Source organism: Lissotriton vulgaris, chromosome 7 (genome assembly GCF_964263255.1).
Source record: "Lissotriton vulgaris chromosome 7, aLisVul1.2, whole genome shotgun sequence".
Taxonomy (NCBI): Eukaryota; Metazoa; Chordata; class Amphibia; order Caudata; family Salamandridae; genus Lissotriton; species Lissotriton vulgaris.
The window spans coordinates 1,260,210,032-1,260,498,389 of NC_141695.1; the positions used below are offsets into that span (position 1 = coordinate 1,260,210,032).

General features: G+C 45.0%; 1 protein-coding gene across 1 annotated transcript; it reads right to left on the reverse strand.

The window, feature by feature from the left end:
* Positions 1–26,788: 26,788 nt before the first annotated feature.
* Positions 26,789–195,647, reverse strand: SLC34A1 (solute carrier family 34 member 1). The gene is made up of 14 exons (XM_086931802.1): positions 195,581–195,647; positions 191,955–192,073; positions 183,027–183,160; positions 179,047–179,235; positions 178,030–178,158; positions 160,823–160,966; positions 148,534–148,645; positions 109,096–109,291; positions 76,311–76,406; positions 76,025–76,109; positions 73,311–73,478; positions 69,507–69,623; positions 60,285–60,409; positions 26,789–31,996 (listed from the first exon to the last, which is right to left on the reverse strand). The coding sequence occupies exons 3-14, from the start codon at positions 183,148–183,150 to the stop codon at positions 31,406–31,408; spliced, it is 2,076 nt and encodes a 691-aa protein (XP_086787928.1). The 5' UTR covers positions 183,151–183,160; positions 191,955–192,073; positions 195,581–195,647; the 3' UTR covers positions 26,789–31,405.
* Between the last annotated feature and the right edge of the window lie 92,711 nt (positions 195,648–288,358).

Genomic DNA, 288,358 nt, shown 5'->3' on the forward strand with positions numbered 1-288,358 from the left:
ATCCCCTTGGGTAGGTCATTGAGAAAAACTGATAGTTCCTCGATGGTGGCAGATTCTCGTGCTATGTTTACTGGTCTCACGTAAACGTTTATCAGGATGAGTCTACAGGAATCTGTCCAATCGAGCTGCACAGCTAAGATATCTTCTGAGGTGAGCGGAAGTCGGGAGGCCTGACATCCCAAATGGGTTGCCACCCATATTGCAAGACCACCAGAAGGGCGTCCCTTGCCCCCCCATTTAGCCAAGGTGTAACTATCATTTTATACATTGCCGCTCTGCCCAGGAGTGTCAAAGGGAGCTGGCGCCAGCGGTCCATATCAGATGTGGAGTTCACGAGTATTCTCTCTACATTTTTTTGACGCGACAGTTGCCTGTCCAGCGTGATGTATACCCCCAGATATTGGAAGCCCTCTGCGGACACCACCAACCTGTCCAGAAGATCCTCCCCACGTGTATCCCCTCTGGGGGTCGAAAAGGACGGACTCGTGCCAGTTTACAGCATATCCGGAGTAACTGCCATAGCAGTCCAGCTCCCGGAATAATTCAGGCACTGTGGTCTTTGGGTCAGTGATGAAGAGAAGGACATTGTCCGCGTATAGGGACAGTTTCTCCTGCGTCTCGTCTGCGTCCGCGACCCGGAATCCTGAGATCTTATGGTTTTGCCTAATCCTGGCCGCCAGTACTTCAATTGTTAACGTGAAAAGAAGCGGCGATAGAGGGCAGCCCTGTCTGGTGCCTCTTTGGATCAAAATTTCGTGGGAGAGCCTCCCGTTTACCCTTACTTTGGCTCGCGGGTTGGCATAGAGAAGGCGCACCCACTTTTGGAATTTTGGGCCAAAACAAAATTTTTGCAGGGCGGCCTCTAGGAACGGCCAATGCACCGAGTCAAAGGTCTTTTCGGCATCCAAAGAAAGAAACTAATGTGGCGGTTCCCTATCTCTCACTTCCTGCAGCCAGTTATGCGTGCGCCTGAGGTTGAATTTCGTGGCCCTGTCTGGTAGGAAGCCAGTTTGGTCTAAATGTATCAGGGCGGGTAGTACTGTTCTCAACCGTCGCGTCACCTCCGTATTCAACAGGGAGATGGGTCGATTTGAGGCACAATCCCCCCGTGGCTTGCCCTCTTTGTGTATAGGGATTATGGTCGCCATGGTGAGGTCAGCGGGCAGACCTCCCTCCTTGCACGCTTCAAGAAAGAGATTTTTCAGGTGAGGAGCTAGTATGTCAGCCGTGCCCTTAAAGAATTCCGGAGGAAAACCGTTTGGCCCCGGCACTTTGCCCGGCTTTAGTCCAGCAATGGCAGCTTTTACCTCCTCCAAGGAGATGTCGGCCTCTAACGCAGGTAGGGCCTCAGTGTCCACCACAGGCAGATCGACCCGTGACATATAGTGGAGCGAATATTCGCACGTGCCCAATTGTCTGGCTTCGTAGAAGCGTTCATAATAAGCTGCGAACGCATCCGCAATGTGGGGGTCTGAGGACACAGTCCTCCCCTTCTCGTCAATGACTTCATCTACCCACCGCGCCGCTCTCTCCTTACGACTGAGCCAGGCTAGAAGTTTACCCGACTTATCCCCCACGTCGTATAGTCAGTGGAGAGTGGCCAGGTTTTGCATTCTTGCCTCCTCCGACACCAGTTCCGGATAGCGTCTCTGGTTGTCCAGCAGTTTACGTAAGGTTGTGGTGCTTTTAGTAAGCAAGTGTTCTCTCTCCAGCTCCACTATATCTCGTTCAACATTTCCCACCTCCTCCTGTAGCCTACTCTTCTCCTCCCCTAATCTGCCATTTATTGTGTCTCTCATCACTGGCTTCAGTGCTTCCCACAAGGTCACTGCCGAGTCCACCGACCCATCATTTTCAGCCAGGTATACCCATGCATCTGCTCTAATGCCCTTAAGTATTGTCTTGTTTGTTAGGTCCCAAGCGGCAAGACGCCACGAGGCCTCCCTTCCGTATCCAGAACGGCCCATCGACACTAGTAGCGGCGAGTGGTCAGAGAGACCTCTCGCCAAGTATTCCGCCGTGCCCTCCATGGTTAGTTCCTGCCTAGGCATGAATACATAATCCAGTCTGGAAAACACCTTGTGCGCAGCCGAGTAGAATGAGTATGCTGTAGTGTCTGGGTGTAGCAGTCTCCAGACATCGGTTAGGCCTATTTCGGACATCATTTGAGCAAGGGGATTCTGATTCCCTCGGGTGCTAGGCGCTCCTGATCTATCTAGTCCCCTGTCCATCACATCATTAAAATCACCACCCACTATCTGTATGGTATCTGAGGTGTCTAAGAGTATGGTCGCTAGCATCTTCAGCGTATTCACCTGCAATTTGGGAGGTGCATATACTGAAACAAGAGTGTAGGTGCGTCTACGCCAAGTCCCCTGCACCCCTACACATGTCCCCAGTGGGTCCCCCCATGTACGTGTGATACGGAATGGGAAAGTATTCTTAACAATAATCGCTACCCCCTAGAGTCAGTCGTGTATCCAGCATGCCCCAGTACTTTATATCTACCCCTTGCTATGAATGCACAGACGTGCCCCTAAGATGTGTCTCCTGGAGGAAAATGATGTCTGGGCCCACTCTCTTGAGATAGTTACTCACCAGTCCCCGCTTTATCTTGTTACCCAGACCATTCACATTCCATGTCAGGACGTGCAGTTTCTCAGTGCCCATAGATCATGCCAACAGTTTACTTGCCATCCAGGCAGTGAGGTCAGACGAGGCGGGCGGTCGCCCGTAGCAGAAAGCCACAGATTGCATGACTGTGTTCACCCAACTGTGTACCCCTCCCCCTTCCCCAAACAACCAAACTGTATGAACAGCCCCTTCCCCCACCTCCCCCACCCCACCTGTACCTCCCGGCCATCCCGCCCGTACAACCATCGACGGCTCGGACCACCAGGTAGCAAGGTCTGTCGCCCACCCCTCAAACAACCCCAGCTAAGAAATGTCTAGCTGTCCAAACTCAAGTTCTAAAGTGGTGTATGCCCACCCCAAAGAACATAAAAGTGCTACTTGCGTGTCCCAAAGCAAAGAACTGCTATTTTGGATCTCAGTCCCGTATTTTCTCAGGAATGGGAGTCCTGTGTTTCTGTTTCAGTAGCCCCCGCGTTGCCAGTCTCCCCCTGCTCCAGATCTCGGATGGCAACGGCCAACGGGTGCATGGATTGTTCCGTCTGTTCCTCTACGTCTGAGATATCCGTATCATCCTCATGTTCTGTCACATTCCCTGACGTCGGAGGCAGGCACCTGAATCTGGACCCCCGAGCAGGGTCTTCGTTGTTGGCGACGTCGTCACCCCCTCGGTCTTCTCCGCTCGCTACTTGCTGGGGCGGGTATGGCGTCCGTTGCGTCTGTCTGCCCGTCCAATGACGTCGTGTTCTCTGCGACCCGGCCGGGCTTTTCCTGAAGTTGGCTGCCGCTAGCTCACTACGGATTCTGCGACCCTCCTCCTCCGCCTCTCGTAGCAACGGTCTCTCCTCCAGCCAGTGCCAGGCCTCCTCTGGGCGATTGAAGAAGTGTGACTTGCCCTTAAATAGGACCTTCAGTTTCGCCGGGAAGAGGAGCATATAGAATATGTTCAATTCTCGCAGTTTAGCCTTCACAGTGTCATATGAGCGTCATTGCTTTTGCACATCCTGGCTATAGTCAGGGAAGATCATAATGACAGTGTTCTCAAACTTGATCTCTCCCATTTTTCGGGCTTCTCTAAGGATGAGATCCCTGTCTGCATAGTTGAGGAATCTTGCGACGATCGGGCGTGGTCTCGCTCCCTCCGGTGGTTTTGCTAGGAGGGCCCTATGCGCCCTTTCAATCACGAAACAGTTAGAGAAGTGAGCCTGTGGGAACATAGATGTAAGCCATGAGTGCAGGAAAGTCGCAGTGTCCGTCTTCTCAATTCCCTCTCTCAGGCCTACAAAGCGCAGGTTGTTTCTGCGTGCCCTGTTCTCCGCATCGTCCACTCGCCACAGCAGCTGTCTATGAGAAGCCTGTAGTTCCGCCATATCTTTTTTTAGGGTGGTAAGGGAGTCCTCCGCTTCCGAGATCCTGGTCTCCGCCGTGCCCACTCTGTCCGATAAGTTCCTGAAGTCTTTGCGTAGTAGGAGGACCTCTGAACCCACCTCCCCTATCTTGGTCTCCAGTGCTACTCTTGAGTTCTGGATGTCTGTTCTCGAGGCCTGTATAGCTTCAAGGAGCATTGCAGTGTCTGTGCGGGCTTCCCGGCCCCCACGGCCGTTTCTCTCTGCGCCCGCGTGATGGCATAATTCTCAATGGTTTCCGGTCTGGCCGGCCTCGGTGCCGGGTCTCTTTTGCCCTTGGTGTCCACCAAAGGGCCCCTCGCTGCCGGTATCATGAAAGGAGGAGGGAGGAGGGCGCAGTGGTCTTGGTGCTCCGCAATATGGTGTATCTGCAGGGTTCCTCTGGTATGAAAACACGTGTCCCCACCGCACTGCCAGACCTCTCCGACACGCTCTCAGGACCCGTGGACCGTCCTCAGTGGGGCGACCAGGACCAGCCCGGCGAGTCAGGCACAGTCCGCGATTCACCCGGGTCCGCCCACAAGATCCCCCTCTGCTGCTCCACGGGGGCAACCGTCGTGTTCAGAGGCCTTCAAGGGTCTCCAATGTACTCCGGAGGGGAGGGGGGGTGGGCGAGCAGAACGCCCAAGCTCACAGTAGTTGGCCCCAGGTCTGCTTGACTCTCGGTTTTAATCCTGGGTCCCGCAGGCTCTCACCGTTGCCGCCGGCGGAGGGGGGGGGGCGAGGGGGGGCTGGACACCCACCACACTCAGTCCCCTCAGGTCGCCGTCGTGCCTCCGTTTCCCCCGCGGCCTCCCCAAAGCTGCGACAGGCCCAGGGGCCACCCCATGCAGGCCGCACAGTCCGGACAGCCCAGCCGATGATCCGGGAGCAGCAAATCCAGGTCCCGGCTTCACAGGCCCCAGCCAGTCCCCGGGACTTCTAGAGCGCCCGGGGGGGGGGGGGAGTCGCCGTCCTCGGGAATATTCCGGCCCAATATCTCGCCTTCGCTCGGATGTATGACGGAGCCGGCGCTCTTCACTGATGCTGTATGCCTTCCGCTGCCTCCTCAATCGCCTACAGCAAAGTTTCTTCGATATCGGGTAGTTTAATCGTCGGATCATATGTAGTCTTGCCGGGAGCTGCCCCGAGGCACGTCTTACCCGGCCATGCAGTTGGCCACGCCCCCACTTTGTTTCTGTTTTAAGTACGATTCCAACGTGTCTGCTTTGTCCGTGGATTGATTTGCCACTTTGTCTGTGAAATCTTGAGTAACTGGATGAGTTCCTTCTAGGCAATTTGGTTTGCGAAATTCATTGAGTATTTATAGAATTCTTTATTTGCACATTTAGCGTTTGGAATTCTGTCTGAATAGTACCTTTTCTTAGCTTTTTTGATAGCAGACTTGTATAATCTGTTAATTTTCTGTAGGTGAAGTTTGTCTTGTTTGACATTTGTTTTGAGCCAGTTACGTTGCAGCTTTCTAATTTGTTGTTTTATGTCTTTTATTTCTATGTTAAATCAATCAGCATTTTATATAGTCCCCCAAAGTACCTGAGTCTTTAAGTAATTCATCCATTACCAATACCCTGGAAAAGCCAGAGGTTCCCCGCAGTTTTTTATTAAAAAAATCTCCTATTTGAAGGTATTTAAAGAATTGTCTATTATCTAGCCCAAACGTATCTCTTATAGCGTCAAACAATAATAGATCATGCCTGATTGTAAGATCTCCAATTATTCATATTCCTTTATCATGCCATTGTCTCATATGCCCATCATTAAAAATATGAGGAAAAAGATTATTCCTGTATAGAGGGGTATATAAATCAAAACGTCCAAGCCCGAGCTTCTTGCAAACCGAAGTCCAAACCTTAAAAGCACAAATTAGAGTTTTGAACTTCACCCGTTTGTAATAATTGAAGTCAGTATGCCTCAACAGGCACCCCTTGGCTTCCGTTCCTAAAATCAATTAAAAGATAGAAGCAGAAGAGCGATCCCTCACCAAATTGTCTATTTTGTTGAGCAAAATCTCCATATTCTGTAACAATGCTGCCCAGTGATATAATTGGAGATTGGGTACGGCCCACCCTCCTCTATCCCTAGGCAAGGTTAATAGTTTAAATGCTCTACGGGGGCGGCAGTTTGCCCAAATAAATTGAGAGAAAAGTTGATTCATAGCAGTAAACCAAGCATTACTAATAGACATAGGTATGGCCCTTAAATAATATAAAATCTTCTGCAAGAAAATCATTTTGATAATATTACATCTCCACACCATTGTATGCTTTAAAATCTCTTAACGTGCAAATCCAGTTTTAAATGTAACATTTAAGGGTTTTAGGTTTTTGTCCATAATTTTTTAGACATCCCCCCTAATTTCTACCCACAGATAAACTGCTTTCTGAACCAAGCGTATATATTTATCTGTAGGCCATTATCGGTCAGGATCTGGGTTTTATTCTGGTTCAGTTGATAGCCGGAAAGTTTCCTAAAAAGATCTGCTCCTTTCTCGATCTCCCTTAAGGTAGTCACGGGATTTGAAGCGGTTAGTTTAAAGCAGTGTGCAAAGAAATGAAAGTAAGGGCAGATATATATAATGATATTGCAGTGGTTAAAGGGTGTATAAAATGGTAAAGAAAACAAAAAACTGAGTAGTATGCAAATTACGCAGCTAGAGTATGTAATGCATATAATACAAGCTGATTGGTAGTTGGCTTGCAAAGAGGGAAATCTGTACCATGTTGAACAGGAGTGCTCCCTTTGGATCTGGGTAAAAACTTTATGTTCATAACAGATAACACAAAAATAGAGTGTTGTTTTTAAACTGGATAATGGTTTGGAAAACAACTAAATTCCTTAGTTGCGTATAACTGAGTTGTTTTAAGTGAAGTTCAACGCCAGCATGCTGGTGCTCAGTCATTCGGCCATCCCATTACTACAGAAAAAGCAGACAAGTATTGACAAAGCCAACAGTTTTGGATTTAGTACTGAAAGTTCTCCATCTCTACAGATAAGTGTGAATGTGCATATGCAAGTCTGATGCTCACTGTTTGCTGAGCAGCAGATCAACCACTTTGGAGGTCTTGAATGAAGCGAACAATGTATCTCCTCCAGGAAGGAAGGAAGAATGTTGCATGAACTGGTGAGGTAATGTTTTCATGGATCAGGGTAAGTAGAACGGCTGCCTACTTGCCTTGATGTAAGTGCTTGGGAAACAGAGTGGATGGGCACTATGGACTTAGTCTTGATCAGCCGACTACAGGCAGAATTCCACTCACTCTCCTTCTAGAGAAGGCCGTTCTTGGAAGGTATAAGCACGCATAAAGTATAGAGAAGAATTGCCTGTCCAGATCCACCTCTAGTTTTTTGTAAAGGTCTTGCAGCAACTCACCACGCAATGCTACCAGCCCAAAGGTGGGTTACTGAGCACAAGGAGAACATATATTGTTCATAGGGTACCTGACCAAAGACGTTGGCCCTCAGTCAGTGTCCCACAACTTAAGGTTACAAACCAGAAAGCACATGCACAGCCCAATACTGAGACAGACCCAATAGAGACATAAGTGAGGAAATAGTTCTGCAAGTGCTTGCAATATTTTTCCTGTCTCAATGTGTGTTGATCTACCACCCAGAGGAGTGAGACACTACTGCGACCTATAATGCCACTGAAGGAAGGTTGAGGTATCCCTGCCGAAAATGCCCTGGAAAGAGAGGTTACCTCACTAGATGTGTGTGTCAAGGGAATCTAGAAGAGAAAGTGTATGTTATGCACTGAATGCATTCTGTGACTGACTTCCAAAGGTTTGTGGTTGCATTTCTTATCATTTTCCCTGCTGCTGCAGGCTTATAGGCAAACTTACTGGACTATGGCACAGAGCTAGCTTGTGTGTTTATTTCAAAGATACATGTTGAAGGGCTCTCTGAACCCACAACTAGAATAGATGTGTAGATATAGTCCTAAGTTATATTAATCACGGGCTCTGAAGTGCACCCACTGCTGTGCAGGTTAACAACAATTGCACCACACATACAAGAGTGCCACTTTAGGGGATTTGGATTATTATGCAGCAGAGGGGAAACTATAGCTATAGTGTAGATACAATTGTTTGCATGCACTCTCAAACAGATGAACACAAGTAGACGTGGATAAAAGATAGCACTCAAAAAGTATGCACTTTTTTTTAATTGTATTTTTATTGGTATTTACACCTTACATATTACGAAAGACGCTGTAACAGATAACATATAGCAGGTTTCGCAGACATTCATATAGGGCAACGGTGGGGGTTTTAACAGTCTTTGCTTGTACGCCCCAAAGTCTAGCTCACATATAACATTAAACACATAGGTTATTACGATTGGGCGCATATCTAGTTGGTACATAAAACATAAAAGTGATTGGTGGTTATTTGGTGACAGAGCACCGGACCACATGAAGTAACGTTAAGCTGGTTTGGCTCATTAGACCTGCATTCGTTGTCTATGGGGGTTTGCAGGTGTTTAGGAATATGTCTAGCTTCGACCACATCCCTCTGTTGGGGTTCCTCCATGGCGTGTGTCTGAGTACAGTGTTATCGGCTCCTCTGAGGAAAGTCACCCAGTTCAGCCACCCTTTGAATGTGTCTTTGGAGGTGTCCTTCCATTTGGTTAGTACTGATTTGACTGCTGTCGTAAGGAGGAAGCCCAGGAGGTTTCTGTCCCCTTGTGTGTCAATGTCTGATGTAATGTGTGCTGTGATAGCTGTGGCAAATGTTTGTTTTAAATTGCAGCCTAGGGTTTTGTTTATGAGGTTGAGCACCTTCTTCCAGAAGTTGTTGACCTTAGTGCAGTGATAGATGAGGTGTGCTAGGTCCCCCCTTTCCGTGCCGCAGTTCCAGCAGCTATCGCTATCTCTTAGGCCTATTGGAGCAAGGCGAGCTGGCGTCCAGTATGCTTTGTGAAGTAGCCAGAATTTCGTCTGTGCCAGCACTGGGGATATTATATTTTTTGATAGGGTCACCCAGAGGGTTTGTAGTTCCTGTTCCGTGAGTTTGGAGTCTAGCTGGGTTTCCCAGTAGCTGGTGTTTTTGGCATTGAGTTTGGTGGAGGCAGGTCGGAGAAGTTGGTATAGGATTGAGACTTGGTGCCCTGTCTTGTTTATGGTTTCCATAAACTGAAAGATTGAGTGTTTGTGCTTGGCTAATTTTGACTTTGTTAAGGCTGTTTTGATTGCCAGGAAATGTATAGTTCTATGTCTGGTAGGTCGTGTCGTGTTTTCAAGCTGTTAAAGGTGTAGTGCTCCCCTTCAGCTACCAGTTGAGCCGGGTACGAGATTCCAAGACTCTATGTCGAGGGGCTTCCCCCTGTATTTAATCTTGGGGTTTGCCCAGAGCGTTTCCCATTGCGAGTTCTTGATGCTGTGTTCGAGCTTCTGGTTTACTTTGAGCAGCGCATACCTTGTGATTCTAAAGATCGGGTTGTTCTTATGTGCTTGTTTGTTGGAGGTGAGGAGAGTTAGAGGGTCTGTGTTATATAGAATGGCTTTCTCCATGGAGAACCATGTCTGCGTGTATTTCTGTTTCGGGAGCACCCAGTGCATCCCCTGTCTGGCTATGAAGGCTGTCTGGAATGTTCTCAGGTCCGCCACGTTGAGCCCACCCAGCTTCTTCTCTAGTCTTAGTTTTTGGAGGCCTATTCTGGGTTTCTTATCCCGCCATATAAATTTGTTAAGCATTTGGTCTATCTTCCTGTGGAAATCGTCTGTGAGAGCCAGGGTAAGCATACTTGCTAGATAGTTAACTATGGGAGTGATCATCATCTTTACAGTATCTATTCCGCCCTACCAGGTTATGAATCTAAGTGTCCAGGTTTCCAGCAGCCCCTTGATCTTTTCCAGTGTTGTTTTCTCATTCGTTGTTTTCTCATTCTGTGTTAAGGTGCTTCTTAGGCTTATCCCAAATTGAATACCCAGGTATTTGACAAACCCAGGTTGCCAGGCCACCCCTGAGGTACCCATTACCTCTCTGGTAGTGTGTATGTTGAGGGGCATGCGTTCTGATTTGTCTCTATTGAGTTTGTATCCTGAGTGTTTAGCGTATGTTTCAATGGTTTGCATGAGTGCTGGTATGGATTGGCTTGGGTTCTCCGTTATTATGAGTAAGTCATCCGCATAGGCAGCAAGTTTGGCTGTGGTGTTGTTGATGGTTACGCCTGCTATATCGCTGTTAGCTAGTGTGTCTCTAATCAGGGGTTTGAGTGCTAATAGGAACAGTATCGGGGATAACGGGCAGCCTTGTCTATTCCCTCTCTCAAGGTTAAATTGGGCAGATGAACTTCCGTTAATAGCTATCTGTGCTTTAGGGTTTTTGTACAGTGCCATGACTTTCTTCGTGTAGCTGTCTCCTAGGTTGTATGCCTGCATGCTCTTCTCTAGGAAATTCCAGGATACTCTGTCAAAGGCCTTTTCTGCGTCTAGCGTGATAGCTACAGCAGCGTTGTATGATTTTGATGAGTACTCTATGACTTGGCAGAGGAGTTTTGTATTATCGTGAGACATGCGTATTTTCATGTAGCCTACCTGTGTGTTCCCAATCAGTTGTGGTAGTACTTTGTTTAGTCTTGTGGCTAGCACTTTGGTGTATAACTTGCAATCTAAGTTTATGAATGAGATGGGGTGGTAGTTTTTGGGCCATTGCGAGTCTATGCCTTCTTTGGTTCTACCAATTATGTTGGCGTGTAACATGGTTTCTGTTACTACCCCCTCCTTTCCGCAGTGGTTGAAGATTTTAGTCAGGACTGGGAGAAGCTGGTCTTGGAAGGTTTTGTAGAAGGGTGCTGTGTATCCATCTGGACCTGGGGCTTTGTTATCTTTTAGTGACTTTATAGCTATAGTGATCTCAGTCATTTTTATGTCTTGGCCTAGTGTCTTAGGTAAGCATGGGCGAATTTTGCGAATCTCGCGTTCGCGAATTTTGCGGATTTGCAAACTCGCAATCCGCAAAATCCGCGAATTCTCGCGAATTTGCGTTTTTGTTTTTTTTGTGTTCGCGCGGGTTTCTGCCAGGTCGCGAGGGTTTTTGTACAATTTCGCAAACGCGAACTTACCTGTCGGGTCGCAAGTTTTGCGAACTTGTTGTTTCTACGTGTCCAGCCTGTTTGGGACACTCTTCTTCATCACTGCCACCCTCTGTCACCACTGCCACTCTCTGGTTTTCCCATGCCACCCTCTGGCTCACCCATGCCACCCTCTGTTTCATCACAGCACCCTCTGGTTGTCCAGTGTACATTATTGTGGCAAAGCAAAGCACACCTTCCCTGCCTCAAGTGACCTGAATTAATTTGGGGATGATTAATGTGTCACAAAATATTTTTTTAGCTGGCACCTGCTTCCTTAGTGCTTCCTGATTAGTGATCTTTTGCACTTGCTAAGTGCTTTCATTGTTGCAAAATTAGTTACAACACCTGCCCTGCCCCAACTGACAATAATGAATTAGGGGCTGATTAATGTGTCACTGGATTTGAACTTCCAGCCTGGCTCCTGCTTGTCTCCCTTAGCTGTAATTCAGGACCTTTGTGGCATATGTGTAACTATTCTGAGGGTCAGAGCAGGGTCACATAATAGTTGCAAGTAGGCAACTGAACTCTGGAGGGGCCCCTCAGGAAGCACTACAGGAAATGGCTACTAATGATGAGCTTGAACTTTTGAACCTGGTAAGTAGTTTCAGTTTTGCTAAGATCGTATTTCTGCAATTTAGCGCTTATTCGCGGGGCGCAAAGTTGAACTGGGAAGCCGCGAACTCACGCGAACAGTGCGAGCAAGCCATAAAATCCGCTGCTCGCGGATTTGCTAATTTACCGAAAATCCGCAAAATCCGCGAGCGGAACGGATTTTCCGCCCATACTTAGTCTTAGCTTCATCTGCCGTTATCTTGGGTAAGTTTAGTCTGTCTAGGTAGGCTGAGCTGCCCTCCTGGTCTAGATTGTCGTCTCTTTTGTAGAGATCTTTGTAGATTTCCATGAACGTGTGTAGGATTTCCTTGTGGCGGGTGTGTGTCTTGTTGTTTGCATCTGTGATTTTGGAGATGCAGTGTTGTCTTTGCTTGCGTTTGAGATATGATACTAGTATTTTCCCTGCTTTATTAGCTTCGCAGAGGTTGATTTGTTTGTATTTTCTTATCCACAGACCTACTCTTTTGCTAAGAATTCTGTTGAACTCGTATTTTTTCCCCGTGAGTTCTACCAGAACAGTTGTATGTCAATACAACGCGGGCTTTTACTCCGCGTGCCATTACAACGCGGGCTGTACAACGCAAGTCATTACCACGACTTGCGCTGTAGGCTGCTGGATTTAGGAATAGTAAGATTTACTATTCCAACACCAGCCTACATACAGTAGGGAAGGTGTTGAAATAGTAAATCTACTATTCCTTAGCCTAGAGCGCCCTCCAGCGCAAGTCGTGGTAACGACTTGCGTTGTAAAGCCCGCGTTGTAATGGTAGTGCGGTGTAAAAACCTCTTGGTAATGGATGTTCTCCACCAGAACAGCTGTGTTTGAGGTGTCTCCGATATGCTTATTTTCCAGTTGTTTAATGTCCGTTTCTAGCTGATCTAGCTGACCTCTTGTTTCCCTGTCTCTTCGGGCCTTGATTTCTAATAGCGTGCCTCTGATGGTGCCCTTAAGGGCGTCCCATAGGCTTTTAGGATCTATGTCCGGTGTGTCGTTTTCTGTTAAGTAGTCCTTGATGGCTTTCTCAATTTTGTTTTTGTCCTCCTGTTTTGCCATTGTTATGTTGTTGAACCGCCATGTGCGGGTGGTGTGCTCATTATGCCGACCTGTTAGCTGTAGACTGATGCAAGAGTGGTCTGAGATTGTCCTTGCCGCAATATCTGTGTGTTCGTTCAGGTGTGTGTGTGTGAGCCTGAGATGAAGATTTAGTCAATTCTGCTGTAGGAGTTGTGTGGGTTGGAATAGAAAGTTTAGTCTCTAGTGTCTGGGTGTTGTAGGCGCCATGGGTCTTTCAGGTCGAATCTATTACAAATGTTTTTAGAATGTTGTAGGAGGCTGGAGGCCGTGCTTGGGAGCTTGCTTGTCTGTCTAGGGTGTGGTCTAGGACTAGGTTGAAGTCACCTGCCACGATGTTCATGTCATTCGTCTGGTTTGCCTCTAGTTCCCTTGTCACCCCTTCCCTGTATGTTGTGTCATCTATGTTTGTTACTAGTATGGTTTCCTCCGCTCTTTTGAGTTGGGTGATCAGTAGCCTACCTTCGTTGTCATGCTGTTCTTTCTCAATGATTAACTTGGATTTAGTGTTTACCATGGTGATTACTCCTCGTTTTTTGCCTACCACCAGTGAGCAGTTTAGCTGGACTATTCATCTCGCTCTAAGCTTAAGCGCGTCTTCCAAGGAGAGTTTGGTTTCTTGCAGGAGGATAATATCGCCTTTAGTCTTTGCCAGGTAATCTAATACTTTCTTTCTTTTAATTGGGTGGTTCAGACCTTTGACGTTGAGAGAGATAATTTTTAGGTTAGCCAGCAGTGCGTTATTGTTATTCATTGTGCTGGCAAACAGATTGCGGTCTTACAAGCATGTATTTACTGCGATGTTTGGGTGTCTGCGGTCTGTCTGTGTGAGTCAATTTAGCTGGTAATGGTTGACGCTTTGACCCAGGCTTACTGTCTGAGGGTTTGATAAGGACAAAGACGAATACTCGGGCATGACATACTGGACAAACTTGACAAACAGGACAAACATGACTGACGGGACAAAACCTCTTCTCCCTCTCCCCCCTCCCACTAATGTGTTGAACTGCAGACGTGCGCCAGCAAGGTCCCCCCCACCCTGCTACAACCCCGGGATAGCTTATTACGTTAGTCTAGTTTGTAAATTCTGCGCTCGTTTCATTAGGTTGGTGGGCGTGTCTAATGCCCCCCCCACCCCCCGATCAGTAGCAGTTACTTGCATAGTGTTTAAAGGATATAGACAGTCTTTTGGTTGGTTTGGTCAGACTTTCCTTCTTTGTGCATTTGTTCCTTTACTTCTTATTGCCTTTCCTTGAGGTAGGTTCTGTTGTAAACTGTGGTAGAGCTTGCGAGCTCCTGAGGTAGATTTCCCTTACTTTAGTGTCTGTGGTGTCCTTTTACAGTGTCTTTTCGTGAGGTAGATTCTTTGTGGGATACTAGCAGTCTTTCTTGCCTAATCAGTTCCAGTTTGAGTTTGGAGGACTGGCGAGGCGCTTCTTTTTCTTGACGTGGTTGTCGTTTCCATTTCTTGTAATAGGTATCGTGACAGTTCAGCTGGGTCTTCGAATGTTAGCGTGATTCCTTTGTTGTTCATCCTGAACCTTGATAGGTCGGTGAAGGAAAACTTGATATTTTCTTTCCTTAGCTTATCTCTTTGGGCCAGAAAGCCTTTCCTGATATCTACTGTTGTCTTCGAGTAGTCCTGTGTGAGGATAATCTTGTGTCCATTCCATTGTAGGTTTTGGGTCTTCCTCGCTACCCCAAAGATGGCATCGGTTTGGTGTGAGCGTAGTGGTTTGCAAATTATCGGCCTCGATCTGTTGGTTTGTTTGGAGGCCGGAACTCTTTAGGCTTTGTCCAGCTCAAAGGGGTTTTCGAATTTTAGATTTGTTAGTTTGGGTATAAGATTCTGTAACATTGCCACACACGAGCCAGCTTTATCCTCCTCTCCTTCCGGTACTCCCAGAATTCTTATGTTTCCCTTTCTTTGTCGGTCTTCAAACTCTGCTGCTTGTTTACGGAGATCTGTTGTTGCCTTAGCAATGGTGCCAATTGCCTTGCCTTTGAGCTGCGACCTGTCTTCTAGTCGCTGACTCTTTGCTCACTGTTGATAATCTATTATTTGTCGCATGCATGTCCGCCCTGACTGCTGCTAGTTAGAGTTGTATGGCGTCCGTAGATTTTTTCGTCGATTTGGCCAAGTCGTGGACTTCAGCTAGTTTTTTAAGTATGCTATCCAGCGAGCTGCTAATGTCTGACTTCTGTTTGAAGGGGGATTCTAGGTGCCCTTCGAGTTTGTTTTTCTTCGGTTGTTGTGTCAGCTTCCCGTCGTTACCTGCCATTTTTGCTAGTCCTCTTTTAGCTTGCAGGAGTTCGAATCTTTTGTTGCTGCACAATGGTGTGGGCTGGGGTGCACGCACTTGTTGGCCGTTTTCGTTCCACCCATGTGACCGTAGAGTGGCTCCTGGGTTTAGACTCTTCTGCTTGCTGTCCTTGGTACCCTCTGGTCTGTATACTCTTTTGTGCACTGTGTTACTTAGGGGCTTTCCCTCCCCCGTGGCTGTGTTCCTTAGTTTTGGTGTGGGCAGTATATTCCGTTGTTTAACAGCACTCTCCTTATACTACCGTCGGTCGCCGCTTACTTTCCGTTAGCTCTTTCGTGTTGCAGTTTTTTCCGGTGTCCGTCTAGCTCTTAGTACCCGGATGGTCACCGTCTTGTGGTGTTTTTGCTTTGTATCTGCTCTTGGGAGGGCCCTTCCCTCCTGCTGGTTGTGGAGATTTTTGCCTTAGTGAGCGGGTGCGGATCACTTATTGCCCCCCCACCCCCATCAGCCTTCTTTTATTAGGGCTTGATTCTTATATCTGCCGGCCGCACTGTGTCGGGAATGAGGCTGCCTCTTCGGGGTCTTGCTTGGCTAGGCGGTTGTGGTGTCGGTTCCGGGGATTGGTGGTTTGTACTGTTTTTGTGTTTGCGGTTTTGTTTTAGACCGATTGTGTTGTCTCTGATATATAAGACTGCCCCACCACTTTCCTCCCCTCGTGGTACTGTTCGCTAGCTCAGGGAACCACTGAGCGCCGTATTTCTCCTTTATGCCAGCTTAGCCGCTGTGTGTCTCTTCGCACTCGAAATGGCTCTTTGGGGTGTTTGTTGCGCACTGCGGGCGGAGCCTTGGGTGGCTGCCCGTCGCCTAGTTCGCTCAGTCTGTTTAGTTTTTCGCGCTCACGATGGCCCCTGGGAGGGTAGACAGCTCTCCTCCTCGTCTGCGTCCCCCGTTATCGCTTACATTGCGCTCTGTAGGTGGCGCCAAGGGTGGTTATTCCTTCCTCCGTTATCGCTTACATTGCGCTCTGCAGGTGGCGCCTGGGTTGTTCTTTCTTCCGTGCCAGTATACTGTCTGCCTGTTTGGTTGCTGCGTCCTCGATCGTCTGGCTTATATTTTGTCCTCTTCGTGCCAATTTTAAATTGTGTCTTCCCACCTCACCTTCCAAAATGGCACCACAGGTCTGCTACTGCAGCCTGGGTAAGGTGGTGCATGCACCCCTTACTGAAATATAGGTTACCTATATCTACCTTATATCACTGACACATATAAACCTATAAGCCATTCTTATGGCAGGCCTTGACAATCCTGAAGGCAGAGTGCTTGGTTTTGTGTGAGATGATGCCCATGCATGAGCAGGACCCCTCTGCAGCTTTCAGAATCACTTCTCTGTAGCTGTTCTGGGATGCAGCCAGACCATATACTCTTAAGTGCATTATAACCTCACGGTTAATTCTAACTTTGGAATGGCTGCATAGAAACATGTCTTGTTTGGTGTCAAACACTTTGGAATCCTACCCCCCACAAGGGGGTAGATTTCCGAGGCTCCCGCCGGATCCCGAAGGATTTGCGACACAGGACCCAGACCATCAGACATCTCCGAGGCTGACACGAGATCACAGCAAAGCTGAGGCCCGCAGCCATCACAAGAGATGTGGAAACTGAATCCCTGGACACCCTGCACATTTGCTAGTGCATCGACTTCCTGATCTTTCCCGAAGTTGTGCATTGGGCTACTTGTAGTCCAAGCCCCGAGCACCATTTGCACTGAAGATTGTGAGCCTACACTCCACAAGTGTTCCGTGGGCCTGCTTCTAGTATTTCCGCTCAAGGCTCCTTCGCGATCCCTGGTCCGTCGACTGGTGGGTCCCCACGAAGGTAACTCTTCTGTTTCTTGGGCTTTCCTGGTTGCTCCAGACGTGCCATGATTCCCCTCCAAACGGTGAATCCCTCAGACCTTGCTGGTCTGCACCAAAGCCAATCTTTGCTTTCTGCGTGGGTTGCTGTTGCCAAGGCTTGTTGGGTCCAATAAGGATACCGACACCGCAGCACTCAACATCCTTTGTGGGACAGCTCAAATCCAGCTCCTGGTTGTCGTTGATGACTCCTGGTCCTCGTGGCTGAAGAGTCAAGCTTCACCTTCTTCACCTGAAATCACCCGACATTGATTGGCATCTTCTCACCTTCCTGGTCACTGGCTAGTGACCCAGACTCTGTCCCCTCTGCTTTCAGGTTCTTAGATCTTCGATCCACCCGGATACTTTCCACTTGGTCGCCTGCAGCACTTCTTCGCAGCTCGCCATAGGAAACGATGACGAAACCCGACACGAAAAGACAACTATACACCCGGCTTCCCTGGCTACTCCGGTGCTCCCGTGGGTCTTGACTTTCAAACTGTCTAGTACTGAAGGGGTTTGTTCCTAGTCCACTCCTAAGTGTCCCTAATCTGTAATTTTCCAACCGCGACTTTCCCCATAGAAGTTAATGGTGATTCGCGACTGTGTTTAGACACTGCACACGTCCCCCGCGGGTCCCCTGTGTCACTACCTTGGGTAGTTCCTGGTGGCCCCAGCGTTTCTAAAGGCTCTAGGCCTTGTATCTATGTCAATTGTGGTTCTTATACCACTTTCTTAGTATATAGTTTGTGACGCCCCTAGGGCTAATCATATATTGTGCTAATTTACTGTGTGCTAAATAAGTTTATGTTATGTACTTTTGCCTCTAGACTCATAAAGAGACTAGAGGGATGTGTTTAGAATAAATAAATATATTTTATATATATACCTGGTGTGATTTTCCTTTCATTTGGTCATTACATGATATTATAGACTGGTAAAAGAAGCTGCTTTACATTCCTTCAAGACTTAGCCTGAAGGTTGCTCTACACAGATACCACTAGGATAGCTTTCTATAAGGGTGTCTTTAACCTACCATCAATAAGGCGTTGTTTGGACTGGTGCAAGGTGCCCACTAGAATAGTGGACAGCATATGCCAGGCCAACTTCTCACAGCGAGTGAGTGTTCCTTTTTGGAAAGGACACAGTTTTCGGGTCTCTGATTCTAATCAGCCAAATCAAATGTAGCTCATAGTAGGTGCAGTTTCATTAAACTGTACTAGAGCATGACCAGTCAATCTATCACATGCCAAGCTCTCCTATGTCTCTCCAGCTCGCATCACAGAAAGGATGAGCTTAAACTAGCATTGACAAAGCCAACCAGTTTCAACCTTTGGGATTGGCTTTACCAATGTCTTCTGGTCACAATGTACAGCACTGGCAAAATGCTGTGCAGCATATCCAAAAGAAGATCACTTTGTATGTGCCTGATGTGTGTGTGCTGCACAGGCGCCTTATTTTTATTTACCTAAAAATGAAAAAGTAGCAAAAAGGGTTTTTAGGCATAGGGTCCTCTGCCGCCCTACCCCCCCCCCCCCCCCCCTCTAAAAAAAACACAAACCACAGTGGGCTGTGGAGAAGCAACAGAGAAGAGGGGCCATCACTGAGACAGGCGGAGAAGCACACAAGTTAAAAAGCAACAATGAATGCGAGAAAGAGGGTTTGAAAATAGGGGAGAAGTACACAGTAGACTCTGCAACATGAGGGAGAAGCATCACAAGATGCCTGGGGGAGTGGGTAGGAAACATGAGAAAGTAAGCTGGAAAGGGCATGCTTTCTCATGGCGAGCGTAAGAAAAAAGTAGTTCCTTAAAACTGAGAAGTGGAAGGCTAGAATCCAGCCAATCAGGGAAATGGTAACAAGGATATGCTTCAGGGGTGGGATAAACACAATGGACAAGCTGGAACAACGAAAACAACTGAATAAGAAAACAAATGAGTGACACTAAAGCCAACCAATGGTAAGTAGTGGGCGGGTTGTAAGACCCTATAAGTTATTGGTAAGCATACACTAGGCATTTTGCAACCAGGCAGTGCAAAGCACGGGGGGAAGAATATAAGGCAGAGGGAACAGCTTGTAGGAGCAGAAACATTTTCTCATCAGAAGACTGTATGTAGGCAGAAAACAAGAAACAAATCCGTTAACAAAGAATACAATTTTGTGAAAGAAATGAAAAAAATATTTAACGCTAAGCAATAGTAAAAAAACATAAGTTACCTATGTGGCTAGGCCAGAACTCTCAACGAATCCTCGTTCAGGCATGCACAGTTCACCTAGTCCAGTTTTCCTGGTTGCATTCTGGTATTTGAGTTATAGTCATGTTTTTAGAGTCGAATAAACAGAACTACACTGTCCACAAAGATATGGGAAACATGAAATATCTGCTAGGCTATCGGATAAGAGAGTTCGCCAAGCCTGGCTGCTAAAGCAGGGCCAATTTAATAAGCTGCATATGCCCCTAAATATCAGGGAAGGAGATCTCTCCCAAACCAGCCTACCTGTGGGTAGTAACTCACAAATGTAGCCATGGTTTAGGATGCTCGCTGGCCTGTCTGCGAGGAAGCTCCAGGTATCAGCGTTTGCAAGGCTCTGTTTCTAAACACGCCCCTCGGTCGGCTTCTTTGGCTGGAGCCTGGACAAAGAGGTGTGTGAGTAATTCTCATATTGATGGCGCATACATTCGCAGAGATTTTGCAAAGTGTCATGTTGGATTTGGTATTGCAAAATAGGCAGGTGACTTTATTTCTTCGAGTTTCCGAAAGACTAATCAGGTTGTGTTTCATAAGGTCTACTTCAGGCATAGCCAACTCAGCCTTTCATCCTTTTGGGGTCAGCTAAAGGAAGCCCATTTATGAATGTGCAAGATTGGAAAATAAAAGAATGTGGCATTATGACAGCTCAGTCGGTTAAGAGTCGATCAAGGACTGTGGGGGGGTCTGTGTAGAGAGAGCTGTGAGTTTCAGGTTCCAATCGCAGCCTTATGTTTTTATATTATTTGTATACCCTCTACCCCAGGATGTTGATCGTTATGAAAAGTCTCTTAAAGGGTGTTGCTCATATTGTTGCTTGTAAATATAAGGTTTGTGGGATTGGGGACCCCTCTTTAGAACAGGCCTTTGAACACAAACGTTGTAGAGCTGACCCTACAACAGAAAGTGTCTGTCTGTGGATGATCACACACTTCACTGTAAGCGTGCCAACTAAAAGTAAGCTAGTCTATCTTGAAAATGTGAAAGTTCCTTAGAGTTTTTGCAGCATAGCTTGATCTGTTTCCTTAGTACTCCTTCCTCTGATTCCCTTTTCTAGACGAAATTTAAATGTGAAGTGTAAATGTGGCATTTGTCTGCATTTCTTTGGCTAAAGGGTGGAGACCAGGTGCTGGGGTGGGAAGGAATGCAAATTGAGCTCCCCTTGCAAATGCAATGAGGCCTTCAGTAGAGAGGGGCTGTTAATAACTTGTTCCTATTAAGCACTGCCAGTTTGGCAAATGGGGAGTGTGTAGAGTGGCACTACCGTTTCTATTGCTCAGGTGAAGAAGTTTCTAGGCAGGGCCTTTCCTTTTGGGTCTCTGATTACTGCTACACGAAAGCTGAATGACAGCCAGATGCAAGATCTCACACTTCATTGTGCCTAAGTTGTGGGTGCTCCAGATGAGACATAGCCCTTGTTCTACCTGCCCTGAAAAACATTAATTTACACAAATCCACTAAACAGACTTTGTTTTCCTTCACCCCACTTTGGTCATTGAAGGGAAAGGGCAGGTACATCATTTAAAGCAAAACATTCCTATTTTGTGCTTTCCTTCCATCAGATTTTATGGGAATATGAAACCATATGTATTTAATACTATTTATGCACAGGTGATGCTAGTGTGTGTGGACAGTGGTGCAGGATGAAGACCCCATATGATTGGTCTTAAAAGGGGTTGAAACGTCAACACCTCATGGGTCTACCCATATCTTTAATTGAAGGACTTCCAAACTCAAATACCCATATAACTGGGTTTGTTATTGAATCACTCTTGCACTCTATGGGTATTGGTCCATTGTACATATTGTAAATACGTGTTTCTGTACCCTTTTCTTATTTTGTATGGCTCACTGCACTTCACTTACATTGCACCGTCCCTTGGAGCACCTCTGGTTTATTACAGTATGATTAATTACATGTGATCATTCAAATTCAAAATCACCTCTCTTAATTAATGTTGATTTGTTATATCTTTTGCAAAGATTGACCTAATTCTTCTCCTTTTTAGTTTAGTTGGACCCGTTACTTGCTAAATTGATACTAACAATACCTGGCGGAACTATTTTAATTCGTACTTCATTACCTTGTTCTGGGGATTACAGGGTGCCCCAGTGTTTGGTGCAGCAATGCAATAAAATACATGAACGGCAAGGGACTACAGTCGGCTAACTGATCTTTAGGATTAGATATGTTACAAAGCTGATCGTTTGTCATTGAGGAGAGGATATTGGCAAAGCTTCTATGTGGTCACTGAGGCATGGCTAGCATGGAGTATCAATCAAGTGTGTGTGTGCATGGGTATGTGTGTGTGTATGTGCACACGCGCGTTCATGGGCATATATGCATACTCGGTACTGAAATAGCACTGGCTGGGTGTCGGTTCTGATTGCACAACACAATCTCTCTCCATTTATCTCAGGTATTCAGACTCGAGTGCATCGTAAGACAGTACTCAGTTGTTCTGGTAGGGATGTTTGTTACTTCAGTGAATACCAGGGGGTGCTGTATGTCAGGTTGTGTGTCTATGAAGCTGTGTGTGTGTGTATGAGTGTCTCAGTCTGGAAAGGGAGAGTATGTAAGGCTCCCAGAGAATGTATGAGTGAAAGGTTGTGTAGATAACAAAGATCTGAGTCTAATACAGATAAGGACTGAGGTGTAGTGGCAGAGTTACAACTGGCTGAAGCAGGGGGTGCTGCAACTGAGATGCATTTATAGAAGCTTTTGTTTATGATTTGCAATGCAATAATATGGAGCACTGACAGTCAGAATTGGCAAAGCTGTGTGTTCTGAAAGTTAGGAATGTTATCTATTGTATATGTGGGGGGTGTCACAGCACTGATACCTTCGGGGAACATCCTTTACGACGCAACTATTACCCCGCACTACCATTACAACGCAGGGATTACAACGAAAGTCGTTACAACGACTTTCGCTGGAGGGCGCTGTTGAATAGGGAATAGTTTAATTTTCTATCCAACACCTTCCCTACTATCCACGGGGACTGGAGTTGGAATAGAAAATTAAACTATTCAACTATCCAGCGCCCTCAACGCAAGTCGTTGTAACGACTTGCGTTTTAATCCCCGCGTTGTAATGGCATGCGGGGTAAAAGCATGCGTTGTACTGACATACAACCATACCTTCGGGACAGAGCCTTGCATCAACTTAAGTCCCATTACTTGTTGCACAATATCTTGTATTGGGTGTAAATTTCAGATGTTGCTGCATTGGGTGCATGTCTCATAGTTTAAAGGAAGGTTTAATTCAATGGTGAGTTTCCCTTCTGGAACACAACTTCAATCCCTGATGTAAATTCCAGAAATTAATCCCCAGATTGACTCATTTGGTGAGAGTTATACATCTTAAAGAACAATCTTGCTCATTGAGTGCATCCATTAAGTCACAAAAGAATGATTTCATACAATCTCAGTAACAACATATTATGGAGTACAAGTTGCACTACTTTAACACGCATATGCCTCTTTATTTTGCTTTCCGTCACCCCGCATGTTGTTACAACGCGGTCGTTACGATGAACGCGTTGTAACAATGCATACCATTACCACACAAGTCGTAAGAGGGGGGCGCTGGATGTTGGAATAGTATAATTTACTAGTCCAAGTCCAGTCTGTGCGTACAGTTGGAAAGGTGTTGGATTTTAATTCCAACATCCAGCGCTCCCCTCTGCAAGTCATTTTAACGCCTTGCAGGGTAATGGTATGTGTTGTTACAAAAGTCGTTGTAACAACCATGTTGTAACAACACGTGAGGCGACCTATTCGTAATAAGGGCTGTTTACCCTTTAACACCATCTTCTCAAAAATATCTTGGGGTGGTGACCTGCAACCTCTACAGACAGGAGAGATGCTCGGTTACTATTACATGGAAGAACTGGAGAAAATAATTGGTGCCCACTCTGAACCTATGGCATCGTGGCTTTAGGTGTAGATTTGGGCTTTCAAATGTACTCTTTTGACAGCATTGCCCACCATCCAAACTATCTCACTGGGGACCCGTGCTGACTACTTTCCCTACATTTAAACTGGAGGAGGTGGACTGCCCAAAAGCAGATTAACCCCAGGTGAGAAAGAGCCCATTGTCTACTTTGTAAATAATTCTGTGGCTGCTATCAGATACGAATGAATTCCCAGTTGAGCTCCTAGCTCCCATAGAGCAATAGAAAGGTTCATGGAAATAAGGGACGTCTGTGCATGCTACGTTTCTTTAAGTTTGCCTAGGTACACCTCTGGAATAAATAAAAACACTTTCATGGTTGTTTGGCCTGTGGCATAGCAGTGAGTATTTTTAAGAGTGGGACCTATCTTTAACCATTCTTTTTCAAAAAACAAAAGCACAGTTCTGAGAGCTAAGCCTAGCAAACAGCATAGTGCTAAAGTGGCACAGTACCTTTACTCACGTGCATAGATACTAACATGTGCCTTTTGAATTTGGCACTGCAGTGTGCCACTTTCTAAACACTGTACTATGACATAAGCTTGGCATATATGGGCATATTTACAAGCCACTAATGCCACCAGAGCGTCACTTTTTTTGACGCTCCAGTGACGTTGCGCTAGTCCATAATTACAATACAATTCAGCTCTAAGCCACTTAACATGGCTTAACGCCACCTTGTAAATATGCCCCTTACCACCACCATCTGCTGCGCAAAGGAGTAGGCAATGGGTGTTGCTGTGGGTGTTTCACCGCAACTCCCATTGCTTTTTGATGCTGCCCCAAGTAATACATGGTCTTAGAATGGCTATACGAGGTGAAATTGTTAATTTCTACTCGTTTTTTACTCTTTCTATGTGTAGTGTATTCTGCATCACACATAGAAAGAGTAAATCGCCATTATTGATTGTTTATGTGCAGGTAGGTAGGTGTGCCTTACTGCACATAAACTAATCGCCCCTGTAGCGCAGGCACCCTTGGAACATGGCGCAAGGGTACATACGCTGGCGCTGGGCAGCTTTTTTAGCGCTAGGAGAAACGCAGGGGTGTGCCAAAATATTATTGCTTGAACTACACCCGTGAGTTCACACTATAGATAATGGTTAAAGAAGCTCACACTCCTCTTATAGGAGGAAGCTCACACGGATAAAACACTGCTCGAGGAAGCTCACACTAACAGGGCATTGCTGGGAGGATGATCACACATGGGGCTCTGCTGGAGAGAACTCACTCTCTTCTTGACAGGACACACACAGTAAGGGACAAAGACAATAGCTCACACCTTTTGGTTACCAATACAGAACTAATGACCTTGGGCCAGATGTAGGTAAGTATATTTTACCGATTCATAAATACCGAATTTTACCGATTCGGTATTTATGAATCGGTAAAATAGAAGGGGGGAGATTTAGGTAGAATCGGTAATTGAATTACCAATTCGGTATTTACCGAATCGGTAAATACCAATTCGGTAATGCCCATTGATTCCTAAGGGCATTGAAGCCCATAGGAATCAATGGGCATTACCAAATCGGTATTTACCGATTCGGTAAATACCGAATGTTGCAAGGGTGCAGGGGCTGTCACTTTGACACCCTCTAGCACCCTGAATTCAGGCACGTGTGACATGTGGCACACAGACATGCCCTAAGGGCATGTCTGTCTGTCACATGGCATAGGTGTGCATGCACACATGTGGAATCTGTATTTTACCATCCAATTGGATTGGGTGGTAAAATACCGATTCGGTAAGGCCTGTGGGACTCAGAAGAAGCAAGTTACTGAATCGGTAAAAATACCGATTCAGTATTTTACCGATTCAGTAAATTTACTGATTCAGTAAATTTACCGAATCGGTAAAATAGGACCCCTACATGCCAAATACTTAATACCGGTCGGTAACGGCCGAAATCGGCCGTTACCGACCGGTATTTTGGCTCCTACATCTGGCCCCTTGTCACTGTTTTTGCCAATGCTGTGCAGCAGCAGCCAAAAAAACATAAGAAAAAAAGCGCTCCTTCTTGTCTGAGGCAGAATGGTGGGCAAAAAACCATGTAATAGATTGCGCCCAGAGTTATCACCAGAGGCTGGTATTAACTCAAACAATCCACCCACCACTATTGTGATTTCCTGCACGCATGCGTCATCTTGCTATGCGTCATGAGACGGCCGCCATTTTGTCTGTTTTTTAATGTCAAATTCTATCATGGCAGACGCCAAACTTGGGAGCAGTAAAAAAAAAAGAGTAATTTAAATGGCTCAAGAGCACATTTTGTAAAAGAAGCAGCCCAGTAAAAAACGGCTATTGCCGGGGCCCTCCAAAATATTGACATGGTAACGGTGGTGGAGCAATGTGAAGAATAAATCAATGCGAGAAGGTGAGCAACGAGGTGTAGAGGAGCAACAGAGGAGCTTTAGGTGGGCAGAATTAAAAAGAATGATAAGCACAAAACTTTAGACAGGGAGAGATGGGATTAGAGGCAGATGAGCTAAGGGGGTGGAGGGAGCAACAAGCAACCCACAGGTGGTGGGTATTTGAAGGAGAGAGGTGCATACAAGGGAAGGAGCAAGAAAACATGCATTCCCATTAGGAGCAAGAACACTTGCATTCCCATTGAGTGCTGAAAAAAAAGGAGTTGTTTAAATGAGAACCCTTGAAGGATAAAAAGTCATATAATCAAAAGGCTGGTAAAGAAACCATGCTCCAGGGAAGGGACAAACACAAGAAGAAGGAAACCCAATAAAATAACAAACATTGGTAATGCATTGGTTTCGCCTATGTAATGATTAAAGAGCTGTTATCTAATAATCGTCCTGGAGAAGGAAAGAGCTCCCTGAGAGATAACACAGGAGTGGAGAGGATGTGGCGCAGCGGCCTGAGCTGCCAACTCGAGAGCTGGGAATCATGGTTCTAGTCTTGGTGGCGCCGCGCAACATCCTGTGATTTTATGCAAATCACTTAATCTCCCCAGGCCATAAATTGTTTTATAAATATGCTGCAAGAGTAAAAGTCAAAACGTTATTAAAATATAGTTCAGCCGAAGAGGATTTTAACAGTATTTCGGCGGCAAAACTGATAATAGAAGCAGACAAGGAACAAGCATTGGTAAATGCAGGAAAATATGTTACAGCCAATAGAAATGGAGGAAAGGTAAGTGGCACACACAGGAACCAATGAGAAGCCAGGAAAGAGTTTATATGAAAACCAATAGAATTTTTCAAGCACAGCGAAGCCCTGTGGAGGCGAAACCTAAAAAGGAAGAAAACGAAAGCCAACCATCAGTAAGCAATGAGTTAGCCCAAAGCCCACTGTAAGTATTGGTATTATCAACAATAGGTCTTCAACAGTAAACGTAAAAAAAAAAATTCATAAAGCACGATCATATCTCCCCTTAAGGTTTTAAGGCGCTGGGAGCCTTCTGGGAGGTTAAGTGAGCTATTGCCCAGAGTCACATGGTGCTGAGACGAGCTGCAGCTGGGGATAAAACCAGGAGCCCTGCACTCCAGAGTCAGCTGCTCTGGCCATTGCGCAACTCCTCTCACAGTTAACACTAAACAGTTAAGATCTGTTTAGGCAAGCTCTCAACAGGTTTACATTTAAAGGGCTGTAAATAACAGTTCCACAGTAATGAGTAATCAATTCTTTATTTTTCTTTGTGATAGACATCATACAGAGTACTGGAGCACCATCAGGTTCACCATCACAGTGCAAAGAAGGGTGTAGCAAAGAGCCTGGCATGTCACTGGTGCTGCATTTGCCCTAACTGCCTTTTTAATGGCACAGGTCTTACATGTAACTGCATCTAGGTGGCTGACTCCATTAATTCAGACACAGTGGCATAGCTAGATGTCTCCCTGTTTCACTATGCTTGGTGCCATCTGATTCTGCTCTGAAGGAAACAAATCCCATACGCTCTAGCACATAGATTCTTCACTCCTCAGAGCCTTGCGTAGAGTTATAATTTATTTATTTATCCGTACAACAGCCATGCTAGTACTTAGCAACCCTGATGTCTGAGTCTCACACGAGCCAGCATGCCTCCTACATGCTCCTCTGAATCTTTTGGTCCACGGCTCCTGATCCAGAGGTGTATCTTGGTTTTTGGTCACCATCTATTCCTAACAATACATCAGCCGAGCACTGGGAGCACAGCAAACCCTGAACAATAACTAAAGGGGAAGAGAAGAGCATTAGTTCCCCAGTACCAGCACTTTTCAGGGCACACCCTTTTGCTGCGAATTGTTTATACAGATTGTGAAGGTAATCTGTCCTGTTTACTAATGATGAGGCAGCTAACGTGGCCATACCAATAGATGCCACCAGATACTGGTGCAGCCATATTTTCTTTTCCCCTGGAGTGCATTTTCCACACTTAGAAAGAAGTGCTTGTGTGATGTGGCGTCCAGTATGAAAAGTTTGACCTGGGCCCTACAAAATCTTCTGACCTGTGCGCTGACCTGCCTGCTGGGCTTTCTTCCCCATTTAGCAAAAGTAGTTAAGCAGACAGAGTGTGCATACTTGCAGGTGTAACTATCGGGGTACCTGAGCTAATAAAACATCTCCATATTGCCCCAGTCTAGCCAATAGAATGGTGAGGGGAGTAAACTAGAAAATACCTTAATACGGTCCCAGCCTTACCAATGAGGGTCAGACCTGGGGTTATAAAGCACCTGAATATTGCCCTAGGATAACCTATGACAGATTGAGAAGGAGATGAGAAAATCCCTGAACATTGCACCATGCTCAAAAGGAGAGAAAGAAGAGGATGACGCAGTATTTGAACACTGCCAGGCAGCTCCCTAGAGGGGAGCAGTTAGAGCTCTTCAACGGAGCATTCCTAATGTACTCCGGCACCGGCACGGCCTCATGTAAGTCGATAGCCGCTCCGAGCATCAGCACGCAGTGACAATACACCCTGCAGCGTACTCTCTGTCCGGTTCGATTGTGGTCGCCACTTACCATATTTACGGGTCTACCCCCAAGAGACGTTCCTCATGTCTATGTAAAGTATACAGGACACACTTTTAATGTCTTCATTCTTTGCATAAAATTCACAGTGTATGGTGCACACATTCTCTACTTTCCCACATCCCTGTGAAGAGTAGAATTAGGTCATCCTTGTCCTGATGAAATGCCATGATCCACTAAGGACAGTAACAGGCATGAAACATGCTGACCTCTTTATCTGCATTTTTTGTAGCAAAATAGACCATTATATCTATTCTACGCTCAAATCACATTTTTATTCTTGGCAAAGGGACCCTAGTATTAAAACTTAATTTCATGTTTGTATCCATTTAGTCATTTTTAATACACTTGTCCTTCACCCATTGTACCCACACTTCACTACTCACCCATGCAACATACATTGGCTAAAAAGAGAAGATCTCCGGCAAAGAGCCCCCTCGAGGGGCCTGTTGGGCATTGCAGCTCCAGCCCAACGAGGAGCTGCCCGATGATGAAGCATGACACCTCTCGGGTGTTTGAGGATTCGTGCGCCTAAAAGGAGCCCTTCCCTCCGCCTAGGACCTGCTATACCTACCTTCCCACTTAGGAACAGTACACTCTTTGTTTTCACATCTGCATGGGTCAATGTCCTGGACCTTATAAAAGCCCCAGTCCCTCCTCTCTTGGTTTCGGCATTCCTAATGTACTACAGTCTGCCCCCTGAGGGGAGGAGCCAGAGCTTGACCACTCCTACAAACTAAGGATAGAAACCAGCTGTAATACCTGGCTTGCTCTTTTAATAATGCTCAGAGAGCCCTTGCTACCTCTGGCCTCTGGATAACAGTAGCGTCTGGTGTTGTGGAAGAGTGGCGATGCAGGGGGGAAGGATCGGGGGAACAATATGTTTTTAAAACATACCTCAGCTTCTCACAGGCACAGGCTTCCAGACTCCACTGCGGCCAATCCTGACAATGCTCTAATGTTATGAGAACAGCGTCAGGGTTGGCCTGAGCACTCTGAATCTGTGCTCCCAGTGAGACTGGGAGCCTGTGCCTCCTCTCTCCAACCCTGCAAAACAGCTCAGGTTGAGACAGCTCCAGTGCATATGACAGTTTGCCATCATGCGCACTGACAACAGTGCCCAACAGTCCTCTTGCAGCCCGTCATTCCCCGTGGCCCCGCCCCCACAGACTTTAACAGGAAAGGGAAAATAAAACAATAATAAAATGTATTTATTATCATTTTCATTTTCCTTTCCTACCATTTTGAGGCAGCTGGCGGGGGTGGGAGGTGGAACTCCCCGCTGCTAACGGACAAAGGAAGCAGAGCTAGGTACAGAAACATATCAATGATCTTAGACATGTTAGCTCTCTGTAGCCTCCACTCTTTGCCCTTCCCCTATCCCCTCAAGTATGAGGCCATTCAGAGGTTGTTATGGGACAAGAGGATCAACCTTCTGATTTCATGTAAGTTCAAAATGCTGTATGATGTCACCACCACTACTCCAAGAATTTGGCTGAATTGATGTCCATGTCAGGCTGTCCGCAGGGTAAGAGCAAAGGGAGACTGGGCAAGCCCCCGGCTGCCCCTATGAATAGAACGGATGAAGGACAAGGATGCCTCTTAGAGTAGCATAATTTCAGCATTAAGGGCCATAACAATTCTTCTACAATGCTCCACACTGTCCACTCTTAGTGGACTCTCAATCTACCTTCATGTCCTCAATGGAGTCGCATAACCTGATGCATTGCCACCTTTGTAGTATTCGGCAAGCGGCTTCAAAAATTCACTTTAACTTGGTCGCTGTGCAGAAACCCCGGGGAAAAGAATAGGCCTTCGTAGAGGAGGTGCCTCCCTGATTCCACAAGGGATACATTTGGGCTAGTCCTCCCGCTCTGGTTTCGTCAAGAGATGCGTCTTTTTAATCTAGTTCTACATAGAGGACACTCTTTTGACCCTCGGTGGTGGGCTGACTTCCACACTCTCTGAGCACCTGTTTCGCTCCTTAGGTTTCCAAAGAAAACAACCTTGTTATACCTCACAGGACTCTGGTCTGGTTTCTCTTTAATCTCCCTTGATGAATTATCTCTCACTCACTGTTGACTTTAGTTCACACAGACAGCAGGGTCGTAAATCAAGCCCCTGCGGCGCAGGGGGTCCTCATCCCTTCAGAGGCCCCCAACCCTTCAGGGTGCCCCAATCGGGCCATGATCAATGAATATCTGTGAGATAGGGGAGACTCAGAGGCCGCTCATCACATTCTGCCATGGCCCATAATTCTGGTTTAGATCACTGGCCAACAGAGCACGCTTGCAGGCTTGTGCCTGGGATCAGCAGCGATATCGTTTTTGCTGTGTTCCAGTCTTCACCCATAGCATGCTTAGTCTCTGGGGGATGCCTTTCGAGCCACGTGTCAAACATGGCTTCCTGTCTTCTGTGGGACTAGTGAAAGAGTTGGATCGCCGGGTGCCTGAAATTGTCCAGCCTGAAAAGCTTGGGAAACAGACTCTGCAGGCAGGGTTGATACATAAAACGGCTGTCTCACAGCACCTTGGATAACCTGAATTTTCCAGAACAGACTTATATACGATGCACAGACCCAGCACAGGGAGACACCAACACTCTATCTCTCAGACACACCTGCACACAGGCCATCCAATGGAGGCCACACACAGTACAGAGAGAAGTCAACATGACCAAACAAATGGACAGAGTAGCACTGACATGAACACACATACACACACACAGTCCTTGTGGTGCCCATGGGGTGAAATAAAGCACTATAGCAGAGTAACCCTGGAACATGCATCAGAACGTGCATGATATAAGAAAAACATGAATTTCACACATAGATAGCGGCAGAATGCCTGCCATGGGGAAGCACCACAAATGAGCTTATCATATGCTATACAAGGAACAACTACAGTGGCCTACACAGGAAATATGTGACCACCTGACTCCCTCTCATCGCAGGCAATGTTTCCAGTCCTGGGTTTTCATGTGACGACCTAATGCCTTCTGGGTCCTATTTTGGTTTAATTGAACTAACCAGATGGTCTCACTTGATAGCAATAATTTGTTTTGTTGAAAGCCCAGGGCTGGGAAAAAATGTCCATGATGACATGGGGTGAGGAGCCACTCATCATTTAGCACAAAAAAACCTACAGTATATAGTTTTAAAACAGTTGATCTTTGCATAAGTGCGTGTCCTCTCTGGTCCACAATCTTTGCCAACGGAGTCCAGGATGGCTGGCATGTGCTTGTCTTAAGGACCAGAGGGACAAGAATTACATAATCGTTCCTTACAGCTGGGTGGCGTTATCCATGCCTATGTTGCCCAAACGAGGGGAGGGTATTGGAAGGGGCAGACGCAGCTCCTCTGTATAGGTGATGGCAGGGTTGTCAAAGGCCATCTTGGATTTGGTCTGGGGGGATTTCTCTGGGTGGAAGATAGAGTCATCATCGTCATCATCATCCTGACGCTTCTCAGAGCAGACGCAGTGGTCAGTGCAGCACAAGGTGGCGCTAGTGATCAAGCGGTCCATGGGCTGGAGCGAGTGCATCCACAGAGGCAGAAATTCCCAGGTCTGAAGGCGCCGGGGCAAGCGGCCTGGGCTGTGGTTTTGCAGGAAATTTACCAGCCCGATGAAGAAGAGGAGGCCCATGAATGGTGCCCCAACACCCACCATCACCTGCCAGCCTGCCATCGAGATGCCAAAGACAAGCGAGGGCAGCAGCAGGAAGCAGATAATAAGGTAGAGGACGGCGAACCAGCGATACTTGGCGGTTCGCTGGCCCAAGGTCTTGGCCATTCGGATGGGCAGGCGTGTGAAGGGCAGAGGGTACAGTAGCAGGATCCCAGAGATATTGAAGAAGAAGTGGCACAAAGCGATCTGTAGGGAGAAATGTGAGTGCATGAGTCAACGAGCAAACTGAGTAACAGACCACCCCGCGCCCCAACATGCCAGCCATGAGAGGAGCATGTAGATAAGCTCCGGAGCACACTATGATTAGGAAAGTCTTTCAGGTAACAATAAAAACACCACGGTATTAATAGAAAACTACTCTAAAGAATGCCACTGCTTGCAGATCTTTTTGACTGATATCTCTCTGTGTCCCCTTCTCCCTCTTTGCTTTCCTTCTTTCCCTTGCTTCCTCCTCCAGCTCACACTCCGTGCCCCTCCATGCTCGGCACTTTTGACTGTATTTCCCCCAGCTCTGCCTTTATTCCCACACACCAAACTTGTCATATTTTCACCCCCTCTGTCCTCCTGCTGTTTCCCCCCCCCCCTTCTCACCATCTGGGCTTCATTCTCCACACCCAATGCTCCTTCTTCTTATTTCAGCCCACCCTTCAGTCTCCCCCTCAGGGCAACCGGGGAATCAGAAGCAGCACTGACAAAAATGCTCAAACCAGCCCTGCTTCCACTTCCTGCTCTGCCTCTCTCTTTCCACCCTCCCTCCCTCTTCTCGTTCTTCGCAGTCGCAGATCTCTCTCCATCCCTTTCCCCCCCTGAAGATGTAGTGGTGGTCAATTTTGAGGCGATACAAGTGCAGATCGATTTCAACTCAGCATTGGTGATGCGGTATGTGTTCTTGCTATGAAAAGCACTGAAAATAAAGAAATACTTTTTTAAATGCACTTTCTCTGCCTCACCCTACATCTTGCTCCCCTCCACCGCCAGTCCTCATAATTATCAGAAAGATGATGCACGCACCTCATATTGACCAATATCCCAGCTGATTTGTAGTCTTTAAATCCTCTCTAAGCCACTTTCCCAACGGGTTGATCTGTCGTGACTAATTTATGAGGTTCAAGCTGGCTTTTTGTAAACAGTGCATCAGCGAGCAATATTCAACCACTCTGAACATTATAAGAAGCATAAGCTGGTCCAATCCTCTTTGTACAACTGTGGTCCTTTCCACCCTAGAGCGACCTTTAACCCTGCGTGGCGGGATAGCCTTAAGCTTCTTTCATGGTAAAGGGATATTGATCTAGGAAGGTCTGTGTGTCTTCAGAATTCTACTTCAGTGTTTGTGGCATGTGGTCAGAACTTCCTCATTTGTAAGCAAGGGTGTAACGCAATCCCCTGTGGAGCAAGGGGGTCCACAACCCTCCAAAGGGCCCCCAACCCTTCAAGGGGCCCCCCTATCAAACAAATGGCAATGAATATCTCTAAGATGTCTCAGACCCGGGGACCCCTCATCACATTCTACAGGGAAACCATGATTTTGTGTTACGTCGATGTAGGTAGATGGATGGTATGTCATGAGATAGTCAAATGTCTTCCCGCAGCTGAGTCTGAGTCAATATGGCCTGACCTTTCCGGGGATAATATTACAACTGCATGTTGATGCCACTTAAATGTTTTGGAACAGTCATTACATAGAACAACAATCACATAAGGGGTTAAATCCTGATAGTGAGGGAATATATCTCAATGGACAAAGGTAAGTGTAGGCTTGTGAAAAGGGGTCCTGAACTTTCTCCATGATGCATCCCAACAAAACCTTATGACCTCTTTCTAACACACAGCAGTGAGACTCGCTGATGCTGGAGCACTCATGCCTTATATGAGGCTTGCCGGAGGCACAGCTACCCTGACACAAGGTTGTCACCGATGCACATTCCTGAGATACCTTGATGGTTGCAGCGCTGTTGCATTGAAAGTCGCGGTTTACGGGGTTTAAGTTCACGGTGCCTAGAATTTATTCTCACTGATTTCCAAATGCTTTGACTTCGTTTTATATTAGTTTGTTTTAATTTGGTGTTAACCTTTATCACATTCTTACTGGTAACTGCTCGTGCTGATTTCTACAATGTATTCCTAAACTTTGACAAAAGCCGAGCGATGTGTACATTATAGTTGGAGTCCTACATTAGCATCTTCATAATGATTTTCCCAGTTCCCAGGGCTGAGGACCCACCATTGCAAGATCAGTTCCACACTCCGGATGCAAGCAGCACACGTGCTGGAAAGGCGATAGATCGAACCAATCGCAAGTCTATCCGTGCTAGGATTGGCTACGTCAACCTACCTACTGTCCTAGAAATGAGATCAGTACAGCCACAGAACCTCTGTGCTTAGGGGATATACTCCCGAGCCATCACAGAATTTTTCTGGGGTAAGCTGACTCACAATTACATTAATTTCCCAACTTGCTCAAGACCTGTGCTACTGTGTATGGCCCCATTGCCACCTATTCCTGCCCCAGCACCTACTAAACTTCAATCCTGGAATGTGCCCTAGTAACTCCCCGCTCTGTTAACAAGAACACTGATGAAGGCTTTGATTATATTGAAGCAAGTAAAAGAAACTTGGTGATCATTGCAGAATTGCAATTCTCGGACCGGCGAGGCAAAATGACGAAAAGGGTTGTCAGTTATTTGTATAGACTTGTTTCTATTTAAGAAACTGTTTCGTGAATGCACTTGACAACTTCCACCCCCTAAAAAAATTAATTGGCAACAAATGGTATACTCCTAGTATAATGAGAGTTACAGATAACATTATGTTTTGTAAAGAATCTGGAGACAACCTTACACTCTGATACCAAGAATGATATATGTGATTCTTGAGACGATATAACAATTTAATTCATAATTCAAAAATCTATTCTTCAGTGATTGAATCACTAGTTTTTCCTTGCCAAAAAATGCCAGGGTTTACCACTGTGTCACTCCTTTCTCAACTTGTTCTTTATGGATTTTAGGGTAAAACTACTCAGATATCAACTGAAAACTGAGACATACTCCATCCACTGTGCCTTGAGTCTAGTTTAATATCTACTACAGCACCGTTCTTCACTATCTGATCTTTTGCCACAGTGTCCAGAAGGTAGTTTGATGCTGCTGTGAAAGATATAATGTATACACGATACACCTGCAACTTCTGCCTCACTTATAGGATCACACTTTGTACTCTGCACCTTTGATAGCATCTCTTACAAGAGAGGTGTGATACCAGAACATTGTGGATGCAATATTGTCCCACAAAAATATCATATCTGGACTATTGAAAACTATAATATTGTCATTGTATAGGTATTGTGAACCTAACTCGTCCTATATGTACCTCAACACTTTGTACTTTCAAGGTATGTAGAAAGGAGTCAAGAATATTACATCCATACTTACCTATGTGTACTTACCTTGATTTTATTTGATAGTCGATATTCTGGACAGGATATTCTTGTAGGATGATAACAACATCCACAAAATTCTTACAACCCTTAGAGAATGTATCCACTTCACTCTGCAGTCAACAGTGTTGCATCTTCGTTTAAGAAAGTTCTTGGAGGAACCCCAGGCTGATCCAACAAACATGTCAACCAAACGGCTTGTCTAAAAGTTTACCATATCCAGCTAGAGTCCTGCAGAACACGCATTGAGCCTGTCAAGATCATTAGTCCACCATATGCCGGCTTTTGTTCACTGGGATCAGGTATTGTTTCTGTTCTTGATGATTTGAGAAGGGAGGATGATGTCAGAAGCGTCAGAAAGTTGATCCTAATGTTGTTGGTCTAACCCCGTGGACAGACAGTCACATGGCTCTCAAGAAAGAGGATGCCTTCCTTTCTCTGTTTCTGGAACCAATTAGTTCCTTCTGCCCTCTTTAGGTCTCAAGCTTTTCGTAATGTGCATCTTCTCCTCTGGATGCGCTTGATTTGCTTGTCTGGTATTTGTTTCTGTAACAACACTGACAACATCCAACTCCTGCTCAAGCGCCATCCTGCCTGAGCAGTATCAAGAGAGCATTTTCTCACCTCTCTCCTGACCCTTCTTGACTGTATAGCTAGAAATTAGATAAAACTGAATGCATCAAAAACTGATGAGGGATTTTTGGTGGGGACTTGCAGCTTGGCCTAAGGATATCTGGCCTCATGCTTTAAGCCCAGATGTGTCCCAAGGTTCTCTGCCGAGGCATCTAGGGTTTTTGGCTGATGTTGAGCAGTCTCTTGATATCTAGATATTTGCTGTCATAAATCAGGTTTATGCATGACACCTTACCTGGTAGTTTTTAAAAACCTTTTCAAACAAGACACAATTGAGTCTTGTATTAGGGGAGAATAGAATATTGATTATGCTAACAGCATTTATTCAGACCATCTAGAGTACCATTCTCTTGAAAGAGGGTGGAATGCTGCAGCGTTGCAGATCGAATGGGCTGCCAACAGTATGTGCCAACAGTATGTGCCTAATTTGTAAAAGAATAAGTGCTGTGGCATGAAGTTTTGCTCATAAACTCAACCCAGTGAAGCTCAACTCAGAGAAGACCGAGGTCCTCATACTGGGACCCTGTACCTCTGCCTGGGACAACAGCTGGTGGCCCTCCGCCCTCGGGAAGAAAACAAGTAACTTACCTGTAACTTTAGTTCTCCAGTATTGGAAGCTTTCATAGATTCACATGCCTGAATCATTCCCCGTCGTCGAGACGGGAGTCTCCGGTATATAAAAAAGCAATGCTTATTAGTATAGCAAACTGAAAAGAGGCCTAGGCCCATTTCCCTTTTGCAACCCATAGCCTTTGTTATGTAAAAAAGGCCCAAACTTTTCCCTTAACCAATCAGAGCTCCTCACCCTCTAGAACCCTCCTGAGAGAACATTCTGCCCCTCAGATTTTCGCACACTTGTGCATCAAGAACATTTGTGGTGCTAAATGCAAGGTGAGCCTCTCAGGGGAGGAGGGTGGGTTCATGTGAATCTATGAAAGCTTCCAATACTGGAGAACTAAAGTTACAGGTAAGTAACTTGTTTTCTTACTCCAGTATTGGAACTTTCATAGATTCACATGCCTGAATCAGAATAGCGAGCAGTGAGATTACAAACCACATTTCTGCGATACATTTCATAATCATGTAATACAACTTGAAAATCAAGCATAACATATAAAATGTGACTTTGTAAAACAAAATAAATTACGGATGGAGGGATGGAAAGAAGGCTCACCGTTACTGGATGATATTCGGCAGTACCGCCTCTCCCACCGCCGCATCCGACTCTGCGGTTGCCTCCAAGCAGTAGTGCCTGGTGAAGGTGTGCGTAGATGCCCAGGTCGCTGCTCTGCAGATATCCTGGATTGGCACTCCTCCAAATAGTGCAGTGGATGTGGCCGCTGCCCTCGTGAAATGAGCACGAACTCGTGCATTTAGAGGTTTTCCAGCAGCTTGATGACAGTAGACAATTGCACTGGAAATCCATCTGGCAATTCCCCTTTTTGAAAAAAGGGAAACCTTTCCTGGGTGCGCTGAAAGCGACGAAGAGCTGAGAAGATTTGCGAAAGCTCTTAGTTTCTTTCAAGTAGAACTTCATCTTTGAACGTCTAGTGAGTGCAACACTCTTTCCGCCGCTGTTGACGGATGAGGAAAGAAACGTTTTAACGGCTCATTCAGATGAAAATCAGTTGGCACCTTAGGAATTAATTTTGGATTAGTCCTAAGAATCATTCTATCTTCCTGAAACTGTGAGAAAGGCTCCTGAAAAGTGAGCGCTTGCAGTTCACCTACTCTTCTCGCTGAAGTTAGTACAATGAGAAGAGCCACTTTCCAGGACAAGAACTTATGGTCCGCTCTGTGTATCGGCTCAAACAGTGGTTTCATCAATTGTGACATTACTATATTGAGATTCCATAGTGGTGGTGGAGGCTTTACTGGAGGAAAGACCCTGAATGATCCCTTCATAAACTGTTTGATGATCCTTGATGACCATAAGGACTGGCCCGATGAAGACCTCCTGTAGCGGGATAAAGCAGCCAAATGCACCTTGATGGAAGCGTGCACCAATCCTGACTTTGCCAACAACAGAATGTAAGGTATAATCTGATGAGGTGCAGCAGTAAGAGGGTGAGTGTTATGCCTCTTACACCACAGACAAAACCTCTTCCATTTCATCCTATAGGTTTTGTTGGTACTGTCTGCTCTAGCTTTGGACAGGATACTCCTACATTTGTGTGAGATGTTTAGATGACTAAACTCACAGTGCTCAGGAGAAAGGCTGCTAATCGCAAGGATTTCGGGTCCGAATGGAGCACCTGACCTCTGGACATTGTCAGAAGCGATGGAATTGATCTCAGCCGAACTGGACGGTTCACTGACAGCAGCAGGAGTTCCGTGAACCAGTGTTGTCTGGGCCACCATGGGGCTATTAGGATCAACCTGCACTGCTCTTTCTTGATCTTCACCAGTACGCAGGGGAGAAGAGGAATTGGACGAAAACCATAGCCAAACACGCCGGACCATGCCATGGAAAACGCATTCCCCCAAGATCCCTTCTGGGGAAGCCAGCTTGCGAAGCACCGTCATTTCCTGTTCTCTCTTGTGGCGAAGATGTCCACTATTGGTGTTTCCCACCTTTGAAAGATGCTGTCCAGGGTCCCCTGGTCCAGCTCCCATTTGTGGCAGGACGATTGAGCCTGATGAGCGTATCCGCCTTGACGTTTTGATCTCTCAAGAGGTGTTCAGCTGACAATGATATTCCTTGTCGAAGAGCCCATTCCCATATCTCCTGGGCCTCCTGAGATAGGGAGAGAGATCTTGTTCCCCCCTGCTTGTTTAAATAGTGCATCGCCGTAGTGTTGTCTGTTCTTACCAACACTGGCGAACTTCGTATTCGTGGTAGGAAGGCTTGCAATGCTAAGCGGATCGCCCTGAGTTCCAGCAGATTTATGTGTAATCGCTGCTCGTGTATCTTCCAACGACCGCTGACCTGAAGGTCCTGAAGGAAAGCTCCCCATCCTTCTAGGGACGCATCTGTCGTCACAACTAATGGAGCCGCTCTTGAAAGAAAAGTCAGACCCTGAGATACATTTTCTTTCTGCGTCCACCATACCGCTGCCTGCACTATCACTGGTGTCACTCGTATTGTGTCGTCGAAGGATCCCTCCACCTGATGCCAATGAAGATCGATCTGTTCCTGCCATGGGCGCATCCTTAATCTGCAGTGAGGTACAAGGGGAATGCAAGATGACATCATGCCCAGCAAGGATTTGTACCTGCGGACTGAAAGAGACTTTCTTTTTACAAAGTCTTGGAAGAGGGACACAATCCTCAGTTGCCTTTCTTCGGAGGAAAACGCCTTGTTGCAGTCCGTGTCTAGTATTGCCCCCAGAAATGTGATCACCCTTGCTGGTTGGAGGTTTGACTTTCCTTCGTGAAGAGTCAAACCCAGTTTGGCGAACAGATCTATGCAGGCCTGTGTTGACACTGTGGCTTGTGCTTTCGATGGCGCTTTGACTAACCAGTCGTCGAGGTAAGGAAATATTAGATGTTTTTGCTTCCTTAACACAGCCGCCAATGGGGCCAGGCATTTTGTGAACACTCTCGGCGCTGACTTTAAGCAAATGGCAGTACCCTGAATTGGTAATATCTTCCGGCTACTAAGAACCGAAGGTACTGTCTGTGTGCAGGAAGGATCGGCATGTGGAAATACGCGTCTTGTAGGTCTAATGTAGTCATATGATCTCCTGGGTTCAATAACGGAAGGATGTCCTGTAGAGACACCATCCTGAAAGATTGCTTTTTGAGATAGGTGTTTAAGGATCTGAGATCCAGAATGGGACGCCATTGGAGCTTGTTTTTCTTGACAAGAAAAAAACGGGAGTAAAACGCCTTGTTTTCTTGGGCATTCGGTACCGGTTCTATTGCTCTCTTTCCGAGCATTGTCCGAATCTCCTGTTGGAGTTGATGCAGATGGTTGGCTCTCTGATGCCTCGTGGCGTACAAGGGAGCGCTTGAAGAAATTCTAGGGTGTGACCGAATTGAACAATTTTGAGGACCCATTGGTCCGTTGTTATTTTCCGCCAATGTTGAAGATGGTGAGAAATCTTTCCACCCTGGGGAGCACGTGATCTCTGGAATGTTGACATAGCCGGAAGATGGAGGTTGTCATTGCGGTCGGGTGTTGTCCTTCCCCTGACGGCCACCCCTTCCTCTTGGAGCTGATTTAGTATATCCTCCTGATTAACGCTGATTGTACTGTTGATGGTAGGGCTGCGATGAGGCAGAATAAGAGGAATATCTCCCTTGTTGATATCCTCCTCTATACGAGGACTGCCCTCTACCTCTGGAGCCACGAAAAGGTGTTTTTCTGTACTGCAGTGTTCCCAAAGCCTTTGCAGTATCGGTATCCTTCTTGATACTCTGCAGAGTATCATCAATATGCCTCCCAAATAGATCTTCTCCATTGAATGGGAGATCTAGAATCTTGTTTTGAACTTCCGGCCTAAAAGCCGTTGCTCATAGCCATCCTTGCCTGCGCAGGACTGCTCCTTCTCCCAAAGATCTAAATGCCATTGTCGCTATATCCATAGCGCAGTCTATGACTTCAGCCGAACTCTTTTCCCCTTCTAGGAGAATCTTCCTGGCCTCTTGCTTCTCCGGCACCTGGTTAATGTATTGAGACAGGTCACACCACATTTGCCTGTCGTACCTTCCCAAGATAGCGAGGGCATTAGTGGCTTTAACCAGCAGCGCGGACATTAAGGAAAAACGTTTTCCTGTATTATCCAGTCTTCTGCCCTCTCTGTCTGGAGGTGTCGTGACTGGAGCAGATGGGTTTCTGGACTTCTGCTGTGCCGCCTGAGTAATTACAGAATCCGGCTTGGGATGACCCAAAAGACAAGCTGGTGCATCTATAGGCACCTTATACTTTTTCAATAATCAAAAAAAGAGTATCTATGAGACAGGCTAAGCCGTTCTAGGGAGCACAAACACAACCACACTGGGATGTAGAAGAAAGCCCTCACTCACCACCTAGTGATGACTTGCTTCATCATCGGGCCCCACCAAAGAGACCTAGTGTCTCTTTGGTGTGCTGCAACGCCAGGATTACTGCGGAGCGGGATAGTGAGTTTAGGGCGTGTTGAGTGCAATTAGGACTAGTGAGTGTTGGGGTTGTTAAAAATGGTCAGTAGTGTATCAGAGATAATGACTTTATTAAATGATCACTAAAGACTTTGAAGTTAAAATATGTGAGGAAACAGTCCACTTTAATTGAGTGGTGGGTTCCTAAAAGTTAGTCGACATGTTTCTTGCCATCGAAACGGTGTTAATTTACCCGGCAATTCATCAGGACTGTGTGTGGTAAAACCCTGGCGGTATGGGCACGCTAAGGCCCACCCTTACCTAGGGGCGTGAGAAGGAAAAAAATGAAAGGTGAAAAAGTGCAAAAAAATTAGGAATGAATAAAATATTCCTAATTACTCCTGGTTTAGGAGGCTTCTACTTATCGTTTCTGCACCTGAAAATAAAAGGACAGAGACACACAAGTAGGAGAGAACAAACATTCAGTATTTTATCCTGGTTGTTATTGGTTGTATACTGTAAATTCGTGCTCCACACGTGATAGTCATACTAGCTGTGGATGAATAGAAGCTATATGTAACCGGTTCATCTGGGCTCACGGTAAGACTCGGAGAGCGTATAGATTCATGACATTACCTAGGGAAAAAGGGGGTTGGGGAGTACCTGACTTTCGTTTATATTATATGGTTACTGTATTACAGTATATACAAGGATTAATTGGGGGGAATGTAGATGATATAAGATTGCAAGATCTGTCTACAAAAATTTATACTGTTGTACTAGGGTCAAATGCAAGTAATTGTTTTTTAAAATGTATAGACTATAGTTACTTTAAGAGAACTAGGTTCAAAACTGTGAGGGCTGCAGTTACGATATGGAATGCCTTTTTGAAGAAAGTTAAACTGGGTAGATTTAATAGATATGTCTGGTTGCATAATAACAGTTCGCTCCCGGGAGAAATTTTTGCTGATCAAACTATGTTAGAATGGGAAGCGTGTGGTATAACGCAAATAGGGGATTTATTCGATCAAGAAGGTTTTAAGCAATTTACGGATCTGAGAGAAGCATATGGCATCAGCAATAGGGGCTTCTTCAAGTATTTACAGATTAGAAGCTTTTTAAAGAACAAATCTGGAGGGCCTGCAGGTTTCAATAAGATAGAATTGATGGAGAAAATCAGGGGGTCAGGGGAGTGTACAATAAGGTCTTTTTATGCTGCTTTGGTGAAAGAGAAACAGGACGATCTAGAGAAATATAGTAAAAAGTGGGCAGACAAACTGGGTGTTGATAGTAATTTATTCATGGAATCCTTAAACTTAGGATGCACAATATTAAGTGCTGCACCCCTACAGTCCCAGCACTACAAAACACTCTACTTTCTTTATCATACGCCCGAGAAAATAGCAAAATGGGGAGGGAACATAGGCATAAATTGCCCTCGTTGTAATGAGTTGGAAGCTGATAGTATTCATATCTTTGCAACATGTCCACAGCTACACTCATTGATAAGTGAAATAGAGGGATTCCTAGAAAGATCTCTGGGGATTAATATTTGTCTCACAACATCCTGTATAATGTTAGGAGTAGCTGAGCAAGGTCATGATCAATTTTCGGAATTTTTGTTTGTAATAATGGCAGTGTATAGACTGACAATAGCCAGGGCTTGGTTAGATAAAAATCCCCCCAAATTTCAAGACTGGTTGGCTTCCACGCTGTATGCTCATAAGATAGAAGAAAATGTTTACGCACGGAAAGGTAGGGGAGGTAGACGCATGGGGAAGAGAATATGGGACCCACTAACCATATGGAAAGAGAATCAAAGAAAAATTGATTAATTAATAGGGATTCTTCACTCATCTTATTCTTTCTCGTTATTCTTTTTCTCTTTTTTTTTCTTCATTTGGTTTTACTATTCCTTCCGTTTCAATGAATGGTCTTGTTGAATTAAATATCAAGTAGGTATGAGTCATTGTCTAAAACGTGTAAATATGGTTTATTGTGTAAAGGTAATTTGTAATGTCAAATGTGCCTATGTAACTAAAGAAAAATAAAAACTTTAAAAAAAAAAAAAAAAAAAAAAAAAGGAAATTTGGAGGTGGAAAAAATCCTGGATTCCAGCCCATCATGGGGTATGGTGGTTGGTGGAAAGGGAATTGGTGACCCATTGTTTGCATTTGGGGTGGCGCTTGCCATCTTGGTGGTTGGTTGTGAAAGTTCTGTTGGCCGCGATTGTATCGGTTACCCCTGTTCCCTCGTCTTCTTCCCTGTTTGAATGACCCTGTGCTGGATCCACTGCTGTTGGATGTGTTGTCATCAGATTGATCATCATTTGTTGAGTTATGGGAAGGTGGAGTATATGTTGCAGCTGAGTATGGATATACCTTCTCATACTCGAATTTTTTCAGATCTTTCTGAAATTTATTAACTTTGGCTTGTGTCAGATTGTCTTTATATTCATTTAACTCTTTATTTATCTCGTCAAGTTTTTTCTTGTAGCCAGTTATTGTAGTTTTAAATTTCGACTCCGTTTCTTGAATTTCTATCTGTAGAGCTTCTGAGAGTCGTAAGGTTGTCTTTATAATTAGGGCGAGCCAGTCGCGGGTGCAATGCCACGCGATCATGGCCCACTCCTTCCTAAATGTAGCATCATTTAGAAAGATTCGCGGGGCATTCGTGACGAGTAGTCCCCGTGGTGCTATGTTTTTGAGGAGATAATTTTTCAATATTGTGCCATGGAGGATAGTTCGTATCCTATCTCGTTTGATTTCAGTACGTTTATCACACTCAGAAGTGTGTGCTATTACCTGTGAAATAGCTGGATCAGCGAACAAATCAGAGTCAGACAGGATGTTAGCTATTTCTGACTCAGAGAAAGTTAGTCCTAAGTTTGCCATGGTAGACCCAGGATGTTAAAAGGAGACAATTGGATTGATAAAATTCTTAAAAGAGCCAGAGTGCGCTCAATAAGAAAAGCTCTCACAGCTCTACGCTGCTATGTATGCGTAACAAGAAGAGAGGTAGGGAGAGTAGGTAGACACTCTTGTTCCCCGGTCAATATTCAATAATCAAAAAAAGAGTGTCTATGAGACAGGCTAAGCCGTTCTAGGGAGCACAAACACAACCACACTGGGATGTAGAAGAAAGCCCTCACTCACCACCTAGTGATGACTTGCTTCATCATCGGGCCCCACCAAAGAGACCTAGTGTCTCTTTGGTGTGCTGCAACGCCAGGATTACTGCGGAGCGGGATAGTGAGTTTAGGGCGTGTTGAGTGCAATTAGGACTAGTGAGTGTTGGGGTTGTTAAAAGTGGTCAGTAGTGTATCAGAGATAATGACTTTATTAAATGATCACTAAAGACTTTGAAGTTAAAATATGTGAGGAAACAGTCCACTTTAATTGAGTGGTGGGTTCCTAAAAGTTAGTCGACATGTTTCTTGCCATCGAAACGGTGTTAATTTACCCGGCAATTCATCAGGACTGTGTGTGGTAAAACCCTGGCGGTATGGGCACGCTAAGGCCCACCCTTACCTAGGGGCGTGAGAGTGAAAAAAATGAAAGGTGAAAAAGTGCAAAAAAATTAGGAATGAATAAAATATTCCTAATTACTCCTGGTTTAGGAGGCTTCTACTTATCGTTTCTGCACCTGAAAATAAAAGGACAGAGACACACAAGTAGGACAGAACAAACATTCAGTATTTTATCCTGGTTGTTATTGGTTGTATACTGTAAATTCGTGCTCCACACGTGATAGTCATACTAGCTGTGGATGAATAGCGCTATGGTTAACACCACCTTTTAGCCCTGGGTTCGGATGAACTCGGAGAAGTGAGGTGTGCTATTCGCGGTAAGGACTAGCTGTGACTATGGGTTAAAAAGGTGAAAATCTTCATAGAAGATCGTCAGCTAAGCGATCAATGTAAATGTCATCATGGGATCGCAGTCAAATTAAAAATGTCTCACTTAGTAGGTGTTGGGAATAAACACCATGGGTCTCTGGAGGGGGGTGGAAGCGTATTCGGCACACCCTGTAACATGGCAAAACAAAGGGAAAAAGAAGAAATATGCGCAAAATCAATATGATGCCCTTCAGTAATATGGAGCGCAATCTGTACTTAGCTGGAAATTAGTAGATGGTCTCCACTTACGCCCTCGACGCTTAGCACCCTCAGTATGCCTACGTCGCCCTCGAACCGGACCCCGACGATGTTAAAGCGGGTTCGGTTAGTTGTTTAAAAGCAAAATACCAAGGCCGTGATTGCTTCCGGGTGGGCGTGGCTACGTGACAAGGCACTTCTTCACGTAGGCGTGGTTACGTGTCGTCAGGTGCAGGTAACCAATAGAACTACCCTGGAGGTGATGACGTGTGAATCACATGGGATTTGTTGCTAAGTGACTAGGACTAAACAGTCTCCGCGCAGAATGCGGAAGTGTTTTGAAGACTAGCGAGTAAAAAGTGAATTCACGCATGTTAGTGTCTTCATTTCTAAACAGCTTTAGCTAGATGGTAAATTGAGGTTTGGGAATCAAGGTATCCCTTTTGCTATGTGGGAAACTGCTAAGAATACAGGACCCAAGCCACCGCCAGTGTTGTATCAGGGGCTGATATTGTGAAGCACCTAAAGGTAGAATGTTCGTACTGATTATCAGTATGTCAGAAATTATAAGACTTGATTTTGGTTCACTTTATCACAGTATTCCATGGAATATCATCATTAAGGCCTCCGAGGTGGGTACCCAGCCTGTATACCCACCTTTGTTCTCTTTCAAAAAGCAGGTTTGTGATATTTGTTGTGCCGGTCATATGTTCGATGACAGTCCATCGCATGTCATTAGGAGTGTGGTTCTGTTCCAAGAAATGGCGGCTCATTTTCGTGGTCAGTTTCTTACATCTGATGTTGGAGCGGTGTTCACCTATCCTCTGCTTTACTTTGCGGGTCGTCATACCTACATATCGTAGGTCACACGAACATGTGATTAAGTAAATGATGTTTTGGGTGTTGCAATTCGTGTGACCTTTCTGTGTCCATGTCTTTCCCGGCTCAAGCTCGAGAGTTTTTGTGTGTGTCGTGAGATGACACACACTACAGTTTGCACAGGGGAAGTGTCCAGTGATTCTCGGTAAACCCCAAGTGTCTGTAATTGATCTCTCTGTGGGAGGTGTTTCCATTCTGGGACGGGTATGTACGAGGGAGTCCCTCAGGCTGCGTCCTTTCTTAAAAGAAAATAGTGGTTTATCCCAATCTGCATTTATACTGGACACAATGCGCCAATTTTTATTGATTGATTTCTTCGTGTAGTTGGACATTGTGCTGTATGTTGTTACACAGGTTAGTGGTATGGTTTCATTGTCTGTGACCCTGTCTTCAAGGAGAGATTCACGAGGTTGGTTACGGGCCCTCTTGTAACCTTTATTCAAGATCTGGGGTGGATAACCTCGTGCCTTGAGTTTATCAGTTAGTTCTGCAGACTGGGTCTTAAAGTCTTGGAGATCAGAACAGTTGCGTCTTATTCGCAAATATTGGCCGTATGGAAGGTTTTCTTTTAATGGCCTTGGATGAAAACTTGTGAATTCAAGTAGGTTATTGCGAGCAGTCGGTTTTTGGTATGTCTTGGTACTCAATCTGGTTCCTGAGACTTGGATCCTGACATCCAGAAAGGTGACTTCTGTTTTGCTCAGTTCCGAGGTGAATTTAAGGTTGGTGTCTAGTGTGTTAATCCAACCTAGGAAGGCCTGTAGTTCTCCTTCATTGCCTGTCCAAATTACCAGGACATCATCAATGTAACGTCTCCAGATTTTAATGGAAGACGTATATGGTACATTGGGTTGTATGATATACTTTGCCTCAAAATCGGCGACGTACAGACCTGCTACGCTGGGGGCAAATGTACTGCCCATAGATGTCCCAGTTGTTTGTAGGTAGAGGTTGTTTTTGTAGGCAAAGAAGTTCTCTTTTAGTGCTATAGTAGCACAGTCTAGTATAAAGGTCTTTGATGCCTGGTACTCCCAATTCACGGCGTCTAAAGCCGTCCCCAGGACCCTGATGGTGTCGTCCTGGGGGATGCTGGTGTACAGACTCTCAATGTCTAATGTCACCAGGGTTACAGTGTTCTCTGGGAATTCGAGGTTTTGTAGCAGCTGAAGTAAGCTTTTTGTGTCCTTAAGGTAGGACGGGGTGTTTTGCACTATCGGTTTGAGATAGTGATCACAGAACCGTGAAAGGGGCTCTAGCAGTGACCCGATTCCTGACACGATTGGTCTTCCTGGTGGTGGTAGATAATTTTTGTGTGTCTTTGGTAGAGTATAGAAGTAGGGTATTACATTCTCACTCGTGCTCAGGAAATCGGCCTCATTTTTCGAAATTTCTCCATTTTCTTCAGCTCTCTTGACCAAATTGGTGATCCGAGTTCTTAAGTTCTGAGTGGGGTCCTGTGTCAAGGGGGTATAGTTCTTCCTATCTGCCAGGAGAACTTCACAAGCCTTTTCATAATCCGTAGTATTTTGAATTACCAATCCACCGCCCTTGTCTGCTGGTTTTATCGTGATCTTAGGGTCATTTTGCAAGGATCTTAATGCTTGGTATTCTTCTGTGCTGAAATTGCTGTAAGTTTTTGTATCCTGGTAGGTTACTAGATCCAGAAAAACCGCTTGTTCAAACGCAGTTATGGCTGCTGGTACTGTTTGGATCGGAGGGTTAAAGGTGGAGTTCAGTCTCAATCCAGTGTCTCCTTTTCATAGTGCTTCATTCGGGTCTTCCTTACCCTCGAAGAAGGCTTTGAGTTTTAGTTTCCTGAAGAACGCTGAAAGCTCACAATGTAGTTTAAATTTGTCAGGACGTGCGGTTGGTACGAAACCCAGACCTCTTTCTAAGACTGCGGTTTCGATTGGGGACAAGTTTTTGTCCGACAAATTATTTACAAGACTCAAATTCCGCTCGACCATGGTTGTTGTTCCCTGTTGCGGGTGTGATTGCTCACTGCATCGTTGTCCTCCCATGACACATGGTTCGTTGCTTGACCTGTGCCTCTTCTCTTTCCCCTTCCTCTCCTACCCTGGTCTAAAAAAGGCCGGCGATAATTTGGTTGGAAATTTGGAGGTGGAAAAAATCCTGGATTCCAGCCCATCATGGGGTATGGTGGTTGGTGGAAAGGGAATTGGTGACCCATTGTTTGCATTTGGGGTGGCGCTTGCCATCTTGGTGGTTGGTTGTGAAAGTTCTGTTGGCCGCGATTGTATCGGTTACCCCTGTTCCCTCGTCTTCTTCCCTGTTTGAATGACCCTGTGCTGGATCCACTGCTGTTGGATGTGTTGTCATCAGATTGATCATCATTTGTTGAGTTATGGGAAGGTGGAGTATATGTTGCAGCTGAGTATGGATATACCTTCTCATACTCGAATTTTTTCAGATCTTTCTGAAATTTATTAACTTTGGCTTGTGTCAGATTGTCTTTATATTCATTTAACTCTTTATTTATCTCGTCAAGTTTTTTCTTGTAGCCAGTTATTGTAGTTTTAAATTTCGACTCCGTTTCTTGAATTTCTATCTGTAGAGCTTCTGAGAGTCGTAAGGCTGTCTTTATAATTAGGGCGAGCCAGTCGCGGGTGCAATGCCACGCGATCATGGCCCACTCCTTCCTAAATGTAGCATCATTTAGAAAGATTCGCAGGGCATTCGTGACGAGTAGTCCCCGTGGTGCTATGTTTTTGAGGAGATAATTTTTCAATATTGTGCCATGGAGGATAGTTCGTATCCTATCTCGTTTGATTTCAGTACGTTTATCCCACTCAGAAGTGTGTGCTATTACCTGTGAAATAGCTGGATCAGCGAACAAATCAGAGTCAGACAGGATGTTAGCTATTTCTGACTCAGAGAAAGTTAGTCCTAAGTTTGCCATGGTAGACCCAGGATGTTAAAAGGAGACAATTGGATTGATAAAATTCTTAAAAGAGCCAGAGTGCGCTCAATAAGAAAAGCTCTCACAGCTCTACGCTGCTATGTATGCGTAACAAGAAGAGAGGTAGGGAGAGTAGGTAGACACTCTTGTTCCCCGGTCAATATTCAATGATCAAAAAAAGAGTGTCTATGAGACAGGCTAAGCCGTTCTAGGGAGCACAAACACAACCACACTGGGATGTAGAAGAAAGCCCTCACTCACCACCTAGTGATGACTTGCTTCATCATCGGGCCCCACCAAAGAGACCTAGTGTCTCTTTGGTGTGCTGCAACGCCAGGATTACTGCGGAGCGGGATAGTGAGTTTAGGGTGTGTTGAGTGCAATTAGGACTAGTGAGTGTTGGGGTTGTTAAAAATGGTCAGAAGTGTATCAGAGATAATGACTTTATTAAATGATCACTAAAGACTTTGAAGTTAAAATATGTGAGGAAACAGTCCACTTTAATTGAGTGGTAGGTTCCTAAACGTTAGTCGACATGTTTCTTGCCATCGAAACGGTGTTAATTTACCCGGCAATTCATCAGGACTGTGTGTGGTAAAACCCTGGTGGTATGGGCACGCTAAGGCCCACCCTTACCTAGGGGCGTGAGAGTGAAAAAAATTAAAGGTGAAAAAGTGCAAAAAAATTAGGAATGAATAAAATATTCCTAATTACTCCTGGTTTAGGAGGCTTCTACTTATCGTTTCTGCACCTGAAAATAAAAGGACAGAGAAACACAAGTAGGACAGAACAAACATTCAGTATTTTATCCTGGTTGTTATTGGTTATATACTGTAAATTCGTGCTCCACACGTGATAGTCATACTAGCTGTGGATGAATAGCGCTATGGTTAACACCACCTTTTAGCCCTGGGTTCGGATGAACTAGGAGAAGTGCGGTGTGCTATTCGTGGTAAGGACTAGCTGTGACTATGGGTTAAAAAGGTGAAAATCTTCATAGAAGATCGTCAGCTAAGCGATCAATGTAAATGTCATCATGGGATCGCAGTCAAATTAAAAATGTCTCACTTAGTAGGTGTTGGGAATAAACACCATGGGTCTCAGGAGGGGGGTGGAAGCGTATTCGGCACACCCTGTAACATGGCAAAACAAAGGGAAAAAGAAGAAATAGGCGCAAAATCAATATGATGCCCTTCAGTAATATGGAGCGCAATCTGTACTTAGCTGGAAATTAGTAGATGGTCTCCATTTACGCCCTCTACGCTTAGCACCCTCAGTATGCCTACGTCGCCCTCGAACCGGACCCCGACGATGTTAAAGCGGGTTCGGTTAGTTGTTTAAAAGCAAAATACCAAGGCGGTGATTGCTTCCGGGTGGGCGTGGCTACGTGACAAGGCACTTCTTCACGTAGGCGTGGTTACGTGTCGTCAGGTGCAGGTAACCAATAGAACTACCCTGGAGGTGATGACGTGTGAATCACATGGGATTTGTTGCTAAGTGACTAGGACTAAACAGTCTCCACGCAGAATGCGGAAGTGTTTTGAAGATTAGCGAGTAAAAAGTGAATTCACGCAGAAACGATAAGTAGAAGCCTCCTAAACCAGGAGTAATTAGGAATATTTTATTCATTCCTAATTTTTTTGCACTTTTTCACCTTTCATTTTTTTCACTCTCACGCCCCTAGGTAAGGGTGGGTCTTAGCGTGCCCATACCGCCAGGGTTTTACCACACACAGTCCTGATGAATTGCCGGGTAAATTAACACCGTTTCGATGGCAAGAAACATGTCGACTAACTTTTAGGAACCCACCACTCAATTAAAGTGGACTGTTTCCTCACATATTTTAACTTCAAAGTCTTTAGTGATCATTTAATAAAGTCATTATCTCTGATACACTACTGACCATTTTTAACAACCCCAACACTCACTAGTCCTAATTGCACTCAGCACGCCCTAAACTCACTATCCCGCTCCGCAGTAATCCTGGCGTTGCAGCACACCAAAGGTGGGGCCCGATGATGAAGCAAGTCATCACTAGGTGGTGAGTGAGGGCTTTCTTCTACATCCCAGTGTGGTTGTGTTTGTGCTCCCTAGAACGGCTTAGCCTGTCTCATAGACACTCTTTTTTTGATTATTGAATATTGACCGGGGAACAAGAGTGTCTACCTACTCTCCCTACCTCTCTTCTTGTTACGCATACATAGCAGCGTAGAGCTGTGAGAGCTTTTCTTATTTAGCGCACTCTGGCTCTTTTAAGAATTTTATCAATCCAATTGTCTCCTTTTAACATCCTGGGTCTACCATGGCAAACTTAGGACTAACTTTCTCTGAGTCAGAAATAGCTAACATCCTGTCTGACTCTGATTTGTTCGCTGATCCAGCTATTTCACAGGTAATAGCACACACTTCTGAGTGGGATAAACTTACTGAAATCAAACGAGATAGGATACAAACTATCCTCCATGGCACAATATTGAAAAATTATCTCCTCAAAAACATAGCACCACGGGGACTACTCGTCACGAATGCCCCGCAAATCTTTCTAAATGATGCTACATTTAGGAAGGAGTGGGCCATGATCGCGTGGCATTGCACCCGCGACTGGCTCGCCCTAATTATAAAGACAGCCTTACGACTCTCAGAAGCTCTACAGATAGAAATTCAAGAAACGGAGTCGAAATTTAAAACTACAATAACTGGCTACAAGAAAAAACTTGACGAGATAAATAAAGAGTTAAATGAATATAAAGACAATCTGACACAAGCCAAAGTTAATAAATTTCAGAAAGATCTGAAAAAATTCGAGTATGAGAAGGTATATCCATACTCAGCTGCAACATATACTCCACCTTCCCATAACTCAACAAATGATGATCAATCTGATGACAACACATCCAACAGCAGTGGATCCAGCACAGGGTCATTCAAACAGGGAAGAAGACGAGGGAACAGGGGTAACCGATACAATCGCGGCCAACAGAACTTTCACAACCAACCACCAAGATGGCAAGCGCCACCCCAAATGCAAACAATGGGTCACCAATTCCCTTTCCACCAACCACCATACCCCATGATGGGCTGGAATCCAGGATTTTTTCCACCTCCAAATTTCCAACCAAATTATCGCCGGCCTTTTTTAGACCAGGGCAGGAGAGGAAGGGGAAAGAGAAGAGGCACAGGTCAAGCAACGAACCATGTGTATGTGTAAATGTATTGGCATTTATATAGCGCACTACTTACCCGTAGGGTCCCAAGGCGCTTCGACCGCTGCGAAACCCTTCCTGGCTTCCCTGAGAGATGGTCCCTTAATGGGTATCTCCAGGGTGAGACCAGGCATCCCCGGCGGTCTGGTGGGGCCGTTAGTGAAGATGAGGCAAGCTAATGCCCAGAGTTGCCGAGTGTGATCGCTGATCAGAGTGGGCACCGAGGCGAGAGAATTATCGAGTCCGCTGACCCTGGTCCAGAAACCTGCCGCGCCGGGAATCGAACCCTGGTCCCGGGCCGTCCTCTGCTCTCGGGTCTGCCGCCTCTAACCAGTGAGCCACACTACTTCACTTCACTTCATGTGTCATGGGAGGACAACGATGCAGTGAGCGATCACACCCGCAACAGGGAACAACAACCAGGGTCGAGCGGAATTTGAGTCTTGTAAATAATTTGTCGGACAAAAACTTGTCCCCAATCGAAACCGCAGTCTTAGAAAGAGGTCTGGGTTTCGTACCAACCGCACGCCCTGACAAATTTAAACTACATTGTGAGCTTTCAGCGTTCTTCAGGAAACTAAAACTCAAAGCCTTCTTCGAGGGTAAGGAAGACCCGAATGAAGCACTACGAAAAGGAGACACTGGATTGAGACTGAACTCCACCTTTAACCCTCCGATCCAAACAGTACCAGCAGCCATAACTGCGTTTGAACAAGCGGTTTTTCTGGATCTAGAAACCTACCAGGATACAAAAACTTACAGCAATTTCAGCACAGAAGAATACCAAGCATTAAGATCCTTGCAAAATGACCCTAAGATCACGATAAAACCAGCAGACAAGGGCGGTGGATTGGTAATTCAAAATACTACGGATTATGAAAAGGCTTGCGAAGTTCTCCTGGCAGATAGGAAGAACTATACCCCCCTGACACAGGACCCCACTCAGAACTTAAGAACTCGGATCACCAATTTGGTCAAGAGAGCTGAAGAAAATGGAGAAATTTCGAAAAATGAGGCCGATTTCCTGAGCACGAGTGAGAATGTAATACCCTACTTCTATACTCTACCAAAGACACACAAAAACCGTCTACCACCACCAGGAAGACCAATCGTGTCAGGAATCGGGTCACTGCTGGAGCCCCTTTCACGGTTCTGTGATCACTATCTCAAACCGATAGTGCAAAACACCCCGTCCTACCTTAAGGACACAAAAAGCTTACTTCAGCTGCTACAAAACCTCGAATTCCCAGAGAACACTGTAACCCTGGTGACATTTTACATTGAGAGTCTGTACACCAGCATCCCCCAGGACGACACCATCAGGGTCCTGGGGACGGCTTTAGACTCCGTGAATTGGTACCAGGCATCAAAGACCTTTATACTAGACTGTGCTACTATAGCACTAAAAGAGAACTTCTTTGCCTACAAAAACAACCTCTACCTACAAACAACTGGGACATCTATGGGCAGTACATTTGCCCCAAGCGTAGCAGGTCTGTACGTCGCCGATTTTGAGGCAAAGCATATCATACAACCCAATGGACCATATACGTCTTCCATTAAAATCTGGAGACGTTACATTGATGATGTCCTGGTAATTTGGACAGGCAATGAAGAAGAACTACAGTCCTTCCTAGGTTGGATTAACACACTAGACACCAACCTTAAATTCACCTCGGAACTGAGCAAAACAGAAGTCACCTTTCTGGATGTCAGGATCCAAGTCTCAGGAACCAGATTGAGTACCAAGACATACCAAAAACCGACTGCTCGCAATAACCTACTTGAATTCACAAGTTTTCATCCAAGGCCATTAAAAGAAAACCTTCCATACGGCCAATATTTGCGAATAAGACGCAACTGTTCTGATCTCCAAGACTTTAAGACCCAGTCTGCAGAACTAACTGATAAACTCAAGGCACGAGGTTATCCACCCCAGATCTTGAATAAAGGTTACAAGAGGGCCCGTAACCAACCTCGTGAATCTCTCCTTGAAGACAGGGTCACAGACAATGAAACCATACCACTAACCTGTGTAACAACATGCAGCACAATGTCCAACTACACGAAGAAATCAATCAATAAAAATTGGCGCATTGTGTCCAGTATAAAAGCAGATTGGGATAAACCACTATTTTCTTTTAAGAAAGGACGCAGCCTGAGGGACTCCCTCGTACATACCCGTCCCAGAATGGAAACACCTCCCACAGAGAGATCAATTACAGACACTTGGGGTTTACCGAGAATCACTGGACACTTCCCCTGTGCAAACTGTAGTGTGTGTCATCTCACGACACACACAAAAACTCTCGAGCTTGAGCCAGGAAAGACATGGACACAGAAAGGTCACACGAATTGCAACACCCAAAACGTCATTTACTTAATCACATGTTCGTGTGACCTACGATATGTAGGTATGACGACCCGCAAAGTAAAGCAGAGGATAGGTGAACACCGCTCCAACATCAGATGTAAGAAACTGACCACGAAAATGAGCCGCCATTTCTTGAAACAGAACCACACTCCTAATGACATGCGATGGACTGTCATCGAACATATGACCGGCACAACAAATATCACAAACCTGCTTTTTGAAAGAGAACAAAGGTGGGTATACAGGCTGGGTACCCACCTCAGAGGCCTTAATGATGATATTCCATGGAATACTGTGATAAAGTGAACCAAAATCAAGTCTTATAATTTCTGACATACTGATAATCAGTACGAACATTCTACCTTTAGGCGCTTCACAATATCAGCCCCTGATACAACACTGGCGGTGGCTTGGTCCTGTATTGTTAGCAGTTTCCCACATAGCAAAAGGGATACCTTGATTCCCAAACCTCAATTTACCATCTAGCTAAAGCTGTTTAGAAATGAAGACACTAACATGCGTGAATTCACTTTTTACTCGCTAGTCTTCAAAACACTTCCGCATTCTGCGCGGAGACTGTTTAGTCCTAGTCACTTAGCAACAAATCCCATGTGATTCACACGTCATCACCTCCAGGGTAGTTCTATTGGTTACCTGCACCTGACGACACGTAACCACGCCTACGTGAAGAAGTGCCTTGTCACGTAGCCACGCCCACCCGGAAGCAATCACCGCCTTGGTATTTTGCTTTTAAACAACTAACCGAACCCGCTTTAACATCGCCGGGGTCCGGTTCGAGGGCGACGGAAGCATACTGAGGGTGTTAAGCGTCGAGGGCGTAAGTGGAGACCATCTACTAATTTCCAGCTAAGTACAGATTGCGCTCCATATTACTGAAGGGCATCATATTGATTTTGCGCATATTTCTTCTTTTTCCCTTTGTTTTGCCATGTTACAGGGTGTGCCGAATACGCTTCCACCCCCCTCCTGAGACCCATGGTGTTTATTCCCAACACCTACTAAGTGAGACATTTTTAATTTGACTGCGATCCCATGATGACATTTACATTGATCGCTTAGCTGACGATCTTCTATGAAGATTTTCACCTTTTTAACTCATAGTCACAGCTAGTCCTTACCACGAATAGCACACCGCACTTCTCCTAGTTCATCCGAACCCAGGGGTAAAAGGTGGTGTTAACCATAGCGCTATTCATCCACAAATAGTATGACTATCACGTGTGGAGCACAAATTTACAGTATACAACCAATAACAACCAGGATGAAATACTGAATGTTTGTTCTGTCCTACTTGTGTGTCTCTGTCCTTTTATTTTCAGGTGCAGAAACGATAAGTAGAAGCCTCCTAAACCAGGAGTATTTAGGAATATTTTATTCATTCCTAATTTTTTTGCACTTTTTCACCTTTCATTTTTTTCACTCTCACGCCCCTAGGTAATGGTGGGCCTTAGCGTGCCCATACCGCCAGGGTTTTACCACACACAGTCCTGATGAATTGCCGGGTAAATTAACACCGTTTCGATGGCAAGAAACATGTCGACTAACTTTTAGGAACCCACCACTCAATTAAAGTGGACTGTTTCCTCACATATTTTAACTTCAAAGTCTTTAGTGATCATTTAATAAAGTCATTATCTCTGATACACTACTGACCATTTTTAACAACCCCAACACTCACTAGTCCTAATTGCACTCAACACGCCCTAAACTCACTATCCCGCTCCGCAGTAATCCTGGCGTTGCAGCACACCAAAGAGACACTAGGTCTCTTTGGTGGGGCCCGATGATGAAGCAAGTCATCACTAGGTGGTGAGTGAGGGCTTTCTTCTACATCCCAGTGTGGTTGTGTTTGTGCTCCCTAGAACGGCTTAGCCTGTCTCATAGACACTCTTTTTTTGATTATTGAATATTGACCGGGGAACAAGAGTGTCTACCTACTCTCCCTACCTCTCTTCTTGTTACGCACCTTATACTTTTTGTCTAGTCTGGCCAGAACCGGTGTCACCGTAGCTGGCGTCTCCATGACCTTCAATCCTTCCTCCCAAATATGACTCACGATAGGCAAGGATCGCACAGATTTGGGATACGAATCCTTGAAGTCGTATAAAAAGCATTCCGCTTTATCCTCAGTCATGGTGAGTGCAAACCTCTTAGTGGCTCTTTCCATTAAATTATTTGGCGTAGGAGTTGAAGGTGAGGGGATGAGATAGTCATTCCACTCTGCACTTAGTTCCGCAATCTCTCCATCCTCGTGGTCATCATCCGTGGTATCGTGTTGTGAAGTTGGTGGTGGAGACCTAGCAGTTGGCTCTGGCAAAATTTCTCTCCTACGCACTGGCGTCCCTGGTACAGACCGTGGACGCGGAGTAGCCTCTGGCACCTCCTGAGTGGCTGGAGCCGTTGGATATCTTCTTCTATAATCCTCCAACATACCCTGGCGGTCTTTCAACAAAGAGAATGGTACACTTGTGATATCCTCACGCTGCTGTTGGTGATATTGGTGCTGTTCTTGGGGATGCTCTTGAAAACCTCCATATTCTTTCTCAGAATCGACCTCCTGGTACTTGACCTGTAATTGGGAAGGGCTACTCGCAAAACTATAAGGATCCTCATCATCCCCTTCCTCCGAATCTTCCACTTCCAGCAGGTGAGATGGAACCAATGGAGACACTTTGCTTGGCGATGTAACCTCTGGTGTTTTAGGCTTTTTCCAGGGTACCAATCTTTTCTCTGGTGTCTTTTCCGTCGTCGACGAGCCCGTCGCCGAGATACCCGTCGCCGACCAAGTTATCGTCATCAACGCCACCGTCGACTTTGTAGTTACCGTCAACGCTGTCCTCGTCGACGCTCCGGCCGTCGTTATCGTCCTCGTTGACGCTGCCGTCGTTGACGCTGCTGTCGTCGACGCTGCCGTCGACGATGAAGATACAGAAACGCTCGTCGCCGCCTTCGTGGCCAGTGAAATCATCGACGCTGCCTTCTCACCAGCTTTTACCACTTCTTTTCTCGTCGCCGAAAAAACCATCGACAGCGCTGAAACACTTCCTTTCTCCTCAGAAGGCGCAGAGGAAGTTCTCTTGATGGTAATCTTGACTCCATGAGGCGATTTTGGAGGTTCTGAGGCGGACTTCTCCTGCTTTACCTCAGAAGCAGAAACCCTTCTTCCCCTTAGCTTTACCTGAAGGGGATTTTGAGGGACTGCGCCCGGAAGACCATGGAGCGGTCTTTTTTGGGGCCTTCTCAGGTCTTTCTCCTGAGGAATGTGTCTGAGGAGGTCTACTTCTCTTTGAGATCTCTTAGACAATACAGACTCCCCTTCACTCTCACTTGAGAGGATTTCTTTCCTTGCTTTCATCTTCTGGAGCCAAATCAGCAGCCTTCCTTCACGATCCCTCAAGGTTTTATTTGAAAAGGTTCGACATACCTTACAATCTGCTGCCTTATGGTCTGGATAGAGGCAGTATATGCAATCTTTGTGATGGTCATCTGTATAAAGCCTCTTCTTGGAGCAGGTGGAACAAGCTCTAAATAATCCATTTTTCTCCTTCTCAGACATGGTAGATGAATAAGGAATTCCAATAAGAAGAAATTAGAAGATGAGAGACCTCAAATCTCAGTCAAAAGACTGTAAAAGTAAAGAGTTTGAGCAGAGCTCAAAGTAGACTCCCTAGCACAACGTGCGGTAGAAAATCTGAGGGGCAGAAGGTTCTCTCAGGAGTGTTCTAGAGGGTGAGGAGCTCTGATTGGTTCAGGAAAAAGTTTGGGCCTTTTTTACATAACAAAGGCTATGGGTTGCAAAAGGGAAATGGGCCTAGGCCTCTTTTCACTTTGCTATACTACTAAGCAATGCTTTTTTATATATCGGAGACTCCCGTTTCAACGACGGGGAATGATTCAGGCATGTGAATCTATGAAAGTTCCAATACTGGAGTAACCCACCCACCCATACAGACCACGCATGAAACCTCAGCATCATCCTCAACTCCTCCCTCTCCATGACCCGCCAGATCAACGCCGTCGCTTTCACCAGTTTTAACTACCTGCGCATCCTTCGCAAGACCTTCAAATGGATCCCCCCAATGGCAGAAAGACCGTCACCCAAGCACTCATAACCAGCAGACTGAATTACGGAAATGCCCTAAACGCCAGAATCAACAGAACTCTTCTGCACAGACGTCAGACCATTCAACACTCCGCAGCTAGACGCGTCCTTTGAGCATCGCGTCACAAACACATGACCCAATACCTACGAGATCTCTACTGGCTCACCGTCGAGAAGAGGGTCACCTTCAAACTCCCCGTCCACGCCTACAAATCCCTCAACAACATCGGACCCAAATACCTCAACAAGAGATTATCCTTCCATGTACCCAAGAGGAACCCCCGCTCTGACGACTTTGCCCTGGCAGAGGTCCCCCGCATCCGCAGAAACAGAACAGGCAGGAGATCCTTTTCCTACATCGCAGCAAAACACCTGGAACGATCTCCCTGTGAACATCAGACGCGCCCCGACCCTACACACATTCAGGAAGGACATCAAGACCTGGCTCTTCAACTGATCTGGAACTGTCCCCCACCCCTCCCCCTCCCCCCCTCCCCCAGCGCCTTGAAACCCTCACAGATGAGTAGTGCGCTCTATAAACCTCTCATTGATTGATTGATAAACCAGCTTCCAGCTCTGTTGAACGTCCGGGTGCCGAGTACCAAAGATGTGCAGTCTTGATCCACATTGTGCCTCTTTAATCCACCACCAGACACTCCTTGCCCCTTTGTCTCACTTTTGCAGGGCCCTGCTTTCTTCCTGTGCCAAGGTTTTTCCGTCTTTCTACTTCATTCCCCTTGTGTGTTTCTCCCTCTGTTGCTCTGGGTGAAAGTCTGATGAGGAAAAATAGGTCCCGGCCTCAAAAATGAGTGCTGCTGGGCCCCATCTGCAACCACCAGTTCAAATTAAGCACTAATTCTCAGCTCATTACAAGCATGGCTGCTGGTCAGCTACAGGTTCCAATTCAAGGTACTTTGCATCTTCCATCGTGCATCTTTGTTTCTGCCCCAGAAATTGATTCACTCTGTTTTACATAGTGTGGTTGCTTTTTTGGGCGTCATAATCATATGCTTAACACCTTGGCTGCTAATGGTTTTCCCCTCCTGTGCTGATGCTACTTGAACCCCATTGTTCATGACGAGCTCAGCTCGTCATAAGCACAGCTCCACTGTGCCTCACGATGAGCTGAGCTCGTCATGAACATGGAAGGGGTTAAGGAAAGAGTGCCTAAGGCGCATACCGACTTACCTTCTTACAGCAGCACTGTGGAATTCACGTCTACTGCAGATCACTTGGCTTAGAAGAACCCTTAAAATAAATGTGTATATGCCCTTTCTTAGCCCTGGTATTGTTTCATATGTCTCCTTTTTAGCGCCAAGTGCCCCCGTGCCCAAATTGCACTGTACAAGTCCTTTGACAATACCATACATTTATGTGCACATCAGAGGTGTATCACAGACCTTTGCAGCACAGGATGGACCCAACCCAAAGGCACTAGCTTGACAGCAATCACACTGTGCCTCAATACTACTGGTCTTTTCAATGTACCTGTGAGACAGCAGACTGCCACAGCCCCAAAGGTCTGCCATACGAGCCTGCCTCACATGATGCTGACGGGTTCCCAGGCCTACGGCATGCTACTGTCCTCAGGATGTTCTGAGTTCATATCTCAAACCCAAGTTCTGCCATCTGCTCGTAGGCACAGGCCTGCTGCAAAACGTCCCAGTATCCAGAAGGACCAACCAGGACCTTCTTTGGGCTATTACTGAGCGAGCCCATGGTTCATTCCTCCAGGTCCCACCCGTGTGTCCCACAGATCCCTGACACCAGATCAGAGTGAATTACCTGGAAAGCGCTTGCCAACTTGTCTCCAGGGCTTGCCAGGGCAGCTAAGATCGCTGTGGTGGTGGTCCCAATGTTGGAACCCAAAGTTAACGGGTAAGCTCTCTCAATGCTGATTACACCAATGCCTGGAAAAAGGAAACACAGGAAATTCTTAATGAGAAGAGAGTGTGAGAGAGTGATAAAGGCTAAGGGGGGCTGGGGGAAGAGAGGGAAGAAGGGAAGGAATCAACTACAGCAGGAGATCAAGTCTGATGTAAGAGTACATAGGATGCAGAAAGGGGGAGAGTGAATTTAAGATGGAAATGGAAGAGCAAATGTGTGAGAGAGAGGAAAACAGTAAGACTGGATCATACTGTGAGAGCCACAACTGGACTAAGGTGTAGAAGGGAGCAGGAGGTGTGGCGAAAGAGGTGTTGAAGTTCAAACATGGGATCAAAAACTAGAGTGCCATCTAGAGCTTGCATTTCCAAAGATTGAATTACATGTTTTGTAGGTAATTTCTCTGCAGAGAAGAAATGTGTGTTATAGAAGAACAAACGGTTGGAAATTTCCTCAGGCCAAAGAAGGTAGATGCTGAAGATTTGTGCAGACACACCAGAGGCATGGAATGAGGTGCATGTTCATGGGACGCCAACTGCGATACAAAGACTATGCTTTGCCTTCTTGTGCTGAATGTCTCACCTTCAGTGCCAAGTGTGCCAGTATACTCTATGTTTAGCCTACTAGACAGTGCATGCACTGCATTCTTTTGCAAGATTATTGTTAACTTACAGTAGCCTTAAAGCTTGCCCATTGCTTACCTTTGGTTGGCTTCATTGTCACACTTATTTTCTTGCTTCTTATTCGTTAGCATGTGTGGGATTCCTCTATGTGTTCTTGTTCCTCACCTAGAGCATGGACGTATTACTTGTGTCCTTCCTCTGCTCCCTTTTAAGGCGGCACTTTTTTTTCTTTTTGTTTAAGCACTCTAAGAGACTTCAAATGTTTTTCAGTGTTCCCCCTCGTATACTTCTCCTCCTCCACCACACTTGCCTGTGTTGCTCGTCCTCTGCCCGTTTGCAGCTCCCCTGCCCTCATGTGCTTATTCCCACTGCATAGTTTTTTCACCCATGAGCCACTCCGACCTGCTCCACATTGCGCTCTCTCGTCTGATTCCTCTTTCTCCATTTGCTTCCCCAACTGGGCCCTCTATTTTCTTTCCCAATCCATACCTTACGTGTGCCTCCTCCCAACCTGCACCCCATGCGTCTTCGCTGTCCCGCCCTCTTGTTACTTCCCCAGCGGTCTGTACTTCGGTCCACTTGTCCTCTCCCCCGTGTTGCTTTCCCCCACCCACACAATTTTTTAGGTCTTGCCTACGGAGCACGCATGCGCTGCATAGGAGGGGACCTCTTGGAATCGATAAGCTTTTTTGCCCAAAAACGGGCATGCTTTGCATTGCTTTCAATTGCAACGTGTGCACGTTTGGCGTTTCCATTGCGGGAGTGAGCTTTGGCGACATCCGTTTGTAATTATCTTGCAAACAGATGGTGCCCCTGCTTGCTCCCGCAAGCGAAACGCTGTGTGTATCTGGCAGGCCGTAAAACGCCAAATGTGCTTTAACTTTCGCTGAAAGTGTTTGTGCGAATACATCGCCATCATGGTCACAAAAATAAACTGTGGATTTTTATGTGAGGAGGCCTGCTTCACATCACAAACAATTTTCTAGTCGAGTCCCTGTGATTCAGTTCTATCTTTCACAGGCGACAAAACAGCATGAGCAAAAAAGCAATAAACTTTGGGCAATTTAAAAGCTAATAACATCCATACTGCAAAGTCTGCATGAATCCGAGATCAGGCAGAGGTCAGCTTCCAGCAGGCTTCAATTTCTGGCTATTAGTTTAGCAATTCAGATGTCTGGGTCAAAAAGCAGGTTGGCATGCTGCGGTATTAATCTCCTAGGCCTACATTTCGAATCCTGCATGTATAAATATGGCTTAGAGAGTGAAAGAGGGCGTTAGATAAACACCATCAGCGGCAATCACTTTGCATATTTGTATGATGTTATTGTATACGTGAGCAGGTATAATCCCAGCCCCCCACCACGTGATCTTCATGTTTGTGTAATTTTGTCTTACATACACGTCTGCCATTGTCACCGGCGCATTGGTATATTCAAATGAACCACACTAGTGACCTGTGTGTAAAGGTGTACTACAGTTTCACTTTAAAGCGCGGTGTTATTTCCGCTGCTTAACATGACGAGACAGTGTTATTAATTATGCTATACAAATGTGAGTTCAGCAGCACGCACTGTGACAGTCTTGCTCATCTTCTGAGCTGCCGCCTGCGTGCCCCATTACAGCGGGGAACTACTCACTGATAGTTTTAGGCTACGTTAGTAGTCGCATCCACTAACTCTTTTGGGATCGGGTGTATGTGAGAGCCACTGGGGTGCCTGTCAATGTAAATTCTTAGCATGCCTAACGTCACAAAGTAGAGCTTGTAGGAACAGGCTGCAGCTGGTTTGATGGTGACTGCCGTCCACAGGACCCAGCAGGTAGTGGGCAGCGCACTGGACTGAGGCGGACCGTTCGGTCAACTAATTTGTTTGATGAGCTTATTTTCTTTTGGAATAATGCTGCAGGTAGCATATGATGTAACTCTTCTTGGAGTTTCTCATTGCTGAGATGGGGGTAATTGCTTTTACTTATAAGTTTCCCTTGTCTTTATTGCTTGATGTTGCTCGCCAAATAGTGTCACTCATAGTCGTTCAAATGTCACTCATGTTTACACTGTAATTATGAAAATGTCACACATAGCAATCTAAAACCTTGGCAGCTAGCTATGCAGGCACCCCTCCAAGCTTGCCTCCTGAAAAAGCAGACACAAGCTATCCTCCAAGCGTGTCCAGTGCAAAGCAAAATGGACCTATTCTCAAAAGAAGCATTGGCATAGCCAATAGGTCTCGCCTTTGGGACCTTATAAGTGTTTAGTTATCAAGGACAATATCCTTTTTGCAACAACATCAAGTGTTGCATGGCTAAACACTTATAAGGTCCCAAAGGCGATACCTAATGGCTATGCCAATGCTTGTTTTTTAGTGACTGATCTAACTTGGATGAGCAAATAAAAAGAAAAAAGTGCTCGGTCATTTTCAAGGCATATGCATGCATGGTGCGTGTGCATACAAATGTTTTTTCTTGACTTTTAAAAAAACATTTTGCACAGCGTCCCCATGCTGTTCAGCATGGCTAGAAGACTGGCAAGGGTTAAATATCGTGCTCACTGACAGCTGGCTGTTTTGGGGGTTATTTTCTCTAATATAAACAAGCTAGGGCCCCTGACTGTGGTCAGTGCAGGTGTTAGAACCCTAAGAGCACTTTTAAAGACTGGTAAAAGGGTTTTGTCAATATTAGAGCATGTTTCTAAAGCCTAGCTGGATATTACTCTTTTAAAATCTCCAATAAGGAGGAGGAGCCAAGACGGCGTCCAAAATGGCAGCTTAGGAGCCCGGCTCCGCCGCTTGCCCTCTCCCTCCCTAGCATCCTGTAATTGATCCTGTGGCTGCACCATACCCCCGCGCAGCTGAGGTGGCGCGGTGCCCGACCGTGCAACTCCGAGTTCGCGATCACCTCGGATGGCCGAGAAACGTCGACGCGAAGATTGTGGCCTGTGCCAGCTGTAATCCGGGTCCTCGAGCTGTGACGTGGCCGGGGAGGAATTGAACAACAGCGGCCGCGGCCGAGCAGAGAGGACCGGTGGACCCCTACGGAAGTCACAGCTTGTGCGATTTTGCTGGCGGACACGAGCGGAGTACGATGCGAGTGCCCAGAGCCTCACGGCACGCATTTGGCTGATTTTCTCAGCACTGGAGGTCCCGGGAACAGACGACAGTCCTGCCGCCCATAGTGGTCTTCTTTGGTGGGCTGCCCAGGGCGACCTGGCCCTTAGGGTGATCGTCCGCCGGCCGTGGCCGGTGTCGGAATATGGATCTTTCCTCCGGGCATGGCGGATAAGAGGTTGGTGACGCTGTACTAATGCGGGTTCTAAATAGTTCCGCTCCAACCCCAACATAGACTACCAGGGGACAATGCGACCCCAGATGCCTGATACGATGTTCACTATCTTCCCTGGGGGGTCCCCAGGGGCGAGGAGCATTGCAACTGCCGACAGCGGAGAAAGGGAGTACACACTGGGAGATGTCCTTTTGCCTGTCAAGGATTTTCATTCCTCCCTGAGCCGTAGATTGTTGGCCCTCCATGACTCACTGGCGTCTATTGTTCCTGAAATGGGACCTGGGGGCGCAGATGGGAGTATGATAGGTCGGGCGCCTGTCAACGCTCAGTTAATGATCACCGTCGACTCCCTGGGGCGTAAAGTGCTGGATTTTGAGAACAGTGAGCTCGCCGGCCGGATTTGCACGACTGATATTCTTTTTGATTTTCCGACATGTGTGCTCGCCACCAAACAGCAACGCCGGGTCCTCTCACTATTGGAAAGTGGCTACTGGTGAAGCTGTTTTGTCACTGTTCTTCTGTCTCCGCTGAGCACCTGGGTGGCTCCTAAGAAGCAAGTTTGGTCACCAGGCTTGTCTGCCTGTGGAACTGTTGGGTTGGAGAGTTTGCTTACTCTTGCTCGGACTGGCCAGGGATGAGCATTGCATGATTGTTTTACTGAGTTGGTGATTCCGGTGGTGATGCGGGACTTGGCTCGTTATTGTGATTGTGGGGGGTGTGGGATGGACACATGATGGTGGCTGCTCCCTTTTTGGGGAGCTTACATTCTCTTCTGAGATGCGGTGGGATGGGGCAGGGGGCTGGGGGCGGGAGCAAGGGTCCTCCTCCTTTTTGTCGTAAATTGGGTTTCAGTTGTTGGGACGACAGGCATGCCTATAGGGGGGGGTGGGCCGTAGCCTTCTGCTGGTATGCAGGGTGGGGGGTTGGGGGATGGGGTTTGTTTTCGTTTCTCTTTTGTTTCTATGGCCTCTTTTTTCTCTTTCTATTTGTATTCTCTTTCTTGTTTCTTACATACCTTCGCTTAGATGGGGGGTCAAGTCTTGTTCTTTTTGGGACAGAATCTTGCAATGTGCGCTTGCGTTTTTCTTACAATGTTTGTTGACCCTACGGGTAGGACATCGAGTTAGCGCGTAGTTATTGTAAGCTGGCAGATTCTGATTTGTACGTTTTTAAGGTAATTTTCTAATCAGGCTTGTACGGAAGGCTAATATCCTGTTCCACGACTTGCTCCGAATAAGACTTTGCTTGATTGTATGTCATCGGATCCTTCTTCCCATATTATAAAATGGAATCCTCTCAAATCCTGATGTTTCGTGGACACGCTTACATGTAAATCCTGCTTTTTAGATTTGCTATGACTCCGGCCCTAGAGATGCTGAGCTGTGTTATTTTTGCCTTGCAAGGTTTTGATTTTATCTAGCGGCCGGCCCGAGAGGTTGTAGGCCCATGCCTGTATTGGTCTGAAATGTCATCTATGAGGTTTTCCGAATAAAATAAATATTAATTTTTTTTTTTTTAAATCTCCAATCACATTCCGCGTCTCGTCACAATCTCCCATCCAGCACTAGCTGTCTTACTCAACCACACTGACCACCCCTATCCCATAGCATCCTGTCTACCCTGATAATGTGACCACCCTGAGCCCTTCAGTATGTAGCCTCGAGGGTCCAATGGGCTATCCCTCTGAAGGCTCGTCTGACTTACCTTGAATCCTAAAGAGGATGGATGCCGAATTGTTTGTGTTTTAACCTCCTTCCCACACCAGTGAGCAATCGACCAATCGACCCATTGTGGAGACCATCTGATTCCAGGTCATCACGGACTTTGTTTGCAGCCCTAGGTTTTCAGATGGATACTCAGTGCATTCTGGATGTGGTAGTCTTGGATTGTTTCCATTGAGCCAGTTAGACTGACACACCTGAGAGCTGTGATTTGTAGGTTGGAAGCCCAGGACTGAAAACAGTATCTGTGATGAGACATGGACTGAGTCGGACTCTCCGCAACTCCACTGTACAGCTCATAGGAACTGGGAGGTCTCCGAAACTCCGGCAGGAATCACATTCAGACAACCTATGATTGGGACTCCCAGACAACATGTAACATGTGCCATAAGAGAGCTTCTTGGTGTGCTTTTGCCTACCATATTGAGGGGCCCCAAGCCACCACTGCTGGGGGACTTCTGAGTGCTCATCTGCTTTAGTTCAGCTGGAGCAGTCAGGCAGAGCCCTTAGCTGCGTTAGGCTGGCATACAGGCTCACTCTATGCAGTGTGCAATAAAAAGCTGGGTTGGGCAGAGCTTTAATTACATAGCAATGCCAGCAGGCTCAACTAAAGCATACTTAGGTTTGGCAGCGCCTTATATAGGCTAGACTGTCACGTGAGTAGGTTACACTGAATTCTATTTAGTTCACAAAAAAGTAACTATACATAGGTTAGACTAAGCGAAGGTTTGTTACATCTGTATGGCACCAGAATATTGTGGCCTCAATATCGTCTGTCAAAAACAGTGTCCTAAATATCATTTACAAAAATATTCCTTAATTTGAGTTAATAAAAGGAAATTTATACACAAAGAAGTGATGATATTTTTGGAAACAACATTTAGGCCACTGTGCATATGTCAGGTGATATTTTGCTATAGATTTTGTGTCATACAACCAGACTACAGATAGGTACGCTAAGCATAGATGAACAAGGCGGATTTGAAGATGGGTTGCTTTGAGATTCATCAGTTTAAACTGCAGGCAAGTTAAGTTAATGTATTAACACAATAATTAAGCAACCGGAGCTTTAGGCTGAACTGCAGCTGGTTTAGTATGATCTGATTGTGGGTGAGGCTGAGCTGCACATGCGTTAGGTTTAGCTGCAGGTGTAGAAAGTAATGTGACACAGGAGTACGGAGGTGCAGACGGTTAGCAAGGCTGATCTTCAGGCAAGCTTCGTTACAATGTAGATGAGCTATGTTAAGTTGTAAATGGGTTAAGTTTGAGCTGCCCTTGGGTCGGTTTGTGATTCACATATGTGGGTGAGGCTGAGCTGCACATGCGTTAGGTTTAGCTGCAGGTGTAGAAAGTAATGTGACACAGGAGTACGGAGGTGCAGACGGTTAGCAAGGCTGATCTTCAGGCAAGCTTCGTTACAATGTAGATGAGCTATGTTAAGTTGTAAATGGGTTAAGTTTGAGCTGCCCTTGGGTCGGTTTGTGATTCACATATGCAAGATAGAGGTGTGCGAAATTTACATAATTTGCTTTCATGTTATGTGAAAGTCTGTGAACATTATGCAAAATTGAATATAATTATGCAAAATACAAATCCGTCATTTAGCGCTATATTTTAGAGCAAAATGTCTTCTCACGTCCTTTTTGATGCATGGACACATTTCATGTTAAAAATAGTACAAAGAACATAATTGCTATGCAGAACAACTGCTGGTATTCTGGTTATTTGTGTTGGTCCCATGCTCCGGCACAGTTAATTTGCCACAAACTGTGGCATAATTGCGAGAAATTGTGTAATTTCAGGAATTTCACGTAAAACGAAATTCCCGAAATTGCACAAATTAATCCAGCATAATTTACATTTTGTAGGGGCCTAATGTAAGGTTGAGTTGCTGAGTTTCCCTGGGGTGAATTGCAGTTGTGATCGGATTGGGCTGCAATGGTAATATAATCATTATTTTGAAATGAATAAAGACTGTGGGTAGAGTCTATTAGTCTTAAAGTACAGAAAATTAAAAAAAGATTAATCACTGCAACCCCCTTCTCTTTAAAACATTAAAACAGTACAAACCTGGTGCAAGGACATGAACCTTAACAGCTTTAAACACCAAGGTTGACTGAATGTCAAGTCACTTAGATTCACTCTGAGCACCAAACTCATTCTCAAATAACAAACTGCGAGAAATACAGATGTCCTGGCACCGGCTCGCTCTTCTAAAGAAAGTGAAGCCGTTTCTCCCAGAAAGCGACTTCAGGACTTCGTTCAAGCCCTTATGCTTGTATCTGGATGGGGGTATTGACCTGCTCCATGACCTTCCATGGCTTCCCAAACTGCACTCTGACCCCCTTTAAGGGCATGCTACACAGCTCAGCACATCTCATCCAGGCTCTGAAGAAACATCACCCATATCCTGATGGAACTCCCTTGGCTCCACAACCGGCAAGTAGCATCTTCGAAAGTTGCTGTGTTATTTACAAAGCCGTCACAACCAGCACCCCTGCTTATCTTGCAGACAAGCTCACCATTTATGGTGGTTCTTGGCACACCCGCAGCCAGGGCACAATCAGACCACAAACTAAATAGTGTAAAAAAAGAAAAAAATGAGGCAGCAGGTCTTTTCCATCTATGCACTGAGGATCTGGAACAATATTCCAGTATCCATTAGGACCTCCACAATGCTGCTGAAGTCAACCAGTTTTGTTGCAGGGTCCTTCATTCGCCAGACAGATAAATTCAGAAGGAAGAATACTCCGCCAGGGAGCCCCCTTCAGGAATTCATTCCTGAGTCCCCTGGAACGTCACAGTTAGTGCCAATCCCTTATCCATGGCTTCACTTTAGCTTTCCCTTAAATGCCATGGTTAAGGTTTTACGTCACAGTGTATGTTTTTAAGCGTTAAAGAAGTTACTTGAAGCTGCAGTTGAGGCTTTGTTTACCTTTTGCCTTTGGATTTGGGACATGTCATTTGAGAAAAGAGTGGGCTTGTTAGTTTATCATAATCACTAACTGATATTGTTAAGAGTTTTCTCCAATGATTATGTTCAGATTTATTAAACCATTTGGTATCCAAATGTAAGCTTCCTCCATGTGTTCAGTTGTTCTGCATCTTTATGTGTACCACCCACACACATCAAGAATAGACACTTGGCCCTGGGCCCTGGGCCTGGTCCCACAAGAAAACCAAGTGATATAATTAAGAACCAAAGCTCCTTTGTTTGTGTAGTATTAGTTAATCCAGATTTGGCAACAGGCCTGACCTAGAGCTTAATGAACATAGAACATCTCTCCTACATTCAAGACTTACAATAACCTTATAGTTATACTTTCGCAACACATCCTGCCAGTGCAAAACTCCAACACAATAGAAGAGCCTAATAAATAGCATAGTGAAGTGTCCTGCGTGTGGCAACAATCCATAATAAAAAACAATACCCACAATGATCTTCAAAAAGGAGGCAAAGGCTTGTCTTCTTTGCTCCCTGCAGTGGTTTGACTGCCTCTTACCGATCAGTGGTGTGATAGCTGAGGTGAAGACTGAGCTGCTCTGCACCACGAAGGTCATCCCAGCACCAACGAACATGGCAAAGTATCCGGTCACCCAACTGAAGGGGTACGGCAGATCTAAACCCAAAAAGTAAAGCAAGATCAGAGAAATGTTCAGCAGTAGAGTAGTACTGCAGAGCAACACATGCTTATGGGACCGTGCTGCCCCAATCCCCTCCTTCCCCAAAAGATAGCCCCACACAAGGCTAACACCACCAACTCATGGACCTTCCCCCCATTGTTTAATAATATACCTTCTCCATCATATATGCCTTGTTTGGATATTGATTTACATCTCCTATTGACTCTGATATGTGTTTTTCAGTTCATTGCAAAGGATCTCCTGGCTTTGTGCTGCTGCCATTTTCTGGTGGCACAGTAGTCACTAGTTCGTGCTTGACGCCATTTTACAGTGCTAAGGCAGGGTTCTCCTAAGTCGGTCTTGGAGGGCTGGGTCCATGCCAGATTTTTAAGATAACTACATTTATCTAAATGGGAATATACTAAAAATCTCACAAGACCAACATTGGAGAACCTTGTGCTAAGGGATCACAATCACTTCCTGGTTCTAGATCTCAGTAGTAATAGCGAACAGTTTAAGCAGTAGCTGGTGCAATCTGGTAGCTTGTAGTGATCCCCGACAGAATGATAATTAAAAAGTCTATGAGGATGGCTGGTAGAATATACATACTGATTTAGTAGAATATTTAATATTTATGTATTTAAATTCCATAATAAATATTTGATGATGTGGAAAAAAGGAGTATGCATGCTTAGTGACAATCCATTCTGTAATTAAGATCCAGCTCTCCTGAACATTGTAGAACATCCCAACCTAGAGTTGGGCAGCAGTCAAGAATTGTGTATTGCTGTGCTTCTACCGAATTGTAAACACCACTCGATGGCATAACCTTCTACGGGGTCTGATGCAAGATGATTTTAGGCCGTAAGAGCGAAGCAGTGACCATCACTTGTCAGCAGAAACCAAAGACGTGCCCCGCTTAGCTCGAGGATGAGGTATGCTCCTCTGATAAGTGCATTTGCGTGCAAAGTTTTTATTACACAACAAAAGTGTTACATATATCCCGTTTATTGGTCCACATGTAGCTTTCAGAGTTTTCTGCTTAGTTTCTGCCCAGATGTAGTTTTCACTGCAAACTGGCAATACTTCTTTGTGACTGCTAGTTGCAGTACATGATATTGTCTCATAGGTTAACTTTACAACCATTTTCCTGGTGACATTGGTAGCGCTGAATGGATGTTGGCTATGTTTCATTCTCCCAACATGTTTAAAGGGGTCACAAAACTCAGGATTTTATCTTGAAAACTCAGAGGTGGAAAACGTTGCAGCTGGCGCATAATTCTCAGGTATCCCGGGAAATGCCTGGTGCAAATATTCCCATCCCCACACTTGCTCTCTGAGCTCTACCACACTTTCCCAACAACCTATGCCTATCTTGGGCCGTATTACTTATAGTGTTCTGAAGGCCCAACATGTGTGTGCAGCCACTATGTGAGCCCTGGGGGCACTACAGTATTACAGAAGAGGCCATCAATGCTTGTGCAGCCCCTTCCATAGTACAGTTAGTGCTGGTGCACATGTTGTGCCAGCGCTGTCTTCAGAGGGCAATCCCTCATTTGCATGGGGGAGTGGCCTATTATGGATCTGGACACAGAGGCAAACATGGCCCTTAGGAAGCGCACTGAGATTGCGCAACAAAAAGGTGATGCACCATAAGTGTGCCCCCTGAGGGCAACCCTCTGCAGGGTGAAAGAGGGACCCATGGACTCCAAGCAGGTTCAGTCATTCACTGCAACCACCTGTAGGGGGTTCTCTGTCTCCTCTTTAAATTGCAGGAGGCTGCGAGCCACATTGTGAAACAAGGAGCGGCTGCTTCCATCAGCAGTTCTGTATTTCTCTGAATGTGCTGCCCCCAGGGCAGCTGCAAGGTTGTGGTAGTCCTCGGGGAAGAGCATTCAATGTAATAAGATGCACTGTTCCTTTTTACACACAATGTTACTGCTTAAAGGTGTACCGTGGCACAAATAGGGACAGTGCACGCCTTACATATTACGGGCCTAAGTCCAGGGCCGGACTGGCTGTAGCGGGCACAGGGCGTTTCCCCGGTAGGCCACTAGGGTGGTGGTTTTGGCCCCCTCGGAGGCCGTTTTTGTTACCGGGGTCGGCAATATCGGCCCCATGTAACAAAATCGGCCAAAACCGGCGCTCACAAACTGCTCAGCTGCACTCCCCCTCACCCTAGGGGGGTGGGGGGTCAGCTGAGCAGTTTGCCAGGGTTTGTTTCTGTTCCCAGTCCGGACCTGCCTTCATCTTCATCTAGTTGTACTGTTGACTGTTTCATTGAGGTCTCTCCCACACGATCCAGGTATAGTCTGTGTGCTCATAAATATGTGCCAATGTGTTTATGGTTACCTTGAACCCTTTCACTACCCCTGTGCTGTACAATAGGTCACAAAATGACCAGGAAGACAGAAACTCTGGCTGTGAACGGGTTAAACCTCCTTTATTCATTATTAGTGGCCATATGCTGGGTGACATGCTGTACCATGTGCTACATGTCAACCCAGGTTCCTACCCCTACTGAAAGTCTCAGCGTCAGGAGTCCCAAAGCGACCAGTCGTGTTTCCATCATCCTGATGTTTGCCTACCTCTGCCCTCACATTAGGGCACTTCAAGAAGAGAAGGGTAGACACAATGTCCCCTTCCTGCTCTCTATGTAAGGAGCTTTGTAATTGGGTATTGAAAATCATCCAGAGCAGTGGCATGAACACAGTCTTTTACATACCAACCAGGAGCTCCATTTCATGAGGATCCTGGCTGATGCCTTGTCATATCATTCTTCAATCTTTTGATTTAACACTGAGGGCCCTATATTGATCTTGGTTGGAAAGCCTCTGTCCGACATCTAAGGTGTTCAGTCTGACCGCCTTATTACAATGAAGGCGATCGGAGTGTAAACTGGCTGGTCATTCTGGCTCAAGAAGCCCGTCGGCCAGTCGGACCACAACGTAATTCCTTAAGGATAGCATTTTCGCCGTCTGGATTACGATGTCAGTTTCCGGCAGGCTTTTCATGTAGGGCTTTGCGACATGAAAAGCCCATCATAACGACACTTGGGGGGCCCCTAGCTGGGCCCCCACCTCCGCATGCCTCCAGTTGGAGGCCTGGGGGGCACCCATGGAGCCCCCGTTAATCCTTACATCATGTGGCAAGCACCACGAGGGGCCCACCACGCAATTCAGGGATTAAAAGAAACTCCCATTTCTCTATGGGAGCTTGTGCTGCGGCCAGTTTCTGACTGCAGCACAAGCTCCCATAGAAAAATGGGAGCTTGCGACTGCACCATGTGCGGTGCATCGTAATTGCGGTGTCTGGACCGCCATTAAGGAGGTCGGTCGGTCCCGAGACTGCTGCGATGTCGATCGGAGGCCACTCTGACCGACATTGTAATGAGCCCCTTAGTCTTTTCTGCTTTTTGTGTTCTCAGTTAACTATCATACTATGTACAGCAGTAAGAGTAAGGTGCTTTCCTTCCAGTTCGAATTTAAGGTGGATCTTGCTTATGCCCGTTTGCTTATTTACGTCTACCTTGCCAGTGGCAGCTTTTTTCTTTCCTAAGATGGCTTCCTTTATGGCGGGTGCCATCTTTTGCCAATAAGAGCAACTAAATCCCTTATACCAGCTACCTCTGCAGTGCTCTCACTGGTGTTACACTTCCCTCCGTGGTACCCACCACCACTGACCTGTGTTAATGACTTTCTTGATGGCTTTGGCCACCTGGCCCTTGAGGGTGGAGTTGAGTATCTTGACTAGCATCACTAGGCAGGTGCAGAGGACGACAAGGGAGCCAGCCAGCAGGATGAGGCCCACCGCCAGGTCCGGAAGGTGAGAGTTCACAAACAAGTGGTTACCTGCGGATAGAAACAAGCATTGGCAAGGCAATAGTCAAAGTCAAAAGAAACTTTATTTGGCTATTCCTAACCATAAAGTGCATTACTTAAATGTTAAAATATACAATTTTCACTATGTAAAATCTCACATTCTTAAAATACAAACATTGGTCAGATGAATAGTTCTGGCTTGCATTTTGAGTCTGTACTACAAGCCTGCGGCACTGAATACAAACAACATGAAAAGATTGCTTTCTTTAACCCCTCCGCCGCGGCCGGAATTCTGCGCCTGTGCAGCACATTCCGATCGCGGGCGTGGTCATGACGGCTCCCGGCCGTCATCAGCACATGCCCACCGTAATTGATGACGACCGGGAGCCGTCATCAGCACCGAAGGGGTTAAAGAATATATCTATGAGATAAATAATTTAATGTGTGATGATTCAGTGTACTTTTGATATACAAAACAATCCTGCAGGCATCGGAATGCATGCACTCAAGAGCAGACACAATTATATATGAAATAGAGGATATCGCGAAGCGAGAAGGTAACACCTCTCTAGGTGGAGTCAAACCTAACTCTGTAGTATTTAAAAGAATTAGTAATAATAGTTCACCAACAGATGCACTGTCGAAGCAGACTAAAAAAAGAATGATTAAGTGTCTGGAGCTTTTCACAGGTTCTCAGTGAAACAAATGGATGTCCAGTCCTTTTAAGTTAGCCGCTCCAGCCAGTCATGCAGCTTCACACTACCAAGGCAGCACCAACTCCTCTTTCATGACGATGAGGAGGAGTGAGTATGGCCTTCTAGGTGCTTGCAGGCAAACTACTAGTTTCAGAGGCATGTGCCGAACAGTGGCATAGCAAGGGGGCGGTCTGCTCCTTGTGGTATGTTTTTTGGCGGCAGCGCCCCCACCTCTGCTCCTACCTGTGGCCGATGCCACATGAATCGCCAGAAACATTCCTACCCCGTCTCTTATATTCTGCCGCCGCAGACGGAAAACGCAGGGCCTAGCTACACCACTGCAACTCAAGTTTAGCAGTCAAAGGGGAAGACATTAAAGCCTCATTCCCAATTCACACTGAATGAGGACAGACAGGGGAAGCGGCTTGTCAGGTGGATTTCCAGCGAGACCGTCGTACCCATTGCTGTTGATAGGTCTAGCAGCAGTACTGGCCTCCTTAACAAAGAATGCCAGACCACTGGGATCTGTAATATCATGGCAGAGATGAGAGCGCACAGAAGCTGCATGTGCATTACATGGAACCCTGTGAAGCTTACACCATCCACCAGCCAGATCAGAACTCGAGCCCAGGCTGACTTTTTATATTCAGGATAAGGTGGCGCATGCTAAGGATGGATAGTGGTGTTCACAGGGAGAGGTTGGTCACCAGGGCACGAGTCGGGGTACACGTAGGTACAAGAGGTCCACCGACTAGTTTCAGAGGGTGTACACCATCCCCCCTGCCAAGAAGTAGGTCCCCACAGTAATATGATGAACTTGTCCCAGTGTAATTTTCAGGAACACCAAGACACGTTCAGCAGCGCCTGTACGTTGTCTGTTTTCCATTCCCAGCAGCAACGTTTAGGCAGCGATGGGGCTTTGTTGTCACCTCCAGCTGGGCCAAAGATAAAGGCAGATGTTAAGGGGCCATCAGGCATCCTTTGGATCGAATATCCTGACTGCAGGCCTCCTGTAACTTCACACTTAAATGCAACAGAAACAAAAGCAAACAGCTTGTCTCTTCACAGGTACTTAGGAGACACATACTTTTGACCTTATTCAGTCCTTGTATATAAGTGCTTGCACTGTAAGAAAGTCAGATGTGTTGGTCTGTCCCAGTATTTACACAAATAAACATTTTAATTGCAGTATTTTGTTTCTTTTGTAACATGATGTGCTTTGCAGGAGACATATTCACCTTCTATATACTACTTTGATTCGAATATGGGACGTACACAGATCACAGATCTCTCTAACAAATGCATTAACCTCCAGAGTTATCTCACCATTATTATTCCCTGAGATTTACTGGGCATTTTTGCAGCAGATGCCTTAAACCCATAAAATATTTCAAAATCCAGACTTTGCAACCAATTAAGCAGAACAGATCTACTACCATGCTTCTCCTTGTTGCCAATTTCTTTGTGGCAGGGTTTAAAAAAACATAATGTAATAGTTGAGGCCCAGAGTTTGTGTCTGGATTGCGCCACTTTTTTGGCACAACCCCGATGCCAAATCTCATTTGTTAATTTTCTAATGTGCTCACTCATGATATACCTGATAAACATGTGGGGGGTCTTAATATCTAATGTCACTTCTTGTGATGTCACTTCCAGTGAGATCACTTCCTGTGATGCCACGTGTAATGTCATGCGTTGTAACGTCATGTACTGTGATGGCAAGCGTCATGATGCTACTTGCATACTGCCTAACTTGGTTAGTCCCCCCACATCTTTTTAGAGGAGTGTGCCCTAGGGGTCACGGAAGCCAAAGTATGTTTTCAAGGGCAGGTGTGCATGGATATAGGAAGGTGGAGGGTGGCAGAACTAAGTCGCACTTACATTTTTCAGCCTCGGCGGCCATGTTGCTTGTGAGTCCTGTGCCATTCGTCTCCTGGAGACTGTGCACGAAGCTGACATTGGAGACCTGAAGATTCAAGAAGCAAGAAAGACAGAGAGAGAGCGAAAGAAAAAATTACATATTAAGAGTGGGTGATGGCGAGCAACAAAGTGAGGCAAGATTGAGCAAAAACACAGGATTGGTGGGCCAGAAAGAAAGTGTTGTTAGCCATTGCTTGTCACAATATCTTGGTTGAAAGTTGTTCCTCAGAAGGAGCAGTGCCATTACCGGTGTATGGTGCTCCTTGCACAGGATCCGGATCAGGCTCTTATTCCGCATAGTCTCATCTCCGATGGCAATACCGGTGATCACCGACCTATCCAGCTGGAAACAAAACAGGCAATTTTCAGGAAACTGAGCATCAAAGACCCCTGTACAAGATCACAAAACCCTGTTAGAGTGGATCATCCTTTGTGCTTCTGATTCCAGCTGCACAAAGGAATCACTCACTTCCTGGATTTCCAGAATCTCATATTGCAAAGTGCCTTCCAATGCCTACTCCACTCCTCGTTTCTCAGATATCATGTTTTAGGTTGCCCATTGATTTCTAGGTTCCTCCTGGTATGCGAGACCCTCACGCAAGGGGAAGCCCTACAATTTCCAGTCCTTTCCTGGTGTCTGAGACCCTCACCCTCATGATATGGAGATTCCTCCAATGACCACCCTGCCTTTATTGTTTAAGGACCTCGGGTAGCCATGCCCTCTGATGCCCAAGATTCATCAATCACTATGGATTTCTTTTTGCTGTGGTTGGTCGGTATGTCTGGATGGTTAAATTGTACCCGACCGTTCAGCATGTCAATTTATGTGCCTCTCCATCATCTCTGTGAGTAGGAACCACTCCAAGAAGGGAGGGTCTTATTCCACAAATTCCTTCCTGTCCTGTCCTAGGTTTCCACTGAGGTAAAGCTTGTCTTTTCAACTATTCACAGCACTATGGCGCTGTCAGTCACTGGCCCTCAGATGAAACGAGAATGGGACGAGTTGTATTTAGTTTTTTGTATAATGCTGGCATGTGGTGGAGGCCACTTTATAACACCGCTGCAGTTTGTGAGGCGGGTCAAGACTAAATCCAAACCATTTCCTGAGGGAGGCAGGACACCTGTCTGGGGTCTCTAGGAGGGTAATTTAGGAGCAGTCTTTGACAAAGGTCATTCTGCATTCAAATTACACTCCGACCTTTTTGGTAGGGTACCAGAATATGGTGAACTAAACACAGTCTGTCACAAATATCGCCCTACCGGAGTTATTAATAGAAAATCTGCACCTAATGCGAAGATATTTTTGTAAACTATATTTAGGACACAATATTTATGTCAGAGAATATTTTTTGTCAACAATATTCTGGCATTCAACTGACCCTTTCATAGAAGGAGGTGGGAATATAAATCTGCGTGTTTCGTTGAAAGTTGGAAACGCCTCCTTGAAGAGGCAAGTTTTTATTTTTCTTGAACGCTGCTTTACTTGAAAGGTTCCTGCGCGCGGGCTGCAGTGAGCTCCTTAGTTGTGTTACCGTAAGCCAGCTGGATCTCTTTCAGTATAAACTGGCCTGTTGGATCATGTTCTACATTTAAGGATACCGTTCAGACTGTAGGATGAAGAGAGAGCTGGTAAGTTTTTGGGGTTAGAGAAAACTGAGAAAGTTTGGAAGACGGTGGACAATAGATAATTTCAATTTTAGTTCAGCCACCCGGGACCTGATGGCTGCTATTTAGTTGGGGATTTGACTATTGAAAGCTAGAGATCGAAATGAGAAGATTTGAGTATCGTCAGCATAGAGGTGGTAGCAGAAGCCAAAGGAAGAGATAGTATTGGTGAAAGCGAACGTATACAGTGCGACAAGGAGGGGCTAAAACTGATCCCTGAAGAGCACCCACTAAACCATGTTTGTATGAGAATGGAGCTCAGTACCATGACAGAAATAAATGATGACTGGATAGGTAGGAGGAGAGGCACTGAAGGGCATTGCCAGTCATACAGAGAGAAGGAAGGCTATTGCGTAGGATTGAGGGGTCAACAGTGTCTAAGGCAGCAAACAATTTGAGGAGGACACGTCTGGCTGATGGGTGTTGTCATTTGGAGAGGTGAAAGAGTAGACTCGGTTAATTGATGAGGATGGTATCCTGATTGAATTCGACCCTTTGGTTGCGTCCATTGAGGAGGAATCTGTGTTGGACAGATATGATCAGAGAATGAGGGCGGGAAGCATAGTTCTTCACTCCACAGAGCTTGGCCGAGGACTTTGCAAGAGGGTCCTTATATATTAGATTGCAGTAACCAGTTCTCAACATCAGACTGGCAAGCAAGAGCGGGAGCCATGGGAAAAGAAGCAGAAAGGCCAGGATTCTTCAGATCAAGCGTAGATAGCAAAACATGAAAGGCAGAGCCCAAAAGCTCATTGGCTCAGCAGGCTACAGTGACTACAGTCAACAAAGCTGTATTCCATTGTACTAGTTGAAGATCACAGAAAGTTGTTTACTTAAATCATTTGTATGAAAGAAATGTAAAACTGCAATAAGATGCCAAAATGTTCAGGGCGTGACAATTTTGGCAACTTCCAGTGCGCAGTGCACATAGTATTTCCTAGTTCAACCTCAATCTCGCTGTTGACAAATGAGCTATTGTGTATTTCTGTCACATCTGAAGCTCAAGTTGTCTCAGGAAAAACATTATGGAGGACAAGCAGGAGTCAAAATGGCGCTGAAAAGTTCCCCTTTTTAACCACGGACTGGTGGGTGCACAGTATTGTAAACAGAGTCACACTCTGAAGGTACTCCTTGCAGCAGTGAGCTGACATTTATGTACGAGGCGGAGGATTTCAAACTGTGTCTTATATTTAGCCGAGAGCCAGTGCGATGTTTTTTGCTGCTGACTCAGCAATCAGTTTCCTTGAGGCTCCAGCCTTTTGTGTTTTTTGAAAGTGTGCCCAGAAGGCTTTTTCTTCACCTTTAACTAAATGTTACTATTTCCCTAGCTGGGTTCTACACCAAAGTCATAGGATGATGATCCACTTGTACAGCACCGATACCCCTTTTTTAAACTTCGGCAGCTGAAAGGTGTTTATTTGAAGGACTTTGGACAATACCTCAGTCAGCATGATTTCCCTCCATTTTTAAGTCTTGCCTATAAACTGCTTTAGCTCTTGTCAATACAATACAAAGAGGTAGCTATAATTCAGCCACATGCTCGTGATTGTATGGCTTTCTTGCCTACCTCACTTCCATGCTTCTGATTTGACAGTTTTCCTCCCTATTCATATTCTAGTCCTGCCCAAGGAGCATTTCAGTCTACTTGTGCTTTTGTTGGGCGTGGCCTGGCAAGATGGCCGACAGGACATGGAGCTTGCCTCTCCAGCAAACCCGTGCATAATCCTTCTTCATACTGTGCTCTGAGCTCCAGTTGGGGGCAGGTGTAGTGTAGTCAGTGATCCGGAGTGGAGGGTCGACTAAATGGAGCTGTTTTGGAGGCATTAAAAAAATTAGAGAGAGGGGTCCTACTATGCCAAAGGGACAGGGCACCAACATAGACACTTCTGTCAAAAAGAACAATCCCTTTGGGCTCTTTTTGGAAACATACAGGAACCACTTTCAACCACTTCTGACCACTCACTTAAAGCTGTTTTGAAGGTTCCTGCAGAGCTGAGAAGTCGCAATCCTGAGCGGCACAGCAAGTCGTGCAACCGCAGCCTTGGTGGGCCTGCAGAGAGTAGTTGAGCCTGGTACTGAGTTGCTGTGTTCTCTGGTGCGCCTGGCTTCCATGCAGTGGTGATAGCTGCCAGGGGTCGAGGCGACTGCTGTTGGCGCCCTGATGAGCCCCTGGAGCCTGGGGGAGGGGGCTACCTATTCTGCACTTGCCACATGCCGGTGACGACCGGCTGCAGTGCTGAAGACATTGTATCAGACTGTGGAGCCTAGCAGGCGAGGCAAAACTGGAGAGGGATTGCCAAAGGCTGGTGAGAGGTGTGGAGCCCCTTACAGATGCTGCGGGAGCGCGACAGAGCGGCCCTATGTTTGCTTTCCTTGGGGCCTAGCGGGCAAGTGCTGACTGCCGGAGCGGTATCGGGGACGAGTGGTTCCTCTGCACGAGGAGGAGTTATTCGCCTTGTCTCTGTGCTGGCTGCGCTCCGTCTCGAAGCCGGGGACTATTTGTGGAATTTTAGTTTGCGAGCTAAACATCATCTGCGCCAGCTTGTCACCCACGTACAACGTGCACGACCGCCATTTTAGGTATCATGGTCTCCCTGTCCACGATCGGCCGCCAGCGCGCTCCTCTGACCCTGCAAGCATCCTCCGCGCACTCTGGCTCCCCCTCCCTCCCCCACATAAGCATAACCCTTCTCCTCCTGCATGACCCTGTCCTTGGGAGTCACACCGGCGCCTGACCAGCACCTCCTCCCCTTCTATGAATACCCCTCTGTTGATAAACCATCCCTCCACGCTTGATTGTCCCCGCGGCATGAATACCACTCCTTTGATGACCCCTTCCCCCGAGCCCGGCTGTCCACACAGGTCCGAGGCCATCGCCTAAGCCGGGAGATACCATTTACTGCCCCTTATTGTATGAAGTCACTCCTCTTCAAAAGACCCCCTATTGATCAGGGCCTCCCCACCCCCTGGGATATGATCAGGCGCACACATCCTAAGACTCGGCGGAACACTCAGCTGCGTGATGACCCCCTCCTCTTATCAGCAGGTTGAGGACCTCTATTGTGGAGGTATAGGGGGGTGGGATTGACACGAGGATTACGGGGATGTCTTTTTCCTTACTTCACAATGTCTTGATTATAATAAAGAAAGGTCACATGCCATAAACCAGTGTATAAGAGGCCAGGCCTCAGAGAGGCTGTTAGAGCACCTCGAGACGATACCTTGTTGTCTGATCTGATGTGTTCTGCTCCGTCGGAATAAAACTTCTGTTTCCTGCCTTCTGGTCTCCGGCGCCTGCCTCATTGCTTGGTAATTTGAATGGTACAAAGGCGGTTAGCGCCGGGCAAATCTTGAAAAAGGTCATCGCCGTACCCTTTTTCCACAATTGGCGTCCCAAAGCGTGGGACCCATCAGCGACACGTGGATCCAGTGGGAGAGGTCCCGACGACAGAGTGAACGACTGCAACGATCGGGAGAGCTCGTGTCCGATAGACCCTCGTCTGACAGCCGATCATCCGACCTTCACTAGTTCCGAACAGACCTCTCTCGAGTGATCTACGGTCCTGACTGGGAACCATCAGGAGTGCCACAAACATCACGAAGAATAGAGGACGATCGGGCGCTGGATTCGGAAGACAGGAAACCGTCCATGCGGTCCGGGTAAGGTCGTGTAAACACGACAAATTAAGAAATGATTGTTTGATTTGGATAATACTAGTATTACGCTTTTGTTGAGTCTTCTGGAGATTCACCGTCTGCAAACGGAGAAACAACAGGCTCTGTCTTTGCAAACAGTGAAGGATAGGTAACGCAGACTTTTGTCCCCATTGTAATCCGTCATCCCTATCTTCCTCCCCCACTGTTTTCCCGAACTACCGTTCGTGGATTGTTGTCTGGGGATTCTCTGTCTGCAAACAGGGAAGAACAAGGTCTCTCTTTGCAGGTAGAGAAAGAGTGGGTAACGCAAACCTTTAACACGTCGTACCCACTTATTCTCCCCACTGATTGTTTGATTGACCGAACACTGATTGTTCGGTATTGGTTCTTTTGAGGTATTCACCGCCGGCAAACAACGGAGAATAGAAATATTCTGTCTAGTCTTTGCCCGCCGTGATAAGATAGGTAGTGCAGACCTTTGTCCCCGTTGTAACCCGTCATGCCTATCTTCTCCCCACTGATTGGTAGCCTGTTCAGCCCGGACCGCTTTTTAGAGATGAACCATCCAGCTCCACTGGAGGGCACCCCTAATAAGGACATGTTCACTAAGCATGGACTAGTCGCTATAGCTTATACTAAGCTATGGCATAAATATACGAAGAAGAACCCTGAAAGTCAGTGGCCACTGATAGGTTCCTTTGATGATCATAAAATAAAAACATTAGAAATAGCGCTCCAGAAAAATAAGACTACGCCCACTATGCTCGATAGTATCGGCATGTGGCGCAAAGAAACGGAACAACGAAGAAAAAGAGAAGAAGCAAAAATAGGGAAAGAATTACGAAAGGCAGCCCACCTAGCCGCTAAGCAACTAGAAGAAGAAATAAAAGAAAGAAAAGAAGCTGCACAAAACCAAGAATCAGGGTCGACAGGTCAATGTCCCGTTAGGACCCCCTCTGCGCTTTACCCTGACTTGCCCTCCAAACAGCGGGCGAACAATGAGTTACTGCTAGGTCCCCCAATCATCTACATGCCCCCTCCATATGCCCCCTGCCAACAGCACCTGCAAGCCCTGAGTGCGAGCGAGAGCAACCTTAGCGCTAGTGCACCAGCCCTCGCGGCCTCCGCACCAGCCTCATTAGCAGCACCAATAAATGACCCCGAGGCTAGCAAGCACCCACCAGCCAGACCAAATAGGTTGAGCAAAGATGAGCGGGATGGGATTGACAAAATAGCAAAGACACTAGTAGAACGAAGGGAGAGCGAAGAATACACAATGAACATGTATAACTCGCATGCCGACAGCCACAGACGGCATTTCATTTTGCGATTCAGCTACCACACCCTGAACGCATATGAGGATAGGTATCAAAGCAAGGGCCCCGCTAACCTGACAACGCTATATAGGAAGGTTGATGTTGGAGATGGGACTGAATGTGAGGCGACGGAGCTCTTCAGGCAGATGCTTGAGGTCTTCCGCCACCTCACGGAACAAAAACTAGAAGACAAGGTTACAGTCCCTAAAGCAACCTCAGTAGAAGTAGCCAATACTATGATGCCCATCAGAGAAGCGGCCCCTTACTGGATTCCGCCACGTGGTCTGGGAACAAACGATGATATTAATCACGCAGATGCAAAAGGGAGGGTTGTGTACAATTGGGTTTACCAACCATGGGACCGACAAGATATCCTAACTTTTAGACAAACTCTGCCCGATTTAAGAAAGAACCCGACAGCATTCTATACCGAATTGGCCACAGCCTTGGGTTCGACGATAATGACTTTAGCGGACATTGATTTGTTTTTCGGGTTATGCCTGCCAGCTGATGTGTGGAAGCAAATCCGGAAGGCTGACCACACGGATCTGTTTGGGCATACCTGGAACCAACTCAGTGAACTAGATAGACAGCGGGAGCCTGGAAGGAAACCAGTAAAGGACATATTAGAGCTCCCAGACAAATTAGTTCAGAAATTAAAGACACTGATCCCAGAGAAAAAGGTAGATTGGTCGATAGTCACGGCCTGTCGTCAGAAACCCCAGGAAGATGTATCAGAATACTTCTCCCGATTCGAGACAGTGTTCTCCGACTACAGTGGCCAAGACATGACCACCGCAACCGGACAACACCTGTTTGTACAAAACTATGTGAAGGGCCTATCACAAGAGGTCTCCCAAAAACTGCAGACGAGTGAGAGTAGTTGGGGGGCCTCCAAACCTGCAGCTATCCTCCAGATGACTCAGTATTACGAGCACCAGAAAAATGAGAATGACAGGGCGTCTGAGAAAAAGAAGAAAGATTTGAAAGAAAGGGTGATGATAGCCCAGATACAAGGTATAGCGGTCGGACGGGAACCCCAAAGGGGAAACTACCAATCGACCATCCCCAGAAATCCACCTCCTAAAGATCACACCCCAACACCCCACACTGGACGTAGAGACATTAGCAATGACCAATGTGCCTTCTGCAAAGGATTCGGCCATTGGAAATCCCAGTGTCCGGTTCTGCTAGAGATGAACAGAAATAGGGACCCCAAGGATGTAGCGGGTGGACCGAGAAATAGGGGGCAAGGACGAGGGCACACAAACGACACCGACAATGACAGATCAGGGAGATCGAACACATTTGACCGCCCCCGACAGAACCAGTATCAACTATCCGACAGTGAGAATGCCCCTGATTTTGCATAGGACTGCCAGGGGCAAGGGAGGGGTCCAGTCGAGCTCTGTGTTGACCAGCAAGGTCCTTACGTCACTGCTAAGGTCCTGGGTACAGAGTCTCCATTTTTGGTAGACACTGGGGCGACACGTAGTGTGTTATCGAAACGACTGATTCCAAGGGCACCCTTGTCTGGCTCACACATTACATCGATAGGTTTCGATGGGACGCCCTCCACTAACCCCCTGTCCGTGCCTATCACCTTTGACCTAGAAAGTAACACCACTGACACAACGTTTCTGCTCTCCTCCAACTCCCCTGACGCCATTATGGGCATTGACTTACTGAAACATTTTCGAGCTACCATTAGGTGTTCCCCAGATGGAATCCGAGTCATCCTGTACGACAACCCAGACATACCCAAATCCTGCCCTGCACGACACATGTGCTCCATAACTGATGCTGACCTGTCCTTGCTCGATACCCTGCCTCCGTACCTATGGGCCACAAATGACTCTGATGTGTGACGAATGATGATTGACCCCATTCATATAACTGTAAGACAGGACGCTATGCTCCCGAAACTCCCGCAGTATCGGATATCGCCCGAGGGCGAGAAGGCACTGGTAGCAATCATTCAATCTCTGGTAGATGCAGGAGTGGTTGAAGAAGTGGTTAGCAATGTCTGCAACAGCCCAATCCTACCTATTGTTAAGAAGCAAGGTGAAGGAGATGAGAAGGCGTACCGCTTCATCATCGACCTGCGAGAGATTAACAAAGTGGTTGTACCCAATACCCCGTAGTCTCAGATATCACCACCATTCTGACCCTCATCCCGTCCACTGCCACCACCTTCACTGTTATTGACCTCAAGAATGCGTTTTTCTCTATCCCCATCCATCCAGACAGCCGTTATCTCTTCGGCTTCACCTTAAAATCCCGCTCGTACCGATTTTGTAGAGCTCCCCAGGGGTACACTGAAAGTCCCAGTATTTACAGCCAGGCCCTCAAAAGACAGCTGGACGCCGTCCAGCTACCGGATGGAGTGGTGTTGATCCAATATGTCGATGATAGTTCTGCCAGCCACAAGTGACATACCTAGGCCATCTCCTGTCCAAAGACGGGAGGAAACTCACACCCGACCGAATCCAAACCATCCTAGACACCCCCGTCCCGAAAACACAAAAGCAAGTCCGCTCTTTGGTTGGCCTTACCTCTTTTTGCAGACAGTGGTTACCTAATTTCAGCCTCATTGTAAAACCCCTACTTGCCTTGTTGACCAAAGATGCCCCCTTGCCGCTCCCTTGGACCCCTGAGTGTCAAGCATCCTTTAAGGAATTACGGGATGCCCTCTGTTCAGCACCCGTCCTAGGAACCCCGGATTACTCCAAACCCTTATCCCTCTTCACTCACGAAAGGGAGGGGTGTGCATTGTCTGTCCTGACTCAGTCCATTGGTCCTAAGCAGCGCCCTTGTGCCTACTTCTCCGCCACTCTTGATCCTGTAGCCAGAGCTTTACCTGCCTGCCTTCGAGCAGTAGCTGCCGCTGCTGTCTCTATCCGTCAGAGTGAAGGAATCGTACTTTCAAACTCCCTCACCGTGTTAGTACCCCATGCTGTCGACACCCTTCTGAACCAAACCAAGACTCAACATTTGACTAGCGCACGACTGACTGGGTACGAATTGACGCTACTCGCACCCCACATCACACTAAAGAGATGCACAACTTTGAATCCTGCCACATTGTTGCCCCTGCCTGAAAATGACCCCGACGTTCCTCCCATACACGACTGTGTGACCCTCACTGACGAACAGACGAGGAGTAGAGTTGACCTCCGAGACACTGCTTTCACAAACCCCGATGGAGAACTATGGGTAGACGGCTCATGCATCAAGCTCCCAGATGGCACCACTTCAGCTGCCTATGCAGTCACGACAGCCCGGACAGTAGTTGAGACAGCCCGCATCACACAACGATCTGCACAGGCAGCGGAACTGATAGCCCTCACACGAGCATGCATCATAGCCACGGGAACCACCGCGAACGTATATACAGACAGCCAGTATGCCTTCGGGGTGGTTCACCATTTTGGGCTCCTGTGGTGGGAAAGGGGATTCCTGACGTCCCACGGCACCCCCATCCTTCACGGAGATCTGGTCTCTGCTTTGATTGAAGCGGTTCTCCTCCCCAAACGACTAGCGGTGATCAAATGCCAGGCACACAAGAAGGTGACAGACTTAGTCGGACAAGGGAATGCACTAGCCGACATCACTGCACGAACCACAGCTGAGAATAGGACGGTGACACGCATGTATGTGACCAGGTCACAAGCAGAGAAATGGACTGACGCAAGGGAAATGATCAGAGACATCCAGTCGGCCAGCACCCCTCACGAACTGACTAAGTGGGCGGGGGTGGGTTTGAAGGATGATGAGGGGTGCTGGCGAACAAAAGATGCAAACAAGTGGTTGCTGCCTGACTCATACCTGATCCCCATACTGACAATGGCTCATTCCCCCGCACACATAGGATCTGCACCCATGATCGAACTCATTTCCAAAGTCTGGCACAACGACAAAATCCCTGACTCAGCCAGACGCCTAGTCCAGCAGTGCCTTATCTGTCTGCAACACAACCCCGGGAAAGGAACTGTGGTACCCCGGGGAGGGTTTGGGACCCCCAATCACCCCTTTGAGGTCCTTCAGATGGACTACATCCAACTAGAGAGATGCCAAAGCTTGAAGTATGTACTAGTCATCGTATGTGCCTTCAGCAAATGGGTAGAGGCCTATCCAACCCGTGACAACACTGCCATGACTACTGCCAAAGTACTACTGAAAGAATTCTTCCCTCGCTATGGCCTTTGTCGAATTTTATGGAGCGACAATGGCCCCCACTTCATAGCTGAGGTTATCCAACTAATCCTAAAGGGATTGGGGGTGAAACAGAGATTTCACGCAGTCTTCCACCCCCAATCCGCCGGCCTGGTGGAACGCCATAATGCCACACTGAAGTTGAAATTGTCAAAAATAGTGGCAACCACCGGACTTAAATGGCCAGACGCTCTCCCTTTGGCCTTGCTATCGATGCGCTCTACTCCCACCAAACACCATTTGACCCCCTACGAGGTTGTATTCGGGCGACCGATGAACCTCTGGACTGCTCCCAAACCAACCTCCATTCATGACGTCCCGGACGTCCTACTGTCTGATTATTTGCGCAAGTTAACTAAGACGTTGTCTGTCATTCATCAACAGGTGCAGCAGGCCATCCCCGATGCTTTCAGGGGCCCCGGCCACGACATCCAACCGGGAGATTTCGTTCTAATACGAAACTTCCAACGGACCAAGAGTCTGGAACCCCGGTGGACGGGCCCCTGGCAAGTGCTGATTACCACACGTACGGCGCTTCGAGTGGAGGGGAAGAGGCACTGGCTGCACGCACATCACTGCCGGAAGGTCTCTGCGAACCTGGCCACGACAGAAAACGTCAACACCCAAGAAGAGCTCCTGAACAAAGACCGACCGACATTGAACTGTTATCCCGATACTGAGGCACTCGAACTTGCAAAATAATCTGATCCCACTGTGCCATCCAGAGAAGGGTATTTCCTGCGTCGAAAGGAGGGAGCTTCGGCTAAGTAGACCACGGACTAAGTTGAATCTCAGAACGGTGACCTAAACACAACCAAGGGTTACCGGGAGAGAAGCTAAACGAAGTCTGTGGTTCTGCCCGCTACCGAGCCCCTTGAAGATGATGGAAGCGCCAGATAAGAAGATGATGGAAGCGCCAGATAAGAAGATGATGGAAGCAACAGGAAATACCCACTATAGAAACCCAAAGACTGACAATTTGCACAAATCAAAGACAATCGCCCTCTTTATTGTCTTCCTCTTCTGCCTCCTCCTCATGACCTCCTTCTGGATCCTGGAGGAAAGCACACCGGCTCATGAGGCATTGCTGCCCACTGCACAACCGACCCCCATGAAAGAGCATCACCTAATCTCCCTGTCGCCTCAGCTCCGAGAAAGGCGCAGGGAATTCTGGAACAATTCCTTCGTGCAACTGTTGCACCAACACAACCTGGCTGCAAATGCTACGAACTGCTGGATCTGCGGGTTGCTCCCGCATGCCACTGGACACTCCATCCCCTTCATCCCTTCTCCTTTCTCAGTTCACGGCTCCTGCCTCGCCTGGTTGATCCTCATGCAAGAGAGCCACAAGGACAACGCCACTTCCAGCCAGACAGTGTCGCACTTCTACTCTGGGTTCTGGCTGAACAAAACCAGAAAGACCTCTGCTCCCCTGTGTCCTGCGCTCACAGGCGCCACCTTCCTTAAAGACATTCCAGCCAAAGAACGTGTCGAGGTACAGGTGCTCCACAATCCAGCTAGGTCCACCTTCTCTCATCTGCGAAAACAAACTACCGCCACTCTGACTGTGGCTCTGTCTGTTGTCAATGTCACAGGTCTCGTGTGTCTCGAAGGCCAGGGAACACAGCTGGTGGGTCACAGTTCCTGCCGAGTCACCAGAACATTGGACTCAGTTGACCCCCCTTCCTTTGTTGCTTCTCCAAATATGTACTTTGTTTGTGGCACAAAAGCTTACACCTGGCTCCCGAAAGGCTGGAAGGGCACCTGCTACATCGCCTTCGTTCTCCCTCCCACGTATGTCGCCCCTGCTAACCATCACCGGCAGAGGCGCGCAAATGACATTGAACAAGCCGACTCCACTGGAGCACAATTCCTGGATGCCGCAAAGGGACTCGTTCCCCTGTGGGGCCCAATGGCAAACAGCCGCGCTATCCGACACCTGACCCAGGCAGTAGAAACGACGATCAACATCACGGCTGGCATCCTCGCTAACAACACGGCTGAGCTTCAAGCGGTCCGCCTTGTGGCCCTTCAAAACCGCCTTGTTCTAGATGTGGTCCTAGCCGATCGAGGAGGAGCATGCCGCATCATCGGATCTAGCTGCTGCACCTACGTGCCAGATACCTCGCCTTCAGTCTACAAAGCAATTGAGCACCTCCACAGACTTTCCTCGGAGGTTCACCAAGAACAAGAAGGATGGGCGCTTGGGAGCTGGTTTTGGGACACTTTGAAGAACTGGGGTTGGAGGTTGTTTTCCTTCGTGCTGATACCTGTTGTGATATTATGTGGGTGTTGTTTAGGTATTCAATGTCTGCCCTCCTTGTGCAGCTTCGTTTCTAACTGTATGTGCCCAAAGACTTTGGACTTCCGAACTGAGCACATGAGTCCCCTCTACGAAGTAGAAATACGTGGCCTCATGGGGATAAATCCGAACTGACAAGTTGGCGAGACATGTTAAAAGGGAGGACTGTGGAATTTTAGTTTGCGAGCTAAACATCATCTGCGCCAGCTTGTCACCCACGTACAACGTGCACGACCGCCATTTTAGGTATCATGGTCTCCCTGTCCACGATCGGCCGCCAGCGCGCTCCTCTGACCCTGCAAGCATCCTCCGCGCACCCTGGCTCCCCCTCCCTCCCCCACATAAGCATAACCCTTCTCCTCCTGCATGACCCTGTCCTTGGGAGTCACACCCGCGCCTGACCAGCACCTCCTCCCCTTCTATGAATACCCCTCTGTTGATAAACCATCCCTCCACGCTTGATTGTCCCCGCGGCATGAATACCACTCCTTTGATGACCCCTTCCCCCGAGCCCGGCTGTCCACACAGGTCCGAGGCCATCGCCTAAGCCGGGAGATACCATTTACTGCCTCTTATTGTATGAAGTCACTCCTCTTCAAAAGACCCACTATTGATCAGGGCCTCCCCACCCCCTGGGATATGATCAGGCGCACACATCCTAAGACTCGGCGGAACACTCAGCTGCGTGATGACCCCCTCCTCTTGAATCACTGACAGATTATCGATTTCCAAAAAATCGACCTACTATAACATCGAGTCTCTAATATCGATAGCACTAATATCGACACCCTATACTTAACATGTAAACTACAAAAATATCGAGCAAACTATATCGATGCACAAAAATATCGTCTACAGAAATATCGTTAGCATTATTTTCGAATATCATAATATCGACACTCAATACTACATATACCACACTACAATAATATCGAATACAAAAATTTCGATAGCACTATTTTCGTCAATATCAAAATATCGATAGCTAAATTATACTCCTTTTTTATATATAACACCAATAAATCTATTCTCTAAGTAATACACACATTTCTAATGACTTCACTAATGTATTTTCAAATAATTAAGTAACATTTAGTGCACAATATTGGTTTTTCGCTAACTGACGCAATTTGTATATAAACTCTTTGTAAACATACTTATTTAATACTTAGTACTCATTTTACATAAACTTTATTTATAACAAGAGTTTTATTTTACATAAATATATCATTTTAATTCCTTAACATAAACTATATAAGAAGATATATCTTAAATGTTTTACTTAAAAAAAATTCAAACTAACCAATAGTAACTCGTCTTTACATATCTGACCAATCAGATGGCAAACTTAATTACACATAGACTATATAAACCAATCACAAACAGCCATACACGTTGCAGGAAATATTCTTCGTGACCACATACTGCCAATTTTGGGAGCACCATCTATATTCTTCTCTTCAAGAAAATTCGTCCTAAAACTACAAGTAAGTAATCATATAACTCTGTTAATAAATTCTAATTTTTTTGTCTATTAATTATAGACCAAGATTTGTAACCTAATTTGTTATTTCTTTATGTACTTTACCTTTAAACAGACACTACAAACAAATCAAGTTATACTTCAACTTCAAGATACAGGACACTTTACATTTAAAAAAGGTATCTACATATGTTTAACATTTACTTAGCGTTGTTAGCCAATTATTGGCCTAATTTAAAACTCTATACTTTGTTTCTTAGCCTGTAAATCTTAATACATATTGTGCAGGCAGAATTTTTTGAGGAAAAAAAATAACAATGCTGTGCAAAAAATATTTTCTTCCTGTTCTTAAATATGTTTTGATGTGCTTTTACTCATAATACATGTGTCATCATCGGTTCTTTTTAGCAATTAAGTAACAATGCTTTATAACAAATGTGTATTATTTATATAACATATAAACGCATTAGTAATTTTCATCAACTTTCTCTCTAAACAGAACACAAAGGTACAGAAAACAGATAATTCACATCAAAGAACAAACATTCTGCTACTACTATAATTCTCTTGGTAAGACCATAAATAAAACATAACTAGTCTTTATAAACTCTATGGAATGCACTAGAAATAAAATGCCTCTTGTTATGCATCTGTTAGTATAATCTTCCTGTTCTTAAATATGTTTTTTTGTGCTTTTACTCATAATACATGTATCATCCCCGGTTCATTTTAGCAAATAAGTAACAATGCTTTATAACAAATGTGTATTATTTATATTACATATAAACGCATTAGTAATTTTCTTCATCTTTCTCTCTAAACAGAACTCAAAGGTACAGAAAACAGATAATTCACATCAAAGAACAAACATTCTGCTACTACTATAATTCTCTTGGTAAGTTCATAAATAAAACATAACTAGTCTTTATAAACTCTATAGAATGTACTAGAAATAAAAATGACTCTTTTTATGCATCTGTTAGTATAATCTTGGAAATTTCTCTTTTTACATTCAATTAACAAAACTATTTTTAGAGACATTATAAGGTAAAAAATAAGTTACCAAGCCAAAAATGGTAACTTTTCCTATAACATACTTAATTATTTCTCAACAGACCGTGGCAATACAAGAACAACATCTAACTGAACAAGCATCTACTTTCGATAAATAGAACATTACTGTTGGTAAGTAAATTACTAGAAGAATACTAGCTTTATTTAAAATCTTTTATACATTTCATATTGTATTAATATTTGTATATTAACTTTTCTAGATACCAGAAGTAAAGAATGACTGATGATGCAAGATTTATTACATCTCAGAAAGGGAAATTTTTGTTATGCTATATGGGCTACATTTATACTCAAGAGAAACAAAAAGACCTTAAAGTGAATTGGAAGTGTACAAAATATTACTCCAATAAATGCTATGGCCGTGCTACAACAAGGGAAACTAGTGTTATAAATACCACTGAACATAATCACCCACCAAACATCTCCGAAATAGAAGTGAGATCCACTCTTGAAAATATCAAGGAATTAAGTACCAGATCAGAATTACCTACCAACGTAATTCTGAAAGAATTACTACCTAAAGTTCCCAAAGAAGCAAGAGGTCAGCTACCATCTATTGCTACCATTAAAAGAACAATAGCAAGAACCAAAAAAGCAAGTAGACCCAATATACCAACTCCAAAAACTTTTGAAGAAGTCATAATTCCGCCAGAGCTTGTAATTACTCATAATGAGGAGCCATTTATATTTTATGATAATCATAGCAAGGACAAAAGAATAATCATGTTTGCAACTAATAACAATATAAAAAAATTAACTGAAAGTACTACTTGGATGATGGATGGTACTTTTTCTATATGCCCAAAACCTTTCTACCAGTTATACACAATTCATGGGCAATATCATAATACCTGTATCCCCTTCATATATTGTTTATTACCAAACAAACAAGCCACTACTTACTCTGAAATCTTACAAAAAATAAAGGAACAAAGTTCTGACTACTTCCCAATGAAAATCATCATAGACTTCGAGCAAGCTATGATTAATTCTATTTTGAAAACGTACCCACACACATCCATTCAAGGATGTTATTTTCATTTCAATCAATGTCTCTGGAGACATTTACAAAAATCTGCCCTTAGTGTTGAGTATGCAACAAATATAAATTTTGCATACCAGATCAAACATCTCATTGCTCTGGCATATGTACCAGTAACTGATGTGGCCGAACATTACAATTTGTTAATTGAAAGTCCTTTCTACACCCAAAATGAGCAAAGACTCGCCCCACTTTTAGATTACTTTGAGGACAACTGGGTAGGAAGACTACATAGGTCAGGCCACAGACGCCAGCCAAAATTTGCAATTCCCTGGTGGAATGTCTATCTACCAACACTCAACCAAGAAGCAAAAACGAACAATGCTGTTGAAGGTTGGCACAATGCCTTCCTCTCTTCTACTGGACGTACAACACCCACATTACACAAGCTAGTCTCAGCTATACAAAAAGAGCAAAGCTTTCAGGAACTACGTATGCAGCAATCAGTCATACAACTGAAACCAAAACTCTCTAGACAAACTGCTCAAATGTATTTATATCTACAACAGCAAGTCCAACTATATCCTACAACAAGAGGACTGGAATATTTAAAAATGATAGCCAAAACATTGAACTAATTGCTATAACTAAATTAATTGATAGAGATCAAAAAATATCCTTAATTTAAAAAAACACATATTTTAATATAATAAAAAAATATTTATTTAGTCTAATTTATTTTTTAACACTATTCTAAAAAGACTAAATAAATATATTATTATATCACAATATTTGTTTTTAAAAACTGCTTCCATCCAAATAAAAGAACATAAATTTATAACTTACCTTTAAATAGAACATCATAAAGATAATCCTTTATCCGACAATACAATGTGTAAATATCAAACACTTAATCCAACGATTCATTAATTATGTTTTCTTTAACTCTGCAAAAACTATCCATCATCCAAATTAAACGACTATTTAAATGCCATTTACAATAACGACTGTTATCTTAAAGTGTGATAAATATATCACAGAACTCAAAATATAAAGGCAGAATGTAAATCATCTCCGTTCTAACAACTGAAACACACTTCCTTTCCCTTAAAAAAAAATTATCGGAAACGGAAATAGCTGTTTCAAAATACGAGAAAAAAAAACAGCTAAACAATCCCACCGACATAACACTAACAAATATCCCATAATATTTAAACATAATATTCCTATTTATTTATAATTTCATTAAATTATACCACATACTCATTAACTCCAACTATTTTAAATGGCTCAAAAATTCGTGACCGAAAATACGTATTGATTCCACTCCATTATATGTAAATAGTCATACTTTAATTCTCAACCCCAAAATACCAAAATATAACCTTTTATTATAATTTACAATACTTTAACAATATAAAAGTAGATTCGTACCTACTCAAAAGTGAACCTGCTTCCAACCGCGACTTTCCATTTACCAAAATAACGCAAAAAGACAAAGAGTGGTTACAAAAGAAACGATCCAAATAATATGTAACTGTGAAAAGAAGTACTATAAATGTCGATTATTGTTATATATATGGCTCGAAATTATGTGTAATGTTAAAAAAATTGTATAGTATATTGTGAATAGAAAATGTTTTTGCCTGTATATTAATTATATATTACATACTTTTAATATTTATTACATTAAGTATAAAAAAATAAAAATATTTAATGTAATATTTATTAAAATTATTATATAACTAAATGTGTAATATTGTTTTTGTTTATCAGATTTAGATATTTACAATATGACTAATATGTGAAAATTGTTATTATTAAAACGTATTTATTAATAATAATAATCATACATAAGAATATTGTAATGTTAAAAGAATCATTGATGATGATGTCCATGTTCTAATTAGGATATTTATATTATATTATAATTTTAAAAGTGTTCATATGTTAATATCATCATCAGTATATCACTATATATATTAAAAATTAGTGACTTATGTTTTTCATTACACATGTTGATGTTTTATTAAGAAACAATAATAGTATTATGTATGTATAATATCATACATTACATTATGTGAACTAACCATTTTTTCTCTACAAATTTAAAGTACTTGTCAAGAAAATTACTATAAAATGTGATTATTAAAAAGACATTGTCCTCCATTTTTTTTTATATGTATACCAAAGATAGCTTAATAAAATGTATATATGTTCGTATATTTCAAGTGTTGAATAAAAAAATTTACTGGAAAGAAAACTGGTGTCATTATTTTGTATTACCTATGACAAAATCATTTTTATGAATTTTTGCAAAAGTATTATAACTGTAATGTTATATCTATTTCTATATACCACATGTAAATAAAGAACATACTATACACTGAAGTTATAAAAATTATTATTCATACACCCATATACATATAATATCAATTTTAGAAAAACACATAATTAAATGTATAAATATTCCGACTCCAATAACCAATTACTTTCGGTAATTGCTTCTCAAAAACAGTAATTAATTTACAATTAGAAATGCAATCACCATTTAATTAGAGTAAGTGCAGAACACAGAACATATAAAATTTACTCTTCCAACACCAATTAACAATTAATTTAAGTAACTGCAGGACATTAAATATGAATTAATTACTATAAAAAAAGAAATGTAAAAAAATTAATAATTTATTGCATTAAAATTAATTTAATATAATAATTTTAATTTAAAAATAATCTTAATTTATGTTTTCCCTGTACCCCTATAATAAAAAACTGACCCTGAAACCTAAAAATACCCCTTCACCCACAAACTAAAAACTGACCCTAAAACCTCACAAAACCCCTTTACCCACAAACTAAAAACTGACCCTGAAACCTAAAAATACCCCTTTACCCACAAACTGAAAACTGACTCTGAAACCTCACAAAACCCCTTTACCCACAAACTAAAAACTGACGCTGAAACCTTACAAAACACCTTTACCCACAAACTAAAAACTGACCCTGAAACCTAAAAATACCCCTTTACCCACAAACTAAAAACTGACCCTGAAACCTGACAAAACCCCTTCACCAACAAACTAAAAACTGACCCTGAAACCTAAAAATACCCCTTTACCCACAAACTAAAAACTGACCCTGAAACCAGACAAAACCCCTTCACCAACAAACTAAAAACTGACCCAGAAACCAAAAAACACCCCTTTAACCACAAACTGAAAACTGACTCTGAAGCCTCACAAAACTCCATTACCCACAAACTAAAAACTGACCCAGAAACCTAAAAATACCCCTTTACCCACAAACTGAAAACTGACTCTAAAACCTCACAAAACTCCTTTACCCACAAACTAAAAACTGACGCTGAAACCTTACAAAACACCTTTACCCACAAACTAAAAACTGACCCTGAAACCTAAAAATACCCCTTTACCCACAAACAAAAAACTGACCCTGAAACCTGACAAAACCCCTTCACCAACAAACTAAAAACTGACCCTGAAACCTAAAAATACCCCTTTACCCACAAACTGAAAACTGACTCTGAAACCTCACAAAACTCCTTTACCCACAAACTAAAAACTGACCCAGAAACCTAAAAATACCCCTTTACCCACAAACTGAAAACTGACTCTGAAACCTCACAAAACTCCTTTACCAACAAACTAAAAACTGACCCTGAAACGTTACAAAACACCTTTACCCACAAACTAAAAACTGACCCTGAAACCTAAAAATACCCCTTTACCCACAAACTAAAAACTGACCCTGAAACCTCACAAAACCCCTTTACCCACAAACTAAAAACTGACCCTGAAACCTTACAAAACACCTTTACCCACAAACTAAAAACTGACCCTGAAACCTGACAAAACACCTTAACCAACAAACTAAAAACTGACCCTGAAACCTAAAAATACCCCTTTACCCACAAACTAAAAACTGACCCTGAAACCTGACATAACCCCTTCAACAACAAACTAAAAACTGACCCAGAAACCTAAAAATACCCCTTTACCCACAAACTGAAAACTGACTCTGAAACCTCACAAAACCCCTTTACCCACAAACTAAAAACTGACCCTGAAACCTAACAAAACACCTTTACCCACAAACTAAAAACTGAGCCTGAAACCTAAAAATACCCCTTTACACACAAACAAAAAACTGACCCTGAACAGTTAAAATACCCCTTCGCACATACACAAAAACCAGACCCTAAACGCACAAAATTTACCTTTGATAAAACTAGCCACCCTGACCTACTATAAACTCTACATCCCACTCCTAAAAATATGATACATTTATTTATTTAATATCTACTACATTATATATTTTTGATTCTTTTTACTACATACACAAAATACCTCAAATTAGAACAACAACCTAATAGTGTTCATAATTTCGTATTTGAATAATATTTATATAAAATTTCGAATCGAAACTAAAATGAAATACAACGCGAAATTTTTACTTCTATGATTAGAGTATACTTTGTTTATACACTACCCACCCTTATCCCCTTGAAAATATACATCCCACTCATAACATAATTAGTCAAATATTTTCAGAAAATATATGAAAATAGTATAATTACAAATATATTTTAGTACATAAACAACAGCAAACTTAAAAAATAAATAATATATTCGAATAAAATCGATATCATTTCGCAAATATCGAAATATTATTGTCAATTTTTAAAATTTCGCAAATTTTTTTGAAATTGCGAAAATGAAATTTATATAATTACCCTCTATATTTTTAAAACACTACCCACCCTTATCCCCTATAAACTCTACATCCCGCTCCTAAATTTATAGTAAAAATAATACAAATATGTAATGTAATATTTTATTTAAAAAAAATTTATTTACATACACAAAAATTAATCATAATGTTTAATTAACTCCCTAAATTTCGAACAAATTTCGACTACTCCAAAACAATTTTTATAAATATCGAAATTTAGAAATCTAAAGGAAATGCGAAATTTAATATTTTACAATTTCACTATACTTTTTTAAAACACTACCCACCCTTATCCCCTATAAACTCTACATCCCGCTCCTAACATTAATATACAATTATTTAGTAAAAAAATAAATATTTAGATATATGTACACAATGTATTAATATATATCCAAAATCAAAGAACAAATAATTTAACAATACTCAATAATTTTATATAAAATTTCGCATTTATAAATATTTTGATTAAAATTTCGCGAAATTATATATTTACTTCAAATGCGAAATTTATTATTCCATATTTACACTATACTTTTTTAATACACTACCCACCCTTATCCCCTATAAACTCTACATCCCGCTCCTAGACTTCTTACTAAAAATAATAAAATTATATATAAAAATGATCTTATATATAAACTACATATAAATAAATCATTACTTAACATACTTTAAAACATCACTTTAACATATCGATATTTTTGACAATCGATATTTTCACCATCGATATTATTGATTTCGACATTTATGTCTTCGATATTTTTAACACACACATAAATCGATATTTTCTACGACGATATTTTTGTTTTCGACATTTCGTACCATCGATATTTTGGACTCGATATTATGGTACATCGACATTAACAACTCGATATTTTGACTGTCTACCCCTCCTCTTATCAGCAGGTTGAGGACCTCTATTGTGGAGGTATAGGGGGGTGGGATTGACACGAGGATTACGGGGATGTCTTTTTCCTTACTTCACAATGTCTTGATTATAATAAAGAAAGGTCACATGCCATAAACCAGTGTATAAGAGGCCAGGCCTCAGAGAGGCTGTTAGAGCACCTCGAGACGATACCTTGTTGTCTGATCTGATGTGTTCTGCTCCGTCGGAATAAAACTTCTGTTTCCTGCCTTCTGGTCTCCGGCGCCTGCCTCATTGCTTGGTAATTTGAATGGTACAAAGGCGGTTAGCGCCAGGCAAATCTTGAAAAAGGTCATCGCCGTACCCTTTTTCCACATATTGCAGCCTGGTGCGGGGTGCCCCCCCTCCAGTGACCCTCTCAAAGGATAGGGACTAATGTGAGAGACAGCTATGATGCCAGTGTGGGGACCTACAGTGGGCCAGTTATGACAGGGAGCTAGGAGGGGCACAGAAATTAGGGTGCTTGTTTCCAGTAAAGAGTGGGCCTAATCAGACAGATTTACACAAGCTGGGAGAACTCTGGCCTGAGCACCAACTCAGAAAGAACCTCTGCTGCAGACGCAATATGACATGGCCATTGCAGGGGACTGAAGACACACAGAAAGTCCCAGGGGAATAAACTGTTGAGGTGAGTCCGCCCTGGGTGGCAGCAGAGAGGGCACCTGGGGGGGAGGGGGGATGCTCTTGGATAGCCCTTGTTCATTGATGTGGAGTCTTGCGGAGCCGTGGGGAGTGTGGTCGACTGTAGCTGGTGCTAGAGACTGCGGGCTTGCGTAACACTGCTGTGCTGGACGCTTGGTGGATACCATATGGATTGGTCTAATGATTCGACAAGATAGTCTGTCACTGTTTGGGGGCCTGTGTTGGAACGGTGCTGCTGAGTGCGGACTTGTGTTGGTGCAACTATGGGTAAAGCCAAATATTCAATGATGCCTGCATCTAACACTATCAGGCAGTATGTCACCTTCCAACAACCGTCGCAGCGGCTGATCAGGCGGGGGCGCAGACTCAAGGAGCACAAAGGTGAGCCCTTGCGTGCCAAGGTACTGGGGCCATACATGGGCTGCGCACCACACTGGAACATGAGATTGAGACAGTATTCCTAGATGTGAGTCTAATTAGGGAAGATATGAGGAAAGTGGCTGAGAAGGTGACACTGCTGAGAATAACATTGAGGCCCTTCAGGGTAAGGCTTACATGCTAAAGCAGTAGATGGCTATGATGACAGTGGTCACAAGGGAGTTGGAGGCTCAGGTGGAGGATGTGGGGGGTCGATCAAGCTGATGTAACCTTCGATTCCTGCGGCTACAAGAGTGTGTGGAGGGCTCATCAGCAGAAACGTTCTTGGAAGAATGGACCAAGCTGCAGCTGAACCCGGAAAGGCTGTTGGAAATATTTGTGGTCTAGAGGGCGCACCTCGCTTTGGTCTCATCTCTGCCACTTGCAGGACCTCTCAGGCCATTATAGCAAAAATACTGAATTATAGGGACAGAGACTGTATCCTCACAGCAGCTAGGCCGCAAAACATCCCAAGATTTGACAATCTTACTATTGTCATGTTCCCAGATTACACAAGAAAAGTTCAGGAGCAGTGCAAAATGTTCCTTTGAGTCAAACAGAAGTTACGCCGTATGAATCTAAAGAACATGTTACTTTACCCCTCCAAATCGAACGTTCTCTCTAACGGTAAGGCACACTTCAATGAGCGACCACAGGACATATGAGATTGGCTTCAGGTGCATTGACCCGTAGACTGTGAATCCCAGAGCCGCTTTGGGGTGTCGTAGGGCCAGGGGACTGGAGTCACTCCAGTGGGGGCTTATCAGTTGGTGAGTCCCAGGACTGACATAGAGTCATGGTTCAGGATGATGGTACCATGTGAGTGGCTGAGACAGATTCTCTGCAGTGTGAGGGGATGGATTCCCCTGCTGCGGACTTGGCTGTCTCATTTCTATATATGTATATATGTTCCCAATGTTGATGACCCCCCGCTTTTGCTTCAGGTTCCAGGATGGGTTCCGATGTTGATGGCCTGCTCATTTAGTTCGGAGATTTTAATTAAGCCTGGGCGTAGTTCGCGTTGCCGCACTCCGCGGAGCTACGCGAAGATGCACTTGCACTCCGCGAACTACGCATAGCTCCGCGAGCATGCGTAGTAGCTTGCTTGACCCGTTCGCGAGCCTTTTTTCGTCTTCGGGAGCGCCGTGGAACTCTGGAACCTGCTCGACACCACATCTCCAGACATCGCCTTCCTCACGGAAACATGGATGAACGCCTCCTCAGCGCCCGACATCGCCGTCGCCATCCCGGACGGATACAAGATCACCCGGAGAGACCGCGTCAACGAGACAGGAGGAGGCATCGCCATCGTCCACAAGAACACCATCCGCATCACGACCAACTCAGACGACACCCTCACAGCCGCTTAACATCTTCACTTCCAGATACACACCGACCCCAAGACCACACTCAGAGGCACCCTCATCTACAGACCCCCAGGACCTCGCACACAATTCAGCGAAGACATCGCAGACTTCATCAGCCCGCACGCCCTCGCCTCCGCTGACTACATCCTCCTAGGGGACCTCAACTTCCACCTGGAGAACAACAACGACAACACCACCACCTCCCTGCTGGACAACCTCGCCAACCTCGGACTCATGCAACTGGTGAACAACCCCACCCACTACGCCAGACACACGCTTGACCCAGTCTTCTCCTCCAGCAAGTACATCTCCTTCAGCCACTCCACCGGACTCCACTGGACAGACCACAGCTGCGTCCACTTCAGCTTCAGAAAGACCACAACTCACCACCACCTGCAACAGGTTCCCCGCAGGAACTGGAACAAGATCACCACCGACCAGCTCACCACTTCACTGAGCCAGAACCCTCCCACCAGCTCAACGGACCCCAACCAAGCAGCCAACAACCTCACACAGTGGATCACCAATTGCGCTCGCCCAACCAGCCTCGACCACTCGCAGTCCGGCTTCCGCGCCAACCACAGCACCGAGACCACCCTCATCGTAGCCACTGACGACATCCGAGCCCTGCTCGACAACTGGGAAACAGCAGCCCTCATCCTCCTGGACCTCTCCGCAGCATTCGATACGGTCTGCCACCGCACCCTAGTGCAGCGCCTCAGCAACATCGGAATCCAAGAGAAGGCACTGGAGTGGATCATCTCGTTCCTCACCGGAAGAACCCAGAGAGTCCGCCTCCCCCGTACAGATCCAAGGCCACCGAAGTCATATGCGGCGTCCCACAAGAATCATCACTCAGCCCCACCCTCTTCAACGTCTACATGAGCCCCCTCGCAGCCATCGTACGCCCGTGCCAACACAACCTCAACATCATCTCCTACGCCAACGACACCCAGCTGATCCTCTCCCTCACCAACGACCCAGGAACCGCCAGAACCAACCTACACGAAGGGATGAAAGACGTAGTCGAGTGGATGAGGAACAGCCGCCTGAAAGTGAACTCAGACAAGACGAAGTCCTCATCCTTGGATCATCACCCTCCGCCTGGGACGACTCCTGGTGGCCCCCTGCCCTGGGCAGCGCACCCAAACCAACGGACCACGCACGCAACCTGGGCTTCATCCTGGACTCCTCCCTCTCGATGACCAGACAAGTCAACGCCGTCTCATCATCATGCTTCAACATCCTACGCTTGCTCCGAAAGATCTTCCGATGGCTCGCCACCGAAACCAGGAAGACGGTCACACAGGCACTCGTCACCAGCCGACTGGACTACGGAAACACCCTCTATACCGGAACCACAGCCAAACTCCAGAAAAGACTCTAACAGATCCAGAACGCCTCCGCACGACTCATCTTGGACATCCCCCGACACAGCCACATCTCCGGACACCTGAGAGACCTTCACTGGCTCCCCATCAGCAAGAGAATCACATTCCAACTCCTCACCCACGCACACAAGGCCCTCCACGACCTGGGCCCTAGGTACCTCAACAACCGCCTGACCTTCTACACTCCCACCCGCAGCTACGATCGACCAGCCACGCCCTCGCCGCCGTGCCACGCATCCGAAGATCCACCATGGGAGGAAGATCCTTCTCCTACCTGGCAGCCAAGACTTGGAACTCCCTCCCCATCCACCTCCGCCTGACCCAAGACCACCTCTGCTTCAGGAAGCAACTCAAGACATGGCTGTTCGAGCAGTAGAGGACCCCCCTCCCCCAAGCGCCTTGAGACCCTCTGGGTGAGTAGCGCGCTATACAAATATCTTGATTGATTGATTGATTGATTGATTGCCTGCATGCTCGGGATGTGTAGCGCGCGAAGTTACCCACGAGGTTTGTCCCGCCCGCTCGCGTCCCCTTATTTCCGGTCACTACTAACGTGTTCGCGAGTTCTTCTGTGCCAGATTGCAGTTTCTGCGTGTTCGGCAACTCGGTCTTACCGACAAGCATCCTCGCGCACGCGAAAATGCTATTGAGCGCGCGAGAACTACGCTACGCAGCAGTTTGCGGAGTATTCGACAACTGACGCGGAGCGCGGAGTTGCCGAAACTCCGCAAACTCCGTGAACGGAGCGTAGTTCTTCGCCCAGGGTTAATTTTAATTGGGTTTTGGACAGGAAGCAGGATAGGAGACTTCTCAGGGCTAACAAGAAGCCACAAAGGACTATGTTGTTGCATGAGGTGATGTTTAATTTGGGGCTATTGGAAATTTGGTGGGCTTGTAGACTTCTGGGTAGTGTTTACTCACCACCTTTTCAGTAGGCTAGGTAGGGTGCTGGCTGGTGGATTTCCAGTTGAGACCCTGCCGATGGTGCAGCACTAGACCAGTTTTTTGTCAGATCGGGCACCAATGTTCGGTGAGATGGACTGGCGGGGGTCAGTACACAAATTCGTAATTGGCATTTCCCTGTGGATGTCTTAGCAGATGTGTGGACCACGATATGCAATCGCAGTCTTTGACTGAATATTTGATGACCAATTGGGTCCGCGCAGTCAAGTGGGACGCCATGATGTCAGTGATGAGAGGGCAGTGCATGGGTTTGACATGCAGGGTGTGTAGGCAGCCGCTGCAGGAATTTTGTTCAGAGGGCTTGCAGAGGCTAGACCTAACCAAACCAGAGCATCAACAGGATCAGGTGAGGGCAAGGAGGAGTATAACGGAAAAATTGCATAGGCTAGATGCATACACGCTTACACAGCACAGGCAGTGCTTGCATCAGGACGGAGAAAAGTCGAGTAGGTTGCTGGTTTTCCTACTTCAAAGTGAGAGTGTCCCGCCCCCTGCGATTCATCTGATAGAGCCGGACAGAGCAATTACAGCTTCGCAGGTGGACGTAGTGGCGGCTTTTCAATGGCACCTGGAGGGGTGGTAAGGGCGTAGTTCAGTGAATCTGATTCTTGGCCCCTCTGGAGCAGCCCGAGCTAGGTGCAGTGGTGGAACTGGATGCAGAAGTTACACTGGTGGAGCTCAGGGCGGCTCTGCGTTTGCTACCTGAGAACAATGCCCAAGGTGGGACGGTTTCCTAGCAAAAGTGTATCAGGGATTTACGACAGCACTGGCTCATCCCTTATTAGAGGTTTCTTGGAAGCCAGGGAGAAGGGAGTACACCTGCCTAGTATGTGTGAAGGCCTTACATGCATGTTACCTAAGCCAGATGGAAACGCTTACGATCATGCATCGTACCGACTGCTCACAATGATAAACACTTATATCAAAATACTCTGTAAGCTCTTGGTGTGTCATCTGAGTCTGGTGGTGCCTGGAATGGTGCATGTATAGCAGTGTGGGTGTATTCCTGGCTGCAGCAGGACATTGAATCTGAGGTGCCAGGCGCATGTGCTCCATGAGGTCGAGGACAGCCAGGATGACATGGCGTTACCCTCAAATGATAATGAAAAGGCATTTGATATAGTGGACTGGGGTATCTGTTGGAGGTTATGAGAGTTATGAGGTGTGGACCTAGGTTTGGAGCATGGATTCAACTGTTATACACTAGCCAGGTGCACGGTTGAGGTTGGGCCAGTATAGGTCTGATAGGTGGGCTACAGAATGTGGTATTCGACAGTGGTGCCTGCTCTTGCCTCTTTTGTTTGCACTGGTGGTGGATCCATTTGAGGTGCAGGTCCATAGGGTGTTGCATGAGTGGGGGATAGAGTTGGGGCACTTTAGACATATCATATCATTCTACACTGATGACGCTTTATTTTAACTTAGGGAGCCTGGTACTTCGATAGTGGTTTTATTGGAGCTGCTGCATGAGTTTGGTGATATGTCTGAACTCCAAATTAACAAAAGGAAGCCCCTTGTTTTTCCACTGGCAGTGTTGGCTCGAGTTCCTAAGGAACGGTTGCCAGACTTGGGGTTGAAATGGGACATGGTGAAATGTTGTTATCGCGGTATGATAGTGGCGCATACGCACAAGAAATAGTGACAGTACAGTGTTGAGTGCATCATAAGCTCCTTGTGTGTCTCTGTCCAGTTTAGGAACAATTTACCATTATCACTTATGGGTAGAGTTTCATAGTCAAAGGAGGTGTTTCTACCACAAAAGCTGCACATGATCCAGAATTCACTGTGCCCCCTGCGTTCTGGTGCGTTCGGTCCGTTAAATTCCTTTCTCACCTTGCTCATCTGGGCTGGGAGGCTGAGTAGAGTTGCTCGCCTGTCTTTGATGAGGAAGTATGAAAACGGTGGGCTTGGGGTCCTGAATCTGGAATTTTATTATTGCACCTCCCACATGTTGCATGTGGTGAAATGGATGGAGGAGGGAGAAAATTGGAATAAGGATCTCCTGGCGGGTATGATGAAGGGGACCGAGCTCGCGACATGTCTGATGGTGGACTCGGGGGCGTCCACCGAGGCCCCCCATGTGGTGTGTCAGACTTCTGTGGTTTGGCAAAGGTTGTTGACAAGGAAGGCCCCTTTTCACAGGGAGCTGCTTATATGGATGTTTGCTCTATTTTACCAGAAGGAGGAGGCTATGTCATATCAATCTTGGGGTGAGTGAGGTTGTTAGTTGGTTGGGGACATGTATCCAAATTATGTATTTATGAATTTCGAGGCTGCTCAGGATTGGTTTGCGATAGGCTCGGGACAATTTACACTATGTGGGTGTTTCAAATATGGTAAGAGTTCTCTGGCTGCCTTATGATGCAGCACCAACTTCCTCGGTTACATTGGCCGTGATATTGAGCTGGGGCTGGGCGACATCTCATTTCATTAATTTATAAGGAAATACAGGAGGATACAATTAGAGAAACTCTGAGAGTGCAAAATACTTGGAGACAGATCTCAGGACCCCTATTTCAGAGGTGGCATGGGCCAGCAGGACATGTGAGCTGTTGAAGACTGTGTCCAGTAACACCCGGTTCAAATTAATTTACTTTAATTCCCTGCATCACACCTATATGACCCCCTTGGGCTTGCAAAGAATTAATCCTGAGTGCACTTCAGCATGTACCTGTTGTGCAACAGTGGAGGCAGACTTTATGCACTTTTGGTGGGGCTGCTTGCATGTGCATGCCTTCTGGGAGAGGGTACTTGTACGGTTGGAACAGCAGACCACTTTGTCCTGTGTGCTGAGCTCATGCCTCAACTGTGCCTGTTGGGTCACCTTGTTCTCCCCAAGAGGCGTAAAATGACTGGCTGGTTTCTGCAACTGGGACTTGTGTTGGCGGGGAGGCGGGTTGCCAACACATGAATGGGGGTTAGCGCTCCCTAGAAGGGGCTATGGATTACGGATGTCTCACAATGAGCAGTGGCAAAAGAAACTCAAATGCAATGTGCCAGGTCTGATGCCAAACTTCCAGTTACTTTGGAAGCCTGGGGCTTGCTCTGTCAACAGTTTTTGGAACAGGAGAGAGGAGTCTTGGGGAAGAATCCACACGTATTGAGGCGTAACTATAGCTGTGTGAGGTGCAGGTGTGATTGGGTGGAAATAGCTTAATACATTGGCCTTGTGTTATATTGTGTGGTAACAAATTGTGGCCCATGCCTCCTCTGATATTCAATTCTACTGTAATATCTAAATTGATGTGAGCAACGAATGGCTCTAATGCTATTATATTCTACCCTATTGAGATGCTGCTTTTTGGTTTGCTGTCATGTGTTTTTAAAATGACAAATATAGATTTTTTTATGTGCTTTAATTGGATGGCATATATCATTCCACTGCTGACATCCGACCTTCCCATAGAGGCCATTTTAGGGACTATTTTCTCTTCTTTTCTATCTCTTCTTGCTACCCCAGTTCTTCTTGTATAACTATCTTTATTAAAAACGGTCACCCCTGGCACCATCTTGTCACTACAGCCCTTTTCGATGCTATATCGGCAGGTGGCCATTTAAAATGTTTATTTACTCATTCCAAGATGGCCACCCTCGTATGTGAGTGTGCTTGCATGCGCAGAAGTTCGTTTTGAATGCTTGTTCTTATGCTTCAAGAAAATGCATTTGAAGATGACCACAGCGAATGTGAACTCACTCACGTTCCATCTTTGAATGTTTTTTCCTATGCTTTAAGAAAATTCATTAAAAAGTGAAGCATCAGATGCATGTACAATCGCTGCAGATATCTCAGAAATAATTGTGTGAAAGAATAAGCAAAACCTTTCGGGTATTGCCTCCGTGTGTGTGTGTGTGCACATAGGCATGCATTGGGGCAATCTAAGGAAAAAAGCACTGGTGAAGGGACCCACCCCCTACTGGGTTTGCTAATGCTTGTTTCTAAAGTGTAATTGCAGCTAATGTTTACTTATCCAGCCCTCAGTGTCAGCCAGGCATCCCTATGATCGGCATGTTAGCCTCATAGCTGCTGCCGCTGGCCGCCGAACGTTCGGAGCACTACCTGGCTGGTGCTGCGAATGATCAACAGCCGACGCGGCCCGTCCACTCTTTGGAACGCCCAGCACTGCGCCGAAATAACGGCCGCAGCTAAGGCGTTAAAGTCCCTCCCTTCTCACTTTCTCTGGGTATTGTCACTGCAAGACTGGAATCAGACTTTGGCCTTTGTTTAGAGTTTGGTGGACAGGGTACGTCACCAGAAATGTGTAAGAATATATTTTCCGCAAATTTCTTGGTCCACCTTTTCTATTTAGAGTCAGGCAAACCATCATGTTTTTCCCAGTGGAGCCTCCTCTGTCTGCACTTGAAGAAAGCTTAGACCAATGACTCCAAGCACATGGGACCGTAGGTATAGGGAACTCAGACAGTCCACCCTTTTTAGGGCAGGCATTCTGAAATGCTTTTTTGCTTGTTCAGAACTGCCAGGAAAAGTCTGGAAGTCCTGAACAGAAAGAAAATAAAAAAGTTACTCAATCACACTGGGAGAAAACTCCCATGTTATCAGGGCCGTTAGGATTCTTAGTTTTTAATAAACAAACTCCCACTTGAGTTTTATTTTGAAAACAAAAAACACTGTGCTGAGGGGCTGCAATAAACATGGTGGCTGCTCAGCAAAGCTATAGTGTCTTCAGAGTTGTCAGAAAGGCCAGGACGCTTGTATTGGACCCTGTCCACCAGAAAGGAAGCAAACCAGGTACATGCTCAGTGAATTGCTCGTGCCAGATGAATTATCTGGTGGATCAGGAGAGGGTGATACAGAGTTGTGAATGTGGCAGATATGTCCAACATGACCAGCTGCCCTCATAGACTGCATTCAACAGGCCGTGTTAAATGCAGTCAAAAGGTGTCTCTGTCCCATGATGGGTATAAACCCTGGTTGATTTATATAGGCTTTTAGATGTTCGTGGAGCTGTGAGACATCTAAAGAAAAGATGGTCCAGTTTGGACATTTTAAAGAATTGTCAGAAATATTTTTCCACAGCAGAAATGACTGAAGAGTCCCCCAGTAAGGCATCGGTAATCTTGAGTCCATGAAGGAAATGCGAATAAATTCCAACTGGGAGCTCCGTCAAGAATAAGCCAGCAGGTTTAAGTTCAGTTAAATGAGTTCACGTGTTATCGACCCTCTTGGCGACAAGGACCTAAAAATGTTGCAGTGGCCATGGGGACATTTACACAGGATAGCACATATAGGTCAAATGAAGGTTAGTTGAGAACTATAATCTTGCCTATCCATATGTTCACTTTGTCATCGTTCCTTTCCTTAATGTACTTTACTGGGTGCCTATTTCTAGATGAACTTCTAGATTTATAGTTTAGGCAGACTGTGTTCAAGGAGCATAGTTTAAAGCACGTGGACTGCTGGTACTTCATTGTTTCTCTGTTACAGTAAAAACATTTCTCCTGCAAGATTGGTAAAAAAAGCCACTCCACACAATCTCCTGGTGAGGCCTTGGATCTTGGTGTTTCTATGACACCTCTCCTCCTGGAACCCCAGCATGACCAATGGATGCTTGATGGCCACTCCAACACCCTTGCGCCCATTATTTCAAATTCATTTCATGGGGTGGATTGCACATCACTACTTCACCCCAGCTATCTCACATCCTTCTATGCCATTTGACACCCTCTTTACCTCCCACCCAGTATCTTAAACTCTTTTGCAGGTTCAGCCTTTTCTACTTCTCCACTAAATCCCAGGCTACCCCATATCACATGTTGCTGTTTGATAACTACTGCTGTAATCATATCTCAGATGCTTTCATGGCACAGGTTGTCTTCGGGTGTCCTCTGCATCCGGCTTCGGTTGATTCGCTCTCACCTGGATCACCAGCTTGGTGAAGGGCTCGGTCAGTATCTTCAGTAGGTCTGGGGCGTCTTTGCCGCTCTCAATCTTAAACATGGCCACCACCAGCCTAGTGACGTGGTGCAGGTAGCCAGTGGCAACCTCAAGGGGCAGTAGGATCAGTACTGATAGCCAGTTGAAGCAGTCATGCACAGTCGCGCCAGCAAAAGCCCTGGGAAGGAGAGAAGTGAGAAACTTCAGAGAGCGTTTGTACCTTGAATACAGGCAGCTGTATACATCACAATTTACTGGAAAGTCTTGCTGTTCCTCTCCCATGGGTTTGAGTCTTTCCAGAAAAATATGTACCCCAGGCAAGATCAATACAACCCACAAGGAAATGCAAGAAGTAGTTCACCTTTTATGAGGGCGTCCATCTTGAGTAGAACAATTCGGTTTTGTAATAAAATGAAGCTAATGTATAGACCAGCACTCTGCATTTGCATGGCCCACTCTTGTTCCTTTGCACTGTAGACAGCAGGTTTTTGACCATCCACCAAATGTGTTTTATGTGATCGGGTCTGTCTGTCCCACAGGATAGATCAGAGTGTCACTGCCCAAGGGACCATGTTTTCTGGGGACACCCTGAACCTCAATGCTATCCCATACATGGCCTTGCAACCGAGTCATGTGTCCTTTCCTCTGCCACTCCACCTGAGTCTTACCCTTCACCTGAGCTAACATCCAAGTGTGACCCCATCTCACATCCTTTTCCTGCTCCTGATCCCACACTAGCTTGACCTCTTTTCATGCCAGTGCCCTGTCCCACAACAGTGGCTTGCCTCATTATGGCATGTGTTGTCCCTTGGCACTTTCCTGGACTCAATCACCTATTTATTTATTTAGTTACGTATGCATTGTTTATTTATTTAGTTTAAACATTGAATAACATTTCGATCAGAAATGTTTTGCATTAGCTCAAGCATGCATTACAGTACATAGGATAACAGATGGATTTGAGTTGTCACAAAAACCAAAGTGGCTATTACTGGAAAGTGCTACAGTTACATAAGTGTTACATAAACAAGCTGTTGTCCAACAACCAAGCAAGAGCAAACATACATCTTACAACTATACCGAAAATAGTATTGCTCTGGACATGTGGGCAGTGCTGGTGTTTTTAAGTAAGGGTCTCTGGCTGGCCCACTGTGTTGGTGTCCCATGGGGCTTCAGGCTGAGTCACAGAGGAGAGAGGGATCTGAGAGAAGATGGGTCTAAGGGAACCTCACAGGTTGAGACAATGGCATGTGGGGAGAAGGAAAAAACTGTTGTAGGAGGGGCTACGATAAGGAGTAGGGAAGAGTGGAGTGCCAGGTTTCCATTCCTATGGTCTATTGTCCAAACAAAGGAGATAAGATCAATCAATCAATCATAGGCATTTATAGAGCGCTCTACTTACCCGGAGGGTCTCAAGGCGCTAGGCGCAAGGCGCAATGAACTGAGTCAGTGAGGGGCTAATATAAAGCTGCAGGAGCATGAAAAGGCAAGAGATAATAGGGCATGGACTGGGCAACGCGCCTCTCTCAGTAATCCATTGCCAGCCATAGAGAAAGGGTACACGTAACTACTGTCCTATTAAAGGTCTATGAAGAGTGTGCCTGGACTTTCTGGGGATGGTTTACAAAGTCCTCCCCTGTGGAAATTGTTGTTAGCCCCACAGAAGGGCTTTTTAGGACCCGCACCTGGCGACGCAGCGCGAAGGGATGTCGCCAGCGAGACCTATTGTCGCTGACTTGGCTCTCAAGGGCTCTCAAGGGAGACAGGAGATGGGCACGTGCAGGCTGCAGGCCGGACTGGAAATGTGGATGCGCTAGCCGTTGCTGTTCATTAACTTTGTAACTTTAAGTTTCATTGTTAATCATGTCCAGCTGGCGCTTGCTATCTGCAAGATTTACGGCCTGTACTTTCAGGAAAGGAAAGAAGTGGAGCCTTGCTGGCGCCATGGCTTCAGTAACAAGCACCCGAGGAATGGAAGTGTGCTTTAACAGCGTGCGTTTGAAATGCGGCTTTGTTTGTGTGATCCACAGAGCACTGCACGTCTGTAACTTTATGTACCTCATATATAAACTCTGGCGACGCACTTGCCAATCAAGTTATTTACATTCAGTTGCAAAAAAAAAACTAAGAAAAAAACAAAAACTCGGCGTCTTCCCAGAGCATTGAAGACGTCTCACAACTCCCCAGAGCCCGCAAATTGAACCCCGCCCTTCAACTTGTATCATCGCACAATACTTCCACACAAACCCTGCCCCTTTAACCCCCTCCCTCCCCAGTAACATTACAGGTATCGGAGATTAAAGTCGCGATCCCAGAAAAACCACAGCTCCCTCCGCATAATACAAAGGCGCCAACCCCACAGACGCCCGCAGCTAGAGCCCCTCCCGACCTGACAGCTCCACTGCTCACGGGGCAGCATAATACACTGAGCCCCACCGCACACTTACACCTCCCTACCCCTCAGCCCCACACACGGCAACCCCTCCCCCCGCACACTGTCATCCCCACCCCTTGCAGCGGCACACATCTGCAGCCACAGCCCCACCCTGCGAGCGTGCAGCTGGCGTCCCGGCGAAACGAAACGAAACCATATAAACAGGTTTTCCATCTACCATCTATGCCTCCCCAGCTCAAACCGTTTAGAATATGGCTTATTGCAGCAAAATATAGCAAGAAGGTATCACTTTATTAAAACCATGCATAAAATACGAAATAACGAATCAAGTGTTTTAGTTAAAGCACTATGGGAAACCATAATCCATGATGCTAAGTCAACCTACAGTAAATACTTATATTCCTCTTTACGTTTAATACATGCAGGTGATTTGTGGGCCTTAAAACTGTCTCATCACACGTTTTGCCAGGCTATGAATAAAGCTGCTAAAAATCACTCATTGATAGAGGATAAAAGTCTCTTTTCACGACGAGCTCATGCATGGATGACAATTCAAACATATGTCACATTGCAGCCTGCAACTTATTTCCAACTAACTTATCCAGTGCGCTTTAAGAAGCAATTAATGGCTCTGCACCTAGGGGACCTGTCGTCTTTATCTGAAAAACCTCCTTGACGATATAATGGACCAAAAACATGTAAATTATGTGTATTTTGTATTGTGATGGTTTTTATTAACTAAAAAGAATAAACAACAAATTCAAATTCACTCTCTTATCAGTGCGTCTCTGTGTGGAGGCCTACAGGTGCCTATTAAATATCTGGGAGCCACAGATTTGAATGCTTGCTTGACACTATGGGTCACTTTGGGGCTCATGCTCGCCAAGAGAAACATTGCCTAGTGATGGGGAGCGCCACTCCCTCCCACTGTGAGAGACTGGAAGAAAGACTTGGATTGGGCAATGTTTCGTGAAAAAATGGTATATGTAGCCTGTGGATGTCCCAAGAAATGGTCCTGTGTTTGGGGCTTGTGGAATTCCTATCGGGGAGATATACGTCAACCACCCCTCGACTTTGGCAACCAAAGACCCCCCACACCATAGACTTTCCAAAGTATATTCTGTATTATGTATAATGCCTATTGTCCCCGTGACGCCTGATGTACTGCTTCCTCCCATAATGTGATTGTAATGCTGATGTTTGTTTAACAATAAAAAGTTTTACAAAAATAAATAAACAGTAGTATTCATATTAATGTAAGTAGTAGCATATATGGCAATGGATGCATCTAAATGTATAGGGGTCTGTGTAATATGTAGAATAAGTCTAAGGTCTCTAGAGAGTAGGATTTCGATGGTGTAGAGACTGGATGAATGAAGAAGAAAGATAGATTTTAGGAATTCAGCTGCTATGCACAGTTCCATGTTTAAATTTTAATAACAAAAATATTGATTACAAAAATATCGAAAAATGGTAAAAATGACTATTCCCACTCCAATGAGTGCAACAGTAGGGAAAGTGCTGGATAGCAGAGGGACAAATTTACTATTCCAACTCCAGTGAGTGCAACAGCAGGGAAAGAGCTGGATAGCGTAGGGGTTAAAATTACTATTCCCACTCCAATGAGTGCAACAGTAGGAAAGCGCTGGATAGCATAGGGGTAAAAAGTACTATTCCCACTCCAATGAGTGCAACAGTAGGGAAAGTGCTGGATCCCAAAACAATAAAAAACAAAACCATCAACATTTTTATTACATTTATTTTCCAATATTAACATAATTAATATATAAATTTAAATATATTATTATTAACAAAGATAATTAAAATCATTTATTACACATTATTTACCACTATAAAATCCACAACACACACCTACAATTAATTACACAATTAAATTCAATAATTACTAATTAATTAATGAAAATAATGTCTGTATTAATTAATCAATAAAAAATTAATTACTTACCACCTTTCACACCATTTACACATATAAACACCAAAACACACACCTAAAATTAATTACAAAATTACAATTGCTAATTACTTAATGGTAATTAATTTAAAAGTATTCAATAATTAATCAATAAAAAAATAAGTACTTACCACCCTTCACACAATTTACACATATAAACACCACAACACACACCTAAAATTAATTAAACAATTAACCTCATTATTTTTAAAATGACTAATTGAAATTATAATAATAACGAATTAATAAACTAATATTAATTAATCAATTAACACATTAATTATTCAATACATTTTATAAAATTAAATTAGTTCCCACCCTATTCCCCTGTAAACCCACAACCCGCTACGGAACTAAACACGCAGAATTAAACTTAAAATAAATGAATAACTAGTAAAACACTAAAACATATAATAAAATGACAAACAATTCTCATTAAAAACACTAAAATACATAAAATTAATAATAAATCGATATTTTTGTAAACTATATTTTTGTAAACAATATGTATTACAAAGATATTTATTTAATTGATATTACTTACCTGTCAGTCGATATTCTTGTCAACTATATTTTTGTTCTCGATATTTCTTCCCCACGATATTTTTGCTGCGATATTTATGTCCCACAATATTTTTGTGGTGATATTTTGACTCTGCACCGCTATGCACCTAGGATTTCAAACTCCAATCTAGACACCCATCAGAAAAACACCCTACTTCGCCCTTGTGACTCTTGAAGAAAAATCTAATTTGTAAGTTATTACACCTACTACATACCACCTCCTGCCATGGACTCCTCATGAAGGTGGTGGTGTGCGTTGTGATTAGTGCTGAGGTTAAGGGTAAAGGTCATGGAGTTCAAGTACCAGCATTCAACAGTGAAGTTGCACTTAGCAAACGCCCACTGAGGGGCTTGAAATGAAATAAATTGAGCCGCAATCAAGGCAATGCGATCGTCAAGTGTCATTTTTCTGCAGCCCAGATGAAGAGGTTTGTTAAACTTGAAAACGCGTTGGCACTCTAATGCTACGTGAAAAGAAGAGGCAGGCTTCAGTATACAGCCGAAGGCACAGCACTGTCGAATTCTTCCCAATGCTCAAGGCACTTTTGCGGATTCATATATATATATATATATATATATATATATATATATATATATATATATATATATATATATACCGCTCAACTCTCCTCCCACAGGACTTCCGTCTCGAAAAAAGAAGCACTCTTGGGGGCTGTTCACCGAATTTTATTCACAGCAAACTTGCACGAACAAAACACAACAGACGCGTTTTGGTATAGACCTTCTTCTATGTCTACCGAAGCGCCGTAAACTCTAACTATTTAAGCAGAGGGTTTCAACATTGAAACGAAAAGGAGACTACTCAATCCGTCCCTACACACCTGCAATAGGCACCATATTGGAGTGTCTAAAATATACTACTCCAAAACAATAAATACATAGGCCCCCATTAGGATGGCGGGCGGACTTTGCCCGCCCGCCATCCCCGTGCAAAACATGACCACCCACCATAGGAGCGGCTTTCCCGCCTTGAAAATTAAGATGCGCCCGCCACACTGACGGGCGCATACTGTATTTTTACCATTGCAGCGGGCGGTGCTGAAAGTGCCGCCCGCCGCAATGGTAAAAATGCACGTTGTGCATTTCAAAGCACAACATGACAGGCACCGCGCGGTGCCTACCATGCTGCACTTTGAAATGCCGGGGGCGTACCATAGGTACCCCCCATGTGCACCCCCCACCCCACCGGAGTCCCTGGGGGCCCTCAACGGGCCCCCGCAGGGATTCTCCGGATGCCTTTCCATGGCGGCATTGCGGCCACGGAAAGGCATTCAAATTTGCCCATCATAATATGGCTGGCGGTGTTTGATAGACACCGCCACCATATTATACCTTTTCCGCCCCGATCGCCTTGTCAGGCGGAAAAGCGGCGGACTTTAGAGCAAGGATGGCGGGCAGATCACCCCCGCCAGGCCGGCGGTGGCTACCGCCAGCCTGGTGGGGGTGATCCGCCCGCCATCCTAATGGGCCCCATAGTGTGAACATCACGCCCACTGATGTGCCCTCCATGTGTGACACAATCATGCCCAGGATGGGTACATGGGTATACCCTGCTTCAAATAAAACAGTTAGTCTCAAAACAGCCTCTAAAGAAATACATTACTAATAGTACTCGGGCTCGTGGCAAAATCATGAACAATAAAAAATATATATAAAAAGTAAAAAATATCATTCTACTCGAATATTCACATATTAATGCAAATTCATCATAAGAGGAATCATAAACATTGCAGATGAATATATATAAACATTGCTAATGAATATATATGAGCATAAATATTGCAATCAATCAGTGTGTATTTACAGAATGTACTATGATGAGGAAACTCAAAATAGAACCATATATAGATTTCAGCAGATTCCATACAACCATGAGCTACAGCAGCCAGTTATCGGTCTCCAAGGTGTATAGCAAGTTCCTCACTGCTATTGAGACTTCGTGGAGTCTTAGGGGGTCATTAGGATGGCGGGTGGACTTAGTCCGCCAGCCATTCTATAGGAGTATTGGACCGCCGGCCATAAGGGCGGGGGTCCCGTGGGGGGGATTAGGTTGCGCCCGCCACTGTTGCAGACACAATTGGTCTCACTGGTGGTCTTTTGGGATCCTTGTGTATTTTTGGTAAAAAATACATTGTAACCATTCTTGGGAAAAAAATGATTTCCAGTATTCCTTACGGGGAATTTCTCCGTCTAAGACGAATATGTAGTGAAGAATCAGAGTGGAAAAAACACAGTGCAGGCACAATCAAACGTTTCCAAAACAGAAAATATGGAAAACAGCTAATCAATAAATGTTGGGAGAAAGCTGATAAAAAACCCAGATGGGACTGCCTAAAAACTAAAGGGATTGACAAAGAACCAGAAAATGAGCCAATAAGATTAATACTGGATTACAGTCAAGAATCCAAAAAAATCACACAAATTCTGAGAAAAAATTGGATTATACTTCAACTAGACCCCACGGTGGGACAAAGGATGGGGACTCATTCAGTAATCACTTGCAGGAGAGCAACAAATTTAAAAGACCAACTAGTCCATAGTCATTTCCAAAGCAACAGACTAAAGAACACTTGGCTAAAAACACAAGGATTTGTAAAATGTTTTAATTGCAAAGTGTGTGAGATCGCCAAACCAACAAAAGAAATGATAATGGCCAACAAGAAAATCTGGAAAATAAAAGAACTTATAACTTGCAAAAGTCAGTACACGGTTTACATGATAGAATGTCCATCTAAGTTGAGGTACATAGGCAGTACCATATGAGAACTGAAAATACGAATCCTACAGCATGTCCGCGCAACAGTGAACAAGGACAGAAACAACGCGGTAGCCAAGCACATGGAGAGTAACCATGATGGAAACTGGAAACTTCTGAAGTTTTGGGGATTGAAAACAATGTCCCTGTCCGACCGAGGTGGCCACCGGGAAAAACTTTTAAGGCAAAAAGAGTCACGTCATATCCTTAATTTTCGAACCATGACACCTCTAGGATTGAATCAGTCGGAGGAACTGTATATCCATTTATAAGCCAAGAACTGCTTGCTCTATTTCATTGACTTTAATTTACATCCCACTTCCTACCCCCCTTTGCTGTCCCAAACCCCCCCACGTTTTTCTGTCTTAAAACCGAGTTATCTTAGCCCACTGGAGGGCAGTAAGAAACTACTTAACAGACAATACTACGTTAAAATGCCCACTGGAGAGCATCACTTAAACTGAACATAATGTATATATTGTATATATTGTATATAATGCACACGTAGAAACATTGGTATGACACAACAGATGGGGGGTCTTTCAATACCAATGTAAAAGTACTAAGGGAATAAGGTAAACTATATGGTCCAGAATTCCCTGCAGGTCAACATACAGGAAGTGAGAAAATCACATGCTTCCTGGGTAGCATGGGCAATTTAAACAATGTACTTCAAAGTAAATATTAACCGTGAGCAAGGTAGTAGCAACTACTGAAACACGTTGGTTTTCTGTGCAATTATAGTAAATAAAAAAACTTGCAAAGGATACTGGCTGTGAGTGGCGGCTCATTTCGTTGATTCTACGGATTCTACGTTGTTGGATATATATATATATATATATATACACATATATATATACATATGTGTATATGTATATATATATATATATATATCCGGAGATGTGGATTTTAGAAGAAAATGAAATCAGTGTATTACACTACAGTAAAACTTAACCATTGCAGTCAAAGTGAATTGGCACTAGTGACAACCAGTCACTCGCAGGTCGAGTTACGTGGAACCCACTGGGAGCTAACGTAATGTGTGTTCCAGACCAAGCCATGACTTTCACTTCAATTTACCTGGCTCGAGAAGCCAGGTGCAGCGTTGCACTAGCTGTCCTTGGTGCTGAAGTTGGAGCCACTGGGGAGCTGGTTTTACTGCTCATCCCATGGTTACTCGCAAACATTTTCCAAGGGGACAAAATGTGTGTTCTGTTATATGACCCAGGGCTGCATTGATGCCTGAAGGGTATTGGTTGGGGCGGAGCAAAAGGGTTGGCTTCGGGGGGTATTGGTGGTATGATGGGTATAGAAGAAGATAAATATGAAGATAAATATATATATATATATATATATATATATATATATATATATATATATATATATATATATATATATATATATATATATATTCACTGAAAAAACCATAGGTTTCACACCAGTTATAGTTAGGTGGAAATTTTACTCGCATAAAACCATTGAAATTTCCACGTTATAGTTAGTTGGACTCACTATAACTTGCGCGTGCAATGCACTGCTGATGACGTCACATATTACATCACTCATGACCTGGTCAGTGACATCACTCATGACATCACTGATGACATCTCAAATGACATCACTGATGACTGACATCATCCAGTGAATGTGTATCTTTATGAAAAATACATATTTTTTATATATGTATATCTAAAGGGTTGAGCTGATATTTGGGCTACATTTGTTTTTTTTGTCTCTGGTGGCCATCTTTGGGCTACATTGGGCTACATTGGACTACATTTGGGCTCTAACATATATATAACCCAATGTAGCCCAATATATATTTTTTCAAAGTAAATTTTCGTAAAAACCACTGGAGCACATATCTTGAGACATGGCAAAGGCACACCGGGCTACCAGTCCCTACGATTTTGCCAAGTTTGGTGCAAATCCATTCAGCCGTTCGGGCTAAAAGTGAGTTTGACCGCCCTATTGAAATTAACATGGGGAAAACACGTTTTGGGACCCCCCTTTTATCTCGGCCCCCGCTTGACGAATCCCCCCCAAACTTTCAGGGAAGGACCGGAGCTCCGCGAGGCAAATTTGAGGAAATTTTCAGGCAGATTCGTCAACCGACGCCAAAGGTATTCACAATAGAATTTTGAGATTTTGTATTGAAAAAAATCCTAACTATAACTACCTACTGGCGACCGCCAGTAGGTAATATATATATTCACATTGCAACACTCTCCCTTTTGACAAGGAAAAACGGGCCGCACTCCCAAAGTGAAGATTAGTTAATTTCTTTAATTAATGTGCATGAAATCAGGGGCTGACAGCACTCTAGATCAACGCGTTTCGGTGTTCCTCCACACCTTGGTCACGATCGCAATATATCTATATATATATATATTAATCCCAGCTTTCCCACTTTACCAAATTGTGTGATCCTAGGCAATTGTTATATTTCACTTTCTCCCCTTTTTCTTCATTATTACATATAAGAGGACCTCATAATACATGACTTCAGATTGCAAGCTTTCCAAAACCATCTCCTGTGTTTGATTAATAAACTATAATGTTGTTTATGTACAAGAGGAACCCAGGCCACCCAGAGGGTGCATGTAACAACTGACTTGCCTCTTAGTTCAATATTGCCTTGTTATCAGGGTGGGTGAAATAATTATTCTTTCTAATTTCCTGTTTGAAAACTATCAATTTTAAAAAAGTATACTTCTTAATGCACTGATGTAATCACATATACTAAGGAGAACTGGTTCTGCATATTAATGAAATACCCTTTTTGAATTTTAAAAATACTTTATCATATTTTTACAGGGTTGATGCAAGATGTTTTCAATTTACCTTTAAATAAATGCTTGCCCCTTCATTTAACATTTTTTAATGTTCGTTTAGAGTTAAGTACATAACAGCGCAGGTCTGCTGTTGACCTTGAGCATGTAAAGGTCAGGAGGGCCGCATGTACTTGAATACCCTCACGGGTGACAAGCCACAATATACAAGTACCACAAATTGATTGATTGATTTATATAATGAATGCAAAAAGGAGAAAGCAATAATGAAAAATAACATGCAAGATTGAGGTAAGAGGCAGGCAGTTTAGGACAATGGAAGAAAAGCATGCGGATGGAATCACAAACAGTCAATCTATATACAAAGCAATACCCAGTTAAGTAGCAATGGTGGCGGGGTCCTAAAAATTCTGGGCTACTGGCTTTTTTTCTTAACATATTAAGCACTGCTAAGCAGAGTATTCCTGTGCTGCAGTTGAATTTCCTCCACAGTTCCTCGTCTTAATCTCGTGACTTCTGAGGGCCTCTCCGTGAATCACTACTGGAAACCTAAGGCCACAGCCTAAGCTATTGCAGTACTCGTTTGATAGAAAAGCGCGGGGCAGGGCATATTGTGAGCTTTAGTTTAAATATTCATGTTAATCACAGCCCCTCACGAGCAAGTTTCAAAAACACAGCATGTACTTTCAGAAAGTACACGCTGTGTTTTTAAACTTGCAGTACTCTTGTAAGTAAAACGCGGTATGGGGCACATTGTGTGCCTTTGTCTAAGTATTCATATTAAACACAGCTCGTGAGGGGCTGTGAATAACATGAATACTTAAACTAAAACTCACAATATGCCCCGCACCGCGCTTTCCTAACAGCCCCAAACCCCACGCCCCATGGCCAGACAGCCAGCCTTACCTGCACTCCGGAGTCCAAACGCCGCATCCAGGCAATTTTTCGAGCCGTTCGCTTTTTTAAAGCGGCGGCGCGAACTCTCTCGGAATGTCCGGTGTGTGCGTGTGCCCCACACGGCAATGTGCGCTCGCAGGATGAGAGGTGCGCATGCACACCCAAAAGGGAATAGTGGTCAGAACTATGTTGGCCACAATGCACTGGACCATCTACTTTTAGAGGATCCCTCGCAGGGCCCGATGATCAGCGAATCTTTGGTTCCAAGATGTTGTTTTTACCTGTGGTAGCAGGGGACTAGTGCCATTAGTTCATGGGAGTCTGGGGGTGCTTTTGACTCTCAGAGAGGTCCCTCTATCTAGGGGAGCAGTTATTTGGTCCAGGACGAGTAGCATTCCTGCAGTACCAGGAGGGTTTTCACAGGTGCAGAGTATCCCACCTTTGGTTTGTGCAGCTTTTGTTGTTGCCGACTTGGGTCTCTTCTTTGTTCTTCTTTGCAGTTGTCTCAGATCTAAGAATGGGGTGCCAGGGGTGCCCCTTAAATCCTAGATTTAAGGGCGCTACGGGTGTGGGTGCAAGTGGCCATTGGCTGCTCTTCCTCGCAGCTAACCCGCCCGAGATGACCTCATCTGGGGCTGTAGGTCACCCTTTCTATCCAGAACCCTCTATTCTGCTACTTTGTTTTCCAAGGTTTTATTTTGCATTTTCAAAAGAGAACAAAAAAATATGACACATCATACAATTCGACTAGGAATAGTATGTCAGATACCAAAAAAATGACGAGGAAAGGCAGAACACTGACACCCAGACAATATGGGGAAATCAGTATAAAATTTCTCCCCCAAAACGGTCATGTACATGAAAGTTCTGTTTTGATAGAACCCTCCTCTATGTCAGAGGAGGACATAATATGAATGTCAGATGTGTGAAGAACCAGGGGAATAGTCATGTGAAGCCCTCATGCTGAGTGTTAGAACTTAATGAGAGTGGCAAAAGGATGCCATGAGGCGTCAAACTTAGCCACTTGATCCCGAATGATGGCAGTTAATTTTTCCATGGCATATATGAACCATACCTTCCCCCACCCCATATTTATGGAAGGAGGAAGTGGTTGCTTCCACAGCTGCGCCACGCATAGTTGCTCAGCTAGAAGCAATTGGGAGAGAAGGCGGCCTTGAGGGGTGGTTGTAGGGAAATGTCTGTCAGCTCCTGGGTCACCCAAAAGAATCATTAGCGGTTCGAGGGGAAGATGAACATTGGTTATAGTCTGTATTATATGTTGAATCTCAACACAGAATGTCCAGATCACTGGGCATGGCCACCAAGTGTGTAGGATGGCGCCCCTTTCCCCGCACCCCTTCCAGCACAAGTCAGACCACCCGAAGATCTTGGCTAGTCTAACAGGTGTGAGATATCAACGGGTCCAAATTTTATATGCATTTCCAAATTGAAGACTTGGCCACCGTGAGCTAGATGGCTGCCCAGGTGTCATCAGATATATCAGTCGCTAACTCTCTTTCCCATTGTAATAAATAAGTGTGTTTGAGAGAAGAGGTTAACTGTAAGAGGTATAGGTAGAGCCACCATATGCCCTTTTGGCGTATGTTATTGAGATAGTGGGACTCCACGGTTATATCATCGCACTGGAGAGCCAGACGTGAGAGAGGGCTACTTGCCAATGAAGAGACTGACTTAGTCTGAAGCCGTCACGTCCAGTAAGGGCAAATTTGTTCTTTAGGTCACCTCGTGGCCATAGGTCACCATTGTCATAAAAGTCCCCCAGGATGGGGAGTGCCCCTGAACCCAATAAAAGTAAGCCAGGAGGGTCATACTCGGAGGGAAGTCAGGATTATGGGCCAGGGGGTGAATCAGAAGGGGTACGTTGGGAATGCCCTACACTGTCATACCTCTCTTCAATAGGCCAAGAGCAGTGATGTCAGCGGCACTAGTGGAGAAGCTGCCGCTTCAAAGGAAGCTGGGAGCCATAACAGCCCAACAGGGGGGAAAGAGAAAACGCCTGTTAGACTGAACCCAAAGCTTTTAATCATGGTCATGATTCCAGTACAAAGATGGGTAGAAGTATGCCGCCAAGATATAAGTAGAAACATTGGGGTAGCCCAGGCCACACTCCAATACTGATTTGCTCAATGTTGCTCTCGTCACTTGCAGGGACTTGCTCCCACACGAAATTCTGTATTTTCATGTGTACGTGTTTATGAAGCAATGGTGGAAGGGCTAGTGGCAGAGTCTGGAGTACATATAACAAGTGAGGTATAAAGTAATTTTCAAACTATTATGTCTACCCAGCCAAGAGGTCTCTAGTTTACCCCAATGATTTAAGTCCTTGAAGAGGGAAGTTAGAAGGGGCGTATATTACAGGAGTATAAGTCTTTTGTCTGCTGTGGTAAATGAATCCCTAGATAAGGGATGGCCGTTGTCTCCCATTGGAAGCCTCCCCCTTGAATAGGGCCCTCCAGGCTATTTTTGGGATCGGCAACACCCATGCTTCATGACTTAGTGAAGTTCATTTTAAAGCTCCATACCTAAGAGAAGGCGTCTAGCTCCTCCATCAAAGCAGGAACTGTGGAGGCGGGATTCGTTAAGAAGCAAGGAATGTCATTGGCGAATATGACAAGCTTATGTTCCACTCCATCAACAATCATGCCCGTAATACGAGGGTTAGCCTGAACTTTAGCTACAAGTGGTCCATTGTGAGAGAAAATATGGAAGGGGATAGTGGGCATCCTGCCATGTGCTGTGTGTGCTGCATGGACTGAGAAAAGGAGCCATTGATTTTGAGCTTAGTGGAGGGATTCTGAAAGTTAGCCAGGATAAAAGTCTTCATTTTAGGCTCTATGTGGACACTGTCCAAAACCTTATTGAGGTCATTCCAATCTACTGTATTAAAGACCTTCTCGGTTTCGAGGGAGAATAGAGCCATAGGTTGACGTCGTCTCTCAGCTACATCCATAAGGGCCACCGCCAGTCGCGTGTTGTCATTGGCCTGTCTGTTACAGATAAAGCCTGATTGCGTAGTGGCGATTATGAAGGCCAGATATGTTGTAAGCGGGAAACCAGGGTGGAGGAAAAAAGCTTCACATCACAGTTGAGAAGAGCTATAGGCCTGTGTGAAGGGCACTGAGATGCAGGTTTACCCGATTTCAGGAGGAAAGTAATGTGTTTCTACCACAGAGTATCCGTGACCACTCCAGTTGTCAAAAATGAATTAAAGACCCACACCAAGAACTCAATTAGGAGAGAAACATAGGCTTTATAAAAGGTGGCCCTATAGACATAAGGCCAGGAGCTTTACATGAAGAGAGGATGCTGATGGCCCCCCTGACCTCATCCGGAGTAATGTCCTTCTCCAGCAGGTGCACTTCCTCAGATCTATCTTGGGCGCAAAGGAGCTCAGGTAGTCATCCTGACACTGGGCATCAATCTGTTGAGCCTGATCTATTCTCCCACTTTTCAAAATGCAGAAAGCTTCCTCAGCTGTACAGACCAGTTAACCCACCCTAGGGGTGTGGGTAGTCTTCTTTGGGTGTATGCCTCCTGACTACCTAATTTTCTTGCCTGCCTGGGTGCAAATGTGTCTGGGAGCAGTGGTAGGGCAGCTTCATCCTTTGTGAGTCAGCCTGTGTGCAAATTAGAGGTGGTGCTTACTTTGAAGCTCACCGCTTGATGTGCCACTTCACGAGCCATCCTGTCAGGGAGGGAGGTATAACCTCTGTTATATCCTACTTAGTAGTATAACATGTACTCTAGCCCTGCTGCCTCTAGCTGCTCAGCCAAATTTCGTGAAGATTCGTCAAATGGCGGGAAATCAGCAAAACAAAAAGCGCTTTGTCAATGGGAAAAGTTGGTCCTAACTATAGGTAATACAAATATATATATATATATATATATATATATATATATACAGCACATCAAGCAAACGCGTTGTCCTCTTTCGCTTGCTGTGCCGAAATAAAGCAGTAAAAAGGACTACGGGCTCGTCTGAATTCTTCTCCTACCGGAATTCTGTTGGTTCATATATATATATATATATTACTTACTGGCGGTCGCCAGTAGGTATATATAGTTAGGACCTAGTTACCATAGGAAATTCCGAACATTCTATTGGGAATAACTTTGGAGCCGATTGAGGGATCTGCCTGTAATTTTCCCTAGATTTGCCTCGCTGCGCTCCGCTCCTTCCCTGAAAGTTTCGGGGGGATTCGTCAAGCGGGGGCCGAGAAAAAAGGGGGGTCCCAAAATGTATTTTCCCCATGTTAATTTCCATAGGGACATTCTGACAAGGCTACAGCTCGAACGGCTGAACGGAATTATACCAGATTTGGCAAAATGGTAGGGACTGGTATGCAGCAGTGCCTTTTGTATGTTTGGTGTAAATCCCTCCAGTAGTTCTTGAGAAAATTGAATTTGAAATTTTTCAAATGGCATTTTCTATGGGACCTTTAGACACGGCTACAGCCCGAACGGCTGAACGGAATTACACCAAACTTGGCAAAATGGTAGGGACAGGTGTGCAGTAGTGCCTTTTCTATATTTGGTGAAAATCCCTCCAGTAGTTGTTGAGAAAATTGAATTTGATCAAATTATATATCTATGTGCGCTCACCGTACGCGCACCGTACGCGTACAGTACGCGTACCGTACACGTACGTGCGCGTACCCATACGTGCGCGAGCGAGTTTCTGATTGGCTGGCAGTCGACTGTCAACATTCCAAACTGTCCAAACCAGGAAGTGTTGGCCACCATCTTGTTTTTCAGGAGAACTGAGGCACAAGAGAGCCCAAAACAAAAGTGGAAAACACGAAAAGGGAGCAGGGTAGAGACCCCCCAACCCTCTAGCCCTTCTCAGGGGGACCCCCAAGGGCAAAAAAAAATAAACAACAAAAAAAAAATCACGGGGTACGCGCACCGTACGCGTAGGGTACGTGTACCGTGCGCGTACCCCGTGATTTACTATATAAGGCCTGAAACCTATGGTTTTTTAAGTGAATTATATATATATATATATATATATATATATATATATATATATATATATATATATATTATATGCAAAGCAAAGCATAACTGCAATTCTGGAGCCCCAGAAAACAGAAAGTGACACGAATCCCAAAATCTAGGCAAGTTCTTCTTTATTTGGCAAAGAGCAGCAAACGAGACTGACGCGTTTCGGGCGGTTGCCCTTGTTCACAGTCACACATTACCCAAAATGCCTGGTTTTTTAAATTGCTTGTGCACACCATGTGACATCAATAGGCATAGAAAACATACTATTACTGTCTTTTTGCGCGTCTCTGAGTACAGGGATTATATTTTCATACTCCTCATTTCATGTTTACATATGGAAATAAACATGCATATTTCTCAATAAATTCAATGGTTGGAAACAAGATTGTATCTGCATAAATGCAAAAGTGCGGTCTAAACAGTCTGATGTTATCAGTGCAAAGTTTAAAGTGCAAAATAGCGTAAGATGTAAACATTTCACTTGGTGCAAATAGGCAATTTCAGTTATAAAAGTATAAATACTTAAAAACTTCCAATACAAAATTAATTGTTATATCTAAAAAATTACCATATACACATGTTAAAAAATACAAAATTTGTAAACTTTTACACTGTGCAAATTATGCAATATAAACACAAGTACTGTGAAGACCAAATAAATACTATTTACAATCCTGCAGGGACATCTCTAATTGATGGCAACCCTGTAAATCCTAACCAAATTATGAGGGACTTCTAATAATGATGGCAACCCTGTTATTCTCATTGATTCACAACCCGTCTGGTAGATCTCTATGCAATAATCCTGAATGTGCTGATAACACCATGGTACAACGTGTTAAACTCAAAATGGAAAAAAATATATTCCATTCTTAATTGAGTAGCCCCCAGTGCAAAAATGATATAAAAAAGGGAAGGGAAAATGACTGGAATCAACAATGGGAAGGGGCAAGAAACCACACAGGGAACTCAACAGGGCGAAAGAGGACAAGCATAAAGAAATATAAATCCATCTCCTGATAATTATCCTAAATAAATTAAAGAAAATTATATAGATCTTCCGTGGTATTAAGCCCATTCGGTACCTTAGTATCGAGCTCCAATATCATTTTCGACTCCATTTGACGCAGAAGCTTGTCCCTATCTCCCCCTCTTCGTGGTTGGGCAACTGAAGTCAAAACAAAATACCTCAGGCACTCCAAGTTGTTATTATGGACCTTTCTGAAGTGCCTGGCGACAGGGTATGTATTGTCGTTGTTGACAATAGCACGAAGGTGCTGTAATATCCTGACGTGTACTGCTGGCCGAGTACTCCCGACATATCTCAGGCCGCAAGTACACGTCAGGACGTATACTGCAAATTCAGTCCTGCAGTTGTAGTTTTCTTTACTCTGTAAAGGGATAGGACTGAATGGGGTCGTATATGAGCAAGTATTAACACCAAATTTACATGCCCGACAGCCGTTACTCTTAACCCATTTCTTGGGTGTAACCGGGTTGTCTGTGTAGTAAGTTCTGGAAAAGGGTTAGAGACATGACTACGTAAGGAGGGTCCCCTCCTAAACGTAATTATTGGATTCGCTGGGAGATCTCCTGCTAAAACCCCATCTGTTTGCAGAATGGGCCAGCTCTTAGTCAAAATGGACCTTATTTTTCTGTCCTGACAACTGAAGGCTGTGAGAAACCTTATTTCTGAGTTACCACTGCCTTCTTTCTTATTCACGTTGTCTTTGTCTTGTGACAGTAAGGACTCCCTAGTTATTTGTTGGATTTTTGTGGCCGCTCTGTTAAGGGTTTTATCATTGTATCCCCTGGCCTTGAATCTAGTAATGGATTCTTTTATGCATTTGTCTCTTTCCTCTGAATCACTACAAATTCTCTTTATTCGGAGTAACTCCCCATAAGGGATGTTATCGATGGGATGTCGCGGGTGGGCACTACTTGCGTGCAACGTAGAGTTGCCCGCAGTTTCTTTTCTGTAGAGGGTGGTTGCCAACAAATTATTTTTTGGGTAAACCTTCACATCCAAAAAATTAACTGATTTTTTACTAATGTGGTGCGTGAATTTCAAATTGTAATCATTAATATTCAACATCTTGATAAACTCTAACGCACTGGCTTCATCACCCCTCCAGATTAAAAACACGTCGTCAATAAATCTGACCCACTGTTCCACATGTTCAGAAAAGATGTTTAGGTGGTCCCCCATGAGGACCTGCTTCTCCCAATAGCCCACGTGCAAGCAGGCGTAGCTAGGGGAAAAGCAGGCCCCCATGGCCACCCCCCTCTTTTGTAAAAAGACATCCCTACCAAACATAAAGAAATTATGATGTAGGCTCCACTTAACCAATTCTACTAACATCTTGTTGTGGTTATAGCAGTTGGCTGGTCTCGTGCTTAAAAAATATTCCAAAGCTTTTAGACCAGTGGAGTGCTCTATGCTCGTGTATAGAGCTTCGATGTCCAATGTTATTAGTAAAGAGTTCTCTGTCCATGGGGTATTCTTAATTTTCTGTAGAAAGTGTCCTGTATCTTTAATGTATGTTGGCAGACTAGAGACCAAAGGTTGTAGGAAGTAATCTGTATATTGAGCGAGATGTTCACCAATGCTATCTATTGCCGAAATAATCGGTTGTCCCGGGACTGGAGTAATCCCCTTATGCACTTAGGGGATTAGATAGAATCTGGGCATTATCGGCAGCTCAACATGCAAAAACTTGAACTCTTGCATGGAGATTAAGCCCTCCCTTCTGTACTTGAAGAGCATTTTTCGTAGTCTCTCCCTGGCTAGATCATATTCTTTCAAGTTTATTTTCATATAGCAGGTGGGGTCCGACAATTGTTTGATAGCTTCTGCTATATATTGTTCTTGGGGCCATATGACTACATTTCCCCCTTTGTCAGAACCACAAACTATGTTGCATTGATCATTTTTCAGTTTATTCATAAGCTCCCAATACTGTTTTTCGTGATCTCGCTTCGCCCTCCTACGGTGTTTGACCTGATGGTAAAGTTTTTTTAGGTCTGCTGTCACAACATCATGGAATGCATCTATTGCATCCTTGGGCATGGTGGGTGTGAAAGTTGACGTCGGTTTAAATGGGCTTGAGCCTGCTCCGATTTGAGAGATGTTAGCTTCTATTAGTTCCTCCTGTGTAGATAAAGCGGTATTGAGTTCATTGCCTTCATCACTCAATTGATGAAGTGTGAGCATCCCTCTGATGTCACGGGCTTGAAGCACTGGAGTGGCAGGATTCACATCTCCTGATTCTGCATTGTTTAAACCCTCCTTGATGTTGAAGAATTTTCGAAGCTTCAATTTTCGTATATATCGAAACTCGTCCACTTTAGTGGCTGTGTAATTGAAGTCCGTTACTGGGCAAAAAGTGAGGCCAAGACTTAGCAGTTGATTTTCTGCAGTAGTAAGGGTGGTGGAAGATAAATTAATGACTGTCTTGTCACTCAATTTCTGTTCTTGTGCCAATGTTTTTTCTTTTATTTTGCTGTTGTTTGTGTTTGTGTTTTTGGCGGCGCTCTTTTCGACGGCGGTTGATTCTGGCCCTTTTTTCTGATGATTTTGCTGATTTCGTGGGCGCAGGGTTTGCAACCGCGCATTCACTAAAAAATCCACTTCTTCCCCCAAATCCAGAACCATTGAGGGCCCTTCATCTCCGTTGCCTGCTGTTAAGGCCTCATCATCCGAATAGACACTGCTCACACTGCTGCTTGTAGAGTTAGAGTCAGTGTTAATTTGAGCATCCGTAGCCACTTCCGTGAGTGAACCACTGGCCATTTCTTCCTCCCTTTCTGTTGTTTTCATTGGGGCTGATTTTTGGTTCATTTTTAAACGTTTTGCGCTGTCAAATTTACGTGCGAAAGTGTAGATTTTTCCGTGCTCGTAATCATCCTTGTCTCGCGCAAACTTCCATGCTTTGCGCACTTTGATTTTTTCCTCATGTTTGTTCACTTTCTCTTGGATCTCTTTTCTCATAGTTACGATGAGGTCGTTGGGTTCCAATTTTAACAGTTCCCCAATAATTTCTTCCATTTCTTGCAGCAGTTGAACACGGTCAATTTCGGCATATTTAATAAGTATTTTAACTAAATTCCGGGATGCATCCAAATTGCTGTGTCCCCACTCCTTCAACATTTCTGCGTGTGGATTGTCGTAGCTGGGAGCAAGTAAAATCCTTAAGCCCCTTGGGATTCGTCCTTCTGCGATATACATCGTTAAAGACTTGTGCTCCCACCACTTTGTAACTTCATTTTTCATCGTTTTTTCCAAACGTTTCATTAGAGCCTTTATTTGTGTTTCAATTGAAGGGATATTACTTTGGGCAGATTCTGATGTGCCTGCCACCGCTGTAGCTCCCTTGCGAGTAATTTTAGGCAAGTTGTTAAACAGTTCTAGTGAAGCCGCCTCTCGCCCCCTCATTGTCTCTTCCGACATTCCCGCTGCTGCCATAATTGCCGAGATGTTAAAGTCAAGGGTATTGCGCTCGGGATACTAAAGGACAGATGGATTGTTCAAGCCTAAAGTACCCTCGCGTCTGCCTGTAGTCCTCCCCACCACATGGTATGCGTTTGTGAAACACTCACCCTTCTTTCTTTTTGCTCGGCTGTACGCTGCGCTGTACCTGGCTCTCCCGCCCGATCCTCTAATGGCGAGGGCTCTCCTGGTGTGCAGCGTTCATATATATGTTACTATACTTAATTCCTAAATTTCATAAGAATGCAACCAACCCGCCCGGCTGACCTATCCCTTCAGCAATAGGTGGGCTCTTTGAAAATACATCCAGATTTATTGACCACTTCCTTCAGAAACATGTCTGCATCTTACCCTCGTTCATAATGGATACTGGACACTTCCTGTGTAGAATATATGATATAGCATGGGATGACTCCTATGTTCTTATGACCCTGGATGTTATGGCTCTATACACAAGCTTTAGACATGAAGTTGGTATTAGAGTCCTAAAACATTATCTGGGTACAAGACACATACATTTACATCAGCATACACATTTGCTTATCAGTATGGCTGAGTGGTGTCTCAAAAACCACCTCTTTATGTTTGAACAGCACACATATAGACAGATCCAGGGAACAGCTATGGGTACCTGCTTCACCCCCAGCTATGCTAATCTGCAGATGGGCTGGTGGGAAGAGCAGGTACTCGCAGTCGATTACGCACAAGAATGGGCAGATAACATTGTCCTGTGGACCAGGTTTATTGATTACTTTTTTATCTTGTGGAAGGGGGTCACTCGATTCGGCCAAACTGTTTGTACAGAGATTGAATAACAATGACCTGAACCTCACGTTTACAAATGCCATCAGTAAAGATGAAGTACATTTCATGGACCTAGTGGTCTACGTTGAGGGCTATAGGATACACACCAGAACTTATAGAAAACCGACATCAGGTAATTCTATGCTTCATGCCAGCAGTTTTCACCCGACCAAATTGAAGAATAGCATTCCACATGCAAACATGACGCGTAATTGTAGCAGCCAGTACACACTGAGGGGGGTACAGAGTGATCTGTGTAAACAACTCAAGATGCAAGTCTATAGTCAGGCAGTGATAGAAGAGGGCCCGGAATAACAACAGGGAGGCTTCACTTGAACAGACACCTAAAAGTAAGGAGGCCTTGTTGACCTGTGACCACATTCACCCCACATACTAAGAGAATCAAGCAAATTGTTAGAAAGAGCTGGGGCATCTTACAGACAGGGAACCTGACTTTTGCAACACCCAGGTTTGCATTCAAATGCACCAGCAACCGGAAGGACCTCCTGGTCCTCACATGTCCACACCCTGTCCCAGGCAACAACAACTAACCATCCTTAAGGGGGCTACCTCCTGTCACGGGTCACTCAGCATGTGGTTCATGCTCCGAGTGCCCTCTCACTGAGAGGACTAAAGAACTCCAGCTATCGACCAACTTCAAGTGGGTCTAAAAGACACACACTAACTGCAACACCAGCAATTGTATTTACACACTTACCTGGCATGCCAACAATGGCAATAAAGGTTAGGATAATCGAACATCGCAGCCGCAATAGGCCAACAACCAAACTCTGCCAACATGTTGCCGAGAAAAGACACCCACCAGACAGTTTGAGATGGACTGTCATTGAGGCCCACCCCAACGTTAACAAACAGGGACTCTTTAGGAGGGAGCAACGCTGGATTTTTAGACTGTCTTGTGACAGTAACTGACTCAATGAGAGGATTCCGTGGAGTAAAGTCAACAACTAGATTCCTTTCCACCTCTCCTTTTCCTCCGCATTACTCCACATAAATTCTGTCACCATCAGGAGGAATTCCCCATTATGTCTGTGGGACACTTCCCTTGACATTATTGAAGAATCACAACATGACCCTGGCCTCAGTTAAACAGTCGGACACAAGATCATGTACCTGTGTTATTTCCACACTGGACTTGTGCAGTCTTGTCCAGTATATCCCTTGACCTGTTTTTGACAGATTGCCCCGTGGCATTTCGCCGTTGGACCCTGCTTCTCACCCACCTTCTCCACCATTATGTAGTTGGATATCCTGTCACTGAGCATGGTTTTACTATATCCGCATGGTTTGTCCTTCACCCAGCCATCACAGACCACCGGAGGGTTATTACGACTGAAAATGGTGCTTATTTTCTATTTCCCTGTGCTTCAACATTCTATTACTGGACCTTTTCTGACCAGAATTGATGCCTTTAACCACATGATTAGGATATGGCTATGCAAACCGCCACCTTCCAAGATGGGCGCCATATTTTTCCATCCTGTTGATAGGTGCTGACGCGCACACGCAACCAGAGCCGTTCTAGCTCCACCGCTCCTCCAACCGGCAGCGGGTTACTTAAGCCTGCCAGCATCAATCACCATCCTTGCACCCGACCAGACAGAGTGAGGGGTAGGTTCCCGGCAACTGTTTCCAGGAGAACCGTAATTAACAGAACCCGGTCTCACTCGCCAGCGGTAAAGACCAATGTCCCTCATCCTTGGTAAGACACCCCATGAGGGCAGCTCGATTTTGGCTCCCTTATCCTTTGTGTGTTTTATCTCCCTTTTCACTAGCAAGACAATAACTATTTAGTAATGCTCATTCCTCTGTCTGCTAGTCGATGAGGAGTGATTAAAACCTGAATTTGGTGAGTTTTATCACACCATTTTTTATGGTGGTTGGATACCACTACTGACACTTGAGTATTTAGTGTGTGTCACGTTTGCCACAACTTTGCTTTTTATGTTTGTCCGGCCAAACACCATTTGTGCTGCACTAACCACATGTGTATGCGGCATGCCTTTACCTTTGTTGTGGAGGCTCAATTGTTGTGTATGCATACTTTATTCAGATTTTAATGTTGCTCTCTTTGTCTTTATTGCAATAGGTTGGTCCTACTCTTTGAATAATTAAGGTACCTTATTGGTAGGTCGACTGAGTGATTGGTTCACTTCTAAAACCAACCACTGTGTAGACAGTGCATTACTATAGGTCCTGACGAATTGTCAAGTGATTATTTACACAAAAGGTGAGAAACATGTTGACCCCGACTACATACAAACCTAGACACCTCTGATCATTATAATTGGTGGTGACATCCCTGATTTTTTATTTGAGACAAGTGGGCTTGCTGAGTAAACTCATTTTGAAGCACCATCTCACCTCATTATATTCTCCTACACATCTTTCTGAACACATCTACACCACTAGGCCCCTCAACCGCACTTCACCCATACGGCTTGAGAAAAAGATCTCCACCAAAGAGCCCCTCATAGTGTGCCCATCGAGCATTGCAGCACCAGCCTGACGAGTAACAAGCCCTATGATGAAGCATGACCCCCCCAACCGGGTGTGTGAGGGCCCCACTTCCCATATTGGGAGACACCCTGACTCTACTTGAGAGCAGGGGTGTTGACCAACCCAGCCTCTGCCATTTCCATCCCTCCCCCATAGCAACTGCACACTCCTTCATTGCTACATAGTTTTAGATTCAGCCCAAGCCAAGGTGACAGCCAAAAAGAGAGAAGACCTGCTATTTGGCACACCTAAGACGAATAAACATTCTACTGACATTGGTCACGTTTGTCTGATTCATGGGTACTCAGCTTATCATGCTAGACTGCACAACATCCTACACAGACACTGGAAAGTCATCAAACCCGACCAAGTGATAGGACACGACATTCCCCATGCTCCCCTGATATCATTTATAAGGGCTAAATCCATGTGTTGGGAACTAGTGCAGAACTCTCCTCAGGTCAGGAGTGGGTCAGAGTGGCTGAGAGGAAGGAGGGGCTTTCAAAAATGTTCTAGGTGCAGGCTTACCATCATGGCTGCAACACCAAGATCGTACAGTCACCCCTACGTGAGACACCCATTATGATTTGTGGATCGTACAATTGCAAAAGTGAATTTGCAGTCCACGTACTTGAATGTACCTGTCATATATGTTATGTGGGTAGTACCATCCACATGGTCCATGTTAGGATCCAGCAACATCTTAGGGCCATAGCAAATGATGATAAAAGCTATCCAGTGGCAAGACACATTCAAGAACACCACCAGGGAAATGCTAAAGACCTAGTGTATTTTGTCATTGATGCCATCCCCAAAATCCCTTGGGGGGGCAACAGAGAGCTCCAGCTTAGGAGGCTGGAATTGCGGTACATACTCATGCTTAATAGCAAAATCCCACATGGATCAAATTCTGATGAAGATTTAATATTACATCTCTAGCTCTTTGCACCGCTCCCGCAGTCTTTTAGGTGCACAGCTATTTTAATTCACTTAATTCAGTTTGTCATGGTTAATCGGCAATATTACATAGATTCAAGTTCAAGTTCAAGTTTAACATTTGTATAGCGCACTTCTCACCCAGAGGGTCTCAAGGCGCTTGAGGGAGGGGAGGGACTTTACTTATCGAATATCCAAGTTTTTAGTTGTTTTCTGAAGGAGAGGTGGTTCTGCGTAAGGCGGAGGTGGATGGGGAGAGAATTCCATGACTTGGCCGCTAAGTAGGAGAAGGATCTTCCCCCCATGGTGGATCTTTGGATGCGAGGAATTGCGGCGAGGGCTTGATTAGACGATCGTAGTTCGCGGATGGGGGTGTAAAAGGACAGGCGCGTGTTGAGGTATTCAGGTCCTAGGTCGTAGAGGGCTTTGTGTGCGTGGGTGAGGAGACGGAATGTTGACGGGGAGCCAGTGAAGGTCTTTCAGGTGGCCGGAGATGTGAGCTTGGCGGGGGATGTCTAGGATGAGTCTGGCTGAAGCATTTTGGATGTGTTGGAGTTTTTTCTGTATTTTGGCTGTGGTTCCGGCGTAAAGGGTGTTTCCGTAGTCCAGTCGGCTTTTGACCAGTGCATGGGTGACCGTCTTTCTTGTTTCGGTGGGGATCCAACTGAAGATTTCTTTGAGCATACGTAGGATGTTGAAGCTTGATGAAGAGACAGCGTTGACTTGTCTGGTCATCGAGAGGGAGGAGTCAAGGATGAAGCCCAGGTTACTTGCGTGGTCCGTTGGTATGGGTGCGTTTCCCAGGGCCGGTGGCCACCATGAGTCGTCCCAGGCGGCAGGGGATGATCCTAAGATAAGGACTTGCGTTTTGTCCGAGTTCAGTTTTAGACAGCTGTTCTTCATCCACTCGGCTACTTCTTTCATCCCTTCGTGTAGGTTGGTTTTGGCGTTTTTTGGGTCTTTGGTGAGGGAGAGGATCAGCTGGGTGTCGTCGGCGTAGGAGATGATGTTGAGGTTGTGTTGGCGCGCGATGGATGCTAGGGGACTCATGTATACGTTGAAGAGGGTGGGACTGAGTGATGATCCTTGTGGTACGCCGCAGATGATTTCGGTGGCCTCTGATGTGAAAGGGGGAGGCGAACTCTCTGGGTTCTTCTGGCGAGGAACGAGATGATCCAGTCCAAAGCTTTTCCTTGTATTCCGACGTTGCAAAGGCGTTGTATAAGGGTGCTATGACAGATTGTGTCGAAGGCTGCGGAGAGGTCAAGTAGGATGAGGGCAGCTGTTTCTCCGTTGTCCAGTAGAGTTCGAATGTCGTCTGTTGCTGCAATGAGGGCGGTCTCGGTGCTGTGTTTGGCTCGGAAGCCAGACTGTGAAGGGTCGAGGGATTTGTTGGATTCGAGGAAGGCGGCGAGTTGACTGTTGACGGCTTTCTCAATGACTTTGGCAGGGAATGGGAGGAGCGAAATGGGGCGGTAGTTCTTAAGTTCAGTGCGGTTTGCTGTCAGTTTCTTCAGGAGGGCGCTGAGTTCGGCATGTTTCCAGCTTTCCGGGAAGGTAGCGGAGTTGAGGGAGCAGTTGATGACGTCTCGGAGATGGGTGCGATAATGGAGTCTGCTTTGTTGAAAATGTGGTGGGGACATGGGTCGGTTGGCGATCCTGAGTGGATGGAGTTCATCAGGCGGATGGTGTCTTCAGTGGTGATAGGGTTCCAGGCGCAAAGGTTGTTGGAGGGGGGTTTTAGTTCGGAGTTGGGTGGAGTGGACTGGTCTCCGGACTGGTCTCCAAAGCTGTTATGTATGTCAGCGATTTTGTTGTGGAAGAACGAGGCTAGAGTCGCAGAGGTCTTGGGAGGGAGCGATGTCGTTGGTGCCGGTGGTGGGGTTGGTGAACTCTTTGACGATGTTGAATAGTTCCTTGCTGTTGTGGGCGTTGTTGTCGAGTCGATCCTTGAATGCTGATTTCTTGGTGGATCGGATCAGTTGGTGGTGTTTGCGGGTGGCGTTCTTGAAGGTAGCTAGGTTGTCGGTGGTTGGGTTTTTTCGCCAGGCGTTTTCAAGGGAGCGGCAGATCTTCTTGGATATCTTAAGGTCATCATTTAACCAGGGGGCTGTTTTGCTACCTTGCTTGATTTGACGGTTTTTCAAGGGTGCTAATTCGTCAGCGCTGTGGGTGATCCATTGTGTGAGGTTGGTGGCAGCTAGGTTTGGGTCCGATGATTTGGCAGGAGGGTTTTGGTGAAGCGATGTGAAAAGCGGATTGGTGGTGATTTTGTTCCAGTTTCTGCGGGGGATTGGTTGTGGGTGGTTGTGGATTGTAGTCTTTTTGTAGTTGAAGTGAACGCAGCTGTGGTCCGTCCAATGGAGAGCTGTGGTGTGATTGAAGGTGATGTGCTTGCTGGATGTGAAGATTGGGTCGAGCGTGTGTCCGGCACAGTGGGTGGGGGTGTCAACAAGTTGTTTGAGTCCGAGATTGGCGAGGTTGTCCAGAAGGGTGGTGGTGTTGCTGTCTTTGTTCTTTTCCAGGTGGAAGTTGAAGTCTCCCAGAAGAATGTATTCCTCGGAGGGGAGGGCGTGTGGGCTGATGAAGTCAGTGATGTCATCGCTGAATTGTGTGCGGGGTCCTGGTGGCCTGTAGATGAGGGTGCCTCTGAGTGTGGTCTTGGGGTCGGTGTAGATCTGGAAGTGAAGGTGTTCGGCGGCTGCGAGGTTATCGTCGGAACTGGTGGTGATGCGGATGGTGTTCTTATGGACGATGGTGATGCCTCCTCCTGTTTGGTTGATGCAGTCCTTTCGGGTGATCTTGTAGCCGTCCGGGATGGCTATGGCGATGACGGGCGTTGATGAGGCGTTCATCCATGTTTCTGTAAGAAAGGCGACGTCCGGCGATGTAGTGTAGAGTAGGTTCCAAAGTTTGATGGCGTGTCTGTGGACCGAACGGGTGTTGAGCAGGATGCACTTCAGGTGGTTGGTGTCGGAGCTCTGTTTGGAGTTTGAGGATTTGGTGTGGGTCCGATGCAGTCGAACTTGCAGGAGTGGCAGGTGAAGGGACCATGGGTGTGTCCTGGGGCGGCTTGGTAGCAGTTTGGGAGTCGGCCGGGGTTAAGTGCTGAGAGCGTTGCGGCGTCGTATGTTATGCGGGTGGAGTGGGTTTTACGGGGACCAGGGGGTCTGGCGCTGGGCGCGGTCCAGGCGCGGACGGGCGTAGACAGGCTTACCTTTGGCGCACCTTCGGCGCGCATGGGGCACGTCCGCAACGCGTGAACGCTGCGCGCAAGTGCATCTGTCATAAGTGGATAGTGGGGGGGGGCGGAGCGAGGGAGGGTCAGCTGGGAGGCGGGAGCGGGGTGGAGAGACGGGCTGGAAGTCACAACAACAAAATGGCAGCAAAACAAACGCGAAGCAGGACGAGATTGGGGCACAAGCAGCAGTGTAGCAATGATGTGGGCAGAGGCACCGGCACAATCAGTCAGAAATTAATTAACAGGTAATGCAAAATTAGCACTAAAGCGCTACGATTTCAAGCAGGCACAAGTGTAAATACACGCTATGAAAATTATAAGCAGGCACAAGTGTAAATACACGCTATGAAAATTATAAGCGGTGAGAGCGGAGCCAAATCAGATAATGCCAGCAATGATCAGTAAAGCGCTACGACACCAGCAATGATCAGTAAAGCGCTACGAAACCAGGACAGCAGGGAGCGTGGGGAGCGACCGTTTCTGCACTTGTCAAGTATTTATAAATATCACTGACCTGAAGTTGACCTATTTGTGCGGTTATCTGACCGGGATGTAAGCCCACTTGGGTACAATGTGTGTTTATTATTTTTATGTGACAACCTGCGCTTTATATACAGCAACTATGTAGATACATTGACACATTGTTTGCATTAATGAAATGTTATTGATCTTTGTGTTATAACATTGGAAGTTATGCTCGGTCAGGGAACTGGTTAAATAGTGTGGTCTGGGTACTTACCCGAGTACTCATTACTCGTGCTCCTATGAGTACAGTTTCAGTTAGAATTGATTATAACTTGCGAGTTATGCATAAATACATTGCCAATTGATAGGTTTTAGTTTACATGGTTTTACTTCATATACATTTGGCTCACATGTCATTAACATGCTGGCTTTATATTTGAGTTACTGGTCTTCTATGTCCATGTCGGTGACATGATTGCCATGACAACCCTGTGTATATATTTACTTGTTCTAATGGCGCCAAGCTATGTGATCAAGGTGGTTCTTCCACCCACATGTGTCAGGAGCCTTCTGTTGTACTACTACTTCTACAATTGGGGAAGATGAATTGCCTATATATATATATACATATTCACATACACACACCTAGAGTGGAGGTGGTGTTGTATGTACATTTATCTTTTGAATATTATCTGAAAATGTGGCATGCCTTTGGTCCCAATAGACAAGCACTGGACGAAGGTGGAGATGCAAGGTGGGTTTGGTGGTGAAATAGATTGTGAGCGGTTGCAGGATGTAAGTCTACTGTAAAGTGCAGTGGGTAGTAGTGATTGGGCTGCAGGGTGTAGTTAGTGTGTAGCCTGAAGGCGGGGGTGTAGCATGAATGAATGGGATTAGGAGGGGTGTATGCAGTGGTTCAGGGTGCTGGGTGTACATGCCTATACTACAGGGATAGCATGGGGTAGGCTGTATTGTGGTTTGGGTGGTGTGGGTACAAATTGACATGTAGAATAGGGTGGAAATGGGGATGGTGTGGTGTGTAGAGTGATAGCTACAGAGCAGTGGTACCATGTGTAGGTTGTTGAGTAGTATGTAATCGATATGTGGGGTCGATGTGGGGTTCAGGTGCACCTCAGTGATGCAACTACACTAACAATATTTCCTCTAAATACTTTTCTTTAATCCGCACTCATACTTTAGATAATCTGGACTTTTTACTTTTTTTTTTATACAGGATCATTGCAGCATCCGTACGACGATGGGCACATTATTTTGCAGGCGTAGCATTTTAAAGAAACATTTGTTTACCACAACAATCCCTTTGCACAATGGATAACACACTGGTTTCGTTTTATCGACGACATCTTCTTTGTGTGGAGAGGATCGGAAGAGGAATTAAAAAAAATTCATATGTGGATAAACAATAGAATGCCATCAATTAAATTCAGTTTGGATCATTCCAGACACAAAATGCCATTTCTAGACGTGGAAGTGTACCCCTCCAGTGGAGGTTTAGTGACAACTTTGTACAAGAAACCCACGGATCGAAATAAAGCTCTACATTTCGGGAGTAACCACCCGCGAAGTCTGAGGGAGAACCTGCCTTATGGGCAGTACCTCCGCATCCGGCGCAATTGTACGGAGAAGGAAGAATATTTTCGACATGCGGAAAATCTCACTGTTAATCTCAAACAACGCGGATATCCCAAGAAATTGCTTAAAAAAATCAATGAAAAGAGCGTGGTGGACACCCAGAGAATGTCTACAGGAGAGAAGATCCAAAAAGGAAACTGAAAGAATGGTATTTGTATCCACCTTTTGCCCTGATTCCAATGCCCTGAAAAAAGTGGTCAAACAGAACTGGCATTTGCTGAAAAATTTGGATCCGTCCTTCCAGAATGAACCACTGTTTGCATTAAAAAAAAAACACAGCATTTCGAACCATCTGGTGAGGGCAGCCTTACCAGAAGCCAAAAATCCAGATTTACGTACCATGTTACGCTTGCCTCCATTCCAAGGTCACCATAAATGTGGCACTTGTTCTTGCTGTGATTCAACACAAGAAGGAAAAGTTTTCACACATAACCAAATGAATTGGAAACATGAAACTTTTTCCAACTGTAAAACTCGGTATGTGGTTTATGGAATCTTGTGTCCATGTAACTTATTATACATTGGTAAAACCAATCAGGAAGTACGTGTGAGGATACAGCAACACAGATCAAGAATAAAAAATAATGTCATCAGCGCTCCACTGGTAAACCACTGGAAAGAAAAAAATCATAAAGATACTGACTTGACATGGACAGTAATCTCAAAGGTCGAAAATGATGCAAGAGGTGGAAATTTAGATGCCAAACTAACCAAAAGAGAAGCAATGCTCATAGTAAAGTTTAACACAGCATTTACAGGATTGAACGAACTGTCAGAAATGTTCAAACTCTAAACATAATGACCACCCAGATGGAATCATCAATCTAACACCTTCTCAAACTCAACCACTTTGCTCTATGACTGTCTCATCTGGCTCTAGACTGCCGGCTATAGGGGCTAGCAACAATAACCCATGCCAATCTTCTGAGTAAAGTGCATTTGGAACAACATCCACCTACTGTGGCTCAGCAGCGAATCAGAAACAAGACAACTTGTCCCCCTCTAAGTAAGAAAGGAGGTTGCTTGTATAAAACAGCACGTTTACGTAGTGCTACCAACATAGAGAATCCAAAGAGACTCCGATGACGAGATACATCGTACACATTCTCGTAATAATCCACTAGCTGCCCCGAACATCGTCGATTAGGATTAAGAAACGATGTTTTATTAACACAATCCACTAGCATCTTATCTAATAAAGTTGAAATAATTCCAAAAAAACGGGAAAAAAAGTGTCTCTTGGCAGGGCCGTTTCTACCATTAGGCAGGACTAGGCCGCCACCTAGGGCGGCAAAAGGGGGAGGGCGGCAAAAAGCATGTTTGGGAAATCCCCGAATGGCTGGCCTTGGACCTCAAAAGGGGGTAAATACAGCACACTTTGGAGAACGACAATGCCCTTTTCCGGTGCCCCTGGAAGTTGCTATCCTCCTTTGCCTGAAGCGTTTATTTTACCCTAAGCATTTACTAATTGTATGTATCTTTCTGCAGACGGCATTTCTTTCAAATGCAGCCTGCAGTATGAAATCTAAAACATGTTATTAAGCAAATAAGCACCCCCTGATCCTGTTCAGTTGTGCAGGCCGGGGCCCTAGCAAATTGTCTTCAATTGCTGATAAGGGTACCCCATAAGAGCAGGCCTGCCATCAATCAGGCACCCTAATCAGCAATTAAAGGTAGGTTAGCCATTCTATTTGGAAAATGCGATAGGGGGAGAAAATCTGTCCAAGTATGGGCGCTTTTTTCACACATTACCAAAGATTGAAAGTTTTGATGGTATTTGGTAACTGGAGCAATAGAAGCTGCCACAGAGAGGGGGCCCTGCCTGCCCCGGACAGATGCGGCTTCAAGGCTGCTCAAACAAGGCAAAGAAAGCCAGAAGCCCCTCTGACGGACAACAAGCACTGACAAAGCCTGTGGGCCTGGCTTTGTGCTTACACTGAAATGTCCTTTGTGTTTAAAGCGAACCTGGAAAGGAGTCGTCTTTTTTATTTGTAACCTGGGGTTGCTATCTGCTGACCAAGAGACAATTTGTAAGGCCAGTTGTGAATTATTTTTAAAAATGGGCGTAGAGTACATAGCAAACCAAGAAGGATGAAGCAGGAGAGTCGCACGACGAGGCCAGTAGTGTGCAGAATAGATCTGCGGGCAGGAGCCACGTCACTGCTTTCGTACAGTCACTGACTAGTTGGTATTGCCATGTCAGTGCATTGCATGCACGTTTATCTCATGCCGAAATTTTGCCATTTTTCGGTCCTTCCTGGGACTACATTGTTGACCTCTGGGCTGCTATGGGCAACTGTCCACCTAAGTTCGACACCTCGGACTAGGATTTGCAGTGGGCAAGTATGAGCAAAATCAAGTGGGCCTGGTGTTCGCTATATCTACCTTTGGTGCCTACTTACCTAAGCGTTACAAGAAGGATAGCTACTTTCTTGCTAATTAGCTTTTTCCACCACAGTCTTGAGCAGAGGACCACATGAAATCTTCAGGTTCTCCTTTTGGGCGGGTCAATTAGGATATTTTTTTTAGGGTCAAAGTTCCCTTGATTGAAGGAGGACAAGATGGTGGCTGCTACTGTTTCCTGAGATGGGAGGGCAGGGGTTCGGGCGGGCCCATTTCGCTTTACTAGCTAAGTCCCAACCTCTCCCCTTCTTCCCAAGGATGGAGCTGTGCTGTAACGCGGCTCACTCGCCCATGAGAGAGGTATAGCTTCAAGACCCAGCCAGGCCATCAGCAAACGTGTGCTGAATCCAAGGCAGGTCTGTGTCCTCCCTTATCTCTCATCTCTAGTGCAGCTCAGTCCAATGCTGGCCTGTTTCTGATGCAGTATACCAAACAGGTTTATTTTCTAGAAATAAAAAAAAAAGTTGAGGGCAACGGCACCCCAAGTATTTCGTTAAAGCCATCCACAGGCCTGATTCCAAGACTCCCTAGTCTGGACTCCACCTCATGCCACTTTCTTCCTCCGCCCTACACTTCCCATCTCCTTATAATACTCTTGCAGGCTCTCTTTCAGCCCTCCCGCTCCCTTTGTCGCTGTTTCCACATTTTTCTCTTCCTCCTCTTTTCTCCCTTTCAGCCTTTCTCATTTCGATCTCTGGGTCAAAGTCTGAAAATGAAAGATAGGTCTTGGTGCCTAAAAAAGAAATGGTCCTCTGAAAGCAGTCTCTCTTCCATCTTTCCTCCAAAAATCACAGAATTCTTCCCACGAGGGATAAGTGGTCTCTAATGTACATGTCTCGGACAGAAACATTAGATGCTGCCATTGACTATATATAGTACAAGCTGGGCTTTTGGGTGACAGAGGCTTGCACATTTCTAATGTACAGTCGATTATTTTGTAACCACTGGACTAGTATTTGGCCTTCATGCTACACTTGGTTCGCATCAGAGCAAAACATGATTCTCTTGCTGCCTGTGCCACCAAAGTACACCAAATGTGTGTGTGTGTATCTGTCAGACTACTGTGCTATAACTCTGGACATCTGAGGATGGCTCTAAAGCACTCTCTTGTCCTCCTACCCAAGGAAAACATGAGCCATCGCTTTGTATATCTATCCTGCTAGTGTTTTAGTTGCAGTACATCTATTCTGTTACTGTATTTATTGCAGTACTTCTATTCCGTTCGGGTTTTTGTTGCAGTACATCTATTCCGTTAGTGTTTTTATTGCAGTACTTCTATTCCGTTCGGGTTTTTGTTGCAGTACATCTATTCCGTTAGTGTTTTTATTGCAGTACTTCTATTCCGTTCGGGTTTTTGTTGCAGTACATCTATTCCGTTAGTGTTTTTATTGCAGTACTTCTATTCCGTTCGGGTTTTTGTTGCAGTAGGGGGTAGTTTGAGTGTGCTGCAGGAATGTATAATGTCAAAAATAAAATCCAAACTTTGTTTTATAGAAGAATGATTGAAAACATATCTAGGCACTGTAAAAAAAAGAAATACATTTTGATGAAATGGGCCATTTTAAAATGGCATTGCGCCTAGCAGATCTGAGATGCATTCCAACACCTGTCCATTCTGAGCTGAGGCTCCTCAGCACATGGAATGTTGTTGTCCTTTGTGTCAAGCCTCAAGACTTTGACTGGAGCTTAGCGTCTGAAGTCAGACTAGGACCTGCAACCCTAGCCCACCTCGTCGCCTACATGGTATAAATGAAATATCATTTACATAGTTCACACATTACATGATCTCCTACCCCTACAGAAACAAGCGGTTGGGCAAGGCAGCCTCTTGGACTAATGCATTTTTATCGTAAGTCCGTGAAAAAGCTGCGGCAAATGATTCAACATAGTTAATCGAGCATTCTCTCTTCCAAGGTCTATAAAATAAGGACCATTGACTAATGCTGCTGGATAGTAGTATTGTCTCCTGTTTATTGTGCTTTGAAGTCTGTAGAGGGTGCCATGGTCTTCATTGAGAGTGAAGGTGTCAGATGTTTACCCATGGGCCGCATAAGATGCTGTGATTGTGGGGCACCCACATAACTGTATGCTGTCATGCCGGCGTAAGCTAGTCTATATAACTAATGCATTAATTCTTCTAGCCTGGATGACAGGGGGAGAGAGTGATGGTAGTACAAGGGAGGGGGAGGCATTTTTCAATTCTCGCCTAGGGTGGCAAAACACCTAGAAACGGCCCTGTCTCTTGGACTACAAAGATCATCGGAACTACACTTCCCAAGATCCTATGCGGACCAGGAAGTGAATGCAAACAGACGAGCATTCGGACGCCGGGAGACCAGGACACTGCTTCTAAAAAGTAAGGAGACCTTGTCGCTCAACGCACACGCGCTTGTTCTAAAACTCGAAGATTTCCATGGACATCTTAAACAGACGCTGGTCTAATACAAACTTTCCTGTTTGTTCACGGAACTCAAAACCAAGAAAACCGACAATAGGCGATACAACGCGCCTGACTCGCCCATTTAGGTAAGCGCTAGCTTGCAATCCAAACGCGTAGCAACAAAAAGGTTTACATTAGAGCACCAACGAGCTAATGAAATCACGTCATTGCCCCCCTCTCTCTTTTTTAGAAACGGCGAGCCAGGCAGTCAAATAACAGATTAGAAGAATCTTACAAGTAAGTGGGTATGGAGGTTGAATGTTGACTAACGTGGTGAGGAATCGGTCTTAAGTAGTGCAATCTTTCCCTGATTTTGGTTTCCTGGATTTTTTTGCAGACGTGTGTTTCAAGAACAACTCCAACCATTCTCTGATGAGTGCGAGGTAGGTGAGGAAACTTGTAGTTTTGGGTACAGGCAGCACAGCAGTAGCTATCCTAGAATTCTAAACAAACTCTGTTCTTTCATTACAGATATTGGTCCTGATGAGAACTCCGAAATAACGAGAGTTTGAAACGCGTAGACCTGTTTTTGTTATCAAGCCAAACTTAATGATTTAATAATTAAGACAAATACAAACTGCATATATACATTTGTGCTGTAAAAATATTGGCTTGCTGTTGAGAATATTGCAATTCCAACATTTTGTGAATCATTTATGTTTTGTTGTGGGTGTTTGTATTGGTTCGAGTGATGAATGAATGTGGATTGAATGGTGAATAAAATGTAATTTTTTGTAAATACAAGTTGTGAATTTTTGATACAAATCAAATTTTGTTGTGTACACCAGATTTTAAAATTTGTACAAATAATTGAAAAAAAGTAATCACCAAAATAGAAGTGATCAACTGAAACTTAAAAAGAATAAAAAGAATAAAAATTAAAATCAATAAACATACTGTCTTATCCGTATGTTTTGACCAAATAATTGTCTCATTTAGAATTAGCGACATTGGCATTTTTTTCTGTTTATTATTAGCTTGTGGCAAGCTGTGTCATTGGGAGCCCAGACCCAGTGGTATTGTTCTAAATACTACAGGGATAGCATGGGGTAGGCTGTATTGTGGTTTGGGTGGTGTGGGTACAAATTGGCATGTAGAATAGGGTGGAAATGGGGATGGTGTGGTGTGTAGAGTGATAGCTACAGAGCAGTGGTACCATGTGCAGGTTGTTGAGTAGTATGTAATCGATATGTGGGGTCGATGTGGGGTTCAGGTGCACCTCAGTGACGCAACTACACTAACAGTCTTTCCTCTAAATACTTTTCCTTAATCCGCACTCATACTTTAGATAATCTGGACATTTTTTCTTTTTTTTTTTTTTTTTTTACAGGATCATTGCAGCATCCGTACGACGATGGGCACATTATTTTGCAGGGCGTAGCATGTGCAATGTACTGTGAATCTTACCCTGTGCCCCACTCCTTCAATACAAAGTCACCGGCTTTCCCTTACAAGGTTAAAGCACCAGTACGCAAAAAAAGATAAGATGGAAAACTGTTGGAAAGAATGAAAGTAATATCCCCTGTAATCAGGAGCGTTGGTGCCATCCTTTCACAGAGATTAGTGAACAAAGCATTAGTGCAGCAGGGGCGGGGGCCGATGCTTAGGGCCAAGGGGGGCTCACGACATCCAATATGACGGCTGTGACTACCCTCCTGGAGACAGGGAGCACATTCTCATTGCTTGTTTTAGGATGCTCCGTGCGCCGCTCCTACAAGCCATTGGGGAAATGTTTTCCCAAAATGTATCCTTATTTCATAAACTCGTGACGGTAATGAAGAAATTCTTCGGCCAGACCCATAAACTGTAACCTGTTATAAGAGCCCGGGAATGTCCTTATTCAGCATCAACGAAGTTTAACATAAAAACACCCACGGCTCATTAGCGCTGCATGGCCTGTGGGTAGTTAACGTTTAAAGGGAAGTTCCTTAAAAAGGCTGACTGCGGCTGTACTTTGGTAATACGTGATCCGATAAAGTGACTTGCAATTAATGACCTGATTGCAGCAGAAGGGCAGCAGGTGCCAGACACTTGTCAACAATGCTTAATTTGTAGGTGTGCCGGGGCCCAAAGTTTGGCACAGAAGCAGACAGGTGGAGCTATGGAATGTCAGGGTGCCCAATGCCAAGTCTATCTAGTCTTGAATCCACCTCAAGCCTGTTTACTCCACCACTGTCCACTCCCTGCCCTATTATCTCACTCTGTGGGTTCTTTTTCATCCCTGCTTTCTCCATTTGTCATGGTGTCCTCTCTTTCTCCTTTTTTTCCTCCTTGTGTGTTTTTCACTCTCTTGAACAAAACTTTATGAGGAAAATTAAGTATTGGGCCCCAAAATGAGTGTTGATGGGCCTCACCTATAAACTCAGTACTGCTTCTCGCCCACTTTGCAGGGATCCATTCCATGCTCCTCTTTGGGAAACAGGGACTTTCAATGTCAATAAGATGGTGGGGGCATATGTGGCACCAGGGATCCTGTTACATGTTACAGAGGGCACCATTACTGCCTGGTTTCCCCCTTCAAGTGGAATGTAATCACACATCTGCGGCCTGAAAGAGCAAATGACATGCTTTTAGCCTGTGGAATAAGTGAGTGGACATGTAGGGATTTTTACAGGTGCAGTTCGGCACGGCGTGGGATTTCCATGGGACACTGGTAGGATCCCACCCCTCATAAATTGCAATCACCCCTTAGATTCTAATCTCTATGCTGATCATTTCCTTCATGGACTGTGGCTCCTCCTTCTTACCGGGGCTCCCTGCTTACTCCATTGCTATCCCTTCAGACCACCTTCAATGCCTCCATCAAAACCCTCTTATGTCTCCCTCACCACACCTTCTCATCGCCTCTCATGCCTCCTCACTGGCCTTCTCTCCAGCACCCCATCCTGTTCCTTTTTCTACCATTGTAATGTACAAATACATCCACAAATATGCTCCTCTCTATCTCTACTCTCTTGCTTATCTACCTGTTCCCACAAAGCTTCTTTCATCCTCTTCTAGGATCTTGCCAGCAATGTGCGCTTGCCGGACGGTTATAGGGTACCATTCCCCAAGATAATACCAGGAGATTGCATTGGGTACCACGCAACGCCACAATTATTGATTGTGAATTCAATTTAACAGGTTTCGGATTTTACCTGGCTGGACTTTGTTTTTGCATATACTACACCCAATGACAGAACCACCGTGCTTATATTGAGCTGGTGGTATCCGATGCTCGGCACCGGCACTTAATTGTCAGCACCTGCGCTTGTGACAACCTAAAACAAGGTGGCACTGTGTAGATAATTTAGAGATGACCACAACAACAGTTAATTATTAATGCTATATTCATTAAAAGTGAATATTACCTCCCGCCCAAGCCATTGTTCTAACTTTGGGGGCCTGAAATATTCTGAATTGTCACACTTATAGAGTGTGATGGTTAGTCGTTGTGCTGTTACTGTCATTGGCAGCACAGCAGGGCAAGGTGTGGTGTAAGCTGCCGTGGCTTGACAAGAGCGCTGGAACTTCTGTTTTTTACAAATTAAGCATTGCAGAGCCCTGAGGGTTATGTGCCCGACTGATAAAACAATTGTCTGGAAACATATATATGTGCAATGTATGAGGAAAAATTAAATGCTTCCCTCCTGTTTCGGTATTTTCTTTTGGAAAATAAAAAAAAGAAAACTGTTTGGTGCAGGGCTTGGTCATCTTGGCGGAGCTCAGCACCAAGCACCAAAATTCATGGACGGGAACCGCCATGACGCAGTTCCTGGCAATGCTTCATAAATGGCCACCTGGTTGGCAGTCATTTATAAATCTGGGGGGCGGTCGTTCCACCAGGGTGATGGAGTAATGTACTCTGTCGCCCTAGCAGAACATCGAGCCACCCGTTAGGACTTAAATCAGTCCCTGTGTCTTACTGTCTGTTAATTATTCCACCATTAATCTCCCCTCCAGTTTTTTTATCCGCCACTTGTAGTCTGCCTGTCCATCAACCTGTTGTGAATCTACACATGCATGTACCAATCCAAACTCATTGACCTTCAGTTGTGATTCTACTCACCGTTTGAACTCGTTCCGATCTCCGGCCTGCATGAGCGCCACAATGGTGTTGGTCACGGAGGTGCCGATGTTGGAGCCCATGATGATAGGGATGGCAGATCGCACTTCAAGCACTGGGCGGGCGGAAAGAGTGAGAGGAGTTTGGCATGAAGCAGTATGATGCATGGACAGCAAACACTTGGAGCAGGAATCGCGTAACTGGATTAGGATAGCCAACATGGAAAGCGGGAAGGTCACAATGGGTGAAAGAGAGCAAACAAGGGATACTGAGGCATCGAGACAGCAAGCATGGTACTGTGGGGTACGGCTCCATGGTGAGCACATATGGTGAGCTGGCATCGATTCAGGCAGAGACAGTGGACATCGCACAATGTGGCATTTGGATCAATCTTTCAGGAACAGGGACACCACAAAGAGGCAAGATGAGTGGTCATGGAATTGCTGGCATGATTTGAAGGATATGGAGGTCAAGAATATCAAAAGAGGGAGCAGCCAAGAAGAAGAATTCTTGTAAGCAGGCATGAAAAACAGGCATAGGAAGAAGTACATGATTAGGAAGGTATATGATAAGAAGTCAGAGCATGATAAGGATCGGAGAGCAGGTATGCTTAATTTCAGACCCACCCCGTCTTTTTCTCCTGATATTCCACAAATAGACTGCGTAAGTTAATCGCCAGTTGATGTTCAACAATGGATGTTTCCAATTTCCACCTGAGATACCTGTTCCAAACTAATTTATTTTAACGTTATCTGAATATCCACCCACTGCTTAATGGTTTAGATTATGTATAATTATGAAACCTCCAATTAAACTATATGTTCATGTGTATCCAGTCACCTCTTGTTTTAATGCATTACTATAGCTCATGGTATAGGTATCTCATTTGATCACAATTTACAGCACATAAATATGGTCATGTAGTGCGTTCATTAAACCACAGCTTGTGTTTTCTTAGTAATCAATTTTCTCAAAGTTTCTGTGATATTACAAGTTAGTTAACATCTCTCTACGCTAGTTTAGATCGAAGGAGTGTAACTATATGGTATGCTGTACTTTGCAAAGCATGTAATGGATGTACATTCTAATAAACAGTTTTACTAATTCTTCTGGAGAAGTGTGGCTCAGGGGTTAGAGGCGGCAGACCTGGAAGCTGAGATCGGTTCTGGACCAGGGTTCAATTCCCCACCTCGGCGGGTCTTGGGCTCAAAAATTCCACGGACTCGATAATTCTTGCTCCGGTGCCTACTCGACTCACGGGATCACACTCTGCGACTCTGGGCAATAGCTTGCTTAATCTCCACTACGGCCCCTCGCGGCGGGATGCCTGGCTTTCACCTTGTGGATACCCTGCCGGGGTTATCTCACAGGGGAATACCAGGACAGGTTCCCAAAGCAAGCGCCGCGATACCCCTTTGGGGTGATACGTGCGCTATATAAGTAACCACGTTTACGTTTACGTTCTAAAAGATGAACTATTTTCTTGTTTTATTCACGACAACAAGAAAGTGGATGTTATACTCTGTGAAACCCATACTGGCTAAACTGATGAATTACACAGCTTTGGCAGTTATCCCTAAAGTAAAATTGATCAATGGAAATTCGGCCCAATAATTGTTTATTAATGTATATCATAAGCTGAGCTTCTACCCTACGCCTAGCCAGCAGCAGGGCCACGTCAACAAATCTACGGTGAGAGGCAGGTACGTCCTTAGAGAAGCCAAGTAACATCACTAAGGGGTCAAACGCCACCCCATCCTCCGCCATAACCTGCAGAGCGTCATGAACCTGAGTCCAGTACTCCAATACCCCCGCACAGCTCCAAGCCAAATGCATAAAGTCAGCGCCTTCCGCCCGACACCTAGCACACCTGTCATCCTCCGCCAAATGGAACCGTAGTTTCCTCGCCGGGGTATAATAGTACCTCTGAACAAACTTATAATGGATGATTTTAAGGCGACAACTAGAAGAAACATTGGCCGTGAGCCCGCAACAGTATGTCCACTGCTCGTCTGTAATAGGAGCACCCAATTCGGCAACCCACTGCTCGCGCACCCGATTGGCCGGGACCGATCGCTGTCGGCGAATAGCCCCGTATAATTTCGACACCAGGTGTCGCCCATCTGAAACCAACAGCACGTGTAGGGGGAGGGTAACCCCAGGCTCCGAAGGGTAGTCCGGTAGCAGAGCACGCATGCCCTGCCGCAGGCGGACAAAGTAGAACAGGTCCAGAGGGGAGCAAGCAGCCGCACCGAAGAAGTGAGCCTGCGTACGGAAGGCACCTTCATGAAACAAGTCGCCCCACGTGAGGATACCCAGCCGCTTGCACATTCGCTGAAACCCCGTTTCCAACAACAGCGACAGATCCGGATGATAAGCCAGAGGCAAGGCCGGCGAGTAGAGAAAGGAAACGCCTAGCAAATGAGCCACCCGCTTCCAAGCATCCACCGTGCACGTCACCGTGGTGCGAGGCGTTTCCACATCGGACACCTTGCCCAGAACCATCCCCTCAAGTGGGAGCGGGTGGGCGACCCAATGCTCAGCAGCAATCTGGGGCATGAACGGCGTGGGGCGCATCCAGTGATAAGCATAATGCGCCTGAGCGCTGAGATAATAAAGTTCAAAGTCAGGGACGTCGAATTCGCCATCAGCATAGGGCAACGTAAGGGTGGCCCAGGCCACCCGTGGCTGCTTGCCCCCCCCAGAACAACCGCAGGAGCTCGGAGCGAAGTCTACGAAAGAAATAAGCACCAGGATGATATGGGAGGTTTTGAAAGAGATAAAGAAAGCGGGGCAGAACGACCATCTTGATAAGAGACGCCCTACCGGCCATGGAGAGAGGCAAAGACATCCACCTGGTGACATCATCCACCAGTTTAGTAATGGCCACCCCATAGTTAAGCCGAACCGCGTCTTCCCTGTCCAAGGATATGACAATACCGAGATATCGCAACTCCGAGTCACACCATTCCAGAGGGTAGTCAAGGGGAAACCTGGCCACCGCAGCAGTGAGGGGGAAAAATTGAGATTTCCGCCAGTTGATATGAACCCCGGAGACACCTCCAAAAGCGACCAGCTCCCGCAGGAGCGAATTAAGGTTGTTCTCAGGGTCCTTGACATAGAGTGTGACATCATCGGCGTATAAAGAAATGCCGACCTGTCGCTGAAGACAATTAAAGGCGCTCTGCTGATGAAACTGACGAATCCTACAGGCTAGCGGCTCAATGGCGATAGCAAACAAGAGGGGCGAGAGGGGGCAACCCTGTCGGGTCCCTCTCGTGAGAGGGAACGAGGGGGATAGCACCCCATTCACCACTACCCTCGCCATTGGATCAGTATATAAAAGCTTAACCCAAGAGATGAAAATCCTGGGGAAGCCCATCCGACAAAGAACATCAATAAGGTAGCCCCACTCAACAGAGTCAAACGCCTTAGTGGCATCAAGAAAGATAGCGGCAACCGGGACAGCGGGATCAATGGTCGACACAAGCGAAAACAAAGTGCGAAGATTGTGAGAGGTAGCACGGCCGGGCACAAAGCCCGACTGATCAGGCAACACGATAACGGGCATGAGTTCGGCTAGTCTCACCGCCAAAACCTTCGCGAGAATTTTAACATCGCAGTTGAGCAATGAGAGGGGCCTGTAGGAGCCCACATCCAGCGGATCCTTACCTGGCTTGAGCAGCGACGTTATGGCGACCTCCCGCATGGAGCCCGGTAGGCGTCCCTCCTCGAGAGACTCCTCAAACACCTCACGGAGCACAGGGGCCATGGTGTCCACATAACACTTATAAAATTCAGCAGGAAGGCCATCCAGCCCGGCGGCCTTCCCATTAGAAAGAGACATGATGGCATTCCTGACCTCCTCCACCTCTAGGGGCCTGCCTAAGAACTCCCGATGACCATCCGATAACCAACAAAGCGCCAACTCATCGAGGAAGCCGCCGTATCGAGTCTCTCCCGTCTGCTGTGTCGTGTAAAGGTGTGCATAGTGATCAATAAAAGTGCGCTGAATCTCCGAAGTGTCTCGACAGCGAGTGCCATCCGGAGACACCAATTCCAACACGTCCGACCCATGCCTTGGATGCCTAGTAAGGGCAGCGAGGACCTTACCGGGCCGTTCCCCCTCGCAGTATCGCCTCGACGTCCAGTACTTCCCCCTATGCTTAGCCTCTCGAGCAGCCTCCTCCTCGTACTCGGAGAGCTTAGTGCGGAACTGCGACAGAAGAGCGGGGTCCGAATCAACCTGCATCCTGCGCTCCAAGTCTCGCAAATCAGCCTCCAAGCTCTCGAGGGTCCGAACAATCAGACGGAGTACTCCGCAACTTTTAGAAATAGTGACACCCCGGATCGTAACCTTGAATGCCTCCCAAATGACCTCAATGCTGTCCACAGAGCCCTTGTTCCTAGGGAAGAACACCTCCACCTCCACACCGAGTTCCTCCTTGAACACCGGGTCAAGCAAAGCAGTCGGAAACAAACGCCAAGGTGGGCGCGGCCTATGCAGCCCGGGGACAGATAAAACAACCTTCACCGGACAGTGATCAGAATACGTCCGAGCCAAATGTGTAGCCTCCCTTAGGCCAGCCATCAACCCTCTAGAGAGAAACACATAGTCCAGTCTCGCCCATGAGCGAGCATGTGTGGTGTAATGAGTGCCCTCCTTGGTGGCAGGGTGGGTGTACCTCCAGCTGTCAACCAACCCAGCCTCCTCCACTATCCCCCGCAGCACTTCTCTAGCTTGTACATTGTACTGAGGGCTACCCTCCGATCTATCCAACTGGGCCTGAAATGCAAAATTAAAGTCACCCCCCCACACAATGTGAGTAGCATCCACAGCAAGGACATGACCCCATAGAGTGACAAAAAAGATTGGCGTATCAACATTAGGAGCATAGCAATTAACAAACAGTACAGTGTTCTGCCCAAGCCAGCCCCACAGCAGCACATATCGCCCCTCAGGGTCCCCCACAGATCCAAGTTCCTGAAATGCGAGCGATCTTTTTACAAAGATGACAACCCCACGAGCATAAGAAGAATAGGAAGCAAACCCCCTGGCCGCAGCCCACCTCCCACCAAAAGTGGGGGAGGGAGCGGGGCGCAGATGCGTCTCCTGGAGAAAAGCAACATGAATAGCATGCCTGTCCAAATACTGGATCACACTACGACACTTCCTGGCATCATTAAGGCCCCGTACATTCCAGGACAAAATCGAGATCTGGTCTACAACAGCAGTCGACATCACACAGATTCAGGGCCCCACGGGACCCAATAGACAAATATAGGGCATCCAACTACCAGCAACAGCCAGCAATAGGTCCACGCCCCAGGGCACGGACAGGCTCCCACATACACTCCACACATTTCCCAGTCATCTCCGAACCAACCAAACAATAACACAACAACTCCCCCCCAACCAACCCATCCATGCAGCAAGCACACAGGACAGACTGCGCGCCGCACGCCGCCAGGCCATCCCACACGGCCCACAACTCGCACACATGCTACGCTTGCAGAATGCGCCCCGTCACGTGGCAGCCTAAAATGGCGGCCGCTGCACTCGGGCCCAAAATGGACGGTAACACGGTCCCCAGGACCAGTCCCGCCAGATAGAAAAGTGGAACAGCCTGGATAGCGGGCGCCACAACATTTCCGTGCACTCAAGCAACAGCAGCAGCTCCCATAGCGAACCAGAAGTCCCGGGCAAACAGGCACGAACAGCTTCATTCCCACCCCATCCACCCACCTGACACCACCCCAACTATCAGGCCACGCATTCCCCCCCCCCCCCCCCCCCCGTCCCCCGACACACATCCAGTCAACCAACAGAGGACTAGAATCCGAACCAAAGGTAAACATGGGGCACACCCTCCGGGGAACCTTCCAGAGGTGCACGACGCCACTCCCTCACGCCACGCCAGTGTCCGCGCCAACAAGTATCAGGCGGCCCCAGGCGCAGCGCGGGGGGGTGGGTGCCCAGAGCGCAACACCAAAGAGCACCATCCTGCGGTGCCATACCGACCCCCCAAAAATAAGTAGCAAAACACACTCATTCAGCACAACACAGACATGACCCACGCATCAGCAAAAAACAACAACGGACGATAGCTAGGCCACAAATACGGAGAAGGAAGACAGCAGGACTCAATACAAAAAAATATACGTCCACAGTACTCCAAAAAACGGGAAGAAGATAGACAAGGTCCAAAGTCACCAGAATCAGGCGACCTCCTCCTCAGCCGCCGAATGTTCACCCTCCGGATCTCGATCGTCACCCCGATCCGCAGCAGCCCGCTCGCGCTGGAGGCGCTTCGCAAAGTCCTCAGCATGCTGTGGGTTGGTGAAGAAATGTTGTTTAGCCTGATGCGTCACTCTAAGTTTAGCCGGATAAAGCAAGGCGTAGTCCACTTGGAGGTCCCAAAGCTTCCTTTTCACCCCCAAGAATTTCCGACGCTGGTCCTGCACCATCGGCGTGAAGTCGGGGTACATGGTGAAAGACACCCCTTCGAAGGAGAGAGCCCTGTTAGTGCGGGCAGCCTGAAGAGCAGCGTCTCGATCACGATAATTCAAAAGGCGCGCTATGATGGGACGCGGTGCAGCCCCAGAGGCCGGACGAGGTCCCAAAGTCCGATGTGCTCTCTCAACAATGAACTGGGACGAGAAAACTTCCGTCCCAATGGCGCCCACCAGTAGCCTCTCCACATAAGTCTCCATTTTGCCCACATTCGTGGACTCCGGGTTACCTACAATGCGCACGTTGTTGCGCCTACTCCTCGCTTCCAACTCTTCGTTCTTAGCGGCAATGACACGCAAGATATTGTCCATTCTCGCCAGTTGGGTGGTATGGGTGGCCGCCGTGTCATCATGGTCCGAAATGCGCTGTTCCGCCGCCGTCAAGCGCTCCTCATGCACGTCCAATTTCTGAACGACCGCATCCATGCGCGACGATATCTTGTCCACTTTGTCCACTATAGTGGCGAACCCCTGCCTCATCTCCTGCATCATTTGGGCAAAGTCCGGTGGTGGTGGGTGCGGGACACTTTCAGCGACATTCGGGGGGGGGGACCGCGAAGTCCCAGCTTCCTGGAGCAAACGCGTCCCACGCCTAGCCCCTCCAGAGTCAAAGGACAATTTGGACTGTTTAGTGTCCGGCTTCCCCATATCGGTGGTGCAGTGGGGGATCGAGGCAAATAGGAGACAGGATAGAGGTCGGACAAGGGACCCGGCCAAGTAGAAAGCAGCTCGAGTCGTGGGGGCACGAGCAGGCCAGCACGCCCCGCCACTCCCAACGACGAGAAATGGCCGTCTTCACTTCCAGCCCAAGGGGGCAAACTCTCAGAATCAAAGTAGAAGATCCGTTGCGCCTCCGTACGCAATGATATCTGGGCAGGCAGATGGGATAGCCGATAGATAAGTCCGACAAAAAGGAAGAGCCAAGCGTCACGCCCGACCAGCGAACAGGCCTAGCGGAGAAGGGCGGAGCTAGGCCTACACCCCACGTGCAGAGCCCCGGACTGGCATGAACAGTGATGCCGGGCAAGAGGGCATCAGACCTCCAGAGCGCGAGTCGGAGAAACTTGGGATCCACATAACTTCGGCCAGCAACCTTCGAATGGCTCAGGAGTTGGACCGTGGGTGGACAGCCGATATCCCAACCGATCCGTGGGGTCAGTTCAGGTCGCAGCGATGGTAATCAGGATACCTAGGCGGATAATAACTCCGGGCAGCGGGAGCCTCACAACAGTGCGGCCATTCCGCAGTGCGCCCTCTAGCGCCCCCCACATATATTTTTTTTAATCAAATTGAGGGCCCTTTTCTGTACATCAGTGTGTGGTCTTATATTATTGCTTGAAACTGCTGATACAGGAGAGTTTATGGTTCCCGATGCCACTATTTCTAATTCAGTAAATATCATGCTGGTGGTTGTGATTGTGGCTACAGAACCCTCAGGAGAGGGAACTCCTAGTGCACTGGAATGCTCGTATGAGCACAAATGTCCAATATCAGCTTTGGTTATGGTGCACCTTAGTGCATTAAGTGAGGACATTGCGGTCCTAAGCATGTACCTCGGAACACCCACTATTACCTACACAAAACTAAGTTGATACACCCGGATCAGGGAGGGCAAAATACTACTTGTACATTATGGACAACTATTAATACAGCCCTTGTAAGTTCTTGAACGGACGAGTCTGCTGCTGGTTAATCAGTGTCAGATAAGGAATCAAGCAATTCCTGCAGGTTCTTGTGACCCTTCTTGTAGGTGACGTGATAGGGCTAGTGAAAGTGGGTGGGAGAAATTAGGTAAAAATTGATTGTTTCTTAAGCAATAACCTTATTACATTTGGGCTGGAAGATGTTCTGCTCACTAAATATCATGCGACCCACCTGGAGCTGTGAATGTCACAGAGTTATCTACCTCACCGAGTCACTGGAAGTAGAAGTGCCTACTGTGACAAATAATACCTGAGTAGCAGAAGTCAGGTTGAAGGTTCTCGGAATTGTAGGACACATCAGGGGCTGTATTACAGAAAGTGCCACTTGGCACAAAGGGCGTGTGCACTCATTTTGTGCACCCTGGTGCACTTAGGTGTTATAGAAGGGGCCGCAGACACTTGTGCAGTCCCTCCTGTAATACTGACAGTGCTGGCGCACATGTAGTGCTGTCGCTATTGTGAGAGGATGTTATCTCATTTAAAATGGATTGGCCCCATGCAAATGAGGGAGTCACTCTGATTCTGTGCCCACGCCATAATCCAGATGCGGGCGCAGAGGCAAACATTCCCTTATGGGGCGCACTGAAAGTACACCACAAAAAGGTGGCACACAGTGCGCCCCCTGAGAGGAATCCCTCTTGAGGGATATAGGAGGGGTCCCATGGAACCCCTCATTGGACTCCCCAGACATCCTCCTGCAGGCAGGTGTATTCACTCATTCCACCCGCATGCAAGGGGACCTGTAAAGCCTCTTGAAAGTGTGGGCGGGTTGCTGACTGCGAAATACGGAAAAGCTTTTAACTAGCTGCTCTGTATTTCACTTGAAGTGCCGCCGCAGGGCAGCGCGAGTTCGCGGCTCGCTGGGGGCAGAACATTCTTCTTTCCATGTTTGTGGTTGGCGCACCTGTTTAAAGGTGGGCCGTGGCACAAACAGGGAAATTGAGTCCTTCAATTAATATGGGCCATGGTCTGCTGTGCTCTGCGGAGAGTGCAAAGGGAAGCCTGCATATATATTAATGGGAAAGCTGCCCACTGCATTTCTTCTGGGATGGAAATTGTGTGCAGTGTGTTTTCCACTCCTAAACCTTGGGTCAAACAGAGCTTGGTACAGAGTACCACAGGACCCTTCCCTCCATCACTTCCACTTCGAAATTTGAATGAACTTCACTAGTATCTTTCTGGATGTCTAAAGTCGGGGACTAAGCTTGAAGAACCTGCCAAGCCCTGCAGCTATGTCTTTCTGTTCCATGCAACTGTCCCTGTGTACCCACAGAGAAACTGACTTAGAGAACCCAAAATCATTGGGCATTTATTGGGGGGTTATGAAGCCATCCTCCCCCAAATGCAGTTAAGCTTCCCCAGGAAGAGAGGTGAGTTTGACTGTTGATCACGCTTCCCTACTCCAACATTTGCTTTCTTGTGACTATGTGTATACCCTCCTGCCCCCTCAGCATTCTCTGTCCGATATAACTTGCGCCCAGGCCCAAGCCAAACTCTGTACTAGGTACCACACAAAGTGTAACACAGTTGTATTTTGGGGGCCCCCTAATTACACAGGGCTGTGTGCAATGGTACATCCCTCACATCTCCTCTGTGCATGCCGGATACAAAGCTCATCTAAAGAAGGTCCTTTGAGTTCTTTTGTCTATTTAGGGTCAAACCAGTATATGATGCTTTACGAGTCTTAACCGTCCCCTCTATATCAGAAATGCAAAGGACTTCACTGATGACACAAGTTTTTGACCCTTTATTAAAGAGGGCATATGAGAGAACCCTGGCAAGCCCCAATGTGTGCTCATACTTTAAAATTAAATACCCAAGACCTCTAGTGCACATGGTTGGTTAACTGCACCAAGACCACCATTGGTGGTGAAGCCAGCATTTCTTGACCGTGACAGGTAGAGTTCAAGACACTGGTCAAGGATTGCCTCGGTGTCCCATGGACAACATTAAAACTCTAACCTCAACTTGGGGGTATCAAGTTATCAGGACTTTAATGTACTGTTACTCTTCTTTAGTTAACATGCACCCAATTTATTGGAACACTAGTTTATTTTTCAACATAACGCCTTAAGGAGAGAAGAGTTTGAGTGGAAGATGTGTAGTGAGTTCCCAAGGAATACTTTACAACACCAACGTCTGAGTATTCTCTGATCTTAGGTACACATCTGTATATCCATACGTTGACGTATTTCTGCACTCCATACAGGTCCACCTCTGTCAATGGCACTGGAATGCCAGGAAATAAAATTGGACCATATTTTTCCTGTTAAAGTGTTCTGCAAATCCAATCTGCAGAACAATCTCTGAACCATAAAACACAGGCACTTCCTGAAGGTTCTTATTGACTGAACCATTGTACTGGTTAGTGCTAGTACCATTAAACTATGGCTTTTTTCCGGAACTCTACTCTTCTACAGATTTGTGGAGTTTATTAAAGAGTTATTCAATTTCAAGCAATAACTAAACATTCATCTTCATTCATCTGTATAATGATTATAACTTGGGCTCCTGATTTCATTGCATTTATATTTTTTAACATTTCCGTCTGTATTTATCCCTGTTTATTTTGTTCCCATCTCATCAGTATTTATTCATATTTTTTTAAGTTTTCTGAGTAAATGAAGTTGTAAAATCATATATTTCCACATTTATTTAACTGATAAACGTGCACTCATGCTTTGAGACCTGTAGTGTTTTAGCAAATTAAGCAGCCAGATCTGACAAAACAAAATACTATTAGGTAAATATTATCATTATACTACAAATATATATTGACATATGGTTGTATTTAAGAAAATGTCATCCTGTGTTTTTTAACTACCTATGCTCTCTATCTGCTCAGCTGTTGTTATGCGATTCATGAAAGACACCATGCACAGTCACTCACAAGAAGCCTAATTTTCTGTATTTTTCCGCTTTAAAAAAATATGTAGAAAAGAAACACATAGTTGTCTGTCTGTATTATCTGTAAAATTACATTTGCGTCATACCTTATATAACTCAACCTTCACTCTCACTACCTTAAACCTGGCCTTAGTGCCTTGACTAAACTAGCCAGAGGGTTGAGGAGGCTTTGGAGACCCCTTTTATTCCTAGACCCAGTACCCTACTTCCTGATCAGTAAGGAACACATTCACGCACGCCTTTGATATTCATAGGTGGTCCCTGCAACCTCAAGATTGCGGTAAAAAGTCTGACAACCTACACTTATGCTAAGCAGTCCATTCTAGCCATGCTCCCTTTCTATTCTCCCACTTTTATGACTGTATGTTTGAATATTGCTCTCCATCTTTTTAGATAAACTTATATCTTATAATACTTTGTCCTGAAGAAGGTGGGGTGATCCAACTCAATGCCACCGAAACACTGCATCAACAACTTGTGAGGATTTGTTTTCCTTTATATATTATGGTATTCATTAGTTCATTGATTGTGTAGATCAGAGGAATTCGTTTTTATCAAATATTAGATTACTGTATTGGGGAGCTATTTTATATTGATGGAGTGTTGCATAAAATATGAACAATGTTTTAAAAAAACTTTTATAATTGATACACTATTGTATTATATGAAGGCAATACTGGATACGGTATATTTGTAATTCTGAGTATACTTGTGGAATGATAAAGGATTGATTATATTGAATACATTTGACATTTTTACGTTAAGCAGTGTTCAGTGTCAAGAGAGTTAAGTGTATGGCAATGAATGTTGGATTTCTCTTTGATGATGTATATGAATTTACAGTAGCGACAGTAAGAGTATGAAACAAAAAAGAGATCCTTCTTTGATTTTATACACATTTACGCATGTCTTTGGTATTAATAGGTGGTCCCTACAACTGCACTAATGCGGGAAAAAGCCTGACAACCTACACCTATGCCAGGCAGTACCTACCTCCCTTAGTCCATTCTAACCATGTTCCCTTTCTTTTGTCCCAGTTGAGCCAGCTATCTGTGCATCCCTCAGTCTCTGCCACCTCTTGCCCCTCAACCTTTCTTGCTCCCAGCACCACCAACCATAACCCCATACCCCAAGTTTCCTCCCCACATTCCTTGCCAGGGTATACTCACATCCAGAGGAGACCATGCTGACAATGATGGAGGTGGAGGTGCTGGAGCTCTGTACCAGCACTGTCACAAGGATGCCCACCACCAGGCCGGCCACTGGATTGGACAGGATTGCGTTGTCTTTGAAGATGTCACCAGCCACCTTCCCTGCACGGGACACAGAGAGAGGGTGAAACCGATTGGACCCAAAACAAACACACTGAGGAGAATGGGACAAGAAAACAGGGATGGAGAAAAAACAGGCATCAGGGATAGAGAGAGCTCAAGAGAAACAGCGATACAGGGCAACCCTGCAATTCCAGACAGAGGAAGAGATGAGCGGAAAAAGAAAGAGGATTGACCTAATAGCGAAACTGAGCACACACCGCTTTGTGGTCTTTTAAATCGAATACATGTAAAGTCATAAAAAGTGTAGAGAAGAGAGAAACTTGGATAGTAACCTGCACCTAACGCTCTTTTGCAGTTTCTCTTCTTCCTCCACCAAATGAATTGACCAGATTCCTTTTTTCTCAAATTAATTCTGCTTCCTGCATCTTCTCTTGTTCCTCCAAAAATGATTTTCTTTTTTTCTTATGTTCAAGTACACTGATGTAACCGTTAATGTGCATGGTTAATTGTATCTCTGGTGGGCATTCTCAGGAGGAATTGTTCTATAGAAAGTGTTCTGACAAAACTTTGGGTAGAGAAGCACTATATAAATAACCGTATTTAAATAAACCGAAAAATGGAGATACAGCCGGGGAGAAACTAAATAGGAGAAAAATTAGCACAAAAGACAATTACAAGGATTTGATGTCAGAATCGAAAGAATAAGGTAGATAACGGATGGTGGATAGAGACTCCAATGAGAGCTATTTTCAAAAAATGGTGCTGTGTTTTAGCAGAGAAGTCTCCGGTAGCTCTCTCGGGGTACATTCTATTTTATGTACTCATTTCGTGAACCAAACTATTTAAGCGTCTCCCGAGCTGATGAGGTCATTATCAATTTCTATCCACCATAACAGATACTTTAAACACTTGCCAGCAATGTACAGACTTAAATCTCCCTTCTGGTATAATTAGCTGTGTTATTTCAATAGTAATGTGTGAGTATTCTCTTGACTGTTTTCTATAAGGATTTGTTGAGTTGGCTTCCCTTTTCTTCGATTTCTACTCCCCTCGTAGTGCGAGCCCTGTTACACGGGCCACTTGCCGAACAAGTAGTAGTTGAAAACAAAGAGGGGTGCACTTTATTTAAGGACTTGTGATCATTTTTTGCCTGCAAGTCAGAGTCACAATAGGTCCTGTCATGCTTTCTTGTGTTATTCACTAATACAGTCCAAGAAAGTAAGATATTATTCCATTTACCATTAATTCCTTTTGGCCCACATTCCCACCATTGAAATGCTCATGACTGTCACCCACACCAATTGAGCTACCATCTCTTTGACACCTGATGTCTAACTCCTTACTTTAAAGTATTCCAAGGCTCGACCTCATCAGGCCTACACCAGCTCTAAACTAACTTTAACCCTAATGGTGGCCCTCACCGTGAAGTCAACCTTCTTCCTAACCCTCATAAGTATTAAATATTTAACGATATTACTATTAATGAAATTAAACTAATAACTACCTTACACCGATATAACCCAAACTTTTACAAATTCTAATTATTATGTTCATAATTGTTAAAAGTAAATTCAAATGTGGATCTCTTACGCATGTTTAAAATGTAAGTATATTCACTCAGTTCATAAAAAAAAAATACTCTAACTCTAGACATATATTCATGTGACTTAAAATATATTAAAAAATAGGGAACCCTCATTTTAAACTACTGTATATATTAAATTCAAATGTGGCCTGCAATTAAATTAATGTAATAATTTGTATTTCATTAATTTTTTTGTATTTAAAACGAAAAGCAAGCCCTAACACCAACCCATGAAACTGATTTTTCTTCTGGTTTTACATACTTTGTGTTATTTAATTTGATTGTTTTAACGTTTAATCCACTTAATCTACTGTGAGTTGTAATAGGTAGGTAGAAAACAAGTTTATTTAGACAATTGTCCATAGTAAGTACTAGGCCGTGTGAGGACACTCACTTGTTACTCGTTAGAAGTATCAACAGCTGGCTGGTTTTAGCCGGAGGTCTGGCCAGGCGCTGTCCTAGGTTATTTGACTAGCACATTTGTATTTGTGTGAATTAATTAGAGGTATATTTTTCTTTTGCTGAGAGCTAATAGACACCCTCTGGCTCATCTGGAATGTGTTGAGTGAGTGTAATGATTTTTGTTTGACTTGTACTGTTGCATCTTGGTTACGGATATGTGGTGATGATGCGGTGAAAGCAATTGGAGCTCCCGGATACCTTTTGAGGCATTCTCAGATGAGGTGGGTATATGTGCTTTGTTCTGTCGAAGCAAACAGCTTGACTAACCTGTCCAGCATCATAAGATGTAACTGATATTGTTAAGTTGTTAACAGTAAAGAGTAAAAAAAAAAAAATAGCAGCAATTTACATTAAAAGACAGCTTTGATTGGTAGAAGATCCAAGAAACCCAACATGTTGACTATTAAATCAACGGGGTTCACCCACAGAATCAAAGGACCTGGGTATGAATTGTATAAAGAAAACTGGTCCTTGACTATAGTTTAAGTAAGCACTTGAGTGAGTTTCATTTGTTTTTCATTGATGCAGTTCAATTCGCATATATTGATTCAATCAAAAACAATGGGAGAGATATATTCAGTTATAAACAAAAACCAAAAGGTTTGACACAAAAGATTTAAGAAAACGCCAAAATTGCAATTGCAATCAAAGTATAACCACGCTATGTATATTCGTTATATCAAAAATTCAAATATTTATTTACAGTTATATAAAACAGTTGTCTAAACGGCGCAATAGACTATCAAGAGTATAGTCAGTGAGGAAGGGAAAGGGGTGCTCAAGTGAAAAGGAAATTTGAAGGAAAAGAGACAAAGTTGATAAACAATTGTATTATTTACACAGAACAAAGCGGGATAGCCTCCGCTGTCTTATATGCCTGTCCCCTATAGTTGTTAATTGGGGGATATGGGGGAATGGACACTGGGAGGGATACAGGCAGGTCAATGGGTGGGCGTCAACCCATTGACCTGCCTGTATCCCTCCCATAAGACTATACTCTTGATAGTCTATTGCGCCGTTTAGACAACTGTTTTATATAACTGTAAATAAATATTTGAATTTTTGATATAACGAATATACATAGTGTGGTTATACTTTGATTGCAATTGCAATTTTTGGGTTTTCTTAAATCTTTTGTGTCAAACCTTTTGGTTTTTGTTTATAACTGAATATATCTCTCCCATTGTTTTTGATTGAATCAATATATGCGAATTGAACTGCATAAATGAAAAACAAATGAAACTCACTCAAGTGCTTACTTAAACTATAGTCAAGGACCAGTTTTCTTTATACAACATGTTGACTAACCTGCTGGGGAGGAGTGGCCAAGGAATCTGCCCTCCGCGAGCGCAGCTGTTTGTAACTGTTTGCCTCCATCTTTGGTGCTGTTACTATGTGCATCCAGGAAAGCTGTCATTTGAATGCCCAGAACTACAAGGAGGATAGCCAGGGTCAACATCGGGTGTAGATTCAGCCTTCTTCAAGGGTCGGCCAAGCATACCTGTGCACTTTACATGTTCTCCACCTGGCTGCATTACACAACCTGGTGGAGAACATGCCCAGCCTCCCATTCCCCGTCTGAGCGCCGGGCCGTGGCACTCAGACCAATCACAACACTGCATTGCAGCGTTGTGATTGGCTTAGGCACGGCTTTAAGTGGGATGAAAAAACTGGGTGTCTCTCAAGGGGCATGGCCAATGTAATTAAGGGCGTGAATTAAAAATACGTAAGGTAAAAATCTGTGTTTAGCATAGTGTGGTGCCCGACTTGTATTTTGCTGTTTCTGTCATTGCATCCAGATATATGATGGAACAAGTAACATCATACCTACAACAAGTCAGGACTATTGGCTTTGTTAGTGGCGGTTAGTTGCATAAGATAAATAATCAGCAACTATCTCTTGTATATAGTATTGAAAAAACTTCCACTTAAAGCACTGGTGACAGCACAACAAAGCTGCTGCTCCTGAGTTTCAAAAAGAGAAGGAAAATCCAGAGAGAAAATGACTTTCTTTAAAGGATTTCCCTTCCCCTACAATGCTCACTTGGCATGACGTCATGCCCTAACTTTTCCACTAGTCAGAAGTGAGCAGTGTGAGCACCACACATCAATGTACCTGCTCTACTGCAGTCCGGAAAAAAATGGACCGCCTGTGCCTGGGCACAAAACAGAGCCCAATAGGGTCCCATTTTTGTGAGGCCCCTTTTAAAAAACTGCCATTGCTCAGCACCGGTGAGAAACCGCGCACTTAAAGCCCTGGGCTTGGGGGAGGTAGCCTGTGTGCTTCCGGTGGAGAGACGACGTCACGACGTGGGACAACTCGAGACATGGCGAGAAGGTGTTTTTTAATTATTTTGTAACTCCTCCTCCGCGACCCTTCCCTCGCCCCTCCACTCTCGCTCCCTGCCAGCCGCTACTGCCCAAAGCTGCGCTAAACCCATCATGGAACTGCGCCCCGCCCCACAAACAGCTCACCATATCCACCGCCTGGACAGCCAAGATCAGGCCCCCTCTGAAATTCCAGTTACTAATTCGGATGAAAACACTATCCCCTCAAAAAGACTGTTGACCAGGGCGGATCCAGTGGTTAATATGTGAAAAAAGTGCTAGGGCTCAAAGTGCAGCCGGCTCTGCTGAATGCCAGGGCTTGCAGATTCTTTAAATCCCCGATTTCTTCTCCTGTCACATTTTTCTCATCTATCCTCTTTCTCCTTCTTTATGCTTTTTCAGTCTCCTTTTCTCTTGCTCTAGTTCAAAGTGTACTGATGGAAAATAAGATCCGAGCATCAAAAATGAATGGCGATGCTCGCCACCTGCAACCACCGGCAGTCATTGTCCGGCAATAAAACAGGCAGCATAAGCACCACAAAATGAAGTCCTGTGGGCCTATTATGTATAGGGCACACTTTCAACGTTTGAGCGCGGCACACATTAAAACAGATGCACCGGGAGCAAACAGGGAAAGTGTACCGTAGTATATTGAATGCGCTGCCCCTAGGGCAGCCGCGAAGTCATGCTGCCCTGGGAGCAGCGCATTCAAGTGAAGCATCCACTCCATGTTTTATGTGCACCAGCGCTATAGGTATTACAGAAGGGGACTGTTGTAATCAAAACAACATGAAAGGCAGGAGTTGTATTAAAAGGATTTATTTGAGAATAAAAACAGGATAAGAAAAACCCACAAGAAGAGGCTAGAAAGAGCGATGCTGTTGTGTCCAGATAACGGAACAGAATGACACGACAGCAAATATAATACATAGAACACAGAACACTGTACATGTCAAGAGAGAACAGGAAAGTAATTAAAGGTACAGATACGACATCTCCTTTTCATAAACAAAAGAAGAAAAGCAAATAAAAGTATGAACATTAATATAAATAATAATCTTTAAACCTAGAAGGAATAACAATATTTCCTTTTCCACAATTCTGATTAGAATCATAATTAGTTTTTGAAGTTTCTTCTAATAAACCTTCCGCACAACCATCAGAATCAATCAAATTTTCATCTAAAAGAGAATCTCTGTTCTCACCCTTTTCCTTACTATTACAAGATTGATAACTTGTCTCACCAACATGTGAATCATGTAGTGATTGTTCTACAACATCTGTATCTTGTAATGGTTGTTCTACAACATCTGAATCTTGTAATGGAAATTGTTCTACAACATCCGAATCTTGTAATGGTTGTGCAACATTCATGAAGTCTTTATAACACAAAAAAGAGGAATTGTCCAAAAAACCTTTACCATCAACTTTTTTTAAAATAATGTCTTTTTGAAAAGGTTCAATCTTAATAATAGCACTTTTGTTCCACCATCCTTTGTTTTTAATCATAACAGATGAATTAGAAGCTCTAACGACCTGTTGAGGCAAAGAATACTTAGATTCACCTTTAACAACTTTTTTGGGTTTTCTGATAATCACCCAATCACCGGGTGCAAACTCTCAGTTATTTAGAGGAGAAATTCTATTACCCAACTTGTATTTTTTTTCAAAGTTATCTCTTACACATTCATCAATAGAACTCGCAGTAGTGTGCCCATCTATTTTTTTTTTAAAGTAGACGAGCTTTTATCAAAAACTGGTTTGATTATATCATTTGCATCTCTTCCCTTCAACAAGAAAAAAGGTGTAAAACCAGTAATTAAATGTGGAGTGTTCAAATAACTCCAAACCTCTTGTTTTATATGTTTCCTTACATCCATGCCTGATGATAAAGCTGTTTGTACACCTTCCTTGAAAAATGTATTTGCTCTCTCGACCAATCCATTTGCAGCTGGAAAATACAAAGGACTTTTAACATGCTTTATATCATGCTTACTTAAAAAATCAACCTTTCTTTTTGATACAAAATGTGTACCATTATCGGACACTAAGTTCTTTGGAAATCCTTCAACATTAAAAATCCTCTCTAAAAAATCAATTACAACTTCTGTACTTGGAAATTTCACGAAATCATATGAAACCCATTTCGAATAATAGTCAGTCAAGACTATTAAATATTTCATATCTTCACCCAAGATATTATATGGTCCTGAAAAATCTATTGCTAATTTTTCCCATGCCTGATCTGAGCAATAAATTAGTAGAAGTAACAGTTGTTTTACTCTTCCAATGCTTGTCAGACAGAAAGCATTCAGGACATTGGTTAACAAATTGTTCAACAAAAGAATCCATGCTTGGCCACCAATAAAATGTTCTTAAAATTTTCTTAGTACCAGACATACCAGGATGTCCAGAATGCGCTCTTTCTACAAGACCTTCTATCAAAAATTTGGGTGTTACAAAAAAGTTCACATCTAGTTATTAATCCATTCTCCAGACTTAACTCAGAAGACACTTGTTGAAAAGGTACCAAATCCTTACTAAGATTTCTTATTGGAGGCCATCCTTTTCTGATGTATTCTTTGACTTTTAACAGAATTACATCCTTCTTGTAGACCATCCAACCAATCATTTTCTGTAAAACAACCCAAGGAATTATCACAAGCATCTAAAGTGGAAGCAACAACACATTCATCATCATAGATGTCTGAATCACCATTTTGATTGACAAGAGGAATCCTAGACAAACAGTCCGCCCTAAAATTTGCTCCTTCAGAGATGTGTTTCACTTCGAAATTATATTCCTGTAATTTCGAAATTATTCTTACTAATCTCGAAGTTGCTTGGCCAGTTCCATTTCCATTCATCAAGAATATAAGTGATTTATGATCTGTAAATAGATCAAAACGAGTACCCCATAAGTAACTCCTGAACTTTTCCACTGCCCATGAGCAGGCTAAAGCTTCACGCTCTATAGTGCTGTAATTTGATTCAGCTGTAGAGAAAGTTCTTGAAATAAAGGCAATAGTATTCTCTTTACCTTTCACAAATTGTGTCAATACACCACTGAGAACTACACAACTCGCATCTACAGTGACAATACACTTGACCCCACAAGAAAATGGTTTTAAAGCTGGAGCATTCTTGATCATTTCTTTTACTTTTTTAAATGCTTCTTCATGAATCAAAGACCATTCATACTTCTCATTCTTTCTGGTTAAACATCTGAGAGGTTCAACCACAAATGCATATCCATGCACGAAGCGTGCATAGTACTCACTAAGTCCTAAAAAAGATCTTAGTGAGTCCTTATCAACAGGAGCTGGTGCAAGCATAATTGAATCAATAAGGTTCTGTTTAGGTTTAATGCCTTCCTTAGTAATTGAGTGCCCTAAATATTCCAATTCTTGAACTAAAAAATTGCACTTTTCCTTAGATACAGTCATACCTCTCTTGCTCAAGATGCTTAACACTTTTTCCAAAATTTTATTATGCTCATCTACTCCATTGCCAAAAATGAGAATGTCATCTTGAAATGCCTGCACCCCTTTGATGTCTCCAAATAACAAGTCCATTAGCTTCTGAAATACACTAGCTGCAGAAGCTAATCCAAAAGGGAGTCTCGTATATTTGAAGGCACCAAAGGGAGTAACAAACGTGGTAAGATCCTGTGACCTTTCTGACAAAACAACCTGATGGTAGGCTGACTTTAAGTCAGTTAGCGAGAAATGTGTAGAATCGCCTATTGCCATCAGCATCTCCTGGATCAAAGGCAAAGGATGGCAATCCACCAAGATGTTTTTATTCAGAGAGCGCAAATCAGCACACATGCACAACTTACCATTTTTCCGTTTAGCTAAAACTACGGCTGAAACCCACTCAGATGAATTCGTAGGTTTAATTAATCCATCCTTACACAGGCTATCCAAATGTTCTTTCAACTCTTCTCTGACACTTAAAGGTACATTTCTTACCTTATGTATCACAGGTAAGGCATTTTTTTTAAATGTAATATCATGCTCAACACCTTTCACACAACCAATTCTGTCCTCGAATATTTCTTTATATTTTTTAAGAATAGAATCCAAATCATTTGAATTCTTAGATTCTTTGCAAAGATCTATTGAAGCAATTGGAATGTCACCAAGAATTATGGGTGTATCACTACCAGGTTTTAACATGATGCCCATTTTTCCTAAATCACGCCAACCAATTATATCTCTCCCTTTCTTTACAACATAAACTTTAGTTGTTATTTCTCTTCCTAGTAGCTCTACCAAACCAGTAAAGTATCCTAACATGTTAATGTAATGTCCACCAATAGCTTTAGGATTAACATCAGCAACCAAAAGTTTGCTAGGAAAAGAATAATTAGCATAAGTTATTTCATCTAAAATGGTTATTGGCGATCCTGAATCTGCCATTACTTCCAATTTTACACCTTCAATAACTGCTTCACCTAGAGGTGCTTTGAAAGTAATCTCAGAATCAATCAAATTTACATTAATGACAAGATTACTAATATCATCTTCCATATCATCTAATGCATTTACACTGGTTTGCGAAACATTCCTATTCTTTAAAATAGTTTTGCATGCACTTTCAAGATGTCCAATTTTTTTACACTTTGAACATTTTTTTCCCTGTGCAGGACAATTTGGATTATTTCCGATGTGAGTCTTTGACCCACAACGATAACATATCAGATTCTTCTTTACAGAAATGGTTCCTTTTTCTCTTCTATAGTCTTGTACTCTTGTTTTATTGGTTACTGAACATACTGCTTCAGAATTATTCGTTCCTGATATAACCTTAGTTGACACTAAAGACCTTTCAATTCCGATAGCAATGTCAATGACCTCACTTAAAGTTGGATTCCTGCATGCTAGAAGACGTTCTTGTACTTTTTTTGAAAAGCAATGAAACACCAATTGGTCTCTTAAATAAATATCAAGCATGTCACCAAAGTCACACTTTGAAGCTAAGATGCGTAAATTCGAAACATAGTCTTCAATACATTCCTCTGCCAACTGTTTTCTTTTATTAAAACTATGCCTCTCTACCATAATGTTAGGCTGTTCATGAAATCTTTTTTCCAACCTTTTAACTGCTTCTGTGTAATCATCCCATGGAATGAACTGTCCAGGTGGTGGTTCACTTTCAGGTATGTTGTCAAAAATTTCCCTTCCTGCATCACCTAAAAGTCCATATAAAACAGCCTTTTTCCTTTCCTTAGAATAACCTTTTCCATCTATTGCAATAAGATAGCTTTCAAAAGATTTATGCCATTGTTCCCACCTAACTGGCGGTTTACCTGCACTCTGTAGAAAAGGATTTATTTGATAAGGTTGAATTTGATAAGCCATTGTCAATGTATTCCCTTTATATATATATAAGCTTTTATATATTGGCTTATTTGAAAAAGCTTTCTTTGATTAATAAATGTTTTCTCTCATATAACAAAAGCTTTAAAGGTATTCACCTTTCATTCCGATTTTTAAATAAATAGGAATACCAGCAACGATCTTTTATATTCTTAAAATATCTGCTCGATCTTTTTTTTAAATGCAGTTTCTTTCGATGTTTTCCTCTTCTTCAAAATGGCCGCTGCGTGGGGTCACGTCTATTGACCTTGCGTGATGACGAGTGCTCAGCACGTAGACACGCTCTGTTAGGCTTGCGCATTCATCTCTGCGCAATCACTTATACGCGCTGAAATCAGTCACGCGCTTCCTTCTCAAGCTGCAGTCACGCGATCCCCTGGAACATGCCTCAATTTCAAATCGCGCAGTCAACCTCCTTCTGACATCCGATGCATACGAATTAGGTAAAGTAATCTTACCAAAAGTATGTTGTCGATGTCTGTAGAAGTTGTTCTTTTTTTTTTTTTAAATCGTCGAAAAGAAAAGCCTTACTTACTTCTTGGTGGGTTATATTTAAACTCAACTGCCAAAAATAGTTCATCAAATATTTTTCGGATCCCAATCCATCGTCGCCATATTTATGTTGCAATCAAAACAACATGAAAGGCAGGAGTTGTATTAAAAGGATTTATTTGAGAATTAAAACAGGATAAGAAATACCCACAAGAAGAGGCTAGAAAGAGCGATGCTGTCGTGTCCAGATAACGGAACAGAATGACACGACAGCAAACATAATACATAGAACACAGAACACTGTACGTGTCATGAGAGAACAGTAAAGTAATTAAAGGTACAGATACAACAGGGACATACAAGTGTCTGTGGCCCCTTCTGTAATACAAAGTGCCCAGGGGGCACGCAAAGCAGGCACAAATGCCTGTTGCGCCCCCCGGGGTACTTTGTGTAATACAGCCCGGATGAGGTATTATAGAATAATGTGCACTCTCCTTGTTGGCGCCGAGCGCACCTTTCAAAAGCTCACATGGAGAGTGCACTATATTATATTGAATGTGCTGCCCCCAGGGCATCCGCGAAGTCATGATGACCTGGGGCAGCGCATTGAAGTTAAATACGGAGCAGCCTTGAGGCAGCTGCTCCGAGTTTCACTGTGCCAGTGGCAACCCACCTACACGTTTAACGGGGATTAGAGAGCCCCTTGCAGGCAGGTGCAGTGAGTGACTGCACCCGCCTGAAAGGGGATGACTGGTGGGGGGTCCCTTTGCCCCCTCTAGAGGGCTGCCATCAGGGGACGTACTGACAGTGGGTGGTGCACTGTCAGTGTGCCTCCTGACAGCTTCTTTGCCTCTGTGCCCGCGTCTATAATATGGCATAGGCGCAGAGGCAAAGAGATTCCCTCATTTGCATGGGGCCACGCATATGAGGGAAAACCCTTTAGTGATATCGCTGGCTCTATAAGTACGCCAGCGCTATCTGTAATACAGAAAGGGCAGCACAATCTGCAGCCCTTTCTGTAACACCAAAGTGCCCCAGGAGTCAGCCGCGGCCCATGGAGGGAGTTCCATGGGGCAGAAAGGTGGGGGAAGGCAGGGTGGGGGGGTACTAAACACCGGAATATGGATAATTGGAGGTAAGTAAACAATTAAATAACCAAAACAAAATTTGTAGCGCACACTGCATCACATTTTGTGATGCAGGGCGTGCTACGAAATTCGTTTTATTTATTTATTTCTTTACTTACCTCCAATTATCCATATTCCGGTGTGTAGTACCTCCCACCCTGCCCCTCCCCTGCCCCGCATTTCCACCCCACGGAACTCCCTACACGGGCCGTGGCTGCCAGGAGCACTCAAAGCGGGCGCGCGAGCCTTTTGCACCCCCGGGGTACTTTGTATAATAAGGCTCCTAGTCTTTTCCAACACTGCCAGAAGAGCTGAAAGAGAGTAAAAGCTGTAGTTGGCTTACCTTCAAAATCAGCTTTCATGCCCGCAGTTCCCCAGAGTGGCCCAATGCAGTACTTGGCCAGTGTAATGATCAAAGTAATGAAATGTGTAAGAAGTAGCAGTCGAAGTAATGATGTAGGGCGAAGTATTGTGATTAAAGTAATGGTAAACAGAAGTGATTGATTTTAAGAACTGAGCAGTTATCAGTTCTCATGGGTGAAAGGCTATAGCCTTAGAGCCTGACGTAGCGGGCTCTACCGCCATTAAAGGTCCGCTCCAGCGTTAAAGGCCCCATCTGAAGGTGAGGGCCTTTAATGGCTGGTATAGCCCACTAAGGAGGGTTCTAAGGCTATTCAAATAATTTGTAAAGCAAAGGCCTCACATAGCCCGAGGTGCTTGAAATTCCCTCTGGATCCATGAGGACTTTTATTCACAGCAACATTGATCCAGCTTCTGCCAGCCATTAGAAGCCCGGACCACTCCATTGCTTTCAATGGAGCTCTCAGCATTCCAATGTTCTAATTTTCATTCGTAGCTATTATCTACTGATTGTGCTACTTTTGTAATCCAAAATTAAAAGTACATTCCTCATCGGAGAGAGCCAACATAGGTTCCGCCTCTCCAGAGCGCTCTTTTAAGGCTGTATAAAAAATCCCATCTCAGCACCAAATGTCATCCTCTCTTTATCTAGCAACATGATATTTTATACAATAAATATTTCCTGAAATCATGCCTTTTTTCTTTTTAGCTGTCAGCTGTGATGCCATTTGCAACAAAATGACTGTTACTGGCTCTAAATTTAGCTTGTTAGATAATCCCGTGAAAATTTCAATTTACTCAGTCAACAATTACTGCTGATTTCATACTAGCAGTGCTTGCAAGATATAGTCAAGAAAAGTGGAACATGGCAAAAAAACTATAATTTGAAAAAAATACATTGGTAGTATAAGTTGTATGTATAATGTATCCCTATGGGGGAGGTAATTCCAATGACGGGATCTCATCCGGATGTAGCATTTTCTCCAGAACTTTGAGGGGTTTCCATTACCCACCCTTGATGCCCTGCATACATTGCAACATTTTTCGTTTGTGATTTCTTTGTAAGCTACTAGGTGCCAATGTTGGTATTTTCCATGAAAAGCCTGCATATGGTTTATTTGGGTAATAAAAAAAAAATCTTAATACATCGATTTAGATGTCTTCCGGCATACGATTACTGCACACTTTAGTTTCCTCTTTATTTGGAGAAAGCTATCAATCCCAGTAAAGCAGAATTCTAGCACGTCTGAGTGAACATTTGATGGTGTACCTCTACAGAATATATTTGATACTTGCTTGGGTGTTTTGCTGTCCTTTTCTTGTCTGTCTGTGCAGCCTACATGTATTTATTTTCACTGGCATTAAAATATAGATGTATATATATATATATATATATATATATATATATATATATATATATATATATATATATATATATATATATATATATACATATAAGGGCAACCTTGTGGACAGAATTTTGAGCGGCTGGCTCGGTCGCGGAGCTGCCCCGCCGCTGTCGGGCGGATCCCGAGAGCCAAGATTTATGGACTCTTGCTGATACAGAGGGGGCCTCAGCCACAGGTATATATTGGCGCTGTGGACAGTGGTGCAAACATCGCTCCTCACCTAACCAGGACAGTTACATTTGAATGATGAAAGGCAGCAGCATACTTGTTTTGACGAAACTGGGAGTCACGGCATTATTTTTGGACTACTGCTACCAGAATGCCTGCAAGACGCCCACATGGGCGTGACTCGCTATTCCAATAAATCAATTGGTTTCAATGAGCCTGCTTCTTCCGTCATTGTTAGCCAGTGAACAAGAGCGGCTAATTCGCTCGAAACGCGTATGGCATGAATGAAGAGCTGTGGGGCATACTGTGAACGGAGCTACGTGGGCGATTTGTGCTGTAACCCCTCTGTGTGTGGCGGCTCCTTAAGGGCAACCTTGTGGACAGAATTTTGAGCGGCTGGCTCGGTCGCGGAGCTGCCCCGCCGCTGTCGGGCGGATCCCGAGAGCCAAGATTTATGGACTCTTGCTGATACAGAGGGGGCCTCAGCCACAGGTATATATTGGCGCTGTGGACAGTGGTGCAAACATCGCTCCTCATCTAACCAGGACAGTTACATTTGAATGATGAAAGGCAGCAGCATACTTGTTTTGACGAAACTGGGAGTCACGGCATTATTTTTGGACTACTGCTACCAGAATGCCTGCAAGACGCCCACATGGGCGTGACTCGCTATTCCAATAAATCAATTGGTTTCAATGAGCCTGCTTCTTCCGTCATTGTTAGCCAGTGAACAAGAGCGGCTAATTCTTTAACCAAATTATGTGTTAATATAATAACTTATTCCACTACAACCAAAATCTTGTTTTGGTAGTTTCTTTTTATTTATTTACATTTTTCAAACACTTTAACAACAAACCACAGACAACAGTGACCCTTGACAATAAGAAAGTAGAGATCAAATGGTCTACTAAAAGAGCACACAAACATACCCCTCTCATGTTGCCAAACAGCAGAAGACCCCAAAGAATCTTCCAGAGGAGCTCCACCATCACACAGGTGATTCTCCTCATAAAAGGCCATCAGATCCCCTCCCCAGACTGCCACCATCTCGACCATATTTTCAAATATTTAGTGGGGAAGCCACAAGCCTTGTAGACACTCTCCTGGGCTTGTGAGCATCGGTCCATCACCATAGACCACTCCTTGAGGGAGGGGGTGGGGGTTGGCGCTTCTCCGTTTTCTTGAATGTCGCATTTAACCATCAACAAAACTAAGCCGCACAAGAGTATTGCAGCTTCAATCACCATTCCACCTATCTATTATCTTCAACAACACAACTTTGTGGTCTGCAGGGAGAGCATTGCCCACCATGCACTCATGTGCTGTGGCTCAATAGTGAAATGTAAGAGGACAATCTGTGCAGAAACGTGCCCTATGTACTCCCACATCAAGCAAGGGAGGGCACCCCACCCATCTACCACAACCTAGTGGCGTGAAAATATTCCCAGTGCAGGTTCTTACATTGAATTAATCAAAGCTGTGCCGAAATGGCCAGGACACGCTGCGTCATCTTGGCCTCAACCCAATCCTCCTCCTCACGAGTTCTCAGGTCTCTCTCCCATTTTTCCTGCAGGGTCTAAAAGGGATCTGGGGAGTTAATAACAAGGGGTGTATACACAAGAGTTACCCTTATTTTCAGTTTGTGTCATCATTAGCTGTGCCTCCAATGAGTGGAACTCAGGCACATCAATCAGGGCATCTCTATGACTATCCAGGGCATGCTTGAGTAAGATTTAATTTTAATGCAGTCTAGAAATACCCATGGGAAGACGCGAACACAAGTCAACAAGTTTAGCTGAAAGATAAAATTGGCTTTTAATTTTAGATTACAACAATAGAAAATGTAGAAAATGAACGGATAATATTGTCTAACACATGTTACATAGCCACTGGGGATTATGTTAATAATAAATAATTGCATGAGAGAATCTATAGGGACTACGAGAACAAAGATCAACTCTTGAATACAAGTGCTTAAACATTAAAAATAATGAAATGTATATTTCCCTTTGTTATCTGAACTGTAGTTAAGGTTTTTAGCTAAACTGGCTTGACTATGTTTCATGTCTACCAATGGTCTTTGTTCCAAGCTATGTATCAGGGTGGCAGGATTCACTTGAACCAATGATACCAAGTGGACCAATATCAGAGCCAGAAGATGTCCCAAGCTCCCTCTCTGAGACCCCTCTCTGTGTCTTCTAGGTTTGCAGAGCCCCAGAGCTCACAGACAGAATGTCTTAATTTTGCAGACTGCAATTGCTACAATGACAAATTTATGATTATGAAAATTCTTCCCTACCCTGTAATTGGGTAAAATATAAATTTGAGACCACATGGTCATATAAACCGCCTCCCCTGTAACAACAACATCATCGGATTCCAAAGAGTTTGAATGCAAGCAGGCCAGCAGTTAAGGGCATGTCAGAAGCCTGTAGAAAATGTATGTGAATAATTGAGGAGGGTGAAAACAAATTTACGTTTTTTCACCTAGATCTAATACTTTATTTATTTATTTATTTATTTATTTATTCAAAGTTTTATATAGCGCGAACAAGATCTTTGCAGATATCAGAGCGCTTTACAGAAACAAGGGGTAGGGGCAACAGGAGGGTGAATAAACAAACTATTGGGTACAATATAGTAGCATAATAGGATAGCAATCATGTACAGATAAATTACCAATAAACGATCAGGTAACTAATAATACAAAAACGGTGCAAAGTCTTTGATCCAGCAACAATAGAGGTCAGGTGAACTTAGGCCATAAGGATGGCTTTTACCTTTCTTAAAAATTACAGAACAAGGGGTAGGGGCAACAAGAGGGTGGTTAAACAAACTATTGGGTACAATATAGTAGTTGGTAGTAAGTGAATAGCATAATAGGATAGCAGTCATGGACAAATATAATACCTATAGACAATCAGGTAACCAATAATACAAAAACAGTGCAAAAGTCTCTGATCCAGCAACAATAGAGTTCAGGTGAACTTGGCCATAAGGATGGCTTTTACCTCTTTCTTAAAAAACTGCAGTGGAGGAGATAAGCCTGGTTTCAGGAGGGAGTGCATTCCAGATCCTGGGTGCCATTCCTGAGAAGGAGCTTTTGTATGTTTTTTCCTTCCGGAATATACGAGGTTTCAGGAGTAGATTTTTTGTACTTTTATTGGATCTCGAGCCTCCTGATATAGTCAGCTTTTGAGTGAGGTAGTTGGGTGACTTGTGGTGTACGGCCGAGTGTCATAACGGCCATTTTCAGCTGTATTCTGGCTTCAAAAGGCAGCCAGTTCAGGGATTTTAAGTCAGGGGATATATGCGAATGTTTTCTTGAACCAGTGATGAGTCTCGCGGCAGCGTTCAAGGAGGCTCTTAGAGGGGCGGTTGTTGAAAGGGGGAGTCCGCTAAGGGCCACAATTCCGTAGTCTATGCGAGGGATGACTAGGGCTTGTACAGCAGTTTGGAAGTCCTTAGCTGGGAAGAAGAACTAGATACTTCAGCGAAATGGTATACTTTTTAGATGCTGAATTCCAATATTGCCTTTAGGGGTACTATATGTATGTACTAGGTACTGCACTCTATACCATATGACTTTTGACTACCAGAAAACCCTGGAAGAGTACAACCGTCATAGTTCGCCTACCACAACTTTCCAAACAGCGACTAACAAGTTTAAATGGTAAGAGCATGCTGCAGGTCAGGGTCCTTGGGGTCCGCGACTGCTCTCAATATTCAAGACCAGAATGGAAGAGCACAGACAAAGCGAAGGCCTCAGCGCTTGAGTATGGCTTACCTCCAGCCAGTTGGAAGGCTGAGCTGAGAATATCCAGTGAGCAGACGAACAGATAGAGAAACCCAAAAAGGAGTGGGATTTTCATGAGGGAGACGCACATGGACCGAAGCTTCGCACATGGTCCAATCTCTGAGGAAAATGAGAAAAGTGAGACATGAGCTAGATATGCCTTTGGAGCAACTTATGCGCTGATTCCACTGTTGAGGCAACCACATGTGGATACAGATTTGAACAATGAAGAAGTGTACTGTGCGGACAATTTGCGGTTAAATGTAGGCAAGGATATGTGTTGTGGTTCAGTTGAAGAGCTTCCTTGTTTGTTGTGAGTTTGCTATTAGGAAGGTCTCTGTTCTGTGAGCCATTGGGCGCAGACAGTGTTTTAAAGGTGAGCTGGAGGCAGTTCTGTTTTTTGTAGATTGGCTATAAGGATATATGAGGGTGACGTTTAAGTGGAATTGTCTATGTGTTCAGGGTTTTCTGTGGCCAGATTTATGTGTTGTGGCTAAGGAGACCTTCTGTTGTACATTACATGGGGGTAGGTGTATATGATGTGAATTGGTTAGTGGCAGGTAAATGCATTGTGTGTTTGGGCCAAGGCGAAGAGTTGTGAATTATGTAGGATCAGGTTCATCCTTCATGACATGGGATATCTGGGTGCAGGCTTGTGTGTTATTGTTTGATGTGTATATGAGCTGGCTGAGGAGGGCTCTGTGTCTAGAAAAGTTTCGGTTAACAAACTGGTTAAACATCTGTTTTATGATATTATTGTGTACCAGGTCAATGTGTGGTGATTTACTTAACTGGCATGGCTTTTGGCTGTATATTAACTGAAGAATAGAGCACTATGCCGAGAGTTACATGAAGTCTGTGTTCCTTGAGTTTGTTGTATGCAGGTCTCTGTCTCATGAATTTGAAGGCTCTGAACAGCCAGTTCATTTTGCTTAGTTTTGCGAAAGACTTGCTTTGTTCTGTTTAGTATTTTTAGGTGGGCTAGTTGTGTCATCACACCTCACTTACCAGGCTTCTCTAGATGCTCCAGACCAGGTTTCGGATTCTGCCACACAGACAGCACATCAAGGTCCAACGCTTCCACCCGGTCCACCCGCTGACCTGGCGAGCCTGGGCACAGATACCCGAGGTCTGTATGGCCAACTGTTGCAATGGTCGGGAGAGGATAACCTCTGGTTACTGGTGTCCTGTGCATGCCTAGAGGAGTACAGGGCATTCATTAATGCAGACTTCTCAACTACTGTCCTAACAAAATCTATCAGCATTTAGGGAAAAGGGAAATTGTTTAGGGAAGAGCAATGAAGTTTGTGAGAGTAGATTTAAAGAAGGGCATCCACACTGTTCCATACTCATCCTCTCAGAGACAGTGAGGAATGGCCACAGAAATCTGTGTGGAAGTTGTTCTTTGTAACATCTTCCTATATCACATTGCAAGGAGACTGAATGACACAATTTGTCTTTTCCTGACATCCTGAAAACAGAAATTGATGGAGGGAATTGTTTCGATATTCTGTACTCCAGGCAGAATCCCATTACACAACTTTTGCTCACTGTTCCATGGAGTCCCTGTCTGTAATGGCACAAAGAGCCAAATAGCAATGGCATTGAATGCTGCCTGAGAAATTGCCAATCCCTCAAGTTATTTCAAGTATTTCCATCCAATACTTTTTTCTATTCTCAGTGTTCACGACATACACTAGGATCCTCGATTTGGACACTCTACATGGACGAGATGGATCACTGAAATAATATCGAGGGACAAAATATCGACTTGCAAAAATATCGTGGACAAAATATCGACAGTCAAAATATCAAGTTTGTATCTACAAACAGGTAAGTATAAAAATATTGAGTACAAAATATCGTTTAAAATAATATAGTTGTAAAAAATATCGACTTTATTAAAAACAGTGTTAAATTAAATTAATATTCAAATTTAATTACTTAAATTAACTTATAATAATTAAATAATAAATGAAAATAATAAAAATAATTTTTTACAATCTTATTTGTTAAAACATATATATATATAGTAACATACTATAATTAAATAAGATACTATTATATTACCGTACGATACCAGAAGTGTAAAAAATACTATTCCCACTCCAAAGAGTGCAAGCGTAGGGAAAGCATTGGATAGCGTAGGGGTTAAAATTACTATTCCCACTCCAGTGGGTGCAACAGTAGGGAAAACTGACCCTGAACCCAAAAAATACCCCTTTACCCAAGAACTGAAAACTGACCCTGAACCCTAAAAATACCCCTTTACCCAAAAACTGAAAACTGACCCTGAACCCCAAAAATACCCCTTTACCCAAAAACTGAAAACTGACCCTGAACCCTAAAAATACCCCTTTACCCAAAAACTGAAAACTGACCCTGAACCCTAAAAATACCCCTTTACCCAAAAAACCAAAACTGACCCTGAACCCTAAAAATACCCCTTTACGCAAAAACCCAAAACTGACCCTGAACCCTAAAAATACTCCTTTATCCAAAATTAATTAATATTATTTAATTACCAATTAATTATTAATTAACAATAACAATAAAGTAAATATATTAGCACATTAGCTGTAATTAATTTAATTTAATAATTATTATTATTTTTCCCAATTAATTAATTAACAGTAACTAAAAATTATATATATAAATAAATTACTCTAATTAATATTATTTAATTACCAATTAATTACTAATAAAAATATGTACAAAATTATATTAATTAATTAACTAATTAATATGAATTAATTACCAATTAATTATTAATTAAAAATATTTACAAACATATATTAATTAATTATTTATTATTAAACTACTCCCCTCCCTTATCCCCTATTAACCCAACATCCCGCTTCTAAACATTAACTACAATTTATATTACTATTAATAAAAAAAAAAAATTAACCTTTTTTCTACATATTATCGATATTTTTTACTTTGACTATTTATTGATATTTTGTCTCGTCAAGTTTTTTTAAGTCGATATTTTTGTACTCAATATTTTTTTATCATTATTTTATTCGATATTTTGACCAACGATATTTTTGTTATCGATATTTTATTATTGTCGATATTTTTAACTCGATATTTTGTCCATTCGATATTTTGGAGTCAATATTTTGTCTGTGCACCGGACGAGATGAGCAGGGCTAGACTGACCATACAGGTACAGGGAAAAACTGGTAGTTTGGAGAACTAGGAAGAGGTCTGGCGCAGCGGCCCGGGCGACTGACTCTGGAACACCGGGGCTCACAATTCCATCCCCGGCACCAGAGGCAGGATAGCCCAGCACCATTTGACTCTGGGCAATAGCTCGCTTAATCTTCCAGACGACAGCAGCCCCTTGAAACTCTCAGGTACTTGTTCGCACATTACAAATACTGGATTTCATTTAAATTTCATTTCATGTCATAACAGTCTACTGCTTTCAGCTAGATGTGTTCAAGGACTATTTAAGGGAAAGTGAAAGAAATGCACAGGTACATTTCTGGCTTACGGTAGAAGCATCCCAGTACCTCAAGAATATAAGGAAGGAAGACAAATGTTATTGTGGTAGATAAAGCTTTTTGGTGTGTGGATGGAAATAAAGGGTCAAATTTCAAACTTGAAGGTACAAGGTGAGGAATGTCTGGAGACTGACATAACCATGAAACAACAGTCATAAAGGGTGGATCCCTAGAGCAGCCCCCAGTGATGATTGTTGGTCCTGTGTAGATGTGGACGCTCCTTGGGATGGGTCACAACCATTGTATTGTATTTTACAGTAATTGCATTTATATAGCACTTACTACCCTTGGCGAGGCGTCAAAGAACTTTTTCGGTGAGTAGCACACTACTCCGGAACCCATAAAGGATTAGTGCTGAATTAGTATGGTGAGAGATGAACGTAATTTGAGTGGTAGATATGTTAGTCAGTTGTTAGGATTGAGAAGGGTAGTGAAGATATAAAAGAGGGAAAAAGGGTTGCATTTATATAATGCTTGCTACTCCTGGTGGGGTTGTTGAAGTGCTTTTTTGGCGAGTGGCATGCTACTCCGGAATCTAAAAAGTATTAGTCGTGAATTAGTATTGTATCTGATTGTGGATCTATGAAATACCTCCAACAATAAAAATACCCAAATGATGAGTACTACAATCTAGTTTGATTCATTTTACTAAACACGGGCAAAGAACGCAGGAAGAGCACTCCGTATCTCCTAACGCTTGAGTCATTTGTATGAGGACATATAGTGATAATGTATCACTCTCATGGGACCAATATATTGGGCTGCTCTTGTATAGTTATCTATGGAAAAGGACTTAAAGTGCAACCTAACACCACTTTGTTAGCCTTGTACCAGAATGATCAAAGAAATTTAGATTTTTCTTAGATCAATTAGTTAAAAGCACGTAACCACGAAAATGAATCTAGTAGGAACAACATGAAAAGTGCAAACATTCAATTCCCACGGGTGTTGAAGACAGAGTGACGACAGTAGCTGACTAGCCTTCCTAATCGGCATTTAGACCCCGCAGCTCCACAGGGAATAGCCTTGTGTAGAACATGGCCAGTTCGGTCCTGCTTAAAATTCCCAGTCCAAGGCAATGGTCAAAATAATTACATTTGTAAGAAAGACATTTAGAGATAACCAGATTTTTCTTAGATCAGCTAATTAAAATCAGATGATCAAGAGCAATAATCTCACAGGACAACATAAAAAGTGCACTAAACAAAATATATTCTGTAAAAGCATGCAGAATACAACTGTTTGGCTTTAAAAGAAAACGTACTTTGGATGCCTGAAGCAATACAGTATTGGTGAATATCACCACCTGAAATAGTATACAGATTTCTAAATTGTACGCAATTACAATTTTTTCCTAAAAAGTAGTAAAACAACAAACAAGAGCCATCTTGCTTATTTCTCCAGCTTATGCCTTCATCAGCATATATGTTCACTATTTAATTAATATCACAGTACCAGAAACTCAATATTTCTTACCATTGTAGCCTGGAGAACAACCCGGTTGCCCACCATGAAGCACTCTGCTAACTCCAACTCCTCTCACCCCCAGATGAAGGCTGGATATAGGTGGGCCGTAACGCGTTTCTCCGTAGGATGTCATCCCCCTGCAACTAGAAACATACACAGATCTCATGCGATCGGCCTGCTCACATTGGTCGTGTTACATCGTCATGTTAACAAGTAAGGCCCTGGTTGGCGCTCTACTTTACGCATCAGCGATACGAAAAAAAAGTTACCTGAAAGTTTTCTCGTGTTCACCTTAACTTACCTATGCTGCAAATGGGCCCAAAGCTATTAAATACATTTGGACATCTGAGGCCTTTGTGAGACTGAGTTCATAGGTCAAATGTAGGTTGTGGGCATGCACATGTCAATATGCGAGACTATTATTGGCAGGTTCTCTGATAGTTCGAAAGAGGAGATTCTGTGGTATTTAACTTAACAAGCATCATGCCAGAGGGTATGCAGCCGGTAGAGTTGGCAGAGGAAACATTGGTAGTAGAGTTAGTAAGAAAGAGAATATTTGTGGCAGAAGAAAGGTGGTAGGAGTGCGTGTCAATGAAAATTAAACACTGGTATCAAGATACTTGGGTGATGGGGGACACGCTCACGGATTATAGCACCTTAGTGGCAAAGCAAAAATCATCTGAGCATTGCAAAGAAAATCTTAAAACTCTTCCTGCAAAACACTACAAACTCCAAAACCAAACAATACAATCTTTATTAATAAAATTCGAGAAACATGCCTACAAAGCACTGCGAAAAATACTACAAAGAATCGGCTTGTTGAACTTGCGAACTACACAGAAAATCCTACAATCAAAAACACTCTACACAAAACCATGGAAACGCTGCCCAGAAAAATATACAGTTTATGCATAGAAAGTACAGTAAATTATATGTAAAACGACCATCTCTACAGCACAGAAAATCAACTCTGCAAATGAACCCTAAAACAAAGCATACAACTTATTATAGAAAACACTCCAATCTTTCCATGCCAAATTTATACACTCTGCTAACAAAGTTGATTCATATGAAATTCTAAAAACTTGACTTAGCCAACCAACAAACTATGTAAAAAAACATCCAATATAAAAAAACAACGTTGCCCATAAAAATACTAAAATAAACTTTAAATAAAACAAGCTACATAGAAAGTCTACAAAGAATTGTACAAACATGTTGTATCCTTCCTATTAAGCCAAATAAATTCAGCACTGAAACAACAATCTGTCTATCAAACTATCATACAATGGCATATAAAAAACAACAAACTATAAAATAAAAGATACTCCACAAAATATATCAAGTACGATCTATAAATCCTGAAATGTTGCCATTAAAATGTATACATTACCCATCAAATCAAAACACTACTCACATAAAATTATTATAACCTGCCAACAAATTAACACTTAGATTTTTCCCATAGAACACCATTTGCTGGCCATAGAACCAGCAAATTCGGTGTACCACGAGACTGCCAAGAAAAACACAAAAGAACCAACTGAGAAAACAATTCATTTTCCAACGAAACCATAAAACCTTCCCATATTTCCTACAGACTACCCATAAAAATGAAATCCCTCTCCCTATAAAACGCATTTTGTCAATAAAATCGACACACCAGTCCTACAAACCTAGCACACTGTCCCTGTAAAACCAACACACAGTCTCTCCAAAACCAGAAAACATGTAAAATAAAACGCACATAGTCAGCTGATTAGCCAACAAAATATGCGGTATGAAGCCATTAAGCCCTGCCAATCATTCAATATACAACCAATAAAACAACACAGTTTCTCTTTAAACTTAACACACTGCCCATAAAACCAAAAACACTGCCCATGAAACTTATAAATTCACCATATTAAACCAAGAGGCTTTACACCAACAATGAACAAATGTCATTCATAAAATCAACAAACGGCCCATAAAACCAACTCATTCTGCTGGCGAAGATAACAAATGCTCCTTGGTAAATAAACATACTCTACCCATACAACTATTTAACATTACACATCAAACAACATGGTCTGTGAACAAAATGAACTAATCACACTCACAAAACCCAAAAACTCAGACTAAAAGCAGTCCATAAATTCAACAAATCCAGAAGTAAAGCCCATCTAGGTCTGAAAAGGCCAGCACAGAAAGATAAGCCCTGAGTAAACTTTTGTAATATGTGTAGTGCATTCATTTAAAATGCTCCAATCCACAAGTGATACCTACTTGATATATTCTCAGAGAAACAGAAACATGAGCAAAACACATGTCCGCTGCAAGCTGCCTCCTGATGAGAGCCCCGGCATTTATTTTTTTTTTACAAATTAACCACTGACAATACTGTTAAACATAGTTTAGAAATTCCCTGCCTATCACACACATACATACACCTTCACAAACCCAGGACAAGTGTATTATGGTAAAAGATTATCAAGGGTAGAATATTCATGAACAAAATATTGAAAGGTACTTGCATATACAGAACTATAGATTTGCTATGCCTAATTTCACGTTTACATACCTTGAAGATATATATTGCCAATCTTTGTATATGTAGAGTTAGGTATAGAAAATCTGGACTTACTTACCTGGCTATACATTATTCTCCCTATTTTGCCTTCAATATTGAATCCCATTGATTTTCTGGTATTGATGATCAGGGTGAAAACCACTGGAAAGTCGCAGTGCTCTATTTCTTTCAGGGCGGCCTCCGGTAACAGAATTCACTCAAAATTAACCTCAAAAGCCCCAGTGACTCAAGGACAGTCTCGCTCAATGTCAGGAAAGTTCACTCAAAATTCACCTTTACTTCATTGGCTTCAAAGTTCTCAACTTTTTATGTTCACATATATTCTTGGTATTGAGTCACTCCAAGTGCCACTCATTCATGCCCTTGAATAGTTTCCAATTGGCGGGCAGGGGGAACAGTCAGAGTCGCTTGGCATTCTAATTTGTTCTGCTCCCCATAGATGCTGTGGCTGCCTCATTGGACAATCAGTGAATTGCGGAATCCTGGGTGACCCTGAATTTGGCAGATATTGTGCAGAGTGTTGGATGTCGTCTGTGTCAGTGACTTGGATACTGATCCACCATCAGAGATTTACTATGTGTTCGCAATGACTCAAAACAATGTCAATCGCATTGCAGGTCAGCTTTCGAACACTATTGTTTTAGAACCAAAAGTTGACCCTTGCTCATTGCCAAACTAATTTGTTTCATGAAGGAATAACCCTCTGCTAATTCCTTCAAAATGGAGCATGTCTAGAGTGGATTTAGAAACTCTCTGCAACCAGCCTTAGTGACATAGGAACAGGGTAAGTGAGTCCACAGGCGCATGGCCAGATCTAGATGGTCAACTGGAGGAACTTTCACCATACTTGACCTCCCCAGTTATGCCAAGGTTCTGGACAATAGCCATCCAATGAGGACATTGGACTGGACCAAGTAGTTGCTCTCAGTGAGTGTGTTTCACAGGTTTGACCACACTTCTGTCCAGAGCTACTTTGCCAAAGCGCGTAGGAGTTCCACAATTGCGCCTGTTAGAAAGTGGATCGTTAGTTGGAGTGGATTGTACACTCTGGCACTTATCTAAGGGCCCCCAGGACCTTAGGTCCAGCCCGTACAGTTATGCACCCAGGTCACAGCAAACAGGTGAAGTCCTTTTTCTGGCTTCCACGAGTACAGCAGTGTTCTGAAGAGGGTACAGGGGTTCCACATCTAAACACAGGGGAAGCCTATGGGTGGGGAAAACTCGGTCCACTCCATAATCAATAGGGTAAAAGCTCAAAGGGGTGACCCTACCCATTTCTTTCAGCACTGTCTGTGTGTTCCACAGTGAACTAGCCCAAAATGCCTGGCTCTACCTAAAACTAACATGGCAAAACCCTTTTTCCCCTATTTAGAGCTCCCTGTGCTCACCCAGAGACGTGACCAAGAAAATGATCACATCCCCTCGTGTGGTCACTCAAAACTGATTCTAGGGGCTGCTCCTCTCCCACTGGGATTGGTGTCTGGCTAGCTAGCAGGACAATAGAGGGGTGCAGGGCCAGGTGTTATCTTTATCTGCCTGTTCCAGGGTAGGCATCCTCTGAAGTTAATTAAGCACCTGGGCACAGCTCAGCTGGCTATCATGTCAGAGGAAGGTCAACCCCTTTTTCTTTGCTCAGCTCTGGGAGCTACTTCACACACTCAATGTGCCATTCATCTCCAGGCTGACACTTAACACTGGCAGAAAGGAACATTTGGCTCAGGCAGGAAAATGATAGCTGTCTGAAGTGTCACTTAAATTACTGTTAAAATGAGTCATTGAATCATTTTTCTAGCTACTCCCAAATTAAGTTAAGTATTATACGGTGAAATCATGTAACCCAGTGTTTCCTATGAAAGAGCTAGCTATGCCACAGTGAAAAACAACTTTGGAGGTTTTCACTTTTAGGAAATGTAAACATAAAATATACATGTACTAGGTTTTACGTACCATGAACCATGCGCTACGGGCATTTAAGGCCTACCTTAGGTGTGTCTTATAAGCATTAAAAAGTAAGGTTTAGGCCTGGCAAAAGGTATCTTTTACCAGGTTAAACTGGCAACTTTAAAACTGAACATCAAGTCTGAAAGGACAGGTCTGGAAACATGCTTCATATTGTCATTTGAGTGGCGGTACAAAATGTGCTGCAGTCCAGTAGTAACATTTACCTTAAAGACAATGTGTGCACCTTTGTACAATATACTAGGCACTTATAGGTAATCTAAATATATCAATCAGGAGTGCAGTCAATTTTGACATGCTTTTAGGGGTCAGAGCACGTACACTGGGCACTAGATAGCAGTGGGGACGGCAAGGCAAAAAGGGGCATTTTCCCATTCAGTCCCCCTAGGCAGAGACTGGCACCTTATTCACTGTCTTATGGAATAGATTCCTACCACCCTCAGGGATCACCAGCTTACATGTTGGGTCCACTTTCCAGCTAAAGGCTATTAGGGCCACTTCTGGATAATCCTTCATCAAAAGTATACTAGTCACTCTTCTGGAGTGCCCGCCAGTATTAGCTTAGTGGTGAGGCATGAGAAATCCTTTATTCGGTGTCCTGGCTGTTGCAGTCAAAACGCCTACTCTTCTCAAATAGTTTCCTTCTCCCTGGGTTCCTCCTTTCCGGCTTGTCAGGAATGTGTTGGGTCTCTTTCCCCTTCTCAGAAGTTTGGGCCCGAAGGAGTTTTCATTTTGAGGATTTTGCTCTCTTCATTTCCCTTGTGTGGGCCTGCCCCCCCTTTCTTGGAATTACTCCCTGGGATCATTTTGGCACCCTAATGCGTACCCACACATCAATTGCCCTTCCAGGTTTTCTGGGGTCAGTCAGCTTGGTGTCCACTAGATGCTGGTCTGATTCTGAAGAACATCTACTCAAGATGTGCTCTGACATAATCAAAATGTATATACCATCTTAAGTGCCAACCATGTTGCCCTTCCACCAGCCCTCCAGTGCTTTTAATTTGATGTCCACAAAACCTGCTCAACTTTGCTGTGATTCTTTGTGTGTCCCACAGAATTTGTTCCTATACTCTTCAACTGTGAGGAAGCGCAATTGGATACGAGGTCCAGCTATGTCCCAGTCAAAGAGTTACCTTCTGGCTTAGAGATTATTCTGGTTAAAAAGAGTTGTCGATGAGTCATCATCTGGGAAAGCTGCAAACTGGATTCGAAAATGTGATTGATGATGGCGCATTGCTGAAAAGCTTGGTCCCAGTGCAGTCATTAAAGCAGGAGGGAAAGTTCCAAGCAGGCAAAATTTGCATCTGTGCCCAAGAAGGCCTTAACGTTGATGGGGTGCTGTTTGCCATCAGTCCCCATGAAGCCCTTGTCATTCAGACTTAGAAACGTTTCTGGTCGTCAGATCTCCTCAGTGGGACAAACCAGCAAGTTAAATACACCTAGTGATCCAATGTCGATGGCTTCGGCTCAATGGCAGTCCAAGTCTTCCCCAGATTCTTCAGAGAAAAAGTTGGCAAAAAGTGTCTAAGTCCCAGCTTTTGCAGTTCAGGCAGGAGGAGTACACTCTGACACTTATTTCAGGGCACAAGTACCTTAGGGAGACCACTTTGGGGTCAGAGCTCACTCCATTTAAAGCCACCAGGAGGATCCAGGGCAGATCCAATTGGAACTGGAGACCACTTTGGGGTCAGAGCTCACTCCATTTATAGCCACCAGCAGGATCCAGGGCAGATCCAATTGGAACTGGTCAGTTGGGCCCCTAAGGAAAGTGGTCTTTCTGCAGCTTTTGTGATCCTGTAGTTAAGGCAACTGACCCTAGAAGTATACTTCTAAGTCAAGTCCTGTGTGCAAATGGGAGCTAGCCCACCCTTTAGGGTTTTCCTCACAGGTCACAACAGTAAGTGCAATCCTTCTTCTGTCTTCCACAGAACCAGCAGTGTTCTGAAGAGGGTACTAGAGCTGCCCAATGTATGCCCAGTGCAGCCTTTGGATAGGGGAAACTCCTGGCAACTCCCTACCCAATAGGTTTGAAGTACCCAGGGGTGTCCCTACCCACTTTTGCAGTACTCCCTGAGTGTTTTACTTTAAACTATCCTTCTCTACGTAAAATCAGCATGGCAGAACCTTTAGTCCCCTATTCAGAGCTCCTTGTGCTCACCCAGACGGATGGCTAGGGAAATGAGAAAACCCTCAAAACCATTTCTCTGTGAAGCTTCTCCCTAACTGGGATTTGTGCCTGACTGGCTAGCAGGACAATAGACAGGGCTGGCCCAGGTGTGATCTGCATCTGCCAGGATAGGCATCCTTCGAAGTTAATTGAGTTCCTGAGCACAGCCCAGATGGATATTCTATCAGGGAAAGGTCAGCCCCTCTCCCTTTGTCTCAGTTCTGGCAGTCACTTCACACCTACTTAAGGTGCCAGTCAGATGCTGAGTGACACAGAATACTGATAGAAAGGCACATTCGGCTCGCGCAGGAAAATCACAACTTTCTACAACTGTCATTTTCAAAATAGTCATGTAAAATCAGAAAAGACCTTAAAGCTGGGTTTTACATTACTAATAAAATGAGTCATTGAATCACTATTCTAGCTTCTCCCTAATTGAAGCTAAGCAATATAAGGTGTTGTAATGAAACCCTGCGCTTTCCTATGGGAGAGCCAGCCTTGCCACAGAGAAAAACAGTTTTGTAGTTTTTTCACTGTTAGGGCATGTAAAATATAAAATAAACATGCCCTACATTTTAAATACTATGCACCCTGCCCTACAGGCATTTAGGGCCCACCTTAGAGGTGACTTATAAGTATTAAAAAGGAAGGTGTAGGCCTGACAAAAAGTTTATTTTGCCAGGTTGAAATGGCAGTTTTAAAACTGCACACCCAGTCCGCAGGAAGAGACCTAGATACATTGTTGCTACAGTGGTGGCATGAGATGTGCTGACGTACTAGTGACATTTAACTTACAGGCCCTGAATACATTTTTGCACCAGATACTCGGGTCTTAAAGTTCTTGACATGTTTTTAGGTGTCAGAGCACATACACTGGGCAGCAGCATCCCAGTATGCAGAGTCCAAAAACCAAGAATAAAATGTAGCAACAAGTGGGGGTAGTTACATAAAATGGGGCAAAAAGGGGTATTTTCCTACAGCTTCCAAAAAAGCAGGCCTTTTGGCTTCAGTTCAATCCCTTAGATCCTAACAGCATTGCATTGTGTCTAGGCTCAAACGTTTTAGGACAATTCTTGGGGGTCATAAAGACCAATAAAGAACTCATAGTTTATCTATCATGTATATCCGTAAATACATCTGACTGAAGCCAAGATGAGAGGACGCCAACATCAGATATGCTCATGAACAGCATTGCATTATATGACAGGACAGAATGAACAAGGGTGTTGGCTGCTGTAGCATTTATATAGTACTTTCCACCCCTGACAAGGCAAGGAAGTGCTTTGTTTATGAAAAGCATAGTGCACATATAATATTTACAGCATTAAATACTTTGTCATGCATATGGACGTATAGTGGGACTGGACATGTGTTTTATCACGCAGTTATCATGCAGTTTGTAAGGAGCCTGTCATATAATGTGTCATCTAATCTGTGATATAAAATACTTACAAACTGTCCTAAAGTGGTTTTGGGATTGGTAATGCAGGTGATCGCACATACAGTTGTGTAGTGGTCAAGGAAACAGTCATGCGGGTGGTGAGGCCTGTGGTTATGCTAGCGTTCAAGTATGAGTTGATGTAAGCAGTGTGTGTGTATGTGTGTGTCTGTGTATAGATAGATAGATAGATAGATAGATAGATAGATAGATAGATAGATAGATAGATAGATAGATAGATAGATAGATAGATAGATAGATAGATAGATAGATAGATAGATAGATAGATAGATAGATAGATAATCAGTAAGGGGATATGGAATACTCTGCAAATCTACATTCACAGATAACAGGAGGAAAAGTAGAAGGGAAATCGTGCCCATGGGATTTTCCTTGCCAGAACCAATGAACAGTGCTTTTTCTAGAATTTTGCCAAATCAACAATTCTCTTTCAAGTCAGGAAAGTGTGGAGAATGTATTGATTTATGGTGACCAGCTTTGTCACTTCTTTGAAGTGGTGTTCACAAGTGCATGGCAAAGAACTTTCTTTTTGTTGAGCTGTATATATAAATTGTATCTGTTTTCATATAATTGCAGTCGGTTATGTGCATTTGTGGGTATGTTAGTGTCAACCGCCTTAATAGGCCAAATGGCCAAAACATTTAAAGAAGGTAGCTAGGCAGAGGCTCCATCATGTGTTGTCTCAGGAAAAACATACTGTTTTCAGGAGCAAGCTCCTCGCAGTAGTTCTACTGGTAAACCACAGTGCCACCCTCAAGCAACCCCAACAATTTCACCTACACAGAGTTTTCTTTAGAGGGAGGAAAGTAAGCGGGTCCAGTCTGCAAATAGGGTACCACTTGGACAGTGTTTGATCAAGAGATCTGCTTTGTGTTTCCTGCTGGGTAAAAGTTCTCAACCTAGAGAAGGAACAAAGAGAAGGAATAAATCAGATTATTTTATTTATAAGTCAACAGCATGATTGCTCATTCACAAGACTCCTAGACTACCATCACTTGCTAAACCTGGCCATCCCATAAGAGCTGTCAGTTTTCCAAAGGAAATAAACAAATACATATTCTCATACAATGCCAAGATTTCCAAAAACAACCATCATCATCATCATTAATTCTTTATTTCGGTTAAGTAACCATAAAAGAATACAATACAATATTAAAAACATCAACATATACATCGTGTACTGGTAATCCGAAGAAAAGCTGTTTAAGATATGCATATATACTTCAGCATTTGAATATGTAAAAGAATTGGCTAATAACAGTTTAAAGAGAGTTAAGAATTCTTCCAAAAACAACCACTGCGTTGGGGAGAGAATAGATTAGCTGGTTTTCATGATGACCATTGACTGGGAAACCTGAGCTGTAAATCTGATACAGACTCTGGAATCTTCAAAAAGAGACTCAAAAGATGCAGGTAACCAAGGAAATCCAGAGACCTAAGAGCTGAAGGGGATGAAGGGGAGCCAAGAGACAGCAGAGTTCCAAGAGGCAAGGTAACCCTGAAAGCCCAGAAGAAATGAAAGAACCAAAATATGCAAGAGGACCACAACAACTGAGGAATGAGACACAAGAGGGGTATCCACGATATCCGACAAATGTAGGGAATCCATGACATCAAAAATAACCATGGAACCCAAGAAACAAAAGGAGGGTGTAGGGGATACAAAGAACTGTAGATTCAGGGGATACAGGGTATTAGGGGAACCTAAGAAAGGAAGGTGGACCAGGAGATCCAACAGACAGAGGGGATGTCAGAGACCATAGGGGATCAAGGAAAGATGCAGTTTGAGGGGGACCCAAGACATATTGGGATATCTCAAAAACCCATGTTATGCGAAGACCCAAGAGCAGCAAGTGACAGAGGAGAACCGCGCAATGCAGGAACGCCAGGCAGGAGACCCAGGAGATAAAGGGATCCAAGATATCCAAGAGATACAAGGAACCTAAGAGACAAAGGGAATCTGCAGGGGATCAAGAAGGCTCAAGATAAACAGGAGACCCAGGAATTACAGGGAGCCAAGATACAGATAGGATAAGGAGACCCAGGAGATGCAATGGATCCAGGACACCCAGAATTTGACAGGGACATAAGCGACACAGGGGATCCAGCAGACCCAAGATTTCAGGTGGCTTGAGCTTTGCAGGTGAAACGGGAGACCCAAGAGATTCCGGGTATCGAAGAGAACCAAGATAAGCAGAAATTAAAAAAACGCAAGAGATCCAGGGGATTCCTAAGATCAAGTGCTGGACATCCAGAAGACCCAATAGATGAAGGATACACAGGGTCACATGGGGTTCCTGAGAGGAGATTTGTGAGAGAAGGAGATGAAGATCTATAAGATTATGAAATACCATAGAGCCAAGAGATACACATAAGAAGAGGGGCTGTAGGGAACAAAGGTCGGTAAATAATGCAAAGAGTCACAAGTCAGCCAACCTGTCATAATCGCCGTTTTGAAACCAGTTTGCTGATTTGTATAAAGCAGAATATTATAGAAAAGCAGGAAGACCTGCTCTAAGCACAGTGTGTTGTGTTACCAGCATCATATATGCCACTTTTGGCATTTGAGTGGCAGAATAGAACTTCCAGTGCCCTTTTCAAACATACTCAGATTTTCATCAACTGGAGTGAATTTGTCCTGGCTATTGTTTTGTTACTGGCATTTGTATTACACACAATCTGCCAATGGTGTGGCATTGCTTCACATTCTATAGTCAACACTGGTTTGTCCAACATATTGCTTAACAATGTACAGGATTTCTTAAAATAGTGTACTATGTGTAAGGGGGAGTAATGCGCGTGCCAAACGATTTAGGCTTTTGTTTTGCTCTACTAGGGCAAACAGTTGTTTATTCCTGGCCTGAACAGACTGTTCTCTCGACAAGCATGGGCAACCAAGGATACAGCTTTGATGCAGGCGTGTGCATGTGGGGGTGTGATATATCTAAACTATTTGTTCCCAATGATTCAAAAATGTATGGTGCTGTGGTGAGAGGGGTGTGCTGTTTAAATGCAACATTGCCAGCTGTGTGCCTCTGTTGCATGTTGTGAGCATGAAGAAGTTTTGAAGTCTGGCTCGCGTGCCCTGTGTAAATGTGTGCAAATGAAAGCCTCAGTATAGCAAGATGCCCTGGTGAAAGGCGTCGCATGGCCCACTACCAGTAAACGTACATCTAAGGTGCATGGATGTGGAGAGTTCATCAATGAACTCCATCTGGAGGTAAACTAGTGCTTGGCGACAGTCGTAATTACAGCACCAAAACACACTGCAGCGATTCAATTGAAATGACAGAGCCCACTCTGCTCCGCCTCCGAAGCACTCACAGCAAATTACATGTGCATAACAGCTACCCCCAAAGGATCTGATCAAACCCAAAGACCCTCCTCCGGTGTGCATTCAGAATATCGACTCCAGAATATCAATGAGACACAATATTGACGACAAGACATAGAAAAAAAATGATAGGCTAGTCAGTCTTGAATTTCGATCCCTTCCACCACTTATACATGTACTCACGCAGCGCATATGTCTTTAAGGCAGGTGGCAGTGGCATTAAGAATAGTAAATCTATACTTCGCTATATGCAGGGCTAGAGTGGGTGGACGGCGTACCCCCACTTATTTTACCGGTTGGACGCCGTCCCCCCTACCAAACAGCTGGACTTCACTCTTTGGCCTCTCTGGGACGAGGTCGGAGCTCATAGCACGCTGCACACGTGCTGGCTTCGCAGATGCAATCGCATCTAAGGGGTGAGCAAGGGGAGGCAATGAGCCCGATGGTGCAAGCCACCTTTCGTGACGTCACTTCCAGTCGTGACGTCGCTTCCGGTGACAGCGTCCCCCTACTTCTTTTTGTAGGACTTGTGCCCTGGCTATATGCACTTCCCTTTTGATATTTTGTCCCTCGATATCCTTGCACCACAATATTCTGGGCTCGATATTCAGCAGGGCACTACCTTCCCACTCCCCGACACCTGCAATGCCATTAACAACCGAGGTGACACTGACAGACAGGTCCCTGCTCGAGTCACATTTGCTGTGGTCAGCAACACAGCCGCCCCACAGGCCCTGGCCCTGGGACTGGAGCAGGAGCTTAGCTTTCGGCACAGCGCACCGGAACCACCGTTGTGAGAGGTCCACTTTACCACCATTTTAGCTTTTTTTAAAAAAAACTAAATAATAGGTGGGTGGTGGCCAATTACCTTGCTTGCATACGGATATATGGCATTCTAGCTACGCCACTTGAATGGAGCCCCACGACGGAGTTGGTAGACGCCAAGGGACCTGTGACCTGCTCCGCCTTCCCCAGACTGCGTCACTAACCTCTGACGCACTGCGTGACCTGCACGTTACGTCACTCTCCGTACAGAGCCGATATGGTGCGTTTCTGCTCGGCATATCCTTACCTGGGAGAGCTTGTGCAGGCAGCCGTGTCCAGGACCCGGGAAGCACGGCCTCTTTCAGTCGCACTGTGAGGGGAGGGCTCGTGGGGGCATCTTTATACCCCAGAGGAAGGGCCGAAGTCTGAGGTGAGGGCGCATCCACGCCTCCATTTCAGTCTGGCCCCTGGAATCCGACGGAAGACATTTCTCAAGGTTAATGTCTAACCGCAGTCTTCAGTCGGTTGGGAAAAATGCAGGAGCACAGAGAAAAGAAACATAATCAGTCCTAGAGCAGGTAGGGCACATAATCAGTCCAAATAAAAACGACAGACACAGTAAGCAGGTCCAAGACCCAATTGTGCCCTCTAAATACAAATATCAGGTCCTACACTCAACTTTTCCCTCTGGGCAATCAGTCGTGAGTGACACCGAACTTCATTGTAGTCCCATATGTCAGGCCTGGCCCTGACCCGCTGTTCCCTTAAGGTACATTGTTTAAGCCTGGCACCCAACTGATTCCAGTGCTGACACCTAACTGCTCCACTACACACACACGTCAGGCCTGGCACCCAACTATTCACCCTAGGCACATCGGTGAAGCCTGACACCCATCAGCTCCCTCCGGATACAGATGTCAGGCCTGACACCCAAGTGCTCAATCTAGACACATGAGTCGCGCCTGACACCCAAATACATTGTAGACCGGACACCCAACTAATTCTTCTAGACTCGACACTCAACTAATCCCACTTCACACGTCAGAGCTCAGCTGGCTCCCAACTATTCACTCCAGACACATCGGTGGAACCTGACACCCAACTGCTCCCTCTTGACAGCTCATCTGGCCTGACATGCAACTGCTAAAGGTATACACATTGAAAAACAAGGGCCCAACTGCTAGGAAGTAAACATCCTCTGTCGAGGTCCATTCTGGGACTCACAGTAATCCATATGTAGGCCCCCATACCAAAGCAGATGCATTTCTACCAGGTTGTGCTAAATCCATATTTCCCTGCTGTCATAGGGAACGTCAGCGGTCAGTGGTCTGGTCAGATCCCACAGTCCTTGGGCCAAAATCACATATCCTCAAAAATCATAATTACAGGGAACTTTGGCCCTGCTACTGATGAGGAAGCTCTGGGGGGACCCTGGACATAGTTATGGGCAGATTCCATGGCTTCCCCTGGGCTGTAAATTCTGTGGGAAGTTGCACTGGACTAGGCGGGTTGGCGTCTGTGGAGGTCGGGAGACAGGAAGTTGACTCCCTCCTTCCGCCTCAGACACACACACGTTGTTCCAAGTTCCCACCAGCACATCGAAGGTATCCAATTCGCAGTGAAGCAGATTACTCTATGGAGAAATGGACGGATTTCCACAGTAAAGCTGAGACAGAGTCAGTCATACTCCAGCAAAGAGAAGGCCAGAACTTAACTTTGAGGGTCCTGGAGGAAAAGAGTGACAGACCACTTGTCGGAGACATTCAAATTATTGAAGGTTCCACAAAAAGTTGTATTGTCTTTGGAAATAATATATTCGAATTAGAGAGCACAAAATATGTTTTATGTATTTATCTTTTTTGTCTAGCTTAAATGTAGACTGGGTGGACGTCGGGGCGCTATACAACACGAACAATGGTACAAAATGTATCATTAATAATAATGAAAACAGTTGGCTCGGATGTTACTCTCAAAAAGGCCAAAAGAGCCAGGGATTAGAGGCCTGTATAATCATGTAATTGTAATACCCTAGAGGTTGTGTTTCTGTAGATTTCTTAAAGGAAGCATTCTGCAATTTTCGAGATTAACTGATAACAAAGTGGAGGAGTGTTCTTAGGAAAATGTGTGAGCTGTGCCACATTTGTGCATGTGAGGGCCACCTGGGCTTTCCTTGGGACCAGGACCTATTTTTCATCATCAGACATTGGCCACGAGAGAAAGGCTGAAAAGGGAGAAAGTAATAGTAAGAAAATACAGGAAAACAGAAACAAAGGGGAGAAAGTTTGAAAAAGAACCTGCAAGAGTGATAAAACGAAACAGGAAGTGTAGGGTGGTGGAAGAAAGAGGCTTGAGGTGGAATCAAGGCTAGGGAGCATATTTACAAGCCGCTAGCATCGCTATTTTTATGCTTCTGTGGCGCTGTATGCAGACCCATATTTTTAAGGCTGCGCTAAGCCACTTTGCATGGCTTAGCACAGCCTTGTAAATATGGTCCTTTGTAACACAGTTTTCTGCAGCTAAGTGGCGTGCAATGGGTGTTGCTGTGGGCATTCCCAGTAACACCCATTGCTTTATGACACTGCTCCATATTTACAAGGATCTGTAAATCTGAAGCAGTGCCAAAAACAAACGCCTTTCAAAAGGAGGAGTTAATGTGGCGCAACAAGGAGAAATACTTTTACATCTCCTTGTTTTTTGCTCTTTCAATGAGTGCTGCATTTTGAAGCACGCATAGAAGGAGCAAAATGCCATCAATGATTGTTTTTGTGCAGGAAGGTGTACCTTCCTGCGCAAGCACAATTATCCCTGCAACGCGGGTGCCCTCGCACCAAGGGTGCCTGTGTTGGCGCTAGGTAACTTTTTTAGTGCCGGTGCAGGGGTGAGCAGAGAGATGCACCATTTTCTTGTTAATACAGTGCATCCCTGCATTTTGAAAATGCTGCAGCTCAGTGCGGCAAAATAGCTTCCAACACGGCACTGCGCCATTTTCATACAAATATGCCCCCAGGTCTCTTTGGTATTTCAGGTACCCTCGCATTCGGCAGTCCATCCTCCTAAGAACTCATTGCACTACTTTTCTTTTATTTTTTTACAAATTAAACAGTGGCCTCATTATATGTTCCCTGAAGCTGTACCCCTCCTGGAGAATCCTAGGAGAGGACAGGTTCAAGAGACTAGAAATGGCCCAAATGTTACCTGAACCAGGATGGCTGGTTCTGGAAAAACAGCCCCAGGGATCCCAGGTTCTGAAACAACAGACCTGGTTTCACAGATCCAAACTGCTCTTGGCGCTAGGGCAAGGACTGCAGGTAAAGGTGCAGCGCTTCACAAAACCCCCCCACCCCCTCCTGCAACATGGGGAAGTAGATAATGCTCCACCCTTCTCTGCACTGCCCTCCAAAACCCCAACTGTCCTAAGCACCTGTGGTAAATGGCAGCAAAAGAAGGCCTGTTGTTTGGCCTGACGGGGGATGATGTGGAAAAGAACCCTTCTTTACTGGGTATGCATGTTATTCCTCATTCCAGGTGAAATAATGCATAATCGGGATCAGGCATCTTCTTAGTAGTTCTCAATATCGCTGGGTTGCCTACACTGGTTTTTTCTTTTACATATTGCAAAGGCAGATTTTTTAGTGTTTTATATTGCGCAAACTAGACCCGAGACATCGGGTATCAGAGCACTTTACATGAGTACCAGTTTCGGTACATGAGGACACATTCATTTGTGTTAGGAATGGTGAGATTAAGTGATTTGCCCAGGATCACAGTATGTTGAGCGGCCTTGCCAAGACTCGAACCCAGTACCCCAGCTTCGAGGTCGACCACTCTAGCCGTAAGGCCACAACCTCTCCCCAGATGGTCCTTCCGCCTGTTTTTCAAGGAAGGTGAGATGCAGTCGGTTTGGTCTATATTCTCTTTTGCAGTCTTGGTCAAGATTTTGAAGTGAATCCGGAAGACTGGGTCAAAGCAGAGGATTTAGGAGGCTGTAGGGGGAGTCAAAGGTCATAGTATGAGGCTGAGGCATGCTTAAGGGTCATCGTCATAAGAGCTCAGGAGATCTCAGTAGAAGCCTTTATGAGACTGGTGATGGGATCAGGAGGGAGAGATCAAAGTATATGAGGATGGAGAGGGACCTTAGATAAAGAATCCATGACATAGGAAGAGAAGGAGCTCAGACACTGGCATCTTGGGGATTGGGGAGGTCACAATAAACCTGTGCTCCAGCTCCATTTGTCCTTCCTCCCCACATGGGTCCTCCAACACAGCTTTTGAATGCAGCCCCATGCCAGGATGCAAAAACACCCAAAAAACTATCACACCACACCTTGACACACATACAAATATATCGAAGATGGTGTTATGTCTTCTTGCTTTAAGGATTCTGGAATGTCCAATCAACATTTCAAATTAGCATATTTCTACTTGACGTGTCAGTTGATGCTGGACTACTGTTTACAAAAAAATGGTTTTTTAACCACATCGCTGCTGTGGTTATTTTTCCCCTGTGCTGGGAATTGCCATTTTGCTGGTGTCATGACGAGCTCAGCTCGTCATCAGCACAGCTCAACTGTGCCTCATGACGAGCTGAGCTCGTCATGAGCATGGAAGGGGTTAAAGACGTAGTTTATTGGTTTTCTGCACAGTACACACATACACTTGGATATCTCAATGCCCCCAATAACATCACTATATTGGTGGGAAATCCCCAGTCCGCTGTTCATTTACATGATACACCGTTGTATGATCCCTATGATGTCTGTATACAAACTAAACATATCCCTTTGAATTACACCCTCCCCAACTTACTTATAACTTGCAAAATATACATTCCTTCCCTCCCTCCCATCCCCCCCCCTCACCGACGCTTACACCCGTATCCATTCTCTGTAATTGGTTCACTCAGGAGGTGCTATATCATTGTTCGCTCAATGTTCCTGTCATGTCTCGGGACGTTCCTCATGTTATAATCTAGTCTACTCTCTCATCCTTCTGTTCGTATTCTCGCAGTGCTTGCACTAATATCTCCCATTTTGTCGCCACCTCCAGCTCTCTGTCATTGTTACGTCTGCGCGCTAGCTGGTACCTTAGCGCACTCTTACTATTTGCCCACTTCGTGAACTCGCTCCTCCATCTTTTGCTGCTAGGTCCCACTGTTGCCTTCCAGTGTTTCGTGATTTCGCGCTTCGCTAATATGAGCCCCATATCCACAAATTTGCTTGTTATCTTATTCTTGGATGTGTGGGGGAACCAGTGCAGGACCCTAGTTGCCATATCAAACACCAGTTGTCTCTCTGTTATCGCATTTAGTGTGTCTCCTACTTCCTTCCAATATAGTCCCATCGCTGGGCAGGACCACAACATATGTTCTAATTCCACCCCAGGTCGCGTACATCTGAGGCATGCCGCCTCTGTGTTCTTAAAAAATGTTTGGATTTTCCCCGGGGTCAAATACACCCTGTGGAGTATGTAAAAGTGCACCAGTTGGAACCTCGCATTCCTCGTGCTCTTCCAGGCTCTTCGCACTATCTGCGTCCAAGCAGCATCAGGGATTTCTTTTCCTATGTCTACCTCCCACTTTCCTTTCAATGTCTCCAGGGGTGCTAACCCTTCGTTGCGCATTCTAGAATATAGACACGTTACTGCCTTAAAGGTCTCAGCAGCCATCATAGCATATTGGCATGCCATTGTGGTCTTGGGCTCCGCCAATCCCTCCCGCCGGTGTGCCTGTATTGCTCTCGTTATCGCTGCATGCATCAGGAAGTCTCCACATGGTAGATCAAACCTTTCCTGTAACGTCTGGTATGGCAACATGGACCCATCTTCATATAGGTCCTCCACCATTTGAAGTCCCTCCTCTTCCCAGGATTGCAACTGTGACCAATCTCCACCGTGTGGTAGCGCTGTCACCATTCCAATCGGAATTTCCGGTGCATATGGGTGCAATACTCCCGCCCTACGCTGAGATCGATTCCAGCAGAGTCTGAGTGTTTTCTCCTCCGTTAGGAGATCCCTAAGGTCCAATTTCTGCGGCAACGTGATAAACGATAGGATGTGGCGCGGTGTTCCCCTGCCTCTTCCTTGTTCTGGCCCTCTAAATTCTCTCGCTACAGCTTGTGTGAAAAACTGTAGTTGGGCTGCTAAATAATATATCTCAAAGTCTGGGACCGCCAGCCCTCCTTCAGCCTTAGGTCGTATAAGCGTTGCCTGTGCCACTATTTGTCTGCCTGCCCCCCAGAGGAAAGACAACACCATTGATCTCAACAATTTGAACGTGGAACTCGGTACCCACACTGGCAGTGTTCTAAAGTAGTATAAAAATCGTGGAAGTGCTATCGTTTTCAATAGTGCTATTCGTCTCGTCACTGACAGTGGGAGGGTGGCCCAAAATGCCTTACTGCTCTTCAATGCTCTCACTCCGTGACCCACGTTCCCCTCCAGCATGTCTATTGCAGTGTGGTAGATGTGTACTCCCAGGTATTTCAAACAGGTGGGCTCCCACCTCACTGCTCTAGCCGCGTCAGATCGGGTCTCCCCTTGTCGCACCGGAAACAGGCACGTCTTAGACCAGTTTACTCTCAATCCCGATACTTCCCCAAAGCTCGAGAGCAGATTTCCAGCTTTCGTTAACGCTTCTCCAGCATTCTCAAGGAAAAGCAGCAGATCGTCTGCGTACAGCGATATGTACTGTTGCCCCTCTCTACTACCCAGCCCTCCATAGTGGTCTCCCGACCTAATCGTAACTGCCAATGGCTCCACCGCCAAGGCGAACAATAGCGGGGATAGCGAGCATCCCTGTTGTGTGCCTCGGGCTACCGGATATTGCTGAGATATCTGCATGCCTACTCTCACTCTGGCCACCGTCGACGTATACAGCACCTTCGTCCACCGTAAAAAGCCCTATCCCAAGCCAAACCGTCCCATTACTTCGTATAAGTATCCCCACTCTAAGCTATCAAACGCTTTCTCAATATCTACTGATAATATCATTGGTTGTTGCCCCTCTGGGTGGTCTTCCTCTAGTAGCCGGGTCAATCGTCTAATGTTCATCATTGTGTTTCACGTAGGTATAAAACCAGCTTGATCTTCATGGACCAATCTGGTCATATATTGTAACAGTTGGGTCGCTAAGATACTGCTCAATATTTTATAGTCGGTGGTTAACATCGACAATGGCCGATAAGAGGCCGTGTCCCTGTTCTTCCGACCTGGTTTCAACAATGGGATCAAGCTGTCAATAAAGTTTTCCCCTTTGGGTGAACTTAAGAGTAAACCACCGTTTTATACTAGACATACAGAAGATTCGCCCACTTAAACACAATAAGGAGCAGTAAATGATAAGCATGAATCAGTCATACAAAAACCTTGTACATTTTATTCATAGATTGGGGCATTTATCCTAGCTCTTTTGCCTCTTTATAGACCTCCTGGAGTCTCGGTGCCAATAAGTCAACATATTTCCCATAGAATTCTATGGGTAATCCATCTAATCCCGGGGTTTTGTTACGGGCCATCCGCTTAATGGCGCCCCGAATTTCTCCTAGTTCTATTTCTTTCCCCAAGTCTTTTGCCTGTTCTGGGTCGAGGCCTGGTACGCGCAGTGTCTTCAGGAAGACCTTGACGGCAGGGCTCCAGCCCGTAACATGCTTTTATATAGTTTCTCATAGTAGCACTGGAAGCACTGTAGGATCTCATTTTGGGTGTTAACTATCGTCCCCGCCTCAGTTTCTAACTCCAGGTTGGGGAGTTTTTTTTTGTGGGATTGGCTAGCCAGGCCAGCAAAGTCACTGCTTTGTCTCCCTCCGCTTGGGCCCTCATCGTATAAGCCTTATGGTCAAAGCTACGTAAACGTTCCATTTCCGTCGCTACTGCTACTTTCGCTGCACTAATCTCCTCTTGTAGTTCAGGGTGGCACGGTCTCGCTAATTCTGCCTTCCGTAATTGATCTTCAGCTTTGTTAAGATCACTTAAGATCCCGCGTGTTTCCCTATACAGATCCCCCTTACTACCACCTTGAAGGCGTCCCATTCCATTGCTCGCGTGGCAGTTGAACCAGCATTCTCCGCAAAGTAATGGGTAATTCCTTCCTTCAGCGCCTCGTGGAAGACCTGGTCGTCCATTGTTTCGGGGTGTAGTCTCCACGTGGGGACACATGAGATTCGGGTCATCCATTGCATGGTAAACAGCAAAGGATTATGATCTGAAATCGTTCTAGTCAAGTACTCAGATTGTACTATAGCTGGCATAACCGTAGAGGAGCACAGCACCGTATCTAATCTGACGTGCAACTCGTGCATTCCTGAATAATAGGAGTAGTCACGGTCGAGTGGGTGTTGCGCGCGCCAAGCGTCTGTCAGCCCCCATCTTATCTGCCAATCTACCCTACCTTTGATCACCCGATGTGTTGGGGAATCGGCCAGTGGTGGATGCGATCTGTCTAGTGATATATCCGTTATGGAATTGAAGTTGCCTCCCATCACAGGGGGTCTTGTCAGATAATTTGCTAATGTGCTAAAGTCTCAGACATCCTCGCCAGGAAGTCCAATTGCTCCACATTAGGTGCATAAATGCTACAGAAAGCAATGTCCCTTCCCCTAAGTTTCCCAATAATGGCAACAAACCTGCCCCCCGGTTCTATCGTTTCCCTAGTCAACTGAAAAGGGACCCCGCTCGAATCCATATCAGTGCTCCTCTAGCAAAAGCTGAGTATGTGGTGTTGTACACTTGACCCCTCTGCCTACGCTGTAGCTCTATACCTTCAGCCTTAGTCAGGTGCGTTTCCTGGAGTAGTGCAATGTGTATGCCCCTGCGAACTAGATAGGCGTGAATTTTGTGTCGTCTTGTCATGGTATGAAGTTCCCGCACGTTCATCGCAAGTTAGCTGTGTCACCCATTCTCCATTAGTGACCTGTGTAGTAAAATTTGTAGCTCTGTGTGTGCATCGGTGATTCCCCCTCCCCAACTTCCCCCCAAACTCCCCAAACATCCCACCCCTCCAAGAACAGGACCTAGGAGCTCCATTATAGTTCCCATCCAAACCATTATAACTTCCTAAGAACTATGAAGCCCAGCAGTAGACACTGCAGGCACACCTTAAAGGCGAAGAGGGGGGCTCATGTACCAACGGGTAGCTACCCTTCTCCTCCTGTTCTCGCTGTCCAACTGAGCCCCTAATAAGTGGACCCCTTTAACAACCCCCTCCCTCACAACAATATAGAGCCACACCCCCCCCGATACCCCACACCTGGGAGTTCATGTTGGCTTCAAGTCCTCATCTCCGCTGTCTTCTCAGGCCTGTACACCCTTCATCCAATATTCCCTCAGCCATCCCTGGAGTGACCTTCGGTAGACGCAAACTGTCCGCTTCAGATCGTTCGTAGTCGGATTGGTGGTTGTCCTTCTCCGATTCTCTACCTTCCGGCGAATGGGACTCCTGCGCACCCGACATTGTGGATACCACTGCCAGCACATCTCGTCGTTCCGCTTCTGCTTGTGATGAAGATGGTTGTCCCATTCTCCGGCTGTCTTTTGCGGAGTCGACGCGACTTTCGCTGAGGTAATCCCTCCGTCATGATCTGCGGTACTCGCCCGCCATCGTCCTTCCCCGCCTTGTATTGTTCCAGCCAGCCACAGGCATCTTCCGGGGTATCAAAGAAATACGTTTTACCATCAACAATGACCCTCAGCTTGGCTGGAAAAAGGAGGGAATATTGTAATCCCTCACTGCGTAATTCCCTCTTGACGGCCAGGAAAGAAGTTTGACGGCACTGGGACTCATAAGTGTAGTCTGGGAATATATTTACCCTACTATTCTCCACCTGATAAGGGCCAACCACTCGTGCTTTCTGTAGAATCAAGTCCCGGTCTCGAAAGTGTAATAGCCAGGCTACCACCGGTCTCGGAGGTCGTCCTTGCTGTGGCTGTCGGGCCGGTATCCTGTGGGCTCGTTCCAGGGTGTAGAAGTTGGGCAGGCCCTCTGGTGCCACCCTTGTTTTAATCCATTCCTCAAGGTACCATACCATGTCCGCCCCTTCAATTTTCTCCGGCTGACCCACTACCCGGATGTTGTTCTGCCGATTGCGTCCCTCAGCATCCTCTGCTCTTCGTTCTAGGGCGTCCACGCGCTCCTGCATGTTCGCCACAGTGGCTTTGAGATCTTTTTGCGCTGGTTCGATGGTTTGGAGCGTTCCCTCCATCACCTTGACTTTATCGACTAGTTTACCATGATCGGCCTTCAGTAAGCCCAGTCCTATGGTTACTTGCGATATGTCCTGCTGAAGGGCTGTGCGGGTATCAGCTATGGCCCTTAGTATTCTATCTAACTGTTGCTGTAGATGGGGGTCCCGCATCTGTCCAGGTTCTATCTGCTCCTCCCTTTCAGTTGGCTCGTCCTCCATAGTCGTCTGAGTGACGCTCTTGCTGCCCTTTAGCTTCCCCATTGTCAGGTGCTCTAACAGCAACCAGAGCGTGTTCCGCCCCAGTGGATAGTGCTGTAGAGCTGATCTCTAGGGTATATGGTATAGCACAGTTCCCGCAGGTTGCAAGCCCCTGCCCCGCTTGTTCCGCACTTCAGACGGTCACAGCCTCATGCACAGTATGGCACAAATTGGCACCACGCAGCTCCGCTCCGATCCCGAGCCCATTGGTAGTGTAACTACGCCAGTAGCAGTTGGCGCCAGTGATCCGCGTTCTTCCGCTCCTCATCCCCTTGTACGACCTCCTGGGATACCCCTGCCGGTGGTTGTATCTGTTGTCATCCTGCAGTGGCAGTTCCTATGGGAGGGTAGTGGGGGGGGCTCTCACCATGCCCTACCTCCAGGGCGCTTTCCTCCGTTGGCCTCAGAGCTTATGTTTGTGTCATGCCTCAAGGTTTTAATTGCCCCCTGTGTAATTTAGTGCCTGTTCTTTGCCCTGTTTTATATATTATTATTATTATTTTTTTCCCCAGAAGGGGGGGGGGGGGGGCACCAGGACTTTTCCCCCCGAAGCTGTGCTATTGCTCACAGCTGTTGTCCAGCACCCCAGCGCCGCTTTCCACTTTGCCTGCAAAGGTGTCCTAAGCTGTTGCTGGGAGCGTGTTAGCTCCTGCAATTGCGGCGTCCTCGCGTTCCCCGTTGTCCTGCTGGCTCACTGGCATGGAGTTCCCTGCTCCTGCGCCTCTGGTTTCGCTCGCCTATGCCGCCAGCCCCACTCAACACTTCGTTTCTGGGGACTTCACCATTCCGCCGTCCAGCCGCCCGCATCGCTCCTCTTCTCCCCGGCAGTGGTCACCGATGTCGTCACCGCCTCCCGGGGCGGCAGCAGGGATCTCCGCTCGGCAGCTCGGCAGCCTCAGCTACGTCCCCACTGATGTCTTGGGTTGTTCCGGTCCGCGCCCTTCTTTGGCTATGGGTCGGAGGGATCGCCGGGTGTGTCTGCCAGCTTCCGCCTCATGAGCAGGCGTTTGGCCAGCCCTTGGTTGCTCTACCTTCCGCAGCTCCTCGGGATCTCAGCTTTCCGCCGCAGGCGCCATTTTGGCTCTCCTCTCGCGGCCCTCCGGTCAGCTCTTAAGTGGGCTCCTGCTGGTCTCCAGGTCGGTCAACCCCTCCAGTTCCCGGTCCCAAGGGAGGGTCTTCCCTTCCTCTACTGTTTCACGGGAGATAGAGGTCCGGATCTCCGGCTATTCAGGATAAATATGGGCTCAGTTGCGGAGCCCTCCGCTTAGGCAGCCACCCTTGTCGGCTTCCAAGCCACGTCCCTGCTGGACTACTGTTGCTGTAACTTCCTGGTGATATTTGCTCTGCTGTATATTTAATTAATTCAGAAAAGGGGGTGGTGATGAACAGAGTGTCTGAATTAAGCAGACCACTCTTACCCAGTCCAAAGATCAGGGCTTGATCCATCACCGTTATTTGTCTCACTGCACCATCCCAGCTCAGAACCTGGCTATATGCAAATCAGTCTGTCCCTGGCCCAGTGCATCATGGGAACAGGGCAGACTAAACTACCAAGCCAATTCTTCACCAGAAAGGAGACAAGCTACCGGGGACCGGTTTCTGGCATTTCAGCCGTCTTCGGCCCGGCTTGCTTGAATCCTGATGGTGCAGTGAGAAAGGGACTCATGTCTGAGTATACCCTGCCACACCTATAGTGGCCAAAATCGATTCAGAAAAGGGGGTGGTGATGAACAGAGTGTCTGAATTAAGCAGACCACTCTTACCCAGTCCAAAGATCAGGGCTTGATCCATCACCGTTATTTATCTCACTGCACCATCCCAGCTCAGAACCTGGCTATATGCAAATCAGTCTGTCCCTGGCCCAGTGAATCATGGGAACAGGGCAGACTAAACTACCAAGCCAATTCTTCACCAGAAAGGAGACAAGCTACCGGGGACCGGTTTCTGGCATTTCAGCCGTCTTCGGCCCGGCTTGCTTGAATCCTGATGGTGCAGTGAGAAAGGGACTCATGTCTGAGTATACCCTGCCACACCTATAGTGGCCAAAATCGATTCCTGGTGATATTTGCTCTGTTGTATATTTAATTAAAGTTCTTTGTTTGGGAATTGGAGTGCAGCCTTTCTTGGAGTGATTGTTACAGTTTACTTGGCAAACACCACCAAGATGTGACTTTCTTGTGTATGGTAGGAGGGTCCTGTGGAAGGTAGGCGTAGGTGAGTCATACATAAAATGGGTACAATTATTATACAACACGCAGCGGCGAGAGTAAGGGTTGGAGGGATGGTGTTGTGGCCGTTTTCCTTACTCCGAGGAACCAGTGGGAATGCCTTTTGTCACTCTTGCTTTTTGCACTGAATGTGTTGCAGGGCTGAGGGATATTGATCAGTGAGCATGCCCATGGGGTTTCCCTGTATGCAGATGGCGCTTTAATCTTTCTGCGCCCGCAAACCTACTCATCCCCATAATGCTGTCTGTCCTCGCTGGATTTGGCGAAGTGTCTGGGTTACATGTTAATTGTTCTAAATTTAAACTGTTCCTGATGGGAGACTTGGCCGGAAAACAAGAGCTGGAGCAGGAGCTTCTGCGGTTGCATTTTCCCTTGGAAATGAAAAGGGTCAGGTATCTTGGGATAAGTCTCACACATGGAGCACCACAGTTTGAGGCTGCAAACATAGGTAGGGTACTAGAAGGATTAAAACAAACAGTAAAATTATGGAACACTCGCCGCTCATCTTTGAGGGGGAAGCTGGCATTTGTAACAAGCATTGGCATAGCCAATAGGTCTTGCCTTTAAGAGCTAATAAGTATTTAGGCAATGATATTGACTGTGTTTGTTTTTAAGCTGTGTTGTACAGAAGTCTACAGTATGCTGAAAAGTTATAATAAAGAAGTGTGAGAAGCATTTTGTTACCTTAGATATGACCAAGAAAGTATTACTCAACAGTATTACTCAACATCTACATACGTTGCCAACATATATTGTCAAGGTACATGTATGTGAAGTCAAGTTTAGATACCTGTCTATCTACATATACTTTACCTGCGTGATATTTTTGTCGTCTTTATTCTTGCCACAATATTTTCATGCCATATTATTTTGGGCTCATTATTCGGGTGGTGAAGCGCCAGCGGTGACGTGAAGGCTAGCACAGGCACTTCGCTCATTACAAACTGCTGCCAGGTTCAGTGGCACCAATAAATAAGGAAAATATATTACTTTAGAAAGGGTAATACTACTGCATCAGAGAGAGCGTTAAGAGGGCATCGGGGAGGGGTTAAGATGACATCAGAAAGGACAATTTTAGGGCCTCAGAGGTGTTAATAACAAAGCATCAGTGGAAGGAATAACAGCAAATTAGATAAAACAATAACAGGGCGTCCGAGAGAATAAAAGTAGTGCTTCAGATTGGGTAATAATAGGGCATCCGAGAGGGCAGAGGAGCGAATCAGAGGGGATATAAAGTGATGCGAGGGGGCAATAACAAGGCATCAAAGAGGAGAATGATAAGGCATCAGCGAGGATAACCAGACACAACAATATGGCACTAGCAAGGGCAATAACCAGGTACTGGACACAATATCGGGGCAATATAGAGGGTAATAACAGAGGGAAATGGAGCATCAAGACCTGAAATGTTATAATACCTACTTGGGACGCGGCCTGGCCGCAGATGAGTTTTAGTGTCTGTGTGTCCGGAGGCTGCAGACGAGAGGCGCTTCTAGGCAGCAACTTCTCTGGCCTGCAAGGCTGGCTGCGGCACTGCAGGCAGGCTGAGCTCAGGCGAGGCTGCGATTCCGGGACCATTAGCCACCCGGCCCCACGGTCTCCACGCACACTCTGTTGTGAAAGTTCAGTGCAGGCGGCCCAGTGATACTGTGCTGGTAGCCGATTAGCGCTGAAATCCCAGGGTCAGTTCTCCGAATGGGCTGCATGCGGTACTAGGTAGTGGAAAAAATAATAACACCTCTGTGGTAGCGTGGCGGGAGCCCGGTGCCAACTGCAGCAGCAGCTCTGGGAGCTGCGCCATTACTGAATTTGCGGCTTAGCCCCAAACCATACACCTCGAAGCCGGCCGCCAGCCTTATTTAAATCTTTGGGAATCTCATACCACATCAAATAAAAACACACACGTTGGACGCTCTGCTTCGGGGCTTCATGCCACGCCCCCAACCAGACTTCGGGCTCGGGTCGCGGTAGCGTCTTCCACAAAGAAAAATGCGGATTAGGCTCTCGCTTTCAGTGGCATCAACGCGGGGTGTGCTGATAACCAGGGCACAAGTCCTAAACAAGCATTTACAATGCAATGGTTTTGCCTTTGTTAAAGTTAGAGCTATTGGCATTGCTCTTGACATTATTTTAATTTATGTTTTTTTAACATAAATAAATAGCATTGTCATTTACAATGCCAATAGCTTAATCTCTCGCAAATGCCACACACAAACACCCACACAGAGCCCCCCCACACCCACACAGAGCCCCCCCACACCGAGCCCCCCCACACACACCCACACAGAGCCCCCCACACAGAGCCCCCCACACACACCCACACAGAGCCCCCCACACACAGAGCCCCCCCACACACAGCCACACAGAGCCCCCCCACACACACAGCCACACAGAGCCCCCCACACACTGCGAGCCCCCCCCACACACACTGCGAGCCCCCACACATTGCAGGCAACAGAGGCACGTAAACAGCTCTTAGGCGTAAGGCATTCTGAATCATAATTTGAGTAAGCTGAGGTGGGGTTGCTTTTGGAGAATTGTATGCTAGGAATGTCATTCTATTGTAGAAGACCAAGGCAAAAAAAAGTAGAAATAATATTTCAACAACAATAGAAAATGTAAGGGAAATATATTTGGAGTTTCAAGATCATAGTTCTGACCTATAGAGAGAATATTTCAACTAGGAAGTTAAGCTACTTTGTTTAAGGATATCCAATTCCCTAAATTAACACTTTAGAAAATACTGGAATAAATAAAGGAAAATCTGCAGAGCCAGTTGGTTTTCCGGAAAAGATATACTAGTTATTAGAGGAATAATGAGTTACTGTAGTTCAAGAAGTTATAAACACAATTTGTCTCTCTCTATGTGTATCTATCTATATATATATTTTTTTTTGAGAGAGAGATATATTTTGTATTACTAGCATCATAAAAGTATGTTTGGCATTGACTTACTGAAATGTGGAGAAGCGTACAGTCAAGTACACAAAATCTTAGGTTTACACTGATACAAATGACACAGGTCGAGTTGTGCACGTGAAGTGCAGTGTTTTCAAAAGTGTGCTTTGCGACATTCCTAACAAAAAGATAAAAAGATCTGCCTCAGCATGAGGGTGGGTGTTGCCCAGGATCCTACATAGAGATGCCCGTTGCCTACAAAGCGTGGATCATTTCTCGCCTCCTACATGCATTATTTTTATGATTTGTCAGTGATTCCAAGTTTTCCATACATGCTATAAAGCATAGACTGCATAAAATGCGGAACATGGAATTGTTTAGGAAAGGGGTAGAGGGTCAAACAATGGAATGGAATTCCTATAAACGACCCTTCGCTTGGGTAAGTAACGCCATAGGCTGGCAGATAAAGTCTCTGTACATTGTAACCTTTATGAATATGCAATCCTACAAGTTTAGAAAGTGCACACGTTCGATTGGCTAAAATATGTAATTTGTGAACAAGTAATAATCTCAGCTTTGACATAATTCATGTGAAGTGTGGGTCAGGAAACCAGTGCCATTTGCCCAATATATAGGTCGTAGCTATTGCTTTGCTGAGTTTTCCCTTGTAATCTGCGCTTCGAAATAGTGACTCAGAGAAAGTGAAAGTCAGCTGCCATATTCGTACTCTGAGCCAATCTCAGTCACCCGCTCCAGCATTCGCAGAATCTTTCAAGCCTCGTGCCAGTCATTGTAAGCTTCCAACCTCTGAGCTGTCCTTGCTGAAGAAGTGGCCTAGCAGGAACCTAGCATTGCAGACTGTTCAACGGATTCTAATGAATCCTAAAAGTACTGCACGTAGCCTTATCTTGACACTGAACTACTGTTGCTTCGGTCCGAGTTTTGCATCCTCAAATTGCGTGTAGTTACAAAACGAGCCCTCCATTTATAAAATCCAGCATGAAAACCAGTCACTTAAAATCGAACTAGAACCCCTTTCAAAAGATCTTTTCTTTTCCCCCATCCACTGCAGGTCATCTCTTCATGGGCACAATCTTCTCCAAGTCACGTGCATGCCTGAAGCTCTATTAAAGCATTTCTGCAACTTCCGCACAGCTCATTTCAAAGATCACAAGTACAACCATCTTTAAAGCCAAACCCCTCATGTGCAACCTCTTCTAGCTCACCTACCAGTCCCAAACATGAACTGCCATACAACCTCCACTCACTAGTGACAACACCCAACTCCTGATAACTTATTCTACCATATTACTGGAGTGAAGGCATGAAATGGTTTGCTTTAGTCACTCCAGTTTATTGCGCTGGATGTGATGGGAATTCCCATGGCATCATCTTGACCATATGCAATAACCTATTATATATAAAACTGTGTAAAAACTAATGTATATTACCCAAAGTACCTAATAACAAGCGATAATCCCAATCTCTTGTAAATCATAATCAAGGTAAGGTAGAATCACCACAGGTTCAGGATAACCTCGTATAAACCATGTTAAGTGAAACTCATTTGACATCACCCATCATAAGATAAACATGAATATGTCTCTGTAACGAAGCAACGTCCATGGGTGAAAAGGCAGTCTTGGTGTAATCGGGTAAAAAGCTTACAGTATACAAGTCATTATGTGCAGGCGCCCAGGTCTAAAGGCCTAGTAACAAATCATGGCTGTAACAAGTGAACATGAAACCCCCTATGAGCTTTAGAGTATTTTAGCCCTATGATATGAGGTAAGCTGCTCCCAATATAATGGTATATTTAAGTCAACATGGGCAGTACACAGTAGCCCCTGAGAGCGTGAGCATGTCCCAGTGAACAATACCCATGATTCGTGTTCCCTATGTCTCCAGGAGCCCCGTAGAGTCCCATTGGTGCAACAGACATAATTGACATCAGAAAATGCTTTCATCTCAACCATATTAATTACAATTCAGTGTCCCGCATTGGAAACAGCGCGTGCAAAGAACTATTTGTACCCCTGTGGTGGGCGAATAGTCAAGAGAGTTATATTGCAACCTGTTTGTCATCATGTGGTCACAAGTATGCTTCCTACGCTAAACACGATGTTAGCACTCATGGTCATGCGAGTGTTAAAGTGAGGCCCGCCAGTACTTAAAAAGGGAAGACAAAAAAGCATAGGGCTCGCAGCAACAAACACTCCGTAAGCACCCTAACCATGCGAGTACAATAAAAATTAAATGTACACATATTGGTATTAGCCTGTGTAAAGACCACAATAGCACCACTGTAGTCTGTGCACAGTAAGAGATGGTTGAGTTATAACATGCCAGTAGATATACATGCACAACTCTGTTCTCACCGCGCTCTCCGGTCCGCCCCCCTCCCGCCACCGGGGGGCTCCTTGCGACGGCGGCAATCTGTTGACTTCTCCGGTCTCCCTCTTCAGCATGGGAGACCGGCAACGTCCTCCGCTTCTTCCGGGGCTCCCTCCAGGCAGGCCACGGGAGCCCCGCGTGGGCCGCCATACTGCTTCTGGGCCGCCGTCTTCCTTCTTCCCCCGGGCGGCGGGGGGGCGGGCACTAACCGGCCGGCCGCACTAGGATTGGCCGGCCGGGCTAAATGCTGTCATGGAGACTGCACAGGCCTTGCTGTGGGAGACTTCGGATGAGCCCCGCGCGCACAGTGAATATTAGATTTTAGAGAACAATGCAGGGGTCTGTTGGGTGTCTCGTTGCTTTCCCAAACACGGAAGAGAAGCACAGTCTGCCTGAAAGGCTGACCAATCAAAGGCCGCAAGGGGTGACAGGCCCAGGCACGCACCGGTGGGAACACTGTTGTCACCCTGTGATCCGGGTGGCGGAGCGCTGATTGGCCAGCAGAGGCCGGCTGCCAGCCAACCGGATCTGCGCATTTCATGCTGCCGGGAAGATGCGAGCTCAGGCAGGGGAGGGAGCGGCCCTGTAGTAAGATGGCGGGGGAGGAGAGCGAGCGTTTGTCATTAGCGTCGCCTTTGTCAGGCAGGCTCTGCTGAGTCACTGTGAGCAATTAGGGGGGAGGAAACGGAACATCGAGGACTGTGTTTTCTCAAATTGAAAACACAACATGTTACAAAACGGACGGCGGGAGAGGACACGGACGGCGGGAGGGGGGGCGGGAGGGGACACGGGGGGCGGGAGGGGACAAGGGGGGTGTAAAGACCACAATAGCACCACTGTAGTCTGTGCACAGTAAGAGATGGTTGAGTTATAACATGCCAGTAGATATACATGCACAACTCTGCTCTCACCGCGCTCTCCGGTCCGCCCCCCCCCCGCCGCCGGGGGGCTCCTTGCGACGGCGGCAATCTGTTGACTTCTCCGGTCTCCCTCTTCAGCATGGGAGACCGGCAACGTCCTCCGCTTCTTCCGGGGCTCCCTCCAGGCAGGCCACGGGAGCCCCGCGTGGGCCGCCATACTGCTTCTGGGCCGCCGTCTTCCTTCTTCCCCCGGGCGGCGGGGGGGCGGGCACTAACCGGCCGGCCGCACTAGGATTGGCCGGCCGGGCTAAATGCTGTCATGGAGACTGCACAGGCCTTGCTGTGGGAGACTTCGGATGAGCCCCGCACGCACAGTGAATATTAGATTTTAGAGAACAATGCAGGGGTCTGTTGGGTGTCTCGTTGCTTTCCCAAACACGGAAGAGAAGCACAGTCTGCCTGAAAGGCTGACCAATCAAAGGCCGCAAGGGGTGACAGGCCCAGGCACGCACCGGTGGGAACACTGTTGTCACCCTGTGATCCGGGTGGCGGAGCGCTGATTGGCCAGCAGAGGCCGGCTGCCAGCCAACCGGATCTGCGCATTTCATGCTGCCGGGGAGATGCGAGCTCAGGCAGGGGAGGGAGCGGCCCTGTAGTAAGATGGCGGGGGAGGAGAGCGAGCGTTTGTCATTAGCGTCGCCTTTGTCAGGCAGGCTCTGCTGAGTCACTGTGAGCAATGGGGGGGGAGGAAACGGAACACCGAGGACTGTGTTTTCTCAAATTGAAAACACAACATGTTACAAAACGGATGGCGGGAGAGGACACGGACGGCGGGAGGGGGGGCGGGAGGGGACACGGGGGGCGGGAGGGGACACAGACGGCAAAGCACTCACGCAAGCAGGAAAGGGTGCCGGCTCAATGCCGGGACAGATTCGGGGGCGTTCCCGGCGTCGCGTGACGTCGGCAAAAGCCAAAGAATCTCGGGAACGCCCCCGAGTCTCCTCCGGCATTGACGGACAGGCCCCTCGTCCAATGGCTAGGCTCCATTTATGGAGCCAGCCAATGAATGACGAGGGCCGACCCAAACCCACACTACAGTTCTCATTAGGTTTTCGCCTGCGCGAAAAAGATGCGCAGAGCGCATCTTTTCGCCAGGCAAAACCTAAAAAGAAGTGGAGGACGCTGACGTCACGACAGGAAGTGACATCACGAAAGGTGGCTTGCACCATCTGACTCATTGCCTCCCCTCACTCACCCCTTAGATGCGATTGCATCAGGGAAGCCAGCCATTGAGCAGCGTTCTAAATTAGCTCCGATCTCGCCCCAGAGAGGCCAAAGAGTGAATGTGTGGCTCCATTTACTCCAGTAATCGAGCTCCTGGTAAAATAAGTGGGGGGCGCCGTCCACCCGTGTGGTACCCCGACTCGAGCCCTGCTGATAACGTCTACAACTGTACACAGAGCATCTCAGTATAATTCCCTTCCTTGGGGGTAACTAAAATGAAAGATGAATGAAAAGGAACCCATCAGCTCAAGCAATGAACCATAATCTAAATCAAAACATGAGTGCTGCATCCCATGCATTCACCTGATGCAATATAATTTTTTTAACATTAAGACTTAAAAGTGCAACCAGTGCTTGAAATGGAAATATAGAAGTGCAGGTAAGTACCTGCTTGTTTCTGAGAAGTGCCGGTACTCTCCTATTAAAGGTATTAATTTCCCTTGAGAAGTGCAGGTACTCCCTCTTTCAAAATAAAAAAGTGCCGGTACTCTGTACCGGACACTACAGGCCCATTTAAAGCACTGAGTGCAACCCTAACCGTGACCACTCATTCATGACCCACACAGACATCATTTCAGTAATGAACCCGATTTAAAACTTCCCAATAGTGCATATAAAACTCCCCCAATGAAAGTGACGTAGTGAAGTGAAATGCAGTGAATTGAAATGGAACCTGAATCTACGTGCTAAATAAAAACATAGCATGTGCGTGAAACCAATGACAACTGAAAACAAAATTGCATACTTTCAAATAAAACACACCTTAACCAATAATAAAGAATGGAAATGTCAATGTGCCCAAAAAGGGCTTGAAGTGGGAGGGAAAACTGGGGGCCTCTCAAAGGGGCATGACCAAAGTAATTAAGGGTGTGGCTTAAAAGCACCTAAGGTAAAAAAAAACTATGCTCAGCTTAGTGTGCCTCCCGATCAGTATTGCTCTACTTCTGTCATTACATCCAGATATATAATACAGCAAGTAATATTACACTTGCAACTAGTATTATTGGCTTTGTCAAAGGTTGTTAGTTGCATAACATAAATAAGCAACAACCATGTCTTGTAGTATAGCCTATTGAAAATGCTTCAGTTCTGAAATGATGAGACTGTGAAAGAACTATGACAAGTCTCCCTTACGGTCAGCACAAGCCAACCTGGCCAAGGTCCACCGAACCAAAAGAGCTCGTACTGGTGGTCGCCGTTTCTCGGTGGTCGCCGCAACCCTCTGGAACTCTCTCCCAATCCAACTCCGGTCTCAACCTAATCATATGAAATTCCGAAAACTTCTCAAAACTCACCTTTTCCCACAATAACCTTTTCTCTTCCCCCTCAGCCTCTACCCTCAGTTGTTGGTCTACAATCTCAGTGCTGGGACGCTTCCGGGCAGCCATGCGCTATACAAATCCCCAAATTCATTCATTCATTCATTCTCTCTGAAATTGCATCAAAGGCAGTAAAGGGTGATACTGCTTGCTCCAGAGTTAAGATATTTTTTTTCATCCAGAGGGCGATGGAGAGCCCGATAGGGACCCGTCTCAGCACCTGCTTTTTAGAACTGCTGGTGATGAGCACCAGCAAGACCCAGCCCACTTAAAGCCCTGTGCCCACATCTGATTACCAAACGTCAGCACAGAATTTCTCCTTGACTTGTGAAAGACCCAGTGCATCGATTCCACATTTGTATGGGCCGGGTCAGCTATCCAAAGCCACCATGATACCCCCCATGAACCGGGCGCTAACAACCGGCCCCACTCGTAAATGTGTCCAAACGGACCCATGTGCACACCAGTGTCCTTACATCTCCTGTGTTACTTCATGTGCCCCAGTTAGTCTATCCTTCTGAGAAAACAAACAAAAGACGTCAGCATGCCGTGCACTGCGTGCCATCAGCAATAAAAACCTCCCCCTGAAGTTTAAACAAACTGAATGCCTAAAAAACTGCACGCATAGTCTCACAAAATAATAAAAGTGCAAAACAATACTGTATCAAAAGAAAACTGGTCACATAAAAAATGCATAAAACATGAGTTTAAAAAGTGCAATAAATCTGGAATCCCAACAACACTTAAATGCGTGCAGACACATAATTTTAAAAGAATACACAACTATCCATCAATTATTTACAGAACACCCGTAATGAAAATCAAAATCACATAAAATTCAAGTACTGTGAATATGCTGAATGGTGTTTTCAGTATATCAGTTCGACTCAGAAGCTGAGGACCAGTGTTCGAGCCTTGTCCTCGGCTCAACATATGCAATTATAAGCGAATACTTCAAATTAATAAAAACAAATAAAAGGACGCACTTACTTTAAATTAAAAACTAACAAAAAATTGTGAGTGTTTGCCTCGAAATAAAAAATATATATATACTTGCCAGTTAACATACTCCGCAGGGGCTGAAACATTAACATTTCAACTCTGTCAAAAAACAAGGCACATAAACCAAAAAGCCCAGGAACGGTGCACGTGCGCCAAAACGAATTTGCACCAGTGCGCCCATCTGTTCCCAAAACAGATGGCGCTGCTGCAAGCTGCCAAGGCAGAGAGAAGGCGGGCCACCAATTGCATGCTGTCTTTCTTAGAAAGACAGCACATAATGCCAATAGCAAGTGATAAAAAAAGCACTGTTTGGGAATTAAAATCTCTAACTAAATGTCTCGCAGATGCAGCGCATCCGTGCTGGCTCAGGCGTGACCTAAAAATGGTAATACTGCCAAATGCATCTATACTTTCAGGGTACCCTATTTGAAATTCATACTTTGTGGAATCAAACAAGCTGATAGCTGAACTTCTGCCAGCCCCTGAGGGAAAAATGGTTAGCCGGGCATCTTTCAAGCGCCCTTGGCGAAAGGGAGGTCTTGAATTACCATGCCTGGAACTTTACTATCTAACAGCTCAGCTCCAACACGCTGTATGTATGTGTGTTCTTATATAGCGCTCGACTTACCCTTGGGCATCTCGGCGCTTGCATTGGGAACCCGTCCTGGCTTTTCCCTGTGAGATAACCCGTACTGGGCTTCCCAAAGGTGAAAGCCAGGCATCCCGCCGCGGGGGGCCGTAGTGGAGATTAAGCAAGCTATTGCCCAGAGTTGCAGAGTGTGAACCCGTGATTCGAGTAGGCACCGAAGTGAGAATTATCGAGTCCATGGACACTTGGGCTCAGACCCTGCCGCGTCGGGAATTGAACCCTGGTCCCTGTCAATTGGATGGACAACATTGAGAAATGGGAGCGGAGATTGCTGATGGGTATTTGCAACAGCGTTCCGCTGACTGAGCTATTGACAATGGGGCCAAGGGTTCCAGCTTCCATACCTTATGTGGTCAGACAGGTTTGCATTGAATGGGAAAAGGCGATCATTTTATTGCTGTGGGCCCCACATGCACCTGGCATGAATATTTGGGCATTGCTCAAATTCTCGCTGATTGAGCATACAATGTCGATAGATAGGTGGTGTGCCGGTGAGCATGAGACTCTGCGTGACTTATACCCAGTTTATCATCTTGGCTCAAGCCATAGAAACATTTCAGTAGGAGACCAGCCAATTACTACAGTTTGCAGCAATTGCGGCGACTGCCCTCGGGATATGCCCTTCCTTCCCTGAGGTACCCTAAGCGCCCCAGGCACTGGGAACACTATTGAAAATGGCTGGAGGCCTGAAATTGATCTTGCATATCTCTAGGGCACTGAGGGAGGATACAGACCTGCAAGGTTTACCATGTGGCACGATATGTTAGAGGCGCAACTTTCGACTAAGGAATGGGAGGGAATCCATGATAGTGTGAAGGCAACCTGGCAACCTTTACCAATGCAAGGCTTAAGTTAATCCAATAGAGTGTGGTGGATCAGGTTTACATCATCTCTAGTACATTATCTTTTTTAGATGTTCTTAAATCCACTCCGTGACGGCCATGTTACTTAGGGCTAGATGTAGGTAATTGTAAATTACCGATTCGAAAATACCGAATTTAACCGATTCAGTATTTTTGAATCGGGAATTGCAATGTAGATAAAAAATCAGTAAAAATTACCGAATCGTTAAGATTCAGTAATTACCGAATCAGTAATTGCCATTTATTCCTATGGGCCGAATTGGTATGGTAAAATAGGGAAAGAGTCAAGGGTGGCAGGGTGTCACTTTGACACCCGGTTGCACCCCTGATTAGTGCTGGTGTGCACATGTGGCATGCATACATGCTCTAAGGGCATGTGTGTCTGCCACATGGCACTGGTGTAAATGCACACATTTGCATTTACAGAGGTATTCCTTATTTACCACCAACTAATAGTTGGTGGTAAATAACGAATCCTTAAAGCACAGAAGCACTCTTTTCAGTGCTTCCTACATCTCATTTACCGATTCGTTATTTGCCGAATCGGTAAATTTACCACCTACATAGGAAAAGCCTATTACCGGTCGGTAACGGCCGATTTCGGCCGTTACCGACCGGTACTAGCCTTCCTACATCTGGCCCTTAATGAGCTTGATCCTCAAAAGAAAAATGCATAAGAGGACAATTTTTATATTGTATCCATTTTTATTGCATTATCATTGCACTAACCAAAGTCCTTTTCTCGCCTTTTAAAATAAAATTTTGTTCACGTATATATGAGTTACATGGTTTTAATATTTTGTTGTGATTTTTGATAATCAAACAATAAATTTGAAATGAAATGAAATGATATGCAATTTACCCAGCACGACCCTCCTCCTGTCAGTGGCGGCTACTGACATGTGCAAGTGGTGAGGCGTAAAAGTTCAGGTTAAGTGACCTGTGGGGAGCGAGTGAGCAAGCCCGACTATCATAAAGCAGGTCTGGTGAGGTTATCCCCGCCGAGAAAACTTTTAAAAGGAGTGGACAAATAGTGCATTTTCAAACAAATTTGAGAAGGCAAGAAGGTTACTAAGGTAATTGTGAAAGTGTAGTTATGACATTAATAAAGAGATTGCATATGATAATGCTACAGGTTTCTCCTTATTTAATATAAACACAGAACTTCATACCAGACTTTGAGATAACAATGCTGAGTGCCTCATTGATTTCCATATTTTTTTATATACCTTTACAAATGAAATCTAGTGAGGAAATACACGAGACTGTGATTTTTCCGACTGGACACTATAAGACAGCAAGGGCTAAACATTAAAAGGCTGTAGGGGGCAAACAAGGCACTGCACGTGTCATTCATAGGAGGAAGCAATAGGATCACATGCAGAAAGCTGGTTCTTTCAGCATTATAACATTATAACTGAATTCAGTTAGCAAAATCTTGATATTACCCTAATGAGGCCACTGACTACTTAGCCGATCCTCAGGTAACACACTTGCCACAGTAGCCAGGGAGTGTAAAACAACAGAGGATGGTTGATCGTTCCATATGCGTAATAAACATTACTTGCTTTAACTTGCTTATCACTTGGTATGCAAACTAAGCTAGATATTGGCATAACTATACCGGAAAATATACTGCTACAACTGACGATTTACTCCTATGTGCATGAATCCAACAGCCCATGGGCACCGCGGTCTATGCACTATATATCAGTTGCTGCTACAAAGTGAAAAATAATGCTAATGTGCTAATAAAGATTTATGATATGTTGTGGTTATTAAATACATGCTCAAGGAAGCACATAAAGACCACTTACAGACTTGCTGTGCCAGTTTTCTTCAATTGCACAATAAATAATAGTTTATATATTCATTTATGAAATTAAATGAAGATATTTAATATAGCGCATAGCCACTCAAACTAGAGTGTCCTAGCGCATGGAAGCAGCACGAGTGGCGGAATGCGGAGGAAGGGCTAGTTTTAAAAAAGCCAGGTTTTAAGATTTTTCCTGAAAGTTAACAGGTCTGTAATTAATCTCGGAGGTTCTGGAAGACTGTTCCACATCTGTGCTCCGTGGAATCCAAAAGATCCCCCCCTCCCGTACGCGCAAGGCGTATTTTGGGAATGAGGGCAAGGTTTACATTTGAAGATCTTAGGGATCAGTTGGAATATAGAGGTTTACGCGTTTGTTTAAATAGCTCCTGTGCCATTAAAAGCTTTGAAAAAAATCACCATAGCTTTGAAATGGATCCTTTCCTTCATGGGCAGCCAGTGCAAGGACTTTAGGAAGGGGATCATACTAGATCTGGGTTTGGGTCTCACAATAGCTCTGGCAGCCGCATTTTGCACCACTTGCAGACACTGAATAAGACATTTGGGCAATCCGAGGTACAAACTGGTGACATAGTCTAGTTTTGATTTCACCAAGTCTTGCACCACAATATTTCTACTGCCTAGTGATAACAGTGGCAGGAATGTGTTTAGCATGCGGAGAATGCCAAAGGAGGAGCCTGTTAAAATGTGGATCTGTGAACGCATGATGAGAGTATTGTTGATAACAATACCTAGGTTTTTGTCTTTCTCCTTAGCTGAAGGCGAAGGTGACAAGTCTTTTGGCCACCAAGTGCTCCAGTTACATGTTTCGGGTTGTCCAAAGAATATGACTTCTGTTTTATCTGGATTACATCTCAACTGATTTATCTTGAGCCAATTAAATACCTTTGTGAGGCAGGACCTAATATTTGCTCCATCAAAATCAGTTTCTTTGTCACAGGTAAAAATCAGCTGTGTGTCATCCGCGTATGAGATAATTTTAGCGCCTTCTTCTACCAAAGGTGCAAGGGGCGATATATATTGAATAAGAGACTCTCCACCAACAGTGCATTAGTGAACCACCTGTGACTCAAGCTGCAGCCTCCGGTCTCAGTAATGAGCGGTGAGGTTTCCTGCCCTAGCCAATCCAGTCGCTGCTGTAACAGCAGGAGTACCCTCTGGATTGGCTAGATGTGGAGGTCACTAGGGGCCTCTGGTGCAGGTGCTGTGTGCACGTGAGACAGCACAGAGTTGGGAAGAGCGGAGGATGTCTCACTCTCTGCTTTCGTACAGCACGAAGAAGAGAGACAGGCATTGTTGCTAACTTGCTTAAGGCCTACAGCACACATTAGAAAAGAGTTTCCTCAGAAGCAGGTAAGTAGGTTTCATAATAATGCTCATGGCATGAACACTAAAAGCTTCTCGGCATCGATATAATGACCCCTTGACAGTGACTACTTTGATAAAAATCTTCACAAATGTTTGACAGTGCTGCTAAAATTTAACAACTACTGAAAAAAAGTAGTACGTCACTGTTAGAAATGGGATTTTCAGTATGCTAGGGCATGTGCCTAAGTCAGGCAGAAACCACCACTCTAGTCAGGATAAGGGAGTCACACTCCTAAAATAACCCCTGCTCACCCCCTTGGTAGCTTGGCATGAGCAGCCAGGCTTATCTTACAGGCAGTGTGTAAAGCATTTGCACATACCCAACAGTAGTACAGTGTAAGCACTACAAAAGGACACAACACCAGTTTAGAAAAATATCCAATAAAACATAAAAAAAATCCACAATACAGTACTTAGAAATCTTCAGTTATAACAATAACCTTGAAAAACAGTTCCTTGAAGCTCTGTCCGGGGCTATCACAGCGTCATGAACAAACAAATCCAAACAGTTCTGGCTGACCACGGCGTCGCGAGCCAGCTATAGAGTTGGGAAGAGCCGCAAACATTACCTTTTAGAAATGCAGGGCGAAGGCGACCTCTTGTTGACTTTCTGAAAGCACGGCGATCACAGGCGTCTGTTCCGGAGGTCGGTACAGGAGTCGTCGGGGCCCTCGAAGTCACACGGGTTGCAGATCAAACTCCTCTGTGTGCAAGCAGCGGCTCGGTGGTGGCATCAGATGGCGTCATCGGTGAGACCAGGGTCGCGGTGCAAAGTGAATGCTGTGCTCGTTGTGATGTTAGCAGGTCGCGGTGCAAGCAGTGGCATCATCGTTGCTGGAGCGCTGTTGTCTGGAGTCGATGGTGCCGGCATTGGTAGGCCATGGCTGCAGTGCGGGATGAGGGCGGTGCGTCGTGTAACTTTATGAGAGGTGCCCTTGAACCACGTACTGTGTCTCACGTGCACACAGCACCTGCACCAGAGGCCCCTAGTGACATCCACATCTAGCCAATCCAGAGGATACTCCTGCTTTTACAGCAGCAACTGGATTGGCTTGGGCAGGAAACCTCACCGCTCATTACTGAGACCGGGGGCTGCAGCTTGAGTCACCGGCGGTTCACTAATGCACTGTTGGTGGAGAGACTCTTAGAGGCCTCTACTGCGCATGACAGCTGGCCAGAGAAAGGCAGTCATCCAACCCAACATTTGCACTAGTGCCCAGGTGCGCTGGCAACAGTGATGACGAGTCCTACTGTCTATCAATAAAGCCCGACCCCCAGGCCCGCAATGGCTTAGGAGTCGGACCCACATTATGGACAATATTGAATGTCATTTGTTTCCTTGGAAATTAGAGATTTTCTGAAAGATTTGTCAATCAACTATTTAAAAACAGAGCTATGCACCTCTAAGCAAATGGTTTCCTCGAAGGCACCAGATGGTGAAGAAATACGCTCAAAAAGCAGTGGAGAGTAAGGTCACTCTCAAAGTGGTTTTGAGAGAGAAGCTATGAGATCATTGCTGTGCCCTCAGCAGTGTGACAGGTGTGACTCTTTTCTAATGTTTGAAAGGAAGGAGTGCCTGTTATACACTCAATCCTGCGTAGTTGAGTTGTCGTACCAATAAAATCAAAAGGCATGTTTGTGATGAGAAAAGACTAAAGTTCCAGAATGAGTACAAGCATAGGTATGTTTCCAAGCATGGTACACAAGTGGAAAGTAGGGGATTATGTTTTTGTTTAAAAAAATCAGCATTTTTAAGGAATGTAGATCAATGTATTTTGGATCTGTCAAAAGTAACAAGGTAGAAAAAAAACTTGAAGTCTGGTGGGGGCGTGGCCAGCCAGGCAACATGGCGGACGCGACTCTCTAGAGCTCCGTCCGTAGGGCCCTGATTTCTCCTACAATTCTCCTGTGAGAGTGGTTTAAGTTCACTCATACCGGGCGGAGCAGGTGCGGCACTGGCTGAGGAGCCTGCCGATGTGCAAAACGCCAGATATAGAGGCTGCAGTGGAGGGGAATCGGCCGCCGGACTGAGGAGGCGCAGGAGAGCTGAAACGGCGCGCCACCCGGCCGAGGCCTAGACGAGCAGGAAGGCCCCCGGGTTCGGCGCTCGGGTGGAGGCGGAGGGAGCCGGGCGTGATTGGCGCTGCAGACACCTGTGCAGGCCGGCGGTGTGCAATGGCGGCCCTGGAGTGAGCGGCCAGGTGAAAGAAGGCACCCAGGGAGGCCGAGAGGGGGGCCTCGAGGCGAGACCCTGAAGCGGCTGGTCCCGCTGTGCCGGGAGCAGATGGAGGTGCGTCGCTCTTGACCAGCCCTGCGGCGAGGTGAGGGAACCCCACTCTGCGCGCCCACCAGAGGAACCTGGAGCACGAGGGAGAGGCGGAGGTGGGATTTCGACCACTGGCAAACCCTGAGCGTAGGCGGCGGCAGGGAGGACAACAGGGAGGCAGGCTGCAGAGCGCCCACCCTAGGGCCAGTGCGCTCTGAGGGCTCGCAGCGCGGCTGAAGGCGACAGCGGTGAATTGACGGACACCTGCGGTGCACTGCGGAGGTCCAGTGGCGGACAATAGGAGTGAGGCTTGGCCCTGGTGAGCGGCCGCTGTGAAGACGCTGCTGGTGCCTGCCGCCGGCCGGTGAGTCATTGGGGCCCGGGACACAGCGCGCTGGCTGTCTAACGGCTGCGGGGGCACTAGACGTTGAAACCGGAGCCAAGGGGCACAGCAGGACGGCGGAGGTCGGGCCGCGAGGTTAAGAGGGTGCAACAGGCCGCAGACTACACTCTTTGGGCGCCATTTTGCCCCGGGCGCCATTTTGATCACTCATACGATAAGAGGCCCCTGCCCCTGGACCACATCAGTCGTTCCCCCTGTTGCGGACACCACTGGACGTTGAGGCCGCGCAAGCAGCACGGAATCGGGAGGAGAGGGGACCCACTGTATTACTGGAGCGGGGGTGCACCTTGGAGAGCATTGCTGTCTGCACTCACACCCCCCCCTGCGCACACTGAGGGATTGGAGCCGGTCTGTGTGGCGAGCAGCCCCTGAATAACCAGGCAGCGGCGCCTGACGGCGGAGGCCTACCGCAGCTAATCCTCACTTAGCCACGCACAGCCCTACCTGATTGAGCAACACTGATCCCCCTACAGTCATAACTAGTGTTAAAACTGGCCAGGAACACTCGGGGGAAGGTTGCTGCCTGTACTCACTAGCCCTGATGGGAGAGGGCTCACGCAGGAGTCTAGGAGCAGGACTAAGCGGTGAACTGTCCTTGGACGCCTGGGCGGCGGCTTCAGGGGGCCCACCTCAGCTGGTGTCCTCCTAGCTGGCGCACAGTGTCAATTGTTTGGCCGGTTGGAACAAGAGCTCCCCCTCACCCCCGGACATCGCTCCTGGACCCGCAGCTAGACGTGTTGAAGCCCATGGCGCAGCAAATTGTAATGGGCAGGCTTCGGGACAATGCGAAGGTGAAGCAGCAGGACGCGAGCGGCCCGACCTCCTGCAGGAAACGGATGGTCATGGACCCCGCAGCTACTCTAGCGGCCCAAATGGACACTGTTTTAGTGGCGGTGGAATGCATCGGGACGACCCTGGAGCAAACTAAGACCTCTTTAGAAGTGCGGATCGATAAAGTCACATCTGACTTCACGCTGCTGCATGCGGACCACCGTAAACAGTCGGAGTCAGTCGCGGAGCAACGCCAAATGATCCAGGAGCTGCAACCTGTGGTGCGTAGTCATGCCTCACCCTACAAGACCTGATTGATAGAGTCCATTCACTTGAGGACCACGCGGAGGATGCGGAAGGACACTCTCGGCGCAACAATGTCCGAGTGGTAGGCCTGCCAGAAGGGGAAGAGGGGACGGACCCTGAACGATACACAGAGGCCTGGCTGCGGACACTCTTGCCGGTTGGAGTGCTGTCCCCGCACTTCGTGGTGGAAAGGGCGCACATGGTGCCGCCGCAAGCCCAGAGGCCAGGAGCTTGGCCTCGCCCGTTTCTCTTCAAGCTCCTTGTTGGACCTGGGGTCACCAAGTCACCTAGGGTAGCTTGACACTAAGCAGTAAGGCTCATCTCAGAGCATTTGTGTGAAGTTTGCGTTCCACCCAATCAGCAACTCAGTGCACATCCATCCCAAAAGAAATGACACTACACCTAAACTTTTTTATAAAAGTAGAAAAAGCTTTATATTTTCTCTTGTTATCAGTTACTTATTTCTTGGGCTCATTTGCTGTTTCAGTATCACATTTACAATGCAAATTAGGGAATACACTTCCTAATCTTGTAAACTTTTTCTCTCCTCCTTTTATAACTTATTACTGTACTTTTGACTTTACATTAGACATTCTCTGCAGTTGATTGGATACCCTCTTTACTTTACACTCTGCGAATATTTAGGTATCATACACTTAGGTTGGCATCTTGGCACCCCAAGGGTGACACTCTCTCCCCTCAAGCAGGTGACTATTCCAGGATTTCCTAGGTCAGGAACAGTGCTTAACACAGCTTATGTATCACAGCCTAATGCACTTAAACAAGCAGGCCCAGAGCTTCTCTTCCCCCTCCCGCCTCTGAAAGAGAATGCAGGACTATAATACAATCCCCACTCTTGTCAGCCTCACAGGGGTTCAAGTAAACTTTACTGGGCAGTTGCCCCCTTTTGTCTCACTGTTTCCTCTCTTTGTTGGTTCACTTAGCCCTCAGTCACAGTCTCCTCTCCTCGTGCCTCTCAATTACCCAAGTACTGGCAGGCTAAAAAGAACCACCCCTCCTCTGTGGCACACGGGTGTTCCTCAGTCAAATGTCAGCTCCCTCTTCCACCTTACTTGGGCTGTATGTCACTGCCACTGCAGCCGGAGCTTCCTTTGGGATTGGTGCCTCCCACATGGGCTGGGTCACTTGCCCAGCAATCCCGCAACACGGAAGGATTTCCTGCTGTCACCGGAGACTCGGTAACACCATTCGCCTCCACTCTCTCCTCACGAGTGGTCACGCTTACACACAGGCGCAATGGGGCAGTGTCCCCGCTGGGCGCCGCCTCAACCACTGCCTCCGGCGCCGCCTACCACACTTCTTGGGCAGCCGCATTACCGCACATGTGCAAAGGAGCAATGTCTCCGCTGGGCGCCGTCTCTTGCGTATACTCCAGCGCCGCCTACCTCACTTCCTAGGCGGCCGCGCTGAGAACCAGGCGCGAAGGAGCAGTGTCTCCACTCAGCACCGCCTCCACACTCCTCAAGATCACCGTGCCTCTGGGCATGCGCGAGGGAGCGGTGTCTCCCACTTCAGTCGGCGCTATTCTCCACACCACTCTGGAGGGTGATGCACCTCCTCAGACCTACGCAGGGTCCCAGTGCCTCCTTCACTATTATGCCTCCCCAGTGCCCTTCGTGGATTCGCGCTTCGCTTCCCACGAGGCTGGTAAGTCAGTCTTTTAGAAGCCTTGAAAAAGGGGGGGAATGATCAGGAGGAACCCGAGGGGGGCCAGCAGGAACTTACAGGGCCACTACCCTCAGGGGTCATGTACCATACCAGGGCTCAGTCAAAGGGGCTCAGGGGGGGACGTCCCCAAGAGAAGGTTGTCAGCCTTAAAGGAAACTAACCACTACTTGTGCGCCACCCTCCCCGGGCCATAGCCTCACTCCTCAGGTTCTATGGTCATTACAAAATGGCCGGCCTCTCACCAGCCTTTATATAGGCTGACCTCATAAGGTCCAGAAAAGAACGGAAGGTTCTAGAAGGTTCCTATTGTGCCCTATGGGCCCAGTCCCAGTGTTGGCAGTTTTGGCAGTTAATAGCCACCATTTTGTGTGTCATGTAAATCCAGTCAGAAAGGCGCCTAGGCCTCTCAAGACTATGAGGGCAAAAGAGCACCTATCCCCCAGGCCAACACCATAAAAATCTAGTGGGCACAAAAAGATAAAAAAGGTATGAGGTGCAAAAAGGAGACAAAATAAATATTGAATAGGAGGGGCTACGCAAAAGGCCAGACAGGTCTAGCACTCCTCAACTATAGGGACCGGGATACGGTACTCAGAGAAACTCGGAAGATGAGTGACCTCCAAGTGTGCAACAGCCGCGTGATGTTTTTCCCGGACTACACAGCAACAGTACAAAGGAGGCGTGGCTCATTTATGGCAGTGAAGAAACAGCTGCGGGACCTGGAACTGCCCTATTCATTGTTGTTCCCGTCCCGTCTGCTCGTGGTCTCCAAGGAGGGCACTCGCTTCTTTGAGGCTCCGTCGGAAGTTTGGGACTGGCTGGAGGAGACCGGGCAGTGGACGGGGACGCGACCGACTGGCCCGGACGACGACGGCGGATGGCAAGGACAGCGCTCCAGGAGGCGAAGGAGGAAGAGAGGGCCCCGGCGAGGAGTGGGCCTGGGACAGGCGGCGCCCAGCCCGGCGAAGATGTGGCAGGAGCGGCTGGAGGCGCTTGAGGCCGTCGCGACACTGGGAGCGGTGAATGTACATGAAGACCCGGATCACAGACAACAGAGTGAGATCAATGCTAGCGGATCGTCCTCGCCGTCCACTGTAATGTCAGAAGTCGTTACGCTGCCTGTGGTGACACCCCAGACAGCGGACTTCATAATGTAACGGATGGCGGACCTGGGATAGACTGCTGTATTGCCTGTGTTCAGCGCAAGGTCCATTGTATCCTTTATATGCCCGCTGTAGCATGCTGATATACTTCACTGTGGCTTTGGAGTCTCGTGCTTGCTTAAGCCTAGAATTAGAAGTCACTAGCGCAATGCAAGTAAACAATTGCGCCTTCCTCTGGGGCGTAGGTTTAGTAACTGTTACGCGGGGTGGTCTCCATGGGTGACCCGCACCAGCCGGGTACACTTCACTGTCTGTGTTTTACCAACCACACCTCAGCAGAGCTAAGGGCCCTAGTTGAGGGAGTAACCCAATGGCATAATTGACTGCGCGTTTCCCTGCACGCAGTCAAATTGCGGTCACAACACATTAACAGGTAGTCACGTTGCCCAGTTTGGACGCATTCCCCGTTGGAAATACGCCCATAAAGTTACAATGTTAGTTCTGGTTCACATGTTTCAGAAGCGGCACTTAGGGATTCCCGTCCGAGGGCCCGCCCCTTGGCCTCACATGACACACCCCCTGCCTTTACGGGTGGTGACACTACAGCACAACACATGGCGTGCACCAACATCATGACCTGGAACATCCGCGGCATGCACACCCCGTTGCGTCGGTACTCTGTCTTCGCATATATGCAGCGTCACCAGGTGGGGATCGCGCTTCTTCAGGAGACTCACATGTCCAGTGTGGAATTGGAGCGACTCCGCAGGCGATGGAGGGGACAGCTTCATGGCACGACTTATTCAGTGCACGCGCGCGGCACTTTGATATGGGTGAGAGCAGGTGTTCCCTTTGCATGCACTGACACGCAGGTAGATCCAGAGGGGAGGTACTCCTTTGCGAGGGGGAAGCTCAATGGGAAGGAGATACTGTTGGGTTCTATTTATGCCCCTAATACGGAGCAACCTGCCTTCTTGGCTTCCTTAAACCTCATCCTTCAGCGGTACGCAGGCCTACCCTGGCTATTGGGCGGTGACTACAATATGGTACTGGGCACACAATTGGACCGCTCCTTCCCACCCCTCCGTGCAGTGACAGCGACATCGACAGCGCAGGCTCTCGGGGGCTGGTTAGTACACTGGGGCATTCATGACCTTTGGCGCGCGCAGCACCCTACAGACAAAACATACTCATATTACTCGGCGGTGCACGGTCTCCATGTTCGCCTGGATCAAATAGTAGGCTCCCAGTCCCTGCTCCCGCTCCTGACTAAGTCGGAATACCTGGGTAGGACACACTCAGATCACAACCCCCTATGGTTTCAGATTAGCTGGGCGGCGGACAGACCCCCGGTGCCCACTTGGCGACTTTAGCCGGCTGCGCTAGAGGACGCCAAGTTTAGATCTTCATTGGGCACTGCCATTTTATCCTACTTTGAGGAGAATGAGGATTCAGTGAGCGACCCTATGGTGAAATGGGATGCCCACAAGGTGACTATCCGGGGGCACTGTATAGGGGCCACATGGAACATCCGCACACAGGTGTCCGCGTCTCTGACCTGCATAGAGTCCGAGCTTCTACAGTATGAACGGGAGGGGGAAGGGACGGGCAGGCATGCGCTAAAGCTTGGGGAACTTCGTGGAGAGCATGCGGTCCTACTTGAGCGACTGCGATGCCACAACTATGCAGTGCATACTGCCAAGACGCACGCCAAGGCAGATAGGGTGGCCATTTGTTGGCCTGGCTGGTACAGGCAGCAGAGCGCAATACCCCGATTGGTGCCATTCGCACGGGGGACAAGACAGTGGTGTACACGCAGCGCGAGATCCACCGGGCGCTTACCGATCACTACCAGGACCTCTATAGATCTCCAGGCGCTGGTCATGCGCATGCGGTGGCTGAATTCCTGGAGTCGGTTACACTGCCTACTGTCACAGAAGACCAGAAGGCAGAACTGGGTGCCCCGCTCACGATGGAGGAGGTGGGAGATGCGATCCGGGCATTGGCAACCAGGAAAATGCCGAAGCCTGACGGCCTACCGGCTGAATACTACAAAGCAAATAGGGACATCCTAGCGCCTCAGCTCCTTCAGGTGTACAAGGCATCGATTGACGCGGGCCACCTACCGTCATCTCTACGAGAAGCGTTTTTGGTGTACCTGCCTACGCCCAACAGAGACCCCATGTCCCTGAGCTCCTATCGCCCATTGGCGGTGCTTAACACCGACTACAAGATACTAGCCAAAATCCTTGCAGAGCGGCTGGTGCCGACGGTTCTGCATTTCGTCCATCCGGACCAAAATGGTTTCGTACCAGCGAGGTCCACATCTCGGAACCTCAGGAGGTATTTCCGAGTAAATGTAAATGTAAATGTAGACGTATTTGTAAAGCGCACTGATACCCCGGCAAGCAGTGTGTCCTGGCGCTGTACTCATACCGCTAGGGAACCCGTCCTGGCTTTTCCCCATGAAATGTCCACTCCTGGGCATCCCTGGGGTGCAACCAGGCATCCCCAGCGCTGTAGGGGGCCGTTGTGGAGGCTAAGCAAGCTATTGCCCAGAGTTGCAGCGTGGGACCCATGATTAGAATAGGCACTGAGGCGAGACTATCCAGTCAGCGGAATTTATGAGCCAGAGACCCGCCGAGGCGGGAATCGAACCCTGGTCCCTGGACAGAGGCGGCGGCGGTCTGGCCTAGAGCGGGGTGCCTGGGGCTGGACTTAGAAAAGGCCTTTGATTGCCTTGAGTGGGGCTATTTGCTGTCGGTATTGGAGGCGTACGAACTGGAAGGAAACTTCCTGCAAATGGTGGGACTTTTCTATTGGAACCCTGTGGTCCACGTCCGACTGGGGCCATACATCTCGGAAGAAGTGGCGGTGGGCAGGGGCACCCGACAGGGGTGTCCTCTGTCACCGCTGCTCTTTGCGTTAGCCATGGAGGCCTTAGCTGTGGCCATGAGACAACTCCTGGCGGATGGTATCCCACTAGGCGATGGCGTTCACCAAGTGTCTTTATACGCCGATGACCTATTGGTCTTTGTCAGAGATGTGGACCGCATGCCGGAGCAGCTGGCCCCCTTGTTAAGCCGCTTCGTTGGTCTCTCGGGGCTCCGTGTCAATGCAGGCAAGTCATGCCTCTACGCCTTTAACAGTGAGGTTGCCGATCCGGAGTACAGCCTCCATGGCATGCAAGTCCAGTTACGGGCGGACACGTTTAAATACCTGGGGATCCATATCTACAGCCGGCCGGCAGACCTGCTGAATGAGAATCTGGGAAGAGCGGTGACGGTGCTCAAAGCCCAGATCGTCTTCTGGTCCACGCTCCCATTGACACCCACAGGCAGAGTGGCCCTGGCCAAAATAGTGATGCTCCCTCGCCTTCTATATTATTTTGCGAATCTGCCCTTGTTCGTGCCTACATCCTTCTTCTCCAACCTTAACAAGATTCTGCGCGACTTTATCTGGGGCTCATCCCGACACTGTCTGGCTCTCGGGAAACTGTTCTTACCTACAGATAAAAGTGAACAGGGGGAGAGAAGACACTGTCACGAACGAGCCGCCTTACACCCTGGAGCGGATCACTGCGATATTTCACCCGTTAGCGGCCTCGGCACGCCCCACTCCGCTACTGCTAGAGGTGGCATACAAATGCTTCCGCAGGGCACTGTACCTTACGAGGAAGGTGCTCCCGTACGCACCTGCGGTGCCGCTGGAAGGCTCGCCAGGGGGCGAGGGTGTCCTCACACGCCACATGCTAGAGCAGTGACAGGAGGCGGATGTCCACACGTTAGGCGACTTATACCAAGATGGAGCTTTGATCCCCTTTGAGACACTAGTCGCAGACGTTGGGCTCCCTCCCGGGGGGTTCCTAATGCACCGATCCTTCACGGTTTCGCATGGCGGCTGGATGGGGCGAAGTTGCAGAGGAACCAGTGCAGCACTTGACGGTGCAATACCTGCATGTCATGGGCAGGGGCAGGCATCTAATCAAATGGTTTGCCGCGTCCTTACGGATACACACAGAACTAGATCTGACCCCACTCCGTGGAAAGTGGGAGCGCAATAAGGGACGCACGTTGGCGGACAAAGAATGGGAGAAGATACTTAAAGCCGGGTGCGCATCCCCAGAAGTATGCGCTGTCGCCAAATTCAAGTATACATAGTTCATAGGGCCTATCTAACCCCCGACTTAATAAATAAATACTTTCACAGGGCGGATGCGCCTTGCCCCCGGTGTGGTGAGCTGAATGCAGATCTCCTTCATCTTCTGTGGCACTGCCCAGAACATGGCACGTACTGGAGAGACATCAGTGTCCTGCTCGCGCAATGCACCGGCCGCACAGTCCCTTGTAACAGGCCTGAGTTTCTCTTACATCATTTCAAGCGGTCGTCTAAAGACAAGGAATCGTCCGCTTCCTGGATTTGGGGATGGTAACAGCGGCGCGACTCCTCACAAGGAGATGGAAGGCAAGTGACTCGCCCAGCGTGCGGGCATGGATTCTGTCCCTCTTGTCGTGGGCCAGAGCAGAATGGACTGCCATTCGGAGAGAGGAAACAGTGGGGCTCCACAGGGAACCCATGGCGGAGCACTGGGAGCACATGCTTAACGCTCTGCAGGCGGCAGGGGCTGAGGGGGACTCAGCAGGTATGGTGGGTAGAAGGGGGGGTGCGCAGTGACCGGCACCACCGACACACAGGCTGGTGCACAACATGTGATTGCAGCGAGGGTGTAATAGGAATGGAGGTACACACACAATTAGGGGGTGAGGAGAGACAGAAGGAAAGAAAAGGGGGACAAATAACAAAAAAATGGGAGGGGGAGGCGGCCTCAGGATGGGAATGGGGGGGGCGATTTGTACCGTATCCTGGTAACAGTGCCACATTTTGATGTTCTTGTTTTCTTGCAAATGTTTTGATTGCAATTGAGTTACACATGTAAGACTTGTCTCTCCACGCAGAAATGGGACGCATTGACTTTTTTATATTGCGGACATGTCTGGGCGCCCAAGATTCAACTGCATGCTATTCTTGTGTAACTGCTGTAGCGCCTTATCGACATGCCGCACTGCCAATGCATTGGCAGCTAGGCAAAGTTGAAGAACTTCCTAGATAATAATGGTGCACCCAATGTAATGTTGAAATATAAAAATGCCAATAAACAGACTGACAAAAAAAAAAACTTGAAGTCTGGCAATACTTGGAGTATGTCATGGTTGGCTCGTAAGGAATGCCTGTGGGACAACAATTTCCTGGATGAATCTGACAAGGATGAAGTTTGGTCAGAAGGTACAATAGCAGAAGAGGGAGCAGAGAGCAAAAAACATTGGAACATTTTAAGGATTTTGTGTACCATTGATTCTTTGGTTTCTATGTTCTTTGTGTTTGGCCCTGAAAACATCAGAACAATTCATGACATTTTTGATTATTATATTTTGTAGTTTACCTTCCATGTTTTGGCGGGAAAGATGTGCTATGTCTTGCTACTTTAAGGATCCAATAAACATTCCAAATTAGTGTATTTGTAGTTGACGTGTTAATTGCTGCTGGACCACTGTTGCTGGAACATCTTGGTGGTGTTTCCTCTGTTCTGTTTTTACTTCTCATTGAAGTTCTTCCTTTGCAAATTGGAGTAAAACCTTTCTTGGAGAGATCACCAGAGATATGCTTGAACCTGTATGTTTACTTAAATGTTTACATTTTAAATGTTTAGACATGAGTATTATGCATGTGTGTATATATAGAGCATGACCCACACGCTACACTTGAACCTACGAAGGTAAAGCTAATTAGCAAATCGAAGTGCAGCGCAGGAAGGGAAAGGTGTGACTCACGTCCACACTAATCGTGTTGGGGACTTGATGTTTTTAACGGAGTCGAAGAATAATTAGCATTCACTGTAATGCTTTTCTACGTGACTGCGCAATATTGGAAATTTAGTGCACAGGCAAGATGCAGTGAGCTCGATATCAATTGGGCCCAAAAAATACGAACTATTTGAATGACAACCAGCATCTGATTAAGACGCCTCAAGTGCATTGTGGAACTTGGATGCTTACGAACAGTCACGTGATTTAAACACTTAAAATGCGTGCATTGACGCACTTGGTGGTTGGCTTCCTTCCGTGATCAAGGCCCACCCACCGAACCATGTTGGAGTAAGGGAAGCTTTCACATGCCGCATGATTCCTAATAAAGCACCAGTCCTCAGCAATGGGTCTCTTATTCTGCTTCATTGGTGTGATGGTTTGACGGGCTGCTCCGTGGCCGCTGCAAGAGACCGCCCTGAAGGGTCGGGGGCTCCATGACGGAGGATTTGTTGTGGATATATATATATATATATATATATATATATATATATATATATATATATATATATATATATATATATATATATATATATATATATATATATATATTACATACATACATACACACACACTTATTTGTCCGGACGTGAGCGATTTGTTGCTCTGAATGATTTTATATCCCAACTGTTTTTACTACCCTGTGGGGTGCCCCATGGTTCATTTTTAAGGCCATCCCTTTTTATTCTTTGCGTCACTGTGTTGGCACAACTCATTAAACCATATGACCTTCTCAATAGTATCCTACACCAACAACACCCAAATCGTGGTGTCAATGGTAGGGAATCCTGAAGACACTGCAACCAGATTTCATAACTGCATTCAACAGATCAATAGGTGGATGAACGAAAACTGTTGAAAGCTTAATTCGGGTAAATCCGAAGTCTTGCTGTTTGAAAAAATTACTTCATTCTGGTCGCCTTGGTGGTGGCCACAGGAGCTAGGAGGTTTACCCACTCCAGTTTCCAAAGCAAAAAAGGTAGGGTTTATGTTTGACAGCAACCTTTCATTCAAAAGCCAGATCAATTCCATCATATCCTCATCTTTTTACACTCTGTGACTTTTGAGGAAAGTCTTTCCATATATTCTAGAGGAGATGAGGAAAACCATGGTTTCTGCTCTCCCATTGTCTAAACTCAGTTACTGCCCTCGTCATCAATGTGCAGAAAAAACTTTTCTAAGAAATCGCAGGGTTTGCAGAATGCGGCATCCCGACTATTGTTAGGCATCCCGAAATATGTTTATGTTTATGTTTGTGGGATTTATAAAGCGCGTGACCACCCTTGGGCATCTCAGCGCTAACAGATAAGGAAAAAGACCGCCAACGCTTAATCCAACGGGAAAAGCCAGGTCTTGAGCCTTTTTTAGGTCTCGCCTGTCGATGCGCATGCGCATCGAGCAAGCGAGAGTATTGGGACTTATCCACTCTTTACCCAACTTGCAAGGAATCGTGGCGATTCCTTGCAGTGCCCGTGACTTTTAAGCTCAATGCGCATGCGCATTGAGCTTAAAAGCGCGTGCACATGGCCCCAGCCGCCTGCCTTGCCTACTCTCCCGCCCCCTCACTTCTTGATTGCACGGCCGCTAGGCCGTGCCTCCCCTACTCCTCCTCCTACTCTCCTCCCCTCCCGTCTGTTCCCGCACTCCTCCCACACCCCCGCTCCGCCCCCTCACTCTCTCTGCCCGCCCGCTCTCCACTCTATCAGGCAGCCAGCCGCACTCCTCCCACACCCCCGCTCCGCCCCCTCACTCTCTCTGCCCGCCCGCTCTCCACTCCATCAGGCAGCCAGCTTCAGGAGAGCAATCTGGAGAGCAATCTGCGGGGTGCCGCCATTTTTGGGATTCCTAACTTTCACCAAGTTTTCCTGCCTCCCACGCTAGACGCGGAATTGCAGGAGTTAAGTTTTTTTTGGGCTGGTCTCACTTTTTCCCCCTGCTGTGGTTTCCTTAGTGACGCAGCGATGACCAATGGAATCGCCGCTCCCCCCTCCGCCCCCTCGTCTATACAGTACCGGGCAATGCATGGGAGCGACGAGAGGTAAGCCCGCTGCGACCCGAAACTTAAAGGCTTGTTTGAAAGAAGTGATGTGGGATGGGGTTCAACAGCTGGAGCAGCGTCTCTCAGATAACGTTGCTGAAATGCGTGCAATTCTTTCCTGGTAGTTCCCCGTCCCTGTGCCTGTCCCGCCAGGAACGGGGGTTGGACAGTAAAGCGGAGCTTGCATTCTGTGCTTGTTCCGCTGTACGGTTTATTCCGTGGAATGCGCAGATGTGTTGTTCTGTCCTCCCTGATGTAGCGGTAGGAACATAGGCACGCGTTGACATGGGGCTTGGAGCATCAACGGACCGTCTCCCCGGCCCCCATAACAACCAGTGCTAGAGGTCGGAATCCACCCCCAATAAAAACAGCTGGAGTTGGAGGAGACTTGCCCCCGCGCGAACTGCATAGTGTAATAATGTGCGAGGGGCGTGTGTGTGTGTGTGTGTGTGTGTGTTGGGGTAGGTCGTGGTGGTGCCGTGCTTGTGATGGCTGCTCACGTGTATTACCTAATATCGTTTAATTCCCCTACTATGTTGTATCGTTTTTGTATAGCGCTGTGATGCTTGCGGGCGGTGCAAGCGCTATATAACAACTCTCAATCAGATTTATTTTTTAAAAAGTGGGGATTATGATCATCCCTGCACCCTTCTCCTTCGATAACATACATGCCTCCACCGTCTTTGACCTCACCGGGGTCGGGTCGCCCTACAAAGTCTTCTGACGTTGCCCGCTTGGGGGCTCCAGAGTTTGGCGGGGGTGGAGACTGGAGTGTGGCTGTGCGACCAGGCACAGCTGCTTCCTTCCTTCACCTGTACTAGTGTGCCCTCATGGAAACTATCAGCACAGCAGCCTGGCCACCCCTCACGTCTTCTCGCCTCCACATGCACGCGCTGTCACACGGCAGTACAGGGTCGCACACGTGCCCCGTCACCACGGGCTCCCGCCCGCCCGGCTGCAGTGTTTGCAACTGTGAGGAGCCCTCATGGGGCGGCGGACTCCGCCCAGGTAATTGCTTTTCCCACAAGCACCCCATTCATGTCGCTGGTCATTATAATAGAGTCAAAAGCAACATGTTTAAAAAATACGGGACATTTGCTATTTGCGCTCCTACAGATTCTAAACATAGGTTTCAGCCAATAGTGAGCTGTTTCTCATAAATGTGTCCAAATCTTCAGCTTAAATTACAAAACCCCCTATTTGAATCATGTTCAGAATGAGGTCAGCGAGCCAGGCACTCTTTTGAGTGCTTCTTCCGGCCGAATTCGGGAAACATTGTGACTTTCATACCTCAGTTCTCACTCACCCTCACACACCCTCACCCTCACACACCGTCACACACCCTCTGCATAACAACACCTCTCACACCCTCACTCACCCTCACACACACTCACACTCACGCAACGTCACACACCCGAAGCCTCACACCCCCTCACTCACACTCACCCTCACACCCCCTAACCCGCACACCGCCTAACGCTCACACCCCCTAACGCTCACACCCCCTAACAATCACCCCCTAACCCTCACCCCCTCACTCTCACCCCACACCCTCACCCCCACCCCTCACCCTCACCCCCTCACCCTCACCCCCTCACCCCCTCACCCCCCCACCCTCACCCCCTCACCCTCCACCCTCACTCACCCTCAACCCCTCACCCTCACACCCTCAACCCTTCACCCTCAACCTCTCACTCACCCTCAACACCTCAGCCTCACCCTCACTCACCCTCACCCTCACTCACCCTCAACCCCTCACACTCACTCACCCTCACCCTCACTCACCCTCAACTCCTCACCCTCACTCACCCTCACCCTCACCCTCACTCACCCTCACCCACACTCACCCTCCCTCAACCCCTCACCCTCACTCACCCTCAACCCCTCACCCTCACCCTCAAACCTTCACCCTCAACCCCTCACTCACCCTCACTCTCACTCACCCTCACTCAGCCTCAACTACTCACCCTCACTCACCCTCAACCCCTCACCCTAACTCACCCTCACCCTCAACACCTCACTCACCCTCACCCTCACCCTCACTCACCCTCAACACCTCACCCTCAACCTCAAACCCTCACCCTCACTCACCCTCACCCTCACTCACCCTCACCCTCACTCACCCTCACTCTCACTCACCCTCAACCCCTCACCCTCACTCACCCTCACCCTCACTCACCCTCACCCACCCTCACCCTCACCCTCACTCACCCTCAACCCCTCACCCTCACACAGTGCAATAGGTCTCAGACCATTTCAGTTAGAGCTTTTAGAAATGTTTATGGCTTTTTTTATTTGTAATACTTTAGCATTGGCTACAGGAAACAAAAATGCTAAACATTTACAAAAAAACCCATAAACAATTCTAAAAGCACTAACTCTAATGGTGCGAGACCTATTGCATTTCCAATGCTTGTTTAAAAGAGAGTTAATTTTCAATGAGACGGATCTCTGGGTCTAAGCTGATCCAAAGCATCGGAACCAGATGAGTGAAGGATCTTCCACCCCATCTGGCCTTTTTAACTGGGACTGCTTTCATCAAATTTTGAGCTAGATCTGAGGTGCCGATGCAGTAAGTAGTGAGTAATTAATTTTTGGATAAGGACAGGGCCTCTCCCCTGCATGGCCCGATGAGCCAGACTCAGAGACTTAAATTTAATTCTGGCCTGTATCAGGAGCCAATGCAATTTCCGCAGTCCTAACATGGCTGATTGCCGTCTGGGAATGCTCAGCAACATTCGAGCGGCGGCATTCTGAACCACGTATAGTCTTTTTTACAACATGATTAAGTGATCCCAGAAAGAGGGAGTTCCCGTAGTCCAGTCGTGATGTAACTAAGGCCTGAACTATGGTATCAATCTGTTTCCCATGCTCTGTCAAAATTACACTGGCTTCCAGTGAAGAAATGCATTGTCTTTAAGCTATTTGCATAGCCTTTAAAGCATTGCACAACTCTGGCCCTGACAACCTGAAGCAAAGTTTCCGCTGGTATACATCCCCTAGATCTCTTCGTTCATCTTCTGCCTGTAACTTAATTGTCCCCAAAGTCAGAAGAGAAAAATGGGGTGGTAGAAGTTTTGATATATGCGGTTGTTCCAAACGCTAGAACACTCTTGGCAGGATTGCTTCCCTTCAGATTAGGTCAAAACACATGGCTTTTTAGCCTATAGATCCCTCGTTACGCTATTTATTCAATAAATCTTGGTTCGTCTTTCTTCAGTTGGTTAGTGCCTAAACGCCTCCAGACATGAATGTGCTTGATAGATTCCATTTCACCATATATATAAAACTTCTAAAAACACAGACCCTGGAGTGCGAGTCCCTTTGTGTGGTTCCGGCGTGGATGTTTGCTGGGAGCCCTTTCGGATATATATATATATATATATATATATATATATATATATATATATATATATATATATATATATATATATATATATAATGTGTGTGTGTGTGTATATATTACCTACTGGCGACCATCAGTAGGTAGTTGTAGTTAGGACCGAGTTTTCATAGGAAGAGCATTATGAATCTTCATGAAATTTTCAAAACTAATTCTTTGTTCATATCAGTCCTATGTCGAAAGTTTGGGGTTGTTTCGTCAAGGGGGTGCCGAGAAAAAAGGGGGGTACCAAAATGTGTTTTCGCTATGTTAATTTCCTTCGGAAACTTTAGACAAGGCTACAGGTCGAACAGGTGAACAGAATTACCCTAAATTTGGCAGGGAGAAGGGTCTTGGTCTAGAAAGCACGCTTTTGTTTATTTGGTGTAAATCCGTTCAGTAGTTTTTGAGAAATATCGAAATTTACAGATATCAATATTTGGGAATTCTGACATCTGATTGGCTGAGGCGTTATGAACACGAGCTTGCTGCTGATTGGCTGCGAGCGCTGCAAGCGGTTGCAACTAAGAAGTGTTGGCTGTCATTTTGTGATTCTGTTTAAGCGAGTAAGGGGAAAAAAGAGCAAAAACTGTGGGAAAGAGGAGGGTAGGAGCACTGTAACCTCTGTGGGGTGATTAGGGTGTGCTATAGAGGAGGTACGAAGCAAAGTATTCACCCCTAGCAGTGTGAAAGTGGTGGGCAACGGAAATTAAGTGAGGTATTGCGTACAGTCTGATGCTGGTAAGGTGAGGTGGTGCGGGACTCAGGGATTAAAGCTTGAGACCAAACTGTGTGTCTTATGCTGTGAAGTCATGTCCCCTCGCCACAGTACTAAAGCTGTAGAAGTAGTGTTAGCATGTGTTCATACCTACTAGGAAGAAGTACTGACCCGTAATAGTGTGAAAGTCCTGGGGTACGGAAAATATGTGAGGTATTGTCTAGAGTCTCATGGAACTAGGAAGTGTTGGCCGCCATTTTGTGATTTTGTTGAAGCGAGTAAGGGGAAAAAAGGGCGAAAAAAGTAGGAAAGAGGAGGGTAGGAGCACTGTAACCTGTGTGGGGTGTTTAGGGTGTGCTATACAGGGGGTGCGAAGGGAACTATTCATACCGACCGGTCTGAAAGTGCTGGGCTTCCAAAATTATTGAGTAGAGTCTGATGCTGGTAAGGTGAGCTGGTGCTGGACTTAGGGATTAAAGGGTTAGGCGAAACTGTGTGTTATGCTGTGAAGTCATGTGCCGTGGCCGCTGCACTACAGCTGTGGAAGTAGTGTCAGCATGTGTTTATACCTACTAGGACGAACTACTGACCCGTACAGGTCTGAAAGTCCTGGGGTAAGGAAAATATGTGAGGTATTGTCTAGAGTCTCATGGTGCTTAGCTGAGCTACTGCCGGCCTCAGGGATGATAGAGTGAGCCTAAACTATGTGTCATATGCTGTGAAGTCATATGTTCTGGCCACTGTGCCACATGTGTCCAAGTAGTTTCCGCATGTAGTTTTACCTACTCGGTGGAACTTTTGTTTCGAACATTGTAACTTGTGTATGGTGCTTAGGGGGTGTTATATAGGGAGTGCGGAGGTACATATGTGTGTATGATATGAATTTGGTATTTGTAAAGTGGAAAGCACTGACTCCTACGGGTCTGATGGTGCTGGGGGCGTAAGCTGAGGTGCTGCTGGAGTTGGGGATAAAACTGATGAACTACTGATTGCTATTGTGAACTTTTAACCTGCACCTGCCGTTAAATGTTTGATAAAATGTTGCAAAAGTATATCCTTAGGTTACAAACAAAATTTATGAACTTTTAACCTGCAGGTGTCGTAGAATGTTCCAGAAAGTCTGGTGATAAAATAGGTTGAACTTGTGACCTGTATGTGGCGTGGGATATTAAGTAGCTTTTCGTATGGAAAATTCAAAATTAACCAATGGAGATAAGTTTTGGAATGTCGTTGAAGGAATGAAATATTCTGATTTGTTGTTTACATGTATTTTTGTGTGGAGCGACAGTGAAATTGGGCCATTCCTGGTTCCATTCTCGATGAAATTGGTGCTTTACATGTACTATGTGACAAAAAAAGAATTGTATGCGTGTGTGACATTTGAAATCTGCATACCAACTACAAAAGTGAGTTAGAAATCAAAAAGGTGTGTTATGTGTTCTGTAGTAGTGATTAAGTATTTGAGGTGATGTTTTTAGGTTTGAAAGTATTTTTTATTTCAAAGTGCTCGCAGGCAGGTCGCTCCCCACGCCACCACATGGCCGCCAGCTGCCTTGTACCTGCTCTCTGCTGCCCGCCTGTTTTCCCACCATTTCCCGTTGCTGCGTCCCTGCGGCCCCGCCTCCCTGCTCCCCATTGGCCACCCCGCTCCCGCCTCCCAGCTGCTCCTCCCTCCCTCTCCCCCTCTTAAGGAGGCCGCGCAGTGGTGTAGGAGCAACCTCTGACTCTGCTCGCAGTCAGGTCGCTCCCCACGCCACCACACGGCAGCCAGCTGCCTCGTACCTGCTCCCTGCCGCCCACCTGTTTTCCCGCCATTTCCTGACCCTACCCGCTGCTGCGTCCCTGCGGCCACACACCCCTGCTCCCCATTGGCCACCCCGCTCCCGCCTCCCAGCTGCCCCTCCCTCCCTATCAACCTCTTATGGAGGCCGCGCAGCGGCCGCGCCGCTTGGGCACCAAAGGCAAGCCCGTCTGCGCCCGTCCGCGCCTGGACCACGCCCAGCGCCAGAACCCCTGGACCCCGCAAATGCCACAACACCAGACTCCGCTAGGACGCCAGCACCCTCTACGCACTCAACGCTGGCCGAAACCACACCTGCTTCCAAGCCGCCCCGAAACGGACTCACAGACCTTTCTCCTGCCACACCTGCAGCTTCACCTGCGACAGAGCCACCAAACATCCAAGGACTGGACCCAACCACCTCCGCTGCATACTCCTCAACACCCGCTCCGCACGCAAACACGCCGCCGAGCTCTGGGATCTGCTCGACACTTCCGGCCCAGACATGGCCTTTCTGACTGAGACCTGGTTAGAAGATCACCCGCAGGGACCGCCCCAACAGAATCGGAGGAGGAATAGCCATTGTTCACAAGTCCACCCTCAAGGTCGCCACCCACGCAGACGACACCCTCAACACCGCCGAACACCTGCACTTCCGGATCCACACTGACCCCAACAACACCCTCAGAGGAGCACTCATCTACAGACCCCCCCGGACCCCGAGCTCAATTCAGCGACTCCATACCACGCACTCGCCTCCACGGACTACATCCTCCTCGGGGACCTGAATTTCCACCTCGAGAACAACAACGACGCCAACTCCGCCACCCTGATCGACAACCTTGCCAACCTCGGCCTCAGACAACTCATCACCGCACCCACCCACGCCGCTGGCCACACGCTGGACTCCGTCTTTTCGACAGGCACTCACGTCACCTTCGACCACACCATCGAACTCCACTGGACTGACCACAGCTGCTTCCATTTCACCTTCAATAAATCAACCACGCACCACTGCACCCAACAGCTACCTTGCCGCTGCTGGAGCAAAGTCACAGAAGACCAGCTGATCACCATCCTCGCCCAAAACCCACCCACCGACCCCAGCAACCCAGACACTGCAGCCCGCAACCTCAGACAGTGGATCGACGACTGCACCAACACCCTCGCCCCACTAAGAAACCCACCAACAACCACGCCAGCAAGAGAGCCACCTGGTTCACCGACCAGCTGCAGACCTCCAAACGCGCATGCCGGCACTGGAGAAGATATGGCTCCACTAACGCACTCCGGACAACCACGCAGCCCACAAGGACGCCACCCGCAGACATCACCACCTCATCAGATTAGCCAAGAGATCCTCCTTCAGAGACCGCCTTGATAACAACGCACACGACAGCAAAGAGCTTTTCAGCATCGTAAAGGAACTCTCCAACCCCAGCGCCAATGCCAACGACATACCGCACTCACAAGAACTGTTCAACTCACTGGCCATCTTCTTCCACCGCAAGATCGCTGACATCCATGACAGCTTCAACACCATGACCACCCGACTACGTCAGACCCCACCTCCCCTGTGAACACCACCAGCACCAACCGCCTGACCTCCTGGTCCAACGTCAACGACGACGAGACATGCAAGGTCATGAACTCCATCCACTCAGGATCTCCGTCAGACCCGTGCCCACACCACGTATTCAACAATATTTACAACAAGGGGTGGTGAGGGACAGAGTCTCTGAATTAAGCAGAAAGCTCTCACCCAGTCAAGAGATCAGGGCTAGATCCAACACCGTTTTTTAGCTCACTGCACCATCCCAGTTTCAGAACCTGGCTGTATGCAAATTAGTCTGTTCCTGTCCCAGTGCATGATGGGAACAGGGCAAACCAAACTACAAAAGCCAATTCTTACACTGGGAAGGAAACAAGCTCCCGGGGACCGGTTTCTGGCATTACAGCCGTCTTCGGCCCGGTTTGCTTGAATCCTGATGGTGCAATGAGCAAGGGTCTCACATCTGAGAATACCCTTCCACACTTAGGGTGGACAAAAATATTTACAACAAGGGGTGGTGAGGGACAGAGTCTCTGAATTAAGCAGAAAGCTCTCACCCAGTCAAGAGATCAGGGCTAGATCCAACACCGTTTTTTAGCTCACTGCACCATCCCAGTTTCAGAACCTGGCTGTATGCAAATTAGTCTCTTCCTGTCCCAGTGCATGATGGGAACAGGGCAAACCAAACTACAAAAGCCAATTCTTACACTGGGAAGGAAACAAGCTCCCGGGGACCGGTTTCTGGCATTACAGCCGTCTTCGGCCCGGTTTGCTTGAATCCTGATGGTGCAATGAGCAAGGGTCTCACATCTGAGAATATCCTTCCACGCTTAGGGTGGACAAAAATATTTATTTACAACAAGGGGTGGTGAGGGACAGAGTCTCTGAATTAAGCAGAAAGCTCTCACCCAGTCAAGAGATCAGGGCTAGATCCAACACCGTTTTTTAGCTCACTGCACCATCCCAGTTTCAGAACCTGGCTGTATGCAAATTAGTCTGTTCCTGTCCCAGTGCATGATGGGAACAGGGCAACCCAAACTACAAAAGCCAATTCTTACACTGGGAAGGAAACAAGCTCCCGGGGACCGGTTTCTGGCATTACAGCCGTCTTCGGCCCGGTTTGCTTGAATCCTGATGGTGCAATGAGCAAGGGTCTCACATCTGAGAATACCCTTCCACGCTTAGGGTGGACAAAAAAATTTACGTATTCAACAAAGCAGACGCTGCCATCGCACCCCAACTACGGAAGGTCATCAACATCGCCTTCGAAACAGCGACATTCCTGGAAAGCTGGAAACACTCCGAAATCAACACCCTCCTCAAGAAGCCCAAGGCGGACCCCAAGGACCTCAAGAACTTCCGGCCCATCTCCCTGCTCCCGTTTCCGGCGAAGGTAATCGAGAAAATCGTCAACATGCAACTGGCCCGCCAGCTGGAAGACAACAACATCTTGGACCCGTCCCAGTCTGGGTTCAGACGAAACCACAGCACCGAGACAGCCCTCATCGCCGCCACAGACGACATCAGGCGCCAACTCGACAATAGCGAAACATCAGCCCTCATCCTCCTGGACCTGTCAGCCGCCTTCGACACGGTCTGCCATTGCACTCTAAAGACACGCCTCCTAGAAGCCGGAATCCAAGAGAAGGCCCTTGACTGGACCACTTTCTTACTCTCTGGCAGAACCCAGAGCGTCCGCCTCCTGCCCTTCGGATCCGAGGCCACCAACATCATCTGCAGCGTCCCCCAGGGCTTATCCCTCAGCCCGACGCTGCTCAATGTCTATCAATCAATCAATCAGTGACAATTGTAGAGCGCGCTACATACCCGTAGGGTCTCAAGGCGCTGGGGGGGGGGGGGGGGGTGCCGCTACCGCTCGAACAGCCAGGTCTTCAGCTTCTTCCTGAAGGAGAGGTGGTCTTGGGTCAGGCGCAGGTCGGTCGGGAGGGAGTTCCAGGTCTTGGCGGCCAGGTAGGAGAAGGACCTTCCTCCTGTAGTCGCTCTTCGGATGTGGGGGACGGCGGCGAGGGCGTGGTTGGCTGATCGGAGGTGGCGTTTGGGAGCGTAGAAGTTGACTCGGCTGTTGAGGTAGCTCGGGCCTTGGTCGTGTAGGGCTTTGTGTGCGTGGGTGAGGAGGCGGAAGGTGATTCTTTTGTTGACGGGGAGCCAGTGAAGGTCTCTCAGATGTCCGGAGATGTGGCTGGTTCGTGGGATGTCGAGGATGAGTCTGGCTCAGGCGTTCTGGATCCGCTGGAGTCTCTTCTGGAGCTTGGCGGTGGTACCGGCGTAGAGGGCGTTGCCGTAGTCCAGTCGGCTGGTGACGAGGGCCTGGGTGACGGTCTTCCTGGTCTCGGTGGGGATCCACCAGAAGATCTTCCGTAGCATGCGTAGGATGTTGAAGCACGCCGAGGAGACGTTGTTGACTTGCCTGGTCATGGAGAGGGAGGAGTCCAGGATGAAGCCCAGGTTGCGTGCATGGTCTGTTGGTTTGGGTGCGGTGCCCAGGGCGGGAGGCCACCAGGAGTCGTCCCAGGTGGAGGGTGAGGAGCCCAGGATGAGGACCTCCGTCTTGTCCGAGTTCAGTTTCAGGCGGCTGGTCGTCATCCACTCGGCTACCTCTTTCATCCCTTCGTGCAGGTTGGCTCTGGCGGCGGCGGGGTCGTTGGACAGGGAGAGGATCAGCTGGGTGTCGTCGGCGTAGGAGATTATGCTGAGGTTGTGTTTGCGTACGATGGCCGCGAGGGGGCTCATGTAGACGTTGAAGAGGGTGGGGCTCAGAGATAATCCTTGAGGGACGCCGCAGATGACTTCGGAGGCCTCTGACTTGTACGGTGGTAGGCGGACTCTCTGTGTTCTTCCGTCGAGGAAGGAGATGATCCATTCCAGCGCCTTGTCCTGGATTCCGATGTTGCTGAGGCGCCGTACTAGGGTGCGGTGGCAGACCGTGTCGAATGCCGCGGAGAGGTCTAGGAGGATGAGGGCCGCTGTTTCTCCATTGTCCATCCGGGCTCGGATGTCATCGGTGGCGGCGATGAGGGCGGTCTCGGTGCTGTGATTGGCTCGGAAGCCGGACTGTGAGGGGTCGAGGGATCCGTTCGTCTCGAGGAAGGCGGCCATCTGCTTGTTGACGGTCTTCTCGATGACTTTGGCTGGAAACGGGAGGAGCGAGATGGGGCGGTAATTCTTGAGGTCGGTGGGGTCCGCTGTTGGTTTCTTGAGTAGAGCGCTGAGTTCGGCGTGTTTCCAGCTCTCAGGGAAGATGGTGGTGTCGAAGGATGTGTTGATGATGTCTCGTAGGTGGGGTGCGATGACAGCGTCGGCCTTGTTGAAGACGTGGTGAGGGCAGGGGTCGGTCGGTGATCCGGAGTGGATGGAGTTCATCGTGCGGATGGTATCTTCGGTGCAGATCGGGGTCCAGGCGTGTAGGGTGGTGGTGGGGGGTGGTTGTTCGGTCATGGTGTGCGTTGGTTGGTTGTTGAAGCTGTTGTGTATGTCCGCGATCTTTTCTACATTGCCCCCCCCCTCGCACAAGTGGCCGACCAACACCACCTCAATATCATCTCCTACGCTGACAACACCGAGCTCATCCTCTCCCTCACCAAGGACCCGCACACCGCCAAAACCAACCTCCATGAGAGAATGAAGACCGTCGCCGACTGGATGAGGAACAGTTGTCTGAAGCTGAACTCGGACAAGACGAAGGTTCTCATCCTCGGACCCACCCCCTCAGCCTGGGATGACTCCTGGTGGCCGACCACACTGGGCACACTGGGAACAGCACCGACACCCACCGACCATGCACGCAACCTAGGTGTTAGGATCCGAAGGCCGTAGATCCCCTTTCCGCTATCCTGAGGGCGGCTACAGGCAGGAATATGCTGTAACGCGCTACTTGCACTACATCTCCCCGAATGCCCTTGTGGTGGCGAACGAACAGAGAGAGATACTGGGTGTCTATGGGCCAATCAGAAACGATGAGCTCTTATACCTCCCCCACCAAGATGGCGGCGCTTGGTTTTCCTCGCTTCAGTCCATAGGCGTGTTCCGTGTTTGAACCTTGGATCTGCCCTGGTTACCGAGATCGAGTATCTGGACGATGCCTCCCTGCTGTTCCCTCAACTCCTGAACTCTTCACGATTTCTTTTGACTCGCGGCATTTTTCGCCGAACAGAAAGAGAGCAGGTTACTAACCTTTGATGAGCCTGGACATCGTGACCCCTCCCCTCGCTCCCGCTACAATCCCCCGTCACCTCAGTGACTCTTGACCTGGAGATTCGTGTCGCGCACGGAAGCGCTTACACGAAACAAACTTTGTTCATAGTTCTTGGATATTGCAACGCGAGGACGCGGCTGCATTTTATATTTGGTTCCGTTACTTCTATCCTTTGGAAACGCGAGGAAGTGTTTCTATATTCCTTGGCCACTTTATTATTTTTTCGGAAACGCAAGGTAGCGTTTCTACAACAAACAATTGTGCATAGTGAACTCTAGAGAACGTGTGGTCGTGTTCTTTCCTGAAGTACTCAGGCAGTCCTTCTTTGTTTGGAACATTCTCACTGGATACCGTCCCCGGAGATAAAAGGGAAAAGGAAACCTTCCTGGGACTCTGTTGCCTTACAGTTTAGTTCTTTTTGAGAGAGACCTACAGACACCTGCTTGGTTTATATCCTTTTGATGTTTGGTGCTAATTGGAAACCTTATGAGTTTATTTATCACAAAGGTCAGGTATGAGCGTGACAGCATATTCCTCCTATAGTAACTAGTAAGCAAGTGATAAGACTTACATGATTGCATGTTATTTAATTCTTTTATGTTTCTTGTCTTTCTACCTTCTGCAGGGAACTGTGTCACATTGACGTTTGGTTCTCTCCCCGGACCCCATTTAGACCTATGGTTTTGGTCTCTCTCTTTTCCTAGGATAGTAGCCATCCCCTTGTGTTTCTGTATCACGGAGGAGGGTCTATCTTGGGAAAGGGGATTGACACTGTCTACACTTCTGAGGAGTCTGGTTTCTGCCTGGATACTGGTCTTCGCCCGACACTAGGATTCATCCTCGACTCCTCCTTCTCCATGTCTAAACAGGTCAACGCCGACTCCTCCTCCTGCTGCAACACCCTCCGCATGCTCCGCAGGATCTACAAGTGGATCCTGACTGAAACAAGAAGAACAGTGACTCAGGCCCTCGTCAGCAGCAGACTGGACTATGGCAACGCACTCTACACAGGAATCCCATCCAAACACCTACGACAACTACAACGCATCCAAAACGCCTCCGCCCGACTGATCATCAACGTCCCCCGCCGCAGCCACATCACCCCCACCTGAGAGACCTACACTGGCTCCCCGTTGACAAGAGGATAACCTTCAAGCTCCTCACCCACGCACACACAGCACTCCACAACACTGGACCAGCATACCTGAACAGCAGACTCAGCTTCTACACCCCCACCCGCCAGCTCCGCTCTGCCAGCCTCACCCTCACCGCTGTTCCCCGCATCCAACGAACAGCCTCCGGTGGCAGATCTTTATCCTACCTCGCCGCCAAGACCTGGAACACCCTCCCTACCCACCTACGGCAGACCCAAGACCTACTCGCCTTCAGAAGACTCCTCAAGACCTGGCTCTTCGAGCAGTAGCGGCATTCCCTCCCCTCAGCGCCTTGAGACCCTCACGGGTAAGTAGCGCACTTTACAAGTACTCTGATTGATTGATTGTTAGTAAAGTGTGGTGTTAGATATTGGTTAAAAAATATGCATAACATTTGACCTGTTGTTCAATAAGTACTTTATATATGTTTAGGAATTTTTCACAAAGAAGAAGTGTAGTTTGTCATCTTTATAGGACTGTATGGTTTTGTAAAATGAGGTACAGCGTTAATTTGGGTTTGTAATGTATTCGGCCGAGATAAACAAAATGTTGCACGTTTGCAAATTATACTTTTTGTGAAAATTGTGGGGTGGTGGTAGGAGATGTATGTGTTATTAAGTTTAAAGCGATAAAACAAAATCCAGAAATGTTATGCGGGCAGGTTGTGGTCTCATTTGTGACACTGAGAGGTAGATTTGAATGTAAGTCGAGGTAGGTTGTTGTACTATGAGGCCGTCTACAGTGTTTGGAGATTACATGGAGAGGAGATGGAGATAGGAGAAGTGATACATTCCTTTTATATGTACGCATAGTTTGAATCATTTGATCATAGGTTGAGATATTTTATGAACATGGTTTTTGGTTTGCATTTGTGTATAGTTAATAGTTTTTGTAGTTTCTTACTAGTGATTAATAAAAAGGTAGATATACTAAAATATATGGTAGTAAACATATTAATTATTGTCTGTTCTTATGGAATAGAAGTGGTTGGGGAGTGCTTCTTTAGAAGAGATGTTTTATACATGTGTGAGAGATAGGAACGAAATGAAAATGTGCAGTATATTTTCTGTATGACTTTGTTGACATTACAGAACTACATGTGATTTTAAGTGATACTATTGGTTAGGCTGTGTCCCTGTGCTGGATATATGTAGGTGTTAAAGTGGTCCTGGTTTTACTGATGCTCAGCTTCACTATCCCTTTTGAGACACTCGTCAATTTATTCATTCCATTTAATGTCTTTAATATGGATACAGTAAAGGGACGGTATATTAAAACTTTGGGAATTAGAACTTTGTTTACTCTCCCCATCCCCTGCTATACACTCTACAGAGTGTTTAAACGACTTTAGTAACATATAGATGTCTAGCTAGTAAAGGTGGTGTGGTTCCACTTGGCCCATTTATAAACCGTGCTATGGGATGGTATATGTTTTACCCTCCAATTTGGATGTTTGAATACTTTTTGCTGATAAGTGTTCCGGCACTAGAACAAGAGAATTCAAATTCACAATCACGAGCGATCAAGAAAAGATTCATTTTCTAGACGTATATATACAACATGAAGAAGGCAAATTGTGTGTGAATTTATATTCAAAACCCACAGATCGTAATACTTTATTACATTTTACTAGCTGTCACCCACGTACTATGAAAGAGAACTTACCGTACGGCCAATTTCTCGGGGTTAGGAGAAATTGTAGCAGTAAAGAAAACTATTTCTACAATGACGAAAAATTAAAAGATAAATTGTTACACCGAGGGTACCCTAGAAAACTCATCAAAACAGCTCCTTTAACGTGTGTATTGAGTTTTGACCCAAGGGTGATAAAGTTAAAAGGATTATCCAAAAGAATTGGAAATTGATTGAACAACTAGGTATTTCCCAGCCTTTGTTTGCCTTTAAAAAGGGTCAAAATATTCGGAATCAATTGGTGAGGGCAACAACTACTTCGAGACCGTCGCCTCCAATAGGGACTAGAGAACTTTTAGGTTTGCTACCAGTAAATGGGCACTTCAGATGTCAAAACTGCGCTGCATGTGAATTGACAAAAGATACTAAAGAAATTGTGATAAATGGGAGCTCACATAAACAAAAAGAGTTTTCTAATTGTAACTCAAAAAACTTAATTTACTGTATATAGTGCCCGTGTAATAAATTTTACATTGGACAGCAACTCAAATTGTAAAATCTAGAATTTTACAACATAAATCAAGAATTAAATATAAAACTACTGGGGCCCCCTTGGTTAGTCATTTGCAGATGCATTACCATTCAGAAAAAGACATAGAATGGTCAGTATTATGTAAAGTGACCAATACCAATAAAGGAGAGACTGAAATCAAGCTTAACCGGCTAGAGGCAAGGCTAATAGAAAAGTACCAAACATCTAAGACTGGTCTTAATGACAGGGATGAGATGTGGGCCTTGCTACTATAACTATATCCTACCTTAGTGAATAACAATGGGCTTTGAAGTGCTTGGTCATGTTATGCTGTGACTATGTTTTGAAAAAAGAAACATAAATGTTTGAGAATACATTGAATTGATACATGAAAATAATGTAGACTGATTTTTGAATTGATGTTTTTTAACTTGTAATTTGCCTCTTGTGCAAGCCCTTGGCAGGCTATTAGAATGTGAGAGGTTGGCATCACACATGGGCTATAAGGTTTTTATCTGTTCCTTAGAGAGTCTACATCGAGAATTTTTAACAGTATGATTGATTAAATAAATGCTGGTACTGTCTCCGTTTATTATTAGATGTCGAGTTAAGATTAGGGTAAGTGGTACATCTTTGCATATTCCTCTCTTTAATATTGTCATTCTTATTATTTTATTTTAGTGTTTTCATATAATGCATAAGGGTGGTAGTGCTTGCTCCCCTTCGTTAAAAAGCCCAGTCAAATGATAATTCCCCTGGTTCTAATAATAATCTTCTAATTGTGATTCACGCATTGAGTCCTCTCTCTTTGATCCTTATACGTAGAGGGCCTCCGTACGTAGCGGTCTGCCGTAGTTAGACAGCCCACATTCCGAGTTCCCGTAGTAGTGACGTAAGGGTAAGTCAGCTTAATGGTAGGTGGAGACTCAAATAAGTCCGCCGTTTATTTCTAACCCGGAAGCCTCTCCAGAATTGGCGTTTCCGCGGTCACAGGAACAGTCGAAGATTTGGTCCCTCGCTACACAGAAAGAGTGTTTGATTTAGGTGAGCACTTTGTTCCTCAAAATTAAATTTAATTTGGCACTACATGTATCTCGATCTGAAGTATTGAGGCGAGACCTAATTGAACGTTTGTTTGTTATAGATTACGCTGTAGCTGCCCTCTTTTAAATGGGAGCATTGACCCCTTAGAAGCGGGTAAGATGTTTATTCTGTCTTGTGAATTTTCATTTGCTGGATAAACGAAGTCACAATTAGACAATACAATTTTATTTATACAGGAGGTGGATACTTGGTGGGCCGAAGTATATTTTCCCCACAAACGCTTTCAGAGCTATACAAAGACCGCTATGGGTGGATTGCTTTACGAGACATGTTGACCTAAGGTACGTGGCCCGTATATAAGAGGGCCTTTGATAAGGAACCGGTCACGTTTGGGTGATAAGGACTATTATGGTGTGAAGTGACTTTTAGTTAATACTATTCCTTGGACCTCTAATAGTTTAATATATCCCGGTCACTTTGGGTGTTAGACTTAATTTATTTGTGCTGCCATTTACCTTGAGGGAACCAGATTACATTGAATTGTTTTTTAAGAGTTTTCATCCTCTCTGTTGAGTGGTGTGTGTTCACATGATAATAGAATTGAAGACTGAGAATACACTAACAGTCTATTTACATCTTAACCTATAGGAATTAATTGGTTGAATTGCCCTAAAGTCCTGAAGAGGCCTGAATTAAGAAAAAGGCTGAAACGCGTCGACTGCATATAATAAGGTATCAACATAAGAAAATTGAGATACTACATATGTCATTATATGAATAAGGAGCCTGATATATTTTTTAGAGGGAAAAAGGAATTGACCCTTTGAAGCTCTTATATGCTTTTTGTTGATGACCGAATATAGGGAATGTTGTGACATAATTATAAGTCAACGGCCTTCTATTTAAATATTTGTGGGCTGTTTAGACCAGCAAATTGGTTACTTTTGAAATGTCGTTTGTTTGTATTGTTTAATTTGTGTATAATTGTGTTTGTATATATATTTTGGTATGAATATGTGTTACTAAAAAGAGAAAAAAATAAGCTTAAAGAAATAATAAACAGCTTTAATATTTCTTCCATGACTGATTAATGTAGCTTTAGCTTATATAGGAAAACAAGTGCTTTTTGATTCAGTTGAGATTTATTTCTTTATGACCATGATGCTAGGTTAGGAAAGGACAATTAATGGTGTCTTTTCTATAATTAAGTTATATTTTTTAAAAAAAACACTTACCATAGGCATCGCCTTTGTTTACGTTGCTTTACTCCCAGATGCCTTTGGGTTATTCAGGTCCCCCTGTCTATAAATAGATAAGTGTTCCGGCAGACACTTGTTAAAATTAACGTTGTATGTGTGTCTAGTGGCGCTACTGGGAATGGTGGGGGTTTCTGTTTGATTTCGTACGGTTAACCCAGGGCGGGTGGGTGGGTGTGGGGGAGGTGGGTATGTTGGTGATTAAAACACAGAATTTAGTAAAGTGCAGATGTCGCCCTACTAAAGGTGATGTAGTACCACTGGGAGCACTTATAAAGCGCCCTATGGCATGGGATATGTTTTACCCGCAAATTTGTATGTTTTAATATGTTTTGCTGATGAGCGTTTTGGGAGACATCTGTGGAAATTAAGCCTCTGTATGGCTATAGTGGCGCTTCTACGTTTGCTTGGGTTCTTTCTTTTATTGCGTAAAGTTAAGCAAGGGTGGGTGTTGAGGTGGTGTAGTGGTACTGCGACTATTCTTAAACCGTCTTATGGTATGGTATATGTTTGAGTTGCAAAATTGCAGGTTTTAATTAAGTATGGGTGAATTTTGCAAATCAGCGGTCTGCAAATTCGTGCGAAATCGCAAAAAAAAAAAAATCCGGATTTTCCAGCGAAATCGCTGATTTTTTTGCGATTTACACCATAGTTAACTGGAGTACTTTCTACTGGCTAATCAGTAAGTGCTACCTCGTTGGGTAAATGTATTGTGCTTTTCCTACACTACAGCTGCGTAAAGGCCCAGAAGAGTTGTCTCCAGTGACCCCGTGTGTCTGTAACTTTGCCACCGCGCCCATAGGTGCTGAGGTCCCTCGAGAGAGCTGTCCATCACAGTGGGGGAAAGGGCGGGAAGAGGTTGCATAGCCTAGTGTGTTTGGGGCCGGGCTTCTGTGCGAGTTCACGTGCGATTTTCGCGCCTGACATAGCAAATCTCTATGTGGCAACCTTTGAGGAAAAGACAGTGTATAACAACAATCCCTATTCCAATAATCTATGACATTACTTACGTTACATTGATGACGTCTGCTTAATTTGGAATGGTACAGAGACTACACTGAAAGAGTTCCATCAATGGATAAATAGACAGGACAGCAATCTACAATTCACATTAGAGAGTGACAGTTCTACAATTAATTTCCTTGACCTATCCATTTATAGCGATAATAACATCTTAGCTATGAGGCTGTATACCAAACCTACAGCGAGAAATACCCTCCTAAAATATGAGAGTCATCATCCGCGTAGCTTACGCGATAACCTGCCTTTTGGGCAGTTTTTGCGTCTTCGACGCAACTGCACAAAGAAGACAGATTACTTTCGCGCGGCCAAAGTGCTACAACTGAAACTTGTAATGTGGTCTTATCCATGCAGACTAGTGAAACGGGCTATGAAGATGGCCTGGTATTACAATCGAGAGGCTTTGTTGACAAAAAAAGAAAAGACTGGTATATCTGAGATCAGCACAAGGCCTCTTACCTGTGTCACGACGTTTGGTTCTGAATCCCATCAAATTAAGACTATTATAAAGAAGAACTGGCATCTAATCTGTAAAGTTGAACCTCAACTTGAGTTACCTCGTTTCGCCTTTAAAAGAGGAAGAAACTTGAGAGACTATCTGGTGACGGCTTATAATGAACCATCGCCCAACACTATTTAGTCACAATGGGGGTTACCACCTGTGATTGGGCATTTCCCATGTGGCTCCTGTGCAGCTTGCAGGACTACTAAAACACTAAAAAACTGTACTGTGAATGGCAAAAACATTACATTATATCACCACTCAAATTGTAACACTAAGAACGTTATTTATTGCATACAATGTCCGTGCATGTTATCATACATTGGCAAAACCACACAGCCAGTAAAGAAACGAGTGTTACAGCATCAATCGAGAATAAGATGTAATGTTACAACTGCTCCGCTAGTAGAACATTATCAGAAAAAATTACATATGCCCAATGAAATGCAGTGGTTTGTGATTGATGTTATTAAATGCAGTAAGCGTTGCCAGAATGTTGATCGCCTACTCACCCTGAGGGAGAATAAGTGGATCTGGACCTGTGACACTGTAGATAGGGGTTTGAATTCTCTTATTGAATGGCATACTGTGGCCACGATGTGAGTCAATGAAGGTCTTGGTTGGATCGTACTATGTGTCTAGACCCCTGACATTTCTGGATAAATGGAAATTTCTGATTATGGTCTGTTTATCCATTAAGAGATCGGCTACATATTTGTTCATGGATGGGGTTCTGTCCGGTAGATGACCCCTGTAGAGCGGCTATGTTAAAATAGTGCTTTCAGAGTGCAGTATGTTGAGCCCACTCTTTACATAATTTGTGTCATGCGTTCTTGCAATTTTGGGTAATTTTGGATAATTTTGGTTTTGATTGGGGTATTAATGCCTTTATATTCCATTCATACAATACCGACGTGATACTGGCAGAATATGATTCCTATGTTGGTACTATCAGTCAACTGCCGATATACATTCTTCACTGTGAGACCTTGATACTAGCTCATTTAGGTCTGATTCAGGTTCTTTAGCTGACGTGCCGTTTATTCATGGCCAGGGGTGTTATGAATATTTTTCACCCTCTTTGACGTGGGTCCGCGCTAGTAATACTTACTCGCGCGACTTCATACTATACCAAGATGGTCCCCGTCTCGTGGGACGTTATTGTGCCTTAGACGCACACATGGAAGCGTACTCCGTCCCCCCCTGCGTGTGATGGCATCACGCATTCTAGGCTTATACACGGAAGTGTACTGGGTTTCGGCTGAGACGCGGATACGGAGTGATTTACGACGGCTGGAATTCCCTCACGCCATTGAGTAAGTCTACTTGTACCTCTGTTACTATAGATTAGATTCTTCGGTTTTTAGCGCTTTTGATTACATCTACGCGAGATGTTTCTGAGTGTGGGGTCTAACAGTTACTTCATTATTATTTGTAGGTGTTACGAGTGACTTGGATTAACGCCTAAATCTCGCCCCTTGTCTATATTTATACAATACATGAATTACTGGATTTAAAACTCGAATGATCGGAGATAACATCTACATTTATAGGTAGGTGGAATGACATGTGGTGTGTCGTGGCTCTTTATAGTGAGTTAAGCTTTGGGTGACTTGATACTTATGGTTATTTCTTTGTTTAGACATTAGGTTTATGCAGTGCATAACCTTATGACTTCCGGCTGGAGGTCCTGGGTAAGCCCCCTTTTTGCTTTCCAGATTTTACGTGTGTAACATGTGTTAATTAGTGTGCTCATGGTGATGGCACGTGTATAATGGTGTCCTTTGGTGTTGGGTGATAATTGAAGTCTCACACTTAAGGCATGTGTCACAGGTTCAGTTACAATTTTCTTTGGACTGGGTGGATGATGCTTTGATGGCCTCTGGATTGTTTTAACCAATTAAGGACCGAAACGTCAACGCCTGGCAATGCTTTGCTTATTGCTGTTTCATTATCTGAGTACTAAATGACTGTATAGCTATAAGTACTGTTTTGGACATGACATTTATTGTTTCATGTATATAGCAAAAGTTGCCTGATACTACTGAGAATTCCTTTGCCAACATAGTAGTATTTTTGTTGCCATATTTTAGATTTGTGTATGAAAGAAGATACAAGAAATATTTTGAGTAATAAAAAACAGTTTAAATCTGTTTTCCTTTCTCCTTGCTCTTGTTTGAATTGTTGATCACTTTTGTGACAATATTGGTAATCCACTGAATAGAGTTGAAATAATTCCTACAGGGACATCTTTTAAACTGTTATTGATAATACCCAGTCCCTTTGGGAATATTGGGTGCCTCTGTTGTATGTAAACATTGCTAGCACAGACTCCTGTCTGCAAGGGCCCTTCTTAAATGAAAGTGTTTTTTTCTGTTGTATATAGGTATTTGTCCACCATGTGTACATAGATTTGTTATTGTACCCACCTGTGGCTGTATATATTTATATTTATATGTTTGTGGATTGTTTGTATGTAAATTTGTATATAAATTGTGACTGAGGAACTTTTCCCTATGTCTGAACAAGAAACTCTCACTTACACCGATGATTATATAACTAAAGTGGCTGGTGGTCCCTCACTGTTAGGACCACAAAATAGAGGCAATACCCTAAATATCCAACAGTCTGCAGCCCGTAATACCCTAGAGCGACTGCATAAAAAACTCATAAGAACTGAGTTACATGCGAAATTCCTAACAGATTACTTGAGCAATAATATTATACCCATTGGACTACAAGTCCGGAATATACCAGCAATCTTCGTAGAGGACGAAGACTATAAGGTTGGCTTCAGTTTTGTGGGAAACAAATGTTCTAGAAGCTGGATGGTCTTGAGCATAGAGACGGCATTCAAACATATTGACAAATTAAGGTTGGAGATTGCAGAACTAAAGAAACAGGTCCGTGAAGATACTGTAGCCACGGATACTGAGGAGTTTCTAAAAAACCTTGACACCATCATTACTGACTTTCAAAAAAACAACATCATCAAAAAAACGGAAAAACTACAAAAAGATTTTAAAAACTATAGTAAAGAACGGACGTATTCTTACTTGAAAAAAGATTTCTTTCAGTCGACTAACAACCAGACTAACCAGGTTCCCAGACATATCACCTTTTCCGAGACTGGGTCCTCAAGTTCAGACGAAAATCTAAATCGAGGTAGTGGTTCAAACTATAGAGGAGGAAGAGGACATAACCCCCCTTCTTTTTTAGGGAGTGGCACACAGCAACAGAGGGGTCGTTCCCGGAACACCAGGAGGGGCTGGTACAGGAACCAGTACACCCCGGGGTTCCGTCAAACACGGAACATTTATTACGAATGGTAACTCCCGAACTTGATACAGAAATGCAAAATAATCAGAGTTTGGCCATTGTTCCGATTTTCAATTTATCTTCACATGAGTTAAGTTCACAGGAAGTGGAGATATTTAGTCATGGTTTGTCTTTCGTCCCTACTAACAGAAATGATGCTTTTCTGACATTTGTTGAGCTTTACAAGTTCTTCCGCACTATACGTTTGAAGTTCTACTTCTCTGTAAATCCCCAAACGATATTTGAGTCCAACATCAGTGGTCTAAAGTGTCCTTCAACCTTTTTTCCACCCACCAATATGATGCCGAAAGATCTTATCACGTTTGAAAATGTGGTACTTAACGAAATCCAACAAATGTTTCAGAATAGAAAATATGTCAAATATAATTTTTCTAAGGAGGCTAAAATAGTGCTACAGTCCCTGTCCAACCTGGATGATCTTATAGTGAAACCAGCGGATAAAGGGGGTGGGATCATTCTGCAGAATAAAACAGATTATGATAAGGAGGTTTTACGCCAACTTAATAATCCCACACGCTATAAAAAACTGAGGAGATCCAACGATGAGAATACGAAAAGAGATCTTAGCACTAACAACGCTAGGCCTGGATGGTTAAGTACTAAAGAATTTGACTATATGAATAAAAAGGATTTTATGATACCAGTGTTTTATACGCTTCCTAAAATCCATAAAGACAGTCAAAACCCCCCCGGTAGACCTATTGTGGTGGGATGCCAGTCCATACTTCAACCCTTAGCAGAATATGTCGACTATTTCTTGAAACCTTTTGTTCCTCTGACCAAGTCATATACACAAGACAGCAGAGATGTGATCACTAAACTTGAAGGCCAACCATTTGATCCAACCAGTGACATCCTAGTAACTATGGATATTAATAGCCTGTATACGAACATTCCTCAAGCAGATGCACTTTCTATAATCAGTGATATTCTGGAGACACGTACACGACCGCACCAGGTTCCCACTGATTTTATAGTTCAATGTACGAGAATTGCTCTAAATGAAAATTATTTCATTTTTAACTCTGACTTCTATTGCCAAGTCAAGGGCGTGGCAATGGGCGCGATTTTCGCGCCTGACATAGCAAATCTCTATGTGGCATCCTTTGAGGAAAAGACAGTGTATAACAACAATCCCTATTCCAATAATCTACGACATTACTTACGTTACATTGATGACGTCTGCTTAATTTGGAATGGTACAGAGACTACACTGAAAGAGTTCCATCAATGGATAAATAGACAGGACAGCAATCTACAATTCACATTAGAGAGTGACAGTTCTACAATTAATTTCCTTGACCTATCCATTTATAGCGATAATAACATCTTAGCTATGAGGCTGTATACCAAACCTACAGCGAGAAATACCCTCCTAAAATATGAGAGTCATCATCCGCGTAGCTTACGCGATAACCTGCCTTTTGGGCAGTTTTTGCGTCTTCGACGCAACTACACAAAGAAGACAGATTACTTTCGCGAGGCCAAAGTGCTACAACTGAAACTGGTAATGCGGTCTTATCCACGCAGACTAGTGAAACGGGCTATGAAGCGGGCCTGGTATTACAATCGAGAGGCTTTGTTGACAAAAAAAGAAAAGACTGGTATATCTGAGATCAGCACAAGGCCTCTTACCTGTGTCACGACGTTTGGTTCTGAATCCCATCAAATTAAGACTATTATAAAGAAGAACTGGCATCTAATCTGTAAAGTTGAACCTCAACTTGAGTTACCTCGTTTCGCCTTTAAAAGAGGAAGAAACTTGAGAGACTATCTGGTGAGGGCTTATAATGAACCATCGCCCAACACTATTCAGTCACAATGGGGGTTACCACCTGTGATTGGGCATTTCCCATGTGGCTCCTGTGCAGCTTGCGGGACTACTAAAACACTCAAAAACTGTACTGTGAATGGCAAAAACATTACATTATATCACCACTCAAATTGTAACACTAAGAACGTTATTTATTGCATACAATGTCCGTGCATGTTATCATACATTGGCAAAACCACACAGCCAGTAAAGAAACGAGTGTTACAGCATCAATCTAGAATAAGATGTAATGTTACAACTGCTCCGCTAGTAGAACATTATCAGAAAAAATTACATGTGCCAAATGAAATGCAGTGGTTTGTGATTGATGTTATTAAATGCAGTAAGCGTTGCCAGAATGTTGATCGCCTACTCACCCTGAGGGAGAATAAGTGGATCTGGACCTGTGACACTGTAGATAGGGGTTTGAATTCTCTTATTGAATGGCATACTGTGGCCACGATGTGAGTCAATGAAGGTCTTGGTTGGATCGTGCTATGTGTCTAGACCCCTGACATTTCTGGATAAATGGAAATTTCTGATTATGGTCTGTTTATCCATTAAGAGATCGGCTACATATTTGTTCATGGACGGGGTTCTGTCCGGTAGATGACCCCTGTAGAGCGGCTATGTTAAAATAGTGCTTTCAGTGTGCAGTATGTTGAGCCCACTCTTTACATAATTTGTGTCATGCGTTCTTGCAATTTTGGGTAATTTTGGATAATTTGGGTTTTGATTGGGGTATTAATGCCTATATATTCCATTCATACAATACCTATGTGATACTGGCAGAATATGATTCCTATGTTGGTACTATCAGTCAACTGCCGATATACATTCTTCACTGTGAGACCTTGATACTAGCTCATTTAGGTCTGATTCAGGTTCTTTAGCTGACGTGCCGTTTATTCATGGCCAGGGGTGTTATGAATATTTTTTACCCTCTTTGACGTGGGTCCGCGCTAGCAATACTTACTCACGTGACTTCATACTATACCAAGATGGTCCCCGTCTCGTGGGACGTTATTGTGCCTTAGACGCACACATGGAAGCGTACTCCGTCTCCCCCTGCGTGTGATGGCATCACGCATTCTAGGCTTATACACGGAAGTGTCCTGGGTTTCGGCTGAGACACCGATACGGAGTGATTTACGACGGCTGGAATTCCCTCACGCCATTGAGTAAGTCTACTTGTACCTCTGTTACTATAGATTAGATTCTTCCGTTTTTAGCGCTTTTGATTACATCTACGCGAGATGTTTCTGAGTGTGGGGTCTAACAGTTACTTCATTATTATTTGTAGGTGTTACGAGTGACTTGGATTAACGCCTAAATCTCGCCCCTTGTCTATATTTATACAATACATGAATTACTGGATTTAAAACTCGAATGATCGGAGATAACATCTACATTTATAGGTAGGTGGAATGACATGTGGTGTGTTGTGGCTCTTTATAGTGAGTTAAGCTTTGGGTGACTTGATACTTATGGTTATTTCTTTGTTTAGACATTAGGTTTATGCAGTGCATAACCTTATGACTTCCGGCTGGAGGTCCTGGGTAAGCCCCCTTTTTGCTTTCCAGATTTTACGTGTGTAACGTGTGTTAATTAGTGTGCTCATGGTGATCGCACGTGTATAATGGTGTCCTTTGGTGTTGGGTGATAATTGAAGTCTCACACTTAAGGCATGTGTCACAGGTTCAGTTACAATTTTCTTTGGACTGGGTGGATGATGCTTTGATGGCAAGGCTTTGGTATTTATATGTATATTTGGTTTTTAGATTAATATGTGCAGCGCATGGTCCTGAAGATGGTCCTCTGGATTGTTTTAACCAATTAAGGACGGAAACGTCGACGCCTGGCAACGCTTTGCTTATTGCTGTTTCATTATCTGAGTACTAAATGACTGTATAGCTATAAGTACTGTTTTGGACATGACATTTATTGTTTCATGTATATAGCAAAAGTTGCCTGATACTACTGAGAATTCTTTTGCCAACATAGTAGTATTTTTGTTGCCATATTTTAGATTTGTGTATGAAAGAAGATACAAGAAATATTTTGAGTAATAAAAAACAGTTTAAATCTGTTTTCGTTTCTCCTTGCTCTTGTTTGAATTGTTGATCACTTTTGTGGCAATATTGTTAATCCACTGAATAGAGTTGAAATAATTCCTACAGGGACATCTGTTAAACTGTTAGAGACCGATCAGAGCAGCAGATGAGGAGAAAGCAGTAAGTGCTACCTCGTTGAGTAAATGTAGCGTGCTTTTCCTACACTACAGCTGCGTAAAGGCCCAGAAGAGTGGCAAGGCACCACGTGTGTCTGTGACTTTGCCACGTGCCCATAGTCGCCGAGGTCCCTCGAGTGAGCTGTCCATCACAGTGGGGGAAAGGGCCGGAAGAGGTTGCATAGCCTAGTGTGTGTGGGGCCGGGCTTCTGTGCGAGTTCACATGCCTCTCGTTTATAAAGGGTCAGAGACAGATCAGAACAGCAAATGAGGAGAAAACAGTAAGTGCTACCTCGTTGGGTAAATGTATCATGCTTTTCCTGCACTACAGCTGTGTAAAGGCCCAGAAGAGTTTTCTCCAGTGACCCCGTGTGTCTGTAACTTTGCCACCGAGCCCATAGGCGCCGAGGTCCCTCGAGTGAGCTGTCCATCACAGTGGGGGAAAGGGCGGGAAGAGGTTGCATAACCTAGTGTGTGTGGGGCCGGGCTTCTGTGCGAGTTCACATGCCTCTCGTTTATAAAGGGTCAGAGACTGATCAGAGCAGCAAATGAGGAGAAAGCAGTAAGTGCTACCTCATTGGGTAAATGTATTGTGCTTTTACTGCACTACAACTGTGTAAAGGCCCAAAAGAGTTGTCTCCAGTGACCCCATGTGTCTGTAACTTTGCCACCGCGCCCTTAGGCGCTGAGGTCCCTCAAGTGAGCTGTCCATCACAGGGGGGGAAAGGGCGGGAAGAGGTTGCATAGCCTAGTGTGTTTGGGGCCGGGCTTCTGTGCGAGTTCACATGCGATTTTCGCGCCTGATATAGCAAATCTCTATGTGGCAACCTTTGAGGAAAAGACAGTGTATAACAACAATCCCTATTCCAATAATCTATGACATTACTTACGTTACATTGATGACGTCTGCTTAATTTGGAATGGTACAGAGACTACACTGAAAGAGTTCCATCAATGGATAAATAGACAGGACAGCAATCTACAATTCACATTAGAGAGTGACAGTTCACATGCCTCTTGTTTATAAAGGTCAGAGGCCGATCAGCGCAGCAGATGAGGAGAAAGCAGTAAGTGCTGGTAACTGGAAGTACAGGGGGATTGCGCTCGAGAAACTCGTGGATGCCTAGACCCCCATCACGGATTACAGCTAATTGTAGACGGTAGATCTGGGGAGAAAGCACACCTGCCTAGCATCGGCCGTGCTCACTAGATTCTTGGGCTGATTATATTGCGTTACTGAATTTGAGCTTCAACTCGGGCACCTGTTATCTTAAGTGCTTCCTGCTGAGGTTTAATTTTAGTGGCAGGAGCCTCATTGCCTAATTGTAACTATTCTCTGACCCTGCTTCGAGGGTCAGAGCAGGGTCAGAGAACAGTTTCAAGTAGGCAACGAGGCGCTGCTCAGGAAGCACTTACAGGGTTACAGCAGGTGCCCAAGTTGAAGTTAATTTCTTTGTAACCATTTAGTAAATGGTTACAAAGTAATTAGCTTTTACTTGGGCACCTGCTTTAACCCTGTAAGTGCTTCCTGAGCAAAATTCGTCCCGCTCGCAGATTCGCAGATTTTGCCGCGATTTGCGAAATTGCAGAAAATCCGCAAAATCCGCGAGTGGAACGTATTTTACGCCCATGCTTAGTTTTAAAAGCTTTTGCTGATGAGCATTCCAGCAGACACCTATTGACATTAAGTCTATGTATCGCTATAGTGGTGGTAACGGGAGTGCTGGGGCTCGTTGTTTGATTTCGTAAGGTTAAGCAAGGGCATGGGTGGGGGTGGGGGAGGTGGGTATGTTGCTGATTATAACACGTACATTTGTAACATGGACATGTGGTGTTAGTAAAGGTAATGTAGTTTCACTGGGCCCATTTATAAACCGTGCTATGGGATGGTTTATGTTTTACCCACTAATTTGCATGTTTGAATACTTTTTGCTGATAAGTGTTCCGGCAGACACGTGTTAAAATTAACCCTGTGTATGGGTATAGTGGCGCTACTAGGAATTGTGGGGGTTTCTGTTTGATTTCGTATGCTTAACCAAGGGCGGGGGTGGGTGTGGGGGGGTGGGTATGTTGCTGATTAAAACACACAATTTAGTAACGTGCATATGTCAAGCTACTAAAGGTGACGTAGTACCACTGGGAGCACTTATAAAGCGCCCTATGGCATGGTATATGTTTAACCCGCAAATTTGCATGTTTTAATACGTTTTGCTAATGAGCGTTTCAGGAGATATCTGTTGCAATTAAGCCTCTGTATGGCTATAGTGGTGTTTCTACGTTTAGAGGGGCTCTTTTTTTATTGCGTAAAGTTAAGCAAGGGCGGGTGTGGTGGTGGTGTAATGGTACTGTGACTATTTATAAATCGTCTTATGGTATGGTGTATGTTTGAGTTGGAAAATTGCAGGTTTTAATGGCTTTTGCTGATGAGCGTTCCGGCAGACACCTTTTGACATTAAGTCTATGTATGGCTATAGTGGCGGTAACGGGAGTGCTGGGGCTCGTTGTTTGATTTCGTATGGTTAAGCAAGGGCATGGGTGGGGTTGGGGGAGATGGGTATGTTGCTGATTATAACACAGACATTTGTAACATGGACATGTGTTGTTAGTAAAGGTAATGTAGTTTTACTGGGCCCATTTATAAACCGTGCTATGGGATGGTTTATGTTTTACCCGCCAATTTGCATGTTTGAATACTTTTTGTTGATAAGTGTTCCAGCACACACCTGTTAAAATTAAACCTGTGTATGGGTATTGTGGCGCTACTAGGAATGCTGGGGGTTCTGTTTCATTTCGTACAGTTAAGCAAGGGCGGGGGCGTGTGTGGGGAAGGTGGGTATGTTAGTCATTAAAACACAGAATTTAGTAACGTGCAGATGCCGAGCTACTAAAAGTGATGTAGTACCATTGGGAGCACGTATAAAGCGCCCTATGGCATGGTATATGTTTTACCCGCAAATTTGCATGTTTTAATACGCTTTGCTCATGAACACTCCGGCAGACAGTTGTTGAAATTAAGTTCCTGTATTGCTATAGTGTGTCTACTAGGTTTGATGTGGCTCTTTCTTTTATTTGGTAAGGTTAAGGAAGGATGGGGAAGAGGGTAGTGCAGGGACAATGTGCCCATTTATGAAACGCTTTATGGTATGGTATATGTTATTCTGGCAAATTCCCATGTTTTAATACGTTTTGGTTATGAGTGTCCCAGCAGACAGCTACACAAATTACACAACATTTCTCTGGATAACAAATGTTTGTGTTGATAGACACTCTTGCACTGTGAAGGCTGCCAGCGTTGATGGCAAATTATGAAACTTGGTGCCATTGTAGATTTCAATGGAAGCTTACACTGTTTCTTTGTTACTATGGTGTAGTCAGGGTTCTAAGTGGGAGAAAAAAAGTGGGGGTGCTCTAAAAGGGGGGGCAAAGCTGTTAAAGGGGTGCGGGCTATGCAAGTAGGGCTGTGGTCTAGATCAAGATAAGTATCATTGTGTGCTTTAGAGAATCCTCTCCATTTATCCTACGTACGGAAAAAACATTCTTTAAAGGATTTTACTTCCTTCTTCAACGTGGGTAACCTAGCATGATGTCTCCAGTTCTAAGTAGTGAGCAAAATAAGCATGCGTACATCGATGTGCATGCTCTTACTGCAGTACAATACAAAAACAATTGACTATCTTTGAGAGGGCCGCACATAGAGCCCGATAGAGACCCGTTTGGAGGCTCCCAGAAAATAAGTACCTGTCCTCAGACCCGGCCCAATTAAAGCCCAGCATCCATCCATCCTAAGTACTGTGCCATTCAACCATCTTTTAATTAATGCATACATTCCTACTTATATACATACATACATCTGTTCCTGCACTTATCTGAAGCATCTATGAGCCCACTCGCCTATAGTAAGCACTGTGCAATTCATACAGTCACACGCCTATATATGCATAGATACATCTGTTCCAGAACCAATCCTAAACATCTATCAGCCCACCCATCTATCGTAAGTACTGGTCCCTGCATTCATTTATCCTTCTATCCATTCATACATTGATACATCCATCCATGTATCTATCTATTGATGCATCTGGCCATGCATCCACATATTATACTCATTCACCCAGGCTGTGAAGGGGTCGAAAAGGCTGATGATAAGCATTGACAGGCAGATGTTTCTTATAAATATTAACAAAGCTTTGTGTTGCTCTTTGTGGAGCATACTTCACCACCCTTCTCTGGTGGTGTTTTAAACAGAGGTACATCTAGCGAAAGAAATGTAAAGGAGCTTTTCAGTGTAAGACGTTAATTTAGAAACAAAACGTTTTGTCGAGTTGTATATAGGTACACTGTTTTAAAGTGGCAGTGATTGACAGATACTGAATACCTGTACTTCTTACATTTGAGAAAGTATACCAAGAGAGCTAATTTGGGGTGGTGAGAACCTGCAGTTCTATATTTCCATGTGAAGCACAGTATAGGAATATAAAAGTAATTGCATAGATTTTATGTTTATATCAAAGAGGGGGTTTGAGAACTAAGTGAGCCAGGCAAAGAGTATGTTTTCATAGCACTAAAACAAGACAGTGTGCAAGGTCAGAGCAAGGTCGTGCTGGAGTTGGCGGATTGTGGTCGTTTCCAGAGGCACAACCAGAGTGAAATTTCGGGGGAGCCTAATTCCTTCAGCAATAGGCAGAGTGGGGATGTAGGGGCTGTAAAAAGGGGTGAAAAAAAGAACAGAGTTTCATTTACAAAAAAATGATAATTGAAGACCTGTGAAGTACTCGGATACGGCTCTGTGTGTGCGCCCGGAAAGCTGTCTCAGAGAGTCCGGCGCAATGGGCGTTGAGCGCCTGGTCGTCTGTCTGCTAATCACCCCACGATGATGTTGCTCCTGCGTTGCAAAAAGAGAAGGGAAATCCTGAGAGAAAATGGCTTTCTTTAGAGGATTTTCCTTCTCCTACAATACGAGTCACCTGACATGATGTCTTCATTTCTAAGTAGTGAGCAATATGCATGCTCTCACAGTCTCACTGCAGCGCAATAAAGAAAAAATAAACGGATTACGTTTGTGATGCCTGAAAATAGAGCCATAAAGACCCGTTTCGAGGTCCCCAAATATAAAGTGCTGGTGGTCAGACGCCCACAGACACCCCCCCTCTTAAAGCCCTGGGTGCAGTGTTATGTTTGCGAAGTTGTAGATAACATTGTTAGGTTAATAATGGTAATTTATGTGTGTGCTGTTTTGTTGATAATATCATCCTAAGTACATAGATTAAAAAAAATGTAAATACTATCTGTAAAGTTGTCTGCGTTGGCTTGCAGAGAAAGTGATGTGGGGTGGTGGGGTGCGGCGGAGAGGTGAAAAGTACGAGGTAGTGCAGTTACATATAAATTGTGAAGGTGTATATAAATAATTAAATAAATACTTGCTGTATGTTCTATGGCATTACTTGTCATCCTAGTGCTCCTCTGTCGTGCTGCATCACGTTGCAGCACTGGGTCTGGGAGTGGTTAGTAGAAGTTTTGTATTTGGATGTTATTATTTTAACATAGTGAACAAATGTGAAAATTAATTGAATCTATTTTTTGTTTTTCAGAAAATGATTTTGTTTGGATTAAAATTTGGAAATGGCTAGAAGTGAAAAAAGAAAAGAGAAGAAAAATATATATTTGAGCAAAAGAAAAAATCTTCAACTAGAAATAAATGCGAGTAGTACAGAACTAAAAGTAGACCATTTTTGAACATTAAATGAATAAAAGATAACACAAAGCAAAAAAAAATGTTTTCAAGTAAGGTGAAGCAGAGTTTAATCCAAAATACTAGGAAAAGGAAACATGATAAACAAATAGTATCTGCTACTCGGAGACAAAAGCAATTTCAAGAAATTCGTCAGAGACTTTTTAGATCTAAAGTGATTCAGAATTTAATGAAAACATGCTGCAAATATAAAAGGAAAGTGTTGCAATTCAAAGAGAAGCAGCGTATTGAAAGTATAGTGGATACTTCTTTTGATTTAAAACAGAAGTTATTCATTCTGATTTTGAAGAGAATCAAACTACACGATAAAATAGTCAAAGTATTGCAAGACAAAAGTAGAAAAAAAAGACTTGTCAACAGAACCAACTTTTGTAAAATCTTTATTAGACATTGGAGACATACTTCTTCTTCTGAGCCTTTTTTTTTAATGAGGAAAGTTTCTTCCAGAAAAATAGTTTATCATTTGCAGCTGATACTGGAGGTCGTTGCTACGAAGTTCAGGATAATTGTCCTCTTCCAAAGGAGGAAATGGTTGGTAAAAGTGCAGAAGAGTTAATAGCTGAAGAAGTGCAAGGTAACCGTTCACAAGCTCCTGTGTATAAGTGGAGTTGTAGTAGTATTTGTAGTATTCAACAGGAATCCATTGATATAATTCGAAATTTGCTACGAGAATATACTCAGAAAAGTATTAAACAGAAGATTAAGTTGTTATAAGGACTAGATCCATGTAATGTAAGAAATTATACTGAGAAGTATGGCATTCTTTGGCTTGTCTTTCAAGAAAAGTTTGTAAAAGTGTTTTTCATCATTTGAGGATGTTAGCAGAACACCATTCAGAAATGGGGAAGTTTGTAAGGAAAATGTACTATGTAAAAAGTCCTGCATTATGTTTAAGTGAACTGAATACAAGTCTTTTATATGGTTCTTTATCAGATGTTCAAAAACAGTGTGATGATATTGAAATGTGATATTTTGGTTCAGAAGAGCAGTTCATAGTTAGTGAAAGTTTGACAATTACAGATGTTGGAGGAGATGATAAAGTGATTAGCACTGATCAGTTTGAAGAAGAAATTGGAAAGTTTAATGTAGTGTGCTCTGAAATACCAAACTATGGGGGTCATTATGATGACGGGCGGACTTAGTCCGCCCGCCATCATAGCGGGACCCGGGACCACCCGCCATAAGGGCGGGGGTCCTGTAGGGGGACTTAGGATGTGCCCACCACAGTGGTGGGTACATCCTACATGTTTTGCATTGTGGCGGGTGGTGCTCTCTGCACCGCCCCCCACAATGCAAAACATAAGACAACGCATTTGCATATGCAAAGCGGAAGGCACCGCGCGGTGCCTGCCGCTTTGCATATGCAAAGTGGGGGGGTACCATAGGTACCCCCCGTCCTCCCCCTGAGCTGGCGTCAACTGGGGGCCCCGCAGGGGGCCCCCACAGCAAACACCGCCTGCCTTTCCGTGGCGGCATTGCCGCTGCGGAATGACCCCTTCATGTGGACATTGTAATATGGCTGGCGGTGTCCATAGGACACACCACCATATTATTCTATTACCGACCGCGGGGTTAAAGCGGCGGACGGTCTTTCCGTCCGCCGCTGTCCCCACCGCCATCTTAATCTGGCGGGGGAATGCAGGCATGGATGTCGGGCAGATTGCCTCCGCCAGGGTGGCGGTGGCCACCGCCACCCTGGTGGAGGCAATCCGCCCGACATCCTAATGGGCCCCTATGTTTGTGTTTGTTGTCGACGTACTCATTGTAAAAGTCTAAGTAGGAATGTTGATTTGAATTTGAAAAGTGACATGGAGAACAATATTAAGTGGGAAGAATTTGCAACTTGTTTGTTGAAGGTCGATTTGAGTTAGGTAGTGATCAACATATATGTAAATATTGTTACAACAAATTAGAAGAGAACAAAATGCCTGCTAGAGCAGTACATAATAACTTAGAATTAGTAGCTATTCCAGAGGAACTGGCCAAATTGTATACATATGAGTCGGTTCTAATTCAATCTGTTCATCCTTTTCAAACTATAATTCGGATGGAGCCTAAAACAGGTAAACTGCCACCAACAGACTTGCAAAGAGGGCTGAAAGCAAGAGTGGTGTACTTACCTTTGGATTTTAAGAAAAATATTGAAACTATTGCTGGAGAGAAAGAGGAAAATGAGGCAGTAGTTATTTTAGTAAATGGTGTACCAACAAAGAGTTGGAAAATATGGCAAGAATTTGTGGACGTTAATAAAGTTGAAAAGGCTACCTTATATCTTATAGAGAACATTATTTATTACAAATATATAAATGTGGATGAACAGGTAATAAGTTTAGAAGATGAATCTGAAATTTCAAGTGGTCAAATAGAGAAAGTGGACAAATGAAGGACTTAAGAGATTTATGAACATTATACGATATGTCCTTTGCATTCAAAAGAAGTGATAGGAAGTAGCATTGAGGTAATTCAAATGAAAAAAGCACAGGGAAGTCCAATGAGTGTATGGGTGAAAAGCTTGGAAGTTCGTTGTTTTCCACAGCTGTTTCCTACTGGAGTAGGTGGACGATATGATGACCGACCTATACGGATTCCAGCTTCAGAATATCGGTCAACAAGATTATATTTTGAAGATCCTAGATTTCCATAGTGCATTCCATACATATTTCACCTTTTGTTTGAAAGTGATCTCTTCTTTCTCGTATCCAGTGAACCACATACTTGAAACTGGAGTTCATCAATCACTTCTTTCTGCAAAATAATTTGTGGAGAAAGTTCAAGAAACAGATGAAAATTTAGAAGCACAGTTAATCAATTTGATAGCATGTCAACGTGGAACAAATTGGTATCGTCGTCATGGAGAACTCAAGTGTATGTTACGCAACTTAAGTACACCAACATGGTTTGTCACATTTAGCTGTCAAAAGTATACATGGGAAGATTTGTTTGAGTTTCTAAGAGAAGCGAATTCCTATATACATTTTTTTTAAATAAAGACTCCTGGTGAACTGTGTTTATTGGATCCTGTAAATGTGTGCAGATATTTTAATCATAGGTTTCAAGCTATGATGTCTTTTATCTGCAATGAAAAGAATCCACCTCTTGGAGAAGTAACTGATTTCTTTTGGAGAAAGGAGTATCAAGCAAGAGGTGCACCTCATATACATATGCTACTATGGATCAATGATGCACCCAAATTTGGAAATGATTCTGATGAAACGGTATTGTCTTTCATCGAACAGTATGTGACATGTGAAACTCCAAGAGAAGAAGGAGATAGATGCTTGAGACAGCAAATTTTATGTTTCCAAAGTCACCGTTGTGGAAAGTATTGCAGAAGAAAATATAAATCTAAAGGAAAATTTTACACCAAATGTCGGTTTGGTTTTCCCCGTCCAGTCATTTGTAAAGGAAGAGTACATTTTCTTTTTCTTCTGTAAGGCATACAATAACTGGAAAATCTCCAAAGAATACGTACAACTTAAAAAGAACAGAAGTATCAGAGTATATCAATGACTACAATCCAGTCATTTTAAAAATGTGGAATGCGAACATGGACATCCAGTATGTTGCAGATAACTCAATTGCTGGTGCACGTTATGTTACATCGTACATAACAAAATCAGAAAAAACAGAGATGAAACAAATGTGGTAAGAAATTGCACAAGAGAATAGTCTTAGTAAAACATTGTACAGCTTTACTTTAAAAATGCTTTCCCACCGAGAATTTGGATCCTATGAATGTTCAGACCGCTTGTGCTCTTTAAGTTTATATTCAAAGTCACGAGGAATCATTTGGGTAAGTTAAGGTCTTGCTTGCAAACGAAATAGAGTGTTGAAATCATTGGAAGAAATTAAACAATTAGCAACGAATGAGCCAGACAAGTCAGACATTCTTAAAACTAACATGTTGGACAAATACTATCCGAAAAGCAGTCGACATCTGGAACAGCTATGTCTGTATGAAGTACTTCAACATTACAGCTTCAAAAGAAATGTTAAAGAGAATTTAAAAGGAAAGTTTGCAGTAGTTAGATGTCATGGTTGTTTAGTAAAACATGCAAAGGGTAATCTTATAAACCACAAGAAACTTAGTTGCGAAACTCCAGAAAAGCGAGAATTTTACTATTTAGCACTTCTGCAACTGTTTAAACCATGGCGTAGTGAAAGTAAATTACTTGGAGAGTTTGACTGCTACGAAGGTTCTTTTAATGCTTGTACAGAATAGATAGCATTGAATGTACAATTTTCCCTACATATTTCAAAAATGTTGAATGATGAAGTTGAATAGGAAAAGACTATTATAGCTGAAATAGCTCATGAAAGTTCTCAAGATAGTCAAAGTAGTGGTCCATGTAGTCAAGATCCTCTTGGACAACCAATGCTGGAAAATGAAGCAGCGATTACTATGCATGAAGTCAAAATTGCAATGCAACAAGCACACGAGGAGAATATTACATTGGAAAACAAGTAAATGTTGAACAGAAAGAAATCTATGTGCAAGTGAGAGAACGGATAGAGCATGGTCTGTTGCATAAAAAAAAGAATGTGTGTGTTCATATTTTAAACCTCTTCTGATGTACATCAGTGGTCAAGCTGGGACAGGTAAAAGTTTTTTAATTAAAGTTTTGACCAGTTATCTTCAAAAAACTACTGGTTCACATTTATGTTGTGTGGTAACAGTTCCAACTGGATTAGCTGCACACAATGTTTTTTTTAATATTTCTTTTTATTGAAAACAAAGCAAGGCATATACAAAACATAGGAATGCAATGACTTTACGGGGGCAGAGCATCATATCATAAAACGTTACAATAAACAATATATATTGACGGGGGGACTGCACACAATGTTAAATGATTTAATTTGCATAGATTATTGATGTTACCAGTTGAGCATGATAATAAATTAGAATATCAGTAGTTGTCTTGCGAAGCTTCTTATGAAGTGTCAAGAGTGCTGAAGAAAATGAAACTTTTAATTATTGCTGAGGTGAGCATGGCCTCAAACTTAATGCTTGCTTTTGTACACTTAAGAATGCAACAGGTATTAAAAACAGATTACAACGTTCTCTTTGGGGGAAAATATTTAATTGTAGTTGGAGATCTGCTACAACTAACCCCAGTAAAAGGAGAACCAGTGTTTAAAACTCTTCTACATGAAGACACTAAGAAATCTTTGGGAAGTATTGGAAATGTGAATCTGTGGTTACATTTACATTTTGAATATAAAGAACTCACTCAGAATATGTGACAAGCAAGAGATGAAGATTATGCAAATATTCTAAAAGATGTAAGAATTGGTGTTCTTAGCAAACATGGTAAACACGCTTTTCAAAGTCGTCTACTAAAGAACTTGTTTACACATGAAAACACACCAGCAGAAGTAATGTACAAGAAAATGAAAACAAAAAAGTCTATAGTTTGCTTAATGCCTACAGTGGAAGTGTGTTATACATTTAATATAGAGAGGCTATGCAATTGGAAAATAAAGAAATAGTTCACATTGAAGCTATTGATAAAAGTGAGCATCAAGGAATAACAATTGTTCTTTCAGAAAAACTACAGACTAAATTGTATTATTTGGAAAAGTCTGTATCAAAAACTGCTGGCTTAGGAAAAAGTTAGATGTATGTTTAAACTGTCGGGTAATTTTGAAGCGTAATCTGAATGTAGAAGAAGGTTTAGTGAATGGAGCAATGGGGAAAGTTGTTGATTTTGTGAAATATCAAAATAGAAATGGAATTGAATTTTGGAAAGTTAAATTTGATCAGATTGCAGAGGTAAGACAGATTGAACATTCTGCTGTACGTTTTTTGCTTGTAAAAGACGTGTATGTTTGTAGAAAACAGTTTCCCTTCTGTTTAGCATATGCAATAACTATTCACAAATCACAAGGTTTAAGTGTAGATAATGGTTTGGTAAATGAAGGAAGAACTGTGTTTAAAGAGGAAATGGTACATGTTGCATTATCTCGAGTTAGAACGTTGCCTGGTTTGTATTTAATTGATTTTGATGAGAACAAGGTTAGTGTAAGAGAATATAATCGTTTGAGAAGGCTTTATGCTCCCCATTTAGTTGACTATCCTATTTATGACAAATGTGTTGTGTGTTCAAAACGCAAACATATTGAAGAATTAACTATGGTTGAAAAGCAGAAATAAAGAGAAAAGAAAAGATGTAAAGAAGCAGAAAATACAAACAAGTGATGATGTTGTCAAATACTAATTAGAAAATGCTTGTTGTGTCAACTGCTATGGTAATGTTATTCTAATTGTTATATTTTATCTTGAAGATGTTTGTGGTGAAATTATGGAAAGTTAGGAAAAAACATTATGTTCGGCACTTTACACTTTATTTCAAGAATTGAGAACTGATAGAAGTAAGTTCCATTCTTCTTCTGGTATTCGTCAACTGTTGGATACATGTACTGGATCTTTAACGTTCAGTTACAAATGGGAACATAAATGTGAACAGTTTTTATTAACTTCAATGACTATAGTTGGCAGAGAACGATTTTATATTTAACAATACCTGACTGCAAATCTGTACCATCTTCCAAATTAGTAAAAGAAGCTGATTATGAGATGATGTGTTCTTGTTGTAAATCAAGAATGCTATCTACAATATGCCCACAAAGATGTGGAAAATATTTGATTATGATGCTGCAACGATGTAGACCAAATGGAAGAAAAGTGGAAACCAACAATAAAAATGTTGTTGCTAATCAAGTATCTATTTCTGGAAGAACTTTTGCAACAGTTGCTATTGTTTTCCATGCCAGAAGTACTACTACAAGTGGACATTATACAGTTTATTTAAAGTGTAATAATGGTTGGAGTCACTGTAACAATACACACTTGGAAATGAAACCAAGATTGCCTTATGAATTACCCAACTAATACTTGATATTCTGAAACAAAGATTTTAGATACACCATTCAGCTTCATGGGAAGGTGTAACAATCTTTAAGGAATTCATGTTGGATGCTTTCAAAGCAATTTTTTGTATACATTATCTGGTGTATTGGGAGAATGTGCACAGAAACTACGAAGTAAAGGTAAGATTTGAACCTTTGAAGTAGTATTGGATGTGTTATTGTGTTGATTTGGTATTATATTTGCGAGAATTAGGGATGTGTTTTTTTTAACAATCTAGTTGATTGTTTTTTTCCCTGCTCTTTATGATGAAACTACACTGACATCACTGTGAATAGTGAAGTTAAGTAGTAGCTGATGACAGCAAAAAAAGGGAGAAAAATTGTTATCTGAATGTTAAAATGTTTTGTATTATTTAAAAACTCATTGTAATTTGTGAAATGAATTACGTTACATAGCACTTTTCCAGTTTATTTTATGTAGTTGAAAAGTTAGAAAAAACAGTACTAATGGCAAATACACAATAGTAGCTCGTTATTTAAAAAACCTTTGAAATTCACTAAAAAACATAGGTTTCAGGGACATTATAGTTAGAAATTAGTATTTAAAAAACGTTGGAAATTCACTGAAAAAAACATAGGTTTCAGGGAAGTTATAACTAGAAATTAGCATTTAAAAAACCTTAGAAATTCACTGAAAAAAACATAGGTTTTACAGACGTTATAGTTAGGAATTCATATTTAAAAAACCTTAGAAATTCACAGAAAAAAAACATAGGTTTCAGTGAGGTTATAGTTAGTTAGACATTTGACTCATATAAAACCAGAGAAATTTGCCTGTTATAATTAATTGAGCTAACTATAACTTGTGCGCACGCAATGCACTGCTGATGATGTCACATATTACATCACTCATGACATGGTCAGTGAAATCACTGATGACATCACTGATGGCATCTCAAATGACATCACTCATGACATCACTCATGACATCACCCATGTGATAATCTTATGCACATACTGATGCTCTAATATAAACTTTGATACACCCATTCTAAAATGCAGACTACTATTTTTAAAACCTTATACACAAGAATGCCATATACTACATACCACTCACCATTTCCTAGGTCTACACACACATCCAGTCACATATACTTGTAGTTACTCGTCAATACAGGACTATAATGTACACTCATACATCTATACATGCAGTGACACTCTGGGATTCATCCATAGAGTTACTCACACACCTAATCAGTAAAGCAAAGAATAAATCACATACCCATTTCCTCATGTATACAGTTAAATACACTAACTTTGTTATTTTTAGACATACCACATCACTTATTTATACAGATACTAACACATATTTACTGTCTTATACAATAACTGATAGAAGCAGACATTTATACACACACTATTCAAAATGCTTAGTATCATGTATACTCATTTATATACTCTAACACTCACATATAGTGCCTTAAAACATATGTAGTTAGTCACAGATTTACCACTGAGACATTCATTCACTCACCAACACACCCATACACACACTAACACACCCCTACAGTCCTTCCCAGATGCACTTTTTAATCCATACAACCACTGATTCACCCACTCAGACATCGATGCACAGACTCATACAACCCCCGCGCACCCACCCACACAGACACTCAGGGACCCATACAGATACTCAGACAACAAATAAAAAAGCTATATAGACACCCATGTAGCTATTTAGCAATCCATGCAGTTGCTTACACACCAATGCAGAGACTAATACAGACTTTTACACAGTTTAGTCTCTAACCCATGCATTCAGTAAGACACGTCCAATCACTCACTTATATAGTCAGTCACGCACATACAAAACAATTCCTTTTTGCACTTGTAAATGCATTCATTCTTCAATACACCTTGGCATATATTTATAAAACATATTCAACCTTTACAGAAACACACATTCACTGGATGATGTCATAAGTGATGTCATGAGTGATGTCATTTGAGATGTCATCAGTGATGTCACTGACCATGTCATGAGTGATGTAATATGCGACATCATCAGCAGTGCATTGTGGGCGCGCAAGTTATATTTAGCTCAACTAACTATAACAGGCGAATTTCTCTGGTTTTATATGAGTCAAATGTCCAACTAACTATAACGTCGCTGAAACCTATGGTTTTTTCAGTGAATTTCTAAGGTTTTTTAAATAATAATTCCTAACTATAACATCTGTAAAACCTATGTTTTTTTCAGTGAATTTATATATATATGTATGTATATGTGTGTGTTTATATATATATATATATATATATATGTATTCCCATGGATTATGCCAAAATATGCATAGAGGCATATTTTGGCATAACCCATGGGAATACTTGGCTCTGTAGATGCTGTAAGATTTAGTATATCCAGGCCCAGTCATTAAATTGTCCCAGAGGATATGTTGTACGAATGACAGTGTATTGTCAAATTTTCTTCCATCTTTTTATAATTTTTGCATTGCGTTATGTTGTAATTTTACTGTATTTTATGTAAACTGTGTTTTTTTTAAAGAAAAGATTGTGCCACATGAACTTTGTGACTTTTAAGATATGAGATGACTGTTTATAAAAAACTGTATACAAGTGTTTTAAATAAAAGTAGTAAATCTGAAGTGGCATAATAGATATGTTTTAAAAGTGTTGTGGAGGTTGAATGTACGTGGAGTATCATAATGTGATTTAAAGGTTTGTCATATCATTGTAATATTTGTCCTTACCATAATCCAAGGGACAGTTCATTTCTAACTTGTTAATAGTTCTCTAGTCCCTTGGTGTTTCAAAGGGGTCTCTCTTTATCTTTATATAATCTGTTACATCCACAGAGCCATGGATATTAACAAAGGACTACAAAAATGAACAGTGCAGGAAAAACAACGGAAAATCATCGCCATCTCTGTATGTATACAGTACAACTGTAGGTAAGAACTGAAAAGTTACATTGCAACGTAACATGCATTAAATACCATATTGTAGTGCTAGAGGCACTCTTGTGGTCTGACACCACCTGCTGACCTTTGACTACCATCATTTTAATTTACTTTGGTGTGCTATTTTATCCTAGTCTGAATGTACGATTTCCTGCATATTCTTTGTTTCTCTTGAAGATTTCTTCACGTAGTTTTGAAGTGGGAGCTGTCACAGTAGAACAGCCTTGCCAAGAACAGAACGTGTGGGATGTGCATTTGAATGCATGAGAGAGACAGTGAGAGTGGCGTGGAATGTACTTTTTGGTCTTAAAGTGCAGTGTAATGAGCAGTGGTGCACAAATGTGCATTATGTTGAACTTTGAGAGATGAAGTATGTGATGCTATAAGCAGTGGTGCACAAATGTGCATTGTGTTGTACATTGGGAAGTATTATGAAGTTCTTACTATTGGCTGTGACATGGCCTCCTGTCACCCTGAATTCTGACTCTGCCTTGCTTGAGCTTTTCTGCGCGCACAGACAGGCCCCCAGAATGTTTGCAAGTTGCTTGGGTTAATCATGTTCAAGTTTTTTGTTTCGTGAGAGATTGTTTAATGTACCCCGGAAGGCTTTTGTAAGCTTCGTCAAGATAAAGGTTGGAACATGTGAGAATGTAGAGGGAACCTGGGAACATCCCTTGCGTTGGAATGCATGCATGGAAACTGGCCAGTTCCAGTAAGTTTCCTTGGCGCAGAGGGAAAGAATCTCAAACCTTCTAGTGCTTTTTGAGATTATAAAGCTGAGGGTTGTTGACTTAGAAACCGGGATTTTTGAATCCGAATGGGGACGGACGCATCTCCTTCGGTACAGCGGAACCCTGGTTGCTGAGCCTCTTATCCCCAGCTATTAAATCCCCTGGCCTGGAGTGGGCTAAGATGCTGTGTTTGAACCAGGTGAAGTTTTTGAGTTTTGATTATTGCCATTGTGAGGTGTGGCCGGTGGCTATGCTCATTTGAGGTGTTTTCTTTGTGATGTGTAAGTGAGTCAGAGTGCACATTCAAAATAATCATTTGATTTATTTAGTGTATATTTCTTCTTGCAGGACGTCCAGTATTATGTGCTTGAGTTTTATCTCATATTATTTGCTATTGCAGTTACTAAGTGGGTTATTATTGCTTGCATATAAATATATATCTCTATATACATTTGAATGCGGTTCATTTGACATCTAGGAAAGCCTTTCTGTTAGAGAGCATTGCAGAAAGAAAACCCTAAGCCTCATTCTAAAAAGAGAGTCTTTGCAATTTGTAAAGTGAAACCTCATTCTAGGTGTTGTTGTGTTTTATGTCTCCTGCTTTGCAGTGTTTGAGCCACTGTGTGGAAGTGGTATTTGTGGAACTCTGTATTATCTGAAAGGCGAGGCAAGACACATATCCGACAGTTTTTGTGCATTAGCATTTGCATGTGCATTATCTCCTGTTTCATGCAATTGTATTGGAAGACACAGAATTTTTTTTATGAGGAAACAATTATTGTTATCTATGTTAAGACAATTGAAATTTAAAAAATGGTTTCATACACAACAGCCTAAGCCATGCACATAAAGAAAAATTCCGGGGACCAAAACCTTGTGTATTGAAGACTTAGGGCTACTACACTCGTTGGCACAACTTGGCGCAACTTGATGATGAGTTTGAGTGTCATGGTGATCCTTTTGTGAATTTATACGCCATGGGTGTAAAAGTGGATTTGGCATGCCCAAGTAATGGCAAACCTAAATCCACGCTTACACCGACTATACATTGTGATGCTCAGGAAGTGTTTGAAAGGAAATCACTAAAGAATTAAAAAATATGAGATACAGCACCAAAGGAAAGGTGAGAAGAGATCTTTCTAATGAACAACTGACCACTTAAGAAAATCTTTAAAAAGACCTCTCTATGGTGATTAGACAATCTGAGCAATGTGGTGGTCTGGTAAAATAAAAAAATACCTAGAAGAAGGATTAAGACAACTAAACGATCAGCTATGCTACAAACCATCAAGGCGATAGCCTAACGTGGTGGTGTAGAGGCATTTCTGTGAATAAATATGTCAAGCATCCAGTAGTGTCCTGGTAATCTCTAACATTGGGGATTTAGTGATGTAATATATATATATATATATATATATATATATATATATATATATATATATATATATATATATATATATATATATGTATCCATACTAATATAATAAAGAGAGAGCCCAAACCTTTGAGGCGGGTAATCTCAGGAACCACAGCACCAATCACAACACCCAATACGGTGTTGGAAAGGGCAGTTGCAGCAGAAGGACATAGGCTATGCAGACGCCCACCATATACATTTAAAAGGTAAAAGAACAAAACGCAAAGTAGTCCCTTGTGGGCGTGTGGTACGTTCCGCCCTTCATGCCATGTCTCATATCGTGTGCTAATCCCACCCTGCTCCCTTTAAATACCCCTGCACCCCATAATCATAACCCACCCTTACTCCTTTAAATACCCCAACACCCTTAAACACTAACCCATCTTAACCCTATAAATATACCCTGTACCCCAAAACCCAAACCTATCCCTAAACCCTAAAAATATCCCTGTACCCCAAAACCCAAACCTAGACCTACCTCTGAACCCTAAAAATACCCCTTTACCCCAAAACCCAAACCTAGCCCTGAACCCTAAACATACCACGGTACCCCAAAACCAAAACCTACCCCTGAACCCTAAAATACCCCTGTACCCCAACACCCAAACCTAGCCCTAAACCCTTAAAATACCCTGTACCCCAAAACCCAAACCTAGACCTACCTCTGAACCCTAAAAATACCCCTTTACCCCAAAACCCAAACCTAGCCCTGAACCCTAAAATACCCCTGTACCCCAAAACCCAAACCTAGCCCTGAACCCTTAAAATACCCCTGTACCCGAAAACCCAAACCTACCCGTGAACCCTAAAATACCCCTGTACCCCAAAACCCAAACCAAGCCCTGAACCCTAAAAAATAACCCTGTACCCCAAAACCCAAACCTACCCCTGAACCCTAAAATATCCCTGTATCCCAAAACCCAAACCTAGCCCTGAACCCTAAAAATACCCCTGTACCCCAAAACCCAAACCTAACCCGAACCCTTAAAATACCCCTGTACCCCAAACCCCAAACCTACCCCTGAACCCTAAAAATACCCCTATACCCCAAAACCCTAACCTAGCCCTGAACCCTAAAAATACCCCTGTACCCCAAAACCCATACCTATACCTAAACCCAAAAACTACCCTTGTACCCCATAACCCAAAACTATATCTGAAACCTTAAAATACAGAAACACCCCAAAACATATACCTCAGTACCCCAAAACATATACCCCTATACCCATACTTACCTTATCCAAACATTTAAAAAAAAAAACATGCTTTTACTATTCATGCATTTACAACGAATTTCGTTGTAAATGTATGCGTGGTAAAAGCATATAAAATGTAATGCCATGCGTTATAATGGCATTGCGGAGTCATGCTACTTTCGTAATGAAAGTATGCGGAGTTATGGTATGCGGAAAGAAAGTTGCGGAATAATGGGTGTTTACCCTCCCCCGGTAAGTACATTGGTGGCACGGCGGCCCACATCTCCAGCAACATACTCATATTTTTTCACCACCCATTTGAAAAATGCACAGGTCTCTCTCATTAATGGCCAGCACCGACATACAATTTTAGACACACCTCCCGCCACACGTTCTAGAATTGCGAACTTTAGAACTGGGGAGCTACGTTCGAATCTCGGCATCAGCTCAACATCCTGTGATTCCAGGCAAATCGCTTTGTCTCCCCATGCCTACCACAAATGAATGTCCTCTTCTGTAATGTAAATTGTGCTCATGCCATGTTGTCGAGTTCGCGCTATATAATATTGCAAGGAAAAATAAAGTAGGGAAACTCGAGTTCCCACACTACTGAATGCGCACTCTTAACCCCTTAAGTGCTGCTGACGGCCAACGGTCGTCAGCAGCGCTACCTCCCCAGTGCTGCGCACGACCATTGGACGTCCATTCAGCACTGGTTCCAATGGACAGCGCAGCACTGGGGAGGGATGTTTACACGCAGCTAAGGTGTTAAGTGCATCAGCAGTACACTGTGAATCGGAGCATTTCACAGGCCTGTCACAGATAAGAAATGCTATTTAAACGAAATCCTACAAAACAATATACTACTGGCCGGCAGCAATTCATACCCGGACAACGTCGGGACGGGCTGCTAGTATATATATATATATATATATATATATATATATATATATATATATATATATATATAGATATATATATATATTAACTGGCGGTCGCCAGTAGGTAGTTATAGTTAGGATTGGCTACCATAGGAAATTCCGAACATTCTATTGGGAATAATTTTGGCGCCGATTGAGGGATCTGCCTGTAACTTTCCTTAAAATGGTCTCGCTGCGCTCCGCTCCTTCCCTGAAAGTTTCGCGGGGATTCATGAAGTGGGGGCTGAGAAAAAAGGGGGGTCCCAAAACGTGTTTTCTCCATGTTAATTTCCATAGGATGGTCTGACAAGTCTACAGCCCGAACCGCTGAACGGAATTACGCCAAACTTGGCAAAATTGTAGGGACTGGTACGCAGATGTGCCTTTGCTATGTTTGGTGAAAATTGCTCCAGTGGTTTTTATGAAAATTAACTTCAAAAACACATATATATCTATAGGCGCTCTCCGAGCGTTCACCGGTGCGCGTACCGGGGAGCGCACCCGGCGCGCTGCAGGAGTGCGCGTGCGGAAAGCTGATTGGCTGTCGGGTGTCTGTCAACATTCTAAACAGTCCGGAGAGTCCGCCATCTTGTGTCTCGGTAGAATCGAGCCACAAGAGGTGAAAAAAGAAAGGGGGATATATTTAAAAGGGGCGGAGTAGACACCCCCGACCCCCTAGGTTTTCTGAGGGGGGCCTAGAAGGACCTTGAAGGGATAAAAAACTTTTTTTTTTTTTTTTTTAAATTCGCGGGGTAAGCGCTGGCGGCGCTCCCCAGTACGCTCTCTGGTACGTGCACCCTGAGTGCACCTCAGGGAAAAACAGTGTAAAAAAATAGAGTAAAAAAATAATGTTGAGTGTTTAGAGGAAAGTGATGCATTGCTGGAGTGTGTCACAAAAGTGACGCAACTCCAGCAATGCATCCTTTCACATGGGGGAAAGTCAAATGTGAAAGGGCCTGCGTCAGTCTTACGGCTGCTGTTAAGCAGGCGTAAGATTTGGACTCAACAGCGTCATAAAAGAAACGCAGTGATATCTTTTAGATTTCACTGCATCACCTCTACAACCCTTTCTTGTGTCAATACACCCCTTTTGCATACATTACAGCTGACGTAGGTATAATGTGGCGCAGGGGTTTACAAAGTGACTCAGCTATCTAGATGCGTCACTTTGTAAATATGACTCAACAAGGTGCATTTTATACAGCACAGGTGCGTCACATAAAGTGACGCACTGGTGGCGTAAAAGTGACACATGGCCTCATAAATGAGGCCTTCAGTGTTCTACTCAAGCGTCATATTTAATTTATGACGCATTATGTCGCAAGTACTTACAGATACGTTAGTATTTCAGACGTATCTGTAAGCGCAAAAGTGATGCATTGCTGGAGTGTGTCACAAAAGTGACGCAACTCCAGCAATGTATCCTTTCACATGGGGCCAGGCCCATGTGAAAGGGCCTGCATCAGTCTAACGCCTGTTGTGATACAGGCGCAAGATTTTGACACAATGGCGTCCTAATAGTGACGCAGTGAAATCTCATAGATTTCACTGCGTCACCTCTACGACCCTCTCTTGCGTCAATACACCCCTTTTGCATACATTACACCTGACGCAGGTATAATGTGGCGCAGAGGTTTACAAAGTGACGCATCTACCTAGATGCATCACTTTGTAAATATGACTCAAGAAGGTGCATTTTTTACAGCACTGGTGCTTCACGAAAAGTGACGTACCGGTGGCGTAAAAGTGATGCATGGCCTCATATATGAGGCCTTCAGTCTTCTACTCATGCGTCATATTTAATATATGACGCATTATGTCGCAAGTACTTAGAGATACGTCAGTATTTCTGACGTATCTGTAAGCGCAAAAGTGATGCATTGCTGGAGTGTGTCACAAAAATGATGCAACTCCAGCAATGCATCCTTTCACATGGGGCCAGGCCCATATGAAAGGGCCTGCATCAGTCTTACGCCTGTTGTGATACAGGCGCAAGATTTTGACACAACGGCGTCCTAAAAGTGACGCAGTGAAATCTCATAGATTTTAGTGCGTCATAACTACGACCCTTTCTTGTGTCACGAAAAGTGATGTACCGGTGGCGTAAAAGTGATGCATGGCCTCATAAATGAGGCCTTCAGTCTTCTACTCATGTGTCATATTAAATATATGACGCATTATGTCGCAAGTACTTACTGATACGTCAGTATTTCAGACGTATCTGTAAGCGCAAAAGTGATGCATTGCTGGAGTGTGTCACAAAAGTGACACAACTCCAGCAATGCAGCCTTTCACATGGGGCCAGGCCCATGTGAAAGGTCCTGCATCAGTCTTATGCCTGTTGTGATACAGGCGCAAGATTTTGACACAACGGCGTCCTAAAAGTGACGCAGTGAAATCTCATAGATTTCACTGCGTCACATCTACGACCCTTTCTTGCGTCAATACACCCCTTTTGCATACATTACACCTGACGTAGGTATAATGTGGCGTAGGGGTTTACAAAGTGACACATCTACCTAGATGCGTCACTTTGTAAATATGACTCAAGAAGGTGCATTTTTTACAGCACTGGTGCGTCACGAAAAGTGACATACCGGTTGCGTAAAAGTGACGCATGGCCTCATAAATGAGGCCTTCAGTCTTCTACTCATGCGTCATATTAAATATATATAATTATCTCCGGGGATCAGGTCGCTGGTAAGCTTACACCATCACTCACTCCGAGAATAAGACGGATGCGGCGATTTATGCAGCGCCACAAGCATGGCTGACTAACGCGGCTGGCTAGAACGCTGAGGTGCCTTTAAACAACTTCTTCCAACTCGGCTGAGCTACAGGCACGTTCCATACAGTGTGAAACCCACAGCGAGCCTCATCTGGCTCATTCCAGCGACCTGATCCCCGGTGATCTCCTGGTGTTTCAAGTTACACCCATCCGTATACAAGTACTCAAATTGACAAGGATTACTTAAGCACTATTCAATTCAGACAACCAGTCCTGATGATGATCCGAAATGGTCCGGATCGAAACGCCGTCGACCCAACAGCCTAATTAATAGGCGCACTTCTTCTTAGTGGCTCTAAATCTAGTTAATAATTGTGCCCACTGTGAAATCACTATGTCACATGCGCCGTCTTTAGCCACTCACTGTAGATAACTTGCACCCTACACACAGTGCGCCGACCACGCTGTTCTCACTCCTTTCACTTGCGTCGCCACTTGCACTATTTATCCACGTTTGTTGCACCAAGTTTCATGTGGTTGTCAATATATTTCATGCAGTGCTGTTCTTAACTGTGTACTTCCAACCATGAAATGAATGCTATAACATAAAAATGTATAACTATTTTTTGATTCTAAAAAATGAGTAATCTCCTTCTTATCGATTGCAGCAATGCTATGTGCATGCTACTTATAATTGTCTACTGACTTTTACTTTGCAGGACATTGTGTGATAATTATACCTTCCTGCCCAGTCCTGACCTGGTCTATGGGTTATACTCCTGTCTTAATTACAATATTAAATATATGACGCATTATGTCGCAAGTACTTACAGATCCGTCAGTATTTCAGACGTATCTGTAACCGCAAAAGTGATGCATTGCTGGAGTGTGTCACAAAAATGATGCAACTCCAGCAATGCATCCTTTCACATGGGGCAAGTCCTATGTGAAAGGGCCTGCATCAGTCTTACGCCTGCTGTGAGACAGGCCCAAGATTTTGACACAACGGCGTCCTAAAAGTGACGCAGTGAAATCTCATAGATTTCACTGCGTCACCTCTACGACCCTTTCTTGCGTCAATACGCCCCTTTTGCATATATTACACCTGACGTAGGTATGATGTGGCGCAGGGGTTTACAAAGTGACGCATCTACCGATATGCGTCAGTAAATATGACTGAATAAGGTGCATTTTTTACAGCACTGGTGCGTCACAAAAAGTGACGCACCGGTGGCGTAAAAGTGACGCATGGCCTCATAAATGAGGCCTTTAGTCTTCTACTCATGCGTCATATTTAATTTATGACGCATTATGTTGCAAGTACTTACAGATACGTCAGTATTTCAGACGTATCTGTAAGCGCAAAAGTGATGCATTGCTAGAGTGTGTCACAAAAATGATGCAACTCCAGCAATGCATCTTTTCTTACCCTTCCACACCCCCCTTTTCTACATTTTCTTTGAATATCCACATTACCCATGTTCACTCTCTTTCTCCTCACTCTCCTTCACCACACTCACCTTCTTTCAGTCCCCCTACTTCACTTCCTTTCTCCTCTCATACCTTTCTGTGCTTTCTTACTAATTTTCCTCTTCTTTATCAATGCACTCCACTTCACTTTACTCTTTTTCATTTTTTTAAGAACATAGCTCTTTGATGAGAATTGGAGGTAGTTCTGAAAAGAACTTTTTTTTTCTTCTTTTTTCTTTTTTTAGAACAAAAACAAAAACAGGGAATGGAAACTGCTGAACAGGAGCAAAAAAAAATAAAACATTTAGGGCTGGGAACGGCAGCGATGGTTCTCCAATACTCGAACCATGAGCAGAACACTTTGTTCCCCATAGCAAAGTAGCTGCTCACAGTCTCTGCATTTAAGGACGCCTTTGTTAAAAGCAGGCTGAATATTCGGAACCAGCTCTTGCGATCGCCCCCTCACCGATGTTGTTGGTCCTCCGGTTGATGAAGAGGCTCCATCACTGGGAACCTCTCGTGCCAGAGCCTGACACTTTCCCGGGCAAAATTCTGGGGGTGCCTCCTCTCCACATGGCGAATCATTGTGGAGTTCCCAAAAGAATATTTCTTAGTGGGGTCACCCTGTGAAAGGACTGTGTGACAGATCCTGCACTCCACTTTTGGAGCATTTACCTTCTTCTGGTCATCAGGAATTGAAAGAAACTTCCAAATAAAGTGTTCTTTAACTTTCGGCTGAGGAACCTCTTCATCAAGGAATTCATTGGAGTCATCTTCACTGCTGGATGGTCTGGCAGCCATGATAATCCAAGATATCCAACAAATAACCGAGAGCAAAAAGGCAGGTCTTGCAGTCACAAAAGTGAAAGAAGAAGTGAAGCAAATGGGTGGGGATTTCATTCTTTGTAAAAAAAACTGTTAGCAACCAATGAAAAGAGTTATTTTAGGGTCACATGACTTGACGCGCTTACGCTGCGCTCAGCGAAGCGCTTCCGGGAGCGCTTACGCAGCGCGCCTAAGTGACGTTTCGATAGTTTCACGGAAATGCAAAATAATTTTCATTTCGTAAATCAAAAATACTGGTTTTATAAGTATGGTACTAAATGTCTTGCGTTATTATTTACTTTTCATATATATTTTTTTACACGAACGCAGAAATAGCGCTCTGGGTGCGCTCTCTGGAGAGCTTACCGGTGCGCGCACCCAGAGCGCCCCAGGAACAAATTATTTTAAAAAAAACATTAAAAAAATATTAATATAAAAAAAAGTATTAATTAATTAATACAC

Excerpts from the sequence above, each read along its gene's own strand:
- SLC34A1 (XM_086931802.1), bottom strand. The coding sequence starts at position 183,150 with ATGACATCCTACGGAGAAACGCGTTACGGCCCACCTATATCCAGCCTT. Across the intron at positions 148,646-160,822 it reads CAGCATGGTCTCCTCTGGAT|TGCTTGAAGTGCGATCTGCC; the intron begins GTGAGTATACCC and ends CCGCCCGCCCAG. Across the intron at positions 60,410-69,506 it reads AGCTATCACACCACTGATCG|GCATTGGTGTAATCAGCATT; the intron begins GTAAGAGGCAGT and ends TCCTTTTTCCAG.